The sequence below is a fragment of the Ambystoma mexicanum genome, chromosome 3q, assembly GCF_040938575.1.
Source record: "Ambystoma mexicanum isolate Mex_15411 chromosome 3q, UKY_AmexF1_1, whole genome shotgun sequence".
Lineage (NCBI taxonomy): Eukaryota > Metazoa > Chordata > Amphibia > Caudata > Ambystomatidae > Ambystoma > Ambystoma mexicanum.
In genome coordinates, this window is record NC_090926.1 from 196,291,473 (window position 1) to 196,579,830 (window position 288,358).

General features: G+C 46.1%; 1 protein-coding gene across 2 annotated transcripts; it reads left to right on the forward strand.

Annotated features, from left to right (window-relative positions):
- Window positions 1-87,259: 87,259 nt before the first annotated feature.
- GPR182 (G protein-coupled receptor 182) lies at window positions 87,260-203,425 on the forward strand. 2 transcript variants are annotated; one of them, XM_069653542.1, is made up of 2 exons: window positions 87,260-87,311; window positions 201,652-203,425. In XM_069653542.1, the coding sequence occupies exon 2, from the start codon at window positions 201,665-201,667 to the stop codon at window positions 202,802-202,804; it is 1,140 nt and encodes a 379-aa protein (XP_069509643.1). In that variant the 5' UTR covers window positions 87,260-87,311; window positions 201,652-201,664; the 3' UTR covers window positions 202,805-203,425. The 2 variants fall into 2 exon arrangements, with proteins under 2 accessions (XP_069509643.1, XP_069509641.1); XM_069653540.1 differs by lacking the exon at window positions 87,260-87,311 and adding an exon at window positions 132,320-132,474.
- Window positions 203,426-288,358: the final 84,933 nt, after the last annotated feature.

The window sequence follows — 288,358 nt, forward strand, 5'->3', positions numbered from 1 at the left end:
AAAGCCATCAAAATTCCCAATTCAGCGCAAAGGGCTGCGCTAATCCTGGACCAGTATACAGGGCTGGCAAACAGCAAACGCCGAGCGGGGACCGTGTATTACTGGGGTGCGCGGGAAGTTCCACACGCAATTTCAGCAGGGTACATGTATTTCGGGGGTGCGGAAAAGTTTAACACGCAATTTCAGCAGGGTACGTGTATTTCGGGGGTGCGGGGAAGTTCTACACGCAATTTCAGCAGGGTACGTGTATTACAGGGGTGCGTGGGAAGTTCCACACGCGATTTCAGCAGGGTACGTGTATTTCTGGGGTGCGGGGAAGTCTAAGACGCGATTTCAGCAGGGTACGCCTATTACAGGGGTGCGCGGGAAGTTCCACACGCGATTTCAGCAGGGTACGTGTATTTCGGGGGTGCTGGGAATTTCTACACGCGATTTCAGCAGGGTACGTGTATTACAGGGGTGCGCAGAAAGTTCCACATGCGATTTCAGCAGGGTATGTGTATTTCTGGGGTGCGGGGAAGTTTAACACGCAATTTCAGCAGGGTGCGTGTATTTCGGGGGTGCCGGGAAGTTCTACACGCAATTTCAGCAGGGTACGTGTATTACAGGGGTGCGCGGGAAGTTCCACACGCGATTTCAACAGGGTACGTTTATTACAGGTGTGCGTGGGAAGTTCCACACGCGATTTCAGCAGGGTACGTGTATTTCTGGGGTGTGGGGAAGTCTAACATGCGATTTCAGCAGGGTACGTGTATTACAGGGGTGCGCGGGAAGTTTCACACGCGATTTCAGCAGGGTATGTGTATTTCGGGGGTGCGGGGAAGTTCTACACGCGATTTCAGCAGGGTACGTGTATTACAGGGGTGCGCGGGAAGTTCCACACGCGATTTCAGCAGGGTACGTGTATTTCTGGGGTGCGGGGAAGTTTAACACACAATTTCAGCAGGGTACGTGTATTACAGGTATGCGCGGGAGGTTCCACACGCGATTTCAGCAGGGTACGTGTATTACAGGGGTGCGTGGGAAGTTCCACAAGCGATTTCAGCAGGGTACGTGTATTACTGGGGTGCGCGGGAAGTTCCACATGCGATTTCAGCAGGATACGTGTATTACTGGGGTGCGGGCAAGTTTCACACACGATAGGCCCTTTGCGAGTGGGGTACGTGTATTTCGGGGGTGCAGGGGAGTTCTACATGTGAATTGGCAGTGTGGGTCCTCCCAGGTGTTCCCTCTACACCCTCCACTGCCCCTGCAGGCAGACCACACCACAGGGGACTACCCTGCACCCCTGGTCATGTCCTGCAGGCAGCCCATCCACCATGGGCATGCCCTCCCAGCCAAGCCACATGTCACCTTGCACTAGTGATCACCAACGCATTACCCCCTTGCACCTCCACCCCACAGCAGTGCAGGGCACCTGCCAGCAGGCCCCCACTCATGTCCCCTTGAACCCCCACCCCCCAGCACTGAGGGGTACCTGCCAGCAGGCCCCCACTCATGTCCCCTTGCACACCCACCCCCCAGCAGTGCGAGGCACCTGCCAGCAGGCCCCCACTCATGTCCCCTTGCACCCCCACCCCCAGCACTGAGGGGCACCTGCCAGCAGGCCCCCACTCATATCCCCTTGCACACCCACCCCCCAGCAGTGCGGGGCACCTGCCAGCAGGCTCCCACTCATGTCCCCTTGCACACCCACCCCCCAGCACTCAGGGGCACCTGCCAACAGGCCCCCACACATGTCCCCTGCACCCCCACCCCCCAGCAGTGCGGGGCACCTGCCAGCAGGCACCGACACATGTCCCCCAGCCAACACGTCATCACAATCTAGATCCCTGGCCCTTATGGCCAGACTCCACATGCCAAAGACCCATCCAAGTATTGCATCCACCCACATAGAAATGCAAATTACATGATACAACCCCAATGGCAAGTATGTAAATTAACACATGTCCGTCACACACACACAATGGTTGCAAGTGAATCTCAAAACCCATATCATGACATGCATGAAACCAATGAGATGATACCACAAATGGAAGTATAAAAAAATATATTAAAGACAACATGAACGTAAATCAAATTAAACACACAACAATGGGACTAACAAAAGAAATGGTCCATGTCCGATAAATAATGAAAATCAAGAAAACATAAGCAAAAGAAATCCAAAAATAAATGTTGTCCAAAATCACAGTTCAAAAAATCAAATCCAAGGGAAAATAAAAAGTAAAAACCATTGCTCCATGGTGAACACAAAAAAAATATCAAAAAAGATGAATACAATGTAAAACTATGTACAATTGAAGAATCCAGGGTCCATGAGCCCAACTTAAGAACTGAAAAACTACTGCCTAATAAAAAATCTATATACAAAAATGTGGTCCATTGTCCAAGCGGTCCAAAATAAAGAAAAAACCAAAGGAAACCTAATACTAACTAACTAACTATTTACAAGGGCAGCGGGCAAGTCCAACGGCTCACATGTTGATGTTCCGGGCCAGGGCATCATCGAACTCCTGCTCGATGTTCCGGAGGCGGTCCTCTTCCATGGCCCCGAGGGTTCGCAGGTATGATGACATCTGGCACTGTACTCGGCCCGCCTCAGGGCCCTACGCATGGAGTTCTCCGCCCTGACCATCGTGAGCCATGCCTCTTCCGCCCGCTGCCGCTCCGCATCTATCGCATGGCCCAACTGCTGCCACACGGAAGACACTTCCCATCCAGGGTCCTCCTGCCCTCCGGCCGATGCCTGCCCCTCCGATGTTGATGGCCCCGAGCCATCATTGCTCCCACCTACAGCCTGCTCCTGCTGCTGCTGTCCATGTGCCCTGTCCGATGGTGCCTGCACATCCTCCATCTGTTGGTCTCCAGTTGTGGTGTCCACCCCTGCTGGACCGCCAACTCCCGACTGTGGCAGGGATGGGATCTTGACCAACCTGGCTGTGTTGGTCAGGCCAGGTCCACAGGGGGCCCTGGTGGAAACTGGGCCGGAAGACAATGTGGAGAAAGACCTGCGCACAGCCTCCACAGAGGAGGAGAGGTCCGCCAGAGTGCGTGTCACATGTAGGAACCCACCGACCAGGGCCCCTCCCAGCAGTGCCACGTCACGACGCTGCTCTTCATGATGGCGGGCGTTCTCCGCCCAGGAAGAACGCACGTCATCACGAATGACACGCGTGCGCAACGCGACACCCACCAGGACGGATCCCATACGGTCGCGGGACCCCTCACCCGCAGGTAGTGGAGAGGCAGGTGATATGGCACTCTCCCCTACCTGCGGACGGGCCTGGTACGGGGCCTCCCTGCTGGTGCATGATGGTGCAGTCACAGGGTCAAGGACAGCGACATGCACAGGCCCCTCCACGGTGACCTGTGCTGCCTCCTGACCCTGGCCCTGGACTGCACCACTTGCACCAGTGGTACTACCCCCACCAGGCCCCATGTGCGGCTCAGTAGCGGGCTCCTCCTCCTCTGTGGAGACCACCAACCTGGATGTCTCCACACCGTCTTCCGCCATTGGAAGCCCCTGTCGGGGCTCACCCAGCCCTTCCGCCACAGCCGTTGTGGCAGACGCAGCACCAGCCCCCTCGCTCCCGGATGATGGTAATTCCTGGGAGGGTGGCTGGGCCTTGCGTCGCAGCCCAGTGGAGGCATCCCCGCCGCTTGGCTCCACAGCGCCGTCTCCGCCCTCTTCTTCACTTGACACTGCGTAGAGGGAGACATAGAACACAAGCATCAGGGTACAGTACAAAATACCCTAGACAGGAAGCAATAACACATGAGTGGCACTTTCAAATGTCACTTCCATCCTGTCATTCCACAACACATGGGTGAATGCACACAACACACATGCAGAAACAGTCCTGGCGCCTGCAATCAACATCAACATCCATGTAGAAGGGCCCCTGTAAACCAAGATGTTGCCTTCAAAGTCACATGCATCCATGGCGTTTCAAAGTCACACACACACTTCTCAGGCACACACACACACATGTGCACCATACATGTACATGACATCAGCACCCATTCCTCACCCCCCCTCCATGTCCAGGAACAGAGACAACCATGCGTTCATGTGTGCATTCCACATAGAGCTCCCCATGTTGCATTAAAACACATGCACCAACCATGTGGTTCACACATAACCGGTCTCACATGCATGACCATGATGTCCCTGCACACACACATCCATACATGGCCTATGTCACACATACAGGCACGCATCAGACTACCAGCACACTGCAACATGCCCTGTCTCACACAGCAATGCTTGGCCACTTACCACTCAACTCCAGACGGGTCTGCCTCTGAAGGATCTGGGCGTGGAGCGCTGGGCCTACGCATTCCAGGACCCTCATCTGGATGGTACTCAGGCGTGCCCGGCCCCCCTCCGCGAGGCGCCGGGCCTTGTGGATGGTCCTGGACCTGAAGTCCTCCCAGCGCTTCTTGACGTGCTTGATGTCACGGGTTGCCACCCCCTCCGCGCTGATGGCAACCACTACGTCGTCCCAGATCCTCTCCCGTCCTTCCTTGTTGACGCGTGATGTTCTGAAGAGGGCATCATAATGCCCCAGGACATGCTCCACCAGGACACCAACTTCGGTGGCAGTGAAGCTGGTGGCCCTCTGCCTCTCTGGCTGGGGGTGGCCAGTGGTGCCAGATGGTGTAGTGCCCGACATGGCAACCCCAGAGGCAGGAGTGGGTGGGCAACTGGGTCCTGGGGCTGGGCTGTGGAGCGATGGAATCCCAGTCGGGAGTTTTCTGTTCCAGCAGGGGTGGACACTGCAACTGGACCCCTGCCGATGGCTGACATGCAGGCAGCAAATGGCAGGGCACGTGGGCAGCAGGCAATCAGGCAGCAGCAGATGGCAGGTGGGAGCATGCTCGGGGCTCTTGGGGGCAGTAATTCGGCCTTCTGGGCAGGAGCGTGGTCTTCTGCGTGCAAACGCGTGGCCAGCTTGATACGGAGTGATTTGGCACGTGAAAATCTTGCACGTCAGCGTGTAATTCGAGGAAAGGCCCTTAGCGCGTAAGCGCGTCAGCACGTGTACGCGATTTCATTGGACCAAAGGCCCTTAGCGCGTGAGCGCGTCTGTGATGTGCGCGCGCGGGCGTTACTCTGAACCCGGGTGCATTTTACACGTCCAAGAACTGCACGTGTAATTGGAGGATAGGGCCTTAGCACGTATACACGGAAGTGACGTTGGACGTGTGGACCGGTTCAAAAGGTACGTGTAGGACGTCATTTCCTTGTACGTGCTTTTTGTGGAGAGCGAGTGGGTGAATTCTGTACTTCTTGTCGGTTCACACGCGATTTACTTCACAACGTTTCTAGTTCGTACTCCCTGTTACCTCTGACAGCTTTTTTCTGATTTTCTGTTGGGCCTGTTTCCTCAAACAGCATTCACTTCTTCTTTTGTCCTGTCTCCTCAGACAGCGTACAATTCTTCTTTTGGTGGGGGTGTTGCCAACGCGTATTTTTCACGCTCTTTTTACAGGCAGACTGTGAGTCGCGCACGTATTTACCAACTGTGCTTGCCCCGTGTGTCGTGTACCCCTTCAGAGGTCATTGTAGGCTGCGTGTGACACGCGTACGTTCATTTTTGTGTTTCTGGGTGCCACAGCATAGTGCGGGTTCATTTTTCCACGCACGTGGTCTATGAGGGGTTGCGTGCACATTATTTTCTGTTTTTGGGGTGCCTATGCGTTGCGTGACCCGTCATCTTTCCCCAGGGGTCACATACAGCCTTGCTAGAGCACTAGGGTATGAATTCCATCTAGTACCCTACCCCTTTGACCCCCAATTGCCCAGGACAATAGTTTACTGCAACTCCCATACTCACACCAACATCAGTGCCATGGTTGGGAGGCGACCAAGCGGTAAGGGTGGTAAAGGTGGCGAGCCTTAAGAGGTGGGCGTGGTGAGCGCGGTAGGGGACGTGGCTGGGATTTGCTGGGTACCCCTAGCCCCCCATGTGTGGAGGACCAGTCAGGGACACCCATGCCCCCCCCCATGGTTGAGGGAAACGTGGCTGACACCATCCCTGCTCAGCCCTTGTTGGACCGGCCCATTGTGGCACCTGACCTGGCACAGGGTGACTCCCAGGCTGACTTCCAGGTCAGCAGGTCTAGGCCACGTGTGGCGGTGCACGTTGGTGTCACCAGGCCACGTGGATCAGGGGCAGCTATGTCATCTGCTGCCCCGAGTAGGCAGGGTGGGGAGGCTGCAAGGGCAGCTGCAGCTCCATCCACCCCAGCTCTGACTCTCCCAGCCAGGGCAGTGTTGGTCCCAGTCCATCTTGCTAACGTTCCTCCTGACTACGTCACACTTCAGCCAATGCCTGCACCAAGTCCCATGCTCAGTGTGCATTCCCACACGCCAGCTACCCAGTCCACCGGTGCTCCTGCCCCTAGTGGCCAGAGCGGCAAAGGCCACTCAGGATCCCCACCACCTTCCAAAAGAAAGAGGAAGAGTGCTCGTCCAGTACAGGCTGATACCCCAGACACGGCTACGCAGTCCGGCACACCAAGGAAGCCTAGCTTCAATGATGCCGAACGTGATGCACTTGTGCAGTATGTGTCCGCACATGACAGCGAAATGTTGATCACTTCAGGGTGCAAGACCACACCTGCTCAACGTCAAGCACACTGGCAGACCGCCGCGGACATCATAAGTGCCCTTGGATTTGTGAGGCGCACAGCTGGTGAGTGCTACAAGTGCTGGAATGACCTTAAGCGCAGGGCAAAGAAAAAGCTGGCCTCAAGTCATGCCGCTACTCTGGTGACTGGAGGTGGGTCTCCACAAGAGGACATTGAACTCACTGTACATGAGTCTGTTGCTGGGACCTACTTCACAGAGGAACAGATCCAAGGTGTGGGAGAACTGCCAGATTACGAGGCATTGTCCGGTGAGTGCACATGCATGTGTGTGTGATCCATGTGTATGTTGTGTGTGTGAGGGGTTCTGATTGAGTGCCAGGCGAGGGTGTGTGTGCTTGAGTGGTTTGGGTCACCCATGTGCTTCATCCAAAACATTCTGCGCCTCTGGATTTGGGTATTACAGTATCCCTTCTACCCACAGTAGACATTTTGTGCAACATCACGCCAGTTGCCCTTGAAGTGCCATCTTGCAACAACATTGTTCCGTATTTTTCGGTGTTCATTCAAGCTGATTGTTTCAATTTCCACTTTCACTACGCATTTCTCAGCCCTATTGTCAAACAATATGTGACATGCCTATGGTACATTCCATCTGTGTGATGGCATGTGTCATGTATGTGGATTGTACATGCCACTCACAGGCCAATGTGTGATGGCACTGCTAGCCAGCATGCAGCTAATGTGTTGCTCTTCCATCTTGGTGTCATCAGTGTCTGACATTTTCCTCCCCTTCAAACTCAGTGACAGTGCATGCATGGGAGGGTTATAGTCATGTGGGACATGTGTCAATCAAGTACTGGTTCTGTAGCTTGTCAGGCCTAATTGTGTGCCATGGTGCTAATGCCTGTTTCCATTTTTTGTCTTTCATGTTTTTGCAGGGGATGACGCACTTAATGCTGTTGAGGGTGAGGAGATGGTGCAGACCAAGGAGGGATCTCAGGCACGACCGGGCACCAGTGGGGGACGGGGTGTGGTGGTGGGTAAGAACCCACTCTTGCTGCAGACCGTTCTCTCCAGGGGTGTCTCTGGGTGCACCTCCCCAGACCTCTATTCAGGTGTTGATTCGGATGATGAGACCTATGTGGCTTTGCAGGTAGGTGTTTCTTGAAGGGATTCTGTTCTGTACGACCCACCTGCACCATGGGTACAGCCCACTATGGGGATGTCAGTGTTTGTACGTCCGCCTTTGGTGGTTACGGATGAAGGGCCACACTCTGAAACATCTGATCCTGTTCCTGGGCCAGCAGATCAGAGGGGGAATGCCGTCCTGCAGCCTCAGGCAGTGCCGACACAGCAAGGTACAGTTCGCCTTGCCCCCTTTCCCCAGACAGATGTGGCGCCCGCCGACGCGGTGGCCGTATGCCAACAGGCAATACTGCATGGGAGCAATCCATGTACGGTATGGCAAACCAACAGCCATCATCATCTGAGATGATGGCTCAAGAAATGGAGAGGGTGGCCACTTCCATTGTCCCCCCAGAAAGGCAGATGGAGCAACTACAGCAGGCAACAGACTCCATTTGCCAATCACTCAGGGAGGACATGTTGGCGTCCAACAGGGACAGACGGGCGGCCCTGGACACTCTGCGGGAAGCCATTTCTTTAGAGTCCCAGGGCCAGAGGGAAGCCCTGAGGGTAGAAGTCCATCACCTCAGGCAGACTCTTGTGGACCTTGAGGCTTCCACTGTCACGAGGACAGAACAGCTGCTGGAGCGGGTCACACGTACGCTCTCAGCAGAGATGCAGGCAACTCGGGAGGAGGTCCGGGCATCACGTCAGGTGGTGCATGGGGGGCACCATATTCCTCCAGAACGAGACATTCCACACCCACATGCTTGCTGCCATGGAGGACCAGACTAGGGCTTTGCGTGGGCTGCCTCCCATAGCACCACCACCTCCTATGGCGGCAGCAGCACAGAGTGATGGGAGCGACCACAGCGATTCTGAATCTCTCACGATAGCGTAGCCGTGCAGGCCATGAGCCCATGGATGTGTTTTTTTCCTCGCAACATCCACACAGGTGGCTGTTGGTGTGCACCCTGTCCTCGGACCTCCTGGGTGGCCTCCCCCTCCCTCCCTGACCCCACATGGCCATTTTTGATTTTTGTTTATTTGTTACAGTGTGTTGCCTTGTGTGGCTCCCGTGGGCATCCACTGTATTCTGGCTGGGCACATGCAGGCTGGGCACATGCAGGCTTGTCCTGAGTTTGGGTTAGATACTTGGGTTCGTGAGACACACACCCCTCCTGCTTCCCGTTTCCATGGGCTTGCAAAGGGTGTTCCCAAGTGACAGTGACTTACACAGTGACGTTGGACTCCCATGACATGTGTGGGCAGTCTGTAGTCAATACTGTGTATACATTCCTAGTGCATATTGTTGTAGTATTGTACATTGCATGGTGTATTGATGTGTGCTTGTGCATCCATGTCTCCCTCCTAATTTGCAGGTTCATTCCTCATGTCTTCACATGGCCGTCTACTTTGGAGATGGAGTTCATGTTGTAAGCAGTGCACTTCCAGATTTGCATGGCACCAACACTGTACAGTTGGAAGTGGTTGATGTGCTAGCATCACCAGGTTGTAAGACTACGTATCCTTTAACTTAGTACTGTCATGTGAATGCTATGTTTGGGGTTGGGTAGCTGCATTGTAGTGTGGTAAGTATTTGGTCATGTGTGTTGTCAGTTCTACATTAATGGGAGCATATTGTGTGTGGCCAGTTTCCATTCAGGTCACTGTACTTTGTGACACTTGTGTCATGTTTTGGGGATTCCTTTGTTTGCTCTCACATAGCATGACATGCCATGGTGTGTTGGATGGCGGTGCTGGGGAGGGGTTGGGTGACATGGCACTGTTGTCATGTTGTATCTTGCAAGGGGGTAATGATTCTATCAGCATAGAAGCGTGTCTTTTGATGACACAGCATTGGTGGTGTTTGTGTAGGTAGCGATGCACACAATGGAACACTTCCAGGTGAACAGTCTCAGGCTGGTATGGTTGTGACAGTTGACTGTCACTTGACTCATCATCATTGATAGTCAGCTGGTATGTGCCAGGGCTGTGTGCACTCCACAGGGGTGTGATTTTAGGTGAAGTAATTATCCACCAGCTGCGTACAGGCTGCCTCACCCCATGCCCTTTCCCCTCCCCTGCGCAGCGGGCGTGCATGTGGTTGGGGATGTGGGGGCACCACCATGTCCACGGCCAGGCCCGGCATGTTGCAACGTTGTGCAGGACACATGCTGCCACTATGATCCTGCACACTACTGGGGGAGCGTATGACAGCTGCCCGCCAGATCGGTCAAGGGAGCGAAAGCGTGACTGGAGCACTCCGAATGTGCGCTCCACTATGCCCCGGGTTGCAATGTGGGCTGTGTTGTATCTTACCTCGGGTGGCGTGGTGGGGTTCCGAATTGGCGTCATCATGTGGGTGCTCAGAGGGTAGGCACTGTCCCCTGGGGAGGTGGTGATGGGTATCATTAGTGGGGTTGTGACATTACTCAGTATCTGACATGCATGCATGTGCTGTGGCATTTATACTCACCAAGCAGCCATGTATGGCCATGCCGCCCAGCTTCTAGGTCTCGGTTTAGGGTTGACATTCTGTAAATGAAACTGTTGTGGGTCGACCCTGGATAGTTGGCATATACTGAGGTGATGATTCTCTTGGCATCACATACTACCTGGATGTTGATGGAATGCCAGTGCTTGCGGTTTCTATAGATGTGCTCAGATGCCCTGGGGGGACGTAGAGCCACATGGGTGCAATCAATGGCACCCAGCACTTTGGGGAATTGTGCCACCCCGTAGAAATCCTGGGCGGTAGCCAGCCTTTCTGCAGGTGTTCTGGGCAGGTATATGTGCCTGCGGACTGATGGGCGTGTAGTGATGATGGCCAAGACCTGGTGTAGGCAGCGTGACTGCGTGGCCTGTGACACCACCCCCACTATGGCACTTGTCCGCTGAAATGATCCAGTGGCCAAGAAGTGCAGTACATTAAGGACCTTCTCCAGGGGGCTGAGTGCTTGGGAGCACAGGGTGGGTGATGTGAGGTCATCCTCCCACTCGCTGACCAGGTCGAGTATTATGTGAGGTGGAAACCTGTACCTCCCATACACGTGATCATCAGACATCCCAAAAAGGCTGGTTCTGGGTGCAAAAATTCTGGCCCTGACTATCCTCCTCCTGCGGTATCCCACGGCCACTGCTGCTAGGAACGGTATATTCATCCTGGCGTCTGAGCTTGTTTGTTGTTTGCGCGCACTTTTATGATGCGCGGGTCGACGTACGCCTGCTTCCTGCTGGTGTACGTGTTTCCGGATTGGCCCGTCTTTTTGGGCGCATGCCTTAGCCACTTTCGATTCCATGAATATGTGTTGTAGGAGAGCGTGTGAAACTTCCCGTGCACCCCAGTAATACACGTACCCCGCTCAGCCAGGCCCAATCACGTGTGAAACTTCACGCAAACCCCTGAAATACACGTACCCAGGCCAATCGCGTGTGACACTTCCCGCGCACCCTAGTAATACACGTACCACACTCTCCCAGGCCCGATCGCGTGTGAAACTTCCCACGCACCCCTGGAATACACGTACCCCGCTCCCCCATGCCCGATCGCGTGTTGAACTTCACGCGCACCCCTGAAATACACGTACCCCGCTCCCCCAGGCCTGATCGCGTGTTGAACTTCACGCGCACCCCTGAAATACACGTACCGCGCTCCCCCAGGCCCGATCGGGTGTGAAACTTTCCGTGCACACCCGGAATACACACCCACGCTATTTTTCACACAGCGGGTGTCGCTGTTTGTCGCGTACCCCTTTGCACGTCATTTGTCCTAGGGGGCCACAGTATGGGACATTCATCAGAGCTGTATATTTGTGCTTTTTGTTAGCGCACATTTTGGCGTACATTTTTTTCCAGGGCAGGGACGCTACTGCCTGCCTTTGTGTGGCGGACGGGTTTGGGTCTGTGCGCGTCTTTGCCCTGCGCTGGTTTGCCCTATTCGATTCCATGAATACGTGTTGTAGGCGAGCGTGTGGGCGTTCTGCGCACTTGCCTCCTGTACTTCCACCGTGACGCCCACATTTTCACGAGTTGTTCCCCATTCCGAGTGTTACGCCCCGTGTTCCGCCTACTTTTGTTATGTGCGCCGCGCTATGTGCGCTTTCGCTGTGGCCTTAGCGCACGCCGTTAGATGACCTGTGCGCCAGCGTGCGCCGCGCACTTTTTCAGTGCACATCCCTGATTTTACTTGCGCACAGACTTCCATGAATAGATGTGCGCTGGTTTCCCTGCGATATTCGCACTTGCACTGCGATTTGCGCTCTTTCACTGCGAATCGCATGTTTTCGCACGCTTGCGCCGAAATCTTCAGCGCACATTAATTCCATGAATCGGCCAGCTACCCCAGTCATGAACAAATCATCGAAATTGAGTTTCCATTTGAGTATGAGGACCCAGTATGGAGTTGTATTGATATAGGCAAATAGAGTCGCAAAAATCTCCATATACAGATTATCCACATCAGAGGTGAGTGCAACTCCCATTGCTGCAGCATTTTGATCAATGCAAAATTAGTCAAGAAACTTCAAGGAGGCTGCTGCACATTTGACAATTAATTCTGCAGGGCTCCTAGTGAGATAAGGGGCCTCATTAGATGGACGGCGGTAAGGGTTTACCGGTACCGGTAAGGGCACTGGTACCGGTAAACCCTTACCGCTTTACTACGAGGTCCCTTTGCGGGTTGGTACTTTAACGCCTGCTGTTTAGCAGGCGTTAAAAACCAACCCGCAAAGGGACCAGGGTGCTAATTACGGTACCGCAATTTGTGGCACCGTAATTAGCGCCTTCCCCATTCCCATAGAGCCCTATGGGGAAAAAATGGGAATGGGGAAGGGTAATGGGGGAAGGGGGAATTACCGCCCCGCCAACCATGGAATAGGGCGGTAATTCCCCTTTCCTCCAAGGCGGTGCCGGTATTTTACCGGCATGAACCAAGGTGCTAATAGCATCTTGGTCCTCCGCCTACCGTGTAATGAGGCCCAAGGTCTGTTGAGAGTGGCTCATAAGCCTTTCATTGATACAGCAGCAAGCTGTTAGTTCAGCGTGATTCTGCATCCAATATGAGCAGCATTACATTATTATCGTTACTGTTCATACTGTTCACACAATGTATTATGATGGTGGTGTTGTTAGTATAGACCTGGGGGACTTCAACTGTCTCCTATACACATATTCCCAGTGTACTGTAGTTTATATGTGTGCCTGGAAGCGGGCAAATGTACCCAAAAACAAACATACAAAATGCGCATTTTGAGGGCTTGAACTGAGCGCAGGAGTTCTGTTAATTCTCAGGACATGTAATTTTGTCATCCGTAGCACTGACAGCAAGAGGATGAAGGAGGGGCCAGTCTTTCTAGAACCTTTCAGTGGAACCCTTGAGCACCACCCCAGGAGAACCTCCGTTTGTCAGCTGTCTGTCACCTGCTGTATTGCAGACTCCTCCCCGCCAGCATACAGATGACAGTTTCAGGAGATGAAAGAGGCACATTTGGGTGAGATGAAGTTGGGTGACCATGTCTGTTGTGTGTATTGCATGTGTTGTGTATCTGCCAGTGTAAATGGGTGGCTCTGTGCATTTGTGCTTGTTGCGTTTACTTGTGTGACAGCTGCCTGAGCCTGTGTGTCTGCTTGTGTGACTGTGTGGGTCAATCGTCTATGTATGTTTGTCTGGGTGCTCTTATGTCTACCTGTGCCTGTTTGCATCTGTTTATATGTGTGTGTTTGTGTGCGTGTCTGTCTCTCTATGCACTCTCTATGAACTCACACTCGGAGATGGTAGGGAATGATTTTTCCTGAAACAATATGAAGCTGACATTGACACATGAAAACTGACAGGAAATGTTTATTTTTTATTTTTTTTAATGTGATGTAGTCAAAATAACAAAATAGAAAAATTTAACATCAATCTGATAGGATCTTATTCATGTTTCATAAAATAAAAAAGGAAACGAAAGCACAACAATGTTATTTAAATCATACATATGGGGTCAGCAATTTCACATCTCTCAAAACTTTTACCAACTCCACAGTAAGAAAAACCTTTTTTCCTGCGTACAATCTGTTCCAGAAACTATCAGTCTCTATCCACCAGTAATGGTACACGAATCTAGACAACCTTTGCCTTCTTAATTCAACAGCACCAGTGCAATCAGTCATCAAATGCCTAAGAGTTTGTATCTTATTTTCATTACATCTTTGGCAATTTGCACTAACAGTCCCCTCATACTCAGAATTTCCAATGTGGGAACTACATTTAAACGGAACCTTAAAAAATCAGCTCTTATAGAAGGGTCTGGAAATTTTACTCGGTACCTCAGTCTCCACCTTTTTGGATTGTCTGTAAATGTGAGTGAGGCATAAATCCTAGATTTTCTCAGTGCTGTTATGGTGCGAATCCAATCCATCGTCCTAAGGAGTTGTTTAGCCTTCGTTGGATTTTGGATAAGCATCTCTTCCGTACAATCTGCCTCAATAAGAATAGAGGCACACCCCTCTTGTAATTTTTTTAAGTACAAATTAGAAAGCCCCCTATACCCTATTATAACATCTTCATACAGATTAATTTTTTGCTTCATTATTTCTCTCCTGCGCATGGAGTCGCGTTCTGGTGCACTGAGATCATCCAATAAAGCCACGCTCCGCAGATCATAAAAGCGCGACATTTCCCAGTAGCAAGAAGACCACACCACTAAGTATCCCACTCTATGGAACACTGAAATACTGCTATATTGGCAAAAGCAGCACTTCGGTCCTCACTGAGTAGAAGTCAGTATCCAAATGAATTGCCAGCCTTAATGCTCAGCACCGACAATGTATGCTGTGCTCATATGTGTATATTTATGGCAATTTGAAATTTGCATAGCATTGTGCCACTGTAATGGCAATTTTCTGAGGGAAATGTGAAAAGTGGCCTACTGATATCTGATCAATTGGGGCGATGTGGAATTGGCAAACTAGCAGAGCAATTTTCTATTGGAAATGTAGGGACTGCAATGAAGATACGTATTTAAAGTGGCACAATTATTCTCTGGGAGAAATGTCCAATCTGGCACGAGAATACATGTTTAACTGTGGCAATGAGAAACTGACAAGGCATGATGGAAACTTTCATAACAGGTTTCAGCAAGCAATGTAGAAATTGACACTCAATATTGTATGTTTGGAATGGGTGCATGTGCATAACTGTGACCATGTGGAACTAGCCTATCTTTTCTGTGCGGGAAATCAAGTAACTGGTATAACATTATATGCTTCAAAGAGGCAATGTGGAAACTGTCATGGTAATGTGGAAACTGACATGGTAATGTGGAAACTGTCATGGCAATGTGGAAACTGTCATGGTAATGTGGAAACTGTCATGGTAATGTGGAAACTGACATGTAATGTGGAAACTGACATGGTAATGTGGAAACTGTCATGGTAATGTGGAAACTGACATGGTAATGTGGAAACTGTCATGGTAATGTGGAAACTGACATGACAGTTTTCTTGGGAAAATGTAAAAAATGGGGCAATGAGAAAATGCTAGGATTAATATGTCTAGGCCCAGAGTGGCATGATAATAGATGAAAGCCCTGATTCATCATGGAAGTATTTGCATGTAAAACGTGGATTTGCCTGCCCTTCTGCCCACAAATCCATGTTTGACGAATGGGAATTTGTGGGCAGAATGGCAAGCAAATCCCCGTTTTACAAGCACATTATTCTATCAATCAGGGCCAAAGTGTCAGAGTGGTTCTGTGGAGGAAATGTGAAACTGACATGTCTATTTACTGCGGAAATGTGCTTAACTGGGGCTGTGTGAAAATGGCAGGGCAATATGGAAACTGGATTACATTTTTCCTGACCTAATATTAAAGTGACATATTCATTTTGTGGAGACAATTTAGAAATTGGCATGAGATTATGTGCGTACCTGGGGACATTTTAAACTTCACATGACAATGTGAAAACAGAACAAGTATAGCAGTTATTTGTAGTTGGCATAGAAACTGGCATGACAATGTATGCTTAACAAGAGTATTGTGACAATGGAATGGTACTGTTTAGCTAGTATAGTGATTTTATTTGCATAATACATAAACTGCATACCGCTACATGTGTAGTAGGGGTTATATGAATCTGGCATGACAATGAGGAATCTGACGTAGAAATTTATGAAAATAGTGTATAGAAGGACATGAGGATATATGCTTAATGTGGCCGATAAAAAACTGGCATGGCAACGTGGCAACTGGCATAGCAATTTCATGGGGCAGTGTAGAAACTGGCATGACAAAATGCTCTTATGCCGGGCAATGTAGAACTGTTATGGCAATGTGAAAAAACATGCATGATTATTTTCAGGGCCCAATGTGAAACTGGACTGTCAATTTTCCTGGGAAATATACAACTTGCAGTACAGTAGTACAATATCTGATTAATTTGCTCAAACTAAAGCTGACATAGCAATGTGGAATTTTCTATTATTCCAGTTTCTATATATATATATATATATATATATGGTTACAGGTAAAACTGAAAACCCCCAGAAATTTGCCAGTTATGGTAAGCTAAGCAACCATAACTCGCGCTACCACTGTGCACTGCAAGGACTAACACCCATGAGATCAAAGATGGCATCACAAATATCATTGACGACATCACATGTGCAGTTATTTTTCATGAAAAGTTCCTACAAGGGGTTGTGAGGATCATGTTGGCAGAAAAGTGTGAGGGGTGATTGTGAGACATATTATGCACTATGTACTTCACTAAAGAATGTACTCATATAAACAATTTCCCATTTCAGTGTTCTTTCTAGCACAGCAACCTACTCATACGGAAACATAGGCATTGCCTGGAGCATGCACCATATAGGTACAATATTTATAAAATTGCCATGTTGCCTAGTAAAATGGTGAATGCTTCCGTATCAGACTTTTGCATACTGTGCAAAATGTAATAACTAGCTAATAATGGATCACTTACTACACACTTGTACTGATACAAAGAAAACATAAAGAGACCACAATGCATACAAATTTATAGCATATAGGGGGAATATAAAGTAACCTAGAGAAGCAGTATCATCAGAAACTGTTCATAACCTAAAGGGTTATCTTGATGTACAGACATGATAGCTGTGTTTTAGGCCTGCTTCTTCCCCTATGTAAAGGCATCACAAGATGCGAGTGAACCCTAAAGAAAGTACTGTAAGAACATATGAGAAGGGAACGTCTAGAAATACAGTACCTTTTGAATTTTCTGTTTCTGACTGTCAGTGAAGAAAACCACCTGGCATAGATATGTGATGTCATCAATGATATTTGTGATGTCATCTTTGATGTCATGGGTGTTAGTCCCTGCAGTGCACAGTGGTAGCGCCAGTCATGGTTGCTTAGTTTACCATAACTCGTGAATTTCAGGGGGGGTTTCGGTTTTACCTGTAACCTTAATGTCCCTGTAACAACCTTTGTCCATTGAATTGCATAGGTTTCTAGTAGGGCACTGTAACCAGAATGTTTCTTTAGTATAGTTTTTTTTAGTAAAGGTGATAGGTTTTTAGTAGCACAACTTAACCATAATGTCCCTTTAACAATGTTTTTGTTAGTGAATTTCATAGGTTTTTAGTAGGGATATGTAACCAAAATGTTGCTTTAGCATAGTGTTTTCAGTAAAGGTGATAGTTTTTTTAGTAGTGCAACTTAACCATAACGTCCCTTGAATAATTTGTTTTGTCAGTGAATTGCATAGGTTTTTAATAGGGCACTGTAACCATAATGTTCCTTTATCATAGTTTTTTCACCGAAGGTGATAGGGTTTTAGTAGCGCAACTTAACCATAACGTCCCTTTAACAACGTTTTAACAGGATACACTTATTTTGTATAGATGTACTGTACAGCATACTGAATTCGGTGGCACCATACTAATAGCCACAGTGGTTACGAACAGTGCGTCTGTTCGTGGACATCAGGTGTCGTCCAACCTGCCGAGAAAGGGAGGGGTGGTCGTGCAAAGAGGTACCATGCAGCAAAGACAAGAAACATATACAAAATGCAGGAAGTGTGTGCATTATAAGGGAAAATGCAGTAGGTGCACAAAGTCGGTACTCTTTTTTTTTTTTTTTATTTCATTTAGTTTATACAAACTTTTTGAAATATTTTCCCTTTGATATACATTTACAAAAGGCAGAGATTTCGCAAACAGCCCTATTGGCCTAAGTTAGCACAGTTTGTTCCATTCATCACATCAAAGGTGTCGGAAGCAGACTAAAAGAGGGGGGCTATTCACATTGTAGTAAAATTCAGTCCACGTTTATCACAACTACTATACGCTCATCAGTGTATGTTGTTTCAGTTAGTCTCCCCGGTTGCTGTTTCGGCGTCTCTGCCTTTTTGTAGTTTCCTATTCTTGAGATTATATCTCTTAATTTTCCGTTGATAAGATTTCCAATTTTTGTAGGAAATTTGTCAGGCCAAAAACGTCTTTCTGTAGTGGATTTGCAAATTTCAACCAAAGCTCCTCTCCTGATAGGGTTGCGTATTGGATAATTACCTTGCTCAGATGCACAGTTCTCAAATCTGTTAGACCAGAGCAATATAACTTGAGATGTTTTAATGTCTCAGAGTGGTCATTGCAGAATCGACAACTCTCTATCGCATCAGGCTTCCGATATCTCAGGGCTAAAGTTGATCTTGTGTCAAACAGATTTAACCTGAATTTTAGGAGCATCCTTCTGTGTCTGGCATTAGCTGTTTTTACCACATATTGCAGTTGTTTTTTTTGGTCCTTTGCTTCAGTTGCTGCATCTTTCATCAGTGTATGGCGATTTCTATCGTCCACTGTCGCACACCAATCTCGTTCCCATAACTTTTTTTTCACATAGTTTGGGTTAGTTTTCAGCATTTCCGAGTTAGTGCCTATTTCAGCAAGATGGCTTTGGCATGCGTCAGTCAATTTTTTCAATACAGATTCCTGTTTTCCTTCCATTGCGTCTCGTAATATTACAAATTGTGGTGTACATTCGTCAATGATTGTTTTCCTGTAGGTCGACTGCATGTTCCACAAGACTTGTGCATTTATGGATATTAGATTTAGTTCATACCGCAGACATGCGCTTGGAATGCCTTTTTGTAGTTGAAGGGCACGTCTCCAGTATTGATTTTCTAGTTGTCCCCATAGATTCGAGGCAAATCCTAGAGCGCATTCTGCTCCATAAATCAATGTTGGGACTGCTTTTTGGTTGTAGTGGGCTAAGACAGGTAGCAAGGAAAACTTTCCATATCTTTTATTTATTATCATACCTTGACATGCTAGTTGTTTGCATTTTTGCTTTGCATTTTCGGCCCACGTAGCATCATTTATGTTGCTGTTAATCCACATTCCCAGGTATTTTACCTTTTTTACGCAATTCAATTTTTCTTTGTTCAGTTTCCAGGTCAAATTATTTCCTTTGACTTGCTTGTTATTTCGAGTGAGATCTTGTAGAATTATGACTTCCGATTTTGCAGGACTGATTTTTAGTTTATTTTTCTCCACATATTCTTCCAGACTCTTTAGTTTTCTTGCCAGTCCAATAGGCGTTAAATCGAGCAGTACGATGTCATCTGCATATAGCAACCAGTTTACGCTCGTTCCATTGATTCTCGGTGGATTGGAGTTTACTGCTTCGATGGATTCTCCGATGTCGTACAGGTAGAAGCCAAACAGAGTCGCTGCCAACGGGCAACCCTGTTTTACTCCTTGGTTTGTTTTTATAGATTTACTGAGCGTCCCCCCAGCGTCTAATCTGATTTTAATTTCTGTGTCGGAGTGTAGCTCTTTAATAGGATCTAATAAGTTTCCTGGACAATTCCGTTTCTCCAGTTTGTCCCAGAGCATTCCACGATCGATGGTGTCAAATGCACTGGACATGTCGACAAACGCAATATAGATCTTCTTGTTTTGACGGATGGCTTCCATTTTAAGGAAATTTATGATTGCCAAATTTAGGCCACAGCTGACACCCTTGACAAATCCCGCCTGTCGAACATCATAACTTTGAGATTCTTGAATCCATTTAAGCAGTTTAATCTGGAGTTGAGTTGCGAATATTTTCCCCAGCACATCTAGGAGGGCTATTGGGCGGTAGTTCCTTGGATCAGTGCGTGCGCCTTTTTTGAAAATTTGTACAATAATAGCGCTTCGCCAAGTGGTCGGAATCTTTTTCTCTTGCAAAATAGAGGAAAATAAAGTGTGACACAAGTCTGTCCATAAGTCAGGATGTTGTTTTAGCATCTGGTTTGTAAGGCCATCCGGTCCAGGGGCTCTGGATGTGCTGAGTCTCATGATATTTTTGTATATGTCTTCTTTATCTTTTTTGATAGACCAGTCATTGCTCAGGTTGGATGGTTTGCTGCATGTTATGTTATTGTTGTAGAATGTATCAGAGTAGTGTTTGACCCAATCTTTCTCCGACACCAGGTTTTTTATTATAGCTTCTTGTGGTGTCGCTATGTTGTTCAGATAGGTCCAAAATGCACTGGTGTTCCTTTTGATTATTGTTTCCATCATTACTTCTGCATCTCTTTGTAGCATAACATGTTTATGACTAATCAACCAATTCTTGTAGGTTTGTCTCATTTGTTTCGTCTTTCTTTTGCAAATAGCATGAGTGTTAGTTCTTTTCAGCTTTCCCAGTGCTTTGCTCAGCTCTTTCTTTTTGGTGACAATCTCACGGTCCCAAGTATGTAATTTTGTAAAGTCAGGTCTTGGCTTCGCAGCTTGCTTCTCTCGATATGTTTCCAATAGAGAAGCATATTCAATTTTCCCTGTGGCAGACCTAATCTCCAGTGATTTTTTCAGCTTTTCTAACTTATTTTGGCTAAGCTTTAGTCGATTGCGCCCTGGCGCCACAGTCAGATTTGTACACTGATAGGAGATTTTCTCTTTTATACAGTGAATCTTCAGGGTTTTTTTTAGCATGCAGTGATCGCTCGCCTCCATTTCAATAATGTCCAAGCGAGCAACATCCTGTTTCATTCTCTCTGACACAAACATGTAATCGATGGTAGACTGTTGTTGGTCCCTTTTCCATGTAAAATGTGCTGGAATATCACCTGGCGTTTCTCCATTAAGAATCTTCAAATTCCATGCTTTCATTTCTTGTAACCATGCGGAGATAGTTGGGTCTCTAAACTCTTTCCCATTTGCATGGTCACTTTTAGTGTCATCTTTTAAGCAGTTTATGTTAAGATCGCCACAGATCAGAATCTTGGATTCTGTCCCATTGTCTTTGATATTCGAGATTGTTTCCGTGACTAGGTCCAGGAATGTTACTGTCTGCATAGCAGTGTGTTGCCAATAGACATTTATCAATGTTAATTGATCTGTATTTCTAGGTTGCTGTGTCGGCAATTTAATCTCAACTACTTGTATGTATGCTGATACATTTTTTGCAGATAAAATACGTATCCCACTTTCAAGTTTAACAAGTGTGAGCAGCCCCGACATAGGACGTCCTTTGGCTCCTTTGATTGCAGTATTAAAAGCAATCTCGAAGCCGTCAGCTACAGGAAGATGCAAGAGCCAGGTCTCCTGTAGGCACAGAATATCCACGTCTTCTAAGTTCATTGGAATTTCACCGAACAAATGTCTATGGCCTCTAGTATTCCACGAGGCAATACAGATCTCCTCCTGTTGACATGGTCTCTGGCATTAGCTCTTGTTACAACAGTTGATGGTTTGGGCAACCCAGGTCCAGTCTTGTTCCTCTCTGGGTTTGGGACAGTTTAGCTGAACGACTTTGTCGGTCTTACTGATCGTTATTTTGATCTGCTCATCTTCAAAGATCTGCTTGTCCTCACTCACACGAAGGGGCGACTCATTTATCTTGCACGTGGCCTTACATACTCCCCCTGACTTAAGGGGGCTTTTGATTGCAAGTAGGCGGCCATCTGAGGGACATATACATTTCTTGGGCTCCTCCGGCTCATTGCTCTTATTAATTTCGGTGATATCAAACCCCAGGGAGTTCAAAGTGATGCTACTGTTTAATAGTGAGTTACAGATAACTTTTGATGCTATATGTAAAATAACACGGTCATGCTCACTTTCGTCTTCAAATTCCACAATTTGAATGGTCTTCAGAGGCCACCGTCCTCAATTGCGGTATGTGGTGAAGTAACAGCATCACATTTTTCCGATTCAGTATCAGAGTATCAGAGTATCAGAGTATCAGAGCATCTTTTTCTTTTTCAATTTGTTCAAGCCGTATAAGGTATTTCCCCAATTTCTTCCGATCATTGTCTATTTTGGGTCGGCGCTTCGTTTGTTTGTTGGCCGGAACATCTGATGACTCTGCTCCTCGTTTATAGCAATCAAATCTTATCTTTCTTGTTGTGGAGTGACATTTGCCAGTCCTTCTTGTGTTTATCTCCTGCTTAGGTGATTCGCTGTTATACTTCATTGCTCGTGCATTTGGGCTTTCTTGAGGTTTCACTGCATGAATCAGAGTTCTTTTTGACTCTAATGTATGGAATTCTTGTTTATCGTTCTTTACATCGTAATTGGGTGATATTCCGTCCAGTTCATTGGTCATAGATCTTTTATCATTAGCTATTCGAGATCTTTTAGCTTCTAAGGTGAGGAATTTCTCACAGCTAATGGTTAAGGGTTTCGAGATGATTTCTTCCTGCTCCTTTACATCGACAGTTACTGTATGGTTGTTAGATGTGAAAGCCCTTGTTTCCGGGGCAATCGATTTTATTGCTGGATACTTGTTTTGTGGCGACTCAGCCGACTCCCTGTTGTCGTTTGTAGGTGAACGTAGATCTATATTTATATTTGCCAAGGGCGGTTGAGAAGCCGTATTTGTGTCAGTGGCTATGGCCGGTATCATTTCGCTTTGATCTTCTTGGTAATCCTCATAAGTCGAGATGTTTAGCAGCTCTCCAGGGATGCTATCGTTTTTCTTAGAATGGTCCTCACCTGGCATATCGTGATTTTTTTGTTCATCGGCTTTCGTTTTATCACTCTTTTCCGTGTTGGGATTTGTTGGTCCTTTATGTATCTTATCACAAGTTGTTGTAATACTGAAGCCTTTGATTTTTCTTAAAAACGTTTGCACCTGTGATCTTTGCTGGGGTTTCCTTTGTCTCATGTTTTTAGATTTCTTTTCTGTCAATATGTGGTTTGAGCCACTCTTTGTGGCAACATTCTGTTTGTTTCGGTTGAAGATTGAAAATACTTCTTCTTTGCGACAGATATCCTTTGCACTATTTTCCACTTGGTCATGTTCGTTGGCTGGACCTTGAGGGGGTGGGCTTTGAGTCTTGTTATGGCCTATTTGATTTGCCGTGTCAGCTGGACCGGGAGTGTCACCCTTTGCTCCTATTACTGGTGCACCCAGACTCAGTTCAAGATACCCGTAATGGGTATTTGTTTGGAAGGTGTGGACTGTGTTGGTTCATCTGCCGCTTGTTCGGACGGCAAGGTTCCCGTAGTCGCCTTGTGTGTACTACTTTCACTATGTTGCTCTTTTGATGATCGTTTGTCTCCCACTTCTTTACTGTATTTCACCTTTTGTTTACATTTTTGAGGTGGCGCAATAGTGATAGAGTTTGCAGGTGAGGTATCGTTAATGTTTCCAGCCATAGAGCTTAGTTCAGTTCCAAAGTTTCCTTCAGCTGTAGTTGTTTTCTCTTTGGGATTTGAGTCCATCTTTTCATCTGCAGTTCTTCTCTGATCGTCAGACGCGTGATGTTTATCCAGTGTTGGTATTTTCGCATTAAATGATTTCAGCAGGGCAATTGCTTCTCTGGCAACTTCAGCAAACAAACGCTTGTCTGTTGCACTGTTTTTGGTGTGCTCCAGTATTATCTTTACATTCATATCAGATTTCGCATATTCATTGGTCACAATTTGTTTGGTCGCCGTTAATTCTTGTTCTATTGCCATCATTTTGGTGTTCATCATGGCTAATAGGGTTGTCTGATCCTTGGCATTGTCGTTCAGATGTTCATAAAGTTTCATATAAGGTGCCAAGGATATGGTATTAGCCGCCATTATTATGGTGTTCAGATTTTCAGCTATTTTTTTTGCAAGAGTTTGTGCTAATGTTTGGGTGGGCTTTTGGCGTTTGTAGCATGGCCGTTTAAATCTTGCTCCCCGGAATGTCTGGGACTTTGTTGGTGGCTCGGAGAAGTCATTAGCAGGGGAAAATACGGAAGGAGATCCAGTTTGTGGATCCTTGGTTATTCTCTTTTGTGAATGCGGTACATACTCTTCCGTTAAAGATTCCAATCTCTTCCTTTTTGCCATGGGGCGCAACCACGAATACAGTTTCTCATCCTGTCTGATATCAGGAGTTTGTGGTTGTGCTAGATTTATAGGTTTGATACCTTGAGCCCCACATGACTGATCATGTGGGCTGTCTGCATTTGGGTACTCTGAAGGTTGTTCTGTAGGTTGTTCTAAATTTGGTTCAGGATGATGAAAGTTTCCAAATTTTGCATTGAGCTCTTTTAGGTCGCTTAAAATCTTGTCAACGACCACAATAGAGTCACGCCTGTTAGCACCAGTCGTGAGACTGCCCGCTTCCTCGTACAGGCAGTTCACGTTATCCCAATCAGGGCAAGTCTGTAGGTTTCCTGCTTGATCTGTTGACAATTTTCCACTTGGGAGATGAAAGCTGTTGCCTTCGTCAAGAGAGTTGTCAGACTCAGTTCCTTGAATCATTTTGTTTTCCAACGTTACATTTTTCCAGTTCAAATCTCCTATTGGTAGATCTAGGGAGATTTTCGACTTTTCAGTCTCAGGGCTGTGCACATTTGCGCCATTGATGTCACAATTGTTGGTAGGTACAGCGTCTTGACAAGCCGAGGATTGGAGAGTTGGGAAGCTTTGGACAGCGTATCCCACATTGCTTAGGGGTAGACCAGTTGTGTCTCTAGACCGCGTGATGCCAGCGCACGTTGGACTGGTCGACTTCCACTTCCACATTTCCTGTGCACATAGCCCCACTCAAGTCTGCCCCAGTGGTCAATCCCACAGACATTTTTGTACCTCTCTCTATGGCTGCGTCCTTATCCATATTACCCTCCAGATCGATTATTATATTTGGAGTTAGCGGGGTGGGTGTCAAGGATACTGGGGAGCTGTTACCCAAGCAGTCTAAAAAACATCAGAGTTAGAGGACATGGTTGAGACACAAGTCCTTTTTCGTACAACACGGGCCCTTACCGGTGGAGGCAGGCCCATTTGCTCCGGTGACTCCTTTCCTCCGGCGGCTAACATTCGTCACTGTTGCCGTGTTAGTGGATGAGCTCCACCATCTGGACTCGTGTTCTGAATCAGCACTGCTTTGTTGTATGCCGTGTGTTCTAGACCAGAGGTGCTGGGTCCCTGCATAGATACAAGTTGTAAAGCAGGAGTGCTTCCGTTCCCGGAATGTGGCTTATACTGAATTATCATCAGGGCTCCGAGCTCAGTGCCCCCGTGTCCACGTGCAACACGGACAACACACTCGCGACACTCTGCGACGCTCCGCGTGTGAATGGATGTTTTGTACTGGTCGTTCCACCTCCACGCCAGTAGAGAGAGAAAATAGACTGCAATTCCTCAGGGAAACAACACGGACAACACACTCGCCGCACTCCGCGACGCTCCGCGTGTGAATGGATGTTTTGTACTGGTCGCTCCACCTCCACGCCAGTAGAGAGAGAAAATAGACTGCAGCTCCTCAGGGAAACAACACGGACAACACACTCGCCGCACTCCGCGACGCTCCGCGTGTGAATGGATGTTTTGTACTGGTTGCTCCACCTCCACGCCAGTAGAGAGAGAAAATAGACTGCAGCTCCTCAGGGAAACAACACGGACAACACACTCGCCGCACTCCGCGACGCTCCGCGTGTGAATGGATGTTTTGTACTGGTCGCTCCACCTCCACGCCAGTAGAGAGAGAAAATAGACTGCAGCTCCTCAGGGAAACAACACGGACAACACACTCGCCGCACTCCGCAACGCTCCGGTGTGAATGGATGTTTTGTACTGGTCGCTCCACCTCCACGCCAGTAGAGAGAGAAAATAGACTGCAGCTCCTCAGGGAAACAACACGGACAACACACTCGCCACACTCCGCGACGCTCTGCGTGTGATGGATGTTTTGTACTGGTCGCTCCACCTCTACGCCAGTAGAGAGAGAAAATAGACTGCAGCTCCTCAGGGAAACAACACGGACAACACACTCGCCGCACTCCGTGACACTCCGCGTGAGAATGGATGTTTTGTACTGGTCGCTCCACCTCCACGCCAGTAGAGAGAGAAAATAGACTGCAGCTCCTCAGGGAAACAACACGGACAACACACTCGCCGCACTCCGCAACGCTCCGCGTGTGAATGGATGTTTTGTACTGGTCGCTCCACCTCCACGCCAGTAGAGAGAGAAAATAGACTGCAGCTCCTCAGGGAAACAACACGGACAACACACTCGCCGCACTCCGCGACGCTCCGCGTGTGAATGGATGTTTTGTACCGGTCGCTCCACCTCCACGCCAGTAGAGAGAGAAAATAGACTGCAGCTCCTCAGGGAAACAACACGGACAACACACTCGCTGCACTCCGCGACGCTCTGCGTGTGAATGGATGTTTTGTACTGGTCGCTCCACCTCCACGCCAGTAGAGAGAGAAAATAGACTGCAGCTCCTCAGGGAAACAACACGGACAACACACTCGCCGCACTCCGCGACGCTCCGCGTGTGAATGGATGTTTTGTACTGGTCGCTCCACCTCCACGCCAGTAGAGAGAGAAAATAGACTGCAGCTCCTCAGGGAAACAACACGGACAACACACTCGCCGCACTCCGCGACGCTCCGCGTGTGAATGGATGTTTTGTACTGGCCGTTCCACCTCCACGCCAGTAGAGAGAGAAAATAGACTGCAGCTCCTCAGGGAAACAACACGGACAACACACTCGCCGCACTCTGCGACGCTCCGCGTGTGAATGGATGTTTTGTACTGGTCGCTCCACCTCCACGCCAGTAGAGAGAGAAAATAGACTGCAGCTCCTCAGGGAAACAACACGGACAACACACTCGCCGCACTCCGCGACGCTCCGCGTGTGAATGGATGTTTTGTACTGGACGCTCCACCTCCACGCCAGTAGAGAGAGAAAATAGACTGCAGCTCCTCAGGGAAACAACACGGACAACACACTCGCCGCACTCTGCGACGCTCCGCGTGTGAATGGATGTTTTGTACTGGTCGCTACACCTCCACGCCAGTAGAGAGAGAAAATAGACTGCAGCTCCTCAGGGAAACAACACGGACAACACACTCGCCGCACTCCGCGACGCTCCGCATGTGAATGGATGTTTTGTACTGGTCGCTCCACCTCCACGCCAGTAGAGAGAGAAAATAGACTGCAGCTCCTCAGGGAAACAACACGGACAACACACTCGGTACTTTCTAAACAAATAGTGCAAAGGCATAGGGTATGCAGCGTAATGGAATGCACCAACAAGAGAAGTAACATCTGCCTTCAACAATCTTACCACACACCTGCTGCACATGCCAACAAAGGACGAAGAGGCAGAGTTAGGGACACCAACTACTGAGAGAAGAACGTAAGTGCAACATACTAAGTACACTAAAGTTTATGTTATAATTGCACAGGTCCTGTAATGTACAATAGTAGGAAAGCATAATATTTTCTTTTTGTGCGCAGCAATGACAACCACCCTAGAATGGAAGGAAGAGAATGCTCCGCATGAAAAAATGAATGAGGACGATAACCCCATTGGTAGGCACTGCAGTGTCAAAAGGGAAAGAATTACTGCAAGTGCAAGCACCCTAGAAAGGCTGGAGGAGAATTTCCCGCATGACGAAATGAGTGACCATAGTAACCTCATAGGTAGGGAATGCAGTATGAGAAGTAAAACAATTGCTATATATTGCTTCATGTATACTAAAAACATTTGTTTTCTTTAACTGAACATACAGGAATACAAAGGAGTACACCAGAAGCAGCACCTTTTCCACAGAAACATACGCCCACAGAAACTGAAGGAAACGCTGTAAATATGAAAGTAGACCGCCTGTATGCCAAAATGGATGAATTGCTAAACAATTTTGCCGCCTTGAATAATTTTGTACAAGAATATATTATGGAGAAAATAAAATACCACTGCCCCACCTGCACATGGCCCCCTTCCCCATGCATCCATTTTGCACAATGTTGTCGGTATCTTTGTAGAGTCCAGTGATCATTCAAGCTCTGCAAATCACCACTCCTTTCTCCCATCCGTCTGGGTGAAAGCACTGTTCCCCAAATCTGCATTTGGGCTCTGTTTTTCCACTTCCATGCTTCTTCTGGAGTTTTTCCTTGGATATAGTCTCGGGTTTACTTCCCATCTTATTCCTGCAGACCACGACTCTGACACGAGTCTCCATCCTTGAGCATCATGAGACGATTGTGTTTGATGTAATAAGAGCAGCTAATTATTACATCATATTCGGAATACCTTGGCTGCGTAAACACAATCCGCACATAGATTGGACGCTCAACACCCTTCACTTTGGCTCCGACTATTGCAAAATAAATTGTAACTGCAGCAGAACACGTTACCATGTCTTACTCCTCACCATTGTCTTTGGGGGTGTACGAGTTATCTTCAATTTTTCAGTCATTTGCCGATGTCTTCAAAGATCACATTCCCAATGTACTTCCTCCCCACTGACCAGAAGATTACAGCATTGATATCATTCCTGATGCCATAGTCCCTTTCGGGCGCATGTTTTCACGTACCACTCCTGAATGCAAGGCTCTCCGTGAATACCTGGATCAGAACCTTCAGAATGGCCTCATAAGCCCTTCCAAGTCCCCGGCAGGTTAATCTTTATTCTTTATTGCCAAAAAGGATTCCCAGGAACTGAGGCCATGCATTGACTTCCAGGGACTCTATAAAGTCACAATAGAAGACAGATAGCCCATGCCACTGATAACGTACGTATTGGAGGAATTTGGAAGGAGCTCTGGTATTTATCAAACTCGACCTGAGGTTAGCTAATCATTTGTTAATAGTAAAGTCAGGAGAGAAATGGAATACTGCATTTCGTACTCCCTTCGGACTCTTTGAATATTGCGTGATTCAAGGCAGACGCATATGACAGGAGTCACACTGCCCAGGTGGACCGCAGACTCACTGGGACTGGAGAGAGTTGGTTCTCCTGAACACGGGACCAAACACTGCCAATGGGCAGGTCTTAGCCTGATCCAGTCTGATACTTAAATCCAGCTCTTTACCGCAACCCATTTGGCAGATATTGCCAGGCCCTGGCTCCTGAGAGCTGACACATTGCTGAAACAAGCTGTACAAAGCCTAGAAAGTTGAGTGCGCTCAAGCCAATAAGAAGGATTTTCTTATAATCCGAAACACATCAGCAAACCCTGTTTACGATCATTGGAGCGTTTTAGGGGATTTTATCCCATGTGATTTAATTTGTGTACCAACTATTTCCCGAAATATAACAGTGTACATGTGAATGCAACAATACTGTTTTCTTACTTTATTTGAACAGGACAATTTATTGTGATGTAACATACTTCTGTTGGAATGTTTTCTTTTGAATGTTTAATTTCAACTTGTGGATTCTCAAGGCAGTATGCCTCTGTAATTTTATGTAAATAGATTTTCTTTTTTGGAAAACAGACTTTTATGTGTGTTTTTATCTACGCTTTGGGTTTCAAAGCACAGATACGAATAATCATAAGTAACTAACCTATTGTAGGCGATTAATCACCCATGAACTTTTACTGATTATAAGTTCTACTTACTATCTTTTCTTTTGAATTCAGTCACAATTGTAGTGAAAGTGGGGTACTAACCCCTTAGGAGTGCACTAGAGGGGGCGCCGTTAGCGATAACCGGCTTATGGTACATTATTCCCCTTCCCCATTTCCCAGCCCCCCATCCGCGCAAATTGCATGTCACGAGAGATGCTTTGATGAGATCTCAATCCCTTCCTCCCCTTACCACCAACTTGTAGAAATGCCAAAATCCCTGGTATATGTATCCGTTTCCGGTCCCCCTTCCCTTTCCGAATAGTGGCTATGAATGTGTGCAAATAAAGGTTGATATTTAAATTGTTACAAAAAAAAAGACAAGACATACTCAACTCCACACACAAAAAGGTGCCTCTTCAAACACACCACGTACCCTTCCATCAAAGTAGGCAGACACAGAAGGAACTGGTCCATTCTAATTTTCTAATACAACAGGTGTTTATTGCTATGCATATGTCACAATAAATGTTCTATTCCAAATGCCAGCAATTGTGGAAAACATTTATTTAAATGGCACAGACCAGTTGTGTTTACAAATGCTCGTCCTTCATAGAAATGCAGTAAGTAATCCTGACAACATTTACAGTGTCTCAGGAGTACGGCAAGAATTACTGTGCTGGAATGGTGAAATTGATGTTAAACTGACAAGAAGATCCACAAGAATTTCTAATGACTTACTACAAATACTGGAAAGGAAAAACATACTCATAAATCAAATCTTTTAGATTTCCTACATGTGGAAGCATACATGCAGTCTCTGCAACCATCTCATTCAGGAGCAAGTCCCCAACAAATGCTTTGTGTATGTAGCAATAACTAACTGTGAGTTCATTCCATTTCAGCAACTGATACACAATGCAAACTATAGCATATTGTGTACATGGTGCCATTCTGATAATCGGTTGATGCAACATATACTCTCACACAGTCAATATGTAATTGTAATGCTTTTAAGATACAATGATGATGGAACCAAAAACCACTGGAAACTTACTGTCTTCACACATGGCCAGGTATCACTTGACAAGAAAACCTTCACAACAGTAGCCATAATCTACCACACAAGCGACACAACCAGTGGAGGCCACTATACCGCATACATTAGAAAGCAATGCTCATGGTGGAAATGCAGTGATACTTCCATCATTCCAAAGCAGAGATTACCTGCAAATCTCGCAAATGCGTACTTAATATTCTGGAAGCCAAAATGTAGTCATTGATGTACAAAACTACACTATACCTTACTCCCCAGCACCAACCACAAAAAAAGGCACAAATGAAGAATTACCTTCCACACTGTCGCCTTAAAGCAAGTTAGCATACAGCTTGCATTCAAGAAATGCATTAAAGTGTGTGTTGGATAATTCTATCCCCAATTAACCCAATGAGTACACTAAGAAACAATACGTGTACACAAATGACAGTAGCACTATTTTCCACATGATATTTAAAAGGGAAAGTATTAAGTATGAGGGTTCAAAACTATCCTCAGTAACCTCTGAAACCATCAAGTATGCAAATGAGTCATCGCCTCTCTAAGACTACGGATACAAATGCTATACATATGGAACTATCACTACATAAACCCATAGTGGTACACCACCACTTCAGAATGAACACAGATGTGAAAGTAGCAACAGGAATGTACGAGCTTGTAAACCTACCTTACAGGAGTGGGACACTGTAAACATTAGAATATGCCACCTGGTATGTAACTTAACTCAGAATACTACAAACTTATTTGCAGCATTACAACAACCCAACTCAACCTTCAACAACCATTATGCTACAAACATATCCTCAAACACTTCCAAAGTATGAGCAGTTACAGTACATCAATAGATACGTACCTACCATCACAATTCTGCAATAGCACAGTACAATGCCACAATACTTGCAAAACTGTAACACTTACCTCTGTTGCCCTGCAGGAGTGCCTGGTCTGAACTTTTCTGATGCGTTGCCCCCTCACTCGGGTTAACTGTGCACTGATGAATACCCCAGCCACTCTCTTCCCCAGTGGTCTGCCAGTGGCTTAACCTCCAGAGGACCGTGAGGCTGGGAGGGACCTGGAGGAACTTGGTTCCTCTGGAAAATGGTGTTTGGGGGGGTCTGGATAACTTAAAGGTAAGTGTATGTATTTAGTATTGGTTTCTATTATTTTCTCTCCATCCTTCCCTGAGGTAGCTGGCTGGCTGGCACATCGTGGCTTTTGCTCACCGTAATGAACTGAGGACTGAAGGCCAATGGTAGCTGGTAAGTATCCAACTCCAGTTACTTCACTGAAAACTAGTGGTCCAGACCAGCTGCAACACACTGGATACGGATGATGAGCAGGTAACTTCTGGTGATGCCTTATTCTAGATCTTGGCTTCTGAATGTAAAACTTAGCTTGAATGTACAATGTCTTTCTTGATGCGTTGAATATTAATAGTCTCTTTATTTCTTGACTTCTAGGCAAAACACAGATAAGCTGCCTGGACTCAGAGCGGAGTGAAGAAGCTCGAACTTCTATGCAAGTGAGTCCAAGTTAAACCGGATACGGGAATTGGTAGGTAGATGGTATTTTTAAGTCTCTTACTTTTGTCGTTTTCTGATTTCAGCTTCCGAGGAGCTGTGATTAATGTGGACTGCAGACGAAGGACCGGAGACACCAGGTCACAAGGATGGGACGCCACAAGTCTACCAAGGTCATGGTAAGGATCAAGACCAAACACGAAGGAGTAGCACGCCGGGGCAAGTGGTTCTTCAATTCTGGGTGAGAATGCTGCAAATTCGCGTAGGTGCCGATCGCACATGCTAAATAAGCAGGAGGGGTAAGGGTAACACTGCTCTGTTAGGAAGCAGGTGAAACGCTAAGCGTAGGGTGTGGTCCGGGGCGTGGTTTTATAGTTGCGGACCACGCCCTGTCAGCACTAGACCACCAAGGACATCAGATTCATGTATCTATCCGGTGCCATCTTGGGTTCCACAGCGGGTTCCTCTTTGGCAGCCATGTTGGGATGTTTGCTGCCTTGTTCCATATATGCCTCTGGCAGCCAGCCATCCCACAAACCCATTGTCTCTCTACACTATCATGGGGGGGGAGATCCTCCTGGCCCTGGTCCATCTGCCTTCTATCCACACTGGAATTGTGACAAAAACACCAGCAGCAAGCACACAAATAAAGAAACAGTGCTACAAAAAGGAAGCAGGTAAACGTTTACAAAACACTAACTGCTATACAACACCACCCATCCTACCAACATGTATATGCCAGAAATCGTGAAGCATTATATTTCTTCCGACTTCAAGAGCACACTTTAAAAATTGCTATAACCTCTGCAAACGTTACTGTAAATCATTGTGCACCATAGCAGCAAAGGAATTTGGAAGTTTTTTTTTAATCCACCATGGATTTTATTTCCCCACAGACTCAATGATTATGCAGACAGACACAGGAACTGTGCACATTGCACAGTACACTGGTTCACAGCATAGTACTTATGAAGTACTAGTTACAAAGGTCCACAAAGTAAATAAATATACTGCAAAGTAACAAAATACCTACTCCAAAATGTTCTGTTCTCTTTTCCCACAGATAATGAAGCAACGATTACTACAACATTTCTTTATTTCATTTATTTGTTTAGTTTTGAAAAAAAAACTTTACAAATTTTTGTTAAAATTACATAAAATTACAAAATTACAACTGTTTGCATAAATACTAGAAATACAAATAATTCCATAAAATTATGCACATTATATCCTACATTGCGTTAATATAATGTGCATTCTAAAATCCTTGTCACTGAGCTCGCTTTTCATTCTTTATTTATTTTATTTATTCACATTTGTATAGCGCACTTGCAGCCCATGGACATCGAGGCGCTGTTACAAGTAGGTGTTGGATTCTTAATTCAGCAGATATGCATGAGACGAGAGGTCTTATGGATACACAATTACAGGCATAGTTACAAGTGAAGAATGATAATAATAATACAGTGACAGAATGCAGTCAGGTACGTTTCATACGTTTCATACAAAGAGCTTGGTTTTAACAGCTTTGCGGAAGGCTTGGTGGGATTCAATCATTCTGATGTGAGGTGGCAGTGCGTTCCAGTGGGTGGCGGCCCGCGTGGGAAAGCTGGCACCACCTGCGCGCACCTTGCGTGATTTGGGCGTGACAATCGTGTTGGAATAGCACGTTCTTAATGGTCTGGTGGCAGAGTGCTTGGTGATTCTTTGGGTCAGGTAGGGTGGAGCAAGTTCATGGAGGCATTTGTGGGTGAGGGCGAGTGTTTTGAAAACAATCCTCTCTTTCACCGGAAGCCAGTGTGCCTGTCTTCTGACTTCTGAGATGTGGTCTTTTCTCGCGGTGCCTGTGGCCGCCCTAAGTGCATTATTTTGAACTAGCTGAAGTTTGGCCAGGTTCTTATTGGAGGTCCCAACGAGTAGGGCATTACAGTAGTCCAGCCTAGATCCAATTATTGCCCTGGCAATGGTGAGGCAATTCTGGCGTGACAAGAAAGGTCTGGCAGCGTTGAGGACTTTCGAGTAATAGGCTGAGGAGGAGGCAATGGCATTGACCTGTCTATCCATTGACAAGTCGGAGTCTAGGTAGACTCCGAGTGTCTTCACATGATTGGAGACCTTGATGGGAATGTTGTCAATAGTGAAGGAAGAGTACTGTACACCGAGGTTCCCCAGCGTGGAAGGTGCTCCTATGAGGAGGAGTTCGGTTTTTTCACTATTGAGGCATAGCCAGTTGTCTGCCATCCATGATTGGATAGTGGAGTAGATGGTGGTAAGAGTTTTAGTATCCGCCAGGTAGTCGCCTGTGAGTGGGATGAGGACCTGGGTGTCATCCGCATAGTTAGTATACGAGATGCCCAGGGAGTCAAGGATGCTGAACAGTGGCCTCGTGAAGAGGTTGTAGAGCGTGGGCGCGATACATGAGCCCTGAGGCACACCGCAGGTGATGTGGCTAGGGGTGGCACAGGCTGAATCGGAGAAGACTTTCATGGCCCTTTCTTGGAGGAAGGAGGAAATCCATTCACAAGCTTTGGGGGAAAAGTTAGCTTGGGTAGCTAGATGGTGACACAAGGTGTTGTGGTCCACCAGGTCAAAGGCGGCGGATAGATCCAGGAGCAGAAGGAGAGCAGGTTTCCCTGCGTCTCTTAGATCGTCCATTTGGTTCTTTAGGTCCAAGAGAGCCGTTTCGGTGCCGTGTCGTGGGCGGAAGCCAGATTGCCGCAGGCCAAGGAGAAGGTTTTCTTCAAGGAACTTTTGGACTTGCAGGTAAGCTGCTTTGTCCAAGATTTTCAGCAGGAAGGGTACAGTGGTGATAGGTCGATAATTCCCCGGGATCGTTGGGTCCAGCGAGGGTTTTTTGAGGAGTGGGCGTACCCAGGCCTCCTTAAGTCCGGTTGGAACGTGGCCAGACTGGAAGGATGAATTAATGAATGCTGTAAGGAAAGGAGCTAGGATCTGTGCTGAGTCTTTAATGAGACTAGCTGGACAGGCATCTCCCTTACAGTTGGAGGGTTTGATGGACTTGAGCAGGGTGATGACCTCGTGCTCAGTAATATCTTTGAAGTCAAAAGATGGAGAAGGATTAGTGGTGGACGGTGTGGTGGGTTGACTATGTAGGTTAGCTATGAGGCGGGAAAGGGCTTTTTGGTGGCCACGAATTTTAGTTTGAAGAGTGTTAAGCTTGTCTAGCATTGCGGATTGAATGCTATTGCACCAGTTGTCATCTTTGATGAGAGCAGGAGGAGGAGAGGGTGGTTTTTCCAGTTCCCTGAATATGGTGAAAATTTCCTTTGACCCAGATTTGGCGTCGTAGATCCTAGCGTTGAAGGAGGCAGCTTTAGCTAGGGTGATGTTAGTTTTGTAGGATTTAGAGATGGCTTTGAACGCATTTTTGGTGGTTTCTGAAGGGTTAGCTTTCCAGATGGAGAGGGCAGTCCTCTTTTGCGCCCGTTGTTCAAGGAGTTCTTTGGAGAACCATGAATTAGCGTGTTTGGTTTTCTTAGCTTTTTTGAGCGTCAGTGGCGCAACGGCGTCAACTGCTTGGGTGATGACTTCTTTGAAAGTGTTGGCTAGGGTTTCTGGGTTGTTGGAGAATGGGGCCTGCAAGGCGGGGTTGCGGAGGTAGGGTGCTAAATTCTCGGCTGTGAGCTGGCGGGAGCTCCTGGCGAGAGTAGCTGGGCAGGGGGCTAGAGGTGAGTTGGTCTCTTTTTTGGTGCGAAGGTTGAATTGGATGTAGTGGTGGTCAGACCATGGGATGGGCGTGTTTTCCGTGACAAGTAGTGAGCAGCTATGTTGACTGATCCAGTCGAGGGTGCGCCCCTTGATGTGGGTGGAGTCAGAGACAGATTGCGCAAAGCCCAGGGTGGATAGGGCGTTCTTGAGGGTTTTGGCATGGGGGTCCTTAGGGTCATTGAGCCCCAAGTTGAAGTCGCCCAGGAGTATGACCTGTGAAGTCTTTTTGATGTTGTTAGACAGTGCGAAGATGAGGGTGTCATGGAAGTCAGTGCAAGGACCCGGAGGTCTGTAGACAATGTGCACAGTTATGGTGCAGTTAGGAGAAACATTAATTTTGAGTGGGAGGTAGTCACTATTGTGGTCAAGTTGCCCTGCCATTTCCCTAATAGCAAAGGTTTCCCTGGCGATGAGGGCCACGCCACCACCTCTTTGAAAGGTGCGGTCCTTCCTGAATATGGAGTACCCCGACGGAATAGCCAGAGATAGTGCCGGGCCTGAACTTTCATTGAGCCAGGTTTCTGTGAGGAATAGGAGGTCAAGATTGTCCTTAATGATCAGGTCGTTGATGTCGAGGGCGTGGGCAGGTACGGAGCGAGCGTTGAGCAGGGCGCAACTGAGGGTGTGGACCGGAGGAGGTGTGATAGAAGTGGGTGGTCTGGGGGGGTAGTGGGTGGGTCAGGGATAGGGGGTAGTATGTTTTTGGGATTGGTCGTGGTGTCGGCACTAGGCATAACAGGTAATGCAGAAACATCATTAGGCATAAGGGCAGTAGTATCAACAGTGTCAACAATATCAACATTTGGCATGGGGGCATCACTAGGCATAACAGGTAATGCAGAAACATCATTAGGCATAAGGGCAGTAGTATCAACAGTGTCAACAATATCAACATTTGGCATGGGGGCATCACTAGGCATAACTGGCGGTACATAATCCACATGAGGTGTAAGTGCAGCAGAGACAATAGTAGCCACATTGGGCTTGTAGGCATCACTTGGCCTGGGCGTAGATGGTAGTTCCGCGACAGTGTTAGTAATGGGCATTTTGATTTGGGCGTCTGATGAGATTGGGCGGGGATGAGGTGCAGTGGCTTCAGTGTACAATGGTGCCATGGCGCAGGCAGGCCTGTGGGGCACAAAAGTGTCATCCGGGTAAGTCGAGTTAGAGTTGTGCCTGCGTGACGGTGGCAAACATCTGAGACCTACCTTTAGGTTACGGTCTACTATATTCGGGGTGTAGGTGATGGTGGGGCGGGTGCGCGACCGGAGTCGTGCGTTTCTGAAGCTGCACGGCACTGTGCGCAAAGTAGTAGGGAGGGCCTTCCCCCATGATGAGTGGGACATGCAGATATTAAGGCAAGTGGCCTTACCTTGTGTGGGACAGCATAATGGCGCCTTGCGCGCCGTCGAGCAGCGGAGAGCTGCAGAGAGCGGCGTCGGCCTTTCCCAACGGCCTTCGCCAGACTGCGGCTTCGCCTGCCGGTCTGCCTCCTCTCCCTTTAAAGCAGGAGAGGAGGGGCTGGCGGGCGCGGCGGGCAGATCAGCTGTGCCTGGATCAGCTGTGCCGAGTCGCGCTGTGTGGGAGGGGCTCTGCTCCTCCATGTGCACCGTGGGCCGGGCCGCGTGCATCATAATGGCGGCGGGGTGGGGGCTGCAGCTGTGGATCCTGGGGGGGTTCCTGGTGTGAGGCCCTCGCAGCGGAGCTGCAGAGAGCGGCGTCGGCCTTTCCCAACGGCCTTCGCCAGACTGCGGCTTCGCCTGCCGGTCTGCCTCCTCTCCCTTTAAAGCAGGAGAGATGGGGCTGGCGGGCGCGGCAGGCAGATCAGCTGTGCCTGGATCAGCTGTGCCGAGTCGCGCTGTGTGGGAGGGGCTCTGCTCCTCCATGTGCACCGCGGGCCGGGCCGCGTGCATCATAATGGCGGCGGGGTGGGGGCTGCAGCTGTGGATCCTGGGGGGGTTCCTGGTGTGAGGCCCTCGCAGCGGAGCTGCAGAGAGCGGCGTCGGCCTTTCCCAACGGCCTTCGCCAGACTGCGGCTTCGCCTGCCGGTCTGCCTCCTCTCCCTTTAAAGCAGGAGAGGAGGGGCTGGCGGGCGTGGCAGGCAGATCAGCTGTGCCTGGATCAGCTGTGCCGAGTCGCGCTGTGTGGGAGGGGCTCTGCTCCTCCATGTGCACCGCGGGCCGGGCCGCGTGCATCATAATGGCGGCGGGGTGGGGCTGCAGCTGTGGATCCTGGGGGGGTTCCTGGTGTGAGGCCCTCGCAGCGGAGCTGCAGAGAGCGGCGTCGGCCTTTCCCAACGGCCTTTGCCAGACTGCGGCTTCGCCTGCCGGTCTGCCTCCTCTCCCTTTAAAGCAGGAGAGGAGGGGCTGGCGGGCGCGGCAGGCAGATCAGCTGTGCCTGGATCAGCTGTGCCGAGTCGCGCTGTGTGGGAGGGGCTCTGCTCCTCCATGTGCACCGCGGGCCGGGCCGCGTGCATCATAATGGCGGCGGGGTGGGGGCTGCAGCTGTGGATCCTGGGGGGGTTCCTGGTGTGAGGCCCTCGCAGCGGAGCTGCAGAGAGCGGCGTCGGCCTTTCCCAACACAGCATTGCTAAAACATCATCATTGGTTATGTCAATTACAGTGCTCTAGTATTAAAATTCTATAGTCTATACATTTTTAAAGGAGGCCGTTGTACTTAGCTCTTAGCTTAACTAATTAATGTTCTTAGTCATCAGATTATTGTCCAACTCCTTATTTTCAAGCTCATTTTTTATACACTTTCATAGTTGATATAAGTTTATATGGACTGTCTGCAGATCAGTATTCAAACAGTATATCCAAATGGCATCACTTTTAATGTAATCGTAGTTGTGTACCAAATGTCCTAAATGTGTCATGTATTCGGTACTCAATTCAGGACACTGTAGTAGAACATGTTGAGAAGACTCCAAGATGTTAGGTTTTTTACATATTCTGCATGTTCTTTCCTCACGTGGGATTTTTTGTTGTGCCCCCATCATTGTTAATAGAGGACGTTGGTTGGTTCTCATCCTTAGTCGGAAATGTCTGACTGCTGGGTATGGACACCTTTTTATAATTCTTTAATTGTTCTAAATATTCATAGTTTTTAGTCCAGTCCCAAGATTTAATCCTATTGGTATATATCTGTTTCAATATTGCGTATGCAGTCTTTTTATAATACAACAGGTGACATTGAATTATATTAAAAATAGTATCACATATGTTTTCGAATGCATCATTCCTTCTGGTTCTATCATCTAATAAATCCAGTAGTTTACATTGTGGGGATGAATGTATTTTTAGATGTAACGCTCCAATCTTTATCCATATCATACTTTTTAAAGATGTTAAACCTAGTTCGAGGAGAATGTATTGTATTGGTGTTCTTGGACTCAGTTTGAGAAGTCTTCTCCGAAACCGACCTTCTAGTACGTCTAACCAGTCATGTTTTCCCATTGCTAAAGCCTCTAGCCTGTATAAAATCATCGGGCTGAAGCATTGCTTATATAGGATTATGATTCCTTCTATCGAGAACCCAGCCGTTTCTCTTGCAAATTTTGCTATTAGCTCTGTTAGTTTTTTTGCTTTTATTTGTTTATTTTCGATTATATTTTTGTAATCTCTGTTATTGCTCATGTCTAGTCTGAGATATGGATACGAGTTCACGTATTCTATTGTTCCTATTTCAGTTACCATATCTGGATGGGAGACTTTTTTTGTGGAGAAAGCCATGATTTATTTTTTTCCCATGTTTATCTTTAGTTTGTTTTCTTTTGCGTATCTTATGAGTGTTGTAAACATTTCTTTGATACCGAGGTATGTATAATTCATTAATACCAAATCATCGGCATAGATTAGACATGGTATTGCTTTTCGTCCTCGGTTCGGTAACAGCCATTCACAGGGACTAACCAGTCTGTAAGATCTGCCATATACAAGTTGCAGAGTAACGCAGCCATCGGGGATCCTTGTCGCACCCCGCATGGTATGTCAATCGGGGCAGTAGTACTGCCATCTACAGTTAATCGTACTCGTGCTTGTGTACCTTGATGTAATTGTTCTACTATGGTGACCAACCAGTTAGGGCATCCCCATTTCCGTATTTTATTCCATAGTCTTTTGCGGTCTACACTGTCAGACGCAGCAGCAAAATCCACGTAAATCACGTATAGTGTGGTACCTCTCTGTTGTCGTGTGTCACCAGTACATGAGTCTAAAACCCTTAGGTTATGTGCAGTACCTGCTCCCGGTCTGAAGCCTGTTTGTGTAAAATGTAATATCTCTTTACTATTGGCCCACTCTTGAAGTTTTTGAGAAACTAAAGTAGAGAATAATTTTCCAGAGTCATCGAGCATCAACAACAGATGATAGTTTCCGGGTAACCCTGTGCCCCTTTCTTGTATACCAGAAGTATTATTTCCTGTGACCATGTTTTTGGTATTTGTTGGGTCTTACAGACTTTGTTAAATAATTAACACACTATCACTGCCCATTCATGCGAGTTTTGTTTGAAAATGGCATTAGCAAGTCTGTTGGGACCTGGTGCTCTTGAATCATTTAGTTGTATCATCGCAGATTTCAAATTCTCGACAGTAAACTGCATAAGCCATTTTTCATTTCTGTTTATAATTTGGTCTTCCAAACTGTTGTTTTGTTTTTGTTGCAAGAAGTTCACCCAGGTGTTTCTTTGGATAGGCTTCACTGTTTGTTCACACGTGTCACCTTTGGCTTTTGCTAATTTCGCCCATATTTTCTTTGTATTTTTACTGGCTAATGTTTTGATCATTAATTGCCAGTCTTGATTTAGTATGGAGTATTCATGATTTCTCAACCATCGTTGATAGTAGCCTCTTATTAGCTTTCTTTGTTCTATGAACTGGTTGCATTTTAACCCCAAGGTTTTTCGCTTTCATAGTTTTTTCCTCATTCCCCGTTTTGCATCACGGACAGCCACATCATATGTATAAAGATTTTTCTGGCATAGCATCTGATGTTTCATTTTATTTTCGCATGTTTTCTTAGTTAGTTCATAGAATTTATTTTCTATTTCATCTACTAATAGATGTTTTATTTCAAACAATATCTTTTTTGCAAAAAATATTACAGACTCTTTTTTGATTTTTTCCAAGTTGACTCCTGTCCAACGAATGTTTGTTCCTGCATGGTTGACAACAATGTTTTTACATCCACTGGGGCAATTCACATGTAGTTGTTTATTAATCTCTAAGATTATCATCTTGTGATCACTATTAATCATTGGGGTTATTATCAAACTTTGAGCTCTTTCTAGGCTTTTGTTAGTCCCGAAGATGTAATCAAGAGTTGATTCACTGTTGTTTCCCTTGCAGGTATAAGCTACGGATATATCCCCCCGAGTCCCGCATTCATCATCGAGAGCCCCCATTGTCGCAGAGTCGTTATCCATCCGTGGCCCTTATTATTGCCAATTCTTTGAGTCATGATGCCCTTTTTCTTTACGTTTTCATATTCTGCACATTCTCTATTGTCATAGCATCTTGCATTCAAGTCTCCTCCTACTATGACCATTTGATTCTTTATATTAACGTTAGTTGTCATTAATGCGCTTTCAATTCCATCTTGAGTTCTTCTAAATTGTTCAAATTTGGTGGGGCATGCACGTTTACCGCTAGGAGTTTCCAAGGTGTTCCCATTACTTGTTGTTAAATCTCTACAGAAAGTATATTTTTATTTTGAGGATCAATTGTCATCTGTTTAGACCCAAGTTTCTGGCTCACTCCAATTATTAGGCCTCCAAAGGGTCTTCCCTTTGTGCCTTTACTGGCTAGTACCTGCTATATGTGATATCCCTCCATATATAATGGGCAATCTAGCCAGAGCTCTTGTAACATAAATATGTCACATGTACGTCATTTTTCAAGTGACTGGGTATCTTTTATTATGTGTTTGAAACCACGGGTATTCCAGCTGCCAATCCGCAATGGTCACTTTGAGATCATCTGATTATTTTTTTCTGGGATTGACTTGTTTGTTGGATTCCAGGTAATAGGTTGGTAACCAGGAACTATCGTAGCGTTTTTTGTGTTTTGTCTGTCGTTATGCATTTTGTCGTTGTTGGTCATTTTACAAACTGTAAATTGTGGTCCTTGTCTATACAATTCAAATGCATTTTCCCAGAGCATTGATACTGCAGTATATGAAGTGAAGCAAATTATCGCCCAATTTGTGGCACTATCAAGGTCGGGTAACTCAATCTGTGCCATGTCTCTGCTTTGTATCATCCGTAGCCCTGGGATAGATGACCATAGAGGCACTAGGGCTGATCGATTTAGGAATGGACTTCATTAGTTGTATTAACTTCATCTAGTCAAATTGCCAAATTAAATTTCTAATTTTTTATATTATCTTCCATTTGTTTTGTCACCTCTCTTTGTTTATTGAGATCTTGATGCCATATTTCGCACTTTCTTTCAGCTTTGGCAACGTAATTGATCATTCCCGAAGACGTGTCTGTTCTGTTGGCCCATCTAACTTTGGATACATATTCTTCCAATAGTATTTGCTGTCCAATTGCTAATTCTTCGTTATTTTCTTGTTTTTCTTTATTCGTCTCACTTTGGCGCCCCTTGTTATTTATAATTCCTGTCTTTACTGTCTCATAGCTAAGGGCTTGAGGACTTGTCTTTACGTTTTGTGTTTGTATCCAATTGTCTAGGGGACCTTTCAGGCACACTGTTCTCATGGTGCCATTGGGTTGGCAATTGGAGATTACTCTATGTGTCTTGCTTTTAATATCGTCTATACAGGGTATTTCCTGGTTATGGGCTATCTTTTTTGTGATTAGCTCATGTTGTTGTGTTATTAAATTATTTTATCTTCAGGAGTTTTCTGCTCATATTGTTCTTTCCTGTTACTTTTATTCATTTCAGCTTTTCCGTTTATATCCTTTATTTTGACTGGTTCCCAACTTGTTGTGAGTGGGACTTTTTTCATGAGTGGCATTGTTGCTCTTATTGAGTCATCGTTATTTACTATAAGTTTCATCATCAGTGAGTACAGCCTCTGTTGTACTGATGCAACACCTATGCATAGTTTATATAATGCTTCCATTCTACAAGACAACTTTTTGAGTGGTTCTGTGATTTCCATGGGCGTACCTATCTTCTTACCAGATGTATATTCTTTCTCAAGTGACAGTTCTTTTTCATTGTTCCTGTATTGTGGTTCCGAATTATTTAATCTTTCTAAGTTTGGCATTGCAGATAGGTTGCTCATTTGACTCTCTCTTTTTTGTTGATCTGGGTAGGCGCCCAAAGATTTTCATCTTTTCGAATTGCATAATTTTAACAGAGATCCATTATTGTCCAATGAGAAGTCGTTCAGGGAAGGTTGTTCTTGACCGATTTCATGCATCTCTGTTTCCTTATTATCATCTCGTGGTACTTGTTTAGTAGTCTCATCCCTATGCTTTTCTAGGGTAGTGTCTTTATGATGGGAACTTATTCCTGAAAAAAATCCTGATATTTTTTGTTGTTGTATGTCAGTACTATTCTGATTTTTACTGAGCTCCTTCTTTCCTTGTTTTCTTTTGGGCCCTTTGCGTGCATTTATTTTGGCACCATTTGGGCTACGGGATCTTTTTCCTTTGAGGATTGATTGACTTCTTAATCCACTTCTTATTTGTTTTAATTTCATTTTATTACAGTTTAGACTTCAAGTCACTTTTCTATTAAAAGCACAACCAATGAGTTAAAATAATACTGTAGTGGGGTGCTTGGGAAATGCTTTTCCGTTTGCACCATATAAGAGTTGAGCTCAGATAGATTTAAAAAGGACCTCCTTGTTGGAGGGACAGGGCAAAAAAATCTCTCTTTCCTCTTCTAACTGGTTCAAAGATTTCTGTATCCACAGTCACCAGTTTCCCAATGGGCTTAATAACATCTGTGCACCAGGTAGCGCATAGTACATAAGTCACCTATATGAAAAAATAATTATTTGGTCACTTCCAGCTTTTCCATACAGTTATGTTGGCAGTGCGTTCTGAGGGCTGACTGCAGCTCTATGGTATGGAGCACTTCACACTATCTCCATTGGCGGGGGGTGTGAAATAACTCCCTCACAGGGCTCTAACCAGAGAGCAACGCTGCAGCCCCACGGATGTGGTCAGGAGGGGCTCAGGGGTATCTTACTTCACTCCCCCTCGGTAAGGGTCTCCTCGGCACTCTGCGCCTGTCACTTCACATGGGGGGTTGGGGTGGGTGGAGAGGGGAGCGGCAGGATAAAGAGGAGGAGGGGGGAGAGTGAGGGGAGAGTGGTGGGTGGGGGAAAGGTGTCTGGGTTCGCCTTCGGTTATACGGGAGTAGCGGCCTCAAAGCTTACATCATTTAGAACAATGAGGCGTTGCCACCGCTGATCACCTGTCATCGGTGCACTCTGCTGTCTGGGCACACAGTGGATGCCGCACGGCACTCCGCACTGCTTGGGCGCTGCTTGAGTCCCAGAATCACAGTTCACCCGGTTCTCGGCCGGGACCTCCGCCCTCCCCGCGTGACAGCGTGTTAGATGCCCGTTACCATTAGATTAACGCACCCTCCACGGTTCCACACACCACACTCGTCAAGCCGCACCAGCTGCTCTGTACCTCACAGTTGTCTGGCCGCTTCCGACAAGGAATAAGATTATTGAAGCACTCACAGTTAACAGTTCAACAGGTTTTTGTTTTTTGTCTATAACATTTCACATTCCATACACAAAACACAGCACAGGCCCCCCAATCCAAACAGTAAGTATTAAATTATTGGTATCATACTTCTCTGCAATGTCCACAGTGCAATGTGTGCACTTATTTCTGCAATGCACATAGCAATGCCACAATTTTCAATGTACACCTATAAAACAGTACAAAAAATAAGGTGGGTGAGGCGCGCACTCCCGGTCCTGGTCAATTGAACCTGTTGCAAAAAATAAGTAGCTGGGTCACATCCCAAAATGGACAAATATTCACAGGGTTAGATCCCTTCTGCTGCAAATCAGGTACTCAGTATTAACAGGGTTAGATCCTTTGCTGCAAATCAGGTACTCAGTAATAACAGGGTTAGATCCCTCAGCTGCAGTTCTGTGGTCTGTAGTTGTTCCCCTCCTAGCGCTTTCTTATCTCAAATAATCATCAGGGAGGCTGTTGAGCAGGTGTGTCTAATTAGACTCAAAGGATTCTGGTAGCTGTAGTGAAAACGTTTTTTTCTGTTCAGGTGACCAGCAACCGACACCCCTCCAAAGCACAAGTCCTTCCCAAATTTGGGGGAGGGGAGAGAACCATCTTTATGATTCTCCAAAGTGGGGCACAGTCACCCCGTGGCGCTGCCTCTGGAGCCCGGGACTCCCATAGCATTCAGTACAAAAAAGAAGGTGGGTGAGGTGCGCACTCCCGGTCCTGGTCAATTGAACCTGTTGCAAAAAATAAGTAGCTGGGTCACATCCCAAAATGGACAAATATTCACAGGGTTAGATCCCTTCTGCTGCAAATCAGGTACTCAGTATTAACAGGGTTAGATCCCTTGCTGCAAATCAGGTACTCAGTAATAACAGGGTTAGATCCCTCAGCTGCAGTTCTGTGGTCTGTAGTTGTTCTCCTCCTAGCGCTTTCTTATCTCAAATAATCATCAGGGAGGCTGTTGAGCAGGTGTGTCTAATTAGACTCAAAGGATTCTGGTAGCTGTAGTGAAAACGTTTTTTTCTGTTCAGGTGACCAGCAAACGACACCCCTCCAAAGCACAAGTCCTTCCCAAATTTGGGGGAGGGGAGAGAACCATCTTTATGATTCTCCAAAGTGGGGCACAGTCACCCCGTGGCGCTGCCTCTGGAGCCCGGGACTCCTATAGCATTCAGTACAAAAAAGAAGGTGGGTGAGGCGCGCACTCCCGGTCCTGGTCAATTGAACCTGTTGCAAAAAATAAGTAGCTGGGTCACATCCCAAAATGGACAAATATTCACAGGGTTAGATCCCTTCTGCTGCAAATCAGGTACTCGGTATTAACAGGGTTAGATCCCTTGCTGCAAATCAGGTACTCAGTAATAACAGGGTTAGATCCCTCAGCTGCAGTTCTGTGGTCTGTAGTTGTTCTCCTCCTAGCGCTTTCTTATCTCAAATAATCATCAGGGAGGCTGTTGAGCAGGTGTGTCTAATTAGACTCAAAGGATTCTGGTAGCTGTAGTGAAAACGTTTTTTTCTGTTCAGGTGACCAGCAACCGACACCCCTCCAAAGCACAAGTCCTTCCCAAATTTGGGGGAGGGGAGAGAACCATCTTTATGATTCTCCAAAGTGGGGCACAGTCACCCCGTGGCGCTGCCTCTGGAGTCCGGGACTCCCATAGCATTCAGTACAAAAAAGAAGGTGGGTGAGGCGCACACTCCCGGTCCTGGTCAATTGAACCTGTTGCAAAAAATAAGTAGCTGGGTCACATCCCAAAATGGACAAATATTCACAGGGTTAGATCCCTTCTGCTGCAAATCAGGTACTCAGTATTAACAGGGTTAGATCCCTTGCTGCAAATCAGGTACTCAGTAATAACAGGGTTAGATCCCTCAGCTGCAGTTCTGTGGTCTGTATTTGTTCTCCTCCTAGCGCTTTCTTATCTCAAATAATCATCAGGGAGGCTGTTGAGCAGGTGTGTCTAATTAGACTCAAAGGATTCTGGTAGCTGTAGTGAAAACGTTTTTTTCTGTTCAGGTGACCAGCAACCGACACCCCTCCAAAGCACAAGTCCTTCCCAAATTTGGGGGAGGGGAGAGAACCATCTTTATGATTCTCCAAAGTGGGGCACAGTCACCCCGTGGCGCTGCCTCTGGAGCCCGGGACTCCCATAGCATTCAGTACAAAAAAGAAGGTGGGTGAGGCGCGCACTCCCGGTCCTGGTCAATTGAACCTGTTGCAAAAAATAAGTAGCTGGGTCACATCCCAAAATGGACAAATATTCACAGGGTTAGATCCCTTCTGCTGCAAATCAGGTACTCAGTATTAACAGGGTTAGATCCCTTGCTGCAAATCAGGTACTCAGTAATAACAGGGTTAGATCCCTCAGCTGCAGTTCTGTGGTCTGTAGTTGTTCTCCTCCTAGCGCTTTCTTATCTCAAATAATCATCAGGGAGGCTGTTGAGCAGGTGTGTCTAATTAGACTCAAAGGATTCTCAAAGGATTCTGGTAGCTGTAGTGAAAAGGTTTTTTTCTGTTCAGGTGACCAGCAACCGACACCCCTCCAAAACACCTTCTTTTTTGTACTGAATGCTATGGGAGTCCCGGGCTCCAGAGGCAGCGCCACGGGGTGACTGTGCCCCACTTTGGAGAATCATAAAGATGGTTCTCTCCCCTCCCCCAAATTTGGGAAGGACTTGTGCTTTGGAGGGGTGTCGGTTGCTGGTCACCTGAACAGAAAAAAACGTTTTCACTACAGCTACCAGAATCCTTTGAGTCTAATTAGACACACCTGCTCAACAGCCTCCCAGATGATTATTTGAGATAAGAAAGCGCTAGGAGGAGAACAACTACAGACCACAGAAATGCAGCTGAGGGATTTAACCCTGTTATTACTGAGTACCTGATTTGCAGCAAGGGATCTAACCCTGTTATTACTGAGTACCTGATTTGCAGCAGAAGGGATCTAACCCTGTGAATATTTGTCCATTTTGGGATTTGACCCAGCTACTTATTATATTTTTTGCAACAGGTTCAATTGACCAGGACTGGGAGTGCGCGCCTCACCCACCTTCTTTTTTGTACTGAATGCTATGGGAGTCCCGGGCTCCAGAGGCAGCTCCACGGGGTGACTGTGCCCCACTTTGGAGAATCATAAAGATGGTTCTCTCCCCTCCCCCAAATTTGGGAAGGACTTGTGCTTTGGAGGGGTGTCGGTTGTTGGTCACCTGAACAGAAAAAAACGTTTTCACTACAGCTACCAGAATCCTTTGAGTCTAATTAGACACACCTGCTCAACAGCCTCCCTGATGATTATTTGGGATACGAAAGCGCTAGGAGGAGAACAACTACAGACCACAGAACTGCAGCTGAGGGATTTAACCCTGTTATTACTGAGTACCTGATTTGCAGCAAGGGATCTAACCCTGTTATTACTGAGTACCTGATTTGCAGCAGAAGGGATCTAACCCTGTGAATATTTGTCCATTTTGGGATTTGACCCAGCTACTTATTATATTTTTTGCAACAGGTTCAATTGACCAGGACCGGGAGTGCGCGCCTCACCCACCTTCTTTTTTGTACTGAATGCTATGGGAGTCCCGGGCTCCAGAGGCAGCGCCACGGGGTGACTGTGCCCCACTTTGGAGAATCATAAAGATGGTTCTCTCCCCTCCCCCAAATTTGGGAAGGACTTGTGCTTTGGAGGGGTGTCGGTTGCTGGTCACCTGAACAGAAAAAAACGTTTTCACTACAGCTACCAGAATCCTTTGAGTCTAATTAGACACACCTGCTCAACAGCCTCCCTGATGATTATTTGAGATAAGAAAGCGCTAGGAGGAGAACAACTACAGACCACAGAACTGCAGCTGAGGGATTTAACCCTGTTATTACTGAGTACCTGATTTGCAGCAAGGGATCTAACCCTGTTATTACTGAGTACCTGATTTGCAGCAGAAGGGATCTAACCCTGTGAATATTTGTCCATTTTGGGATTTGACCCAGCTACTTATTATATTTTTTGCAACAGGTTCAATTGACCAGGACCGGGAGTGCGCGCCTCACCCACCTTCTTTTTTGTACTGAATGCCATGGGAGTCCCGGGCTCCAGAGGCAGCGCCACGGGGTGACTGTGCCCCACTTTGGAGAATCATAAAGATGGTTCTCTCCCCTCCCCCAAATTTGGGAAGGACTTGTGCTTTGGAGGGGTGTCGGTTGCTGGTCACCTGAACAGAAAAAAAACGTTTTCACTACAGCTACCAGAATCCTTTGAGTCTAATTAGACACACCTGCTCAACAGCCTCCCTGATGATTATTTGAGATAAGAAAGCGCTAGGAGGAGAACAACTACAGAACACAGAACTGCAGCTGAGGGATTTAACCCTGTTATTACTGAGTACCTGATTTGCAGCAAGGGATCTAACCCTGTTATTACTGAGTACCTGATTTGCAGCAGAAGGGATCTAACCCTGTGAATATTTGTCCATTTTGGGATTTGACCCAGCTACTTATTATATTTTTTGCAACAGGTTCAATTGACCAGGACCGGGAGTGCGCGCCTCACCCACCTTCTTTTTTGTACTGGGCACCTATAAAACAGTACACAGCTTGTGCCTACGCCCTACATGCTTCACTACACCCAGTACAGTGTAGGGGATCCAGCCATGCACTCAATAGTGTAGACCGTGCCCACAACTGTTTAACTGAAGCTTGGATCCCGCCTCACAACTCAACTGTCCCTGCTTCTCTCACTACCCCTTCTTCATCCTTTTCTCATGTCTCTCATCCCACTGGTTGTGGTGGTGGAGTGGGCATCCTCTTCCATCCTAAATACCTTTCCTCTACTTCTTCACTGTCCCTACCTACTTCCTCTTCTTTTGAATACCTTTACAAATCTTTCACTCATTCTCATCCCATCTCCTTTCTAATCATCTACAGACCCCCAGGCCCCATCTCCTCTTTTCATGATGACCTTGACCACCTCCTCTCTCTTATCTCACCCTCCCCTTGTCCTCTCACTGTGCTTAGTGATTTCAACCTCCACATTCCTACTTCCCCTCAACCGTCACCTCTTCTCTCGATCCTTGACTCTCCACTTCCCTCTCTCTGACTGACTCCTCTGGCTCCACTCTTGATCTCATCTTTATTTCCTCCTACTCATCCTCTCCTGTCTCCTCCTTACCCAGCTATCTATCTGATCATGCTCTGCTCTCGTTCTCCCTTAGCCCCAGCACTTCACCTTCCTCTCCTTTACCCTCCTCCACTTCTTTTACTCAATGCAACCTCTGGAATCTTTGCCTATCACTCTTCCTTGATACCTGCTTTTCTTCTGTTCCTCCCCTCTCTGATTTCTCCTCCCTCCCAGCTGACCTTGCCTTATACTCTCTATCCTCTTCTATCTCATCTCATCTAGTCTCAACCAACTCTACCACCCTCTCCTCTTTCCGCCCTTCTTGTAAACCTTCCCAACCCTGGCTCTCTCCTCACCTCTTGGCCATGCGTTGGCTCCTTCGTCGCCTTGAGCATTGCTGGCTGAAATCCCCAACGCTTCCTAACCAAACCTCCTACTTTTCTTATCACTCCTTATATGACTCCTGACTTACCTCTGCCAAGCGTGGATACTTTTTAAACCTCCTTCACTCCCAAGCCTCTTATCCTTGTTGTATGTTTCCAACTCTCTCTCGTCTCCTCTCCCCTCCAGCTCCTGACCCCTCTTCTACTTCTCCTCTTTCTCGCCAACAAATTGTCTGTACTCCTTCTTTTTCCCCTCCTCCACCCTCCGTACTCCCCCCTCGGCTCACATGTCTAAATTTTCTCTTATCACTCCCTCTGATCACTCTCCTCCTAACTAAATCCCATCCTACTGCCGCCCCTTCTGACCCTGTTCCTACACTTCTTATTCCCAAGATTTACCCCCCTATCATTCCCTACCTAACCTCCTTCTTCAACACTTGTTTATCCACGGCCACCTTCCCCTCTGCCTTCAAGCATGCCTCTACCATCCCTATACTAAAAAAACCTTCTGCTAAACCTCTTCTCACCTCCAACTTTCGTCCAATCTCACCTATACCTTTTCTCTCTAAATTACTCGGACGCTTAGCTTATTCTCAGCTCTCAACTTTCATCACTTCCCACTCTCTCCTTCCCCCCTCTCAATCTGGCTTCCACCCCCAAACACTCCACTAAGTCCGCTCTTACCTATGTCCTTAACTCCCGCTTTACCACTTGCAATTCTAAACGTTCTTCGATCCTCATCCTCCTTGACCTCTCTGCTGCCTTTGACACTGTCGATCAACCCTTACTTCTCAATACTCTTTCCTCTCTTGGATTCCAAGGATCTGTTCTTAACTGGCTCTCCTCTTACCTCTCCCACCTCTCCTTCGCAGTCTCTTGGGGAGGACAAACTTCTACTATCTTCCCTCTTAACTATAGCATCCCCCAAGGCTCGGTCGCCAGACCCTTCTTATTCTCTTTTTACACCTCTCTCCTTGCCCCTATTATCTCTTCCTTCGGGATTTCTTGCCATTTCTACGCCGATGACACCCAGCTGTTCCTCTCCTTTTCCTCCTTCACCTCTGACTTACATCTCAACCTCTCTTCATGTCTGACTGCCATTAAAGACTGGATGTCATCTCACTATCTCTCTCTTAACACTCTCCCCCTCCATCCATCCATTTTCCCCCTTCTATTCTTCCAAGCTCCAACCGTGCTCGTAATCTAGGCATATACTTTGACTCTTCCCTCTCCTTCTCTCATCATATCTCCCTCACTGCTCGGGCATGTCGCTATAATCTATTCAACATCCGTAAAGCCCGTCCATCTCTCACCTTCCATGCTACCAAACTCTTAATTTCCTCCCTCATCTTCTTGCCTTTTCTATTGTTCTTCTCTTTCCTTCGGTCTTCCCGCTTCCCATCTTGCCCCCCTCAAATCCCTTTATCACTCTGCTATATGTACTCTCTGTCTACTCTCTTCTCATGACTCTATTTCCAGCTAACTTTCTTACTTAGGATGGCTTCCTTTCCACTCCCAGCTTAAATTTCACTTCCTTGGTCTTGTCTTTAAATCTCTTCATGACCTTGCTCCTCCTTACCTCTCTTCTCTCCTCTCATTCTATACCCCCTCTCGCTCTCTTCGTTCTGCTGATCTCTTCTTACTTTCTGTTCCCCCACCACCATGTGCCTCTTCTCATTTCCGCTCCTTTCAGCTTCTTGCCCCCTTAGACTGGAACTCCCTACCTCTCGCTATCAGCTACTCCCCCACCTATTCCTCTTTCCGCTCCTCACTGAAAGAACTTCTTCACTCCCCTGCCTGATGCCTTCCCCCTCTCTCTATCCCCTCCCTCCTTCTATTATCCTCTATCTGTTCTCCTTATCTTTATCTTTATCTGTCCCTGTCTCTCCTATGATCTCCTCTCTTTTGTTGCTCACTTCACTCATTACTCTCTCCCTCTCGATCCTTCTCTACCCCCTCCTCTCCTCTCCCTTCTTACTTGCAAATTGTTCTAAATACTGATTTTATGGTTTGATTTGTGTTTACTGTTTTGCTTCCACTGTTCCACGTTTTATGTGTTACTTGTTGTTAACTGTAAAGCACCTTGGATTAAGGCGCTATATAAAACAATAAAAATACAAATACAAATACAAACTACTGCTGCACTGTACAACTATGCAAACAAACATCTATCCATGTACCAGAAACCCCACACATAACACAGCCACCTACCCCTTAGCTTACTGCAGTTGACATTGCCTGACATTTCTTCCACACAATAGATACCCTGTTTCCTATATAAACTGTTCACCTAAGCCTACAATAAGTGGACACACTGCATACACAACACTACAGTGACCTTGCCTCCTCACATTCCACTCGCACCGTTTAGGGCATTAGGTCATCTTCATTGTTATGTACACCATTTCCAAAGACGATATACAACACAGATTTCACTGCAGCACATGGGGCATAACTCAGCAGCCACATTGCAAACACTGTGTTACTCCTTAAACTATCAAACTTCTCATTCCTTTTCCAATTGTTTAAAGGAAACGCCATTTCAACACCATACCCCCTTACAATGTTTGAAGGAGGTACGAACTAATTCCTTTTCTTTGATCAACTACAGTCCCAAACATGTTCATGCTGCAAGACACCAAACTGCGTACCATGGCCCAGCCACCCAAGTATGCTGATCCAGAGCACACACAGCCTGCCATCGTCCACCGTTGCCTTGTAATACACTGCACATATAAATGTTTTTTAGGGACAGTAAATGCACATTTTATTTAGGTTGTCATCTGTGCATTCAGTGCAGCATGTGTACGGCACCATAATTTCTCCTTATATGTCATACTAACTTCACCGTAATGACACTACCAACATTCGGAAATGCAAGGTACAATCGAAACACGTCCCCACCTGGATCCTTTATTTTTTCCAGCATCATCTCCGGAAAGCAAAACCTAATATACCTCTCATTCAACAGGACAAATGCTCATTGTAAAACAGCCTTGAGTGGGAAGCATGATTAGTGCCAAGGGCAGACATTGTATGGAATTGAAGAAAAAAAGGATAGATAACTTACAGTGAAGTTGCTCTGCCCATGTGCCCCAGAGGTAGTCTGCAATGATTCAATACGTTGTACATTCCAATTTGTCGTCCACCTAATACAAGCATGGAGTTTTCCGAAGTTATGTAAGTCCAACTTTACATCACATGTGTATTAGGATTACAAATTCATTAGGCTGCAGTTCTGTATACATAATTATGAATTTACTTTACTGCACACTTTCTCTCAGGGACGTCATTTAGGGGTCGCCAGAGTTCGCAACTGCGACCTCAGAAGTCTCCCTTGAGACCTCTGTGGTCTCCCTTGCGACCTCTAAAAATAAAACGAACAAAAGATTTAGTTTTTTTTTTCTTTTTTGTAACGCAAGCTCCTGGGCTGTAGCCAGCACCATGTGGCTCTTTATTTCGGGAGTGGCTGGCTTTCTTGTTCAGGCCCCTTGAAAAATAAGAACAGGGGCGCCACAGGTGTAACACATTGAGCAGTGACCCTAAATAAGAAAGAATAGGAATACCAACTAATGCGTCTTTCTGGAATTCTATACAATAATTGCTAGACTCATTAAAGGTTTATTTCAGGTACACTTCAGGAGGTGAGTCACTGATTTACTCTGTTGTTAAACGCCTCAACTCAGCCTTTCCTCCTTCTGAGGTCGATAAATGAGTACCAACACAGGTTGGGTGATATTGGGTGCATATTTTTTGTAGTGTACAATGCTATGTGATGCCACTTCCTGTTTTGTCAATGGGTGAAAGGTCGTGTTCCATCGCTTCCCGCGATATCACTTTGGGGTGGGGTCAAATGACATCACTTCCTGTGATGTCATCAGGGGGTGTCAAGGGTTGTGTGATGTCATTTCCGCTACCCCTGGTATTTTGATGAAATGACGTCCCTACTTTCTCTTTGTGCATTGTACAGAGGTTTGTCACAGCAGTAAGCATGCGCCGTTATAGTGCCATGTCTCCACCATTCCCCGTACATTGCAACTGTGATTGTACTTCGTTTTCTTGCCATTCTTCCCCAGCCCCTGCTATCCAGACATAAAGGACAACACGAAAAGGGAACACAATTTGTTCTGTGAAACAGCACATTTTATGTTCATTTTTGCAGTGCTACATTCCCTGTTTTGCCCTTACTATGCCCTTTCACAAAATTACCAGTTCTACGCACCCTCATTGCATTCAAAGTAATAACAGCCAGAGGTGCATGCAGCAGTCAACCGGCACACAAACATGGACAGGTCACATTCCTATATCGCATTTTTAGCAAAACAGCTCCTGCATTCTCCTGTAATCCAAGGGGACCCCCATGACAGTTCTTTTTTTACTTTTCTCCTTTTGACACACAGAGAGACATTGTGTTGTAGGTCTAACAAAAGTCGCTAGCACTGTCATTTGTTATAAACATGAAACACATGAAAGAAGCGTCTGGTGGCAACGTTTCAAAGCCATTTCGCTTGTGTGGAGCCGTGCAAGAACAGTATCACCTACAAAGCAGGGAGCAAGACAGTGGGTTAACATATGATGCTACTCAATAACACACAGAACAGTGTCCATGAGGCAGGCACCTATTATGACATCCTTCCCGCAAACTTTTGTCCTGTATGCTGCCACTAATAACGGCTATTTACATCTATTCTTATTAATGTTTCTTCTTAGATACATTGCACCTTACTGCGCGTGCCACTCCTTCTACATTCCAACAGACGGGTGGTGTACCAAGCATATCAAGATTACCATAAGCAATGTGTTTTCCGTCGTTGTTATCTGGGCTGACCGATATGGGCCTGTATGTCCATTAGCGGTTCCAGCAATACAAACCAACCTCCAAACGTTTGTGATATAAGGCATCACAGAGGCAACCGCTGCTACCTTGTCTACCATGCAAATAAAATGTCTTCTTCCACACGGCCCACCAAGGACCATACATTACTCCTTTTTCCACTTTCCCAGACGACAAAAAAAGTACATAAGTGCACAGACGGCATTGCACACTGGATTTTGTTTGCAAAATGAAAGCTCAGTGATTGCAGCCACCTTAAACGTTCTCATTATCATTCTGTAGCAAAATAAAGCTCTTGCAACAATTCACAGTGTTGTTCATAAAGTATAGGTATGTTCTGAACCGTATGCTCTGTGTGCGCATGTCTGCTTTTGCTTTTGTTTATGTTGTTCCTTTCTGGAGCTAGGTACTCACATGACAGAGTGTGCTAGGATTGCCACGCATGTTACGAAAGTACCTGGAGTGCATGCCGTGAGCAACGACTCTCCACTACTGAAGTCAGCTATGCCAGGGACTGTTGCGATGGTGTATCGCGCCCAGATGTATAGGTAATGGAAGCGATGCACACATTAGAATTGCAAACAATACGAACGGCAACCGTGTTCTTTGGGCAGCAGAACAAGTACGCAAAAGAAAGCTAACAGTGAGATGGCCTGCCGTCCTGTATATAGGAGGACTTAATGGCGTAGATGGTTTTGTCCGGTGCAAATGTATGTAGGTCGGTCTGTAAATTATCCATACTTTAAATGTGTGCTGCTTAGTAACTAGTGTCATGTCGCAAGATCTTTCTTCACTCTCAAAGCACAGGGTATTCTCAGGGGCACACCATACCAAACAGAAATGGTGGCATGTCAGTCAGTGAATGCCAACAAGTCCAATAAAGTACATCATATGCAGGTGCAGGCAGTGCACCCCACCTCTCGTGGTGTACCAACTACAAAATGTCCTCCACACCCACTCTGTAATGGTGACCACCCACAGGAGAGATACATAGTTCCAAGAGTGTACGTTGGAGTTACATATCAGTATAGGACCAGACCCAAAGAAGGCAACATTGTGAAACCTACTTCCAACCAGTGGCCAGACTGTTAGTTCCAAGGGCCCTAGCCATGTACACAAAGCAGTAGGGACTTGCCACTCCCAACACAACATAGTACACCGAATGGAAATATCCCGATATCATCTGCAATAATTTCCCCATCCCCAATGGGCTCTGAAGGTAGTCGTCGCCTGTGCAGCTACGCGACAATTATTTATATGTGAGTAGCTGCGTAAATGGTCCATATCGCAAAAGTGTGATGGTAACAAAATCCTTACATGTCCCAATGGCTTACTACACTCCCTGAAGCAAGGCTCTGTTCACGGCCACCCATTTCAAAGGGAAATAGTGGCATGTCTCACCATTGCTACTGTAAGAAGTGTAACATGTCCTCCACAATGATTGTGCAAACATGAGTACCTTAGGACACTTACATATTTAAAAGTCTGTGGGATGTAAGAAGGTATGGTTATTATAAGTTATTAAACTTATCCAAAGGAGCCAAGGCAATGGAAATGCACTCTTTATACATGTGCGTAATTCACATACCAATAGCACAGTGCTCCCATACATGGCCGCTTTGCGTTGCGGTGTTGTGCCCAAGGCCTAGGCTCCCCATGCACCCAAGATCCTAGTCCTTGGGCACGCCCTCTACAGGGCAATAGAGCCATGCATGGAAACATGTGACCACATACCTTTCCTGACTACAGATACGTATGGGTATAGTAACGGACCCAAACAAGGCAACATTCTGAAACCTACTTCCAACCAGTGGCCACATTGTTAGGTCCAAGGGCCCTAGCCATGCACACAAGGCAGTAGGGGCATTGCAGGCACAACACAACATAGTGCACTGACTGGAAATATCCTCATATTGTCTCCAATGCACTCCCCATCCCCAATGGAGTCTGCCTGCACTCAATAAATAATAAGAGTCGCCTGTGCAGCTACCCGCCAATAAAGTATATGTGAGTAGCTGCATAAATGGTCCATATCGCAAACGTGTGATGGAAACAAATTCCTTTCATGTGGCAATGTCTTATTGCGCTCCCTGCAGCAAGGCTGTGCTCAAGCCCTATCCTCTTGGGTACATTCGGAGGCACCCAAAAGCCTAGGCCTTGCCCGCAACCACTACAAGGCAATGGTGGTATGCATGGGAACATTTGGCCTCATACCATACTTGCCAAACCTACCAGTGCCAACGACATCCCTACCCAGCCGGAACAACACAATGGAAACCCACAAAGACAACATAAGCAACGACATCCCTAGCCACCACCACAACACATTGTCAATTTCTTTGCATCATCCTTGCAGTCCTATTCCCAATTGAGCGTCCATGCAGTCGCCACAGAAGGTTGTCGCCTGAGGAGATACCCGCAAATTGCTGCATTGCTCACGTACATCCCTCGCACACCACTGCCTTCTTTGACCTAAACAAATATATCACATTTTCTGCTTTTCACTCCCCCAAACTTTTCATCCCCTCTTTCACCCACCCAATCCTGCAAACAATGTTTTGCAACCCCTTCCGGCGCTGTAAAATTGCTGCAGTGCTCGCGTACACCACTCGCACACCACCGCCTTCTTCGACCTAAACAAATATAGCATATTTTCTGCTTTTCACTCCCCAAATCTTTTTATCCCCTCTTTCACCCACCCGATCCTTCAAACCATGTATTGCAACCCATTCCAGCGCAGCACTATCCTCCGTTACACCATGGCGGCTTTTCCCAAAACCTTTGACGAATAGCGCGCTTCCCTCAAGACAACCACCGGCCACGTCCAATGTTCGCCGACATCAAGGCGTACTGCAAGCCAATGGGACAGAAGTCCGCGGACAGAAGTCAGACAGAAGTCCGCGGAGCGAACAGGGAAATGGATCCGCGGAGCAGAGCCAGATATCACTCATTTTTTTAGACGTACATTTCAGTTATTTCCAACAAAAGTACTGGTCGTATTTCCACCACACACACAAAAGCACGCTTTCTTTACCAAGCCCCCGCTCCTGCCGCAAATTTGGTTGAAATCCGTCCTGCCGATCGGGCCTGTAGCCGTGCGCAAAGTTTTTCCCCATTCAGTCTATGGAGAAAAAAAATACGGAACCCCCTCTATAACTTTGCCCCCCACCCCGCACGAAACCTCACCAAACTTGGCGAACAAATTCAGAGCGGCCCACATACTTTTTTTTGCAGTTTGTTGAGGATTCCTCCAGGGGGAGCAAAGTTATAAGCCGCCGAAAAAGGGGTCTTCCTATGGGTTTAGCAACTTAACCATAACTACACGGACGGTACTGCGGGCCGTGTAATACATTGAGCTCAAATCTTACATTTAACATTTTTAAGTGCATTTAGATAATACCCTAAACGGCATTGGGCATTTAATGTTAGATTATTATTTGCACATCTAAATGTTTTAGCAATAGCCTAGTAATATAATCACTACCCTGAGTTACTTGAGCAACACTCAGATATATTGTAATGACCCAGCACGTGGTGGTAGCACCATGGCATATAATAGCACTTCTGATGGTATTTTATTTATTGTCACATACATTTTGGCAGGTTACTAACTAGCACAAGAACTATGATGCTCATTATGTCCCCGGTCAGAGGATAATTAATGTTTGTACTGGCTTACCATTTTTCACTGGAATGTGTCTGGATGAGGTGGCACACTGCACCAGGCACTGATTCAGCAATGTGAGATAAATATGCTCCCTCTGTGCAATATTTCTCATGTGTGCTGTGACAGACATGGCATCTGTGCTATTGGAATATTTCATGTGCGCCCCGGGGAACTGTCTGTAGACTCTATGGATTTTCATCAAATAACTTTGAACAATGATACTATTTAATGAACCATTTGGATCAGTTCTTTTCAATTTTTGCTCAAGGGAATCCATCTCGTACTTTTTGGGAAATGTCGGGGAGAAGGGTGAGAAGGCTTCAGACACGGGCGTGTCACCCTTTTGCTCAGTACAGGGATTGGACGCAAGCCCTACTGATTTAAGTTTTCACCAGCCTTTGCTGATTTGTTCTCTCTAACGCCCCCTGTCGCCCCACCCAGTGCACCACCAACCCAGAGGAGCAGACAGGGTAGGGCCTGAGCGGGCAGAGCACACCCAAAATCTGTAAAAGCCCACTCAGCAGTTGTCACTGCAGTGCGCCCAACTACATTAGCTACAGCCTCAGGCCCCACTTGTTAGGCAATCCAGGCTACCCCTCTGCACCCACCCCCACCCTCCACCAGTGGGACCAAGACATAACCCTGCGGCTCTGCACAGAATATTACTAGTCAAATCTGCCCCAGGCACGAGCTGGTGAGCACGCTAATTCTTTAGTTTCCATTTCTGAGTGAGTGGTCTGTTTGTCTAGGAAGAATATTCTCTCATAGTGTATAGTAGCACAGATGCATTCCTTCTCGTTCTGGGGGGCCAGCTCCTGACTTAAGCGTGTGCCTCTCACCTGGGGCCAGCCTGCACTTTGCAAGTTCTAATCCTGCTGCAGGGCTGAATCACCGTGAACGTGGGTACTAATAAGATCTGTTATTGCAGCGCTTAGACGTGGGAGGAATCCAGCATGAAGCACTATATAAGAGCCCAAAGGATCATTATTCTTGTGCCAGAGCATTATAGCCTAATGTTGCCCATCTGAAGGTGAGAGCATTGTTCACGTCTAATATTATTCACCATTCTGTAGTTAGTACGTGCAAGGTTTATATTTTGCACTGTCTCTCAAATAGAGAGAATGCAATTGCTCGACTACATCCCAACACAATCCTGAGTTATAACAGTGCAAATTGAGAAAATAGAAATGCAAACAGCATCTTAGCATGCCCCACTCAAGAACGATATTTATTATTTTCCTGGAGTGCCTTTAAAAGAACACTGCAGACTCCCAGCGCGGTGCTGGCTAAGATATCCAGGCCTCATTGGATGCTAGCACAGCCAGGAAAGGGGCGGGCGGCAAATCGACGAACAGCCCTTGGGTCAGACCAGGAAGGGAAGGATTTCTGATATCAAGACAATTCCTGGAAATCTCACTTTCCACCAGAACAGTCGAGATGCAGGGGTCGGCAATGCCATAGGAAGGAAGGGGCTGCTGGGACAAGGAAACACGAAGACAACGATCCGTCAAAGCAGGCGGCACCAGCAAAGGGGGCAGCCTAACCTTCAGAAGCAAGCCTTCCGGCCTCGGCCCAGTACTCCAGACGGACGGTGATAGGGACTCCCACAAATGAAGGCACGTTTCAGAACCAAGCCTTCCGGCCTCGGCCCAGTACTCCAGACAGACGGTGATAGGAACACCCACAAATTAAGTTCGTGTTTCAGAACCAAGCCTTCCGGCCTCGGCCCAGTACTCCAGACGGACGGTGATATGAACACCCACAAATTAAGTTCGTGTTTCAGAACCAAGCCTTCCAGCTTCGGCCCAGTACTCTAGACGGACGGTGATAGGAGCACCCACAAATTAAGTTCGTGTTTCAGAACCAAGCGTTCCGGCCTCGACCCAGTACTCCAGACGGATGGTGATAGGAACACCCACAAATTAAGTTCGTGTTTCAGAACCCAGATTTCGGCCTCGGCCCAGTACTCCCTACTGAGGCTAACATGAACACCCACAAATGAAGGCACGTTCCAGAACCAAGCCTTCTGGCCTCAGCCCAGTACTCCAAATTGGACGGTAATGGGAACACCACAATTGAAGGCCGTATTCCAGAACCAAGCCTTACGGCGTCAGCCCAGTACACCAGATGGATGGTGATAGAAGCACCCACAAATGAAGAGTATGTTTCAGGACCAAGCCTTCCGGCCTACGCCCAGTAGTCCTGATGGACGGTGATAGGAACACCCACAAATTAAGTTCATGTTTTAGAACCAAGATTTCCGGCATCGGCCCAGTACTCCAGACTAAGGCTGACATGAACATGCACAAATGAAGCCACATTCCGGAACCAAGCCTTCCGGCCTCGGCCCAGTACTCCAGATGACGGTGATAGGAACATCCACAAATTAAGTTTGTGTTTCAGAACCAAGCCCTCCGGCCTCAGCCCAGTACTCCAGACGCAGGGTGATAGGAACACCCACAATTGAAGGCTGTATTCCAGAACAGAGGCTGACAGCCTCAGTCCAGTACACCAGACGGACGGTGATAGAAGCACCCACAAATGAAGGCCATTTTTCAGAACCAAGATTTCCGGGCTCGGCCCAGACTGGGATTTCATTTCACCAAAATGCCAGGAGTAGCGGAAGTGACATCAGACAACCTTTGACCTCTGATGATATCACAGGAAGTGATGTCATTTGACCCCAACCACCACCCCCACCTCGAACACAGGAAGCGATGGAACATGACCTTTCACCCCTTGATAACCAGGAAGTGACATCACATATTGTTACTAAGTACACTACAAAAAATATGGTTACGTTATCGCTATAATGTTATATACATTTCATACAAGAATGGATCACCACATGCATCGTTAATATCAGTGTGTATAGGCCCATATTACCAAATTACTGTGAAGGCAAGCACATGTCCAAGGCCTAATGATAATGATATGTTATCATATAGCACTTAAGCTTAAGCGCTTCATATAGAACAAATATACATACAATATCACCCAACCTGTGTTGGTACTCATTTATCGACCTCAGAAGGGTGTTTAAGAACAGGCTAAATCAGTGAATCACCCCCTGAAGTGTGCCTGGAAATAAACCTTTATGAGTCTAGCAATTATTGGATAGAATTCCAGAAAGACAAATTATTTGTTATTGCTATTCTTTCTTATTTATGGCAATTGCTCAAAGTGTTACACTTGTGGAACCCCCTGTTTTTTTTAAGAGGCCTGAACAAGAAAGTCTGCCACTCCAAAAATAAAGAGCCACATGGCACTGGCCACAGCCCAGGGGCTTACATAAGAAAAAAAGAAATAGGTTAAAATAAAAAAAAGTATTCATTTTTTTCTAGGGGTAGCGAGGGAGACCACAGGGGTAGGAAGGGAGATCTCAGGGGTCGCAATTGAGACCCCTGGTGACCCCCAATTACATCCCTGTGCCCAGTACTCCCGAATGGTGGTGACGTGAACACTCACAAATGAAGGTACGTTCCAGAAGCAAGCCTTCCAGTCTCGGCCCAGTACTCCAGACGGATTGTGATAGGAACACCCACAAATTAAGTTTGGGTTTCAGAACCAAGCCTTCCGGCCTCGGCCCAGTACTCCAGACGGAGGGTGAGAGGAACACCCACAAATTAAGTTTGTGTTTCAGAACCAAGCCTTCTGGCCTCAGCCCAGTCCTCCAGACGGAGGGTGATAGGAACACCCACAATTGAAGGCTGTATTCCAGAACCAAGCCTTACGGCCTCAGCCCAGTACACCAGACGGACGGTGATAAAAGCACCCACAAATGAAGGCCTTGTTTCAGAACCAAGATTTTTGGCCGCGGCCCAGACTGGGATTTCATTTCACCAAAATGCCAGGAGTAGCGGAAGTGACATCAGACAACCTTTGACCTCTGATGACATCACAGGAAGTGATGTAATTTGACCCCAACCATCACCCCCACCTCGAAATGACTTCACAGGAAGCGATGGAACACAACCTTTCACCCCTTGATAAACAGGAAGTGATTGTTCCTAAGTACACTACAAAAAATATGGTTACGCTATCACTATAATGTTATATACATTTCAGACAAGAATTGGTCACCATATGCATCGTTAATATCAGTGTTTATAGGCCCATATTGCCAAACTACTGTGAATGCAAGCACACGTCCAAGGCCAAATGATAATGATATGTTATCATATAGCACTTACGCTTAAGCGCTTCATATAGAACAAATATATATACAATATCACCCAACCTGTGTTGGTACTCATTTATCGACTTCAGAAGGGTGTTTAAGAACAGGCTAAATCAGTGAATCACCCTCTCAAGTGTGCCTGGAAATAAACCTTTATGAGTCTAGCAATTATTGGATAGAATTCCAGAAAGACAAATTATTTGTTATTGCTATTCTTTCTTATTTATGGCAATTGCTCAAAGTGTTACACTTGTGGAACCCCCTGTTTTTTTAAGAGGCCTGAACAAGAAAGTCTGCCACTCCAAAAATAAAGAGTCACATGGCACCGGCCACAGCCCAGGGGCTTACATAAAAAAAAAAGAAATAGGTTAAAATAGAAAAAAATGTATTCATTTTTTTCTAGGGGTAGCAAGGGAGACCACAGGGGTAGGAAGTGAGATCTCAGGGGGTCGCAACTGAGACCCCTGGTGACCCCCAAATGACATCCCTGTGCCCAGTACTTCCGACTGGTGGTGACATGAACACCCACAAATGAAGGCACGTTCCAGAACCTTAACTCTCTAGTCACCATTGACTCCATCCTCCCAGTCAATTGGTCAGATCACTATGTAATTAACTTCACTATAGACAATGCCAGTACAGAGCACATCATCCCTAAAAAACCAGAAACGTTCGAAACTAGAAATATCTAAAAGCTCTCTTCCGACAAACTCACTCGAGCCCTGAGTGCTGCCTTTGCCCATACGGTTCTAGGCACCAACAACCTTTCCTATCTAGCAGAGCAATACCAACAATGCCTTACCCAAACTATTGACCTACTTGCTCCCATCACCACTAAAACCCGCAGACCTGACAAACGTTCCTGTTTTTGGTTTAATGAGGAACTTGTAGCCTTAAGACGCACAAAAAGATAATTTGAACACCTCCATAAGAAAAACAATACCCCAGAATCGGCATTAGCCTTCGCTGAAGCCAACAAAACATATAAATCAGCAATAATCACCCAAAAAGCCAATGCCCTTAACCTTCGTATTACTAATGCATCCTCAGACAGCAAAGAACTGTTTACCATCCTTAGAGAGCTTGAAAACCCTTGTCAAACCTCAGCACCTTCCAACGCTAGCAAGGACTGGTGCACCACTATACAAAACGCACTCTCATCTAAAATCCTCCTACTGCAAAATAAAATCGATAGTAAAAAAAACGCTACTAGCTGACAAAACTCCACCCACCATATCAATGACCACATCAAATGCCACTACTGGCCCCCAATTTCAATTCACACCAGTGTCTAACAAAGAAGTATTTGACACCATAATGAAACTCAAAGCTTCCAACTGTAAAGAAGACCAATTCCCCTCCCACCTAGTGAAACTCTGTGCCCCCACCCTTACACCCATCATCACCGAATTCATCAATGCCTCTTTCCTCACAAACACAGTTCCCACCAGTATCAAAAAAGCTTGGGTGACACCACTTCTAAAAAAAACATCCCTGGACCCTTCAATACCCACTAATTACCGACCTATTACAACGGTCCCATTTCTCCTAAAAATAATTGACAAAATAGCCTACTGCCAAATTCAGAACCATTTGGAACAACATCAACTATTAGGAGACCGCCAGTCAGGATTCCGTCCCAACCATAGCACAGAGACAGCCCTCCTTGATCTGAAGATCCAAATGGATGCCAATAGAGAAGCAGGTAAACTCTGTCTACTGATGCTCCTGGACCTCTCAGCGGCCTTTGATCTGGTTGACCACGATAAACTCTGTAACACTCTAGCAAACAATTTCAACCTAGCTCAGAACGCTACCAACTGGATTAAATCATTCTTGGCTGATAGGACTTCCAGAGTATCCATCGGCAAAGAATAAGTAGACCCAGTGCCTCTCCCTGCAGGTGTGCCGCAAGGCTCCAGCCTATCCCCTACTCTGTATAATGCCTATACTAAGCTATTATTTGCAGCGTTGGATGCCATGGGTGTCATCTATACTAACTTCGCTGATGACACACAAATCCTCATTCCTCTCTCAGGCAATCACGAACAAGACTCCCTCCTGGTTAACCAAATCTACTCTCTCATCCAAAACTGGATGGCTAATAATAGCCTTTGTCTCAACAACGACAAAACCGAGCTCCTCATACTAGGCTCCGCCAGCAAAATCAATACCCTTGAGCCCGCTTTCAAATCATTCACCATCGATGGAACCATAATCCCTGTTCTTAAACAAGTCAAGACCCTTGGCGTCTACTTAGATGCAACACTATCCATGTCTAAACAAGTAAGCACATTAGCCTCGTCCACTTCCTACACCTCCAAACTCATCTCCCTCAGCCGTAAATTCCTCTCAGCCAATAACTGTGTTGGTTTATAGTCATAATGTCGACAACAAAAATGTCGACAGTCAAAATGTCGAAAAAAAAATGTCGAAAAAAAAAATGTCGACTTTTTTTTTCAATGCATTTTTTTTTTAAATGGGGGGTTCCCCCCAACCCCCCTTTTTTAATTTTTTTTTTAATTTTTCCCTTTTTTTGAACCCCCGAACCCGTAAAATAAATATATAATTAAAAAAAACGAAAGTCGACATTTTTTTTTTCGACATTTTTTTTTTCGACATTTTTTTGTCGACATTTTTGTCTGTCGACATTTTTTTTTCGATATTATGACTGTCCACCAACTGTGTTACTCTACCCAGAGCACTCATACTGTCTAAGCTAGTCTATTGTAATATCCTCTTCCTTGGCACTTCCAAAGCCAACATAGCCAAACTTCAACTCATGCAGAACAAAGCCCTCAGAGCAGCTTTAGGCATCAAAAAATCTGAACATATCTCTAACACCAGAAGAGACCACCACTGGCTCCCCATCCAAGCCAGAATTCTATTTAAAACCATGAGCATCACTCACAAATGCAGGGCTAACAAAGCACCCAAATACCTCAACAACACAGTCATGATGAAGCCCCAGACCAGACTCCTCAGGTCCAACAAAAACGTATACCTTGAAACCCCCAGATACAAAAGAGAGAAAGCAGGGGGTAGTAGCTTCAAAACACTGGCCCCCAGACATTGGAATGTGCTACCCACCCACATTATGAACGAAACCTCCTTCCCTAAATTCAAAAGCTTCTTGAAGACTTGGCTCTTCAATAAGTTCTAACTGAGCCAGAGCACTAATCCGCTCCAATTAACTGTACATATCTAACTGCTTTGTATATTATTGTATATTATTGACTGCTATTCCTGTGTACCTCTGTGTTCTTTCTAAGATTGCATTCTCCCATTGTCTGTAACTACGCCGTGATACCCCCGGGTCTGGGCGTAAAACAAATGTAATAAAATAAATAAATGAATAAAATAAAGCCTTCCAGTCTCGGCACAGTACTCTAGACGGATTGTGATAGGAACACCCACAAATGAAGGCACGTTCCAGAACCAAGCCTTCCAGTCTCGGCCCAGTACTCCAGACGGATGGTGATAGGAACACCCACAAATGAAGGCACGTTCCAGAACCAAGCCTTCCAGTCTCGGCCCAGTACTCCAGACGGATGGTGATAGGAACACCCACAAATTAAGTTCATGTTTCAGAACCAAGCCTTCCAGCCTCGGCGCAGTACTCCAGACGGACGGTGATAGGAACACCCACAAATTAAGTATGTGTTTCAGAACCAAGCCTTCCAACCTCGGCCCAGTACCCCCGACTGAGGATGACATGAACACCCACAAATGAAGGCACGTTCCAGAAACAAGCCTACGGGCTCAGCCTGGACACAAGACAGACAATGATAGGAGCACCCAAAAATGAAGGCCATGTTCCAGAACCAAGCCTTTTGGCCTCTGCCCAGTACTAAAGACAGACGGTGATAGGAGCACCCACAAATGAAGGCTGCGTTTCAGAACCAAGCCTTCCGGCCTGTTGGGTTGCCGGGGACTGGCAACAGCATGGATGCGACTGGGCATGTCCCGGTTGAGGAGCTGCTCCTGACCCCAGGCTAGTGTTCTGGGGGCCACAAGAATCGTCAGGACTTTGGTTGTAGAATACCGGTGAGGCCGGCATCAAGTGGGCATGGCCATGTGGTGGAGGCCGACTGCCTGTGGAATGGTGCTGGCGCCGTGCAGCAGTGATGCTCACAGGCCGCAGTCTGGTGGCATTGACAGGCATCGCGTAGTGTGTGCAACATGTGCACAGCATGTGGTCTTGCACAAGCCCAGGATGGGCTTAAGTCACAACATCCCATGCCAAGGTTAAATGTTAGAACAACATGACTTTACACTGGGTAGACTTGTGAATGCATTCTGATTAGTCAATGGATCACAGGTTGTTGAACACACGACACATACATTTAAAAAACCAGCCAGCAGGCACTGGCCGTTACACACTTTATTTGTCCCAGGAAGAGGTGGAGCTCGCCTGACATGCGCTCTCACTGGATCCATTTTAAGCATTTGTGATCGAAGAAAAACAGCTTTTTCTGGACCCTCTTTAAGCACGCTGGACGAGCAGGACCTTAACTTATTGCTGCGCCCATTTTAATTATAATGCACCTGCGCGTTCCCAGGTTACGTCAGCACATTACAGTCATAGTTCATTGGGCTAAACGCACCATGGGCGCTAGTGCTCTCCCTTGTTCACAGCTACAGTGGGTCTCACCCATGCAGAGATCATCATGAGTGGGGTTGGGACAGGCCGCATTTACCTCCTTTCCTGCGGCCACGGTAATGATCGGTGGCGCCTGTCGCCGCTTCTCTTCACTCCCCCAGGGACTGCAGGGATGTCATTTAGGGGTCACCAGGGATCGCACTTGCAACTGCTGAGGGCTCCTTTGCTACCCCTGTGGTCTCCCTTTGCATACTTGCCAACCCTACCGATTTAGGCGGTGGGATACCGCTTTTTAAGCAGTCCTACCGCCTACCGATTTATTGGCACCAAATACCGATTTTTTTTGTTAAAAAAAAAAAGGGGGGGGGGTTTACATTTTTCTTTTTTTTTTTGGCCACGCCAGCTCGGGGGAGTCTTTCAAGGGTTCCCCGAGCTGGCGTAGCGGGAGAAGGCGAGGCATGCAGACTTTTGATGTTAAAGGCACCCACGGCAGTGCGCTAAACGCGCCCCTCTGCCGCGGTGCCTTTGACAAAAGGCGCCATTAGCCCCCCACCACGCCAGCTCGGGGGAGTCTTTCAAGGACTTCCCTGAGCTGGCGTAGCGGGAGAAGGTGCAGCATGCAGGCTTTTGATGTAAAAGGCGCCCATGGCGGTGGGCTAAATGCGCCCCTCCGCCGTGGGTGCCTTTCACAAAAGGCGCCATTAGCACCCCACCACGCCAGCTCGGGGGAGTCTTTCAAGGGCTCCCCCGAGCTGGCGTAGTAGGAGAAGGAACGGCATGCAGGCTTTTGATGTTAAAGATGCCCACTGCGGTGGGCTAAATGCGCCCCTCCGCTGCGGGTGCCTTTGACAAAAGGCGCCATTAGCCCCCCACCACGCTAGCTCGGGGGAGTCTTTCAAGGGGTTCCCCGAGCTGGCGTAGCAGGAGAAGGCGCAGCATGCAGGCTTTTGATGTAAAAGGCGCCCACGGCGGGGGCTAAGGGCGCCCCTCCGCCGCAGGTGCCTTTCACAAAAGGGGCCATTAGCCCCCCACCACGCCAACTCGGGGGAGTCTTTTAAGGGCTCCCCCGAGCTGGCGTGGTGGCAGAAGGCGTGGCAGGTGCCTCATTGTCATTGAATGCACCCAGGGCGGCGGGCTCATTCAATGACAATGGGCTGCTGAAGCGCCCTATTCCTATCATTACCTCCTCGCCTGACTATTTTTGAAACTTTAAGTTCCTACAGATTTTTGGTCACAGAATGTTGGCATGTATGCCTTTGTTACCCCTAAAAATAAAAATGGAAGCTCCTGGGCTGTGGCCAATGCCATGTGGCTCTTTGTTTCTTGAATGTTCAGGCTTCTTAAAAAAAACGGGGTTCCGCAAGTGTAACACTTTGAGCAGTGACACAAAATAAGAAAGAATAGGAATAAAACACCATTTGTCTTTCTGGAATTCTAATCAGTAATTACTAGACTCATTAAAGGTTTATTTCAGGCACACTTCAGGGGGTGTGTCACTGATTTAGTCTGGTCTTAAACAGCTCAAATTCACAATGCAGACAAAATCCTCCAAAAAGCATTTAGAGTAGAACAAGCATCCATTTCGCACTGTGTATTTTGCTTTTCGCAAGTTGCAGTTATAGCATGTTTTTTTCTGCCAATACATACGGTGATCCACTCTTGTATGAAATGTATATCACGTTACAGTGATATTGTAACCATATTTTTCATAGTGTACTTAGAAACAATGCTATGTGATGCCACTTGTTTTGTCAAGGGGTGAAAGGTTGTGTTCCATCGCTTCCCATGATGTCACTTCGGGGTGGGGTCAAATGACATCACTTCCTGTGATGTCGTCAAGGGTCATGTGATGTAATTTCTGCTACCCTTGGCATTTTGGTGAAATGACGTCCCTGCCAGGGAGGAGCCTTGATTTGCTGTGAATTCGGCTGCAGCAGGTGCCATCCCTGCCCTTTCCTTCTCCGGCGTGAGATTGCTTTGCATGCGGCCAGTAGCGTAACACAAAATGTGGGGGCCCCTCTGTGAGCCATGCTGAGGCCCCGCCCAACTCTGCAACAAATCGTGGGTCGCGCCACATTCTGGGCCGGCCTAAATTATCACGCTTGTGAAATATGCACAAAAGTGCTGCTGAAGGGGTATGCCGCACACTGCACTAGGAGAAAGATATAAATATGTGTTTTAATGCAATTTACAGCACACTTTCGGAGAAAAATTGGCTAAAAAGTCAGAGCGTTTGCAATTGTTTTGTAGGGTAACACCAGTCCAATAAAAGCAAGTCACCAACAGTGCACAGGAACGTCAGTCCTTTGCTATAAAAAATGCCATGCCACATTGAAAACATGTCCAACTGGCTGCACAATGTAGACAGTGTAGACACGTAATAACATTACAGTAAAGCATGCCAGGCCACATTTAGGCATACCTAGACTGCACCAAAATGCCAGACGAAGCAATAACACTCATTAAGAAGAGAGCACACATTCGAGCCAGCATCCCTGCGGCCTCTAACAACATGGCCAAACTCGTTAAAGTCTGCAAAGAAATGGTCAATCCTGTTGCAGTCTCTACCTCTCCTGTTCCCTCCCAGGCACTAAGTACCGCTCTGGCCTCTCACTTCTCTGCTAAAACTAAGAACATCCTGTACTCTATCTCCTTTTCTCTCCCTCTAGCTTTCTCGACCCCCCTTTGGCCATCTTTACCTCTCCTCCTCGCTTCACCTTTTTCTCTCTGACAACACCTGACAAGGTTTCTAGACAAGTCCGATCTATGAAAGTGTTGTTTAAGCAGGTATTATTCCCCTGCTCCTCCAGAACCATCAAGGACCGTATTGACACCCTCGCTCCAGCCTTGGCCGATTTCTGTAATCACTCATTCGCCACTGGAATGTTCCCCTCTCCCCTTAAGCACTCCCTATGTACCCACTCATCAAGACGTCATCTGCCGATCCTACCTGCCCAACAAACTATCGGCTAATCTCCATCAAACCTTTCCTGGGCAAACTTTTGGAACAGCAGGCCATCTCCCAGCTTACTCTCCACACTGAATCTGTTGGTTGTCTCCATGACCATCAGTCTGGCTTCAGAGCTATGAGAGGCACAGAAACTGCTCTCCTGAACACCTGTGAAGAACTGCTCTCTAACCTTCATTTCAGCATTCCTTTTGTCCTCATCCTCCTTGATCTTTCCTCTGCTTTCGACACGGTCAACCTCCCCATCCTGATCAATCGACTACGTGAGAACCCGGGCATCATGGACAGGGCTGTCAGAAGATGCGGTGAGGCACGGGGCAAAACATTTGGTGAGGCCCCCTTATAATTTTTTGCACTCAGCCAGCGGCGACACCTCTGCAAACAGGAGACTCGAGTTTGTGTGCAGGATCCCAAATATGGTTTATTACTACAACTCCAAATGAACTACAACAAATTTAGATTTCTCTACTGAAGAAAGGTTCATGCCAGACTAACTTTTTTTATCATATGAATAAATATATATAAGATGGTATGAGCTCTCCTCTGCGCCACCTCCAATTCTCTGAGGGTCAGTCACTTTTCCAAGCAAAGAGTTGAGGGCAGATCTCTTTCTTCGGCTGGGGCCTCCCTCTGAAAACAGCCTGCCTGCCTCGCTGAAACTTGAGGAGAACCATCTCCGGTTCCGGAAGCACCTCAAGACCTGTCTCTTTGCTTCTGCCTTCTCACTTCCTCTCCCTTGCTGATCACCTGCCTGATCCATGCACTGGTCACCTGGTCAAGCTCTGAATTCGGGCCCAGGTCTCTGCCTGTCCTGTTGCAATCCCGCACTGCCTCTTGGCTCCCCTGCACTTGTGGTCTGTATCTGTAACCCTAGAGTGCCCGCTCTTGCTTTTATTCTCCACCCGTTGGCTGCACTTATGAGTACCCACACTTGCCACCCGTTGGCTGCACTTTTGTTTCTCCTTTGTTCCTGAACTTCTGCATCCTACCCCACCCTTGGCACTTCTCCCCTCCCCCCTTCCCTGCTCTTGCGCAATGCGAATGACACAAGGCCTAGTAAGATCTGTGTTTTGTCCTACTCTTTTGTTTCTCCCTCCTTGCCTTGTCGCACCTAGAAACACTTGTGTACAGGCACGTTATAAATGCCATATCATATCATTAAGGAGCACCCTGCCCCTGTGTGTGCATTAAAACACACATCATACACAGTGACAAATGATGTACAGTGGAGGCTAGTACATTTCTGAACTTAAGAGGCTTAAATGTTTGTGCCAATTAGGCAGAATCAACAGAGCACAGTGAAGGAGCCCAAACCAAGCAAGGGTTGCTTAAGGGGGGTTCTCACTCCCAAGAAAATGTTTGAAACATTGGGTTAAAATGTATTTTACAGCACTTTCTTTGCAAAATTGGGTAGAAATCCATAAAGTTTGCAATTGGATTTGTATGGAAGCACATGGAAATTCCCAATAGTTGTAAATCACAAATTGTGCATAGGAACATTTTCCAATACATTTCATGCCGTCTTTCCACGCGAGATATGCTAGCATAAAAATATATTTATGCTGGTTGTTCTAATTATGTCGATGCAGGCTGCATCAATATATGCCATGTACGGACTCCCAGCCAGTAAAAATGTCATGCAACAGAAAGTATATCCAGGCTGACTGTGTACCATAAGTGTTATTACTGGCTAGATCGGCCTACATTCAATGTGGGCCAATTTAGCCAAGTAGTATGTTTGCTTTAACCTTGATGCATAGTCCTGTGCATCATGGGTACAGCAAAAAGAGCACTGGAAATGCTAACAGTTTGGTCATTCGTGTAGGGATAGGAAAGGCACATCTGTATTGGTATTACCTGGCCATTAATAGTGCCCGTGCAAAATGGTTTGAGTACCTGAGCAGCTAATAGCAGTGCCTGGTAAATGCCTAATACTTATACACAAGCCAAAACTGTTGGCTTTGCCAATGCTTATTTTTAAAAGAACTTCAACGAAAGACATGCAGGGTGTTTTCAAATTGAGTGGCCAAAGGCAGACCTGATTAAGATATTTTTATTACACCAGTTCCGTGTTTACAACTCCAATAAAGTCATGAACTCTCAGAAGACTCCTTTGAGGAAACACTTGCTGGCACATTGAGGACAAAGTTTGATGGCAAGGCATGTTTAAAGCTAGCTCAAAGAGTTCCGATTGAGGAGGAGTTTTGGGTGGAGAGGGCAGGAACTGGGTCAGAATTGCCATAGGGATTAGCATGGCCATGAGAAGTCATTTCACTGTTCGCACCTGCATTCATATCCATACATTTTTAGGTAATTGAAATTGTGATGTGGGGTTTGGACTTGCATGCTAGGGGAGTGATAAGAAGGGAAGTGGTGAAATGAGACATCTCATTCTCACAGCAGTCCTTAAGTGTGACGTTTCAGAAATGAGGGCAAGAGGTAGCTGCTTGTAACATTGAAGCTTCACCAGAATAGTCTCATTCAAAATGTGGAAAGATGTTAGGTGCCCCCACACAAGGAAGTTTGCCCCTTCCTCACAGCCTCTGGCGTTAGCGCCTCTCCCAACATTTGAAGTGTTAGTCCCCTTTCCCCCCTGAGATTTTAGCCTAGGTGCACCTCTGATGCCATGAACCCACCCCTTAATGAAGTGGCCCCCAGGGCGGCTACATTTAGGGGTGGTGGTGACCACACACTCACAAAAAATACTTTCACCCATGCATTCATCCACCAGTTACACAACTCCATTCATGCATGTATGTATACATAAAACCAAACATAGCATTGACACAAACACCAACATGCACACATGCATTCATACATACACATATACATACTAATTTAATTTAAATACAAATATACATGTTTAATGTAAAATAAAAAACACTTACCTTACATCCATGCACCCTTAAAAAGCATCCACGCAGCCGACACGTAGACATGCTGCCTGACATCAGTCAGCGTGATCACGCTGATAACATGAACACACTGACTGACAGGAGAGGAGTCCTCTCCTATCAGTCAGAGTCAGCGTGGCCATGCTGAGCAACGTGAACACACTGACTGACAAGAGAGAACTCCTCTCCCATCAGTCAGCATGATCACGCTGATAACATGAACACACTGACTGACAAGAGAGAACTCCTCTCCTGTCGGTCAGTGTGGTTATGCTGAGCAACGTGAACACACTGACTGACAAGAGAGAACTCCTCTCCCATCAGTCAGCGTGGTCACGCTGAGCAACGTGAACTCACTGACTGACAAGCGAGAATTCCTCTCCCATCAGTCAGCGTGATCACGCTGACAACATGAACACACTGACTGACATGAGAGAACTCCTCTCCCATCAGTCAGCGTGGTCACGCTGAGCAACGTGAACACACTGACAGGAGAGGAGTCCTCTCCCATCAGTCCGCGTGGTCACGCTGCGCAACGTGAACACACTGACTGACAAGAGAGAACTCCTCTCCCATCAGTCAGCGTGATCACGCTGACAACATGAACACACTGACTGACAAGAGAAAACTCCTCTCCTGTCAGTCATTGTGGCTATGCTGAGCAATGTGAACACACTGACTGACAAGAGAGAACTCCTCTCCCATTAGTCCGCGTGATCACGCTGACAACATGAACACACTGACTGACAGGATAGGAGTCCTCTCCTATCAGTCAGAGTCAGCGTGGCCATGCTGAGCAACGTGAACACACTGACTGACAAGAGAGAACTCCTCTCCCATCAGTCAGCATGATCACGCTGACAACATGAACACACTGACTGACAAGAGAGAACTCCTCTCCTGTCGGTCAGTGTGGTTATGCTGAGCAACGTGAACACACTGACTGACAAGAGAGAACTCCTCTCCCATCAGTCAGTGTGGTCACGCTGAGCAACGTGAACTCACTGACTGACAAGCGAGAATTCCTCTCCCATCAGTCAGCGTGATCACGCTGACAACATGAACACACTGACTGACATGCGAGAACTCCTCTCCCATCAGTCAGCGTGGTCATGCTGAGCAACGTGAACACACTGACAGGAGAGGAGTCCTCTCCCATTAGTCCGCGTGGTCACGCTGAGCAACGTGAACACACTGATTGACAAGAGAGAACTCCTCTCCCATCAGTCAGCGTAATCACGCTGACAACATGAACACACTGACTGACAAAAGAAAACTCCTCTCCTGTCAGTCAGTGTGGTTATGCTGAGCAATGTGAACACACTGACTGACAAGAGAGAACTCCTCTCCCATTAGTCCGCGTGATCACGCTGACAACATGAACACAGTGACTGATAAGAGAGAACTCCTCTCCTGTCAGTCAGCGTGGTCATGCTGAGCAACGTGAACACACTGACTGACAAGAGAGAACTCCTCTCCCATCAGTCAGCGTGGTCACGCTGAGCAACGTGAACACACATACTGACAAGAGAGAACTCCTCTCCCATCAGTCAGCGTGGCCACGCTGAGCAACGTGAACACACCGACTGACAAGAGAGAACTCCTCTCGAATCAGTCAGCGTGATCACACTGACAACATGAACACACTGACTGACAAGAGAGAACTCCTCTCCTGTCAGTCAGCGTGGTCATGCTGAGCAACGTGAACACACTGACTGACAAGAGAGAACTCCTCTCCCATCAGTCAGCGTGGTCACACTGAGCAACGTGAACACACATACTGACAAGAGAGAACTCCTCTCCCATCAGTCAGCGTGGTCACGCTGACAACATGAACACACTGACTGACAAGAGAGAACTCCTCTCCCATCAGTCAGCGTGGTCACGCTGAGCAACGTGAACACACTGACTGACAAGAGAGAACTCCTCTCCCATCAGTCAGTGTGATCACGCTGACGAAATGAACACACTGACTGACAGGAGAGAACTCCTCTCCCATCAGTCAGCGTGGCCACGCTGAGCAACCTGAACACACTGACTGACAAGAGAGAACTCCTCTCCCATCAGTCAGCATGATCACGCTGACAACATGAACACACTGACTGACAAGAGAGAACTCCTCTCCCATCAGTCAGCGTGGTCACGCTGAGCAACGTGAACACACTGACTGACAGGAGAGAACTCCTCTCCCATCAGTCAGCGTGGTCACGCTGAGCAACGTGAACACACTGACTGACAGGAGAGGAGTCCTTTCTTGTCATTCAGCATGTCCACGTTTTGAGCTGAATGACGGGAGGCAGTAGAGCCCACTTCTGAGCCCTGCTGTCTCCCATTATTTTGCTGTTTGTTGCGGAGCCAAACGGCTTCGCAACAAACAGCAAAATCATTGCAGGGGCAGAGAGCAGACAGCACAGTCCCCCGTGTGAATAAAGGACACGGGAGACTTTGCTGCCTTCCACTTAGGAGAGAGGGCCACGAGGCCCCCCTGCACCTCCCTCATGACGGCCCTGATCATGGATCAGGCCCTGGAGTGGCTGACCTCCTTACTCTTGGACTGCCCCTTCCAGGTCAAACTTTGTTTCTTTCTCTCTTCCACCTCTCTCTCTACCTGTGGCGTCCCCCAGTGCTCTATGCTCTCACCATGGTTTTTCAACCTGTACTTGGTCCCTTTGGCCCACCTGATCTCTACCTTCTCCTCTAACTTTCAGTGTTATGCGGATGACACCTAGCTTTCCTTCAGGCTCCTCATTTCTCTTGCTCATTCCTGACTGTCTATCCGCGATTCAGGATTGGTGCGTCTCCAACAATCTCTGCCTTAATGCCAGTAAGACAGAGATACTTCCCACTGGGTCCCCTGCCCCTGCTTTCTCTCTCTCACTCGCCCGCCTTGGACCCTCTTCCTTCACCTTCCTGCGCGGCAAAAAAACCTTGGTATCATCTTCAACTCCCATCTCTCTTTCTCTCCTCACATCTCAGATGTCACCAAGATGTCCCACTACCAGCTGCTACTCCGCAAAGGGACTCTTCCCTTTCTCACTTTCCCCCAGAAACTCACTGTCTCCAGAGCCCTGGTTCGCTCTAGGGTGGACTACTGCAACAACCTTTTTCTCAATCTGCCTTCCTCTACTCTCCACCCTCTGCAACTAATCCAGAACAGGACTGCAAGACTTATCATTGGCCTCAAGCCCAGGGATCGTATCTTGCCAGCCCTTAAATCTCTCCACTGGCTCCCAGTGGCGGCAAAGATCAAGTTCAAGACCCTTTGCATTGTCCACAAGGCTTTCTGGTGCTGGGGCCCACAATACATCCAATGTCCTCTTCCAAAATACCTTCCTTCTTGAGCCTTCACTCAGCTACCTCCAACTCTCTAAGGGTTAGACGCTTCTCCAGGCAGAGAGGGGGGAAGATTGCTCTCCTCTGCAGGTGCCTCCCTCTGCAATGGCCTCCCTGCCCCTCTCAAACTTGAGCAGGACCACCGGAAGCAGCTCCAAACTTTCCTCTTCTCCTCTGCTTTTTCTCTCTGCCTCCCCTGCTGACCGACCTGACCTACCTGTCTGCTGTACCAACTGGTTGCTTGGCTACCCTCAGATTCTCACTGAGTCCAGGTTCTTTCTTGATCAGTTACTTTTGCACTGCCTCTGGGCCTACCACGCACTTATGGGCTGTAACTGTAACCCTACAGTCCCCTGTTCTCCTTGCACTACCCAGAACCGCACTGCCCTGACTGCACTTACTCAGAGCATTGCTGCCCTGTTTTCCCCTCCCCTCTCCCTTGCACTCCACCCCATTCCCCTTGCACTTCTCGTTATTGAACTTACATGATCTGAATGACACAAGGCCTAGTAAGATTGTTTGTCTTGTCCTCCCTCTATCTTCCCTCCCTTGTCTTGTCGCACCTAGAAACACTTGTGTACAGGCGCATTATAAAGGACTTATATCATATCATACTATATCATATCATTTTATCACAGATGGCAGAAAAATATACAATGCCACAGTAAGAAACAGCTGGACTAGCAGCACCCAAATGCCAGTCTAGCCAGGTAATTACACTTAGCAGGACTGCTTCATCAGAAATGCCCAATTAAAAAAAAGTCATACCAAACTGAGGAATGACTAGACTAGCTGCACCAACATGCTTCTCTAGCCACTAATACCACATATCATGCCTGCTTAGCCTGGACATGGACAACCTCCAAAATCAGCTCCTTGGCCCAGCATTACCTCCATGTCTCCTCTTCCTTGTCCCAGAGTTTACGTATGAGGCTCCTTGCCTCATAGGTAAGTACTGGGATGAGGACAAGTGGGATTAGGAGTAAAGAAGATTACCGATATCTGAGTCAGGCATTACCTCCATGTACCGCTTCCTCATCCCAGTACTTGTGTATGTGCCTCATACACAAGTACTGCCTCATACACAAGTGCGGGGACGAGGAAGAATAGGGCTAAGAGTAATGAAGATTACCAATAAGTAATCAAGGCATTAAACACAAGTAGTGGCGCAACACCATTGAGTTGACTAGGCTTCAGCACCCCCCCGCCTGAAATTTTGGGCTATGTTGACTCGACCTGGCTGAGCTTCCGAGCAGTTGCCGGACAGAACAGGACACAGATGTTAAACAGCACCTGGGTTTCGCTGTTAACAAGGGCCCAGCAATTACTAACATAAAGCTTTTCACTGTTAGTACCTGCATTCAAATGCTGAATTCTTTAGTCAATTGAAATCGCTATGTGGGTTAAGTACTTGCATGCCAGGGAGTGATTGGAAGGATAGAGAGAGAACAGGAGACCGCTTGTTCTCACAGCAGTCCATAAGTGGGTGCTTTCAGACTTATAGGAGAGAGTTAACTGCTTGTAACATTGAAGCTGCACTAGAATAGTCTCGTTAAAATGCGTAAAGAAGTTAGATGCTCACACACAAATCAGTTTGCACCTCCCCAACCGCACGTGAAGTTAGCACCTCTCCCAACATTTGAAGGGTTAGCCACTGGGAAATGTAGGTTTTGTTGCGCTCCTGAACACAAGCACACACACCATTCACCATATACACACACACACACCTAGGCATCCATACATTTAAGTGTGCACTATTTGACCATACAGGCACACCCAGGCAGCCATCCATACATTTAAGTGTGCAACATTTCACCATACAGGCACACACACCCAGGCACACACCCATACATGTAGGTGTGCACCCTTTCACCATACACTCACACAGGTAGTCACCCATACATTAAAGTGTGCACCATTTCACCATACAGGCACACCCAGGCAGCCACCCATACATTTAAGTGTGCACCAGTTCACCGTACCCGCACACCCAGCCACCCATTCATTTGTGTGCACCCTTTCACCGTGTACACGCACTACCCACACATTTGTGTGCACCTTTTCACCATACACTCACACACGCACACATCATGGGGTTGAAGGAAGCCCTATGACTTTAAAAAGAAATTATTTCCGTTAAGGGCCGAACCATAACAGAAATAATTTATTTATGAAAGCAGTGTGACTTCAAAAATAAACTATTTCTTTATGAAGTCATAGGGCTCCTCCAGCCCATGACCTGGAGGCCTCCAGCCTAGGGTCTTCCATGTCATGGGGTCAGGGGAGCCCTTGGGCTTCAAAAAGAAAGATTTTTTGTAGTCACTCTACCTTCATAAAGAAATAATTTCTTTATGAAGGCAGAGTGAATTCAAAAAGAAAAATGTTTTTGTATTTTTTTCCAAGTGGGGCCCCTTCACAGGACATGGCTGTGGGGGCCCCTGTTACGCCAGTGCATCCGGCAGCAATGCGCCGCATTCTTCCCAGGCAGGCGTTTCATTCCTCTCCTCTCTCAGCAGGAGCTTTAAATTGCACTGTGTGGCCTTGCTCCGCTTGTCATAGCGCGATTGTGGCCCCATGATTGGCCTACCCCCAGGCAGACCTGTTCCGTGCTTGCAGCTACTGCAGCGGTGGGAGACGCTTCTCTCCCCCCAAGCAGGACATTCCAACGCAGCAGCAAAGTCCTTGCTACTTCTTCTTCTTCTGCAGGTGGGAGACACGTATCCCATATTGCAGGAGTGGCTGCTGCATCGTCCCTCGCTTCAATCCATAGACGTTCCGGGCACTACGGCAGTGCCAGCCCATATGCAATGGGGCCTTGCTGGCACGGGCGACGGTCGTCGGTATGGATCCAACCTTTCCTTTTCCTTTTCTGTTCTTTTTATTACATCAGCACGCACCGGGGGCTCTGGGGCGTGCGCACACTCAAAGCGGGACCACCTCAGCAGGACTGAGGGTTGTCGCACAGGACCCGACCAGCAAATGCGCACCAGGGGTAGACGCCAACAGCAGTGTGTTCCGGCACGTCGGGTTCAAACACTTTTGTTGCCAGTTGTTGGGTTGCCAGGGAACTGGCAACAGCATATATGCGACTAGGTACAGCCCAGTTGAGGGCCCGTGTTAGCGTGCTGGGGAGCGGAAGGATCGGCGGGCCTTTGGTGGTAGAACGCCGGTGAGGCCGGCATCAAGTGGGTGTTGTATCTGCCTTGCGTCCCGCTACGCGGTGACGCAAGGCCCTGGATAATGGCCCTGCCCCCGCACAGCAGAGGCAGTTCTGGGGCAAGCCAGCATCAAGAGCGTGTCCATGTGATTTGTGCTCCACCAGGAGCTGCGCAGCGAGGCCCACATGTGCGGGCCTGCATAGCTCTAATCCCCGCCGACGCCTCGGCCGGGATGAGATACACAACACTGGCGACGAGGAACATGAACAAGTCGGCACGCGTGCCGCCGCATATCAGCTGATTCAAGCCTCGATTCACAGGTGAAAATTTTGGAAACACGGTGGGGGGGAGGGGCACACAAACCCCCAACCACCCAAAAAAAAATGTTCTTCTTTTTCTTCTAAAAAAATGTGTCTTCTCGACACCATTCCTCCAATCACCATACTAACCTACCAACAATGCCGGATTGACCACGCCACGCAGCCACTCAGAGCCGGAGGAAACGCGCAAACAAGGCCGAGGACTCCCACTGGGGCATGCCAGGTGAGACATCGACCCCCACACGTGGCCAAGTGACTGCCAAGCATGGCAGCAGGTACTTCCACCTCCAGGCCCGGCACGCCATCCCGAATGGCCGTGAATCTGTCGATGTCCATGCCACAGACCTGCCCACAAGGTGGTTCATCGGTATCATCTAGCCTTTTGACCCATACACTGACCCATCATCAGTTGGCCCAAAATGGCAACTGTGGCTACAAAAATTTGAAATGGCAATGGAGTGTAAAGATATCACCACTGCTAGGAAGATGAAGTCGCACCTATTGATAAATGTGGGGGATGAAGTATTACGCATCTTCAATTCACTGACCATTGACGAAAGCCTTGATGTATACCAGCAAACGAAGGATGCCCTAACGGCCCATTTTCTCCCCCAACTCAACCCGGATTATGAGACATTCATATTTTGCACGACAATCCAGGCTGAAGAGGAGACGCTAGATTCCTACCATACCAGACTCCGGATATTGGCAATATCTTGTGAATTCACAGACATTGAGAAAGAAATCCGTCGGCAACTCATAAACGGGATCCAGTCAGAAAAACTGAGAAGGATGGTACTCAGCGAGAAGGGCATTTCCCTGCCCCGAATCCTTGAACTGGGCCGCCAGAGTGAACTAGCACACGCCAGGGCAGCACATATGGGAACCACCCTTCTGAAACTACAGCCAGCCCTCAAATCAGCCACCGTGGCCCAGATCACGAATCGCCAACCCACGAGGAATGAAACTGGTGGAAACTACACACACCCCAGATGGCAGCCCGAACACCTGGACCCACAGAATGTGGGTGGTGCGGAGGGCCTCGCCACGGAAGACGCAACTGCCCAGTCCAGGGAACGACAAAGAGAAAATTGAGAAGACAAAAATGCCAGGTAGCGATCCAGGGCCAAAACATGCCGATGACCATAGACACCGGTGCTTCTGTGAACGTGATGCCACTGACTACGTTCAAGACACTAATGCCCCCACCGGACTTGAAAGCAACAGACACGCTACTATTTGCATACGGGTTCAAGACCCCCCTGCCCATAGTAGGCAGATTCAGAACCAACATCAGCCACGGTGAGAAATCACTACAATCAAAAATGTACGTGGTGAATGCGGGCATTGAATGCCTCCTAAGCGGAGATGCCGCAGAGGACTTAGGGCTGGTAAGCTTCATCTGTGCCAAGAGGCGTTTGAACACATCAAAACGTCACTGTCAGCTGACACCACAATGGCCTATTATGACCCCGCACTCCCCACTGAACTGTACATGGACGCCAGCCCTGTGGGCCTAGGGGCCATTCTCATACAGGTGACGGACACGAGAGAGCAAAAGCGGATTGCCTCTGCCTCCAGGGCATTAACACAGACGGAACAGTGATATTCCCATATCGAGAAAGAGGCGATAGCCGTACTATGAGGTTGCTGCCATTTCCACCTATATCTGTACGGTCGGAAATTCAAAACGTACACAGATCACAAACTGCTGATCCCCATCTTCACAGGCACATCATCTCACCCCCCGGCCCGGATTGCCAAGTGGTTATTGCACCTCCAGCAATATAACTTTGAGCTGGCGTACCAGCCAGGCAGAGGCAACCCGGCAGACTTCCTCTAAAGACATCCGAGAGCGGCAACACCAAAAGAGATCCAGGTAGCAGAAGAGACAGAAGAGCATATCTGCCAGGTGGTACAAGACATGATGCCTCGAGCGATCAGCCTAGAGGACATAAGAGAGGCCACGCAGAGAGACCCATGCTGGGATCGGATAAAGGACACGATCATCTCAGGGGAATGGAGGTCGTTCCTGCGAAACATCCACAACAAAACAGCAGAAGCTAAAGAATTCCTCAAAGGGATCTTCGCGGTCCGACAGGACCTCGCCATCACGGCAGAAGGACTTATCCTGAGAGGGACCCTCATCATAATCCGCCTGAGCCTACAGGACAAGATCGTAGCTTTGGCACACGAGGGCCACCAATGGGTGGCACGGACCAAAGCCTGTATAAGGCACCGGGTGTGGTTCCCACAGATCGACGGAAAAGTCGAAAGGCTGGTCAGCCCATGCCTCCCATGCCAAATAACGGGGCCTCCGCCCAATCCAGAGCCCATCCAGGCAGCTGTGCGAGGGTCCACCAGGTGGGACGCTATAAGCATTGACTTTTGCAAAATAAAGGAAGGCACACACTTACTGGTGGCGATTGACGACCACTCCAGGTACCCGCAGGTCGAGATCGTCAAATCCACGGCAGTGGAAGTAATCATACCCGCGATCGAGAAAATGTTTGCGACTCATGGACTACCAAGAAGAATCAGGAGTGACAATGGTCCACCATTCACGGGGGAAGAGTTCAAAAAATACCTTAAGGAACTCAACATACGATATCACAACATCATGGAACGCTTCATGCAGACAATGAACAAGGTACTGCGCCTGTCCCGCGTCAACGCCAGCCCATGCAGGTGGACTTATACCGATTCCTATGGAATTACAGGGTCACACCCCACAGCACGACAGGGATACCGCCGGTAGACCTGATGTACGGCACCCTCATCAAGTCCTCCATACCACATCACCCGAGCCAGAGCCCAGACGCGTTCAACCCTGAGCGCACTGAATCAAGGAGAACAGGAGCCAACGCCCAGATGAGCAGCAAAAGGCGGGCCAAGCAGTCCAATCACCGAGTTGGTGATCAGGTGGTCATGGTGAGGAACCCTTCCAAATCCAAACTAGACACTCGCCATGACGCAGCCCCGTGGACAATCAGCAGATGAAAAGGCACCATGATAACTGCAAAAAGGGGGCAAAGACAAGTGACGAGAAATGCGTCATGGTTCAAAGAAGTACCAAGGAACTTATGGACACATGCGCGGGCCTGCATATCTCTAATCCCCGCCGACGCCTCGGCCGGGATGAGATACACAACAGTGGGCATGGCAATGTGGTGGAGGCCCACTGCCTGTGGAATGGCGGTGGCACCGTGCGGCAATGATGCTCACAGTCCGGTGGAATTGACTGGCGCACGGGAAGCCATGCAACCCTTTTATTGACAGCATCAGGTGGTGTGTGCAGGTGATCTTGCACGAGCCCGGGAGGGGCGTAAGTCACAACACGGCCTCAGTACTTTAGGCAGACGGTGGTAGGAACACCCACAAATGAAGGCCACGTTTCAGAACCAAGCCTTCCGGTCTCGGCCCAGTACTCCCGACTGAGACTGACAGGAACACTCACAAATAAAGGATGCATTTCAGAACTAAGCTGTCCGGCCTCGGCTCAGTACTCCAGACTGAGGGTGACATGAACACCTGCAAATGAAGGCCACGTTTCAGAACCAAGCCTTCAGGCCTTGACGCAGTACCCACAAACGAAGACTGTGGGCTGATTTTCCGGCTGCTTAGCTCTCAACCTTTTAGCGTTTCTCTGAAGGGGGGCGTTGAACTGCTTGTTAAACATGTACTTTTATTTGAAAACCACTGAATTATGGAAAGAAGACTATCAAACACTCCAAATGACATTCACTTGGGAGCTATTTGTTGTAAAATGTGCAGCACAGGCAGCAGCAAACTCCTTCCTCCTGATGTCACCGTCCCCACAATCAGACTTCACGCAAGTGTAGAGTGTGGCCACCTAACACACTGTGAACACGAGCGGCACAGGCAACAGCAGGGTAAACCCCTTCTTCCTGCTGCCGCCCTCCCTTCAGACTTCATGCAAATATGGCGCATGGCCACCAAACACACTGATAACTCGAGCGGCACCCTCTCCACAAACATAACCGATGGGCCCAAGAGGTTGGTGGCTGGCCCCTTTTGGGCCAGACCTGCTCACCCTGCCACTCACCTGAACTGCCTCTGGGCCACCCCTTGCACTGGGGTCTGTATCTGTACCCATACAGTCCCCCATCCACTTTTCTTCTGCACTTATCAGATACATCATATTTGACTAACCTAGCACTTGCCACTTGCTGGCTGCACTACCACTGTTTATCACCTTTATTTATTTATTTATTTTACTTATTGTTTTTCTGCTCTCTCTTCTCTTCCGCACTTTCCACTTCTCCCCCCATCCATGCACTTTCCCCCCTTTCCCTTTCACATGCACTTGCATGTTCTCAATGTCATTGGGCCTAGTAAGATCAGTGTTTTTGTTCTCCCCGCTTCCCCTCCCTTTGCCTGGTCGCGCTCTGAAACACTTGTGTACAAGCACGATATAAATAAAATATAATTTCATTTCATTTCATCATCCACCACGTTCCACACGAGACATTGGTTGAGTGTTGGCAATAAAAAGAATGTGGGTATTTATTGCACATCATTACGTAATAATACACCAAACAATCATAGTCATAATAATAAAAATACATAATGTGTACTTTTGGGCACGAGGTCCTGAGGTTACGCCCTCACGCCTGTGCCGCCTTTTTGGTCCCACGACACGACGATGTGGGCCCCGGACGTTGCCCTGTTATTTCCTTTCCCTCTTTTCTCCCTTTGTCTTGGGTGGGAAAGGAAAAGGTAAACTGCGTACGCAGGATACTTGTTTGGTGCCCCGTGCTGAGCCCCAAACAGATTGTGTTTTCTGGCTGCTTCTGCAGCTCCTTATATTGGCCCAGGCGCTAGCCCTGGGCTTTGTCTGCCTGTGTGGGGGCTGTATCCAGCCCCCAGCCGGCTGGCACTGACAGCATTTTGCACCTTGTGGTCCCCCTTTTGTTCCTACCTGGTGTTTCCTGCTTCCCCTGCCCTTGGGTGCTTAGCACTTCCTAACTGACCTATACAGAGGTGTTGTTCCCACCTAGCCCCTCACCCTGCCTGGCTCAAGAAGTCTGAGGGGGCAGCGGGAGGAGAAGGGTTATGCTTATGTTTGCCTAACCTGGGTGAGGCTCTGCCAGCCAACTGTCATGCCCCCCTCGCCTTATCCTGCCCTCGTTGGGGCACAGATTACTGGCCCCTGCTTTCGAGCTGCGGGGTTCCCCCTAGGCAGCGCTGGCTAGACTTCAAGCAAGTGTAGGGCATGGCCACCTAACACACTAGGAACACGAGCGGCACAAGCAACAGCAGGGTAAACCCGATCTTCCTGCTGCCACCCTCCCTTCAGACAGACTGAAGGGCAAGCTTCCTTCATGTCACAGAACAGGCACAGCACAGACAGAAACCATGCACGCAGCACCATGCCATTTCATATGAAGTGTCTTATAAGGATCTTATCAGAATAACTCCTACTTCATACTTACAAGGTTTTATAAGATCTAACTAAATATATGGGTGTAATATAAGTTCATATAAAGTTCTTATTGTTGTTTCACAAAAATCCCACTAGTTTCTCACAGGTTCTTATAAGCTACATGGGCTGTATGTACACAGTCATCACTCGGTGAGAGGTAGGTTGAGAGGGTAACTCGGATGCGAGGGAGTAGGCTTTTAGTATGAACTAAAAGTTTGGACTTGCTTTGTACAAAACGTAATGAAAAACTATGGCACCATTAGTGCAAGCTTCCCTTGCACAGGCAACCAGTACACTATGGTTAGCATCAGTGTGCATTTAATTCACACAGAGACAGCGTACTGCATGAGAGGCAGAACATCTCCCTCACAAAAATATACACAGCACAAGTACAAACAACACGGGCAGCAGCATTGCAACTTTCCTTTGCACACAGAACAGGTAGCAGCAGGCAAACACCAGCCCTTCAGAGTCGGCTGTGCATGTTCTCAGCAGTAGGGGAGCAAGCATAAATGACACCAAGGCAGAGATGGCATTAGCGCGCACAGCCCTTTTATCAAACGCGCATGATGATGTAGCCAGCATCAGAGGCACTGGGCTCCTGTTTATTTTATTTTATTGGACATTTGTGTGGCACCTATACACACGTGTTTCCAGGCGCCACAAGACAAGAAGGGGTTCAGGGGGGAACACCGGATATCTAACGAAAAGCAGCAACAAGAGAACAAAGAGAGACGGTTATATCCAATACAATGGTCGTGGGGTCCCCTTGCTGAGAGATAAGAACAAAAGTCTGAGTCACCTGCGGGGTGCATACATTATAATGGACACCGCGTGGTTAATAACAGTCGTTACCATGAGAGGGACAGCAAGCAGGGAGCTGAGACACTAAACGTCACCTAAAAAGACACAGCTCCCTGCTTTCTGACCGTCTCATGATTAGTCCTTCTTTGTCAGCAAGAGGCTAAAGAAGAGAAAAAAAGAACTACATAGGCTCGAGATGATGCCCCGTAACGGCCCCAATGACTGCAGCTTGTAATATGCGTATTGCAAAGAGCACATTTAAAGTCCTGAATGAAAGGCGTAGTTTGCCGTACCAAAAGACTGCTGCTGACAACAATGGCACAATTCTTGCGACACCTAAGAGGGCTGAGTCCCTTTTCAACTGAAACAGTTGAAAGGCCCTGACACCGTCCCTAACCAGCACCATCACGCAAACAATAACTATAATGTAACATCCCTTCTCATCCAATTATGCCTCATACAAACTTTAGTCACAACAAATCTAGTAGCTTTATGAAATTCTAGCTAATATCGTACTCTTTACCCAGACATTGCCGAGTCCTCAAAATTACGGTGTGGATTCCAATTTGTCCTCCTAAAATACTTAGAAGCATTCACGGCTGTCTTAAGTAGAGTAGGTGGGCATGACGATTAGCAATCTGTTCTTTCAGGTTTCAATTTTTATTCGAAGTCCTGGTCTTTCAGGACCCACTCACTGTGCCTCTATCACAGGGACGTTGTTTGGGGGTTGCCAATGGTCGGAGCCACGACCCGTGTTCTCCCTTGCTACCCCCGTAATCTCCCTGGTTAACCCTGTAAAAAATAAATATATATTATACATTTAAACTGAAGCTCCTGGAGTAGTGGGGTGGCCCGCAGCCCCTGCAGTACCAGGGCCCCGCCACACCAGGTCTGGAGGTGCCCCGGCGCATTCTTCACCCATCAGGGTGCAGCACAAGAAGGAAGCACTCAGTAGGGGTTGGAGCTGACCATGACATGAGGCACGTGTCACATGCCAAGTTCAGCTCCAACCCCTTCTCCTCCGGCTTCCTCGCGGCTCATATTAAGGAACCAGGAAGCATTCCCAGTTTCCTGTTTCCTGTTATTGAGCAGCACGAAGGGGCCGAGGGTGGCCTGAAGTGACAGACCAAAACTCGAAAAACAGGTAAAAGGGCTTTTTTTTTAACTAAAATGTGATGTGTATTTTGCACGTGTGAAGTGCATGTCAGATGTATGTATGTGCTATAAGTCAGTGAGTGGTGGGGGAATGAGATTAAATGTGATAGTGTGTGTGTTTGAATGTTCTGGGTGGGTGGGTGTCTGTGTGCCTGTGTAGATAATGCAGTGAGAGTGGATGTAAGAGAAGAAGTATGATTGAGTGACTGGTGGGTGAATGAGTATGAATGTGATGGCGTGTTTCAATGTTCTGGATGGGTACATGTCTGTGTGGAGAATGCAATGTGAGTGGATGCGAGAGAAGGTGTATGGGTCAGTGACTGGTGGGTGAATTAGTAAGAATGTGATCGTGTGTGTTTGAATGTTCTGGGTGGGTGGGTGTGTTCCTGTGTGGAGAATGCAATGCAAGTGGACATGAGAGGTGTATGGGTGATTTTGGTGGGTCAGTGAGTGGGGGAAGAGAGAGAGAGAGAGTGAGAGAGACAGAGAGAGAGAGAGAGAGAGAGAGAAAGAGAGAGAGAGAGTGTGTTTGTGTGTGTGTGTGAGAGAGAGAAAAAATTAGAGGAAAAGAAAGAAAGAGAGAAAGTGAGTGAGACACAGAGAGAGAGAGAGAGAGAGAGAGAGAGAGAGACTGGGGATCACTAGAGCATTTTGACACATCCCTTATGTTTTACTGGTATTTCCAGGCAAAGCCAAGTTCATGTGTCTCATTACTTGGCTAGATTGCATTTTGGTACAGCCATTCTAGCCATTGCTTACTGTGGCATGGCGTTTATTACTCAGCATCTTTGATAAAGCAAGTATGATAAGTAGTATTACCTCGCTAGACTTACGTTAGGTTGAAGCAGCATGTATATTTCAAACTGTAGCATGACCTTTTATTAACTGAGTATTTATGATGAAGCAAGGAACTTAAGAGTTTTTATGGGTCTAGACTGGTTTACATTGGAACCAGTTTGGACATGTTTTCTTGTTGTGACATGTCACTTTCAATGGCCAAACCAACAGGAGTATTTTCTTACATAGGAGTACTGGCATATATTGGCAGAACCAGCTTTGTGCCTAGTGTCAGTAGTCTACTTACATATAAGTGAAAATGTGTGGATTTGTGGGTTTGCGAGTTTGTGGCTTCGCATATGTTCCGTATACAACTCCACACTGTCACCAATCTGCACCAAATTTTGCACAGTGTCCTGTTAGGACCCTCCAAACATTACTGGCTACATAATATTTGGACACACCACTCCTTTTCCTGGATTTCAGCATATGTCTCTGGATGTGTGGGTTTGTGGCTTCGCATATGTTCCCTATAATTTCACACTGTTTCACCAGTTTTCACCATATTTTGCAAAGTCACCTGTTGGGACCCTCTGGACATTACTGGCTACATGACATCTGGAAACCCCACCCCTTTCCCTGGATTTCAGCAAAAGTGCAAATGTGTGTGTGGGTATTTGGCTTCGTGTTTATTCCCTGTACAATTACACACTGTTTCACCAATCTGCATCAAATTTTGCACAGTTACCTGTACCTATGAGGCAATGAAAGCCCGGGCAATGGTGTTTATGTCAGCAAGTGATACTGTAAAAAACACCTCAAAGCGAACATGAGTATGTTCTCAGATGGGAATACTAGCATATGTTGCTGAAGACCACATGGAAATTTGTGCACAGTTAGCATTAAAATATTTTTTATATTGCTATATATTGATGGGACCGGCATGACCGTCCATTGGGAAATGCGCTTTTGCATTTTTGGTGCGTTGCATCTATTGTACTTTATTTCCATTCTACACCCTAGAAAACCAATTGCAAACTGTCGGCCTTCTACCCAAATTTCCAAAGAAAGTGTGCTCTGTAATGCACCATCTGAACCCATTATTCAAAACATTTTCTTATGGGAGGGGAAAGAATCCCCATGACTCCCCCCCAAACCATTTTCTTTAGTTCAGGCCCCTTCGCTATGCTCAGTCGCAATTGCATATTTGTGCTAGATATTTACACCCTTCAATAAAACAACTCACCAGCCACCACTGATGGCTGGTATATTTTGGGACCAGGCACCACCCCTTTCTTTCTAAACTAGGTGAAACATTTAAGCTTTGATTAAAAAACATATTTACTTCTTGTACTTGGAGTAGTGCATGTCCCTGCAGCAGCATAATCATCATGGGCATTGCACACATGTGTGTGTCCGGGCCGGGGTGTGGCATGCCCTGTGCTTTGTTAAGGAGCTTGCAGGGAGGGGCTCAGCATGGTTTGCAGGGGGGCTTCTAAATGTTGTGCTACGCCACTGATCGGGCTCTGCACACCTTGAACGCATTCAAGTGTGATGTGAATGGTTGAGAGGGTCCCCAAACTTGACCAGGACCCTGGTCTGGTGCAACACTGTTTAAGAAAATAAACATTGGACACAGAGTCTCAGAAGTGAGAGAGCCATGGAGTGACCCACCCTTCCCTACTCAAACTCCTTCTAGGAAAGGGCTTTGTGGAAGCTTCATTCACATGCCAATCCTTGGGGCGGGTGGGGGGGCGGTAACTGAATAACACACCTCGCACATAGAGCTCTGAAAATCGTAGATGCATTGAACCCCACTCTTGTGGGAGGTGCAGCCCTGTCCGCTCCCCACACTTGACCCCATTGAAAAAGATTGAAGAAGAGTCATGTATCAAAGCCTGGGACATCAAGGTGTTCTGTTCGGCTCTAGGTTGTGGAGGACAACATGTGGTTACTTGTCACATTACTTATAGATTAAATGCACACAGAGACAGATGGCCTCAGATTACACCCGCACAATAGGTTTCTTCTGTCACAGTGGTAACTGACTCACAGATACATTCATAACCAGGGAATTTTGTTGATACTAAATCCTGGTCAATGATTGAATTTTCAGGCCTTGCTTGTGCAGCATTTGCTCCTGGGTAAACAGACAGCACACGCCTCCCTAGGTCTGTGCTTTTTTGGCTTCTTTAACACACCAATGCCACAGATAACAAGCATTTCTGTGTCCATTGATCTATAAATGTTTCATACACTAGCTGTAGCCTGCGTTAGAGATTTCGGTTGTCCTGTTACAAGTACTGCATTATGTATGTTTTACAAATAGGCCCCACGTCGAATTTGGAAAATTACTTTCCCCAAATGTGTAATCGTGGGCAAACCTCGCCTCCCTCTGTGCCTCGATTCTTATATCTGGCTGAAATGAGAGCGCCTGTTAACACGGGTGTTCCACGCATCTGAAGCCGGGGTGTGCCATCACTTCCCGAGATGTCACTTGGGTTCAGGGGCAAATGACATCACGTCCTGTGATGTCATCAGAGGTCAAGGGCCATCTGATGTCACTTCCACTACCCCAGCATTTTGGTGAAATTAGGTCCCTGTTGTCCGGGGCTTTGAATTTTGCTGTGGGGCCTCTATGGGTATGGCCAACTTAGTGTTGCATATATAGCAAAAAAGGAGTGTAAAAACCGTACAATATACCCACAGAGATGACAAACACTAGGAATCAAATATTCCCAAATATACTTATTCATACATACATTTATTTAATTATAACACTCTTAAAATGATCACATTACATAAAATTCATAGTTGAACACACAATATATAAGTATCCAGAACTACTATCGCGCCCCCTTTATCAGCTTGTCGAATGATGATATTGGGATTTGACCCTAAAGATTTTAAGGTACTTTGTTCATTTTTGCTTAGGTTTGAGTGGCTGGGGATGCCCATCGATTCCAGAACACTTAAATCTTCCAATACTTTACTTTCAAAAACAATGGATTCAGGAGAGTAAGAGGAAGGGGGGGCACAAAAAGTTGAAGGATTTCTTAAGCCACTACAGTTTCCTGAACCAGTAAAGGTGTTGTTTTCAAAAAATTCTTTTAGGTGGACTTTTCTCATAAATTGTTGGAACTCCACTCTAAACTCAAAAGGATTATGGTATTTGGATATAACATAATTCAAACCTTTATTCAACACACATTTTTCATGTTCAGGTAATGTGGTAGCAGAAAGATTCACTACCAACCCCTGTGGCTCCGGGTCTGCATCCGGTCTGGGGCCCATTGTCTTTGTCCATTGCCTCTTTCTAAAAAAGGCTGCCTTTGGCCATTTCTACCCTGATTGTTACCTCTTGCACCTCTTCCTCTATTAGGTCTGTTCTCACCTTCATTACTATTCCCACTCGATCCTGTTCTACCATTCTGAAACCTACCCCTGAAAAATCTTTTCCTAGAAAAAAGTTTTTTTCCCTATGTGTTTTTTGTTGTAGAATTTGAGAGGAAGTTTTGGAGCGACCTTCTTTAAACTAATTGGAAGCCGCTTTTATCAATACCAAAGATTTGGCGTTGTCGTGGAAGTTATTACCACAATTTATAAGGTATGTAAATATATATATATCCTAAACACCCTTTTTTTGGATCAGGGTGCTGAGTTTTGTAGTCTAAATTATAAGACACGAAACAGTCGTACAAATTTAGTAATAGAATTTGTTTTTATTCCACAGGGAGTTAATTTTAGAAATCTTATGGCTGCAAGAAAGTGATAGGAGGAAACACCATCACCTTTTGGAAAAAACACATATCACTTTACCCCTGATGAATGTCCCACATTAATCTGTGTTTTCAGGACAGAAACTTGTACAAGTAGGGTTGGGTTACTGAGCAAGTACCAATAAAACCGAGTCAAAAGAGAAATCACTCCAGTGTGGAGTTTCACACGGAGTCAATTTAAAATCAACAGAATCAACCCATTTTTGGGATTTTCATGTGTGTTGTAAAGTACAGTCTCTTGATGTTTTTTATATATTGTGTGTTCAACTATGAATTTTATGTAATGTGATCATTTTAAGAGTGTTATAATTAAATAAATTTATGTATGAATAAGTATATTTGGGAATATTTGATTCCTAGTGTTTGTCATCTCTGTGGGTATATTGTACGGTGTTTACACTCCTTTTTTGCTATATATACTATTAGTCTTATCCATTTGGTAAGGAGTGTATTTTGATCCATTAGAGCATGGTTTTTGCCGTCTGAGAAAAACAACTTAGTGTTGCAATCAGCTGATACCAAACAGCAACAGAGGATTGTCGCAATTTTAGTGTAGTGATATGGAAACCAGAACCTTTTGCAAATCCTCACCTTCTTTTTCGCTTAGACTTGATGCTCTCTCTCTCTCTCTCTCTTTGCTGATGCATCACTCTGTCCACTAACGTTACTGGTATCTCAATTATCAAACCTCTCAGCCAGAGACCATCAGATGAAAATGCAAGCTCATTGCGCTTCTTCCACAGTCCCCGTGTGGTCACATTTGCATCAGCTGTACTATGATCTTGAATCTTCAAAATACCCTTCAACTTACCCGCTTGTATAGCTGTCCCGACAATCTGTGGCGGGTGGCGGATGGCACGCTGTTCTGATTGCCTTGTTGGGGAGAACATTTCCACACATATTCTGATTCAGTCCAGCTGTTTGGGCTTGGTTGCAACAACTATGGAGCAGATCCAGAGAGTGGGGCCTGCCACCTTCTTGATGAGGACTTCACGTTTGAGTTTGTCCAACTCAATGTTTTTGCTGCCATATATGATTCATAGGTGCAGTGAATGTTCTTGAAGATCCTGTTGGCCACCTTGCCTGCTATGTATAGGAGTATGAATTGCTGGACAACATAATTTACTCATGAACTGCTGTAAAATTCATCTCAAGGTGTTCTACCCAATGAAAACCTTGACTCAATGGTGCACAAACTCACCCATTGCCGAAACATGAAAAGTGGACTTGCATGCCACCCATCATCCAATGGAGCTGGATACAACTGCTGACTATAGCTGTGACTCCACCTTGTTACTCACTGCAGTGTCTTGTGGGGCTTGCATGCCCGCCCCTGCAATTGCACCTCAAAAAGTGTTGGGAAATCAGACCTTATTCACGTGGGCTGCATTGTATCTTTGGGCGCAGACCTCCGGTAATGGCACAAGCACTCTGCACTGGAACTGCAAACGCGAAATCATGGTGAGGCCCGTCATGCTGGACTCTGTAGACATGATAAGCAGTGGCGGCCGGCCACTATGGGTGGGGAGGACTCCACCCCATAACCTGAGTGGCACGCAGCACAGTCGACACATGTGATTCATTTGCATGGGGGGACTGCGCTGCCTGCACCTGAGCAGAGTTGTGTCCCCCACTATGCATTAATTCTCCATTTGAATGCAGAGCTCAACATAGCACAAAATAATGAGAGGCAGCAGAAGCTCGACTGCTCCACCTTTCATTATTGTGCTGTGTAGCGTTATATTGAGATACCACCCGTAACCTGGGGAGTTCTCCCCATCCCCAATCAAGGAGCCTACACTACTTCGCTCATGTTTTCTTTTTAGCGCTGGCCCTATTGAAGACTCATATAGAGCCACATTAATCTCCCGCCTGCAGTGAGCCAAGAACCAGGCCGTGGTATAGAAAGGATATGTATTTATTTCAGCTATAAACTCAATGAATAATAAGTTGGTTTAATTACAGCTACCACCTTCTTTGTGGCAGAAAACACCTCTTCAATTACAAAACACACTTTTCCTACATTTACTTTTGTCTCCCAAACATGGAACACAGGCTAAATAAACGGTTAAAGCTCTTTTCCCATGAATCCCGTATTATGCTGAATTTCGATAATAATAGCACTGCACACTACTAGCACATAATCTTCCCATTTCTGGCTGAGAGTTTTTAGGGTCAAACATAGGCACACATTTCGTTTTATGAAAACTAGTTCAACTTCAAGGCTTGAGATGTGGAGTTCCCTGCACACTCAAAATGCTAGCAGTTGAAATTACAGATTTGTAAAAATGCCTGAGGCAAAAATGACTTCACCTGATTTAGCTTAGAAATAAACACAAGTTGGGTTTTAAAACAAAACATATATCACACATTCAGTGTTGGATACATGAGGTCTCGCTTTTGCAAAGCACTTCTCCCAACCACCCCAAAAACCCAAGCATTAATTACATTTAGCACCCTTCTGTTCAAAGGCCAGGTCTAGGGAGTGGGGACAGTTTAGGAGTTTCATTTTTCAGTCCCCCCTCACTTAAAGGCCAGTGTTGCAAAAGTTGGACAGTAAAATGGGAATGATTGTCACTTTGTTTTTCAGACACCCTTCACTTCAAGGCATGTGTTGGGGAAGTTGGACAGTTTAGAATTTTCGTTTGTGGGGCCAAGGGCACCCTGTTAAATGCAATGTTGAAAGAGTGGTGACACTTGGGAATTTCGTTTTAAGATAAGGATAACTTTTGTTTAAAAGCACATTTTTGGAACAAGTATCTTTTGGGTTGAAAGGCAAGGTTTGGGATGGTAATAATTATCAATTTTGTTTTGGTGGCAAGTATATCTTTTGCTTAAACAGGTATTGGTAAAAGGTATCAGTTTGGCATTTCGTTTTAGAAAAGGACACCCCTTTTCATAAGAGAAGTCAGGGGTGAACAGGAAAAACAAGGCACCCCAATTACTTGAAATGTCTATTTTGTATTTGTATTTGTATTTTTGGCATTGTATTTTTATAAAGATGACTAATGATGAGGGACGTTTTGGTTGACACCTTCTGCAGTAATACCTCGCGACCTTGTTGTATGTGTGTTGCTAAGAACTTGAGAGATCTTGATTGTAGGAGCCCTGTGTTAGCTATTGGTCGCACCAATGTAAGCGTCTACGGAGAAATAGAGACCCTCAACTCTGTTGTTCAAAATTTCCAAAGGTAGGGTGAGCTTACACATTTAGTGCGCCCCATGAATAGTATCATACCATTCATGCACAGAACCGAAGGTACTCAAAAAGAAGGGAGAGGACTTGAGGAATATTTGAAATTGCTTTATTTACAAATTACTGTAGCCTTTAGTGGATGACACGTGTTTCAACAAACATTGACTTGCCTTTCTCAAATCCAGGACTTGCTCACTTGCATGAATATAAGCATAATGCAGGTTAGTGATGAGTCATGGGCTCAATCCCACCTCATGCGGATGTGTCCTCAGCTTGTTGAGTAGAGCCCATGACTCATCACTAACCTGCATTATGCTTATATTCACGCAAGTGAGCAAGGCCTGGATTTGAGAAAGGCAAGTCAATGTTTGCCGAAACACTTATCATCCACTAAAGGCTACAGTAATTTGTAAATAAAGCAATTTAAAATATTCCTCAAGACTTCTCCCTTCTTTTTGAGAACCTTCGGTTCTGTGCATGAATGATATGATACTATTCATGGGGCGCACTAAATGTGTAAGCTCACCCTACCTTTGAGTATTTTTATAAAGTGCTTTAACCCAAAGTGCTGTACAGAGATTCATAAAAATTGTACAATACAATTAAAATTGAAGCAAGAATAGAACAACATTCAGCCTTGTATGTCAGTTTGCAATAAATAGGTCTTCAGTGAAGAACGAAATAAAGAGCATGAAGAAATTGAATGGAGAGAAAAAGTCAAAGTAAAATAACAAAAGCAGGAACTAACACAAGAGGACGAAAAGCTGCAAGAAGAAGTTATGACTGAGAGCGAAGAGAACGAGTAGGGACATAAAAAGAGACCAACAAAGAGAGATAAGTAGGAGCAAGATTATGATGAGATTTAAAGACTAGACACAAATTTTTTTATTTGAGACGAGAATGGAAAGAGAGCCAGCCAAGAGCAGAGAGAGAGGAGACAATTCAATCACGTTCGAGAAGATAAAGTAGACAAACAGAAGCATTAAAAACTGATTTCGGTGGAGAAAGACGAGAGAAAGGAAGACCAAATAGAGAGACTGAACAATAGGAAAGTCAGAAAAAGTTTTGTTGCATCAAAGGTTAAGAAAGGACTAGCTTTGCGGATGCTGTACAAATGATAACAACAAGCATGGGACGATAAAGAGATATGATGAGCAAAAGATTGATCAGAAGCAAAGTAAAGTCCTAAGTTACAAGCTGGGGAAGAAAAGGAAGCAAAGAAGGAGGAAACAAAATAGAAGATGGAGGAAGGGGAGAAGTAATGGTGTTTGTGGGGAAAAGGAGTACTTCAGTTTTGGCAGGATTTAATACCAAAAAATGTGCTGTCATCCAGGAATTGATGGCTACGAGACATGTGGAGAGTTTATTGTGAACTTCAGGAGGGAAGGAAGAGAAAGACAATAAAAGTTGAGGGGCATTCGCATTAAAGTGGTGAGAAAGACCGGACGTTGAAATAACTTGTGCCAAGGGAGAAGTATAGAGAGAAAAGAGGACTGGGCCAAGGACCAAGACTTGGGGAACACCATGGACAAGAGGAAATGTGTCAGAGGCTGATCCAGGGCAGGACACTGAGAATGTCCTTTGGAATAAGTAGGACTGGAACCAAGATAGAACAGACCCTGAAAATCCAAAAGAGGAAAAGGGAAGAAAGTAAGAGAGAGTAATCAACAGTGTCAAAAGCCGCAGACAAGTTTAACAGAATAAGCGAGTATGAGTGTTTAGAGGAACGTGCTGACAGTAAAGAATTAGAAACAGAAAGAAGAGAAGATTAGTTTCAGTGGAATGAAAAGGCTAGAACCTCGACTGAAAATGAGGAAGAATACAATTATCAGAAACAAAAGTGGAAACTTGAGAATAGACAAGACATTCGAGTAATTCAGAGAGATAAGGCAAAAGAGAAATAGGACAAAGATTTGAAGTGAGGGAGGGATCAGAAGAAGGTTTTTTCAAGATAGGAAGGATATTGGCATGCTTGAAATAGCTAGGAAAAACAGAAGTTAAAAGACAAATATTAAATAAGGAAGTAAGATATGAATGACAGAAGGATAGATTTGAGGAACGAGCACCGATGACATAGGGTCAAGCAGAGATGCAGTAGGGTGAGCCCGGGTTAACACGAGATAGGTGTCATCATTCGTAATATAAGAAAAATAAGAAATAGTAGCATTAAGAGACAATGGTGGGATCGTCTTACGAGAGGTAGAAGTATAACACTCAATGGAGGCACGAAGTGACACCACCTTAGAGGAGAAAAATAAAGCAAGGTCAGAGGCAGTTAAAATAGAGTTGCTAGAATGATCAGACATAGCAGGAGAAAGAAGGCGTATGAGAGTTTGTAACAAACATTTAGGGTCAGTTGACTGAGCATGAAGAAGATCAGAAAAATAAGAACATTTAGCTGAAAGCAAGAGACCGTCATAAAGTGTATGATAAGAAGAATAAGACAAATAGTCCCCCTAGGACCTGTACTTGCGCCAACAGCGCTCAAGACAGCAAAGTGCACGTCACATAGTGCAAAGCTGAGAGGAAAGCCAGGGTTGAGGTGGTTTATGAGAGGGATAGAATGTAAATGTAGGATAGAGAGCATCCTGTGAAGAAATAAGGGAAGATCACAATGAAATAGCAGCCTTGTAAGGCAGCAAAAGAAGTATGTGAAGGAAGTTCAGCAGTACATAATGAAGCAAACAGAGGAGTATTAAAGGTGCGCAGATCCCACCTATATTATGACATTGTAGTGTGCTAAGGAGAATCAGATACCAGACGTGCAGGAAAAACAGAGAAAGGAAGAAGATGATGATCTGAACGACTGCTATGTAGCCAGTAATGTGAAGACACAGGAGATGTGGAGAGGGAAGAGGTGAAATTAAGATCTAAAGAAGAACCTGAAACATGCAATGGAGGAGTAGAAAGTGGAGAATGAAAATGAGAATCGAGAATTGAAAGAAATTGAAGGTTTACATGTGTAAAGGACAGATGGAGATTAAAATATCCCACAAGAACAAAAGGAATCGAAGACGGAAGAATAAAAGAAAGAAGATTATCAACATCGTCACAAAATGACCCAATCGGACCAGGTGGTCGATAGATGAGTAACAGAGATAAGAAATAGGGCTTAGAAAAAGAAGTTTATGAGTATTCGAATGAAGAAAAGACTGGGAGAGTCAAAGTAGAGCAGACAAGAACAAAAAAAGGAAAGGTAGAGAATGCCAACACTCCCGCCACAAGCAGATGGACATGGGGTATGACGAAAAGATGTAAGAGATTTAGACAAGAAGGCAGGAATAAAAGTATTGAAAGCAGAATTCCAAGTTACAGTGATACAGAGGAAGCGCAAGTTAAGTCAAAGAAAGAGATCTAATACTGAAGTAGATTTATTGCACAAAGATCTGGCATTCCAGAGAGCCAGGTCAAGAGAAGGAGTATAATGAGTACAAGATAGGTAGATAATGTTATCATAGTTGCGAGAGGAAGAGAAATGAGAGTTGCCAGAATCTGCAGTGCATCATATGTGGACAGCTAGTAGATGAGGTAGTACAAAACTATAGGAAACAATCATGTCCATACTGCATCCTGCTGCGGACAGCCGCAGACAGCAAGGTCAGACTTAGCCTGACTTTGCCTCAGCTCCAGCCAGGCTGCATGTTGTAAGAGACTCCAAGCCGCTGGATTGGCTATAGCTGGGGGGCAGGCTCAGTGGCATTACTCAGCAACAGGGAATGCTGATCTTCACATCGGAGGAGTTGCCGGGCAATTATATTCAATGGCTGTACACTGGTATAGCAGATGGTAGGAAAATATATGCGCAGGCCCCTCACAACCAGGCAGATGATGATTCCTGCAGTCCAACACAGACCCCGCAGACAGCGAGGTCAGACTTTGCCCAGGTCAGATGGTGTGAGAGACTCGAAGCCTCTGAATTGGCTGGGGCTCGTGGCATGGTCATATATTTAGCATCTTCCCTCTAGGAGAGAGGATGAACGTTTTGAATTCTTCTAAGCTCCCCTGTGTCAATCTATTTGGGAGTTAATTCCATTAATATACAGTCGAATATGATAAGGATCTACACAATTTCCCCCCCCCCCACCCACTAATGGAAGAGAACCCACTATGAAAGGGAATGGGTTAATTAAATAGATCCCACGCTGCCATTTTGTTGGATAACCTACTAACTTTTGGAAATCTCTGTGTTTGACATTCAAGGAGACTGAGCAGGACTTCACTCTTAGGGAAAACAGAATTCTGGCCAGCACTTCAGTCAATGGAATTCCACAGCAATCTCTATGGTTCCAGGAAGTCTCACAGTCTATGTTTTCTAGTCTCCCCAGTAATAGAGAGCTCCATCCCTCTTCCAATATTTCCACCCAGATGAAATTTCAGCAGATCTCCTTTGGTTATTTTTGGCAGCTGTCCCTTCTTCCATAGTGCAATAACTTCTTACTCTGTAAGCCCCTCCCATGGAAAGTGAACATTAGGTGGTGCTAATTTATGATCTTGATCTCACAACCAGGATTGGTCATTCACATTTCCCTCCAAACCAACCCCTCTCTAAGGATTGGTTCAGGAGTCTAGAACAGTAATATTGGAACTCCCCTTTGAGATTCACATTTGTTTCTAATGTTCAATTTTAGCCAAAGGTACCTACATGGCAAATGTTTGTAATTTACTAATAAATGCCATGATTGACATATATATATATATATATGTATACATATATATATATCACAACAAAAAAACAACTGCTATTGAGCTGTTGACGGCTGCACTCCTCCATCGTTTTGCCGAGAAAACACGCCATAGTCATGCTGAATTCCTGTGATAAATAGTCCTTTATTCTTAATAGGTGGACATATGGAGAGTACAAAAATAAGCACACAATTACGCGTTTCACCCAAAACGGGCTTCGTCAGATTACTGTTAACACAATGGTTTCCTTTCATTTAAGCCTATCGGATTGTTACCCTTTTCTCTTTCATTGGCCTCTAGACCTGCAATGCTATGTTTAGAGTCTGTCTATTCGGGGTGGCCATATTGAGTGACCTGGTGAGATTGTGGCTATTGGGTAAAATGCATAGTTATGTATGCCTTGATATTATTAGAAATTAGGCACCGACTTTTTGAAATGTTTGACCTATAGTTTGTACATTGATATAAATTACCATAGTTGGCATTGTTCTGCAAAAGCCTGGGTTGCATTATATATTGCACTAACCTCGAATGCTTAAAGTGACTTGTGCTTAGTTGGCGCTAATAAAGTGACACATGCATTTGGACTTCCTATGACCTTGACCTCAAGTTTTTAAAGTGACTCATGGTTATATTCTAAAATAGACCTGTATTTGTGCAAAATTGCTTGATTTGTTTTTCATTAGTAAAATGATTCATATCCGAGTTGGTCCTCAGTTGAATTACAAGGTGCAGTTGGCAAGGGAAAAAGCTGACAATCAAGTGACACATGCATTATATATTCCTATGGCCATAACCCAAAATTATTATAGTGACTAATGCTTTATTCTAAAGAAACCTTGTGTTTGTGCAAAGTTTCTTTGTTAGTTCTATACTAATAAAGTGACACATGCATTTGTTTTTTATCTGTCCAGGTTTGGTTAAAGGTATAATACTCCTCCGTAAAATGATAAAGTGCCTAGTGCTTCTAATATCCCTAATGTGCCATATAGTTCAATTTAAGTAATATAAATATTATGTTTGAGCTAATCATGGGGGATTTGATAAAATGGCAGCTGTGTTCTGACAGGCACGTGGTAATCTTTCATCATTTATACAAAAAGTATAATGGTTATGAACATGCAATTTAATCTCCAGATACCTAATTTTATATCCATCAGCTTGCAATGTCTCAAATTCTGGATATTTTTGGGGCAGCCAGAACAGAATTCATGTGATAACATGATTTCCAAAAATCGCAAATCAAATTTACATCAGAATAGCCAGCTCATTACTATCTTTCAAATGACATATGAATGGACACAGTACAACATTGTTGTTGCTGAGAAAATCACTAGTTATGATAGTCGATATGAATATCTTCACTTTTATGCAAATCTGAGTTCTCACTTCTCCAGGCCATTTTCATTTCTTGGCAAGCATGTGACCAGAGCCTCCTCGGCTGAATATTTGTTTACGGCCAGGGTAAAAGCCATTAGCCTCTTTGTTGTTTGAAATTTGGTGGGCTGAGAAGATCCTTATCATGCAGCAGACAGTTAACCATTGCGCTGTGATGCCATGAGGCCATGCCAACATCTGGTACTTTGTACTGTTATCTGAAGTTGACCACAATTCTGATCTCAAAACTTATATTTCTTAGTATGTTTCCCCATCCAGGGCTGGTTCTGTGTTGATCTGGCCATGTCATAAATACTTGGCGTGTACATCAGCTATGAGATTTCCCTTCCAGATAAGGAGCCATGCAGGCCTTGCACTTCTGTCCAACCAGAAGCAACAGGGTCTGTCTCGGGCTATTGGAAACAAAATAGCCTTTTTCAATTGCTGCCGGTATTTTGCATGTGAAGCATATTATATCATTTAATACATTTCATCTTGTCAACACACACCAAGTCTTTTCCCTAATATCTTTATTTTAGCTGGGGAACATTTTTCTCATGTGTTGATTTAAAACTGCAAAACGCACATGCAAAGCCATTTTAGTTTCAGTGTTTGAAACCCCTGCTTTTCATGTAGAAAGGGCCTTTCATTTTCTTCTGCAAAAGCGATTTAAAGGTTGCTTTTCAGTTTGACCTTTCCTTTTGTAATGAAAGGTAGGCTTTTTGATTTCCACAGTTTGGCCATTCACATAGCCTTTCCATTTTAACGCAACCCTTCATTGTGTTACTGGCGGAAACACAAACAGTCTGAATTAATATGCCCATTTTCAGAGTGGAGGTTTTTGAAGGCTGGCAGGTCATTTTTCCAGTGGGCCTTTCAGTTATGTTTGTTGGGCTTTTGATTAATAACATTTAGGTTTGCTTTACCTTTGATGCACAGTTACTTTGCATCAAGGTTAAAGGAAACATACATGTTGTCACTGGCCTACATTCAGTATAGGCCAGCCCAGCCAGTTAACAACACTTATGTGTTTGATTTACCCTTGATGCACAGCAATTGTGCATCAAAGGTAATGCAAACACAACACTTATGTTTCCTTTAACCTTAATGCAGTTACTGTGCATCAAGAATAAAGCAGAACTAATTGTTATGTTTGCTTTACCTACATTAAATGAAGGCATTCCAACCATGTTATATCACTTATGTTTGCTTTATGGTTGATGCGTAGTTACTGCACACAAAAAAACATGCCTCCCAGTTGCCCCCAACCCTTTAAGGCCACTAAAGTTAGAATGGGGGCTGACACCCACACACACAAGCAACACTTTCAACTGTGCTTTCACACATAATTCATGCAACTCATTGCATGCATGCAACCATGAAAACGAACACACCAACATACATGCATACACACACATAAAAAAAACACTTGACTTACATGCATGCACCCTCCACATGCACCGGGCCCCCCACGTGGGGCCTGATGGCCCTCCTCTCCACAACGTGAACACACTGACTGACAGAAGAGGACTCCTCTGCTGTCAGTCATCGTGTCTACGCTGCTAGTTCAATTTGAGAGGCAGTGGAGCTGGGCTCCCCCCGCCTCGTCATCTCTCATTATTTTGTGTCTGTTGCTTTTCACTTGATGCTTGTATGTATCTGTTCTGGTGTGTTTATGATTACAGGTATGCAAGGTGTTGTATGAATGATGTGTAAATGCACGAGTGAAATTGTTGTTTTTGTGAGTGTGTGTCAGCCCCCACTCCATTGAAGGTAGGCCAGGCTAACCACGCAATAACACTTACCATGTTTGCTTTTCCGTTTATGTCAAGTAAAAAAAACATGCCACATTAAGAAAAATGTGCAGACTGGCACTAGTAGTCTCAGTCTGCATATGCTTTATGTGGCATGGCATTGTCTATTATGTACAAGGCTAAAGCAAACATAAGTGTTTTTATGTGGATTTACTGACCTATGTAAGTAGAGCCAGTCTGCATTTACTTTCTTAATGTGGCATGACATTTTTTACTTGGCATCAAGGGTAAAGCAGACATGAGAAGTCTTAGTAGGTGTCTAATGGGCTTACATTGGTGGCTTTAGTCTAGCCACATATTCTTTGTGTGTTCATGACACTATACTTTGTATCAAGGGCAAAAGCAAGCATAAACGTAATTACATGGCACACTAGCCTATCTTGGTACAGCCATTCTGGATAAACTTTCTTTCTTTGACATAGCTGTTTTACTGTCTGGGAGCCCTTATATGGTAATACTGGCATATGTTGGTGTAGCATGCATGGATATGTATGGGCACAGCCAGCATGAAAATATTGTATATGCTGCTTATGTTGTGTACAAATGCATCATGAAAATGTGCTGGAAAATGGTCCTGTGCACTTTTGGTCACTTGCATCTATTGGGTTTTTTCAAATGCTACCATACAAAACTGATAGCAAGCTATGTTTCTTTGTACCCAATTTTTCACAATAAATGCTGTGAAGTGCACCATTTTAACCCATTATTTCAGAAATGTTCTTGGGGGGGGCAGGGGGTTGCATTGGGGATCCCGCGCTGTGGTTGGTCGCTCCTGCATATTAAGGCATACAGTTAACGCCTCTCCAGTTCGGAAATTCACCAGCTGCCACTGAAGATTAGTGGAGTGTAACTGATATGCCTGCATATGCTTTTTGGTGAGTGCGTAGTGCGCCCCTCTACTGCGAAGGTGGCCTGCCGAGGCCAGATGAAGTGAGCTGTGCAAGTGTGCCAGTCCATTTGGTGACAGAGACTTGGGGGATGAGCCACTCAGACATGGTGTACATTGCTGTGCAATAAGGTGATGAACAACATCGACCGACAAGTTACATTGTGGGCCTGCCACTGCGTGAGCGCTTGCAGTCGGCCTTTTATGAAACACACATGACGATGCAACAGGTTGCATCCAGCAAACAACAACTAGGAGTTCACACAAACCACCAGCACACATCTAGATAAGGTACAACACCAGCAGCAGCAGTGCACACTTTCCTCAGGCGTGGAAAACGTAGAGCATTCTCCACAGCCGCCACACTTCACACACAGAACAGCCACTGCACTGGCAGCAGTAGTGTAAGCTTTGATTATACAATCAGAACAGGCACAACACAAGCAGGAGACATGGAAGCAGCCCTCATACACAGAGATCAGATTAGAAGCCGCAATAATGCAAGCTTAGCTTCCTTCACACAGACAATAGGTACAGGGCATGTGAAGTAGCAGTGCAAGGTTCCCTCACACATGTATTACAAGTTCTTCACATTAAGGAACAGTGCACGCACGCACGCACACACACATGCAGACACGCGGAAACACATCAAGACTATGCAGCAGCGATCTCACATGGACAGATATGTCTTAATGGGTGGGCAGGTGGGACATGCACACCTGCCTGGAAGATGCACACTGAGAATGAACCATTAAACCATTAAAGTGAGATGACTAATGCTAGCAAGCACGCATCAATCAGAGCCTCCAGGGCGGGTTCCCTGCTGGGTTATGGCTGCCCCACTGCATGTGGCCATTATCCTCCTTCCTTCCCTATCAAGTCAAGGACTGTCTCAACAGATGCTAAGAAATGCAAGCAGTGGGTAAAGGGCCTGTGGCACTTTCTGCTGCGCCTAGCATCCACAGTCATCACTGTAAACAGGCGTCTAGTTACTGGTAACCCACATCCACACCTCACATGTTCACCTGGAGGTTAGATAGCTCGCTCGGTTAAGTACTTGCTGCTGAGATCTGTGTGCACACTGCAGATCACATAATCAAGTAGCAGCAGGCCCAGCTCCGATTTCCCGAGAGTAGCAGGCACTATATAAAAACATACACTATTACCAGCTCTGCCTCATTTTACAATGGCCTTTGCACAGCGCTCTGGGGCGTTTTCTGAATCAGAGCAAAGAACGTGAATCCAGTGTCTTGAGAGAGATAGAGCCACATTAGGCAGAAGTCGTCTTCTTCTGTCACTGTGCTTGTGAGCTCAAGGCCACCCGCAGATAATGTCCCCAATATGTGTTCCCCTGGGCGTCAGATACACCCTGGAAGCCACAAGGATAGGATGAAGAGCAACGGAGAAATATATAGGCGAACTGCAAATCGTCACTTTGCGGCAATGCTGCCATCCAAGTAAATATTCGGAGCCTGAACTATTTCCGGGTGTGTCGGAATGGGACGAGGATCTGGAAAGGTGCAGCAGCCCTGGGCATAGCAATTGGGCATGGAGTTGGCAAAAGCTCAGTGGATGGAAGTACTCGGTGCTGGAGTGCGCAGTAGAGTATATGTGTTGTTGAGGCTAATCCATCAGACGATAGTGCAGCAGTTAGATTCCTCGGGCAGTAGGGGTGATGGGGCCTCCCCGACCCACATGCTGTGGAATTGCCCTAGTGCAGGGGACTTTTGGCAAGGGATGGCACGATGAGATAGCTTCGTTCCTGGGGGTCAGGTAGGGCGCTTGCGAGAGGTGACTATACTCCAGCTAGTCTGCTCTGGCCCAGGAAGAGCCTAGGGCCCTGGGCTCTCTGAAGTGGCTATCCACGGGCTCTGGATTTAAAGGATGCACAAGACACCCAACGCTGAAGATTGGATTGGGGATATGTTGAGTCTGGTGAAATTTAAAGACAGATGCAAATAACAAGGGGGTCCTGGGAAACTCTCTGCCAGACATGAGTCCTGGTTACAAGAGCCTTACCCAGAGTCTTTAGCTCACTATCTTTCACAGAGGAGAAATATCCTACACATATTAGTCTTTGTCCTGCCCTGGGGCAGTCCAGCACCAAAATGCTAGGCAATTCTCCTCTGAACAAGAGTACCAACAGCAACCCCAGACACGTGTTTCGGTCTGGTTGAACCTCATCAGTAGGGTGTAGCTGTGCCTCTCTAAGAATAGTGAGCAAGGGGTCCACGTCTGGATTCCCTTAGTAACTTAGGATGAGACCTAAAGTTACTTGAAATATGCAAATAACAAGAGGGGTCCTGGGAAACTCTGCCAGACATGAGTCCTGGTTAAAAGAGCCTTACCGAGAGTCTTTAGCTCACTATCTTTCACAGAGGAGAAATATCCTATACATATCAGTCTTTGTCCTGCTCTGGGGCAGTCCAGCACCGAAATGCTAGGCAATTCTCCTCTGTACAAGAGTACCAACAGCAACCCCAGACACGTGTTTCGGTCTGGTTGAACCTCATCATTAGGGTGTAGCTGGGCCTCTCTAAGAATAGTGAGCAAGGGGTCCACATCTGGATTCCCCTAGTAATTTAGGATGAGACCTAAAGTTACTTGAAATATGCAAATAACAAGGGGGGTCCTGGGAAACTCTCTGCCAGACATGAGCCATGGTTGCAAGAGCCTTACCCAGAGTCTTTAGCTCACTATCTTTCACCCAAGAACAGGTCTGTGGGCTGTGTTCGTGCTGGTAGAGAGATTCACAGACCCCCCCCTTGTTTTGCATAAATTAACTTTGGGTTTCATCCTAAGTTACTAGGGCGATCCAGACGTGGACCCCTTGCTCACTGTTCTTAGAGAGGCACAGCTTCACCTCACTGATGATGCCCAACAAGGCTGAAACACGTGTCTGGGGTTGCTGTTGGTACTCTTGTTCAGAGGAGAATTGCCTAGTATTTCGGTGCTGGACTGCCCCTGGGCAGGACAAAGTCTGATATGCATGGAAATGTCTTCTCTGTAAATGGGACAGTGAGCTAAAGACTTGGTAAAGTCTCTCCCAGGGGTCATTCACCCAAGAACAGGTCATTGGGCTGTGTTCGTGCTAGTAGAGAGATTCCCAGACCCCCCTTGTTTTGCAGAAATTTAAAGACATCCTGTTGGAACGGTGAGAAAATAATGAACAATATGGTGAGATGGCTTGTGGAGCTCTACACTTGAAAGCCGGACTGGATTACTGTGTGAAACATGTCCACACGTTTTATGTCTTCTCTCCACTTGTGCTTTCTTCTGTGCTTGTCCTTTGGGGTCTCTCTTTTTTGTGTTGGGCTGCGGTGTTCCTTCTCTGGCCTTTACCTTGATGATATTACCTTCTAGGGGCCTTATAGAGAATGATGTAGGCTGATGAGAGTGCTGGATTTAGCCTCGTATAGTGTAATCAGCTGTGCAGGATACCAGCAGACCCGTTTGTTCTTTAAGCTACTGTTCTTTGTCCAATGTGGGCATTTTACTCATGTAAAGAAAAACAATGTTCAATGAAAAGAGTGTGAAGTTGGGGAGGCTATAAGGCGCCTTGTGTAGGAAGTACAAGGGTTACTCTAAAGATGTGGATGCAGGTTTTTCCAATCGTAATGGTGGAACAACATGTGATCTAGTACCAGAGTGGGGAAAGAAAGGCGGTGATAAGGACCACGGACAGCTGGGTCCTTTTGCTTCATTTTTCACTTTCCTTTTTTTAATGGAAGCCCTCTCCTGCACCTCCTCCCCTCTCTCCAAGCTCCCCACTACCCTAAAAATCAAAGTGTCCTAAACTGGCAACCCATGCCGCTCCAGAAATGCTGCATAAAATGCAGCTAAAAATCTGTTTCACGATATGTGGTGAAATGGCTGCGACCAAGTGGGCAGGTCATGGTGAAAAAACAGGGCAATGGGAAAGTGGGAAACAATATAGCAAACAGCATGAATAATTCCTCATATTAGGGGGGGGGGGCAATGGAATGACAGTGGCTACAAATGAGTACTTTACTGTTTTATCTAGGGGGTAGGCAATGTTCAGTTCTGTTTGGACCTAGCCAAGTTTCAATTTGAATGCTTTGTGTCTCGTGTTTTATTTTGTCAAAAAGACTTCGATCCCATAGACTTTATTCTGGCCTTTTGCTGTTGCAAGATGTTGTTTAATAGTTTGGGCCTACAGTCTTCTTGAATTTATTACCACCCTCCTTCCGTGCCAGCATGCCACATGGTGAGTGAGAGATAGCCTGAACCTTTTGATTTAGGGAGGCCTCCTAATCAGATCCCCCTTTCATAATGTGTCATACCAAAAACATAGTGCACTCATGCACTTTCAGTGTGACCATCTCCTGACTTCCCTAGGACCTTCTATGCAATAGCAGCAGGGCAGGTTGAAAGGTCACTTGTGCATTCAAGAACAGCTGCTGGGTCAAACAGGTAGAAGTGGCTTTTTAATCGTCTGTATCTCTGCTTCTAAACATTATAATACTGTACCCCAGATCCCTGATGACACTTTAATATCTAAATACAAGTCATGTTTGGTTAGGATATGGTGGCTACTGAGATTCCACTATTATAGCACTACAGGCATTGACTATCATATTGTTGTCAGTTTAGTGAGATGACACATTCATGACAGGGGTGGCTGTGCATTAGCAGTCTGGTCTGGGTGTTATCCACGGCAACCATGCAGGACTTGGCCCTGGAAGTGTCTCCTTTGATCCCCATAAGGAGGGTTATATAGAAGTGCTGCCTATGCCAGTCTTGTAAATGTATTGTGATATTATCACAGTTAAGCCTAATTCAGAATTCAATTTACAACACATTATATATGTTTCAACATTCTAAGCCAATTTTTCCTTCTTCCATGTATCGAATAGTTATTTTCATCCCTACAGCAACACATGTTTCAACCCACATACGTCTTTCTCAAGGCTGGTATTTGTCACATAAATTAAGGTTAGATTTGGTATGTGAGAATTTCATAAGAGGTCCAGTTTAGTGATAAACAGCCCATGTAAATATTAATTTCCAATTGTGCCACCTTCAAATATAATTTTTTATATAAAATATGATGAATGATTCATAATAACATTGTATCATTTTATTGGATAAGATCCAATGATCCTTAATTGTTACAATTTATAATCCATAAACGGTAGACCAGGGCAGAATGGGGCAGAGAAAATAAGCCTTCCAGTTTTCAGTTTTTACTGATTTTTACACATAAATACAGACGAAAATCAATCTGCTTTGTGTCTGTATTTATTTATAAAAATGGGGAAAAACAGATCTTTCTGTCTGGTTCTCTGTGATGTCGCTCATACAAAGCAGGTCAATCACTTTGCAGATTGGCAGCATGGAGAGTGTAACATTGTATAAAAATAGCATTACAGTTCCTTCAATTGCTGAAAGCATATATCTTAAAACAGCAGCAGTCACATGAGTAACTGTTGTTATGGATACAATTGAGCTAGAATTTCTTTCCTATATGGCTACATGTGTGCTTTAATAATTTAATAAATGCATTTTTTATTAGAATAAATGAAGAAAAATACTGGTTGCGAATAATCTTTTTATATGACAAAAAATGCATGTGGATTAATACAGATAAAGGGCCAAAAAATAAATATGGATAAATACAGATGGGAATGGCAGAAAAATAAAATAAATACCATAAAACCGGAAGCTTCCATTATAAATTGTAAACAGCATTTATTTTGGGTTCAATGGGAATCATTGATCCACTGGAGATTACTCATACCCAAGCTATTATAGTGCATAACATTATATGATTGTGCATTAAGTAGCCACCCACGTTGAGTTGTATTTACGGGCTCCCTGTGAAAAAAGCCAGAAAAAGAGAAAACATATTCGATATCCATCTAAAGATGATTGTATGTCTCCAATTTCGGTCGAAACAGTGCAAAAAACGAAATGATAGTATACCTTATAGGAATTGGATGGTTTTAGTTGTTTGAATGGAGGGACTAATCCCTTGCCATATTATTTTGCCACAGCTTAATCTGTGTTGCAAAGGTATTTATGGAAAAATTACCCCAATTGATTAGCAGTTCTTGCCAATTAACTATTGTTATTGAACAGTGTAATGTAATCTAATCGTCATTTGTATAGTGCCTTTTCCTATTGGTCTGGCCACAAAGCGCTGCAGGTGAACGTACTTGGGAGACCAAAGTCCAGGTATGGGAAATTCGTCAGAGGATTTAGAATGCATGTGTGCATTTACCCACACATATATTGTGCAGGCTGGGTGCAAATGTAGCACCCATCGTGTGCCAGAAACCAATTTTTTAGATGAAGGTTTTAAGCTTCACTCACTGCTCACTTCTCATTAGGGTCTGGTTTCAGAGATAGAGCTCAGCAGATCTTTTATGGCTTTTTGTGGATGAGGACCACCTTTTGACTCATATTATACTGAGCTTAGCAGAGGGAGACACCTCGAGCTGTCCCTATTAGATAGGCGGCACTACACCATCCCCTAGGGAGAGGTTTCCCAAGGGACAGTTTTGTCCTTCCTTGAGGGACAGGAACAGTCTAGTATAGGTGACTGGTTCATAGTGATAAATGGTGTCATTAGACTGGCCTTTGAAAGAAAGCAGACAGAGGAAGGGGCTGTAGTTAGAGTAGACCAGAGAAGAGGTTTAGGCCAGGGAGAGTGTCCATCATCTTGGATTTTGCTGGGGCTCTGCAAACCTCCTGCCCCTTCCACCCCCACAATTCCTGCAGACAAGGGACTAAGGGTATCACATCACCAGGCAACGGGCACATGTTACAGCAGACATTATTGAATTTGTAACAGCACAATCCGCTGTAGCAGTTTCATGATATAAGGAAGGCAAAGCCTACATTTAGTTGATTCATCTGTGGACTTCAGTAAAGGATTCAAATGGAACTCTGTTGGGGATACAAATGTATTCCAAAGTCCTCTGCCATAGTTGTGAAAAGAGAAGGCTCCACGGAAGAGGAAAGCTTGTCTCCATTCCCATCCCGAAGGCCTATTTAGGGTGAAACTGCTGTGTTGACAAGGCTTAGTACAACCGAGGCCCTGCTACCCAGGGCCCTGCCACTGGATGTGACAGAACCCCTGCGCGTGCCCTCTGTACACTTTCCTGTTTGAGAAGGACAGAAGAAAGGACTCACCTTGCCATTTAAACCCTGGTCTGGGTCTCCCAGCAATCAAAGAGCCAGGGACGCAACCTCTGGCTCTCCCTACATTTTCCAACTGCCTTGATGCTGGTTCGGATACCTTTGGCGCTGTCCAAGCTGCTACAAGGTAACCACTTAAGTCTTCTCTGACCTCAGACACCTCCAAATGCCTGAGTGCCGCTCGACGTTGACGCCAAAGCTCCACCATCTCCACATCTGAGAGCTATCAAATCTAGTAACCCCACATCGACCCCGCCTACCTGGTTACCAGCTTCCCTGAGCTTCAAGCAGTCACTGCTGCACTACCGTGATACCTTGTTGAGCTAGTCATGTCCCCTGGCTGACAAAAGCCAGTCTCCGCTTCTGTGCACTGAGGCTACTTGGTCTTAAAGCACCCTCGAACTGACATTGGGCCTCATTACGTGTCCGGGGTAACCCCGCCGGTGCTACCGCCAGGTTGCCGCCAGACCCGTAAAGAATTACCAGTGCCTGACTTTCCGGTGCCACCATTATATCACAAGTCCGGTGGCCAGGAAGTCAGGCGCCGGTAATTTTGTTAATCCCCATTCCCACACAGTCCTTTAAGACTCTATGGGAGTGGGGACAAGGAAGCACCAGCACTGTTGCTAACGGTGCCGGTGCTTCCATGATTAGTCTGCCTACCGCGACTTGCTTCGCCGGCAGGGTCAGACCTGTCAGGCGCAGTAGCCACAGCAGACAGACTCGGAATTGTGCCGTTCCTGAAACAAGGGTGCTGGTAGGCTTACCGGCACACTTGTTTACGGACCGCCACTATTGTAATGAGGCCCATTGTCTGCCATTCGATTCATCTTTGACCCACAAGGAGTTAACGCTGCTGAACAACACTGCATCCTTTTACCCCATACCACTGCTCTTCTAGTTGTGCCCTGCTCGAGTCCAAAAGTGCCCAGACTGCTGGTTCAACAATGCAAAGCTTTGCTCAATGCTGTTGAGCCCCAAATACAAAAACATATAGGGCCTCATTACAACTATTGCGGAATGGGTTTAACAGCGCCACTAATGGTGCCGACGCCGTTAAAACCATTCCACATTATTACGAGGTTCCCTTGCGGGACCCGCTCTGGACGTCTGGTTTTACTAAAAACGGGCCGGTTGCAATCGGCCCGTTGTTAGCTCCCGCACCCATTCCCATTGAGCCCCATGGGGAAGGACCGGGTCCGGGTTCCCTGAAGGAGAAAATATCGGGCCCTCCATACTCGGAATGGCCCGGTATTTCCCCATTCAGGGAACCCAGACACGGTTTTGGAGGCAGGCATGCCCTTATTAGTCGTAATGAGGCCCATAGTATTTGAAGACGCCCTTTCTCCATGGTCTACCTTAAAGAACCCCAGTGACTGTAAACCCCCCCTCCCCCGTTCTTTGCCTTTTTGAAAGACATATCCTTGAACAATGACATGTGTTGCTGAAATCTTTTACCTGAGCACCCTTGCCTATCAATCCAAAGTGTCCTTTATTCTGAAAGTCTGCTTGTCTGTGTTTCCTTTACAGGAGTGGTAGAGGCTTTTTTTTATTAATTGTGTGTATTTTTGTTAGTTGCATTAAAGATCCTGTTTTTATAGACCCTTGCTTAGACATTTTTTGTATTTTTGTACCACCGTGCTGTTGTTTGTGTTCCATCCTTGCAGCTCACACCCCTCCTGACGATTACAGCTTGAGTTCGGCCCATGTTACCAAAAGAGGCATCTGAGCTGTTGGAACCTGTCAGGTTGTGCCTGTTTATCCTTTATGATTGGGATCACTGCTGGTTTAGTAGAAGTGTGGAGCTAAGTAGATGCTTTAGCCCCTACTCATTCCTGTACACCTGCAGAACTGTAGTCATTTCCTCACGCCGTCTGTCTTTATAATGTGTTCTAGTCCACAGAATCATAGGTCCTCACTTTTGGCTAGTGAGTGGATGCCATGCCAATGCATAACTATAGGATGATACTTGTCTATGTTTTTTCTTGCATTGATGTGTTTAAGGATCTGTTTTTGAATAAAACAAGGTACTTCCAACGCAATGTGGGACCTTTTCCTCCAAGTGGATATTATTTGTGAAATAGAGTGGCAAACAAGCATGTAAAGCCTGCCAGTTGCAGGTTTTACACATGCTTTTTCCTCTCTTTCAGAAAAGTGTAGATGCCTCCCATAATTAATGACTGTGGGAGATATTTACAGTACATTCCTATGGAATCCACCTGCTATAACCAGGTGTAAAAGTCAGGGGGATTTCATCGGAATCCATTGGTGGATTGCAACGTGGTGTTTTGAAGCAGAGGTAGGGAATGTGGTTTTGCGGTTAATGTTACGTAATACGTAAGACTTTGCTGTGCCCAAACTGATGCGTGTGTTTCTTGTTGAATGCATTTTAACACATGAAGCAGGTTCTATGTTTATAAGAACCCATCTGGTAGGGTTAGTATCTGAGCTACGCGGCTCTTGCACAGTTTATTCCTGAGTCTTGGTGCATGTCTTTATGTGATCGGCTTTTCTGACAGATTAGTCTTAAGTTCTTTGTCCAAGGTAGGGAAGTGGCAGGTGTTGTTGAGGATTTCTTTAAAATGTCTTTACTTCTCACATTACATTGAGTAATAAAAAGCATACACATTGAGGGTCATTACGGGTTTGCCGGTAACCCGCCTGTACTGCTGGCAAGTTACCGCCAAACCCACCTTATGGTTACCAGTGCCCGATATTCTGGTGTTACCGGGATATTACGGTGGCGGCAACGGCAGTAATTTCCCATTCCATGGAGTCCGACAGGACTCCATGGAAGGGGTATGCCGCAATCCTTGGCACCGGTAGTACTGGTGCCGGTGATTGGGGCCTTTCTTTGCTGGTAGGGGCGTGAACTCACGGCAGGTCAGGCCAGCCGGTAGTTCACTGCCCCTACCGCTAACCCTGGAGTGTGCCAGTCTGGCAGTCTGGCAAAAATTCCAGATCCAGTATTACCAGCATTTTTACCAGCCCTGCACCCTCGAAATATGGTCTTACACAGAGGCGATGCTAGGGGGGATAAGGGGGCTATAGCCCGCGTCTTTTGGTTGCAGCCCTGGATAGAAGCTCAGGGGTTACAACCAAAAAGCTAGCTAGCCCCGAGTTCAGACAGTCCCGACATCAGCGTAGCCCCAGATCTTTTCCAGACCTAGCAACACCCCTGGTCTTACATGTGTACCTTGCAGACTGTATAAGTTTGTAGAGGTGATTCTAGGTTGTGTTTCTTGTGGTCTTGTATGTGCATGTTTCAGTGTTTCCTGTTGGTTGCCATGCTGTGTGAGTCATCTAATTAATTGGGGAGAATCAGTTCACTGCAATTTCTTTTAATTGCTAACAATTGACCCAAGTGTATGTTGATTTTCATTTCCTCACAGCATCTTCTTCAATGCTGTTTGCCATAGTTGGCTTCTGAAAAGGTGTGTGGTCTGTGTTGTGTTATTGTTGATGCAAACTATTTTCTTGTACAGCTAATTTCATAGTCAGCCTCAAAAACATAGGGGATTGAAGGTTTCCATAAGAAAACTCAAGTGGTGTGTTAGGGAACCCAACAAAATAAATGTCAGCTTTCCTTTTCAGATGCAGTAGTGACCCCTTCCCAGCCCTATGGTGAACAATATTCTGTGCCAGTGTACGAAAAGAAATGCACACTACTAATTACTTTCACTCATGAAAAGAGCAAAACAGGCCCAAGAACCAGCATATTCCTACCATAAAGTGCCAAAAAAGGCTGGGATCGTAAAGTGCCAGTCAGGGGTGTTGCTAGGTCTGGAAAAGACCCGGTGCTATGCTAATGTCAGAACTGTCGGGACTGGGGGCTAGCTAGCCTTTTGGTTGTAGATCCTGAGATTCTTTCCGGGGCTAAAACCAAAATACCCGGGGCTATAGCCCCCTTGACCCCCCCTCTACAAAACAAAGTGCTGGGGTATCAGTGCTTAACTTGTGGGGGTGTTTGTCAGGGCTCGGCCCTGGCACTTATATTTGAGTCCCGGCACTTATTGTCCCACTCACTTTAATTATGAAGTGATGATAGCCAGAGCATCCTTCAACCACATTGAGCAGGTGGGAGCTGTAGTGTAACCCCAAATATGTCAACACAGTGGGGGGCAGTTATGGGTGGTGGCAGCAGTGGTGGGGAACTGCCCGCCCGCAGTATCACAGGAGTGCTAGAATATATTTAGGACCTGGCACTTATTATTTTACAAACTAAGCACTGTGGGGTATGCCTTTTCACAATGTTCAGTAGCTCGAGGGTTCATTTTGCTGTCATCTCTTTCAGGGGGCATCAACCTCATTTGGAAATGCACAAGTGTAGCATAGGTAGCTGTCAGGGGTCGAGGCAACAGGGAGGCTGGGAGGAACTCCAGGGCAGCAGAGGTTGGGTTGAGTGAGGGAATCAGAAATTGGCAAGGTGTTATTTGGAGAGTAGGGTCCTCTCTGATATGTAGGATAGAGAGTGCCAATGTAATCTGTATTGCTCGCTTGTTCCAGAGACAGGGTGCATAGCAGGAAAAGGACAATTCCCTTGTTTTGTCCCTCTTGTAGCACTTTGTTTACAGTTTGGTGATGTTGCGGCTTTTGGTGTTGTGCTGGCCTCCATGATGGTGGGTTTCTTGGTGAGGTGGAGTGGTTTTTGGTTGCGACTGCTTTTCAGGTGATGCCAGCTGAGCTGAACATTGTGCGGGCGAAGGAGAAGCCAGCGCAGCTTCTTCAGGATGCAGTGATACCCTGACAGCACCAAATGTATGCCTTCATTACATTCAAACACTGCCTGGAGTGTTATACCGAGCTCAAGGTGAAGTCAGAAACATTAATAAACATGAACAGTTTTCCAGTTTCTTTGGGTCGAGTTGGCGAGAGACTGGCAGAGGGCTTTAAATCCCTGGGGATTCCAGATACCTGGTATCATAGCGTGTTTAGGGGGATTTGAGGAAATGTAAATCAGTTATGATATGATAGGTTATTTATAACGCACTTAATACCCAGAGGTTTCTAATCGCGGACCCGGGGATCGGGGATGGAACCTGTGTTGCTCTGTGATGTCTTGCTTCCAAGGCGGGTACGTTGCTGCTGCGCTATCCTCCCGAGACAAATAGTTGCTAGGCTAACGGGTAGTTGTGACCCACAACTTCGGTTTACAATAAGATTCTGTTTCAGGAGAGGTGCGATATTTGTAAGCCATATTCTTGTGAGTTGAGTTACAGCAAATCATGTCAAGGAATATTTACATTTCATATTTAATTTCATCAATATAACGTTTCTCAGTTCACAGAAGGTTAGAAATGGTGTGTCCTTGGTTTACGGAACTTTTGGATCCATGTCATCCCGAGCTTTCCATCAGAGTGGATATTCTTAAATATGTAAAGCTGCCCACCACCATTTCTGGGACTTTTATAATCTTCAAATTGTGTCCAACTATTTTGGGGTTCTAGTTGCTTGGTCAGAGGCGTCAGTCAATTCTTTTGACCGATTCCTGCTTAGTCCAAGCTAGCTCTGCTTGCATCCTGCACGAGAGTTTCTAACCAATCTTTATGGGACTTCCGGGGTTCACTGTATGCCAAACAGTCATTTATTGACACTTGTCAATGAGGAGTGCTTCTCTGTTCACCTGCTCTCAGTTAACTGGAGATTTTCTATTACCACTGATAGTTTCAGAAAGGGTATGCGGTATTGAAATGCTCGTATGTGTATGTTTTAAGAACCTTTAATAAAAGTGCAATGTAACTTATAGTTTTAAGTCTGAATAGGAAGAAGCTCATCCTCACCACTGGATCAAAAACAACCATGCGTAAGACCATATAATGAAAAATGCACAACACATCAAGGGGCATTATTTAGATGGACAAGCTTAGAAAACTGGGGGTGGAGGTACCTGTGATGCTGGAAATGCATCGGAGGGGCAGGGCCTCCGTGTCCTTGTCCTTCATGCCTTTATCATGCTGCTTCTGTCTTGTTTTCCGCACAGGAGTTCATGTGGGACTCTTGGCAGTGTGGCTCTTCCTCTTTTTGGTTTGGTGTACAGATCCTTGGGATACCCTTATGGTACCCATGGGTGGGGGTACAACCCTGTACTTCTATTGTATGTTTTTGGGCACCTGTGTGTGGCCCACAGATCAGGGTATGGGCTAGTGGCATTTCCATGCTGAATTGGACAGGTGCTCTGAGTAACCTCCATTTTGGGATACCCAGGCCCTGCCATTGGAATCAGTTGATTCCTGATGGGGACAAGATGGCCCATGTGGCCTCTTAGTTTCTATCGCCTGTTACCTTGTTTTCCCGAAGCCTCGTTCCCGACTCTGTCCCTTCCCCTGACTGGCTGTTGGGTGGAAGTTCCATATATGGTATTGTGGTGAAGTCCAGGCCAGACAGGCTGGAACCTTCCCAATGACTGTATGTTGTGGGTACGCCCGTGGGGTGGGACCTGGGTGAATGGAGTGTGTGACGAATACGCATTTCACGTTATGGGTGTCTAGTTTCTGGTGTTTGACACAATGACTTGTAAGCGATATTCAATCAACACTACAGCTAAGTCAATGCCTAGTCTGGGATGCTGAGGAAAACCCTTATTGATGTATTTTTATGTCCAGTTCAGTACTCTGGATGACAACCCTTGTATAACACCCCCCTCTTAGAATCCCCCTGACCCCACTGAGCCAAGAAGTAGGTTTGTTTTGCAAATTAAAAGGTTTATTTGGACAATTTAAACAATATATATATATATATATATATATATATATATATATATATCACACTTCTATAAATAAATTGATAATGGATATTACACTTGTGAATATGAGCAGTAATCAGCAAGAGGTAACTTATGAATAGGGACTGAGGAATAAGGTGGGAAAGAATGCTTTATATGGTTCAAGGAAACGCAATGATGAATGAAATGCAGTACAGAAAATACTTGATATGATTTTAGCAAAAGATAAGATAATCACTTTTTCTCTGGCAATTCACCCCCCTCCCCTATGCAATGTAAGAAATGGAAGGAGATGGAAAGAGGAGCACACAGTTCACAGGAATGCAATCAAATACAATATGAAATTCAGTTCCCCCCCACAAGCTTAGAGGAAACAGGTAGGAGTTTGAAACACAGGCCCAAAATGCTTTTTAAATGTGATGGCAATGGATGGGAAAATGTGCCAACTGATTTTAATTCCCTCTAGAGATTCAGGGTGAGTGGGAGATGCGTGTTGGTACTAGTTCAGGCTCACTTTAGCAATGCTCTATGAGTTATTACCAGGTTGCGAATGGATTTTAACAAAAGAAAGAATGGAGCTGCTATTTTGACAAGTGGAGAAATTGAGCCAAAATCGCAAATCGTGGTAAATTTTGCGCGTGCGTGAATCGCGATTGCGGTAAAAGTATAAGGAGTAGGAAGTCGGTTCTAGGCTTGTTGGAAAGCTTAGATTCTAAATTTCGTTCCTAGCCCAAACGGTTCAAGAGATACGGACGATTCAATAAAGGTAGATTTTCGGATTTAAAGTAAAACTCAAAATGACAGGTGACAGCTTGCAGCTGCAGAATTGACAGGTGACAGTTGTGCAGCTTTAAAAATGACAGATGACACGATTTCTAGGAGGCAGTATTACTTAGGTTAAAATAGTTTGGATTAGATTATTTTAACTAAGAGATTGGTTCTGCACAGTTCTGCTAGGTACTCACAATATCAATTTGAAATAGGCCTCGTCACGGTCTGGTCAGGTTGGCGGGACTTCCGGCGGGTGGTTCTGAAGTCCCGGCTATCTGGGTCAGCTCTGCTCTCTGGGTCTGTCAAGCACCAGATCTGCTCACAACAGTCTGGTTTGTGGTTATCTCAGGTTCCGGATACAGCACTGCTCTCTGGATACTGCTACAGGTTCTTGCAAAAATTCTTGGCAAAAATTCAAACAGCTCGCCCAGCTGTTGAATAGTTTGGTTGGTTTTGAGGCCTGCTGAAGAGGATTCAGCTGGTGGATTCAGGCCTCTCTGCTACAAATTCTGGAGTTAATTTCTGCTACAGGTTCTGGAGATTGATGGATTTGAAGTCTGGATCTCTGGATGTGAAGTCGTCGGTCAGCATGCTCCGCAGCAAATGGAATTGAATGTCTCTACCTGTCCCAGCAGTCTCTTTTTATGTGTTTTGAAAATGGGTGTGTGCCTGGGCCTAGCTAAGCCTGCCCCTCTCTACTTGTCATTGGCCCAATTCTCCCCTCTCCCATGATTGGGGGAAGGAAATGGATTGTCATCATGATGAGGTCTGTTTATGGGTCAGAGGATCCTCCCCTGGTCAATTTGCACACAAATCTATTTCTGATCCAAATACAAATTTATCTATGTACCATTTTTCTAATATTATAGGTCCAGTTAACATATTTTCTGTAGCACCAAACCATCCGATCCTTGTTTTTGTACGATGTCTTGTCCACTGATGACAGAATTCTCCCCTTTTCATCCAGATAACAACCTCTAAACCTTTCCAGATTTTACACAAATGTGCACCAGGGATATGGGTTACAGATGATAAAGTGTCCGATTTTTAACATGCATACACTTGGAGTAACAACCTTTTTTCCGCTACTATCCCCAGGAACTTACCACAGGGTCCTAACACCTCTTAAAATGTGCACAGAAAAATCACAAGAATAATGATATTACTTATATAATTCTGACAAGTCCGTACTATGAATTATCCATCTTTTTAAAATTATGCCCTGGTCAACAAGGGGTGTGGCTTCCCACATCACATGGTGGAATAACTGGTTTATCCACTTCCCCCAAGCTCAGCTGCTAGCAGAGGCACAGCTGCCCCCCAGTTTCTCCCAAGAGGACGCTATTTTACGACGCCCCCAATATAACATTTGCCTGAGTCAAGGAAGTTTCATTGTTCTGTACCTTCCAGTTCCCAGGTGCTCCACCCCTAATCTAATCAGAGAGGTGTCAACTCCTTTTGGTGGGGAAGCAGGATGCAGCTAGGCCTGGGAAGAGTGGCTGAGCAGGTTTCTCCTGTCGGGGCTAGTTGTCAGGCAGAATTCAGCTAAATGTCACTTTAGTTCCCAGTTTAAATCAATCTTACAATTTTTACCTATACATTAAATAATTACTTCCTTCAAGTCATTTCAGAATATAGTTTTACATTGTATCCACCTCTTAGCAAGTCTTTCCTTGGCCTGGTTTCGGTTCATTTGTTCAGTTTTACACAAAGGTCTGGTGGTTTTAAAACGCCGGCTTTCTGATAGTGGTGAGTACCGGTATTGCAACCATTTTTGGGATTAAGAAAATGAATTCCCCGCAGTTCTGAGTTGCTTTTTGGCAATCAGCATTGCCATTCCCAATGGTTTCAGGCTACTGTGTGTGTAGCCCAATGGTGGTTTTAGGCAGTGCCCTCCTGTGCTCACAACATAGGCAAAAATGGGTGGCAGCCTATTCTTCATGTTTTCCCTGTGCACTCTCTGGGGAGTTTTGGCCATCATGATGTTTTCCATGCCAGTACTGCACAGCTTTATGGTAGGGCTTGGATGCATGGGTAAAAACATCCCACAGACTGAGACAGCCCTGCCCGAAACTAGTATGAATGCAGTGTGGAGTGCTGAATGGCTGGGTGCCTGCCTGAATGCCCTTCTGAATGATTGGTTGCCCGAGTGTGACCCAGCAGAATGAATGAGAGACCAAAAAGTGTATCTGGGGACCTCTCACTGATGGAAATCGTTCAGAAGCTGAAGTCGAAACTTAATGCTTGATCTCGAAGCAAGCTGGAAGTAGAAGGTTAACTGCTGTTCACCTTTTCTTCGAATGATCTCAACGATCTGTGGCTCCTGCCTTAAAGGGAGTCACTCAAGCAGGATATGTCGACGACCCAACGTTGAACTCTGCTACATCAGGTACATTGGGGTGGTAGAACTTTTATGGAAGGAAATAAGACTCTAATAGGCAATATATGGACTGGGCTTGTCAGTATAACTTATTTTACAGATTGCCCAGGTGGGGGGATCCTCATACAGAACTGTGCCTAGTGGTAGGGGCCCAGTATTCTGCCAATTGTTAAACCAACTTGTTTTCCTCCTAAGTCTTTGGTTGGTTCATTTTATTAAGTGATTTGTATGCCATTTGAAACTGTCTACAGTTGATGTATTTTAATGGAATCTAAGAAGTAATTGTGGTACCACATTGAGACTGTATATATTTACTATTTTAGAATTGCCTGAGTACAAAGTGTGTTATTGTGATTGTGCATATAATTCAAACCTTATTTATATAAGGAACTATGTTTTCACTAACATAGTGTGTGGACATTTCTTTGTGGGTGCCTGGGGACTACACTGTACTTAAGAACCAGCATGCATCACCTCCTGAGAGCTAAGCCTTCATTGCTTGTCCACATTTTACCAAATAGAGAATCTTGGCTGGGGTGCTCTGGGCTTTGTCTCTGCTATATAAAGAGCAGGAGTACAGATACAACCCTCCAGTCTTTACATTACCGTCCTCCTGTGTTGTACAGCACAGCTCTGTGACACAGACAGTTTCCATGCCCCTTAAACAATGTACTAATTAGTGCAATGAAAACTGATAGCACACTTTAAGAAGCACACAGGCCACGTGGTATCAGTGGGGAGGTTGTGCATGCCTCATTCAGCACACCAGTGAATGCAGGGATGGATGCCTGCAAGGCACAGTAGACTCCATCCCTACATTCGAAATGTGGATTGCTTTGGGGTGCTATCTCTTGTAGATATAGGGATTGTAATACAAAGCAAACATTGCAATTCAAAACAAATATCAGAAGTGCAGGAACAACTCTTGGGGACAGCTGCTTGCACCCCCAAAGTCAGTACACATTGCAGAGTGGACCTCCAGGGTTTGCTTCCACTTTGCCAATGGTTGCTGTTAGATAGAAAAGCCACTTTTGAACTTATGAGTTAGCATACTTTTTGTTGGCATTTTTTGGTTTCTGGACTTTATTTTTCCTCCCAAGCAACTTCACCCAAAGCCAGACTTAGAATGTAGCTCTTTTGTTTTGTGTGCTCTACCTTACGAAACAGTCCTTATGACTCCAAAGGCAGGGGTACTCCAAAGGTGTTCCCACTTAGTGTTCCAGGGAATGTACCCATGTTTCTGTTAGTTTGTGGATAGGTGGGTGGTGGCATTTTTGCCTTTTGTGGTAGCTTTTTCCACTGTGTAATATGGTTCCACAGGGTGGAATCCATTTTACCTGCCATGGTCCCTTTTGATCCCCTTCTTCATTTCACAAAATGGAGGTTGTCTTTGTTTGCCTCAAAGACCTGAGAATTCACATGTCTAAGCCCTTGTGCTTTTTATGTATATGAAAGGAGGTGGCCACCTTTGGCCACCTGATGCCTGTATCCCATGACTGGCCTCTGTAATCAGCCTGAAGCCATTTCTGACTGGTATATGCAGATGTCTGTATGGTATAGTGTAGATTCACTTATTTGCGTGAGAGTGCTTCCCAAGTGCATGGTTGAGTTAGGAGGAATGGTCTGCCATTGGCTGACCACCCGTTTTGATCATTTATGCTTGCTATGTGATTGGCTACTGTGTTCACTATACCTCCTGTGATGAATCCTATGGATCCCTCACTGAACCCCTGCCTAAGGTTTGCTCCCGGGTGGCCAGGGAAGGCAGACCCTTCCTGATCCTAACCTTGGGGGTGGTGTATTGCAGGAGGATCACCTGGGAGGAGACAAGGCACTGGGTGGTGAGGTGATCCCGTGGGATGAGACACAGTATTTGTCCTTTGAAAGGGAAACACCCTCAAGATTGCCAAATAAAAGGTAATGGCTTATTGCCATTATGATGCATCTGAACCAGTGTATGCAGTGATTATAACAAATCAAAAATATTGAATTCGAAAATAACGAATTTGAAAAAAAATATAAAATGGGTTGGAAGTGGGAATAATGGTTTTGGGGTGGAGGAAGTATTAGGGAAAAAGGGGTTCTGCTGGGGTCAAAACAACGAAAAAGGAATTTGTCATTGTGGAATTCGTTATTATGATAGTAGTTGTAATGGGAATCGTTATTTTGGATTAGATAAAATCCCATGTAACCCTGAACGACACATAAGATCTGTGGCTCGGGACACAAATACCATAAAACCTGGACAAGCCTTAATAACAGAGATCCTTCAAGGTAATTCCGGAAAAAAATCCTCCTTACTCCCAAAGGTATTATTTAAAAGAATATAGAAATATTGCCTTAAGTAAATTGTCGTCCTCTTTAACAATGAATTCTAATGGTTCATCTTTAAATGATTCTAAGGGAAATACATCTACCCTTAAAATCAATAAGATACTTAAAAGAACTAATTTTGTTGTTGAGGACTACGAGTCCCATAATTCCATAAGTACTCGGACAGGGAAGAGGACTGAAGAGTTATGCTGTGGTAGTAGTCAGGCAAGTAAGCTTAACTGTCAACACCTGAAGGAACCAGGGAGACATAAAAGGCCCCCTCAGGTGCAGGCAATTGGAAGGAACTGGAACTATGACTGGAGTGGCAGTAGTAGCAGAAGCAGAAAGAAGAAGTCACAGTGTTGGCAATCCAGGCCGAAGTGGGAGAACCAGAGGGACGTCGGAACTTTGATGCAGCAGATTTCACTTGCTTGTTCTGTGAGGGTCCTGCTGTTCCCCCAAACTCTGAAGTGCAGAGGCTGCGTGTTATGCCACTTACTTGGGTAGGGAGGCGGGGTAATCGAGTACAGCAGACCCTGATGTGGAGGGTTTGTCCTCGCTGGCGCCTATCATGGGCGCATCAGGTCCTGGCCTTCAGCTCCCTGGGCGCAGCAATAATGACGCGTCTGCTCATGCGTGGACGTCTGTTTTCGACGCTCTGCGCATGCGCAGTCCTCTTTGCACTACGGCAGCATCAGCTTGCATTGCAAGCCTCGTTTGAGTCCCAGATGCATCTGGGCTCCAAAGGCATCTGTGCACCAAGTCTCAATGCGATCTTGATTCTGATCATGTAAATGCTCGGTACTAGCCTTGTGCTCTGTGAATTCTTTGTATCCCTACCCTTGGCCTTGATTTCTTGCTTCCTAATTTCCTGTACCTTAGTCCTCCTGCTTTCTGGACCTGGTCTTCCTTGCTTGGGTCCTGCTTCCTTACTGCTCAGCTCTGGTTCTCTGCCTTCTAGGTCCTGTTATTCACCTGTTGGAATCAGGTTTTCTGTTTCTATACTGCCCTGCCCTGATTAGGGAAGACAGATCTCCTTGTCCTTTTTACCTCCTGCTGGGAACTGTTTCTATTACTTCCTCTAATTCTTCCCTGTGTTCGTTCTCATGCTACCTCTTCTGCCTCATGCCTCTGCAGAGTACTCAGTATCCTGAAACTCCTTCCTGTTGCTACGTCCGTTGAAACCCTGCTATTTGGACTTCAGCTACACTACTGAACATCCATTGTGGCTTTCCCTGACAGTGCTTGCACTGTCCTGGCGCCACGTAAATCAGGCAAGTGCAGTCCTGTGGCGTTGGGCGCTAATCCAGTGACTACCTGTCTATACCAGGGAGGTGTTGTGTTGGTACCCCATGCTGCAAGTTCATCTTTTCCACTCTCGTTGCCTGCCTCTTCACAACAACCATCTGGAAGATCAGACATGCAGCGCCCACGTGATGCTTTGTATAACACTGCACAGCAGAAGGCATACAGGAAGAGTGCCTTTCCCAATGTGAGCCTAATTGCAGAGGTTGCCATGCAAGAAGCGTGTTGGAGACCAAGGCAAAGGAGCTGTTGTGAAGCCATGGGTCTCAGGAGCGAGAGGGGCTTCTTAATAGAGTGGCGGGACTGGAGACACTTCAGCGAGGAAAGGTGTGGGTCCCAAGTGAAGGCAGAAGCAGTAGAAGTTGTGCAACATGTGGAGAGAGGACCACAGAAGCTGGTGAGTGAAACCTAGCTTTTTAATTCTTTGCGCAACCACTGCCGGCAAAAGTATCCAGCTTAATATTCACTCCTGTATAAGCAGAAGCGAGTTGAAGTTGGTTGTTGAATTCTCAACAATGGGTCAAGGGAAAAATAGCACTTGCCCTTCAACTTTGTAAACCTTATGAAGAAGTGGTTGTGTGTCCCTCATTATGCAGAGAAAACATTACGAAAAGCCATTTTTGAACATTTCAACCTTGCAAAACGTATGAAGAAATGGTTGCTTGTGCCTAATTTAGTTTCCCAAGGGAGGAATGTATTCACACGAACAACCATTGCTCATAAAAGAAGCCAAGTGTTTAAACTTTGTATCTGAAGTTAAAGAGAGAGCAAGCATTGCCCAAGCCAAGAGTATTCTCCTATTAAGACTGAAAGCATCCTTTCTAACCAATACTGTGAGCCCAAAAGAAGTTCAACCTTGCTTAAAATACAAGTGTGCAAGCATTACCTGAAGCCAAGAGAGTGGCACAAAGGCTTCTGGGTAATTATTTTGGCTAACAGTTGGCAGAGAGATCAAGGCAAAGTTGGGGAATCGAAAACTTGCTGCTTATAAATATTATTTGACGTTGACACAACCATTATTGCCACACACTGTAAGAAAAAGAACTGGGTCCTAAAGGCAAACTTGGGTTGTTGTGGTAGACAGACAAGAGAGGCAAAGAGGCTGCCCCTTTTGAAGAGAGATATTCAGAGGAAAAGTGCCCTGCTTATGTAAAGGTGTTGAAATACCTTAAAGTGAATTTTGTCAGAACCAAAACCTGTTTGGAGTCATAAAGTACTGATGGTGTGGTGGTATCGCAAAGTCCTGAAGCTGTTGTGGTATAGCTGTTTGTCAGCAGATGCAAGACTTCAGCAGCACAAGTGAAGTTGAATACTATGAGGCAAAGGAGAATGTCCTCATGGTAAACTCTAATGGAAGTGAAGTTGTTGAAGTAGAAGCAGCAGCACTGTCAAGTCATCCTGGCAAAGATACCTACTGTGAATCCTAATCTTGTGAATAGAGACATAATACCTGTTAACCAAGACCTGTGTTTCACTAACATTTATAGAAGTTGTATTTCTTTTGATCTGTGGCAAGTTTTCTTGGATAACTGTAAGTGGTGGCAAAGCATAGTGGCTGGGAATAACATTGATGCTATTTTGAGAAAGTGGAAAGTGCTTATTTCGCCAAGAAGAGTAGCTTTGTTGTTGTTGGAACTTTGGTTAGCAAAACTGTACCTTGACATTGAAACATCAGGAACTGATCTGAGACTATACTGCCTGCATGGATTTCCTTGTTTCATTTTGTTGAACTTTGGAGCTGAATTCACTTTGAATCCTGGGGAAGGGAACTCACCCAGGTTACTGAGATGTTATCAAGAAACTGTGAATATCATTTTTGATGTTGTTTGAATTGTCATATATTTTCTTTGTGTATTTGATGCTTAAGTGTGAGGGCCAGACATCCTGTGTTAAGAGTGTTTTCCGTACAGTTTTGTTAGGCAGGGAAATCCTCATCAGAGTAGGGACAGTGAGCTATTTAACATAATTTTTAATTTAATAAAATGTCATTTTTTGAACAATCATCAAAAAATTGTCTGCCTTGCATTGCTGACCCCTTACACTCCCGATGAGGATAAAAGTAGAATGACTTACCGGCACATCTTGTCTACTGTTGTCTTACCCCACCAATATGTTTCCAGCCAGGATTTGGAACAGAGACAGCCATGACTGTGCTATGGTATGAGCTATTCCAGGCAGTGGGCGCGGGCAAGGTGTCTCTACAAGTAATGTTAGATCTATCTGCCGCATTTGTACTGTGGACCATGCTGCCCTATTAACAAGGCTCAGGATGGTAGGAAAAGTCTCAGAACAGGCCATCAACTGGTTTAGATCTTTTTTGACTGATCAATGGCAACATGTCAAAGTTGGAGGGCTCCTTTCAGATTCCCTCCCTCAGAGCTGCGGGGTCCGGCAGGGTTCGTCATTCTCGCCATTGCTGTTCAATCTGTACATGCAGTATCTAATGGCAATACTCTGGAAATTCAACAATGGATTTCAAACCTACGATGACGACATGCACATCTTTTTGAAATTGGGCAAATTCAAGGGGTCTTTCCATAAAATAGGACTGTGTTTGGCAGAAGTGAGAGACTCGATGTCCCACAATTGGCTTCAGTTAAACCCAAATAAGACAGAAGTAGCCTCTTTTGGACCCAAACATCTTTTGATCAGCAATCTAAAACGTCCTACATATCTGTGTTTTTTTAGCTTGAAACTTGAATTCGCTTCCAAGATTAAAATCCTGTGTTGCATCTGGCAGGACAATCTCGGATGTGAAGGCCAGGTGGGAGCCAAGGTACAGTCTGTTTTTTATTCCTTGCGCCTGTAGCATCTTTCTCTTCTCTTTGTCCCCCAGGAAGACTATGCAACTGTAGTTGGGAAATTAGTAAACTCCCAACTAGACTACGGGAATAGCATGCACAACAGGAATAGGCCCTTTCCTGGGTCTGAGCTCTCCGTCTCTATTCTTGCTATCTGGATAGCTGACGGCTGCAAGGAGAGTTATGTACAGGAACTCAGGCCAAGGTTCCAGAATAGTTAAAGTGGATGACGTGTGTACATTACTCTCAACCTGCGCCAACTTAATTCATGAGAAAAAGATCAAGTGTATCTGTGGATACCAAAGGAGTTTTTCTTCATAGCTTTTTAATCCAGCATGTGTTTCAACATGCTTTGGTCTTCTTCAGGGCTTATCAAGCAAGTAGTTCAGTTCGCCTTTTAGATAATGCAGAGGGCCCGGACGCCCAACTGCTGTGTTTTTTGCAAGAATGATGTCAATCATACGGAAGTTTCAGAGTATCTACATAACGGCTGTTTTACGGTCCGCGATCTGTGTGTTTATTTTCAGCGTCTAATGACTACAGGAATAGTATGCTTGTAGGCATTCTGAGGAAACACATGAATAGCCTACAGCAAGCTGAAAATACGGCAGTGAGATACATTTTCAGAGTTTCCAAATCCACACCAATCTCAGATCTGAGTCGCTCTCTACACTGGCTCCCAGTTAAAGAGAGAGTCAATTTTAAGATTCCTTGTCTTATTTTTAAATGTCTGAACAACTTGGCCCCAAATATCTTGCTGAAAAATTGGCTGGTTATTAACCAAACTGACAGTTGTGCTCCGCTGACAAACTGCTCTTGATAGTTCCACCCACTTGGTGAATATCCAGAGGGGATGGACGATTCTCGGTGTACGGCTCCAGAATATGGAATAGCGAACCTTGGAAGCTAGGAAACATGAAGAAGTTGAGATAATTATGTGGATCCCTGAGACATACCTCTTTAAATGAGAATAGGTTATAGCCCTTAGGCGGGATGATTGAGTCATGCTTGGACAATTTAGAGCTACATAACATCCACGTCCAGATGCAGTTGATACTGCTCAGTTCAACGCAATATAAATAAATGAAAATAAAAAAAATCATACTGTTTCCTTCCTGGAAGACCTGCTTCTTGATGAAGGTCTGAAGCTCTACGCCATCATACGTTCCCTTTCCAGAAGACCAGAAAGAACGGACTGCAGTGCTCTTTCCCCCTCATCTGGTGAGAGCTGTAATCGCATGGATCAAAGCTCCCTGGAAGGACTGATCTCTCTGACATTTCTAAGCATGACTGCATTGCCAGATCCAGAACTTGGAGCCCCTTCACTGCCAGGACTCCTATGACGCTCTGTGCTAAACTGATGCAAGTTTCTTCGTCCCAAACATCAGGCAAGGGGAAGCTCCAGGGGACTGTGCTGCCCTCAATCCTTCAACGCACTGCCAGACTCACCTCATGGTGGTCCTTTTGTGGACAGCTCCACTCCGGTGTGGCTTTAGAAGCTTTTCTTCCAAATGTGTTATTCCTTGCATTCTTCTCAAGCTGACCCCAATATCAGAAGCCAGATCCGGTGCCCGAGGATGACGGGTAAACCTGGCCTTGCTGAGACTACCAACAACTGCAGCTTCTTTGTCTTTCAGCTCCTCTGGTTAAGACCCTCGACCTGTGAATCACTGAATCAACAGTAATCACTCTTCGCAGGGGCCTTGGGGCCCCTCCTGCACACGTCTGTGTTGTTGCTGGAACCCAAGTTAGTCGCTAAATAATGTGCACAACGCCCGTCTCTGGAAACTGCCAACCAGCAGCTGTAGAACTGATTATTTGGACGCAGGGTATTCCTCCCTGACTCTCTGATGCTACTGATGAGTCTGTTCTCTGTTTTTCTTCATCCTTGGGCCCACACACTCCATCACCACAGTTATTCTGGGGCTTGATCTCCCCCAGACCTCCAGAAGCTGCATCATGGGACACTTTCACATAAGGTAACTCTAAAGACTGCCCCAAATCCGCACAACTGGTCTCCTTGATCTCACTTGAAACCTTTGGGCCTGAATAGGGAAATGTGTTGCTTAACTGTTTCTGCATTTCCCCATGTTTCTGCATTTTACCATCTACAAAGGACTTGACCAGTGAGAACTCTTATTGAAAGTGTTTTACTTGCTTGATACATTTTGACACCTTTTATTTGACAAGGTTTACTTACCTGCAAGTGTAGTGATTTATCTCTTGGCTTTTCTTTTATAAAGTTTATATTTTTATTTAAAGAAGAGTGTGTGGACATTCTCTTGTTCGGGTATTTGTGAAAGGTATGTGCTGTACTTGAGAACCAGGCGGCTGGTGATTTTTTTGATCCGAGGGGTGTACACAAATACGCAGGTGTGATATAGCATAGCGAGGGAAACAAAATCAACCAAGGGAGTTTAGGGGGAAATCATTTAAAATAATGGGTTAAAACAGTGCATTATAAAGCACATTTTTTGTGAAAATAAGGTAACAAGCCAGACGGTTTTGTAGGGAACCTCATGAAAAATTCCAATAGATGAAAGATACCAACAGCACACAGGAGCATTTCTGAGTACATTTTCATGATGCCTTACCCACAATATTTGACTGTATAAAAACATGTTCACGCTGACTGTGCCCATACATTTCCATGCTGGCTCCACCTATATATGCCAATATTCCCATACAAGAACATATTCATGTTTGCTTTGTGCATAGTGCCACTAATACTATAAAACATGTTGAAGCATGTTGATGTCAATATATGCCAGCACCCGCACATAAGAACACACTCCTATTGGCTTTGCCATTAAAAATGCCATGCCACAAAAAGAAAAAATGTCCAATCTGGCTGCTCCAATGAAGGCCAGTCTAGAAACATAACAACACTTACCATGCTTGCTTTATATTAGATATCCAGTCAAAAAAAGTCATGCAACAGTAAGCTGTAATGCTAGATTAGCTGCAAATAGGTATACTGGCTGCACCAAAATACCAGTCTAGCCATTTATTGACATTTATCATGATTGTTTTATCATAAATGCCCACTAAAAAATGTCATGGCAGAGTAAGAAATGGCTAGACTGGCTGCACCAAAATGTCAGACTATCCACATAACATTTATCATGCTTGCTTTGTCACAGATTCCCAGTAAACATGTCATGGCACAGTAAGAAGCGGCTACACTGGCTGCACCAAAATGCCAGTCTAGCCACGTGATAACATGTATCAAGCTTGCTTTATTACAGATACCTAGTAATAAAGAATTCCTGGCACAGTAGAAAATGGCTAAACTGGCTTCACCAAAATGCCAGTCTATCCATGTAATAGCATTTATCAGTCTTGCTCTATCATAGATGCCCAGTATAAAATATCTACCTTCCCCCACTACTGGTACAAACCGCAACATAAACACATGCACATTCACACACTCATTCACTCGCTAATTCATTCAAACACACATTTGCATAGCATTCACGTGTTCTGTTAAACAGCATTCACACCAGCCCCCACACACCATTAATTCGCTCATTCACACACGCATACATACACACATAACAATATTCACATCAGACATGCAAAATTCTACACCTACCTTCAGCCCCGGTCCAGAGGCTGCTCCTTGCTGAGACACCGCCTCCCTTGACAAGGGCCCTGCACACAAGAACAGGAACCAGGAAGCAAAGAGCACGTCCTCGGTGTTGCAGAAATTTTGCAGGAGCTGGAGCACCACATTTTCAGAGCCCAATTCAGTCTGAATGTGTAGGGAGGCGCAGGAGCGCCCCCTCACACATTCAGACATGCAGTTCTCCAGCGTGCATCCCCAATGGACCATATACGCCCGGGGAAGAAAAACACCCCCAGACTTGCATGGCCCATTGGACAAGCGCGCTGCGGAACATAGTGATGTTTCCCTTTGACAGTTTAACCTGCGACTCCTCGATAAAGGGCGTAGGTAATGGCGGGTCGGCGCCCCCTCACCCTTAATGGCCGACCTGCCCCGTGAAGAATCCAACTCCACCTCCCGAGAGCTAGGCCTGGGCTGTTCTGCTACAGAAACGGGTGAGCTTGAGGGAATAACTGGTACCCATAAACCAGGAAGACCTACCGAAAGACCCTGACCACAGCGCTTTAGGGAAATCTCCCTAAGTTACCTCCTCACCCTGAACACTCGGTAATCATTCAGTGCTTTGCAGGTTTTCCTTACGAGTCACAAAGAATGGTCGCGTGCCTAGTCTCCACCCTATACCACTTTCAACTCACGAGAGGTTGCAGTGTAATGCAAAGGTAATTGCATATTGTAGAGTCACTTATGTACATTTCAACTATTGCTTTTTTATCTGCAAAACCAGTTCTTTGTGTTGTAGGGGTTTTGTAAACGCAGAACCACTTAATACTTAGAGCCCTTAATGCCAGGAAAGCCTTGGGCTGAAAGACATAGCAAGGCATGGGCCAGATGTGAGAAAGAGTAGCGCATTCGTGTTGGAATGCATCGCACTTTCTCATGTGTGGATGCATTTCTGGGTGGGGTCGTTTCACTATTTCTAAATTCACAAAGTCAGTCGGGGAGCCCCATTCGAGTTGCCTGCCCAGTGCATCGATCATTATCCTGTGGTAGCTGTCGCTTAAGTGTCAGGTGTGTGGAACACTGGCATGTTTTGCTCACTCCATCAACCTCTGAAGTGTCAAATGCTGAGCTGACCCTGTCAGATTCTAATGTGTCACTGCGCAGACCCAGGCAGCTTCAGTGGGCAACTTACAGAGCTATCGAGAAAGGGCACAGGCTTGTGGGGTCCCCGGTAGAATCCTAAACGCTACTGGTAACGAAAGCGGCCTCCCCTGCAAAGAATCTCAAGCAAGTGCGACACACAGGGAAAGAGACAATTGTGTCACAATCGTGCTTGTTATAAATTAGAATGCGTTCTAGAAATATTAGAAAAAGTCACAGCTCCCGCCAGCCCCGGAGCGAACTCGCTCTGCTGTAGAAGGGAATGTTCGCAGGATGTTCCATTTCCTGGACGGAAGAGCAATACCATCGGAGAGGAAAACCTAGACTCCCAGACGCTCGGGCCTCAGAAACTGGCACGGCTTCTAGAAAGCGCGTGGCAGTGGCGAGGGGCTTCATGAGAAGAGCGCGCGCCGGGCCGAGGCAACAGGACCCCTGCTTTCACCCACCGCAGCTTCAGGTGAGAATTGTTCCCAGCCGCCATTAACCGTATTTACAATTTTATTTTAATTACAATCTGCACTTTATATTTTGAGATATTTGACCATTTAATTAGCGCACTTCACAAACTCTATTACCCCCTCCCTTCTTGGTGCTTTAAGTAGCAGCTCCCGTTAAGCAGCTCTATGGCATTCCATGTGGCAACACCAAAGGACGAACTTCTAAGCAGACTACGCATGTGCACTTGAGACATACATATTACATACAGAAAGGACGGGAAAAACCCGAACAACGGCCTCCCCAAGACTGAAAACAAACAGTGACCTACTGGGGAAACATAATCTTTGTAGTGGCAGGTCTATCAACCCGCTGAGCTACCTCACCGGACTCCAACGTGTAAACCTGCAGATTGCGAACGGGTCTTTGTAGTAGGCACGTTAACCCGCTGAGCTACGATATTGATGCTACGTTATAGAAATATGACATGGGTGTGATTGATGGCAGTGGGAGTTTGAGGGGGACAGAGAAAGGTGCCTGTGTCAGAGCAGGCACAGAGCAGGGGCAAAGGTCAGCGCCACTGTGGGAGCTCTGCAGATACACCTCTATCCCATACTGAATCACCCTCTGCCATGCCAGCCCCTCCGCCCCCCCTCCGCTCAGAAGACCTGACCTCTGGCGCTCTCTGATATTCCAGACCTGGGAGTACCAGCAACCCTCCTACTGAGCCTAACCCCGAACTTGCAACAGCCCCTTCTATTCAGCACAGAGCCCTAAATTGGCAGCTCTGCCAGTACACCCAACCATGACCCATTGCCCCAAATATTTCTGTACTGAACCCATGCTCAACTCTTTCACTGCGCATCATCCCTGACCCGCAGCATCACTCACTGCCGCTCCAGTACTGACAACCTCACACAGCTCTACCAAAGACCCCCAATTCTGACCTGCAGTGCCACCTGTTATTCCAGTGCCAATACCCACTCACAGCTCCACCAATGCACGGCACTAAAGATCAACGTAGTTCATATGGGCATGGGGCCCACATAGAGCTCCGCCAATGTACCTCAAAACTAACCTGCACCCCCTTCCGCTATTCCAGCATGGAGACCTGCGCTCAGTGGTTGAAGTTGGAAAAAGCAACTAGTGGTACTCTGGCTGCATCCAAAAGGATGCAGTGGGATGGCAGGAAGGAGGAGGGTAGAATGGGGGCGACAGGGCATGTCGGAGCTTGACCCTTGGTTTCCAGTAATGGCACTAGATTCGTCCTGACAGAAAGTGATCTATAAATAAATAAAATATAAAACGACATTCATCAATAGAAATCTTTGATACAACTGTGCACGCAAATTAAACAAGATACTATTTGACATAGATCTCTTTAGGGCATGCGTATCAGTGTTATCTGTGAATCATCATTTACACTAAAAGGCACAGCTCAATACTGTCAGTCCTCCGCTCCCCCCATTCCCCTACCTTAAACTCAATACCCTTTGCAGTTGCCAGTAATCACCTGGATGCAGTCACTTTAATTGAATCCAAGCATTGGCAAAGACAACAGGTTTGAAGTTTGTGTTGGGAGGGGATATGCATCTGCCAGGCAGTGTCATGATGAGACTAACTGACCACAGGATGCAACAGCTGGTCCATGGTGTGATTATCCAGGCATGTGAGTGTCTGGCATATGCCTAATACCTGTACACATGCCCAAGCTGTTAGCTTTGCTAATGTTTGTTTAGAGAGAACCTCAGTGCATGGAACAGATATTAATCAAGTACTTGAAGGCACACTTGTTTAAGACATTTTATTACACCTGGGGCGCATGTGTGGCTGCAATTAAGGCATTCACTCTCAAGAGACAACTTAGAAATGACACTGATGAAGGTCTGATGCCAATGCTTGAAAGAGCAGGCGAGACATCCCGGGACAATGCGTTTTGGCCAGGGAGGAGCTGGCAATGGCTGGGAATGGCCATAGGGATTAGCATTGCCAGGGGTAGTGAATGGGTTGATAAATATCTAAACACCCCCCCCCCCCACCGCAGCCCCCACACAAGCTGTGCATCCCCCCTCACATGTCATGGCCCTCCTAGCTTTACCCAATGCAATACTTTTGCATTATAAGCACCGCCCAGTGGCCAAAACTAAAAAGGACTGGAGTAAAAGTATGGTAACATCAAAGCTCTGTAGTCAGTGGCCCCTCTTATCATAGCCCCTCTGTTGTTTGGCTCGTCTGGTGAGCTACTCTCCTCTGGTTCTTGGATCCCTTGGGATTTGCTAATCTGGTCTAACCCAAGTCTAGTCCTTGGCTCCCTGGCGAGTCATTGGCAAAACAAACGGAAGTAAAACGTGTCAATTGTCTCTATGTTGTTGCTGTTTAATGCACACTTTAAAAGCTTCAAATTCATATTCATGCATGGTGTGCCTACGCAGTCAAGTTTGGTATTGATTAGAGTAAGATATGTAAACAAAAGCTGCTTCAAAATCACTCTTCCTTCCACCCTAACTGTCAATACATCACAGCACACAACCTGTCCACCCAAAAAACACAGGTTACACTATGAACACACACCACATGAAGGCATGAGCCTGCATTAAGTTTCCCTAAATAAAAACAAATAACTCCCCACACGGCTTACCCAACTCCCTGGCGGTTTGGGTCTATTTGACCTAAAACATTTGACCTAATCACATTTGATCAAATTTATTTGACCTTTTTTTCAGTCTAAAATGTGGGGGGAGCCCCCTGCAGTCCCCCTACACTTCCCCTCAACCTAATCTATACCCTTACCGACCCTCATATATATATATATATATATATATATATATTTTGAATTAAATTTGACTGAAAAAAAGGTCAAAAAATGTCGATCTAATGTTTTAGGCCAAATGTTTTCAGGTCAATTATGCTAATACCTCCCTGACAGACTCACAGACAACCAGACAAACAAGTACCTTAGCAACCTGGCGTGCACGTTAACCACTGCTCCAGACAGCTAGCAAAATATCAAAAACGTACACTGCACAGAGCCCAGTCTTCAGATCGGCACTCATCCAAACTTGCCCTGCACCCTCCTCCCTGCTACTGCATTAGTCCCCTGCCCCACTGCTTAAACTTCCTAGAAAGCGAGAAAAGGGCAGAAGGTGTGCTATAAAAGACACAATGACATAGCAAATAGTCATTTCCCTGTGACACACATCCTGAAAGGTGAACTATAAGTCCCAGAATGCAAGGTAAAGCTATTTAACCCCACACTTGCCATTGTGATACTCAGGGCTTTAAGACACATAATAAAATAAGTTGTGTAATAACTTCGGTTACATGTGCAATTCTTTGTCACAAACCTCCAGCTCGTTTTTATTCATGATGTTGAGAACATTTGACAATCCACTTTACAGCAAACTTTATTTGTGCATGTCAAGCTAGTAGTCATCATGGATATACGAGGGGCCATGCCGTTAAAGAAACGGTTGGGCCACCGCATAGGGGCATATCGTCATGAGCACCCGTGTAGTTTCCTACACGAGTGATAATTGTTTTTAAAAAAAACAAAATAAAAAAGAAACGTACCTTTGCTGTGCAGCCCTGACCAGGACACCCAGTGCTATCAAAAGTCAATTTTCAATGTTGATGACTAACATGAAAATGGACTGAGGGACAGCAACACTGTTCGGGCCGCAGGAAACTACACAGGTCTTAAGGTGAGTGGGAAGGGTGAGTGGGAAGGGAAGAGGCGCTGAGCAGCTCAGAACGCAGACATGTTCCATACCATACAGACCGTGTTCCGAGACTTCTGATTGGCTGGCGGCACACTTCAGGGTGCTAATGTGTGGTAGGTGATCACTAGCCAAGTTAGTGGTCCTGAGCCATAGGCACGGGCCTCTAACAAGGGTGAAATATAGTGTGTGCAGGTGGAGGAAAGTCAAGCCTCACCATGGGCGTCCTGTGGCCCAGGACCCAGTGTGTAAAAATCACAAAGCGAAGCGTGGAGTGCAGGTCTTCACTGGCAATTAGAGCCTCAATTCTAAGCTTACTGATTGGCGGAGAGCTGGACAAAGTGAGAAGAACAAGTAGCAAGCATGGAATGCAAGCTTCTGTTGCTGGTTAGAGTGTGCATTACACACTTTCTGATTGTCTAAAGAGAAGAAATCATGTTCTAATGATGTACCAATATAGATCACAAAGTCGGCAATAGTAACCCGGTAATTATGGTTAGGTTAAACTTCGCATGCAAAGGAAACTTTTTCAGATCAGTATAACTTTGTCACCGTTCACAAAACCCTCTAAAAAAATAATAACCCGAATGAATTTTTTGGTGATAGTTATGTGAATTTCTGATGAGCACAGTAGAGTCATAGAGAGGTTCCCAAAACGTGTTTCCCTTTTTCTCATAGGTAGAGTTTGCTCTCACAAGCAGCCAAATGGGCAGCTTCATGCTCTGGTTTCAGGAGGAAAGTGTCTGTCCCCAATGTCTGTTCCCACATGCATGCTTTTGCTTATTTGGTGGGAATCTGGTTTGTTTGTTTTAAATCTGGCCAAAAGAGGTTGAAAACAATTAGTGTTACCTGGGTTTACCCAGACCAACTTTGGAGACATAGTGCAATTTCAGGGTCCCCCAGGAAGGCTGAGGAAATAGGCGGCTGCAGTGAGCAGCTGCCGGGAACTAGCTGGGGTATGGAAATACGACCTCAGCCAAAACAACGGGGAAGCAGCAGGGGCCTCGGCTACAGCACCAAAAGGAGCCGTTTAAAGGGGTCATAGGCTGAGTAGTGTGGGCTCGCTTTGCTCCTCTTACCAGATCCCTACCTAGATAGTAAATCACAGACCAATTATGTTTATGGAAAAGTTGTAGGCCGTAGGCATTTTATTTTATTACAGAAAATACAAAACAACAAAAATAATACACTGTCATGTGCTTTTGGGCACCTTGTGTCCAGTCCTGAAGTTGCCCAAGGCTCCTCCTGAGTCCTTGTTATCCCTGGGCCTTCGTTCCTGGGCACATGCCGCCTACGACAAGTTTTGGACCGTGTACCGAAAGAGTACTCGGCATTCCCACTTCTGCCTGCTCCTTCTTTTTGGACCGTGTACCGAAAGACTACTCGGCTTTCCCACTTCTGCCTGCTTCTTCTTTTTGGACCGTGTACCGAAAGAGTACACAGCGTTCTGGCTCCTGCCTGCTCCCTTCTTCTTCCGTTATTCTTGTAGGGTGGGTTGGGTGGCAAACAATTTTCCTTCCCCTTATCCAGGCACTAAGAGCCTACCCGAGAGAGGTGAGCTCTTTACCTGGTTTGTGCCGCCTCTCCTTTTCCTGGCTTACTTATACACCCCAGGCCTTTTGTTTCTTCTTGGGGGCCGGGTTTCCCCCCCTGGCCCCTTGCTGTTATATTTCGCACCTTCCCCAGGTGCTGCTTCCTGCCCTTTCCTGGGCTTTTGTTTCTTGTGGCGCCGTTCGGACGCCCCTCCCTACGCTTTTGCACCGTTTCCCCCACCCCGCGCCTAAACTCCCAGGCCCTCCATCGTCCCGCATTTCATGCGGCCCGGGGCCTGGGGCATAGGCTGAGTAGTGTGGGCTCCCTTTGCTCCTCTTACCAGATCCCTACCTAGATAATAAATCACAGACCAATTATGTTTATGGAAAAGTTGTAGGCTGTAGGCATTTTATTTTCTTACCGAAAATACAAAACAACAAAAACAATACACTGCCATATGTTTTTGGGCACCTTGTGTCCAGTCCCGAAGTTGCCCAAGGCTCCTCCTGAGTCCTTGCTATCCCTGGGCCTTCGTTCCTGGACACATGCCGCCACACCTGAGCGGGTGTTATTCGCGCCCGTTCAGGTCCCCCCCCAAAAGCACCCTACCTACAACCCTGTTCCTGGAGTGCCTTAAAAATGTTGTCGGAAAAACCCCCCATCCCCTTCCTTGATAGGTGTACCCCATCCTGGTGAAACATGTCCGGATTGTTCCGGTGTAGTCCATGTTTTATGAAGTGTAGCCCTGTGCTCCTGCAGTACTTTTCTACTGATTTATTTAGTTTCTTTCTGGCTATTTTGATTGCATGCCTCCTCTGTGCCCCATACCAGACCCTTCTTGGTATTATTTCTGACATGAAAATCTCAGTTTTCCACCAACTGCGGGCTATGCTATGCAGCGACTCGCAAATGTTCCTCTGTAATTTACCCCTATTTGTGCTCACCAGGTCATTCCCTCCGAGGTGTATAACCAGGTACTCGGGGAAGTCCCTGAAACCTATCAGGTCCGACAGCCTGTCGTGAATGTCCTCCCAGTGCATCCCCGGGAGGCCTCTCCAGGATGTTATTGTGTTTTTGAAATGTAGTCCTTGCTTCACTTCTTCCAGCCACCTGCCTGCCCGGGTCACAAAAGAGTGCCCCACTATCCATGCCGATTTGTAGGGCACAGCCTCTATGGAAACGGGGGAGATAAGTGTTTATATCAGTTCCTCCCTTATGTATTTTTTAAAACATTGCGACTTCCATCCCCAATTCTTTTCACTCCCTTTGCTCCCAGGCCCCCCGCCCATGCAGAGGCTGCCGCCCCTATCCTGAATGAGTGTGTTCCAAATTCGGCTGGATCCCATCCTGCTTTTGCCACCGCCTGTTTCAATACCGCCTGAAACTGGTACCTGCTGAGTGCGCTGCCGTCCCTATGTATTAATAGCTGCCCGTCAACCTCTGGTCGGAGGTCTAGGAATTCTTGAGTGATGCATCTGGGACAGTGGTCCTTCTCTCTGATGCAATTGAGGTCTATTGCTCTCCCCTTCCCCGCTTGGTCTGTTTTAGATTTCTTTAGCATTATAGACATCCCCTTGTTTCCCATACTAATATCCCTCCTTGCCAGGCCGTCTCCTGCCACCGTATTACTGGCCACCAGCTCCCCTACCCTGAAAGCCCCGTAATATGCCAGCGCAAATGCTGCCCTGAACAGCGCGGTTTCGTACGTGCTGCTGCATGTATCTCGTAACACTTTTAACAGATTTATCAACTTCCCAAAGTTCACCGGCCTTCTGTTATCTGGTTTCTTCCCCTCTAATTTAGCACATCCTCTCATAGCATATTTTCTTCTAGCGCTGCCGGTTGGGTCCGGTATGCCCGCCACTTTTGTGGTATATGCCACCGCCGCTAGGTGCGCCGCCGCCCAGCTTTTCTTTTTCCCTTTGGCAAATGCCCCTTCAAGAAATGCACACATTTTTTCAATTGACATTTTTTCCACCTCTTTTCCACCTGTTTCCACCAACACTTCTTTTACATGCTTTTCGTACTGCTTACCCGTTTTGTACGTTAGGGCGTTCCTGGTCAGTTTGTCAATGACCAGTTCCGTTCTCTGTTCTTCTCCCACTTCTTTTGAGTCGACCTTGTAGCCAACCGTGCTTTCCTTTCCAGTGCCTCCAACGGGACCCATGCCTTCCGCGGCGTGGGCGTTCTTTCCTTGTCGGCGTCCGGCCTCAGCTCCCTGAATTTCTCCCACTGAAAGCGAGAGATTGCATCAGCCACCACGTTTACTTCCCCAGCGATGTGCCTCACCCTTATGCATGTATTCATTTTTAGGCTTTCCAGGGTGATTGCCCGCATTAATTCCAACACTATTATGCATGAAGCACTTCCTTTATTTAACACGTGCACCACCGCCATGTTATCCAACCATACTGCCAACTCCTTGTTTCCTAGCTCTTCCCCCCATGCGCATAACGCGACCCATATTGGGAAGAGCTCCAGCAGCGTTATGTTTTTTGTCCATTCCGCCAACTGCCATGTCTTTGGCCACTTGCCTGCACACCACTGTTTCCCCAGTATTGCTCCAAAACCAAGGCCACCTGCTGCATCGGTGAACAACACCCTTTTCCCTTCCTCATTTACCGGTGAGCGCCATATCACCGACCCATTGAAGTACTTCAGAAATTCTGCCCACACTTCCAGATCTCTCTTGATTCCAACCCCTAGCCTAACTCTGTGGTGCCCCATTGTAGCCCCTCTTGTTTTCAGCTCAATGCTTCTCTGGAACACCGTCCCCTGTGGTATGACTCTTCCTGCGAAGTTCAGCTTTCCTGCCAGCGCTTGCAATTCTCTCACCGTCACTTTGTTTCTTCCTTGTAGTTCCTTTATTGTCTTCAGCAGATCTGTCACCTTGTCATCCGGGATCCGGCACACTCCCCTGCTTGAGTCAATTTCTATTGCTAGGAATTGGATAACTTGCGTTGGGCCCATCGTTTTCTCCCCTGCCAGTGGAAAACCCCACTCGCTTGTTATTTCCACAAATTTATCCAAGGTTGCCTTGCATAGCTTTGAACCTTTGGGCCCTACGAATAAAAAGTTGTCCAGGTAATGTACCATCATGGCCTCCCTCATCTCTCCTGTGACTGCCCACTGCAAAAATGAACTTACCCTCTCAAAATATGCACATGAGATGGCGCACCCCATCGGGAGGCATTTGTCGATGAAGTATTCCCCCTCCCAATGCATACACAACCATCTTTGAGATCTGCTGTTGACTGGCAAAAGCCGGAATGCAGATTTAATGTCTGCTTTCGCCATCCATGCCCCTTTCCCTGCTTTCCTGACCAGTTCTACTGCCTCCTCGAAGGCTGAATATGATACTGTTGCATCGCTCTGGGCGATGCCGTCGTTCACCGAGGCCCCCGGGGGGTAGGATAGGTGATGTATCAGCCTGTATTCCCCTTCATCCTTTTTCGGCACCAGTCCCAGTGGAGAGCATATAAATTCTTCAAATGGTAAGGCTGTAAAGGGGCCCTCGACCCTACCCAGTTCTACCTCTTTTCGGATTTTACTGGTCACGATATCTCTGTTCTCGGTTGCAGACTTCAGGTTTTCCTGCGCTCCCTGCCCTGTAAACAGGATGTTAAAACCCTCTCTAAAGCCTTGCCTGATCTCATCTGCCGTTTTTTGTTCTGGGTATTTCTGGAGCCACACTTCCATCCTCTCAATTTTTACTGGCGTGGCCCCCTTCCCACCCTAGTTCTTATTTTCGCGTCTCATCGCTTCTGCCGCTTGGAGCTGCGGCCCTTGTGCACTTGGAGCTGCTGTGGTCACCCTTACATCTCTTGCACTTGTGGCTGAACTTGCACTTCCATCCCCAGCTACAGGGTACTCCCTTCTCAAAATTCCGACATTGTCCTGGATCCGCCCGTGCTGTCCCCGTGCTCCCACTGCCCCCCCCCCCGCGTTGTTGGGGGCAGGCTGCTCTGCCACCCTCTCTGTGACCCATAATTCCTGCTCTGAAAATTTTGGTCTCTATTTCTGTCATAGCTGTATTCATATCTTCTGTTATTGTATCTATAATCAGCTTTGTAATCATTCTGCCAATATTGCCTTCTCTGCTGCCCTCCTGCGCTTCGCTCCTTGGAATCCCATTTCTCCTTCAGTACATTAAATATGTAGAGATTAAAGATTTTCCTCATCCCATCCCATATCCGGAAAGCAGTCCATCTCCTTTCTGAACTCGTGATCGTACTGCAGCCATGCGTCTCCACCAAACGCTGCGTGTACCTTCAGCACCCTCTGCTGATACGCCACTAATGCTACCCCGTCTTCTGGGAATTTCTGTAATATAATTGTAGACATTATGGTGAAGGCACCCATCCAGTTGTCAAAATTCCTTACTACTGGCCCCTTTTTCAGTAAGCTTTCCTCATCCTCCTTAATGTCCTCTAGTGCCACATTCATCGCCCTCTTTTGACAATCTAACAATGTGAAAATGTCGATCAATTCCTTCCTCCATATTTTCTCCTTTACTTTGTCATTTATATACCAAGCCATTGCCTTCATCGACCTGCCCTGTGCATCTTTACCCATGGTTGGTCTGCCATATTTCGTCATGAGTGGTCCCCCAGCTTCCGCCGCTGCGACTGGCGGTACTGCTCCGTGCGGTGGGACCCCTGCAACTGGTGCCGCTGGTGTCCCCGTTGGCACCGCCGGTTGTGGGTTGGGTCCCTGCGGTGCTCCCCCTGTGTTTGGCCCTACTGGTGCCCCTTGTGGCGCCGGGACTACTGGTGCCACTTGTGGCGCGGGACCAGGGTTTCCCTGGGTTCTGCCCCTGCCCCCCCTGCCCCTCTCTGTTTCTCCCTGCTCACCACTCCTCTCCATTTTACCCAAGCCCTTAAATGATCCCTTTCTTCGTCATCACTGCTTTCTTCAGTTGAAGAATTCCCCTGCCGTTCCTCCCTGGATCCCTTATCACGTTTGCTCTTCATGCCATTGGTTCTGGGCGACTTACCCGAAACCGTGACGCAATTATTTAACATTTTTACGATTGTATTTCCCACATTATTATTCACAGTACCTTTGTTTTTATCTTTTCTTTTCTTCCTCTTGGTAGGTGCCTCTGTCTGTTTCTCCGATCTCCTCGACTTCTCTCTCCCCCTCTTCTGTCCTTGCGGTACCTCGTCTTCTCCTTCGCTGCTGCTGGGCTCTATGAACAGCAGGGGGGACATTGCCTTTGCCCTTTCTTCCTTCTGCATTATCTCCAGCACCCATTGTGCCCCATATTCTTTCTCTGCCTTCCTACCCATTTGGAGAATTCTTGGGCCCTTTTTGCTCTTCCTTCCGCCATCCTTCTCGTCTGAATTCTGTCAGCCATGCCTTCCCGCTCCTTCACACCGTGCGTCCTCTGCTTCTCCTGCTCTTCTACTACCGATCTTTCTTGCCCATTTCGCCTGTCCACAGGAAAAGTGCTCTGTTCGCTTGCTGCTGGTACTTCTGCGTCGCTCCTGCTCCGGCACGGCTGGGCGAACTCGTAGCCACTGCTTCTATACCGAATTAAGAGCATGTGGAAAATGCGTGAGCCCGCAAGAGCAAACGATTTTCCTTCCCCTTATCCAGGCACTAAGAGCCTACCCGAGAGAGGTGAGCTCTTTACCTGGTTTGTGCCACCTCTCCTTTTCCTGGCTTACTTATACACCCCAGGCCTTTTGTTCCTTCTTGGGGGCCGGGATTCCCCCTGGCCCCTTGCTGTTATATTTCGCACCTTCCCCAGGTGCTGCTTCCTGCCCTTTCCTGGGCTTTTGTTTCTTGTGGCGCCGTTCGGACGCCCCTCACTACGCTTTCGTGATGTTTCCCCCCAGGCCCGCGCCTAAACTCCCAGGCCCTCTATCATCCCGCATTTCATGCGGCCCGGGGCCTGGGGCAGAGGAGTGAGTAAGAGCAGCAGCTCTTCCACTCCTGCGCCGCAGCGCTGTCGATGCCAACAAGATCTTCTGGACGCTCTGGAACTCCACTGCCTGCTGTAAGGTGGCCAACTTTTTTAGATCCTTTGGCGGCACACTTGCCCACAAGGCGGTGATGACGTTACAGTGTCATTCACGTTTGGCCCGCACCATTTGTAATTTAAACAATTTGTTAATGGCTCTTAACACCTGGCTTAATTGCAATGCAAATGGTTTGTCCTAGGGATGTGATGGTCACGTTTTGCAAACATGGCCATCACGACCACAGGAACAAAGTTTTAGCATTGGAATCAAGACGTGAACAGCAAGCCTGGAACAACAGCGGCAGCAGCTCGACCTGTGGGCTCAAAAAAGGAGTTTGGGCTGCGGAGACGCCGAGAGAAAGAAAATTGCAGGCAGCAGCAGGTGGCAGCGCCGTGGTGTGTAGACGGCCACTTCAGTTTGCAGAGTGGCAGTGCTGGATGCAGGTTGTCCCGACTTGCTGTCTCCTGAGAGTCACACTCCAGGGAACAAAGCAAGTCAGGACAACCTGCGTCCTGCACAGCCACTCTGCAAACTGCATCACAGAGTCCCCAAATACGGGACAATCCTGCAAAATAGAGGACAGTTGCCCACCGTAGCCTGCCGCCACTGGGGGAACCGCTGCGGCACTCTAGATCCAGTCTGTTCCGGTGTCTGCAGTCCTTTTGGTGTTCTCCTACATCTGGCTGCAGTTAGCCGTTGGGGGAGAATTACCGGGAGGAGCCTGCCTCTGCTGTGCTTCGGGACTCCTGCGGGCCGTGGGCTGTAGCCGGGGATGTGTTCTATGTGTATTTCGACCCTGGGCTCGACGGACATCCTGGTGAAGGTAAGGAGAAGGGGAGTTGGTGGCGGACTCTCTCTGTGGGTGGCGCAGCCTTTGGGGTGTACAGTACTGCTTGTGTGTAGGAGTGATGAGGGGTTGAGGGGCTGCGAGCTGGTGCAGCGCGTTGTGGTTTTCCTGCGCGCAGGGTGTAGAGGGCGTAGGGCAGATGGGAAGTGTAGGCAAGGGGAGCAGGGATCGTTGGTTCACGCACCTTTTCGAAGGGCGCTGAACGCTTGGCCGGCTAAGCGTGGCCAAAGCGGGAGGGCGGGTAAGGAACTGCTGAATATGAAAACACATTACACAACTGATTATATTGTTGACTGGATTTTCAGGAAATATGGTTTGTGAAATTTGCCGGCAATTGAGTTTTTATTTCCTTAAGCACGTGTTGGTTCTATTGATAAAAACAACCGGGTGTAGGAGCTGCCACGATAACGATTATCCAAGTGAAAGGACAAGGCAAAACTGATGGAAACACTGGCAATAGCCTACAAACGGATTGAGAGTGTTGAAAAAGATTGTAAAATATTGGGGCAAACGTGGAGCAGAGTATTGTGAGCACTATGGTGCGTGTGAAGAAACAAATAGGGTATTTTGCAGAATGCTTTCAAATCAAATAGAATATATTGTAAAAATAAGTAGGGGGCAGGATGGACCCAAGCAAAGTAGCAGCATTATTTGCTTTATTACAGGAGAAGGGGATAGATACGGTAATGGCACAACTGAGAGGGGGTAGAACTGGGAATACTGTGGAGCACCAGCAGGTAGCAGTGGAGGCAGATGGGGGAGAAACAAGACCCAGGAGAAAGATTGGCGCCCCAAGGGCTACATTGCCGCCCACAAAAAGAAGGAAAGTATCAAGGGGAGCAAGGTGGGATGAAGTGGTAACATCCACAGGCGGGCAGCCAGCATTGGTGCAGGCTGCTGTAAGTGGCACAGCAGGGGTGGAGCACACCTCCAGCAGGTCCAACAAGGTGCACCGTGAACACAGAGGCAAACAATATGGTGTTGGTTGTAACGCAGGGGGCTGAAATCACCCAATATTTCGGGGGCAGAGGGGCGCAGGCAGTGAGAAGGGAAGCCCCGGTGTGCCTGGGAGCATCAGCCCTCAGTTTAACAGGACAACAGGCACCAACACAACCCACGTTACCAGAGGGACCCTCCAGCAATCAAGGGAGTTAACCGGGAATACAAGGCAATGCAGGGGACGCAGTAAGAGCAGGCCTAAACACATGGGGCAGGGAACAGCACACAGAGCAAGCAGGAAGCGGAGGGGCTCATGACACTCAGAGGGGTCAATGGTCCATAGGCACTGGAAGTAAGAGGCACATGGCTGGGCAGTGAGCAGTAGGCCCAATGAGCATCGGCCTGGGCGTGGGCCAATGGGCCAGCCACCAGAACACGGCTAGGACAGTAGGGGGTTCCATGGTCCAGAGTACGCCAGGTTACTGCAGGAAAGTACGGTGGCACTGAGTTGGTAAACCCTTCCCAAAATCGAAATGGGGGGGGCCACACAGATCATGGGGGGCATAGGGGCACAAGTAAGCGGGACAGGCCCAATAGGAACACAAGGAATTACAGGCCTTCCGGCGACAGGCACTTTAGTGGGGGATTTGAGGGCACCAGTGGCCTCCATCCATGACCGTTCAGGGATGCTCACTCTGCACATATCGCCGGAACTAAAGGAAAAGATTTGGAAATATACATTTGTAGTTATTTTTCTTTGTTGAATTACAGGGTTTCTGAAGAAGTAAGGGAGGCCAAAGGGGAGGGGAAGGAGAAGAAGGTGCAGGTGGAAAAATCAATTGTTAATTGGACCACAGGTTTCGCAATATTTGCAGCAGTAATGATGGAAAAATACGCTGAGTTACATCAAAAACGGTGGTCATATTTGCACCTAATAATGTCCATGTACCGGGAATGCGCATTTGGTGCCTGGCTTAGCTACGATGAGAGGTTCAGGACATCGAAGGCAGGGAGCATGCAGTTCCACGGGGGGACCAGGGCGATTTATTGGCCAGTTGCACCATGGCCCGCCAGCAAAGGGGGGGACTCAAGGGGCCTGGTCACAGGGGGCTTGGCCACCAAGACAAGGACAGTTCATTTGGACACCTCCCATGGGGGGGAGGGGATTAAAGAGGGAACATGCTGGGCGTTCAACACCAAGTCACGTACCAGGACAATATGCAGCTTTAAATGTTTATGCTCCTTCTGCAGACTGCCAGGTCAACCCGAGCAAAGATGCAACAAAAGAGCAAAGGACAGGGAGCTCAAGAGGAATGAATAACGGTCCATCAAAGCAGTCCTCTTTGCCCTCACCCATAAGTGGATGTACTGCGCTTATGGGTAAACAATTACCCTAGGAAAATGGAGGCACAGTTATTAATAGAAGGTTTCTCTGAGGGTTTTTGCATTCCGGTAAAGGGTTTGGTACCACCAGAGGTGCCAAGAAACCAGTCTTCAGCAGCAAGCAACCATGTGGTACTGATGGAAAAGATTGCGGAAGAGAAGAGATTGGAAAGAATGGGGGGACCTTTTACACGCCTCACCTTTCCCTACTTTTGTTTGCTTCCTCGCAGGTATTATGCCCAAAAAAGAGGAAGGAAAGTTTAGAATGATTCACAATATGTCATTTCCAAAGGAGGCATCAGTGAATGACGCAATCAATGAGGAGGTAACTTGGGCAACTAAGGGAGCTGGGAAGGTGGCTCTGCTAGCAAAGGCCGATATAGAATCAGCATTTAGACTATTACTGGTCCATCCGGTCAATTACCGGCTACTGGGTTTTCGGGAGTGAGGAACTTTTTACTTTGACAAATGTATTCCGATGGGGTGTTCCATTTCTTGTAGCTATTTTGAGGCATTTAGCTCATTCTTGGAATGGGTCACGAAGCGGCAATAGAAAGGTGTGAGGGTAGTACACTACCTGTCTGACTTATTGTTCTTAGGCCATCCTAAATCTAATCAGTGTGCAGGCACCTTGGAGGCTTTTCAGAAAATGGCAAAGCAATTGGGGGTACCATTGGCACAGGAATAAACTGAGGGTTCAGTGACCACAATCACATTATTGGGTATCGAGATTGACTCAGTAAAGGGGACATGCCGCCTCCTGGCTGGTGAGGTGATAGAATTTGGGGTCTCAGTATACATATGCTTGCAGTCCAAAAGAGTGACCTTGGAGCAGCTGCAGCACCTAGTAGGACAACTTAACTGGGACAATGTACGGTCTCACAGAGAAGCATTACCATAGTAGACTTTCTACTTCTATCAAAGGGGATCTTGGAGTTTGGGACCATTTTCTGTCAGATTTCAATGCCCTCCAAGTGTGGTCAGAAAAAACGTGCCCTAACGAAGAGATGGGGCTGTATACAGATGGCGCGGGAAGTGTGAGGTTTGGGATCATTTGGGGAAACAAGTGGTGCGGAAAAAGGTGGCCAGAGGAATGGTCCAATAAGGGGCTTACTAGGAATGTCTTCTTTTCTTGTGACTACGATCAGGCGGATCTAGAGCTATGGTTGGGTTGTTAGACATATGCCTCTGTGGCCTCTGGTGTCATTAATTTCAAGAATAAACTACTTTGGATGGCAGCTAAGTACTGCGGGTCTTAGCATGCAACCCTAAGCCAAATAAAAGTAGCAGATTGTGCTGACTCCAGTTCAAGTGCTCCCCCAAAAAGAATATATAGATCAAACAGTCCTAAAATTAATTTATTTGCATGAAATTCATAACTTATTGATTCACAGGTTGTCTCATGTTAGCCAACAAATATGGCAAAACACTTTACAGATAAGTCATATGAATTAGTCATGACTCTCAGATATCTGACCCTCCTTCTACTCTGAAGAACTGTCTGACAGCAGTTTCCATCTGGATGGCTAACAATAGTCTTAAACTTAATGGCAGTATAACCCAAGTCCTGTCCTTTGAAACCTTCACCCCTAGCTCTTCCTGGAATTCGACCTTCTGGCCCGAGCCATTAGGTGACTTAACTGCACCCTGCTCCATTGTCAAAATCCTAGGTGTAAAAATCCTCCCCTCCGGCTCCCATAAGACCTACATTTCTTCAGTCTGTAGTGCAGGTTTTATCAAACTAAAACTGCTTAGGAGAGTTCTCCCTTTTCTTCCTTCTACCTGCCAGGCCACCGTGGTTACCTCCTCTACAATGGGCTCTCTCGACTATTGTAATGGGATCTAACTAGGTCAACCAGACCATCTTATTCAAAGGCTTCAGATTCTGCAGAGTGCTGCAGCCCATCTAGCCTTAGGGCTCCCCCCACCCCCCAACCCCCCTGATCTGAGCATGTTACTACCTTATTGGGTGAATTACACTGGCTCCCGGTTAGGAGACGGATACTTTCCAGTGACAAAAATCTCCTTATGGTGCCACGAGTTGAGATCGGGAGGCCGTTCTTTTTCTGTCCAAGCCCCAGGCTCTGGAATGCTCTCCCTTTGGCGCTCTGTGAGCTACCTGCCACTCTCAGCGCCTGCCCTCATTTTTTGGAAACAACCAAAGACCTTATTGTTTAATACCTCATTTCTTTTCTTCGTTCTTTGTTCTGGTCGTCTTTTGCTACTCTTGGTTTCTCTCTCCCTAGCGCCCAGATGCCTTCGGGCCTTGGTTTGCGCTCTATACATTTCTAAACATACATACCCATTTGTCATCTTCTGCTGCCTAGGCTTGAGGAGGGTTAGCCACGGGCCTGCTAGAACTCAGCTCGCGTCCTTAGTGGTTGCCCTTAGAAGGGTGTGGGATCGGGCACCCCAGGGCTTCTTGGTACGTCACTGCGGCAGTGACGTGCATTCAGGATGCATGTAAAATGGAATGTCTGCGAAGCAGAGATGGGAACGTTGAATTTCTACTGTGTGGATCGAAAGATCGGAGCCATTAAATTAAAGCTCCATATGCCGCGAGGACAGTGGAGGGCCCGATGCTACTATTGGACCAGGCCGTGAGCGGGTAATACAATGGGGCAGGTACTTTGAATGCATTGTGCATGTCGCCTTGTAATTGAAGATTTCACGTTTGTGTGGCGTTTTCTGACCGGGACCTTTCTGGAACATCTCGCGTGCTGCACTTCTTACAACATGTTACCCTCTTTCATATTTCAAATACTGTACTGATTCCTCTGAGTACCAGCTTCAGAATGTTACTGGTCTTGCTCCTATGTTGGCGATTCATCTCCCGAAGCTGATTGGGCATGCTGCTGGCTGTGCCGTGAGACCTGCAGCATGAGTTCGGGTGTACTTGTTCATGTGTGTCATGGCCTCCATTGTAGTAGATTATGAGCCAGCGTGCTCATCATTTACCTGGAATACTTATGCCATAGTGTTTCATTGTGGTTGTTTGGATGTGCTTACTTTTGGTTCTATTTGCTTTGGTATATGCCTGTCGTGGCTTCTGTTTAAAGTATTATGCACTAATAAATATACTGTTAATGTCTATGATGTTGTCTGTTTGTCTAAAAGCATATTCCTAAAGATAAAAACCCCTGGCAAACGTGAGGTCTTGCACTATGGACCTTGAGAGCCCTCAATATGTACTTCTGCAGTTACCCATGTCTTTTTTAGCCTACCTGTTAACTGGTGTGTGGGTGGGGAAACATTGCTCTGTTATATGCACGAGACCTGTTTTTTTGATTCTGGGTTCACTGGGTTTGTGGCCTGGCAAATTATGGGCCCAGAGTGAGTGTGGCACTGATGTATATGTTTATAAGCAGTTGCTTGCCTTGGTGTTGTAATGTGTGTTCTTGTGTTCTATGCACTACCTATGTTGCCACCTTCTTGCTTGTTTGAGGGCCTGCGGTGTTGGCCACTGTTTTCATTCTGCCAGTTTCTGACGGAGCTGTGCTTTGTGACTGGGTCCCATGAGGCTGTGCGCTTGCCTTGCTTGATTTGTTGCAATATAGGTGCGCCCCTTAAATGATTAGGCATCCCCAGGCTGTGTGAGTGGTATGTGTCTACAGCACACTTGTGGAGGTTGATGAGGTTCATCGGAGTGGCTTCGTTTTTGATTCCCATTTGAGTGTGCCTCTTTGTTTCTGATGTTTCACTAAGGGGGAGATGTTTTGTGATGTGCTTTCTACTACTCTGTCTTCCCTCTAGGCTGCGATGCATTGAGTGTTCTGAGTGTGGAATGCTGTGGGTGACCTGCTAAGTGTTCTAGGTATGACAGTTAGAGAAAGGCTGGCCGAGTGAGAGGGTGTGCTGGTGAATGCTCCTTCCTGCTGTAAGTCTTATGCTACTGCTTGGGCCTGTACTTTCCTGCTCCTGTAACTAAGAAAATTAAAAGCTCCTTTTGTAGACACGCCATTGGTGATGAGGTACATCTATGCCTGCCTGTACTGTGCTGTAGGGACAGGCTGAGTGACATCCACCATCCCCTGACCAACCAATCCACGAACCAACCAAAAATAAATGAATGCCCTTCTCCTGCTTAAGCCCTGCATGCCGGGATCTCGGTGAAGCGACCATCTCTGCTACTAATGACCATCTGCAACTGCCATATATGATCATAGCTGCCGCTGTGTGGAATTCGACCATCCACGTGTTGGGCGTGCGCTCGTTGGTGCTTTTTGACATTTTTAATTAAATGGAATGATGGTAGACAACTGTAGGCAAATGTGTGGGGCTAATCCACACACATTTTCCTATGCTCACACCATGACAAACACATAGACCCGTGTACTCTGGGTGGACACATCCTACCAGCACAGTCTGCCCTGTCATATTTAGTTGGATAGTGACAGCCGCTGTCCAGGAACACTATGTCATGTCCAGACAGGAAACCCAACAACCTTTCATATGCAACTGTGTCAACCTGAAGCCAGCTCCCACCCTCAGTATCAATGACAATGAGCGGTCATGTATGGGACTGCTGTTTACAGTAGCCCATCCCACTAGGGCAATGGTCTTCAAACGTTTTAGGCCTGGGCCCCAAGAGCAAAATGTGGGCAGGCCGGGCCCCCCCAAAAATGCTAAATGGACAGTAAGTCCAAATGGCTAGGAACTATCGCGCGCTGTCACTGCACCATACTCCTACCCAGTCCTTGGGCTCTCCCCACCCCTGTTCCCACCACTATCCCAAGGCTCCCGCCCATCCTGCTTCCACCACAGTCCCATGGCTCCCCCACCCTGCTCCCAGCACAGTCCCAGGGCCATTGGCGGCTGGTGAATTTTTTAAGTGGAGGCGCGTTAATATATCTGCCATAGCGACCAAGCATAGCGAGAGAGCCAGAACCAATCAAAGGCGGTTTGGCGGGAGCCCCCTCCACTCCTTCCCTGGAATTTTATTTAAAATAATGGGTTAAAATGGTGCATTTTAGAGCATACTTTAAAACAAAATTGGGTAAAAAGCCAAACAGTTTGCAATTGGCGCTGTGGGACACAGGGGGCAGGCATGTTATTTTTCACTGGACATCTATGATGGATGTCCAGTAAAAAGGTACCACCCCTGGCCCCTGGGCCCCACAGTGCCTAACACAATCAACATGATTATGTGTGTATGCAAGGCGCCAGGGTGCCTGGGGGAAGCATGGTATTTTTGACTGGACATCTATGATAGATGTCCAGTAAAAATATACCATCCCTGTCCCCCGGGCTCCATAGTTTGAAGACCTCTGCACTCGGGGGACCCAATTCATAAGCATGAGAATATGGTATGCAGGAGCCAGAGAGTCTGATCTTGCCGCAGCTTCAAGGGAAACCTGTCGCTTTAACAGGGACCACATAGAGTGGACCATTGACCAGAGAGACTCTGTGAACACATCGGACAGGAAGATGGGTGTGAATTAGTGTCACAAGGGAGTGTGGCAAGAGCTTTGCGAGAAGGTTTCTGCTATTTTAGTTCTGGGCACACCTTGTTCCTGTTTTGACCCCTTTACCTTTCCTGTTGCAAGGCAGTCTGGTTATGACCTCACACATACAGGAGATTGTTGATAGAGACCCCAGGATTGGTTCATCAAAGTAGGCTTAGCCTACACAAATCACTGTGGGCCACTTGGCTTTAAAAACAGGTTGGGGACCCTCTTTAAGCAGAAGATCTGAAGACCTCACCGGAAGTAAGAAGCACAACTCATCCTTGGATGCTGGCTGAAGGTACAGTCTAATTTACAGCTTCTGCCAGTGAAGGAAGGCCAGGACATCCAAAAGGGAAAAGCAAGATCCCTCGCCTGAACATCTTCCAGGGAAGAGAGCGAGATACAGAACTCAGAGAACTCTCCAGCCGCTCCAGAACTGGTACCCAGCCAGCACACAGCATGCCATGCTAGGCTCTGTAGCAAACTTCCTGGATAGGAAGTGCCAGAAGGTCTGTGAGGTCGGTGAACCTACAACCAAGGACAAGGCAGTTGCCTGCAACACCCTTGTCAGCTTAGGCAGTCTGTCTTAAAGGATGACACAATCCCATTGACATTTTTGAGCCAGTGAAGTTCCTCGATTCGCAACCGACAGCAACACTGACCGATTGTCAAGCCACCATCGCTTAAAGACATCTGAGATATCTCGACCAGTGCTTCAGAACCACTGAACAGCACTGAGACAACGATGCCTGACCCCAAGCCACGTGTAGACCACCCAGCAGCCATTCGTACAGCTTCACTCACCGAACCGTCTTGCCGCCTGATACTCGCAGCTGACTCCCCTCCCAAACTCTGCCACAGAACCTGCAAAGTGCCCTGAAGCTGACTTGAACCTGTCGAGCACCTAGAACTACAACACCATGTACACGGTGGTTCTGTCCCCTTGGTTCTTTACAAAAGGCCCCTAGAGACATATTAAGACCCACTGCTCCCTTTGTGCTGAAGCCAAGAAACCTTAAACTGTTGTGGTTATTAATGATACCGACTACCCTCTTGTCAGTATTGAGAGTACATCCCAGTTCCTTATTTGAAACTGTCTGTTCTCTGCATTCCTTTAATGGGTGGGTTGTATTTCGTAGTGTTGCTAGAGCTGCCTCTTGTGATATAAATTAAGTCGATATTTTTGATACAACCTTGACTAGACGGTCCCTTTTATAATTGGCTAATAATGGTATCTACGCTGTGTGGCAACTAACCAACAATCCACAACCTTTCAGAGATAAGCCTGCCCTTTATTCCACGTTACCAAAATTGGACAAGGAGGTTTATAATTTGCTTGTTATTCCAATCTATGTGGATCTCTTCTGGTGTATTAAAGGTGTGGGGTTGATGGATTGTTTAGAAACCATTATTCACCCATTGGCCACTGGTACTTCGGAAGTTGATTCGTCACATTGATGGCAGACGGTGGATCTAGTTAGTGCCTTGTGCACAGCATAGTCATTCAACGATAAAAGTACTGTTGCAGGCAACCTTTAGAACACTGCTGGATATTTATAATAATAATGGACCTAGACATAGAGACTGTGAACTTCCTCACAGCACCAGGATTAATAAATCTGAGCTGCTGATCAGCCTCCAAGCTTGGGTAGAAGCAAGGGCAGCTGGAGAAGTGGGACGTCTAGGACCTGTTTACCCGAATGAAGAAGGCCTTCCAGAAGGGGTGGTGGAAGATGGCGAAGAAGACAACCTGAGCAGTGTTTCTCACCAACTAGCCCTCAGGGGGGCAAGTGAGGCTTCCCAACATTCCAGAGTGTAACTTAGGTTAGGGGCTAGTGCGGCATGCCACAGGAGCCAGGCCTCGGCACAGCCTCTAAGTGGCCCAGTAATTGTTCCGGCTGTTAACAATGTAGCGGCTGGAAAGCTCCTGCTGGATGAGAGGAGACTAGCACTGGAGGAACAAAAACAGCAGGACAAGATCACCCTAGAGCTGCGCACGCTGGCACTTGAAGCGAAGAAGAAGGCAAACAGAACCACAACTGTCAAAAGCAGTGGTACTGGCTCAAACCAGGGTGCCCAGGGTAAGCCCCGGCGCCACACCCTCAAAGACTTAGAGCAAGCTTACGAAGGGGGAAGAATATTTTTGACTGGTTTGAAGCGTTCAGACTTGCTTTTCAGCTCCAGGAGGTGGACTCTGGGGTGCATCCCTGATGAGTCGCTTACTGACACCAGGGACTGATGCGATTCTTCAGTTAACTCCCAAAGAAAGGCACATTTATGAGAGCATGAAGGCGGCCCTCCTCAGGAAGTTCTGTAAATCCTCTAAACAGTATCTCAAGAGCTTCCGAGAGCTCGGAAAGAAAAGTGGGCAGATATTTGAAGCGTTCACACACTTGTAGAAATATCTGAGCGGGTGGGTGTCTGTTAACAAAGTTGACACATTTAAAGGGATGTATAGTTTGATTGCGTGTGAGCATGTCTTGAAGAATTGTTAGGTTGACCTACAGTAGCATCTTGTAAACAAGACTATTACAGACCCTAGGGAGCTTGCCAAGGCTGCTAACAGATTTGTGAATACTTAATCCAGAAAAAGGCTCAGGCAAGCACACACAAACCAGATGAGAAATCATCAGACAAGAAAAGTAACAAGGATGGGAAGCACAAAGGTCCACCCCACTCCTCTTCTAAGTCAGGTTGCAAAAAGAATGAAGGGAAATCCCAAAACTTTAGTTCAGCCATACACACCAAAAACTGCGATGCCTGCGTTCTCACAAGCCAAAGGTTGTTTTGTGTTTAAGGAGCTGGGCCACAGGAAAGGGGATCCAGCTTGCAAGGCCTTACCGAAGCAAGCCACAGTGAATGTTGGACTCATGGAGAAGGCCATCATTAGTGTGCGCCTCCTAGAGGAGGACTTCCCACTAGGGCAAGGAGTGGCTGAATTTGGATTGGCTAAACTGAGTGGGAAACATAATGAGTCCCAAGAAGAGATCCCAGTTCCTAATAATACCCAACTGTTCTTAGAACATGTGTATATCAATGGATACAAAATCTTGATGGTCACTGTGGCTAGCATCACTGCTGTCACTCAGCAGTGAGTACAGCCAGGACAGTATATTGATGGGTCGGATTGTAGCATCAGTGGATTTGATGGAAAGAGTAGGTGTCCCCCCCTGAACTGTTCAAAGTGTACTTGGAAGATGGACTTCTGTACAGTGAGGCAAAATATTCTGAAGGTGAGGGCAGCAGAAGGTTTGTGATTCACCAATGCCACAGAAAGTTCCTCTTGGATTTGGCTCACCAAATTCCTTTAGTGGGTCACTTGGGATTGACTAAGACATCAGACCAGTTGTCTGCGCTCTTTTACTGGCCCCAGTTTGGTGTAGAAGTCAAGAAATTTGTCAGACTTCTTGCAAGTCAGGTAGTGCCACAAAGGCCCCCTTAATTCCACGACCCGTGGCTGGCCAACCTTTTGAGGTAATAGGTATGGACATTGTGGGTCCTTTGGATCTCCAAAACAGCTCAGGAAAAAGATACATCTTGGTGGTGGTAGACCACGCCACTAAATACACTGAAGCCGTCCCCCTGAGGAGCATCAAAGCCCCTGTAGCTGTGAAGTCTCCGATTGGGACAGTCTTCCATGTTAGTTTGACCAAGGAAGTCATTTCTGACAGGGGAACAAACTTCATATCCGCATATACGAAGACTATGTGGGAAGAGTGTGGAGTCACCTACCGGTTCTGTACATCTTTCTATTCACAAGCAAACAGCCTTGTTGAGCAGTTCAATAAGACCCTGAAAGGCATGATAGGTGGCTTTGAAGAGCACCTGAGAAGAAAATTGGATATTCTCCTTCCATGCCTACTGTTCGCCTATACGTAAGTGCCACAGAGCGGAGTAGGGTTTAGGCCTTTTAAGCTTCTGTTTGGACACTCTGTAAGAGGTCCCCTCGGTCTAGTGAGAGAGGGATGGGAGGGCAACCCCTCATCCCCCACACAAGATGTGGTGGACTATGTACTTGCAAAAACAAAGAGGTGATGGCTGGAAGGTTTAGAATGAATCTTAAACTCTGGGATTGCTCTGGGAAACCCTCCAGACCATCGTTCTTTGCCTGCCAAACCATTACAGAAGTAAAAACAACATATGAATATCAGGCTTGGTCCCACCCCAAAAGGGGCAGTCCAGCCCAAACTGCTAGATCACATCCCTTCTGCACAAAACCACAAGCATCTCCAAACATGTTTCCGCCTTGTTGGGACTCATCAGTGAGGAGTAGCTTGGGTTTCTAGGCCCAGCAGGCACGGGCCCCTCGTCTGGGTATACCCATCCCACTCGGGGTGACAAAGCAAAATCAAAGAGCTGATGGCTGGAAGGTTTAGAATGAATCTTAACCTCTGGCATTGCTCTGGGCAACCCTCCAGACCATCGTTCTTCACCTGCCAAGCCATTACAGAAGTGGAAACACCATATGCAAATCAGGCTTGGCCTTCGGTCTAGAATCAGAAAGTACATAAAATAGTCAACAAAGAATCTAAAGGCCAGCAGGAGATGATGAAGCACTGGCACAACGAGAAGACCACAATGACAGTTTATTCTCCAGGCCAGTGGGTGTGTATTATGGAACTTGTCAAACCCAGTGCTATTCAGGACAAGTAGAGTGGGCCTTACTTTGTGTTGGAAAAAGTAATTGAGGTAAAAGATCTCAGTGACATGAAAGGACCTAAACGAATGTGCAGGGTCTTTCACGTCAACTGGCTAAAACCCCATCATAGCCAAGATGACTTGGAGATGGCGTTAGTGACAGATGGAGAGACTGAGGAGAAGACTGATCCCCTTCCAGACCTCCTGCACACTGAAGCCACAGATGGGTCAGTTGAAGGTGTCAACCTTGCAACTGATCTGTCAGAACAGCAACTGATAGACTGTCGCCATTTACTGGGACATGTTTGCCGGTCTGTTTTAGCTGACTCCAGGTCACGCAGATTGGTCCACCCATAAAGTGGACACTGGAGACAGTAAGCTGGTGAAGAGCAGGATTCACTGGAAAGGTCAGGGACACCATCAAACAGCAATTTTCCAAGATGTTGTCCCTAGGAGGGATAGAGCCATCCCACAGCCCCTGGGCTAGCCCAGTGGTACTGGTCAGTAAAAAGACCAGTAATGGGAAGACTGAAGTCCGCTTTTGTGTGGACTACAGGGTGCTAAATTTTGTCACGAAGACAAGTGCTAGCCTGATTCCTCAGTCAGATTGGCTCATTGACAAGCTTGGCGCTGCCAGGTTCATGAGTACCTTTGACCTCATGGCAGGGTACTGGTCGGTCGGCTTAACAGCTCGAGAGAGATAGAGATCAGAATTTTCAAACCCAGAAGGTCATTATCTGTTCACTGTGATGCCCTTTGGATTGATGAATGTCCCTGACACTTTTCAGAAGATGGTTAGCCAGTTTTTGTCTGCACTGGAAAACTTCAGTGTCGCCTATTTAGATGATATGTCTGTGTTCAGTCACACCTTATCCCACCTGAAACAAGTGCTTCAGGTGCTGCAGAACACATGTGTGACTATCAAGGCCACGAAGTGCCATACAGCGCAGGGCACAGTGACTTACCTAGGCCCCCTGGTCGGTGGAGGTATAACACAACCTCTGGAAGCTAAAGTACAGGCTGTGAAGGATTGGTACATTCCCACCACACAGACAAAGGTTAGAGCATTTCTAGGTCTCACCAGGTACTACAGGTTGTTCATCAGAGGGTATGGAACCATTGCCATGTCCCTGAAAGATGTATCTTCAAAGAAAATGCACAACAAGGTAACTTGGACACCCACCTGTCAAAACTCCTTTCAGGATTTGAAGGATGGATTCTGTAAGGCCCCAGTTCTGAAAGTGCCAGACTATGATCAGGATTTCATGATCCAGAGAGACACTTGTGATTTTGGGATTGGAGCAGTGTTAGCACAGCTGAACTCTCAAGGGGTAGAGCAACCTGTCAACTACATTATTGTAAGGAAGCCATGGTATCAAGTAGTAGACACAAACACAATGGATACAAGCTTTGAAAACCTTTATTTAGTATTTTGGTTGGGTTGGTAGAATTCCTAACTGGCCCTAACTCTAGAATGTGAGTAGTCTCATCCATTAAACAAATAACAAACACGTGCAAGTCCGTCTAGTCAAAATAAAAAGGCCTATACTAAAAATAAAACTAACCTTGCCATCCTTCTCGAAATGACAAATGTGTTAAGGGAATACAAAAGGAAATTAGTGTCGCAAAAGAAATGTCAAAATGGCTCAAGTAACAACTCCCTTCCTCACGTTCGGCACCACAGAGTCTAGAGAGTTTCTTAAAGAGGATAAGTGGATGGCACAGTTCTATCAGTTTTGCACACTTTGGCTTACTGGTACAATTCAACAGTTCAGGTTTGGCCTTCAAGCTTCTGGTAGCTCAATCACTTCCTTCGGCTTTGTCCGGCTTGCCATAAATACACAGTTCTAGTTTTGACCTTCACTTTCCCACAATTCAACACAGGCTTTCCTCCGCCGCGCTCAAGCCTGCCTCTCATTTCATATTCACTTTCTAAACTTCTAACAGTTCTGCACAGGCTTCTCTCTGCTGGGCTTGAGCCTGCTGATTCACATTTTCACTCTATCACACAGTTCTGCACAGGCTTCTCTCTGCCAGGCTCAAGTCTGTCTTTGCCTTTGCAGGTGTTCTCTTCCCCACGTTTTGTCTTAGGTGTCTTTTCACTGTCGAAGACTTTTGAAACTGCAAGGATTGTACATAGACCTCTGCATGACCACTTTGACCTCTCTTTAAACAATTCTACAATCCACAATCTTCCTCATCTTGCAACATCAATGCCTCTTGGTACTTGTAGTTTCTTACTTTCTGTAGTTTGCCTTCTTGGCCTCTTTCAAAATTCATATGCAACACCAATACTTCTTGGTATTTGTATTTTCTTATTCTCTTTACGTTGCCCTCTTGGCATCTTTTAAAATCCATATGTAACACCAATACCTCTTGCTATTTCTTTCTCTTCACTTTGCCCTATCTGCTTCTTGGGATTTCTTTCTCTTTGCTTTGACCTTTTGGCCTCTTTCAAAGTTCATATACTTTGCCCTCTTGGCATATTCAAAGTTCACATAGATTGCTTTTCACTCAATCAACTTTCTTTCAGGATTGCAGTACTTTCTTGCCTTTGTTCCTGTTGTAATACACTTCAACTGGGAACATTTCACAGAGACTTTCGAATGTGCAAGATCGCCTCACAGGACCACTCTGTTACTTCGTATTGATTCCTTTTACAATTCAGCAAATGTCCTTTCCATTGCACGTTTTATCGGCACATACGCATCCTTCAACTTTTGGGTTACAGTTACTTTCGCTTTTAACACAAACTGGGCTTTTGTTGCCTTCGATAACTCACTGGTTGTGTTAGTTGGTCTTCTTTCATCAATGCTCTTCATGCAGCAGACAAAGACCGTTTCTAATACCTCCTCTGCACCTCCCCAATTCCGCTGTTCACGCGAGAGGGTTGCGGGCCGCTTTCAAGCAGCTTGAAGGTTTCTTTCTTTTGTTCACTCGGTATCAGTCTTGGAACGCTTATGGCTTCCCGAAAGTGTGGCACTCTCGCCTGGCTCTCTTTCGATCTTTGCAATTGCCAATCAGTCCCTTGGCCTTCCAACTTCCATAGCCTGGTCCGCATCAGCCTCAAAAAGCTGTTTCTTCTCATAGCCAGCCTCGCTCAGAGTGTGCCTCTGTGCGCCACCTTTAATCCTGACAGGGAGTGTTAACAATTGGCAGGTGTGTATAGTTAGGTGATTCTCCCTAGCTTGTCTACTCCCTGGGTCGGGATCCAAAAGTGATGGCCTTTTCATGGCCACCTGAGTACGGGATCCCCAGGGGCTAGGTTGTGAAAGACCCTCTGGTTTTTCACAATTAGCAGGCGATTTACAAAAAGGGAAAGGAACTGGGTCATCAATGAAAAAGAAGCTTACGGGCTTGTGTAGGCGGTGAAGAAACTGACGCCCTACATCCTTGGGTCACACTTCACAATCCAAACAGACCACCAGCCTCTTAGATGGCTAATGGCAATTCAATTTGAGAACCCTGTGCTTTTGCGTTGGGCCATATCTCTAGTGGGATTAGATATGGACATCCAGCACAAGCCAGGCTCCAAAGGAAACACAGATGGCCTAAGCCGTTACTTCTATATTAGGGCCATCTATCAATAGAATAGAACAATGAAAGGGATTTCATGAGTCCAGACTGCTGTATTGCAGTGTGGTAGTGTGGAGGTGGCGAATGAGGAGCAGAGGTTGGAGAGGAAGCAGGAGAGTATTGAAGATGTAGAGGAAAAATGTTAGAGGAAAAAGTGGGTAAAAGGAGAAATGGGAGAGGCGTTCTTAATGTGGAGGAAAGTGCTAAGAAGGTGTCTGGGAAGAACATTGAAGGAGGAAGATGAGAGTGTTAACGAGGAAGTGATTGGTGATATGGGTGTTTAAGGGGGAGGTTGGGAAGAACATCAGCAGACAGGAGGCAGAAGGTCTTAAAGTAGAAGGAGGAGAAAAGTGGCAAGTAGGAGAGGGTTGTGAGAATGGAGCAACTAAGAAGAGGAGTGGTGGGGAAGATAAAGGCAAGCCTAATTCCTGGGGAGAATGTACGATCATGTGGCAAGGTGGCTCAGCAAAAGGCCAAAGGTGTAGACAATGACATTTTGTCAGGGGCAAGAGGCAGGTCCCTGAGACAGTGAGGTGGTGAGATTAACAAAGATAAACCTGGAGAGAATGTGCCTTTTTGGTGTCACTCTGTGGAGTTCTTCCAATGCTACCCACTCCCACAAATTACCTTTTCACATACTTACAATGCAAGCACAAAAAGGGCACTAGAGGCACAGGAGGGGGTCTCTCTGGAGAAGAGAAGCATAGGATCGCAACACTACTATGTCCGAGAGGTGAGTACCTGTTACAAAAACGTGCAACTCCTTTAGAGGTCCAAAGTTGTTGTCCATTTAAAAATAAACTGTTCAAAAGTAAGACATCTATAGATTAGATCCAACCGGTCTGGGAGCCCCTCTTCTGAGAATGAGCACGGTCAAATAACCTGATCTGTGTGTAGGTTCCCACTTGGGGGGATCTACAACCACTTTTTAGCTCACTGTACATTACCAAAATGCTAGGCAAGTCCCCTCTGAACAAGAGTACCAACAGCAACCCCAGACACGTCTTTTGGCCTAGTTGGGGCTCATCAGTGAGGTGAAGCTATGCCTCTCTAAGCACAGTGAGCAAGCGGTTCACATCTGGGTTACCCTGACCCCATGCCAAAAGTCAATATCCTATCACTGCACTAGTATTACCTAATTGTGTTTTGACTTTGGGGGAGGGTGTGTGTGGACAACAACAATAGAACTAAAGTGCCATGCTCTGACTGCATACAAAAGAGTGGACACCCATTTCACCATTTCAACTTCCATCTATGTTTCTGCTCATATTCACCTGTCACACATCCTCTTCTTGACTTGGCCACACTTGGCTGCTAGACTTCACTGCCACAGTATTACCGTTGTGGAGTTTGATTGATTGGAGATGTAAACACATTCCCTGACAACAAAAAGTACCTGAGCTTCAAGGGGATCACTTGAGCACATCTCCAATCCATGATATGGCCAGACACGACAAATATTAATACTTATGAAACGACTCCCTGTTACTACAGGCACATTTGAATTTTCCTCACTGCAGATCCTCGAACCATACAGACACGGTCACTGTGCACCATCAATGACCGTATAAAATTTAGAACTCTGAACATCACACACAATTGTCTGAACAATAAAGCACCTGCATACCTCACTGAAAAATTCACAAAGTACACGTCCCGACGACCCATCAGAAAGGCTCTCTCAAACAGTATCAAAATCCCCAACTTTAAACTGAAAAGAACTGGTGGGTCCAGGTTCACTGTTCTAGCAGCTCAGCTCTGGAACTCGATCCCAGACGCACTCAGAGCCACCCTCTCCTTCCATGTGTTCAAAGCTAACGTCAAACTCTGGCTTCACACCAACGACTGCTAAATGCCTCAACTGTACCAAATACTCTGTACATTTACTGTAAAATACTTGAAACTGTAATACATGTAAGTCATCTGACATTGTAACATAAGAAATGCTTGATATATGACCCTGCAACATAAGAAATGTAACATATTTATGTACCTGTAACCAAGTTTTTATTTTTGCAAGCACCCAGTTGCTTAACGGCCATGTGCGTTCTATAAATAAACAAACAATACAAACAACAATCATCGTTCTCCCTTTAACCTGCCTCACCTCTGCTCCATTCCCTAAATGTTTTTATCTTTACTTGCGTAATCCTAACCCTACACTCACACTACCATATTACGATCCAGGTACTTCTGGAATACCACAATATGCCACCTTCCAGACAACACTCGGCTCTCTGAGACCACTACGGTGGTGATTTGGTGCAGTACGAAAGGTTCCTTACATATCTTACCACAGCAAGGCGATGGGGAATGATCGGAATGCGAGAGCTGACTGGAGAGTTACCACCGACATGAGTCAGTTGGTTGTGGTGGGTGGCCAGTGAATGGTTTGAGAGGATAAACTGGATCCGGTAATATTATCCCCATAAATAATATCGCCATACATGTAGTCGCCGGGAAATGGCATAGGCGACATTATATATGGGGACAATATATGGGGTAAATGAGAGCAGGGGTGTCCCCTGCTCCATTTTAAAAAATTGGGGGTTGCGGGGGTGTCCCCCGCAGGTTCCATAGGATAATGTTGCTGCATATAAATTGCACCATTCTTGTATGGCAGCATTTTTGTGGCGATATTATTACATGGAACGGATAAACTCAAGTTCAAGATGGTGGGCAGATAAGATTTTAAGAAGTTGAAAACTCCCACAAAGGTGATGTGGGTCTCAGCGGGATGGGAGTCAAGAACAGGAAAGAAGAAGTTGTGGGCTATAAGTCGTATGGTGCAAGAGGGACAGAAGCTCTTTCTCTGCTGATCATCAAGCCAACCCACTGCCTATCTGAGCCATGCAAGGAAAGAAGAAGAAAGTGTGGAGGGCAGCAAGCATGACCACGTCATGGTGGTTGATCTTCGTTTCGGAGATGCCAATGATACAGAGTTGAGGGTAGTCCGGGTGGTCAGTAAGTAAAGACGTTGTATTGCAGAGTGACTGGGCATTTCAGAGACCAAGAATTAAAGTGTTGGGTTCAGAGTAAGAGAGGGACAAGAGCTGTGTGCCAAGTGATAAACAAAGGGGTATGTGAGACTGGAGCGAGAGAGTTAGCTGGAGGGGGAGCGGGGTGGGGTGCAAAGGCCAGGGATTTGAGTGGGGGGGACAACAGGGGGAATAAAGTTAGTCTGAGCATGGAATCTCAAGCTAGGTGTTGGTACAGTGTCATGTAAAAGAAGGAATTTATGTGCACACGCATGATATAGGGCTGGGTGTGTTAGGATAGTCAATTACGCACTCGGGGCTGGTGGTAGTTACCAGAACAGTACAAGAGACCCGTAAGTCGATGTTAGTTAGCATTGCATAGAGACTTTGACTGGTAAATGTTATTAGTTTGTAGCTTTGTAAATGTACTGCTTTTTGGGATTATTGCTTCCGGATTAGCACTCATTCGAAGGGAATGCGAGTGGAGCACATGAAAGTGAATTGTGGAGTAGGGAAAGAGAGCAGCATTCGGTACATCGACCTCATTTGACACCAACTATTTAGCTGAGACTGGGAGTCTGTTTTCCTTCCTGCTGGGAGACCCAGGCTTCCTTCACTCACACTATACAGCTAGCAGTCACCTTTTCCAGGCCTTGTCACTTCTCTGTAGTCATGGATCTGGCAACCGGGTCCCCCATGATGGATTCCATGGTGTTGCCGTGCTATGAATAGCTGAACGTGGTGCCTAAAATCAAGGACATTAAGCAGACTAGAAAGGCAAATGATGACTGGGGAGGAGGCTCACCAGCACCTGGCGAAAAGAATCATCCAATGATGTATGCTTGCCTTCAATGGCAGGCCCTCCCGTTCTGGGAAAGGAAACCAGGAAGCCTGCATCTCACCAACGAGAGCGTGCATTAAGAAGAACAGGTCATATAACATGGGAGAACAGTCAATGTTTTAGGTTGCTAGCAAAAAAGAAAGCAAGCCTGACAAAGCCAATAGTTTGGGCTTTTCTATATTAAAAAGGTTTTTTTGTTTTGTTTGTGAAAGGAGTGTGTGGGGAGAAGGAAGGGTAAGAGTCGTAAGAGACAAGAGTCAGTATTGGGGGCGCCCAGGATGCACAGGTCATACCACCAGCTGTACACTGCTCGTTTGGGGTCCTGCTCTTGCAGCAGTCACCCTCAGTGCTGCCAAGTATAGTTCATGTGTTGACCAGGTCTGGCCAAAGTCTAGTGTGATGGCCTATGGGAACAGCATGAATCTGTATGCACCTGGGGGTGAGGAAGAGAGGAAAGGAAGACAGCAGGAAAAGGAGTCGATTGGTGACTGGGTAGCAGAAGTCTTTGGGTGGCAAGAGTCCGGAGGCAAGGGACTGTTGTGGGCGGCAAGAATTCATGGGGGGGCAAGAGTCAGTGGGGGCAATAGCCAGTGTGGTGCAGATGTCATTGGAGTGCAGGTAGAAGGAGTGTGTGGGGGCAAAGTCTCTTTTTTAATCCAGCATTTTTTATAGAGCCTTGCCAAGTTACAAACACTAGAAATATCATTGGGTAAATCAACAGTCTAAAACAAACTTAGAAATATGAAGGCAACCCACTTCTCAATGGATGTCCTCCAAGAGGATCAAAAGGCAAAACAAGTCTCCAAAGCCAAATCATTTTAACCTGAACTTCTGAAGTGTCCACTGTAAGTGTTAGCTGGCCATCCCCCATAGTTGGGTAGTACAATGGTCTATATTGCAAAAAGGCTGTTTATAGCATAATTTGTTTCCCAGTACAGTCTCCTGTGGGAGGATCTTTTCTCAGGAAGGATATCCCCGACCTCAAGAACAAAAGGCATGGGACTATAACCTCATTTTGGGTAACTTAAGTATAACATTGACGATAGATGCCTTAAAGTGACTACTCCATGATTTATATTGCCCGTACTGAAAACACAATATGGTCACAATCCGTAAAGGAATAAAGGTGGGGGAGGGCAGGTCACAAATGCATCTTCATGGCAGGGGAAGGAGTGAGTGGCAGGCCGCCTATGGGGCAAGAGTCATTGGGGCCAGGAGTCAGGTGGGCAGGAGGCTGTTTTTAGGGAGTGGCTGGAATCAGTGGTGGAGTAGGACCCACCCCCGACCCCCATTATGCTCTCCTTTGGGTAGCTTGACCCAGGATAAAAGCCTTCAGGTTGCTACCATTTCCAGACAAGAGTGTTCCAGGGGTGAAGGGGCTTCAGGGCAACAGGGCTACAGGGATCAGGTGTCAGCAAGGTGGGTCAGGAGTCTTTGGGGGAACAAGTCATTGGGTGAGCGAGTCATTGATGTGTAGGTGTCACTGGGGGCAGAGGACGGGGATCAGTGAGAAGAGCAAGAGTCAATTGTGGTCGCAGAAATCACTGATGGTGTCCACCAACCCTTGTGCACTTCCCATGGCGGTTCTGTTCCCATAGGAGTCACACGGTGTGTTGCCTAGCACTGTCAGGTCATTGCCAAGGTCTGACCGACGTCTATGAAGAGGGGAAGGAGTCACAGGAATAGGGCAGGGGGCAGTGTGGGGAAGGGGGGCAGACACCTGTCTGTGGTGGCACGTCCATGGGGGGTGTACATGAGTCAATGGAGCAAGAGTCTGTGCTGGGCATGGGAGAAAGTGTCTGTGGGTATAGTGCGTTTGTGGGGGCAAGAGTCAGTAGAAGTCCAGAGGGGAAGGTTCATTTTTAGGGTAACATTTAGGTTCCAATGGCCAACATCTTGGGGGTCAATTAGATGAGGTTTTTGTTGTGGTTCAGTTGATGCCCATTGGATGCTCAATACACAGTATAGGGGGCGATCAAGCTGCAACGCGTTTCATGCTCATTGGATAATGGTGCATGGCGATGACAGGAAGCAAGGCTCAATTGCATAAAACAGGCTGCCATACTTTGGGGGGGGGGCCTAATTTTGCAATAGTAAAGCTCCTTCTTTGGTGCTGGATCCAACGCCAGCATCATAGCACTATTTCAACATCCAGAATTACAGCGCAGTGCGGGGTCTTAAAGTCCAGGGAAGGCCCTGCATGTTTCATTGTCCAAACATTCCTATTTCTAGAAAAAGGCACACTTATTACAGGTAGGGTGTGTTTTCAATGTTCTTACTTTTTTAATTTCAGGAAGTTCCACTTTTAACATGTCATCATACTACTTCCAGAAACAGAAATAAAACAATAAATGCCACATGGGAACGGACCTGCACTCGCCAAATGTTGTTGGCTAGTGATAATCGACTCTTGGCGAGAACACATTGGTGTGCTGTATGTGTGCAGAGGATGGAGGAGGCCAGTGACTTTTTCACGCTCGGCTAGCAGCTTGCACCTTGACATTTGTACCCTTGGTGGGAAAGTGGTTCCACAAAAGGTGAAGGCTAAACCAAACCAATTCTTTAAACTGTCACAAAAGTCTTCAAACGCTTGGATCGAATTGAAAAATACGATTGCTTTCCACCATCAAATGCTGGTAAAGCAAGGTTGTGCAGGCCAGATACTGGCAAGGGGGGCTCCACCAGGGACAGCTGAGATAGAAACATATCAGTTTCAGGAGGCGTCTAATGTGCCGTTTTCAAAAAGAAACCACATGGGCCCGATGGGGCAAAGTTAGGCGGATGGAGAGATCTACAGAATGTTTGAACATAGAAGTGGTACCCCTTTTTTTGGAAATGCAGAAAGTAGTCGTAGAGCATCCTAATATTGAACATTACACCTCAACCTCTGTATCTACTGTAGTAGACTTAAAATACATGGCAGCCTGCAATATCTGTACAAAAGCCTAGAAATCATGTTCTCATGGCTAGTTGTGATCCAACAACTGACCTGTAATAAGAAAATGACATCACAACTATTCTGCAGTCCGATATTATGCTGCACTGCAGCTGTGACGCTACAATGCCTCCTGCTTGAGCCAGCAGAGGAAGTTCCAGCTGCCAATTGAAGCCGTGAAAAGCTTTGCAAATTCCTTGCAGAATAGTTCTCTGTGTCACTTTACTGCCATTAATTGAGAAGGAACTGCTTATGGTAGAATGCCTAATTTGTGCACTGGTGGAGTTTAACACATGTGAGCAACAATCTGTATGTTATTATTTATTTTAAGGCACCAAATGAAAACTTTTTTTGAAAACATTTTATTAAACTGCTTGAACTTTATTTCTGGAACACATTAGCTGCATTTTTGCTTTTTTAAATCCAAACACATTCTATATTGAACGGTGGGTTTTTTGGGCTCTAGGATGGAACCAACCTTGCTGAGCTCTAAAATGGGATTTCCTTGGTTTGAGTTGTTGCGGCAAGGTCACAGGTTGCGGTTGAGGTGTAGCCCACACCTCTTCTGTTTGGTAGAGAGTTGAGGATAACTTGGATACCATGCCTTATTAGATAGATGAATAAAATTTGTATTTTCCACACCGATTTGTGTTTTTGTTGGCGAGCGCTGTTTGGCGGCAGGCCTGTTTATTTACTTGAAAATCACCCAGACAGTGTGAGGGTGGGGATCTTAATGTCCCAAGTGGTCAGCCGACACGTATTTCGACCCAAAGGTCTTTCTCAAGGCTAGATCTGTTCGGTCCGGCGCCTCCTGTGTGGTCCTGCTTTCTAGTCTTGGTCCTATATATACAGTGGCTCCTATTGGGCCCTGTGAGTCCGATGTTGTTGTCCGCGTTCCGAATGCATATACAGGACCAAGAATAGAAAACAGGACCCCACAGGGGGTGCCGGACCAAACAGACCTAGCCTTGAGAAAGACCTTTGGGTCGAAGCATGTGTCGGCTGACCACATGGGACATTAAGATCCCCGCCCTCACACTGTCTGGGTGATTTTCAAGTAAATAAACAGGCCTGCCGCCAAGCGGCGCTTGCCGACAAAAACACAAACCGGTGTGTAAAATACAAACTTCTTTCATCTATTTAATAAGGCAAGGTATTCAAGTTATCCTCAACATTCTATATTGATTATATGAATCAGCAGATGAAAGATCTCTTACATTATATTATGCTATTACCGCCACATTTACTGCTCCGCCCAATCCAAAGTATGGCCCTACCTGGACTGGTATGAGCATGTTCAGCACTATTACCACCAGCGGTATTTGCACTGATGGTAATTGTGCTACCCATCCCCATTGGGTCCGACGGGCCCAATGGGGAATGGGGATTTACTGCCTTACCACTATTCGTGATCCAGTGCAAATGGTGCCGGACTGAGTAGCGTTAACGCTAATTGCGTTGGGCGGTATCCCAGTGCAATTACTGCCAGAATACCACCCAACTTGTGATAAGACCCAAAGTATTAAAGGGAATGGCAGTGTGTGACTATGTTTTGTAAGGAATAAAATACCCCCTGACATACTAAACAAGGATATTTCAAGTCACCTTGGAGTTCCGTGACCTTATAAAGGAACACAGCCTTCAACCTCGTTTCTCTATTTGGTCACAAAACTCCTTGGTCACTTGCAAAAGTACTTCATCTCACACATTCATCACCGCCTATGAGATGAATATAAGTATTAACAGAAGACGAGTCACTGCTAGGGGGGAAAGGAGCCCTACACTAACGGCAGACAATTTCTAACAAGAGCGAGATGAGAGGGGAAAGGAAATGGAGAGAGAAAAGGAATGAGAGATAACTGTATACTGATCTGCTAAAGGGATTGCATATAAGAGAGCAATACAAATAAGCCCTATATATATATATATATATATATATATATATATATATATATATTACACGGCCACTACTTTAAGTTGCTGTTTCCATAGGAAGAGCACTTTTTGGGCGGCTTATAACTTGGCTCCCCCAGGACGAATCCTCACCAAACTTTGCAAGAAAAGTATATGCCCCACTCTGAATTCATTTACAAAGTCTGGTGATGTTTGGACCAGGGGGGCAAAGTTATAGGGGGGGTCCCAAAACGTTTTTTTTCCCATTGACTGAATAGGGGAAAACGTTGTGCACGGCTACAGGCGAAACCGCTGGACGGATTTGCACCAAATTTGAGGCAGTGGCAGGGGCTTGGGTGTGAAAGCGTGCTTTTGAAAATTTTGGGACAATCCATCCAGTAGTTCCCTGAAAAACGATCAAAAAGTATGTCTCTAAAAATGTGTGATATCTATGTCCGCTCTGCGGTCACACTTCCCTGTTCGCTCCTTGGAGAACATTGCAATTGGCTGTTCCGTGGCGTGCTGGCCGCAACCATATTGTGCTTTCACTGATTGGTTGTGGCACAGCGTGAAGTGCGTCATAATCTTTCGATACATCCACCATGTTTACTTTGTTTTCTGTTGAACGCGAACATCGGCGCTAACATACCTAAATGAAGAAGGCACCAATGCACTTATAACAGTTATGGAACACTGTTTCGAAAGGTGAGCGTTAATGAGACATGGTAGTAGAAAGTCAAACATTGAAGTATTCTTCTTAGCACTGTCATACGGTACAGTGGGACTTGCTACTCACTGTACGAAATGAACTTACTTCGTCCATTTTACAATCCATAAACAACATTACTGCGGTCAGACTGGCGGGAATTTGAGGCAGCCACCTGCTCTATTTCGTACACAGCCCTTCTGCACGTGTACACCAGTAGCGGTTCTCATAAATAGACGCTGATATGTTGTTGCAAAATGAAAATGTATTTGCATTCGGAGTAAAGGCCACTGCATTTTCTATTTTCAACACAAGCTCAGTACGGCCGCATATTTGTCGACACCCATAAGGGTCCCTTGTTTTTTTTAACCTTGAGGTACAGGGAACGAGTAGAAAGAATGTAGGGCGTAACAGTTTGAAAAACATATTGTTTCATAAGGTTATGCTTCAAAAACTTTTGCACCGACCATTAGAAATTAGTTCCCGAACAGGCAGTCTTCCACATACACTAGTGTCTGACTACAGCGAACACAATGGAGGCACTCCACATCATGTAAGTGTATTTTTGCCGCCTATATTCCGAATTGATGTTATGTTTTAGTTTGTAAAAAAATAAATGTTTTCCCTAATGTTTTACAAGTTTTATGTGCCGTTGCAATTTTTTTCCTATTATGGACATTGCACATTGTCGCAGTTTGTAGGGTGCCAGTACATTTCCCCAAATTAAAATAATATTTAAAAGAAAGGTATGTGTTAGAATTTTTTTTTGTGCACAGGTTGTGTAGTGATACACGTTTTATTTCCCCTTCCAGCGCACAGACTTACAAAGAAAAATTGTATTATTAATAACGACGTTCCAGCTTTCTGTGCCGTTCAATTTATTATTCCAATTATGCACATTGCACGTTTCCTCCTATTGAATCAATTTTTTACTGAAAATGTTATGTAGTACAACTGTGGTTTATTGAAAGGTTGTGTATTCATACATCTTTTAATTCACATTTCCTCCTCAGATACTTTCTTCCCTATTGTGATTGTCATGGATTACAGATGCCAAGTGACGGGTTCTTTAACCGTCAAATGCAACTGTTTATAACCGGCTGTCTGAGCATCATAATTCACTGGGATGATCGTGTGGGCCCTCCCTGTCCCTACGCTGCTGTCGCTATAAGAAGTAACATTCCATCCTTTCTGGTGCTGTAGATCATAGCGGTTGACGTCGTCTTGCACATCAATGTGGGAAGAAAATGACTATTGTGGCGGCAATGCTTACTTTCTGTGTGTGGAAAAAAACAACGTGACCTTTAACATTGCCATTGTCGACCAAAGAGACAAACTTAATACTTCTATGGAAAAGTGAATAGTGCCATCATTTTGCACAGTTCATTGTGAAACAAAACTACTTTACTACTTGCATAGGGCGATGATTTCGCTCACTTTATTGTGAAATAAAAGTACTGGGCATATTTTTAAATGTTAGTGTTTTTTTACAAATTTACTCTCTGTTTGCAATGTGGCATGCTACGTTGCAGGTCGTAATGTGTTCTTTTGTAGGTGCTACATCACGGCTCATACGTCCATATGTACGCATTTGTTTAAGCTGCCAAGGAACGTTATGGAGAAAGGTACTCCATACCACTTGCATTGGCTACGGGAGGGTCTGGCCCATCTCATATGCATTAGTGCCGTCAGACAAATTTCTGTCATTGTCAGCCCAATTTCTGTCACCCAGATGCCCTATGCACAGAAATGTTTGTACAATAATATATGGTTACACCCTCCCAATACACATATCTTCACACCTTTCCACCTGTGTCACTTACACAATTTTGTGTCGAAAGGTGAGTGATAATGGTGTTGCGTCCAGTATTTCTGACGTCATTGCACTTCGCATCACAGAGTTTGTTTGGCATTTTATGTCAACTTAAGTACACTACTCCTTTGCTGTTTTTACGCACATTTTTACAGAAACATGTACAACACATGTATGTAAAGGTCATTGACAACGACTGAAAAGCTTTGTGTTGTGCATGTGAATTTTTTTTTCAAATTTAACGGTACAGCTTCCGTCTCTGAGGGGTAGCCTCTATGTATGGGTAGTGCCCACAATGTCGGGGATATGGCTACTGGCCTTTACTGCAAGGGAGAAACCATTGCATTGAGGTCGCCATGTCCACCAGGGACTGACTTTCTGGTAAAAGACTTGCTCATAACCACACATTTATCAAGGAACACAAATGTGGTGCTGCCATAACGGTAACACAGTTTCTTTTTTGTTTTCTGGAGCCTGCAATGGAAAGCGAAGAAGGCTTTCTATCCAATGCCGTCTTCCCTTTGTATGGTGGCCATCTTGAAAAAGGATTTGTTTTCTTCAGCCGGGAACGCCGGAGGCGTTCCGGTTGAAGACATAAAATGCTCTTTCTTGGTACGACAAATTACTGCTGTAAAATATTGTTTGCCAATGGCATTCATCCCCCACTCTTTGGGGAGGAATGGGGGTGAATGATCCAGAAACGTCGGCATGCACTCTTGCTTATATTGTGTTGCACACTTGCATTGTCTGTGGCGGAAATGTTGCAGTTAGAAGTTCTTACAAAAATACCCAATGTACTTTCGCACTATCAACCAGTTACACATGTCATTGTGAAGTGTGTATGACTGTTCGAACACGTCCCCATGCTATACGTCAGCATATGATAATTTGGAATTCTTCGAAAGGTGGGAAGTTACTTCAAATGTTCCTTTACAGTCATTTGCTTACGTGTTACTATTAGAACCCTAATAAATGTAGTCGAAAATTTTTGTTAAACTAATGTTATGATGCATTTATACTACTAAAAACCTATGGCATTCAGTTAAAAAAAAGTTTGCTACAGGGACGTTATGGTTACGTTGCCCTCCCAAAAACCTGTAAAATTCACTACAAAAAAAACTTTGTTTGTTGAGGGGACATTATGGTTAAGTTGCCCTACGAAAAACCTGTGCACTTCACTATAAAATAAAATGTTCGCCCTCCCCATTGTGGTTCAAATTAAAAACGAAAAACCCCTGAAATTCGCCAGTTATGGCAGACTGAGCCCCCTTACTTGCCATTGCCACTGTGCACTGCTAACACTAACACCCACAACATGAAAGCTGTCCTCTGAAATGTCACTGATGACATCGCTGACATCACATGTTTAGCCTATTTGTTTTCGTTGCCTGCCATATATATATACATATATGTACATTCAGTAAAAAAACTTTGTTAAAGGCATGTTATACTTCACAGTGAAACCAAAAAACACTGCACATTCCCCCATTATGGTAAACTAAGCAACCATAACTGCCCGCACCACTGTGAACTGCTAACGCTAACACCCAGGACAAGAAAGATGACATCACAAATGTCATTGATGACATCACTGATGACATCACATGTGCATTTAATTTTCAGATAAGGGGCTGAGAATGTACATTTGGTAAAAAAAGTATCAGGGATTATCGGGGGTTATCGGGATATGTGCCCAACTTTGGCTGCTGCAAATCCTCACACTTCAAAGAAATTCTGCAGACATAGCATAACTCCAAATATGCCATGGAGCACTGTCATGACACCCTCCATCGACAAAAGCACATGCAGTTTCAGTCTGGGTGCCAAGTGCTACTCTTGCATCCAGACAAACCATCCAAGCACCATTCGCCACAGATGCCCACATAAAAGTATCTGTCCAGGGCACTAAGATCTCCGGGAAAAGCAACAAAAGTAGGAAAACACAATTGATTTGATGATTCCTTAGTACAAATATAATTTTTAGCTTTGCCTGGATAGCATTATGTAACGACAATGTCATGGGGGTCCATTTTGGTCCACTACTTTCATCCCGTGTGTTCTAATATGCATTAATTGCCAGTTTATAACTTGGGGCATGCACCATGCTTTTAGCATTTTTCGGGGTGATTCTCAAGGTACCCGTTCACCGTGTCATGGGTAATTCATCACATTTTGTTAATCAGCCGTTTTGCTGCATGTTTACAGCCATTTGTTAAGATAGTGGGCTGGGTTTTTGGGTTGGTGGCGATTAAGCTTGTCCACATAAAAAAACGCAGTGAAAATGGCGGCAAATACGTCCGTGAAACAAGGTGGGCCAGATCCATTCAGAAAGGTTTTTTTTGTGCAAATGAAGGGAGTGAACTCAGGAAAGTAGAAATATGAACAGCAGTGTCCCGAATACTTGTCGATTCTTCTTAAAGGCATAGAAATACTTTTAGTGATCATGGTGAAATGTGATCCCAGAACCCACGTCAATGCTGGGAGTCTGCCACGCATTATGTATGGAAGGGGCTGGGCAGCCTATCATTGGCATGGGTGAACAGCCCCCAGCAAATGCCCAGATCTCCTCTGTGAACCTGTGCACTTCTCAGAATCAGGCAACTCCAAAATTAGCATGGCACAAGTTGAGGGACCACACAGGTGCATGGCATCCAGCTACATGCGGTGTCCTGCTGGAATGCATGGTCTCACCTCGAGAATATCGAGGCTGGACATGAAGCGTCGTTATGTGCATCCTCTTTATTTAACTATACAAACGGAACTGTCCTCCCTCGCTGCCTGCCTCCTTAACCCCAATGTCACTTCCCTGATGTACGGCCCAAACATGGGCCATCCCACATAATGATGTGGGAGGGCTGGTCATTCCCGCTCGCGACATGACATCTTCCCCCTTTTTAAGATAACGGATCACTCAGAGTTTGTCAGCCCATTTCCTCAATCAGTCTCTGAGACTTCATGAGACATCTCTGAGGCCTCGTGGGAAGGCGAGTCATTGATGGGGGCAAGAGCTCTCTCCCACCACCGACATCTTCTTCGGACTGTTCCCCATCTCCGAGGTAGGACTCATCCGAATGTCTCTTACTGGACTGTCGTGGGTCTGTTCCCACCCAAGTGCCAGGGAAGCCACAACCTTCTTGAAGTGTGACGAGTTTCTCGTTACGGACGATTGTCCGTCCACACTGGCTGTGATCATAGTGCCCTTCTTGTCGGCCACTATCAAGTGTTCCGGCGCAAATCTGGAGTCTTACTTTTGACCCTTTGGTTGGCGTACCATTACCTGGTCATCTGGTTCAATGGTGCATTCCTGGGCCCGCCGTCAAGTGTCGGCTCGGTCCTTCATCTTGTTCTTCTCTTCCTGATCTTTGTCTCTCACTTGTTTGAGCGGTGTTGGTGAAGACTCAGTGGGTCCTTCTGGTAACCTCATCTTGATGTGTCTACGAAGCACTAGGTCCGAGGGGCAAACCTCTGTGGTGCTGTGTGGGGTGTGGTGGTATTCCCGCAGCAGCTGATAGAGTGCTTGCTCAAAGGGTTTGTTGAGGATGGTGACTATCTGCAGAGTCCTTTTGATGCTCGCCATACATCATAAATCCGTTGGCTTGAGGCCAGCGTGGGGTTATTTTTCTGTGCTGGAATCCCATGTATCTGAAAGTCCTGGCTAGTAAATGCGGGCTGTTGTCTGATTTTATAACTTTTGGGACTCCGAATGTTGACAGCATGTGGTGCAGCACTGGGATCACGCATGTGGCAGATGTGCTCTCGACCAGCTGGGCATCTGGAAAATGGGAGTGTTAATGTGCACGAGAAATAAGTGCTGTTGCAAAGTGGGCTGAAGAAGTCCACTGCCAATTCTTCCCAGATATTTTCAGGGAGTGGAGAGATTTGTAGTGGGTTGGGGTGTGGAGGCCGGAGCCACCTGTGCACATGTTGGGCATCCACCTACGATTTCCTCTACCATGGTGTCCAGTTTGGGGAACCACACCTTTTGTCGAAGAAGACGCTTAGTAGACACTACCCCCTGGTGACCTTTGTGTGCCAGTCTGACTATCTTCTCTCATAGTGACTCTGCAATGATCACTTTGCAGTCTTTTAGGAGGATGTGGTCATCCACAATGGACAGCTCATCCTTTAGCAGGTCTAAACACTGAATGTCGCCCCGTACTGACTCATTCTCATTTCTGGCTTGATGTTTTAGATGAGAGATTCTTTCTGACTTGATGCAGTGGGTCACAATGCTGAGGGCCTTGTCCTGCTCCGAGGTCGGCCCAGTCCACTGGGAGTGGCTGTAGATGGCGTACGACAAAGTTAATATACGCATCTGCAATGGATTGCCCCGCGTAGGCCAGGCCTGTCAGATGGCGGGAAAGATAGTCCGCTTGGTTTTCCTCCTTGCCGCAGCGATGTTTGATGTTGAACTTATAATCCTGCAGGCGCAAACCACATCTGGCTATCCTGGGGGGCATTCTGGCCTTTGGGTCCTGAGAAATCGTTAAGAGGGCCCAATGGTCCGTTATGATCGTGAATGCCTTCCCGTACAAGAACAGGTGGAAGTACTCACAGGCCCACACCACTCTCTTCGCCTGAGAGTACGCCTGTTCCGTGGCCGTGAGGCTCCTGCTGGATCCTGATGGCATAGGCTACTATGAATATGTTGGGGGGATCGGCAGGGTCTCTGTGTCAGGATTGCTCCCAGCCCCATGGGACTGCCTTCCACTATTACCTCGGTCTTCCTTTCCACATCAAAGTATGCCATATCCTCGGCTCGAGCGATGTTGTTGCGAATCGTTTCAAATTCACTTTGGTAGTCTCTTGACCATTCAAGTGGCTGGTCTTTACATGTGAGTAGTCGAAGAGGGTTGCTCACTGTGGCATAGTCCTTAAGATATCTGGTCCATTAGCTTGCCAGGCCCAGGAAGGACCACAGTACGGACGTGTTTTGGGTAGGTTGTGCCGTGTTAAGTTCTGCCACTTTGTCAGGATCGGGGGGCATTCTTCTTTCTTAAAAGATGTGCCCGAAGAATCAAAGCAAACCTTCTCCAAACTTGCATTTGGATTTGTTGAGGGTTAGGCCTGCCGCCTTTAGTGCGGAACACACCCTGTGCATCGTGTTCTTCTTTGGACGTTCCAAAGACCAGGACGTTGTCCGAGTAATTGAGCCAGTTGGGTATGTGTCGTATGATCTAATGGCTCGCCTTTTGAAATATCTCAACAGCCGACGAGATGCCGAAATTGAGTCTTTTGTATTGAAACAACCCCAGGTGTGTCACGAATGTGGTGATATATTGAGACTCGGGTGTGATCTCAATCTGGTGATAACCTTTCGTGAGGTCCAGTTTAGAGAATCCATGCAGTAAATGTATCATGTCGGTGATCCTTGGCGCTTGGTGTTGTTCATGCTCGATAGCTTTGTTGGCTCTCCTCATGTCTACACCTAGTCTTATAGATCCGTCTGGCGACTTCTTGGGCACTAGGACTATGACCCCTATAGTGGGGCCGGTGACTGGCTTGATCACCTGTTGTTGCAGGAGTTTGTCTATCTCCTCCTCCACTTGCTGCTGTATATTAATGGGTATGCCCTAGTAGTGATGGGCCATTGGTCAAATCTCAGGGTTGATGTGCAGTTGTATCTTCCTGTGTTTCAGTTTTCCCAGCCCTTTGAACAAATTCTGGAAAGCTGCCTCCACATCTTGCGGAATGGGAGAGTAATTGTGGGCCATTAGCTGGTATAAGATGTGTACCAGCCCCATGTCAACCGCCGTCCTGAAGCTGAGTATGCAGCCACTGTTCACTTCCTTCTTTAGGACATGTAGCGGGATCTTAGCCGCGTGAGTCTTGTGAGTGTACCAGGCTGTTATGATGCCCTTGCATGGTAGGGGCGTGGTGCGACCCATACGGGTAAATGTCAACTGTTGACTTTTTGAGTTTCGGAGGCCGGGCAAGGGCGTTGTAGGTCTCTTCACTAATTATATTGATGGTTGCCTCTGTGTCCATAAGAAACTCTAGTGGGGTATCATTGATGTGGAGCGTGAGAACAGGGCTGTGTTGGGTGGCTGTACTGTTGTTGAGAGCCCACACGTAGCCCAACTTTCATTGATCGTCTCCTGACAAAGGGGAAAAACTGCTTGATGGAGATCTCATCTCTATGTATCGGACAAATCTTCTCCTGCCGCTGTGCCTGGAGCCGACGGGGGGGCTGACGGTCAGCGGACGGTCATCTCCAGTGTACGCGCTTCAGTGTTCTTCTTCCCGCCTCTGACTTCTGGGTTCACCATCATGTCTGTTACCTGGCAGGCTTGCCCAGGTGCCTCTCTGTCGTTCTTGAAACCTTTGCCTGCTAGGCATAGTGACTGGTGCATTCTTGCAGACAGCCTGAAAATGGTAATCTCCCCCGCATGCGTCACATTGCTGCCCCAGGGCAGGGCATTTGCCTGTGTGGGGATATTCGTACCCGCACCTGAAACTCATGGCTTCTGATCTTCTGCCTCTTTGATTTGGCGCAATAGACAGTTTGTTAATTGCATCTGCTTCTGCAGGTTTTTGCTGTATGGTGATCTTCCCCAAGCTGTCGAGCTGGGACTCTACTGCCGCTTCCATCCTCCAGAGACCGTTATTTCTGAAATAGCTTCTTCCTAAATGTTTGTGACTCACAGCCTGCAATGACTTGCGATCGCAGGACCTCTTCATTCGAACATCGGTGGAATTCACAGTATTTGAGTTTTATGCGGAGCCTCATGACGAAATTGTCGAGGGACTCTCCTTTGTTCTGATTTGTTGTATGAAAGATGTTCCTCTCATAATCAACATTGGTGTGGGGTGCAAAGTACTCTGATAGTTTCTCATGTAGGTTGCTGAATCCAAATTGATTAACTCCCCTGCAGTGTCTCATACTGCCGGTCCTACTGCCATGGACAAGGTATTCTTTAGGCGTGCGTCGTCCATGAGCCCTATGGCCCCCACATAAAACTTGAAATCCCTTAACCAAATTGCCCATCGTGGCCCCAGATTTCTGGCATCCCGTAGGTTGAAGGCTTGGGGAAGGTGTATTACCTGTGATGAGCCCCTGGATGGGTTTGCAGGTCCTGCAGCACCTCCCGGCGTGCCATCGGCTGAGGTGGAGGAGACATCCTGGTCTGACCTAGTGGGTGGCTATGAAGGCCGCACTTTGGGCCTGTACTGTGGGCCGGCCTGTGGTTTCTTTTCTTTTTCTTTTTGTTCCAATATGCTTTGTGGCTGGCCAGGACACTGTGTCCTCTTGGGTCTACTGGTTCCCCTTTGGTCTTGGGTCTTGTGGCCTTATTCCTTCCTGCCCCTCTTCTGGAGCCTTCAGCAGCTGCTGGGGTGCTGCTGCAACGTCCCCTGCAGTCAACACGTGCTGGGTGTTGTGGCTTCCGGCCATGTGGGGCCTGCGATGAGGAGGGAGGGGGCTACCCTTCCTCCGAGTGTGTCCGTGTGTTGGAGGCTGCTGCTGTTAGGTTTGGGGGAGGGGCAGGCCTAATGAGGGGAGGCGCGCCGATGCACGTTGCTAACGCCCGATGGCATCCTCCAGGCCCTGTACTAGCTGCGCCATGCTCTGGCGTGGCTTTCTTTCTCCTCCACATGCGTTGGACAGCTTTGTTGCCAATGTCATGCCCAGGATGCACGAGGACCTCCTGGCGTCCTGCTGATATGCAAGGTCTCACCTATGGTGAGACTAACGAGGCAGGACACAAAGCGTCGTTAAGTGCGTCCTCTTTATTTAACTATACAAAGGGAACTGCCCCCCCCTCGCCGCCCGCCTCCCTAACCCCAACGTCACTTCCCTGATGTACGACATGACAGATATTTTCTTCCCATGCCTTGCTTATTTTTCCACGGCCGAGACGTGAGGCTGGAAGGCCTGACGCACTTAACTACAAGACCAGATGAAGTCTACAAAAAGACACAACAAAATGTCTCCTATGAACACTTCCTGTGACATCACTTTCCAATGCATGCGTCAAAGTCCCTCCACTTTTTTATTTAGGCTGAAAATTAGCATACTCTTTGCTACTTTCAGTTGGCATTATTTGTTTCCGAGTTGGGCCCTCATTCTTTGTGTATTGCCATGGGTAGCTCAAGCTAGGAAATACGGTGGAAAAAGTAGTCAATATCTGTCACACAAAGGAAAAACACATTCTCGACTTTCCTGTTTGCACTTTTTAACTTCTGGTCGTATGTATGTTTGTATTTATTTGAAAATAGACAGAAATCTTTGACACAAAGTTGTGCGCATGAGCTTGTTAGGTCTGTTACTGCAATCCCAAATGTGTGCACTTTACGATACTACACACGATGCACGAAAAGATTCAGTGAACAGGTGATGAGAAGAGAATCGTTGGGACAGCAGAAGACGATGACACAGATATGCAGGATTACAGATGGGCACGAAAGATTATTATTTACAGTATTGGCACATATGTATGGTATTAGAATAGTTGATTAAAAAAATTGACCTTTTAAATTAGACTGAATTTTTATGATCGCTTTTTGGGGGAATTGTACTCAAATTTTATTAAATATATATATATATGGGTGGGCTAAGGGAATAGGTTACGGTAGGGGGAAGTGGGTGGTGTGGGGGTAAAAAAACGCAAAGAAATTCGGTCAAATTGGAAAAGGTAAAACGTTTTCGCTCAAGTAGACCTAAAACCATATGTATAGGTGGTAGAGCTGGGTAGAGGGTCAATGGAGGTGGGATGGATATACATAAAACGGCTCAGCTCCTCCATCGAGGGTAAAAAGGTGCTTCTTCTGGTCAGTTTTGAATCTTATTATAGCAGGGATAATGCTAGGATCTAAGACACTTTTTCGCCTTGCATTTTTTGACGAATTCTCAGAAGATGAGAAAGAATGCTGACAAATGATGTTTTTTCTGTTGCTTCTCAATGGGGGCAGGGAGTCCACCTCCACTTTGTCGCCTACCCCTCCCCTCCTTTACTCTTATAGCCCCCTGAAGTATTCAGGCATGGGAGACAGCAGGCAGGAAACAAGCTGAGCCGGTAAGTACAAAGGGAAATATATTTTTTATTTCTTCAGTTACAGCAGACAGTAAGGCAGGAGAATAGGGAGAATACATCCTTCAGGTCCAAGCTCCCAAGCTGAAGTCTCCAGCAACTGTCACTCTCAGATTTCCCAGCCACTTGCATTCGACATTCCAACAGGCATTCACAAAGCAGCATGTAGCACACAAACATGCAGGATACAACACACCTCCTTCCCTAACAGAACACAAAAACCAACCTAACACTCAAACCCACACAACCACTCAGAAACAACACCTTACAGACAACAACGCACAACAGGAAAAACTACACGCTAAAGTGAAACCAATAGTCTCTTATGACCTGGACTACCACACCAGGCGCTTGGGTCTGCCACACCCAAGCCTGAACTGCCCACAAGAGGTTATAAACCGCTACACATGAGCAGCAACCTCACCTACACTGACAACCATCAAAACAAAACATAACTCCATTATGCCCTGGCCTGCCTTTCCTGAGCGCAAGCCCACTCAACTACACAAAGCAACTCGCCACATAAACCGAAATACCACCATGCAACCAAACACCTACTAAACATCCTGAGAACGCAACGAGAAACACCACAAGCACATCCAAAAACAAGACCACAACCACATCCACATCCCCTTAGGAACAAATAAAAGGAAGAACAAAGAATTCACTCACTAGACAAAGAAGACATTAAACAAACGTAACTACAAGGGAGCAGAACGTCGAAACCCACGTACATGGTTGACTAGTCCATGTTCATGTGGAACCCAAATTTCCCATTCAGACACAGGTTAGTTACTCCTATGCCCAGGTGATACTCCAATATACATACAATGTACTTTAAACATCTTGCTAAATCATCAAACCACCAATGCTTCAACTACATTTACTGACTTCCTGCACATCAGTGCACTAATATCTACTCCCAGACATTAAACAACTCCAATGATTCCTTAGTACACTTACCCACTTTCTGCACAACAGTGCACTAATGTCTACTCCCAGACACTAGTTGACTCCTAGAAGCACACATCTCCACAACACTTCTAACTTCCTGCACCAACGTGCACTAATGTCAACTACCTGACATTAACCATCTCAAAAAACTAGTACCTCTCAAACAACAAATCCTACTCACAACGTGCATTTAGTAGGACCACTCCTCCACATAGTGTGCAGCCACTACTACACAACACGTTCATCTAATGTTACAACTGCTGCACCCACGGTGCATCTTCATCCAAAACTGCTGCACGCAAAACGCTCACCACACTTCCACTACAGCATGTAAAGTGCCTGCCACCACACCGGTTCGGCGAACTATAGAAATAAACAAACAAACAAACTCCATTGCTTCATCTCATCACACCATTTCACAACATCCAAACATGCTTGTACAGTGACAATGCAAACAAAAAGGCTCTCAAGGGTATTAGTGGTCAGGCAACGCCCTGACTTAACTTCAGATTAAAATATACATTCTCCTCAAATAAAATGTTGAAAGACAATAAACAACATTCCGCTAATGGTGAAAGCAACATACATGCAGGAACCACGCTGAGCCGGTAAGTACAAAAGGGAAATGCACTTTTTATTTCTTCAGTTACAGCAGAGGGTCAGGCAGGAGAATAGATGTAATACAACCTTCAGGTCCAAGCTCCCATGTTGAAGTCCACAGCAACTGTCACTGTCAGAACTCCCACGCACTTGCCTTCAACCTTCCATCAGGCATTCACTAAGCAGCACCTTGCATACAAACATGCAGGACACTACACTCCCCACCCATTATTTGTATCTTCTTCTTACTAATGTTTCGTACCTTTACATACTGATGCGGTAGCGGGCATGTAGTTATGGTTAAGTTTCTAAACTCATAGGAAGACCACTTTTTCGGCGGCCTATAACTTTACTTCCCCTGGAGGAATGCTCACCAAACTTTGCAAAAAAAGTATATGGGCCGCTCTGAATTTTTCCAGCAAGTTTGGTGAGGTTTCGTGCAGGGGGTGAGTTATAGAGGGGTCCTCAACATTTTTTTTCCCCATAGACTGAACGGGCGAAAACTTTGCACACAGCTTCAGGTCGAATAGCTGGGCGGATTTGCACCAAATTTGCGGCAGGACCGAGGGCTTGGGTCAGAAAGCATGCTTTTGTGTGTTTGCTGAAAATCCGACCAGTACTTGTGCTGCAAAGAACTGAAATGTACATGTCAAAAAATGTGTGATATCTGGCTCCGCTGACCCATTTCACTGTTCGCTCCGCGGACAGTAGGCTCATTGGCTTGCAGTACGCCGTGCTGTCGACGAACTTTGGAAGCGGCCAGTGATTAGCTGGAGAGAAGCAAGCTGTGCGTCAACGTTTTTGGGACCCGCCTCCATTGTGTTTCAGAGGACAGTGCGCCACTGAAAGGGAATGACAAACATAATGTACGGCATGTGGTGGTGGGAGGAGGGGATGTAAAGGGTGGGGGAGAGAGAAGTGGTTCATCAGAGATATGTGATTATTGGGTGGACAAAGACAGTGGTGTGCCTGCATTATCCGTGCATACTGCGGCAATTCGCCGGTCCCTGCACAGGCCACAACCATGTGTGGTGAATGCAGGCAGCTTTCGTTACAGCACAATAGCTTGTGCCACGACCTCTTATTGTGCTGAATGGTGGTACCTGAATAGCAGATGGTGAGTGCATTGCAAAACATATATTACGCCATGTGGTGGTGGGAAGAAGGCATGGAAAGTGCGGGGGAGTGAGAAGTGAATATCTGAGATATGTCAATAGATGGATGAAGATGTTGATGTGCCTGCAGTGTCCTTGTGTACAGCACCAATTTGTGAGTCTCTGCACAGTCGCCTCCCATATGTGCTGCATGCAGGCAGCCTTCGTTGCGGCATGATAGCTGGTGCAGAGACCTATTTCCGGGGTGACCAGTGGGAGCTTAATTGCAGAAGGGGAGTGCAATATAGCGCTATGAACCCTCAGGTATCTGAGCGCTGCTTATTATTACCCAAAGTGTGTGGTGCTCATTCCGACCTCGGAAGGATGAAAGGCTGAGTTTGGCCCTGCCGGGATTCGAACCTGCATTAGCAAGTTCTGCACTGATGTCAAAGCGAGCGCTCTACTCGCTTTGCCACTTGACCGGCTATAGCGATAGCGTATACTCCGGTGTGTTGCATGGACGGAGGCCTTGCAGCGACAATTATGTGCTGTAGTTGGATTCAGGTTTCACATTGTTCCCTTCTGTGTGTGGTACGTCAGCATTGCATTGTTGGGTTATTGCATGGGTGTGGTGCTTCTCAGCACATCCTACAGTGTTTAATCCATGGCTGCAGCTACTGGAGTGAACAGTGGTGCAGTGAGTCCACAGAGTGCAGTGTTGTAATACTGACAGTATTGAAGAGGGTAGGGATGAAGTGCACCTTCTATGTGCATGGATACTGCAGTGTGTGAAGTGGGCACAATTCTGCAATAGTGTGTGCATAGAAAAGGATATGGGCCATGCACCCAATAGTCTAGGCCTTGCCCACACCCACCACAACAATGCAGTTTACACTGTATCTGTCACAGACTCCTCACCTTTACAGAATGGTTGCTGACATGCAAATACTGTTGGTTGGTTCGGTTGGCAGTGGGGTGCCAGAGGATGCTTTAAGTTTGTAGATTCTGGTAGAAGGTGAATCTTTCTATGCATAGCCGTATAACGGTGCAGAGCTTGGGTAGAAGTGCCGTTGGCTGTGGTATATGTGTGGATTGTGGTACTTGGTGACATGTTGCCTTGCATGGCTGGATTACGTTGCAGTGGGTGTGGCGAAGGCCTAGACTATTAGGTGCATGGCCAAAGGATGTAGGCCGTAGGCCATGCACTCAAAAGCCAAGACCTTCACCACACCCACTGCAGCAATGCAATTTTCACAGCATCTCTCAGAGGGTGGTCACCTTCACAGAATGGTTGTGTTCACATTTTACTCTTCATAGAGCACCAGAAGTGCACTGACATGCATACATTGTTGGTTCCATGGGTGCGGTCATTGTTGGAACATTCTACTGTTTTTGGTGAGTGGCTCGATATTGTGCAGTGAAATGTCTTGCAGTGTGCCCACTGGATGCAGTGTTGGAACACTGTCAGTATAGAAGATGGTAGGGTTGAAGTGAATCTTCGATGTGCTTGGACATTCTGGTTTGTGTAGCGTCCGGCGAGCAGGCCAAATGTTGTGAAGATTGTGCAGTTTGGTTCCCAGTGACATAATACGCATGGGAGTGGTTAGGGGTGGCGGAGGCAGTGGTATGTTTGTGGAATCTGCTGTTACATGTTTCCATGCATCGCTGTGTTATGCTGCTGGGGTTGGGTAGAAGTGCCGCTGGCTATGTTACATTTGTGGATTGTTGTTTATGGCCACATGTTCTCATGCATGGCTCCATTATGTTGTGATGTGTGTCGGCAAGCAGTAGACTCTTCTGTGCATTGTCAATGGCATGATGGCTGTCGCTCTGGACAATTTCGGATGCTAACATCATGTTTTTTTCCCCACACCTTTGTACGGAAGGTGCTTTGGAAGCACACGCAATGTGTACTCTGAGTGTTGAACAGTAAATATGGAGTGCTGTACAGAAATGATAGTGTTGAAGGCAGACTTCTTGGCTGTGATTGGTGCATGCATGCATCTTTATTTCACAATCCTCAATGAGGGAGTGCTGGAAGAAGAACAGTGGAGAGCAGAGAAGGACTGTTCCTGCTTTACTGGGGTGTAGCCTTCTCTGTAGCTGGGAAAGCGCACGCACCACATCCTGCCATTCTCAGCATGGTGGGCATGCGAATGGAACTGTGGGAATTATGGAATCATGTGTCAAAGGTGTGGTTCACAGGAAGGGGTGGTACTACTTTCTCCCAATACTCTCTGTGTAATGAGATTGGTGGACATGGAGAGACACAGTGCTGATCGTGGGTGATACAGATGTACAGGATCTGTACAGGTATTCCATGCAAAGAGACTTTGCTGCTAATTTCGGTTGGAAGAAGTGGACGCTTTGTGGGCCAGTCTCGATGCATGCAGTTTTGGTGGGATGGTTCACCTTTGCAGATATGTGTCCTGTATCGTTACTGATGAAGTTGTTGTGGTGTATTATGGAGGTCTACATTTGGGTTACATGTCATATGGACGTTTGACCTGTCACCTGAAGAAGTTGATGACTGCAGTGATGCAGATTTTTTCCACTGCCTAGGTCGTTTTCTCACCCATTCCCCCAATAGGAGTATGGGACCATGCCGGTGTAATTTGTCCACAGCCACAGCTTGGAAGATGTCTCATGAACAGAAGCAGTGCTGCATTTATGTGCACTGGTGGCATGTTGTCCACCCACTATGAGAGCATGAATTTCCAAAATATACACTGCTTTCATGCAAATGGCATTTCTTTCAACGCCATTGGCAATATCATTTTCTTGTACACTGTGCACAAAGTGTTGCCCTTAATTCGGTGAAAAATGAAAGAGGAAAAGCAAACAGAAAGTCATACAAAGAGAAAAAACAAAAAAGATGGTTTGGAAGCATGTAAAAAACAGAAGAAAATGTAAAAAACACAAAAACAAAGAAAACATAAAAACCTTTCAGAGGGACCACTAAAGACCCAATCACCTACTCTGTTTTCCACTTCCAACATCACAGAGGCGCCAGGTAACCAGTGCAGAATCAGTTTACGCAGGGCAGTCAGCCGTGGAGAGGAGGAGAAAAAGGAGACATAAAGAGAAAGGCTTTGAGGTGCTTCCAGAACCAGCGTTGGTTCTCCTCAAGTTTCAGGGAGGCTGGGAGGCTATTGCACAGGGAGCCACAACTGGAAAAAAACATCTACCACCAACTGGTTGCATGCAGAAGCGATTGACCCTGAGGGAGTTGGAGGCGGATGAGGGAAGACCTCGAGCACAGAGATATATAGTAAGTGAGATTATTCAGGTCCCAGGGCCCAGAAGGCCTTGTGCATAAGGCAGAGGGTTTTCACCTTATTCCTCGCAGCCACTGGGAGCTATTTCAGACATTTCAGTGCAGAGGAGATACCATCCCAAGTCATGCAGTCCTCTTAGGAGAGTAGAAGTTGGCAGATTTAAAAAGAGCCTGTTGCAATAGTTCAGCCTAAACAGAAGCACAGCTGTGCAGACAGTGACCTTTTGGAAACTTGCTTTAGGTTGGTAAAATACATGCAGTGCTGCTTTTGGTGGCATATCTTTATGATTTATGTAGGAGATTGGTTAGTGAGAAAACCATTTTGTCGCATTGTCAGAAGGAAAGCAGAGAACTCCTGTTTCGATATTACAATGTATGATATGGGTAAATGAAAACGTTGCAAGCACATACCACTGAAGTGCCACTTGATGGTAGGGGATGTGAAAAAAATACAGTATGCTTTTAAAGAATGTAATGGACGCTCAGTGGAAGATACAGTGCACAGAAGCACTTATAACACAGTGGTAAACATACTGCGGAAAACGTTTTTATACCTCCATTTGATGGTGATTGGTGTGCATGTGGAGGCATGTGGATGCACAAATCTTGCATTCTTTCACTGAACTTTCTACTGCACGTGCTTTCGAGTGACAGGACAATTGCAGGCTGATGTAACGCTCACCTTGTATCCACAGGGATGCCTCTCGACCGGTCTGGGATGCTTCTAGGGACACGGCACATTCCCCGGGGTTTGTTCTGCCAGGAATCAGTTCTAGAAGACAGGAGGTGGATTTTAGCGACTACTCCTTCCCCCGAGACCCGCCTCCCTGTGCTCCCCTTGCGGTTTCCCCTTGGGACTTCTCTCACCTTCATTTTCGGAATGTTGCGCTCTCCGTCCTGCCGTGCTGGGCAGGGGCACGTTGTTGTTGGCACTGACCTGTCGAGTTACTTCACTGGCGTGGGCCGGAGTCCAGACCGGCTGCGACTCCCCTTTTCAGGTAAGTTTTTTCATATTTAAGAGTATTGTCTGTATTGATAGATGCTCCTATAACCTTCTTCTCTTGTCTTGCAGGGGCTGATGGACGAGCCGAGGCTGAAGGCAGAGTTCGAGAAGGCAAGGATGTGCAGGATGCAGCGCTGAAAGCGTCCTTGCAAGTTGGCTGACCTGTGCTGTTGTTCCTTGCAGGTCGCAGGAGGAATCCTGGAAGAAGTGATCGAGCGGGACCAGATGCCAAAGGAAGATGTTCGTAATGGCATAGGCCTTCCAGGAAAGCTGGGTAAGTAAGCTTACTTGATGTCTTATTCCTGCCTCTATTTTCCCGAGATGTTGCAGGAGGAGGATGAAGATGTCCCCGAAGACTCCGACTGGATGGAGGAACTGGATCTGTACAGGTAAGGGTGGCTGTGGTTCTTTGTCTTCTCTCGCCCGTGCAGGCCAGGATGCTGAGCAGGACCCGGTGAACGTCACGCTGCAAGAGCAGAATAACGCGAAGCGCGTGCCTCGGGTAGGGCGTGGTTTAAATACCCAGCAGGTATCCCAGGTGCCTTTGGGGTGGGCCCCGCCCTGGATATTAGACTGCTTGTTGCAGTTCCCCGTTGATCCTTGTGGGGGCAGCCATGTTCGCCCATTGTCCATTGAAACCCACACCTGCCAAGTAAGCCTGATGCCAACGGCGCCAGGATTGAGTCCAAGGCACCCGAGAGTGAATTGGGCCCTTCTGGCCTTGTTAAAGTACCGTGGTGTGGGCCACAGAGCCCGAGTCCCATGGCCTGGGGTTAAGGTCGTGACAGCTGATTTTGTAATGGTACCTATGAAGTGTTGTGCAGAACTGACAGCGTTACATGCTAACATCTTGGATGGCATTGGTCGAATGGTGTGTGTCTATTTACTCGTACCCAATGAGGAAGTGGTTGACAAAAGACAGTGGAAAGGAAAGAAGGACTGCTCCTGCTTTACTGGGGTGCGGCCCTCACAGTAGTTTGGGCAGCGCACGTGCCACAATCTGCGCTTCTCACCATGCTGGCCAATAGACATGGGACTTTGGGGATTATCCAATCAAGTACTGTGGGTGTAGTTTACAGGAAAGGGCAGTCATACTGTTCTACATTACTCTGTGTAGTGAGACTGGCTGACATGGTGAAACGCATTGTCTTGACTTTGGGTGATGCCTTTGTGAGAGATCTGCACACGTATGCCCTGGAAAGACACTTTGATGGTAATTTCGGTTCGGAAGGAGTGCACGCATTGTGGAACGCTGTATACGAGCGCATTTTCGCCAACCTGCATGCACTTTGCAAAGACCTGGTCACTTTTGCTACTACCGATGTCATTGTCATCCACTACGGCAGCATGCATATTGGTTACGTGTCTTGTTTAGGGTTGTTCTGTCGACTGAAGAGGTTGCTAAATGTAGCGAAGAGGCTTTTTCCCACTGCCAAGGTGCTTTTCTCATCCATAACACCACGAAGAGTATGGGATAATGCTCCTGGATGTTGTTCCGAGCCAGAGGCAGGAAGGTGTCTCATCAACAGAAGCATGCTGGTGGGATGTTCTTCTGCAACAACCTCATTAGTTGAGCAAATGCAGAGTTTTTCTAAGCAAATGGCATTTCGTTCTCACCCATTGGTAATGCTGTTTTGTTTGCCTGTCTTCAAGATGCAGTGAAGAGTTTACTGTAACAATGTCAGCACAAGAAAACACAAAATCAAAAACTGAAAAAAGGTGTTTCTGCAGAGGCATTAAACAAAGAGAAAAAAGCCTCTTTTCAGAGCTGCCCCTTGCAACAAATCCCCCTACCCTGGTTGCAAGTTATTCCCCCACGCCTGCACGAAGCATGAAAGCCACATCCAGGGATTTTGAGGATGGCGGCCATGGAAATGGGACTGTGGGGATTGTCCAATCAGGTGCTCAGGGTGTGCGTCACAGGAAACGGCTGCAATAGGAAGCAGGACTCCTCCTGGTTTACTGGGACACGGTCCTGACTGTACTTGGGGAAGCGCACATCCCATATTCTGCGCTTCTTACCATGCTGGCCAATGGAAATGGGACTGTGGGGATTGTCCAATCAGGGTGTGCGTCACAGAAAAGGGTGGCAATTTCTTTTTTCATTACTTTGCGTAGTGAGGGTGGCAGGCAGATGGAGAGACACACTGGGGGTCATTACGAGTGTGGTAAGGGGTTAACGGCACCAGTAAAGGTGCCGGACCCGTCAACCCCTTACCGCCGCATTACGAGGTCCTTTAGTGGGTCCCGCTAAGTGCGCCTGGTAATACCAGGCACCCTTAGCAGGACCCGCTAAAGGACCAGCATGCTAACAAGGGGCCCGTTGTTAACGGGCCTGTTAGCATGGTCCCCATTCCCATTGAGCCCTATGGGGGCTCTAATGGGAATGAGGATTGGTTCCCTGAATGGGGAAATACCGGGTCCTCCAAGTTTGGAATGGCCCAGTATTTCTCCATTCAGGGAACCCGGACCCGGTATGTGGAATGGGGCTAGCCATGGAGCTAATAGCGCCATGGCCACCTCCAGGGACGTAATGACCCCCACTGTCTTGATAGTCGGTGATGCCTTTGTGGAAGATCTGTTCCAGTATGCCATCGAAAAAGGCTTTTATAGCAATGTTGATATGGAGGGAGTGGAGGCTTTGTGGTGCTGTGGCGATATGTGCAGTTTTGGCGCTGTGCTTGCAGTATGTCGATGAGTGGCCACTTTAGCTACAGTACATGGTGTGGTCGTGTACTATGGAGCGTTGCATTTGGGTTCCATGGCTTGTTCTCGTGTGTACCGTCAACGGAAGAAGTTGATTAAAGTAGCGCAGTGCATTTTTCCCACTGCCAAGGTGCTTTTCTCATGTATACCACCAAGATTAGTATGGGACTATTCAAATGATTGCTGTCGCCAGCCAGAGGTCGGAAGGGGTCTCATCAACAGAAGCATGCGTGACTTCTTGTGTGCTGCTGGGATGTTCTCCTGTGAGAATGACAACATTGGTTCTCGATAGATTCACCTTTTCAAGGCAATTGGCATGTCTTTGTCGTCCAGTGGCAATGATATTTTGTTTCACAATCGACAGGCTGCACTGAAGACCCTATTGTAAGAATGTGAGCTGACCTACAAAACACAAAAATACTTATAAAAAACAAACAAAAAAAGGTGTTTCTATGGAAGCACCTTTAAAAAAAAAAGGCTCTTTTCAGAGCTGCCACTACTAACAACGTACCCTACCCTGGTTGAAATGTATTCCCCCACTCCCGCGCGCGCTCAGCACAAAAAGCCTGCGGAATCGCGATAGTAGCAGGATTGCACGTGTGACATACACCCCTTTTGCAGATGACGGCCATAGAAATGGGCCTGCAGAGGCTAAGGGATTCACTGATTTTGATAGGTTTTTAGTAGGGCACTGTAACCAGACCCTTCCTTTAGCATAGTTTTTTCTGTAAAGGGGATAGTTTGGCAGTAGTGCAACTTAACCAGAACGTCCCTCTAACAATGTTTTATATATGTATGTATGTATGTATGTATATATGTATATATATATTTATATATATTTGAATGGTCGGTATGGTAAATCAAACTGGGATTCATCTACTGTTTTCATTTGTCTAATCTAACCCCAATGTCATGATGTAGGGTGTATATAGTCACACTCCCCTCTATTTGTGATTAATATGTAGCCAGTATCATACAGACTGTTTCATTTTTCATAAACAAATCTGCTTTATTGTTTGGGTACTAGCCACTCTTGTATACATCTCTCTTTACTTGGAGCACATTCCTAGACAATGCATTTATACACATTCATTTGGCCAGACACAGAAGGGCCATCAACATAGTGGTTCATACAGTAAACATAAAACAACATATTGTTTAGACACAAAATGTGGACACTGTTGAGTGACAGTGTCTTTTTCTAATCCATTTCTTTAGTTATAAAGGGCCTGTCCTAGTTCAAGAAATGCTGATGGTTACTGAAATTGAAAGTCGACACAGTGTGTTTCGGTTGTCATGTCACCAACTGTGGTGTAGTAGTTAAGCAGCCTTCATCAGGATGATGACATGATTCTAGATAACACAAACATATGTGTGTTGTGTCTACAAAGGAAGACAAAAGAGGGGCGGTGAGGGAGGTGACCATTTTCTTCAAAGAGAACGTAAAACTACATAAATAAAAATGAGAGGGCAAATAAATGGAAGGGCTTCATACCTTTTTTAGTGGAGGCCTGTCCCACAAAAGGTGATGGTTGAAATCCCTATCATCTGGCGAAGTTCAGAGTGGGAACACACACTACATCACCAATCTAAAAAGTAAAACAACGTTTTAATATGTAGTAAAACTATGCTCACAAAAAGTATAATCAACTCTGTACCACAGTCTGTATTTTACCGTTTGGGATAAAGTGGTCATGAATTCAGGTAATCGTGGAAATCCAGAGTCCACGATTCAGGAATGGAGGACAAATGTAAAGGGATGGGTTTGTGAAAAAACCCCTCTCCATACAAACAGAAATAACGTTTCTAAGTACGACTACGGTTTGATGCACAAACATTTTAAATAGGCATCCACTATAGATTAAATAAGTGGGTACATCCTTTGATTTAAACAACAAGGCCAAAAATGAATACATGAAAAATAGATTGAACAATGCACCAGGTATCTTGTGTGCAGCAAAATGATTGAAAAGCAATGCGTGTGAATTTAACACTATGAAGGTGCACAGAGTGCGGCAAATCCAGCATCTAGCTACTGGACTAGGACAAGATTCTAAAGTAACGTGCCCCCGCTATTCCAGTCACCGCAAGGACATAGCACCCACGGCCACTCAAAGTGATCAAGCGGATACTACCGCATATTAGACGCTCTGCCTCGAGTGTGTACATGACATACTTAATTTTACAATCCAAACACACAGCGGGGTACCACAACCACCGGCAATGATCAAACAGTACTTACAGTCCATACCGCGCTGCGGAAACATTCAGGAGATACTGGTTGCTAAGCAACTCAACTTAACATAAACGTGCCCATTTAAAGGTGTAGTCCCGGGACAGCCATGTTGGAATGGAGTACGCCAGGCAAAAAGCATACAAACCGTCAGGTTTTCTACCTATTGGGGTTCTACAACTAATTCCCATAGACATTGTATCACCTTTTTAGTATAAAATAGTTGGTTTCACTATTATTCAACCTATTTCCAAACCATGCTAATGTTTGGTCACATATGCAAAGCCATTCAATCCAAACACTATATAAGTACACCAATTGGGTGTGATTTATAGCAGATTTCATTCAGCTATGAAATAAATTCCAGCAAACTTAGTGAAGCAAACTGACGGCATTAAGAGAGCCTCAAATATTGTGTACGGAGAGGCAAAGTTATACCACAACACATCACTATCTGCAGAACTAGTAAAAAGTCTCTCTCTCGCCTATGTAAAATAAGTATCTTAGGCTACAAAGGTCCTTTGTATATATAGTGAGCCTAATCCTCGCAATGTATTGTTTATACAATTCATCAACCATATCGGTTGCCCATGGGCCTGGTGCGCTTTACAAATAAACAAAAAAACATCAAACTATCGCCAAAATGCACACATTGATTAATCTATTCATGTGCTTATGTAAAGTAAAAAGGAGGGAGCTTGTGATCCATTTTAACTGTCTTCACACTTTGAGTATATTCATACTGGTGACACCTGGAATTATTTTAGCAATAGACCAGCATACCACAGTCAGTGGTGTCGTCAATACCACTCATGTTTTGAACAATGCATTGTTCTCAACAAATATTCCAAAAGACTTTTCCAGCCGGGTTTACACCTCCAATGTGTGGAGATCCATTATTTTAACATTAATATACAATGGACATACGGAATCTCACTACATTTTCAACATATATACAGCTGATGGTTTCTATTATGCAAGAATGGCATACATGTAATAGTTAGTCAATGTGTTTGGATGGCATCACATTTTGAGTATATTAAGGTAGGTGACATTTAGTCAATGTAGTCATTTAGGATGGCATCACATTTCGAATATATTAAAGTAGGTGGTATCAATTTGGTTGGCATGAAGTAGAAACCCTCAAAAACAGTGGTGTCAAATCATTCATCTTCTTTGCAATTAACATTTCACAGAAAACCATTCCGAACCATTCAGAGAGCCTAAAAAACTCCCCTGTGTGGCGGTCATATATTATACATAGATATAGATTTATGGAGAAACAGAGGGTAAACATATTTACAACCAGTAGTACATATTCTGTACATTTGTATAGATGTTTCATTTAGTCAATATTATCAGAGACAGTAGAAGGAACAATGAAGAAGGGATAAACCATTTAGGTGAAGATCAGATTGTTCCATTCTACCGAAATGTTCAGACCGTGCTTCACTGTATTCACGTTATAGATCCAACATTGTCCTAAATTATATAGCTGTGCTACCATGTCTACACCTCTAGGGTGAGGTTTTATCATCTGTATAACAAACCATACAAGTTCTCTGTCCGTATGTCCCTTCTTTTTGTAGTGTTCCACAAGTGGCTTATCCGGTGTCTGGTTTCTGATGCATGAGCGATGTTCAGATATTGTTTGTCTTATTTCCCGAATGGTTTTGCCCACGTACAGCAATTTGCATGGGCATTCAATTATGTAGATCACGAAATTGCTTTTACAATTCGTATGATCTCTCAGTTCCCTTTTGAGGGCTCCATGTTCAAACCATTTGTTAGTGATGGTGAAATTACAAGCTACACATCCACCACATTTGTGGTGACCTTGTACGGGAGGTAGGCCCCAGAACGGCTGGATTCCGTCCTTCTGCTGTGTGACATTCTATGTTTGTAGCACGGTTTGTCTTAGGTTAGCACTTTTCTTGGATGCAAACAGAGGTTTTTGATCCAATGTCCCTGGTTGTTTAACCAAGTGCCAGTTTTCCTGGATGATTCTTTTTATCTAGTTACTTGCGGGGCCAAACGTGGTGACACACACTAATCTTTCATGTTTTTCTCTATTCTGTTTGGTCAACGCCTGTTCCCTGTTTGTGTTAGCAGCTCTATTCAGATTATGTCTTATCATTTTCCTGTGTTAGTGCCGATCTGTGAACCTTTTCCTCAGATGTTCTGCATGGTGCACAAAATCCTCCTGTGTGCTACAGTTCAGCCGAATCCTGTGAAACTGGCTTTATGGTAGATTTAGCTTCAGGCCAGCCGGGTGAAAGCTGGTGTGGTGTAGTAGTCCATTACAATCTGCTGGTTTCCTGTAACGCCTACTCGCATATCCATCTGTATTTTAATAGACACTTAGGTCCAGAAAACGAATTCTGCAGTGATCAAATTCCACGGTGAATTTCAGATGTATATCACATTGGTTTAGCCATTCATAAAACAGACCGAGTTCGCTCTCTGTACCAAACCAGATGTAGAACACGTAGTCTATGTACCGTTTCCATAACGTAATGTGGCTGGCCCATGGATTGTAGAAGGAAAAAATATACAGAGACTCAAAATTTGCCTGCCATATAAAGGTTTGTCACATCTGGGGCAAAGATAGCCCCCATACTGACTCCTTTTTTCTGCAGGTAGAGCTGTTTTTTAAAATCAAAAACATTTTCAAACATTGCTAGTCTAGCACATTGCACAATAAAACTACTTGGTGGTTTTAGTGGAGTACTCCTCCTTTCCAGGATTGTGTATAGAATATCTGGACATCACCTTTGGGGAATCGATATGTAAAGAGATTCCACATCCAATGTCACCATGATATCATCTTGTCCTTTAGGTGTCCTACTCAGTGTGTTAATCATGTGTGTAGAATCCTTCACATATGATTCCATAGCTGTTACAAAAGGTTTTAGAAAATATTCAGCATATACGGACAGGGGTTCCAGAATGGAATCTATGGCTGTCACAATGGGTCTTCCCGGTGGGTCTGTCATGTTCTCATGTACCTTGGGTAAGATGTAGAACGCTGGTGTCTTGGGGTGTACTTTGGTGAGAAAATCGTTTTATTCATCACCTATCCACTCCTTGTTGTGAGCATGTCTGAAAAGACTCTCCAATTCTTGATATATCCATTGAGTGGGATCTGCAGGTAATTTCTTATATGAGGCTTCGTCTGCCAGTAGACGTTCACATTCAGCATCATATTTCTTTGTGTCAAGCAGAACAATTCCACCACCCTTATCATCTGGTTAGATGGTAATAAGAGGATTCCTCCGTAAAGCCGACAAGTATATTTATTCTTCTCTCATGAGATTGTCTGCTTGGTAGTTGTTTTGATCAAGTACTTCCAGACTTTGGCGAATGAATAGGTCTTCAAAAGCCATTATTCTGCAGGGCAAGTATAACTTGGAGGAATAAATCTAGATTTTCCTTTTCCACCTGTCTGATTGTCTAACTGAATGTTATGTGAGTTATCTCTCTCTTGCGTTGGTAAATGGATTTCAAAAAAGTGTTTCAGTCAGATATTCTGGAAAAACTTGTGTAGTTCAATTTCGCACTGGAATGGATCAGTTCTGGAAACGGGAACAAAGGATAGACCTTTTTGAAGTAAAGTCAATTCAGCCTTCTCTAGTTTGTATGCTGAGAGGTTGATGATGGCTAGTTCGTCACTCACTTGTTCTGATACCACTGCTGCATTTTCATTCAGTCGTGTTGTGGCTGGTTCCCTCCGTTCTGGCCTCTCTGACCTCCCATGTGAAAACCCTGTTGTCTCTGGGTGCTGAAGCCCCTTCCCCCTGTGAAAGTACCACTTCCCCCTGTTGATGTACAGGGGTCTTGATCGCTGTCATTTGAGGAGCCCGATGAGTTGGAGAATGTCACATGTCTATGTTGTCTCCTATTTCCCAGGTTTTGGTTCTGTTCAGTGTAGAATGTTTCTCTAAGGAATGGGTAGGTCCACTCTTCCTTGTAAGTGTCTATATCTTTCTGAAGTTTCTGTATTTTTCTGTCTTGGCTACATAGTCTAACTTTAATAATTTCTTCTTCTAGCTTTTCTAACTTCTTTTTAGCTTCAGTGATAGCTTGATTTTCAAGAAAAGCCTTCTCCAGCTCTGCCAATTGATCTTCCTGGGTCTTACATTCTTCCTCCGCTGTTTCAATAATTAATATTATCCAGTCTCTGGAAAATATGTTCCCCCACTCCACTGAAGTATTTCTTGAAGCGGGGATTGTCTATAAACGATCCTTGGACTGTTGCACACCTGTAGATCATCTGGGATAATTCCAGCATTGCAAGTATTCTAACATAAATTTCCCGTGTTGTTCGGTCCTTATTAGTTTTTTTCTTTTTCTGGTTAATTATTTCCAGAGCATCTTGATTTGTTTTTGATGTACCACCATCCGTATTTTCTTGGAAGAGTGGGGGGTCCTGAATCATTTTTTGAGAATGATCTTCAGAGAATGAAAATATGTTCACATTTTCCATATGCTCAAACTGGTATGATCTATGATGTACCAGTGTGCAAATCTCGACTGAATAGCTTGACAAAATGTACTGAATAGTTTCAAATCTAAGGGTTCCTGGTAAGCATTGAACGTCTAGGGGTTATGTAGGTAAACAAACAAAGAATCGTCAAGGCTATATATAGCCACACTCCCTTCTATTTGTAGCCAATATCATACAGACTATTTCATTTTTCATTAAAAAATCTGCTTTATTGTTTGGGTACTAGCCAATCTAGTATACATCTCTCTTTACTTGGAGCACATTCCTAGACAATACATTTCTACACATTCATTTGGCCTGACACAGAAGGGCCATCAACATAGTGGTTTATACAATAAACATAAAACAGCATATTGTTTAGAGACAAAATATGGACACTGTTGAGTGACAGTGGGCCTCATTACGACTTTGGAGGCAGCCATGGTGCTATTAGCACCATGGCTGCCTCCAAAATCGTGTCCAGGTCCGGGTTCCCTGAATGGGGAAATACCGGGCCATTCCGACTTTGGAGGGCCCAGTATTTCCTCCTTCATGGAACCCGGGCCCTCTCCTTCCCCATTCCCATTTGAGCGCCCATAGGGCTCAATGGGAATGGGGAGGGAGCTAACAACGGGCCTGTTAATTACGGGCCCGTTGTTAGCTCCCTGGTCCCCTCGTGGGACCCTCTATGGACGTCTGGAAAAACCAGAGATCCAGAGCGGGTCCCACGAGGGAACCTCGTAATAGTGTGGAGTGGGTTTAACGGCGCCGGCACCATTACCGGTGCCGTTAAACCCATTCCGCACTAGTCGTAATGAGGCACAGTGTCTTTTTCTAGTACATTTCTTTAATTATACAGGGACTGTCCTAGTTCAAGCAGTGCTGATGGTTGCTGAAATTGAAAGCCGACATGGTGTGTTTCGGCCGTCACGTCACCAACTGTGGTGTAGTAGGTAGGAGGCCTTCATCATGACGATGACATGATTCTAGATAACACAAACATATGTGTATTGTTTCTACAAAGGAAGACAACAGAGGGGCAGTGATGGAGGTGACCAATTTCTTCAAAGAGGACGTGAAACTATGTCATTAAAAATGAGAAGCACACTGAAAGGCGCAGGAAAACCCCACACACTGGACTAGGGTATTAGTGTAACACAAAATCTGGACACTGTTGAGGGACAATGGCCCTCATTACAAGTCAGGCGGTGGACCATGGTGCTATTAGCACCATGGTCCATGCCGGATTCCGCCATGGTGGATGGCGGAATTACCGCCCCATTCCAAGGTGAGTGGGGCGGTAATTCCCCATTCACCATTTGCCCTTCCCCATTCCCATTTCTGCCCCATAGGGCATAATGGGGATGGGGAAGGTGCTAATTACGCCACCGTAATTTACGGTGCCGTAATTAGCACCAAGGTCGCTTAGCGCCTTGGACTTTAACGCCTGCAAAAAGCAGGCGTTAAAGAGTGAATCAGGCGTTAAGGGTTAACGGCGCCGACAGCGCCGTTAAACCCTTAACGCCTGACTTGTAATGAGGGCCAATGTCTTTTTCTAATCCATTTCTTTAGTTATACAGGGCCTGTCCTAGTTCAAGAAGTGCTGATGATTGCTGAAATTGAAAGTCGACACAGTGTGTTTCGGTTGTCACGTCACCAACTGTGGTGCAGTAGTTAAGCAGCCTTCATCAGGACGATGACATGATTCTAGATAACACAAACATATGTGTGTTGTGTATACAAAGGAAGACAAAAGAGGGACGGTGGGGGAGGTGACCATTTTCTTCAAAGAGGAAGTAAAACTACATCAATAAAAATGAGAAGACAAATAAATGGAAGGGCTACATACCTTATTTAGTGGAGGCCTGCCCCGCAAAAGGGGCGGGTTGAAATCCCTATCATCTGGCGAAGTTCAGAGAGGGAACACACACTACGTCACCAATCTAAAATGTAAAGCAGCATTTTAATATGTAGTAAAACTATGCTCACAAACAGTACAATCAACTCTGTACCACAGCATGGATCCTACCTTTTGGGATCAAGTGGTCACAAATTCAGGTAATCGTGGAAATCCAGAGTCCACGTCTCAGCAATGGAGGACACAATCTACAAATGTATAGGGATGGGTTTGTGAACCTTGACATTCAAGTGAGATGTAGTGGGGGATGGAGAACAGAAAGGTAAAGGATATCAGAGTGTGAAGGGATGAGTAGCGAGAGATTAAGTTAACCATACCTGGTGGAGGTGAGTTCAGAAAGGGAGTGGTTGTGCATGTTTAGGCATCCCACGTGGAGGTCATGAGTGAAGATTTGGGGAAGTTGAAGAGGGTACATGTGGCAAAGTTCAGTAGCTTGTCAAGAGGATGACAGGAGTGCAGAGGGTGACACCTGAGGAGGCTACAGTAGGAGTGCAGGCTGTTGAGGACTAGGGTGTGGATGGAAGTCTGAGTGGACTAAAAGGTGAGATGTGGAAGTGGGTTGTTCACAAGGTTAAGCGGGCCGATGAACAGTTTGAGTTTAAGGTCAATGATAAAGAGAACTGCATGGTTGCGGGCCTTGGGAATGGGGAGTGGGTGACCAGCAGACAGGAAAGACGGCAAGGGAGAAGGCATTTGGTGTTGGAAGCTAGGAGATACTTCACCTCTGTTTTGTGTGATCTAAGCATCAATCAGGGTAACGATATACTGTGGCAAACGGCATAGAGTTGGCCAATAATGTGATGAGATACTTCTGGGTGAAGGTTGGGAAAGAAGACATAGATTTTTGTGTCATCAGCAAAGAAATGATAGGAAAAGACAAAGAAGGGGATGTGTTTCCCAAGAGATACGGTGTAGAAAGTGAATAAATATGGTACAAAGGAGAGACCCTTGAGGGACCCCCACTAGGTGGAGAGTAGCAGACGATGCTCTGCCACTCCAGGAGATAGAGTGGCCCGTCAGGTAAGAGGTAATGCAGGCATGGGCAATGCCCTGGAACTGAGGTGAGAGACGTTTGAGGAGACCCGAGTGGTTGACACTGCAGAAGGCAGCAAAGAGATCAAGGAGGGTGGGGCTAGGTGGGAGTGATGAGCATTTTTAAGGAAGATAGAGACATGGGTCAATGCTGTTTCCCTAGATTGACGACAGTGGAACACAGAACGGATGTAAATAGCTGAATCTATGGTTTGCAGGTAGGTGGCAATGCATTTGAATACTACACACTCCACGATTTTAGAATAATGAGTGAGAAGGAAAACCCAGCGATAGATGCCAGAGTTTTTGGGGTTCGGCATAGCTTTCTTTAGGATAGATATAATGGTGGCCAGACTGGTAGGATGCCAGGGGACAGAGAGAGAGAGATAGTTAGATGAGATGGAAGGGCTAAGAGCAGGTGATCACTACCAGTTTCTTGACAGTCTAGTTTGCAAAGGGATCAGTCGTAGCACAGGGTGGCTCAGCAGACAAAGTCTGGTCTCCACTTCATTCAGAGTCATAGACAGGAAGTTAGAGAGAATGGAGGGAGCAGGGAGCGGGGGGAGATAGCAGATGGAGGAGGAAGAGAGAGAGCAAGACAGTCAGGGTGTTACAAATTGTAAAGATTTTTAGAAGAGAAGTAGCAAGCACATTTATCAGCAGAAAGAGAAAGGGGGATGGAGGGGTGTTGAGGGTTATGGATAGCTTCCAGGTGTGGGAGTGGAAAGAAGAAGATAGCTTGGTGCGATATCATGTCTTGGCACATCCATGGCAGAGGAGAGACTGTGGAGGGATTCTATATAGGAGGCAAGGTGGGAAGGGGATTGGATTTTGCACCCAAAGTGTAAAAGGAGGAGAATCATTACCCTCAGCAGTTCAATGGATGGAGAAATCCAGGGTTGGGGATATGCGTGGGAGGGAGTGAAACAATGAGCAGGATAATGGTGTTCACAAGGAGCAGCAACTGCTAGGGGGAAGTCATAGAAGACCTTTGCAGTCGATTTGGCAGTGGGTGGATAGATCGCCTAGAAGAAATTGAATTGATTTAGACAGGGAACTATGGGGTCAGGGTAGAATTTCCATATGGCAACCAAGGATGGGGAGGATTCTGGGAGACAAGCATGAGAAGCTCAAACTTGGCGCTCAAGACACGCTAATAGCCCATTAAGGAAGCATTAATATACTGTGCTTTACTTAAAGGATATGGATGCACACATTTAGTGTGGGGTTCCCCAAGTGCGATGTCCTCAATCCAGTGTGTTGTGATGCCATCAAATCATTGCAAAGAAGCAATCAGTTTGGTCAGATTGTTATGATGTGTGAATCGTATGCAAAAAATATGAGACATAGCTGTACCTGACCTCCACACTGCACAATTTTCCACCCCAATATTTTGCAGAGTTTAGTCAGTTTGTGTTCTAGATGCAAGCGGGAGTTCCTAGTGTTATGTGAAGGTTCCTTTACCTGCCTGAAGCAGCCCTGGTCTTTAGAGTCACTGTTCTTTTATTTGTGTGCAATGCCTGGTATCTTAACGTGGAATGAGGTAGAGGGGGAGTGTGGTAAGATTCAATGTGACATCTGAAACTATAATGTGGACTCTTTGTAACGTCGATGTTTACTTAAATTCAGATCTTTTCTGTTGGTTTCCTACAGACACCGACTCCAAATGGAAGACGTGGCGAGGGGGGCTCCAGAGAGCACCACCCACTTTGCTGAATATGGTGATGTTCACAACTGGACAGATCTCCTCGACTTATTCAATCACACCTTTAACCTCTGTGAAATAGAGCTGGATGAAAATGTCAAGAGGGTTATGATCTTCATCCTCTATCTGATCATCTTTATAGTTGGACTGGTAGCAAACCTGCTGGTGGTTTGGGTTAACTGGCAGTCCTGGAAGAGCCGAAGTGCCATTAACATATACATCTTGAACATGGCTCTTGCTGACCTCGGGGTGGTTCTCTCCCTGCCCGTCTGGATGCTAGAGGTCGTTCTGAACTATAGCTGGCTCTGGGGTTGGTTCCTCTGCCGGTTCACTCACTACTTCTACTTTGCTAACATGTACGCAAGCATCTTCTTCCTGACAGGGCTCAGTGTGGACCGGTACCTGTGTACACGCTCAACGTTGCTCTTCTGGCGCCAACACCAACAAAAAATCCGCAGGGGTCTATGCATAACCATCTGGGTATTGGCTCTCCTCCTTCCCTTGCCTGAGGTAGTACACATGCAGACGATAGACAGTTTCGACCCCATCTGCATCTTTATGGCTCCCTTTGAATCATATGATGAGTGGGCCTTGGCAGTCAGCGTCCTAACTACCATTATAGGATTCCTGATTCCTTTTCCGATCATTCTTGTGTGCAACATCTTGACCGCTCGTTACATCAAGACTTCCAACAAGCCAGACAGCAGGAAGCATTGCTGGCTGATCTATGCCTACATCATTGTGTTCCTGATCTGCTGGTTGCCCTACCACTTGACACTCACTCTTCTTACCCTGCAAGGGAACCACATTGCCCTTAACTGCTACGTTGTGCACCTTCTGTACTTCTTCTATGACCTCATAGACTGCTTCTCTCTGCTTCACTGCTTGGCCAACCCCATCCTCTACAACTTCCTCAGCAGGAACTTCCGGGCAAAACTCATCACTGCAGTGGTTAAGTACATCCCCAAGGAGCACATGACCAAAAAGGAAGGTGATCCATCAACGTCAACCACCGGCCACTCCATTGTCATCACAAAAGATAACCTCCAGGGTAATTCTGTAAAATGGGGAGAGACAGTACAGGCTTGTAATATCCCATGAAGGAACCCCAAAACTCTATTGGTAGCCACTGCCTATAACCCTCAAATTTCTCAGAAAGCCTTGTGATTACGAAGAACATTGTGCAACAGTTTATCATGGAACAGCAGCATCCGTGACACCCTGTGATTGAACTCAGCGATTACGTTTGCTCAAACTGGACTAAAAGATGTGCTGTGTAATTTGATAATGTCACTGTACTATGCTTAACAGCCCATCCAAACAGAACTGGGTCCTGCTATTGGCCGCTTCCCCAATCTTCGGATTGGCGAATAGCGTTGATGATGTATTAAATGGTGTACACATTATTTTCAATTACAGAACAATAGACAGATTTTGCCAAATGATATCTAAACAATATTTTTGTATACACTTTGATGCCTTGCCAGGGGCTGTTCTGTGCACAAACAATGAGCCTTTCACTGGACTACACAAGTTTTTATGATTCACGTTGGACGAGAGGAGAATGCAGGATTAAAACCATCATCATTTAATTAAAAAAAGAATATATTTTATTTATTTTATTAAAAAGGTATTATAACTTTATCATATGTTTTTGACCTTTGCAGCAAAGAAAATTCCAAACTGTCTTTCAATCCATTAAATTACTTATTTACTTTCCAAGGTACTGTTTTCCGTTCTGTTCTGCTCCGTTAATGCATTTAAAAAAGTCCTCCAAGCAATAATTGACAATATTCGTTCCCGCTGCATACAAATGACTACCAGAGCAGTAAAACTAAGAATAGGTGAACACAGATCTAACATCAGACTGAAACGCACTACCACACCTCTGGTTGAATATTTTCTGCAACTAAAGCATTCTGATAAAGATATCAGATGGACTATCCGAGAGAAAGTTATGGTGCCCAAAAAGGGTTTTAACATAGCGGCCATGCTCCTCAAGAGAGAACAACTTTGGATTTTTAGATTAAAAAGTCATGTGAAAGAATTAAATGAAGGGATATGCTGGCAAGCTTTGGCAGTTTTGTAGAAATCATGTAGTCTCTGATTTCATAGCAAAACGCCAGAGTATAGACTGGGGTTGACCTCCAGATGCTCTACTAATAAGGAAAGTAACACCACCATACCGTTTTTACTATTGACATAGATTAGTGAATAGTAGTGCAATCAACCAAAAAAGGAAACAACCTTAGTGCACTAGACATTGTTGAATGTGTCAGCTTAATGAACATCAAGCAGTAGATGTTCCTAACCCGTATTTTAGGGTTGTATTGCAGCGTATTATTACAACCTGGTAATTATGGCTGTCTCAAAAAATGATATTTGTGTTACATTAATGATCGTAAACATATATGAGAGGAGGTGTGAAAATGAAAAGCAAAAAGATTGTGGCTCTATATTTATATCCATCAGCATATAAAAATTGATGCAAATAGCAAGTAGACACTGGGATCAGTACATAGGTCAGACACACAAAATAAACACAGAACCATTAATACAGCGAAAAGAGGAGTAATAGAAAGAGGACTTGTTAGAGCTGACCGTATATAAATCTGGACACATTCAAGATGGCGGCCACAAACTATTCTCGATGGCGTGAGGACACGAATAAGCAAGCTTCAGTGAACACAGAGGTAAGAACCAGGAGTCACAATAAGCCTGTGTAAAGTGGCGTTAGGTCTGACCATATGTCAACAAAATGTCATCAGGCTAAATACGAACATATGGGTAACTGAGTACAATTGATCGCGCAATGGTCGGGAGTTGGAGAATATATGTACGCTGCATAGACAAGCCGCGCTGTATAAATGAGTAAGGGGAAAGGCCTGGAAGTGGATTGACATCAGTTGTAAGAAACCAATGTCAGTTTGGTAATCCACAAATCTGGTTGTTTCACAAGCAGACCAACTAATGAGATACGGTGCAGATAAAGGAGAGGTAGCAAAGGGCAATTTGCAAAATACTCGAGTCATTGAGTACACTAGGAGACACAGTATTATTTCTGAGTGTTTCCTTAGTCCAAAGTATGCCTCTATAGAAAAGTAATTAGAAATTGCTGGAAGAAAAACTGGACTCAGGAACATGCAGAAGAAGGACCAGTGCCTCCCTCCTTTTCTGATCCGGAATTAAGGAAACAAAGGGTAAGTGGCCCAGCAGAAAACCAGAAAAAAACAAAAACAAAAAAACAATGATAACCAGATACGCAGCATTCAAAAACGGACACATTGATTTGATATTTTAGACAAAACCAGTAGGAGTTGAGGTTGTATACTAATTGACCTTTTCATAATTGACCTGGGGAGAATTGACCTTGGGAGAATTGACCTGATTTAGAAGGTCAATTAGGATATATATGCTGGGGAAACCCCCCGCAGTCCCCTACCCAATCCAAAAAAAAAACTCAACCCCCCACCCAATCCCCTAATATTATTTATAATCCAAAACCAACCCAATACATATATAAAATAACTAAAATAATATAAAGGTCAATTGTGCAGAAGGACAATTAGGACCACTATAATTAGGTCAAACCATGTTCTACTCCTCCTGAGCCCAAACCACTACACCCCAACATCTAACCAAGATCTTAAAATGGAAAACAAAACAAAAACTAACTCAACCACAGGCTCCCCCAGAACCTGAACCCACTCAGCTACAAACATGCTGAATAAACCACAAAAATGGAAAAACCAACAATAGGTCCTTCACCGTGGATACCCCTTGCATCGCAACCAAAACTAACCCACTCACCATCTAATCCCCACACAGACATGTGGCCACCATGTCTGTGTCCAACAAATATAAAAACTCCTGACAAAACTTTGATCCTACTTCTAATCTCCATAAGAACATACTGTCCCCATAACTTACCCAAACAGCACCTCACTGTCCTTAAACCCCAAACAACACCAGACAGCATCTCACTGTCCCCTAAAATGACCCAGACAGCACCTCACTGCCTGCTAGACAGCACCTCAATGCCCCCTAATATGACCCAAACAGCACCTCACTGCCCGCTAGACAGCACCTCACTGCCCCTTAAGCTGACCCAGACAGCACCTCACTGCCCGCTAGACAGAACCTCACTGCCCCCTAATATGACCCAAACAGCACCTTGCTGCCTGCTAGACAGCACCTCACTGCCCCCAAAAATGACCCAGACAGCACCTCACTGCCCCTAAAAATGACCCAGGCAGCACCTCACTGCCCGCTGGACAGCACCTCACTTCCCCTAAAAATACTGGCATCATCCACACATAACTAGGGGACATGCCCCTATAAACATGACAAACAAAACGAGATAACCAGATCAACACTTTGGCGCTAAAGTCCCTGCGCCAACCCCCAACATGTCCGTGAAATGCAAAACAACAAAATGCACGGCAAGTAATTGTAAAATTAAAATGGATGCAAGTGACATGGCGCTAAAGTCCCTGCGCCATACCCCCACCCACATGTCCACTTGAACCAACCTGCAAAGAAAACATTGTAAAAACAAACATTACCATTTCCCATGGACCCCACACTCACGAGTCCATACCGAAAACCCAAAGAACATGACCTAACAGCAGGCCACCTACAGATACACAACAACATAATATAACCATACAGGCCTTAGACAACTAACATAAACCCCGAATCCAAACCCATACCTGTACTAACCCAGAGGCCACTACATATACACAACAGCATCATAATTACACCGGCCTCCCCCAACATTTACCTGACATTAGACCTCCAACTCCTTGAGCTCCTTCCTCCTAGAAAGGCCCCACAAGTCAGGATCGAGCTCCCTTAAGATCATTACAGCGTCGTAGCACATCTTGCAAGAATCCTGCTGCCGTGTCCATCTCTTGATGCAGATGACTGAGGAACGCCGCACCTCCAGCACATTGCAACCTCCTTGCCTCTCCTGGACACCTCCCAGGAACAATTGCTGCACCCCGCCGCCCACTTTGAGGTCCCAGCAATTAGTCACACTATATGGCCCGGTAGCTTCCAACACGGTCACCTCGAACACAGCGTGTGCTCCGAAATGTGCAGAAAACACTTTATTGGCCACTTTTCTCACTGTATACTTCCGTAACCTTCTCCTCGGCCGTCTACCCGAAACACACCAGCACCAACCACCAGCGTAAGCGCTGCGTTCTAAAGGCACGCTGCGTTCCAGCTGAGGATGCTGGGACGCTCCTTCGTAAAGTGACGTCATCATTGTCACAGCAGGCACGGAAGAGTCCACACAGCTGCAAGCCTCTGCTGCTGGACCGCCCGGCCCCCCGCAGCTCCTCACGGCCCACTCCTTCATGCCCCCACACACATTGTGCTCCAAATGGACACTCAGAGCCCCCGACCAGCTGAATACCACGTTCCACTTCGCTGTTATCCTCTCCCGTACGTGGGATGCAAGAGCCAATACACGGCCCTCAACCTCTGAGGGGCCAACCGCAGCCCTCTCCGGCACCTTAGCCGGACACCCAGACCTCTCCAACAGGGCCAGCAACATGGCACTCAACACCAGGCAGTGAGCCACCGCAGTACACGCTCACCGCCCAATCAAGCGGTGTCAATGGTGCTGCCTGGCTGTTCCTGCCCTCAGCAACTGCAGGAGCCACCGCAGCCCCTTCTGGCACCACCGCTGAACATCTGGACAGCTTCCGAGGAGTCCGCGCTCCGACCGCCAACTCCAGACAGTAGGCCACCTCAGCTCATCGCAGCCTGGCAGTCCCACCTTATAGACCAACGACCATGTGCTCTGCCAAAACAGGTCCCCACTCTTGGACCTTCACTGCACGCCCGGCCTGCAGCTTCATGCTAGATGGATGTCTCAGGGGAAGGCAGAGCTTCTCACCAGCTTCCGCTTCCCAGCAGCACAGGAACCATCCTCGTCGCCAGTGAGGTAAACTATGCCTGCTTCACCAATAAGAACACCAGAAGGTAAGTAGTTTACATGTAGGTTTATTTCTCTTAGTTCTTCAGTAGAGAAAGCACTGGGACATCCATCTAGCTCAGCACCTTAGGTCCAACTGACACCAGTAGATCCCTGCACACCAAACATACATCAACATTCCACCTAGAGTCCCAGTGACATCACCAAACCAACACTCCGCCTGGAATGTTAGTGACATCACCACCATCACAACACTCATAGCCATAATCAATCCCAGCACAGATTATGACAATACGTCACACTAGGTGGAAGCAACAGGAATACAATTAAGGTTGTGCTCCTATTAGTGAGAGAGATTAGGGCAAGTAATCTCTGCTACCCCTTTCCTAGACAGGTGGCACACCAGCGCCCCACTAGGGTTAGTTTACATCAGAAGGGATAAAAAGAATTAATTGTATAGGGACATTTATTTAGTCATAGGGAACTGAGTTTGAGGAATAATTTTTCTAAACTAATGTAATTCTGTCTGTGATGTGTTATAAGTATATGGGTAGAGACAGGATTGTGATACCCTGTAACTTCAGTTGTATTTAACTAGCTTTTTCTTGGGTCAAGATCCAGTCCTGTCTCCATAGTTTGGTTTTTATCAAGACAGTTGTTCTTCTGTCATGGCTAGGTCTTCTAATACATCCAGTTTTTCTCCATTCCTGTAGATCTTTGTCACAATTGCTCTCAAGTGCTTCTTTTGGTATGCCGAAACCTCTCACTGGAGTGTTCAAAGTACAGTTCCGAAATAGGAACCGGTTTTTCCACATAACCTGTGTGTGCATAGATGTCAGGCCCAGCTCTTGTTTTAATGTTGCAGCAGGGATGGAATTTGGGATCTTTAGGATATTTCCCCAAAATCCTGCTTCTAACGTGTTCCAGGTTTTCACTGGTATTGCCCCAAATACTTCAGCCCCAAAGATCACTTTTGGGACAACCTTTATGTTACAGAAGGTTAGGACTGGGGTGATTGAGAATTTGCCAAACCTCTTCCCAATTAACTTGTTCTTATTCACTAAAGCTTGCATTTTAGACCTGCACATATTTATTTGCAGAGCCTTTTTCACAGATGTGCTTATGCAGCTGTATGTAAAGGATGAAACTTCCAGTATCCTCTTCTTTTCTATATACCTTGTGTTCTTACCCAGTTCCCTCCCTTTGCACGGATTGAATCATCAAGATCTTTGATTTATTGACGTTCACTTTCAAATCATTCTCCTGTACATACGAGTTTAGGGCATTAAATTGGCGTTGCAGGAAATGGAGTAAGCTCAAGTTAAGGGGGGAGGGTAACGGGTAGGAAGCGGTTATAGTTTAACAAGATATGCAATATTCAATAATGTATAACATGCACCGCTAAGTTTTGTTGTCTGTATGTTGTTTGGTTGTTATAAAAATTAATAAAAATTATTTAATCAAAAAGAACAAATTGGCGTTACAGGCCCCCCGGAGTTTGGTCTATTAAGACCAGGTCAGCAGCATACAAGAGGTGATCAATAGGAATTCCGTTGATGGTAGGGTGGGAAGCTTTATATTTTACTCAATGTGGCTCCATGGTCTGATAGAAAGAGTTTGAAGAGGGATGGTGCCAATGGGCAACCTTGTTTGAAACCTCTTGATGTTTTTATGGAGCTCAACAGGGTGCCATGTTGGTTCAGCTTTATCTATAGCTCTGTTCCTGTGTGCAGGTCTTGTAATGCTTCTAAGATGTCCCACGGGCATCCCCATCTGGCCAGTTCGTTCCATAGCCTTCATCGATTTATTGAATCGAATGCCTGTGAAACGCCAATAAAAGCCAGGTAGGTCATTGTGTCAAGGTTAATGAACCGCTTTTGCATAAGGTTTAGTATGAGCGCATTCAGCAAAGTGTTCACCCCCTTAACAAACTCTGACTGCCAAATGTCCAACCACCCTGCTGCCAGTGTCCATGAATCCAATGCTGCCAACAATAGCTTGGCAAACACCTATTGCCCTTATTGAAAATGGGGACCACTATGGATGTTTCCCAGTTTGATGGGACCTGCTTGAGCTTCTTAATACAATCAAACAGAATTCCCCAAAATGTTGCCCATAATTCCGGGTCCGCCTTCAGGATGGCATTCGACAAGCCTTCGGGTCCCAGCACGCTTGAATTACTGGATTTAATAATGAGTCACTCTATATCGTCAGTAGGGAAAGACCACACAGAGCCAGCACTGAGGTTTTTGCTCGGGCCATCCCTTACGGCTCATTGATCTTCCATTACTGCATTAGCCTGTAGCGCCATTGTTGGACAATTAGTTGAATTGAGAAGTTTCCAAATCTCTCCTGTTTTGTTTTTTGTAATTACTTTCCAACATGTGCTCCACGTGTTCCTGGAGTATTTTGTACTTACAGGCTTTTACCCAGTTTTTATAATGATATTTGTCTGGATTTAATTAGATCACTGGGTGTGGGGAAATAATATTTGTTTTATCTTTTGTTGTCATCTCACAGTTTTCTCCTCTCTACCACAAGGTCCCGGTCAAAGCAATGTTTATGGGCAGAGTCAAGCCTTAATCTCATCTTTTTTGATTCTTTAAAGACCATCAATAGTTTCAGATACTCCAAGCTAATGTTTTTGTCCACGTTCTTGTGAAGTCGAAGCTTGTATAGCTGTTTAATCAATACTTTCAGTCTCAATGTGTCAATCTTAAAACGATTACGGCCTTGGGTAATCTCCATCAGGCATGGATAGTATTCTCTATCAGATCTCAGCAGCCCATTACAGATCAGCTTAATGATATTATGGTCAGTTGAGGATGACGGGATTATCTCAAGATCCTTTACGCGTGTTAGGAGATTTCCCGAGATGAAAAAATAGTGTAATACCTTGGATGAGTCTCCCCCGTTGGATGGGCAGGGATATCACCACGGACCTGGCCGTTTAATAGGTGCAGATCATAAGATTTCGAGTCTCCATGCCACAGCCGGCCTTTTTTCACAGCACCCAGCCGATCCTTCTGTTCCTCCAAACAAGAGGTTTCTTTCCGGGCAGCCATATTGAAATCTCCACATGCGATTATCAATGGGTCCTGAAGTGTTTCCACCAAAGTGTCGAGTAGTGTTGTAATTACCTTGATGAATGTAGTGTCCTCTATTCCTGCCAAGTTCCAATATATGTTCCACATAATTAGCCATTCAGGCATTTTGGCTCTAATCCCCAAGGTTTTGATCAGCGTCACTTGTTTAGACAAGTTTAGGTTCCATACTTCCTGGACGCTAAAACAGTTATCCTGCTTGATGAGGGTAAGTAATACAGAGGCCAGTCCTCCCTTTTTTCCCATTGAGGCAGATTTGAGAATTACAATGAAGCTGTACGGGTGGGCATCATAACCAGGTTTCCTGGAGGCATATGATGTCAAAGTCGTCCCACCTTAATTTCTGGTTACCTAGGAAATGGCCAAAATCCCTGGTGTTCCAACTACAAATGGCCCACCCAAGCTTCAGCGAATCTAGGGATGGCTAGGATTGCTTTTTTTAACCACCAATACCTCTGTTAGCCATCACCACAATGCTTTCCTTTCGCCTTCATGTGTGTTCTCCTGATGTATGGTTTACTCTTCTTTCACCTCTATTCATGTTGTCCACTGAGATACATACTGGTGATTTGGCCCCCTCCCCACAATCCACTTTTTTTTCTCTTTGGGGGTGCTTGTTGAACTTGTACTACATTTTATGCGGTTTTGACCACACTTTCCTCATTACTCCCCTCTGACACTTGACTGATGTTAATTATGGCCTTCTTAAGTGTTGAAGGCAAGCCCATATGGTCCGTCAGGTCATAACCCAGTGTAGTGATGTAATTCTTTTCTTCCATGTTTATGTCCTTTATTAAAGCATCTTCCAGGTATATGACCACTTTATCAAGACTTTCTTCACGCGGAAATGGCACTCTAGCAATGTCATTTGTAGAGATTCCTCTTAAAACACTTGTGCATGGTGCGTTATAAATGCCATATCATATCATATCATTAATCTAGGTATCCAATATAACATTCTCAAGATGTTTGCTCTGTTTGGAATCAGACCATCACTCCCATCACAGGTCCTTTCCAAAATAAGACTGGGTTTCCGAGGGGAAGTAATGACTTTCAACCTTTCTTCCATACTTGATTTGGTTGTGATCCTAGGCCTCTTTAAAGGTCTGTCTAGTTTAGTTGCAACTGAATTATTCTTGCAGGGTGGATGCAACATTGTGTATGACAATTCTTTATTTTTAGGGGTCACTAGGTGCTTTTTCTCCAAGGTCTGGAAGACATTTGAGGGAGGCTTTAAGGCTTGTCTCAGATTGGCTGCTTTTCGAGGAGAGGGTCTGGTCTTCCTTGCCAATTCCAGGTCATCCTCTACAACACACATATATGAATCAGAGCCATCATCTCTTTCAATTTCATCAGAATATGTGGAAAACTCCATCAATGAAATTTCTCCCAACAAGTATTCCCCAGGTTTTTTGGCAAGCAGATCTGAGTGGTTTCGACCTTCTTCCTTTTGGATACTTTGGGTTTCACCACTGGAATACAATCGCTTTGTTTCGGTAGTTTTGGCAGAGTTAATTTCATAAAGAATTATCGAGAGTCATTTGATCTGATATTGGGATGAGTGACATCTCCTTTAAGTTTCTCCTTTTCATTCACCCTCTTATCCTGGAGTTTTGCTTTTAAAGGCTTTTTTGTCGCTCTTAAGAAAAGCGGGTAGACTATGGCAGGATTTGCTAATGGAACCACCTGTGGTGCACTATCATTCAGGGTCTTTTCCATGACAATTTCATTGTCTGTAGTTGGGTCTTCCCGTTCCCCTGAGTCATTTATTACTATACTGGCAGCAGTATCCTGCTCAACCACTACTGCAGTAGAATCATTAGATTGCCCCATTTCAGATGTTATATTTACAGGTTCTAATTGTGACCCACCCCCTTTGCAGGCATCCCTACTTAGAAATCTCCTCTCCCCCACTATCCTGGTCATCTCCACACCGGGTTTAGGGTGGTCTGAGGCTCTGGTTCAAGAAGCCAATCCCTGCACAGGCTTCCTTTTCCATGGGACAGTCGTCTCAACCTCTTTTCCTCTATAAAAGGGTCCAATATCTGATGTATGAGGTTGATGGTTTATTCTTTATTCTTATCCAGTTTCCCTTGCAATGCCATTACAAACCCCTCCGCGAAGATCATTTTGGAATGTAACATGGTGGTTAACGTGATTTGGTCCTTGAGATGTTAGTCAAATGTCTCATAAAGTTTCATGAAGAGGGCTATGACCAGAGATAGTGCTGCCATCGTGTTGGCGTTTATTGTGCAGTCGTCCTTAACCTTCCTGCTTAGGTCTTTATCTTCCTTATGATTCTTGTTATAGACATTATCACAACTTAACTCCAGGTGAGAGTCTATGGTTTGTGTCAAAACAAATTCATCATCAAAGCATTCTGATGCTAGCTCAATCCTGTGCCGTTTTCGATTATTGGCCTCCTTTTTATTTTGCTGTGAAGCAGTTTCTCAGGACTTTTCCTGAATGCCCAAATGGCCCCGTATATTTCTTCCTTCTTTGTGGGTACAGGTGAAGGAGTTAACCTCCCTTTCGAGTTGCTGTTGTGCTGGGAGTTCTGCTTTGCTTCTATGTTTGTGGGATTAAGTTCCGTCGGGGACATATGTGACGTCTTGTGATGCTGGCGCCCTTGTCATTTGTGATGGGTAGCCAGGGTCAGGGGTTGGGGACAAGCTCAGGTTGGATGAAGCACACGCTTGAAAAAAGACATGTCTTATACCCTCTCTGAGTGTCCGCTCTTTTTTGCAGCGTATGTGAGTGAGGAGCCGTGTGGGGAAAGTATGCTGAGTGAAGGCCTACTTAGAGGAACACCAAAGTGGCGACGAGGAGTGGTCTGACCTATGTGTGTCTGGAATCTCCTTATATGATTCAGGACGAGTAACCGGGGTCAGGAGGCGGCACTCGGCAGATGAAGCAGAGCAGCCTGTTGTGGGAGCGGTTTGCTGGGAAAGAAGCAGGCGCGGCATCCGGGGCCTGGAAGGAAAGTGGCGGGCGGAGCGGCCCGTGTACCTGCACAACGTAAGGTAACTGCTGGGGGAGGAGACCCGGACTATCCAGCAGGTGGCGTACATACCGGCTACAATGAGCGTGAGGCCTGTGCCACTTATGCAGCTTGTGTTTCATTTTGTTGTCACACGTGTGTCTGATTTGGTGATGCCGTGAGGAAGGAGCCTAAAGGAAAAAAAACTGTTAAGGACATTGTGTGTGCCACATAAAGTACACCTACAAAGCAGCGGTGGGGTGTTACAGTGGGAGTAGAGCATAAAGCAACACCCAAACTGGTTTTTGCTCTCTTTTTTCTCTTTCATCGGCCAATAATAAAGCTCAAGACACTCAGACATACAGCGCAGCCACAATGTAAATTCATAGCTCACATCCTAGCAAACCACGGGCCCCAACTACACATGTCCCACTGAGTCAACATGTCAGAAGAGGAGGAGCTGACTGTGCCTGTCACACCACCACCGGCCCTGCCCTCAAGGTTGTAGGACAACTTGATTAAACTGCTACCTACCCATTTTGACCTATCAGAATCCAGCAGCCTGGGCCCCAGATGGAGAACATGGATGAGGTATTTTGAGGTCTACATCAAAGCCATAGGACCTCTGGTGGAAGAAAAAAAACACAGCCTACCTACACAGTCCATAGGCCCCAATGTGCCCGATATTGTGGATGAACTGCCGACTGAAACCACGGACACTTACGACAATCTCAAGACAGCTCTCACCGACTAATTTACACCTCAGACAAATGTGGATTATGAGCGACACGTGTTCCACATGGCAAAGCAACAGAAAGGAGAATCAATGGACTCATATTTCATGCGTCTACGCATTCGACACAAACATTGCGACTTCAACAACTAATCAAATAACAAAGCACTACGGTCCTAGATGATAACAGGGTGGGAATGTGCTGATTTTAGAAAAAGACTATTACAGAAACCTCGATCCCTGGACGAGATACTACACCTAGCAAGATCAGAGGCGGCTCTAGCCCTGCAAGTGGAAGGTCTGAGTGACATTAACATTTTGCATGATAAGATACAAAATGTCCACAAACTAGAGATAAAGCAACCAGGTAAAGGCAATGGAGAACCTTTCTGTTATAGATGTGGATACACATTTCCTCACAAAGGCACCTGTCCAGCCATCGGACAACAATGCTCAGCATGTGGAGGGGACAACCACTTTGAAGCAGTGTGTTGCATGTACCGCAGCCAGGCTCAGGGTGAAGGAAATGGTGGAAGACCAGCACAAGGCAGGGAAAGACAGATGCAGAGTCCCCCAGGGACAGCAAGCCAACAATGAGTCCCCAGAAGAAGGGTTGAGAAGAAATGGTGAAATAACAAAGTCCAATACTACTTCTGCAAGTAAATGGCATGGCGACTGAGTTCCTAGTAGATACAGGTGCCACAGTAAATGTCATAAGTGAAGAGTTTTACAACAATCTCCCAAATGCTCCACGCCTACAATCAGCAGAGGTAAATATTTATCCATATGGTTAAAAAAGTCTGTTACCCTACACAGGCGCAGTGCAGATATAAAACACAGACAAAACAGATACCCGTGCATGTACTGGAGGCCGAAAATAGACAGTGGGTGCATCCTAAGCTTTAAAGCCGCCATAGACATGGGCCTCATACATGTACTTTACAGACTCATTGCACACAAATACTTGGACCCCGCAGCAAAGATAGAGCAACTGTTCCCAACATTGTTAATAGGTCTTGGAAAACTAAAAGACTGCCAAATCAACCTGCACATAGACCTACAAATAATGCCAGTAGCCCAACACTATCGTGGCATCCCAGTGAACATCCAACAACACGTCGAGGAAGAGCTACACAAACCTCTAGATGCAGACATCATAGAGCCTGCAGTAGGCCCAACTCCGTGGGTGTCACCAATAGAACTAGGGCCCTAGAAGGACTTGCAGGACATTAGAATATGTGTAGACATGCGCAGACAAAATGAAGCTATAATGAGAGAGCGTCATCAGGCTCTAAGGATCAGCAACATGGTACACCTGTTAAATGGTGCTACAGTATTTTCAAAACTGGATCTTAACAAAGGATATCATCAACTGGAATTGAGCAAGGAGTCAAGGTACATAACCACTTTTGTTACACATCTGGCACTCAACAGATACAAACACCTAAACTTTGCAGTCTTGTCGGCTGCCAAAAGCTTTCAGGCGGAAATACACAATGTCATAAAACATATCCCCAACTGTTTCAATTACAGAGATGATATTCTAGTATTCGGACAAGATCAAGAACAACACAATAACACCCTCACGAGAGTGTGCATGGCACTTGAGGAAGCACACCTCAAACTAAATAGAGAAACATGTGAGTTCAGGAAACATACCCTTTGGTTTTTTGGAAACATATTTTCAGCGCATGACATCACACCGGATCCAGAAAAAGTGACTGCACTCACTGAGGCAGACCCCCCAGCAAATGTCTCAGACGTATGAACCGTTTTATGGCTTGCTAGCCACTGTACCAGGTACATCCAGGACGTTGCATCTGTAAGTGAGCCCCTAAGAGCTTTGACGAAACAGCAAGAAACGTTTCAGTGGTCGGATGCATGTCAACAAGCATTTGAAACAATTTGTCAACACCATTGCGGATGCCTAAAACATGGCTAATTTCAACATATCAAGGAAGACAGAGTTAGTCGAGGACGCCAACCCCGTAGGCCCGGGCCCCATATTAATGCAAGTTGACACCAAGCACAGTGGGATGCGCCACATTGTCTCATAAGAGGTGTAAGGTGGCATGCCCAAAGCCCAGACACAGCGGGGACAAAATGCCAGATTCTAAGCCACTGTGAGCTCCTCTTAGGTTGTTGACGGCATGTGGGACCAGATGAGGGGCAGTCCGCTCTGAACCCATGCCATGTGTACATTACTCTGTTTATGAACACACGCTGAACAATTCCCTCTGCCCAAAATATTAATCAATATTTATGTAAGGATATTGCATGTTTGTTTGCTGTGTCCTTCCTGTTGAGTATTCATGGCAAGGTCCAGTCAGGGAAAAACCTGATCGGGAGAAAGTTAAAGGCCACTGCTTGATTATTGAGTGCACCCCGAAAGTATCAGTGATGGCAAGATCTTCAGACTCCCACCCCGCTCAGCAACTTCGTTTAACACTCTCCCCCTCTCCAACCCACACCCAGAGCAGACAACCAGGTCTACACTGAGTCTGGCCATATGTCATAATGGGAGCAGTTCCAGGTGTATTTAGCTTACTGGCCCTTGGGCCATTTTATATTGAAGCGTTCACTACATGTATGTACATTATGTTTCAACTTTGTTGTTTTTCTATGTTACTTCTACACATGCCTTCTATATATCTTTTTGTGTATAATCATTTGTGTATGTTTTTTATGAGAGTACCTTGAATGTTATTACATTCTGGAGATTTAGCACAAGAGGGCTTTGTTCTAATAATATACAGAACAAACAGAAGGACTGGTAATATGTACAAAATAATACTACCCAATGTCTAGATTCCTTCATACATACAGTGATTGAATTCACTGGTAGTAATTTCCTGTTTCTCCTGCTGGGACTATTTTTGCTATTGTATTTATCTAGCCTTGCCCTATTCCCGTACACAGTAGGGGCAGACCCTCCTGTGGTGCAGAAATGTAAGAAGGCCATCATCAGCCCCATAATTAAAAAACCCACGGATGGCCCTATCGAGGTCTTACTACCACCAATCAAAAATCTTTCAGCGAGTGGTCTTCAGTTGTATTGTCAAATACCTTGAGGCTCACTCTCTCTACAATCCAGTAAGGCTTTCAGAGTAAACACTCAACCAGAACTGCTTTCACTTCTCTCTCCAACTCTCTAACCACTGCCCACTAGTCATAACTCTCCTCCATGCTCATACCGTTTAACCTCTCAGTAGTGTTTGATACTGTGGACAATCCCTCCCTCCTACTTACCCTCTGTCCCCTTGGCTTCACGGACACCACACGCCTCTGTTTTCTGTATTGTCTCCTTTGCATGCCATTTCTATGTGAAATGCCATATCATAAATGCAGTCAATTCAAACGCAAACATGTTAAAATGTGCAAGCCAATACTATGTTTCTTGATCATGTATAAATAATACTGTATATTTTGTAATGTGCTTCTTGTTCCATTATGTTACACGAGAAGGATGTGAAAGGCCGTGAGATGGGTCAACATTCGGTTTGTGAAAGCAATCCCAAGCAGGGGTAGTTGGGTAGGTGTGAAAAACACCTGTTGGGGTAATTGTCTTTGAACTTTTAATGTTTTGTTAGGAACAAGTGTTAGCGGTTGTATGTCACCAAACACTGTCCTTCCCAGAGCAGGTCTGAAAAAAGAGAGTTTAATAGCGTAATCCTTTAGGAGCTTCCATACTGATCAAAATGCTCAAGCTTTTTTTTGCATTGCACTTAATACTGTTAGCTGAGGCACAGAAGAATTACTTGAATTACAGAGGATCAAAAAAAAAAAAAATTGTGATGTAGCCAGGATTTGTTTGAAGATGTACCCTTACAAAGTTAGAAATGTAGCCTGCAGACCACATCCCCCTACACAAACCTGAACAGAGCTTTAATCGGTGTGGACTTTTCTAAGGCCCACTCTCAGACACTTGAAAGTTGCAATTTTTTAAACAGTTATTGTTAGAGGTGTACTGTCCACCAACTAGACCAACAGCTAGTAATCGCTCAGTCGCCGCTGCAAACAGCGGATATCTGTTAACATAAAGCAATCCGGTCTGCCCGTGATAACTGGACATAATGTGATATGACATTGCAATGGTAACTGGGCATATCCTTGGCAATGGTGTGAGTGCCTGAGGACTGAATGCAATGGTTTAAATGGCCAGCGTTTTGATTGTAATATTTTCCAACATTGAGAATACATCTGCTTTGGATAAACAAACAACAATCCTGAAAATAGTATGTCTCTGGTCTTTTTCTGTCAAAACCCAGCATATTTTTACTTTACTTTAATCAGTATGAAGCTTAAGGGCGCACATAAAAACAAATAACAAGACAGCAGTAAAGAATATTTGCCATATGATGTTATTACCAGCATATATCATGCTACTACTATGCTATTTGGTCGTGTTCCCTGGGCATATAAAACCAAAATCCAGCAAATGCTCATGTAATGTCTATACATTAGCCAAAACTATTGGTTTTGCCAATGATCATTATAAGGTGGCCAAACGCCATTGCGCATTGATAGTGCATCACGTTGTGTTATATGCAACGTTTTTTGAAAATTCTGGCTCCTTGATGCTACCAACAGCAGGGGTGTCATTCTGGGATCGTGCCCGCAAGACCTGTGGCTGAGGCTGCTACCCCTGTGGCCTCAGTCGCGACACCTGCATTTAAACACAAAATTTAAAACATTGTAAAACATTTTTTTAAAAATGGGTCACACCAGATTTTGGGTGTGCCATTATATTGCTGTTCCTTGTGGTGTTGCCCCTTTAAGGGAAAGACATGCGGCAGAGTGACGTTGCACTCCGCCGCGTGCACTACAAATAAAGGTGGCATTCCCGGCCGTAGGCAATGCGACCGGGGAGCCTGAACACAGCAGAAGTCTCCCGGCTGAGTCTCTGGTGGGTGTTTGGAGGCTCACAGGCATCGCGAGCAGGGGGCACTCGGAGACCCCCAACAGTGGCGACGACTCCGGTATGTCGCCCGGGCCCAGCAGTGAAATCTGAATAATCTTTCTACGCGGAGCGGATGAGGAGGCTCGTTCGTTCCATGCCGCGGACCGGGTGATTACCATGCGGTAGGCAGCCATTTTGAACACTATGCAGTGGATGTTCACGGCGCTCCGGTAGGGCCCATGATGGCCATCCAGGCATCATTTTTGGACACAATGATAGCGGGCAGCTGTATCTGCCCACACATGTCCAAATTATTAATTGTTTTGATTTTTGGGCAAATTACATCGAGTGAAGGCGAGGTGCTGGGGGAAGACTGCAGAGGCCTGCCTGATCCCTGGACCTCCTTGGCTGAATTTTTGGGACACCTTTGCTGAACTGTGTTTCATCCACTCAGCTCTGCAGCTGGAAGATACTCATCTTCATCATCATCCTCATGACCAGCTGCTGAATCCAAGTCAAAACTCTGGACTGGATGACTTTGGGGCCTGCGAGGCCTGCTACAGATCATCATCATCATCATCATCGTCATCATCATCAGGTCTGGACATTTGACTCTGTTTGATTGGTTGGACTGGTGTACTACCTTTGAAGCCTGTGCTGGCTGGGTGAGTTGCGGCCCCTACCCCGGTGCAGGGGTGCCTGTGCACTGTAACCCATGAGTGCACCTGCTGATCAAGACGGTGGGCAACCTGTGGACCAGCAGCTACCTCAAGGTCTGCCTCTACCTGTGGCACAACAAGTTGTTCAACTGGTGCATCAAATCATGGCACAAATGTAGGCCCTTCCGGCGCTCCAGCCAATCCCAGAGGTTGATGTCTCAGGCCCTCCTTCTAGTCTGGGGCCCAGATTGAAACGGTGGGTCGACCGCCTGGACATGTACTTCAGGGCCACCATGGAGACGAATGATGACGGTAAGCGGGCGACGCTTCTGTATGCTGCAGGGCCTGCGGTGCAGGAAATATTTGAATCACTCCAGACTGCCGATGCCTCCTATGATGCAGCCAAGACAGCTCTTCGCAACCATTTCATCCCATTAGCCAACGCAGACTATGAGAGATTTGTAATGTTGTCAGCTTGCCAGAAGGAAGATGAGACTCTGGACACTTTTTATGGTCGTCTCAAACACCTGTCCTTGGCGTGTGCGTGGGGTGACCCTGATGACATGATCAGGACCCTCCTCATCCAGGCTTGCTCGTCGGGGAAGTTACGGCGACAAGTGCTGAGGGAACCAGGGAAAACCCTTGCTCACATCCTGGAGCTGGGATGCTGCCATGAATTCTTGGAGGCAGGTGGCTCCAGGATGGAAGCAGGAACTCGCCCAGTGAAAACGGAGGAGGTATGTGCGGTGGCAGTAGAGATGCCACGAGGCCAGGGTCGGACTGGGACAAGAAATAGGCCCGGTCACCAAAAATTAAAGTGGCCGCCCCCTCGCTTCACGACCCTTGACCTCTGATGGCAGCACCGGAAGTGATGTTATTTGACACCACCCCAAAGTGACGTCCCGGGAAGCGATGAAACACGACCTTTTACCCTTTTGACAAAACAGGAAGTGGCATCAAATAGCATGGGTCCTAAGTACACTAAATTACTGAGACAGGCGTCCAAGGCCAAATGATAATATGTTATTGTATAGCACTTATGCTTAAGCTCTTTTTTATGGAACAAATATGCATACAATATCACCCAACCTGTGTTGGTACTCAATTATCGACCTAAGAAAATGAAAGGCGTTTAAAAAAAAAAAGAAATTAAAAAAATATATATATTTATTTCACATTTTCTTTCTTCCAAACTGGCCCAGGCATGGCCATACACCGGCCCCTAAACCCCAGGGACGATTTTGGCCCGGCCACGGGCCAAAAGGCGGAGGGGAAAATCCGACCCTGCAGGAGGCCGAGTGGTAACTTCTTCGACAGGGGTGGGAGAGCTGGAGATGTATGCCACAAGTGTGGCTATGACCTGCCCCATCCTGCCAAGTGTTCAGCGGTAGGCAAAACCTGTGGGCGGTGCGGCCTTGCTGACCACTAGGCAAGGGTGTGCAAAGCATCTCTGCCAATAATGGTGCCCAGAGGCCCGGTACGGTCTGGTTTCCTGCGTCAATCTCGCCCACCGAATGTGGCCCAAGTAGACCAAGGAGATGAAGGTGCCCAGGGGAACGAGGAAGAGGAAGAAGACGAGGAGAACATCTTCTTTGTATCGAGTGTGGAGGCCCTCAAATCGAAGATCAGACGGCAACCACAGTGTATTGTCACAGTGAATAGGTGCCCCGTCCCGGTGCTGGTAGACACGGATGAGTCTGTCAGTGTGATGCCCCGAGGACACTATGATACGATGGACATCCCACCAAAGCTGGTCACTCCCAGAGCTCACATCTTCACGTTCGGAGAGTCCAAGCTGATTCCCCTGGATGGGGCATTTGTGGCCAAAGTTGAGCACGCAGGATCAAAGATCACTGCAGGATTTTATGTGATGCTGGTGAGCACTAACACTCTGCTGAGCTGCGCCGTGGCGGAGGCCCTGGGCATTGTGAGTTTCGCTTACTCTGTATACATGGAAGACATTCACGACTTGCTGGACAAATACTCTGGCCTGTTCCAAGGGATTGGACAGATGGCCGGTGATCCAGTGAGGCTACACATAGATGAGTCTGTGCAGCCCATCGCTTTGAAACACCAGAGAGTGCCCTTCCACCTGAGAGAACTAGTGGACAAGGAGCTGGACAATTTAGTGAACTTGGACATTATTGAAAAAGTGGAAGGTCCCACACCGTGGGTGTCCCCTATAGTGGTGGCGAGAAAACTGAAACTCAGTTTGTATCGACTCAGTAAGGATTTGCGTCGATATGAGGCTCCCCAACAAAGCCATACGGAGGGAGCGACACCTCACACCGACCATCAATGACATTATTGCAGAGCTGCAAGGAGCTCGCTTCTTTTCGAAGCTTGACCTCAGGCCGGAAACCATCAGGTCATCCTGCATCCAGAGTCGAGGTACATAACGACTTTTACCACCCACAGAGGCCTATATAGGTATAAGAGACTCCGTTTTGGGGTGCCGTAGGCAGCCGAGGTATTTCAAAATATCATCAGAGGTGCCCTGGCTGACCTGGACGGGGTATTGAATATCAGCAACGACATCCTGGTATTCGCAAAAACGGAGGTAGACTATTTGCGCAAGCTGGCCAGGACTTTTGAGTGGCTGCAGTCATTGGGCCTTACCCTCCACCGGGAAAAATGTAAGTTCTTACGGCCAAACATCAAATTCTTTGGATTCATGTTCAAGGAGGGTTGCATCTCACCAGACCCCAGGAAGGTAAAGGACATTAAAGAGGCCCGACCAACAGAGAATGTGTCCGAGGTGAGGAGTTTTCTTGGGATGGTGACATACTGCTGGCAATTTATCAAGAACTTAGCGTCCAGGTCGGAGCCCTTGAGGGCCCTCACTAAGAAAGACACGGGATGGCAGTGGGGCCCTCTCGAACAGGTGTCATTTGAAGACATTAAATGCCATTTTTTGACCCAGCACTTCTGTCAGAGATAATTGTGGATGCCAGCCCGTTTGGCCTGGGCGCCCTGCTAACGCAGATTGGCCCTGATGACAGTGTCTGGCCCATGGCATATGCAAGTAAGGCGTCGTCTGACACTGAATAGTGTTACTCCCAGATCGAGCGGGAGGCCCTTGCAGTCCTGTGGGGGTGCAGGCATTTTAGGCTGTATGTCCTAGGTCGGCCAGTGACTGTTGTAACCGACCACAAACCCGTGTTCCCATCCTGACGGGGTCATCGTCAAACCCACTGGCGAGAATTGAACGATGGATACTCGTGCTCCTTGAGTACGGGGTCTCGCTGGTGTATAGAACTGGCTCCAACAATGCGGCAGACTATTTATCCCGCCATCCGGGGAGTGGCAGCAAAGATGCACCGGACGCATGTGCAGAGGAAGCGGATGACCACGTGCAGATGGAGGTGGAAGCAGCCACCCGGAATGCCATGCCGCTCGAGGAACTCGAGGCGGCAGCTGCCCAGGATGAGTGTTTCCGTATCCTGAAGACCGTTATGCAACAGGGGTCATGGAAGACGGTGCTTGAATCTCTGGCCGGATGCACCCAAGAAGCAAAAGGGGTGCTAGAACAACTGTGGAAGGTGAGGGGGGAACTGTCCTTCTCCATCACAGGCCTCCTACTGAGGGGCGACCGAATTGTTGTCCCACAAGCCAAGATCCAGGAGGTAATAGGTCTCACCCATCATGGACACCAAGGGGCTGCAAAGACAAAGGCCCGTCTACGCCTTAAAGTGTGGTTCCCTGAACTCGAATGGCGGGTGGACGAATATGTGGCAGCATGAGTCTGGTGCCAGGCGGCGTCCCCGTGCAACGAGAGCCTGCCATCGAGACAATGCCCAGAGGGACATGCCCGTGGGAGGTGGTACACGTGGATTTTGGATTCACTACGCAGGACACACACTTCCTGGTGGTGGTGGAGGAATACTCCCGATACCCGGGGGTGGAATTCGTTGACTCTGTGGCATTTGAGCATGTGGTGGTGGCCCTAGAGAAAGTCTTCGCCTCCCATGGTCTTCTCCTGTGCTCAGACAACGGGGCGCCATTCCAGGGTGAGTGGTTTGCAGAATTGATGGACGGGTATGGGGTCCAACATCGGAAGGTCACCCTGTTCTGGCCAAGAGCCAACGGAGAGGTGGAAAGGTTCATGCAGACTTTGAACAAGACATTCCGCATAGCGCAAGGCCAAGGCCGGTGCCTGAGAAGAGCGCTGTACCAATTTCTGAGGGTCTACCGGTCTACTCCCCACACATCGATGGGGGTGGCCCAGGCAGAAGCACTGTTCAAGCGGTGCCCTCGGGGACTGCTGCCAGTGGTTGTGGAGAAAGAACCTGCAGTCATCGATGACCAGCAAGTGGAGCGGGATCGCCGGCTGAGGACCGAACAAGAGAATGCAAGGAGAGGACTCCGCCCCCAACACCTGGAACCTGGGGATGAGCTGCTGATCATAAATAGGCACCCCCACGGGAAGCTGTCCCTCCCTTATGAACCAGAGCCACTTGATGTTGTAGCTGTGAAAGGATCAATGGTGACAGCTTCCGATGGCAAGTCGTCAGTCACCAGAAACGTGATTTTCTTTAAGAGACTGGGTGACACCAGGACGGACGCACCTCAGAAACAGGAGAGTATGGAGGTACCCGACAAGAGTGGAGGTGCTGGACCCTGCTCTTTATCTCCCGCCGAGGGAACGCCTGCTGATGGACCATCCGTGCCGGAGTTGAGCAGGAGGTACCCCCTGAGGACGGGGCGAGGGAAACCTGCTTGCCTCACCGACTACGTGGTAGGACAGGTATCCTGAACGACCCGTGGGTCGCTGTAGTCAAAAGGGGGACCCTGGGCGGCTGTGATTAAAGGGGTACCGCGGGGTGACATGTTTACTGTTACAGTGTTTGATGTGTTGTTGTTGTTTGAGTTGATGATGTAAATGTTGTTGTCCTCATGAAAAAGGAGGAGTGCGGTGCTGCCCCTTTAAGGGAAAGGCACGCGGTGGAGTGACATTGCACTGCGCTGCGTGCACTAGAAATAAAGGGGGCATTCCCATTCCGCAGGCAGTGCGACCGGGGACCCCGAACACAGCAGACGTCTCCCGGCTGAGTCTGTGGTGGGTGTTTGGGGGCTCACGGGCATCGTGGGACCCCCAACATTCCTATATGGTGTACTTAGCTCTAAGCTGCTCCAAAGCGCTTGTGCCCTTAGCGGGCTTCCTAGTGCCCTAAGTAAGAAAGAATAGGAATACCAAATAATGCGTCTTTCTGGAATTCTATACCATAATTGCTGGACTCATAAAGGTTTATTTCAGGCATACTTCAGGGGGTGAGTCACTGATTTAGTCTGTTCTTAAACGCCTCAACTCACCCATTCATCCTTCTGAGGTCGATAAATGAGTACCAACACAGGTTGGGTGATATTGGGTGTATATTTCTTCTATATAAAGCGCTTAAGCGTAAGTGCTATATAATAACACATCATTATCATTTGGTCATGGACGTCTGCTTGCATTCACAGTAATTTGGTAATATGGGCCCATACACACTGATCTTAACGATACATATGGCGATCCATTCTTTATGAAATGTACAACACATTATAGTAACCATATTTTTCGTAGACTACAATGCTATGTGATGTCACTTCCTGTTTTGTCAACAGGTGAAAAGTCGTGTTCCATCGCTTCCCGTGATATCACTTCGGGGTGAGGTCAAATGACATCACTTCCTGTGATGTCATCAGGGGGTCAAGGGTCGTGTGATGTCACTTCCACTAACCCTGGTATTTTGGTGACATTACGTCCCTGCGCCACCCCTCCTCAGGAACTGGCTGTGCTGTGTTCAAGGGCAGTAGATGGGCCGGTGCTTTTCCATTCATCGTTTCTGTTGTTGTGGGTAACTGGCCAAAGCCAGAGAGAGAAGAATATTCTTATCTCCCGCCACCAACCTTCTGACATTGTATAAGGAGCAGCAGCATGACAGAGCACTAACTATGGCCCTGCTCTGCTGGCTTTTTGGAAGCTGACCTACGGTTGACTGCAGTCTCTCCCCCAGCACTACCGGCCTCTCAGGGGATCATGGCTGCTCCTGCCACAGCAGTCTTTCAGAGGTTTAAGCAGTAAGAGGCCAGGGTCTCAGATCATTTGCAATCTCTTAATTCATCCGGCCTGTGTCACCCTGCCGTGGCCACAGACCTTAATGTGCAAATAAATGAGAGCCAGGCCACAATTATTTTCTAGCATGTCTGTGTTATGTGAGAGAGGTGAGAGGCGGAGCCAGACTCAAAATGTTGGGGGTGCTGGATGGCGGTTTTGAAAGCTGTTAGTGATTGCGGCCATTAAACCAATTGTGCTGTTTACCGCCCCCTCCCTTTGAGTCCAGGAGGCTGAATAGCTATTTCTACTTCCTTTGGCCTATTAGATGCATTTTCACACCAATTCAGAAGCGATTTAGTTCCACAAAGAGGCGAATCAGTGGATGTGTGGGCCATCTAAAAGTGGAGCCCAACAGGTAAGCCTTTAGCTTTATCATAAGGAAGTGGTTTTCACGCTTTTTCATGCCAACCCTCTCTTGAAGAAACATTTTTTCAGGTGCGCCTCCCCACCCAGCCACCTATCCCTGGTCATGGGGTTAGCAGGCATGTGGAAAGGGAGGCACGTCGTATGCCAAGTAACCCCAAGTAAGGGGTTGGCTGTGGGAGATGGCATGCCAAGATTCCATCTTCGCTCACTCTAATGCATACCACTAAACCTATTTATTCTTGAAGGGGAGGACAAGCTTGGATGTTTTTGAGGGGCATCGTATTGAGGTCCAGATGACATTTGGTTTGCTAGGATGGTGGAAATGTGTACCAAGGAGGACACCATCATGAGAATTGATTAGTATAGTATTGCAGTAGGAGGATTGAGGAGTGTTTGAAGCCAGCTCATTGAACCAATTGTCTCAGATTATTTCATTGCAGATGGGAGGGGGCTCATGTTTCCAATTTAAAAGATTCAAAGACTGATCACGAGGATGGAATTTACACAGCATGGAACAGGTTCGCTCTGAACATGTCTTTTTCATTTTGGATTCTTAATTTGCATTGTCTTCTATTCTCCCTCATCACTCGCCGTCACCTGCTCACTCTCTCTAAATTATTTTAGATTCCCCTGTTGTGTCACCACCCTTCCCTCTCTCCCTTCGTCGGATGTCCTGTTTATACTTTTACTCATTCTTTTACACTCCCTTTTATGTTCTCTGATTCCTTTCTGTATACTTGATCAATATTTGATCAACTGTCTCCTTCATTCCTTTGCTATTTAGTGTCCTTTATCTTTGTCACTCCTTCCTGTTCCTTCTGTATCACTTCTTCTCCCCCCATCCTGACTTACATTCTGTTTAGTTTTTTCCCTTTAGGCCTACTATTTTCTTTGCTCTCCCTCTCATGGAGTCTCCTGGTTCTCCCTCATTAACATTCTGTCCCTTCACCCACTCTTCGTTTGGTCATCCTCCCTCACATTCTCTTTCTTACCCTCGCTCATGTTTTTCTCTTTCACTCCCTTTTAATCTCTCTTTTTTCTGCCTCACATTCTGTCTCTCTTCTCTCCTCCTTTTGGTCTGATCTATTTTCACCTCCAATTTTGTATTTTTTCTCTCTTACTCCCCTTCTCCAGAGCACTGAATTTGCCCCATGCCATCCACGAGTAGGTCAGCCAGCCTGGTGTTTCCTTCTCAGCAAGACAAACTCACAGTACCCAAAAGCCTGGACTGGATGACCCAGTTATATACCACATGGGCAAATTCTATAGGCCTATGTCTGTCTCTCGCTACCTCTTTCTCTCTCTCCCTCCATCTCTAGCCATCCATCCTGCTGTATGCTTTTTCTCTCTCTTTCCCTTCTCCTGTATCTCCCCTTCACTCATTCAATCTCTTGCTTCCCTCACTCACATTCTCTTGCCTTGCGCTCGCTCTTACTCATTATATCTCGTCTATCATTCTTTATTTCACACCTTTTCAGTTTCATCTGTCTGCGTGTGTGTGTGTGTGTGTGTGTGTGTGTCTCTCTGTCTCTCTCACTCCTTTCTTAGTCAACATGGTTCATCGTTGCTCTCTCGTACTAAGTTATGTGTCTCTATTTTTGCTATTAAATGATGCAGTAAATGTTACGTGGTAGAGCCTAGTCAGTTATAGTGCCCAGGATTAAATATATGTTCATTAAAGCTATTGCTAGACAGCCACATAGACATTTCCACAGATCAGACTCATAGCCCCACCCGGACATTATACAACATTAAACATGTTGGTGTTATGGATACACAGTTGCACTTGATGTAAGAATAGTTCAAGGTTGCTATTGTTAGTTACTTGGGGTAGAGAGGGTTTGAAGAACGGTTAATTTCCCCAGAGTAGCCTCTTGGCTTCTCTTCGCCAGCGCCCCATGTACTTGTTTAGTACCCATGAAAGACACAAGCAACCAGCGCCCTCCTTTTACATGTGTTGTATCTAAAGTGTGTGGAGGACGCAAGTCACGTTGGACACTATTCAAAAGTAATATTAGGATAACTGTTTCATGCCTACATGCAGGGAAGTCAGGTAATGCTAAAAGTTGCAATAGTGCAGTAAACAAATAAAGAACTGTGACTCTGGTGTGCTCAAACAACTTTAGCAGGTACTGCACTTTATAATGGCTAAAATCCTATATTGTGCATCTAAAATACCAAACTCCTAGTGAACCCATATGGTCATTTTAATTAAGATAACACATTGTATGATGGATGGGAAGGAGAATAACTCTCACACCAAACAAGACGACCCACTCAGGAAGTTGGCAAATCTTTCTATTTTAATATCAATTGTCTAAAACAGGGAGTACAACAGACATCAACGGATGTTGCACAGCACGATATCAACACGTTTCATTAAAAAATCACATAGTAATCACATAGTAATCACATAGTAAAAATGTGTAAATCACATAGTAATCACATAGTAAAAATTTGTCATACGTGGCAAACTACAGAAACCTACAGGGGATTGTGGTTGCCTCAAGGGGAACATCTAAGTATACTTTCTATATGGGATAGGATTGTGATTGGGTCTCTATAGGGAGGTAGGCAGCTCATGCCCTCCCTTAGTGCAAGTCATCTTTGACAGTAACTAGAACCACGGCACATCATTGGCTCTCAAACTATAAGGTTCTTCATTATATGGCCTTCTACAATAGGTTGGCACACTTGTACCCTTCTAGAATATTCAGTTCACTAGCAGCATACAAGCTGGTACCCCACGTACTGGGGTGGACTTGACCGTACCTTCCCTCCCAATTAGCCCATCATCTCTCATCACTCATACCATCTGCCATTCAGATTGTCTTTGAACTTGGCCTTGTAGTGGCTTCTCGTCTCTGGGAATATTAGGGAGTGTGAGCATGTTCTTATCAAGGTTCAGGCTTGCATGCCCACTTCTATTTCCATCTCAGACTCATGTGATCAGAGACCGTGATCGTCCCAGCTTATAGCATTTAAACGTCCTGAATAATGAAACTTGGCACTCATGGTGTTCTCTCTGCAACTTTAACAAGGGATGCCTCTGCGTCACACATTCACTGTTCTTTCAAGGATTGATAACCAGTTTTGGCTGCTCGTAGCCTTTGAGATCAGGCCAAGCAGTCTTCCTTTGGTCCATCTTCGAGCTTCGGCTTATTCTTTGCTGCAACACACACACAGAGCTATCAATCCTCCTTTCTCCACAGGTTGAGCTTACTAAAATCACAGCATTGACTATCCAGATTCTACACATATATATATATATATTGGCAGCACCACTTGCAGTCTATTCACTACGTATAGCCAGCCCTTTATGATTACTTAGTCTACTTGCGTTACGGCATCTGTACAGTTATAAAACGACTTGCATTTTCTGCAGCGTTTCTTCATAAGTGCAATCTTTATTCTGCACATGCAGGGGTGGACCTCAATTCTTCGCGTCGTCATCAGATTCTACATTATCTGTGCATTCGCTTCCTTGGTCTTCCTTCTCAGTGAGTCACTCATTTCTTGTGACATCACCAACCTCTCCTCTCACATCTTTACACTCCTTCAGGGATCTACCTTCGCAATACATCATATAGGTTTTTCTCAGTGGATACCTTGTTTCAAAGGCTTTTCGTGGTATAGGTACCATTACTGGTGTTGCACACGTAGCAATTTCCGGTTTCCAACATATAGGCAGAATAGGGGCGGGACTCCCTGCAGAGGCGTTTGGCTGCTCCTCTACACTATGCTAGCCAACTTGCCAAAACTGTGTGATCCTGGGTGTGCACATTTCACAAGAGGTTTAAAGCCAACACGGAGAGCTCTGAAGAAGTCTATATAACTAAAATATAAGTCCGAACAAATGATAGCACTGCTCTCTTACCCACTTAAATTGCAGTCTGGCTTTTTATTTCATGACTTTAAAAGAAAGTGTATGATGCTTTAAAGTTAGATTTTACAACATAAATGAACAAGGAGTTATGAAAGTAGCCTCACAGTCAACAAATATTGAAGTGTCGCTTTGCCCAAAGGACCACAGGATTCTCTGAAATCAGAACATTCATTAAAGCAGATCCCAATTGCTGGCGTTTTTTTCACCACACTTTGTAAATCACTACACAAACTGATGGTGGGTACTCTAGATACAACACAAAGACATTTGCAAACCCGGGACACAGCGGTTCTCTCTATATGAGATCTGCACGGGGGGGTTGTCTTCCTGCAGGAACATTGTTCACCATGCATCTCTTCCTGGGCAGAGTCTGAGCTTCTCTAAACAGATCATGCAAGACAGCCATAACAAGACACAGATCTGGCTTCTAGCCCATGAGAAAAAGGCAAGTGGGGAAAGGAATAGGAGTTAGCTGAAGGACCATTAGGAACAAAAGGATAGACTTTTAGCATAATGTCATGAAGAGGGAAAATGGGACGCTCCCTTCCCCCTATTCTCAGGCAGACCATGTCCTAGATCATCACGGCCTAAGCACCCACCACAAGAGGAATTCGACCCGCTCACAGAGGCCCCAGATGTCACATCTACCATGGCCACGCCCCACGTGGCCAGAGAAACTGCCCGTCAGTGAAGCCACATGTGGGGACCTCTGGCGAAGCTCACATAGACCATATAGATCAACTCGACTAATGCAGCAGCAATGGAAGTCACCATCGTTAGAGATGCCATGACGACATAGCTGACGGACACACGTGTCATCATGCACAACTGGTCAGACCCACACCAATCTCACACGAAGAACATACTCACTACCATGACGTAACGGACCGTTTACACACACTGATGCAACGTTGTTATTTTTCACATAGGCTAAGCTACAGCACTGCAGAAACGCAAGAAGAACTCGTGTACATGCTTGCAAATGCTTCATCGCTACTATAACCACGATAACATAAGGCACTCATGTATAAGGACCCCTGCCGCTCACCGCGACCCCTGTGTTGTGAACCATATGCCGCCTCTCATGGATCAGGCCAAAGTAGGTCTCAGCACCAGAGTAGGCTGCAAACTCAGAAGCCACAGGCCCAGAGCAGCTCAGATGGAGCTGCAAGGCGCTGATCATGCAGAACAAACCCTGAAGAGGGCCTCACAGCCGAGGCCACGACATTGCAACTTAGACGCCGCGTGCCCCGAGCCAAGGTTACACCTGCTGCGTCTACCCACCCCTCAGAGCCGAAATACAAATCAAATGCTCATAATTCTGCACCAGCCACAGTCTCACCACATGTTACCAAGCCGACCTGATGTGGTGCCAAGTACCAAGGACCAGGGAAACTCTGGGGTCTCACGTTTGGGACACAGGCTGCAACAATGAAGTGACAAATTGGACACTGACGGCGGTGAGAAGCACTCCTGAAACTAATGGCAGACCTGTCCATTGTCCTCCGCTGACACAGTCATACATTGTTTCTAACATCAGGTACACTGCGAGCTGGGAACAACAATGGTCTCAGGGTTGGGGGCTCGCGGATGAACCAATCAGGGTACAGGGGGCTAACTACTGACGGCACTACAACCTAGCCATTCACTAACCTCTTCCATGTAGCATTTTTGGTGTAACCATTTCTAGGGACGACCCAAGCGTACCACCTGACCTCTTCTCCACCAACCAGTAACTTACCTATATGTTCCTATACGAACCCTATTACTCGGGGAGCCAACCTGAGGTGGCGTTAGGTTTTGGGGGATGTTTCCCAGATAACGCACGATGAGGTGTCACACATGCTGAAAAGGGGCCTGCGAGCCCACTGTTGTGAGATGTGTTCCCGGATGACCTATGATCCCAGAACCTGTCCCTGCCGTTTCTAATAATCAGCAGTAACGCCTTGCTGTTGCGTGTGTCTCATACTCATTGGGGACTGCGGGAGGAGTTGGGGCCTCCCTAACCCCGGAGGTCCACGGACGGCCCTGCTGACTCCCGGGAGATCACCCCGACAAGTTGGAGGCACTGCTGAGATCTGTTGAGACCTAGCACTGAGGGTGAGGCAAGAGGGAGGCGCAGCCTGCGCCAAGGTTGCCCGGCACAGTGGCCCCCTCCACCGTTGCCCCCTGCGAGAGGACTGGACAGGGCAATCCGGAGAGTGGCTGCCGGGAACCGACTTGAGAAGTATCCCGCCCGCGGTTGGCGAGTGTCAAGACGTGGTCCAGACGTGGGGAGGTGACGAGCAGATTGGGAGGGGTACACTGCAGTCGAGCGGCACTGGCAGACGAAAGCCGATGTGAGTATGACACGCACAACCAGCAATGCAAAATTGTGCGGGTGGCGGGAGGCACTGTAACGAGGGTGGCAGGTGGATTTAACCTTTTAACTGCCAGGGGTTTTCCCCCACAGTGCCAAGGCCTTTTTTGGTGATTTCAGTATTTCACCATGCAAAGCTGTCTAACATTTTCTCCTCCCTTAATCCCTTAAGTGCCAAGGATGAGCGATCTTGTCCTTGGCACTGGGGAGGTAATCCCAAGGAGATCCTTGTCCTTGGCACTTAAAGGGTTAAAGGGTGTCCAGAAAGATTTTGACAATTGAGCGGCGGTTGACGTGAAAAGTATTGCAGGGCAGGCACAAGGGACGCCTCGTATAGCATTGCAGAGTGCGTAGGGTGGGGCTTAAGGCACCCACATTTGACTGGTGAATCGCGCTGATTGGTTTTGATCGTGGGCACCTGTGAAAAGGGGGGTGTGGCATTCCTACAAGTTGACGTTTTTGATCGATGAGTAGATGAGGATTCCTGTTGGTCGAGTGTTTTAGCTCGATGAATAGATGACGTATTCCTGGCTGAGATAGCTTGATTGTTTCTCGGTGCAGAAGATAATGGGCTGGTTAAGCTCCCCGGTGCGGGAGCGTATCATACGCGAGGCGACGCAGCGTGTGCAGTTTACTATATTAACGAAGTGATTAATGAATACTCCACTCAAGGCTTGGTGGGAAGACAGCTGGGGATTGTGGGGAACAACATTGTAAACAGCACGCATGTTATTTTCGTGTGTATTCATACGTACCTGTATCCAACTGTCCTAGGCCTGGTGACGTCACCCATAGAGTTGCATAGGATTACGCTGAGCTTTTTGAATCGCGGTGAAAGATAAGTGAAAGGGAGAGGTGGCCGCGCACGGAGAACGCCGGCCTGCCTCGATCCAGGGGCGGCTACGGGAGGTGGTGGAAAAGAAACGGCAGGAGGGAAAACGGGAGAACAGGGAAACTGTTGGTGGTGGAACGAGAAGAGAAAAGGGGGAGGAGCTGAGGTAATGACTGAAGGCACACCGGGTAGCGGCGGTGCAAGGAAGGCAGGGCAGCATCAAAAGCACACAGCGCGGGACACGAAGCCGCAGGGGGCCTCGCGCGCCACAGGTAGAAGGGGACCCTAACACTAAGGAAAGGAGCATAAGGAAGGCAAAACTGTGGCAAAAGAAGAGAGGGCGGTGGCGCCCAGCGCAAAAGCATTGTAACACCATTGTTTTCTTTGCAGCAGAGAGTCGGAAGACCCCATCTTACGGGGCCAGGTAACGGTGGTACTGAGACAGTAAGGGTTTTAAGAATGTCTGTGTACAATGGAATGGGGGCAGGGTACAGGAACCCGCTAACAACACCACTCCAACTTTGGCTGAAGGTAACACTCAAAGACGTAGCTCAAGAAATGGCAATGGCACTGGAGGTGCCCTGCACTACCAAGGCACCATTTTATGAGGCAGACGTAGCTATAGTACCTGCATCGTTAAGGACAACTAGTCCCCATGACGTGGGTTGCATCAAGAGAATTGGAGGGGTGCAAATAAAGCTAAAGAAAGGGGCAATGCTGCCCAGGGTGAAACAGTACCCACTATCAAAAGAAGCTGGTCAGGGGATATATCAGACAATATCCGCCCTAGTAGAGAGAGGAATACTAGTACCATCAGAGTCACCATGCAACACGGCAGTGTACCCAGTGCGTAAGGCAAAAGGGGTGTCATGGCATTTCATCCAAGATTTAAGGCCTCTTAACCACATTGTGGAAGCAGAGTACCCTGTTGCAGCCAACCCAGCAATGATACTGTGTGGAATTCCAGCGGAGGCGTCACGATTCACTGTGATCGACCTCAAAAACACCTTCTTCTCCATCCCATTGCACCCTGATTCGCAAGACCTAACCAGTTTCACATACCGCAACACAAAATGGAAACACACTAGGTTGCCACAGGGGTACTGTGAGTCACCATCAATCGTTAACAGAGTAATACAAATGGAGCTGGGCAACATAGGGATGGAAAGCATGGTGCTGCAATATGTTGACGTTATTATAATATGCAGCACAACTGAGGAAAAGTGTAGGAGAGACTCAGTCAAAATGCTCACAGTCCTAGCTGAGAAAGGATACAAGGTAGACAAGGAGAAACTGTAGTACTGCCAAGAGCAAGTACTTTACATTGGACAGATCATTTCACAAAAAGGAAGGAACATTGCACCACAAAGAGCACTAGCAATACAAAACACACCACAGTCGCAAACAGTGAGAGAACTACAGCAGTTCCTCGGCCTATGCAACTACTGCAGTGCATGGGTCTTTGATTGCAGCTCATACATAGGACCACTACTCGAGGCACTCAAAGAAGCACAGAGGGGGCAAAGGAAATTGGAATGGGCACGAGAAATGACAGATGCATTCAATGAATTGAAAAATGCTATTTCAACTGCACCGGTACTGGCCACCCACAACTATCAAAAAGAATTTTACATCTTTTCACATTGTGACTCAGCGGTAATGAAAGCAGTACTGTCCCAAAAGACTAACATGGGACACAGGCCAGTGGCCTTTTACAGTGGCCATTTAGACCCTGTAATGATGGGACATTTCCAGTGCGAGCAAAGCCTAGCAGCCGCATCATTTGCATTGGAAAAATCATCTTCGATTACAATGGGATGCCAAACTATTTTGTATGTAGAACATGCCCTCTTTGCAATATTGACAAAACCAAAATCCACACTGACAACACAAAGAGCATCAGGGTATGAGATTATTTTATCTAGGCCAGAACTGACAGTAGTGCGATGCACTAATGTAAACCCAGCACGATTTATAGCAGAGGAAGCAGTAAATGGAGAATACTCACATGATTACCCGGAAGCTATTGAGAATTACTCAGGAGCAAGGAAAGTGGAGGTGAATGTATTAGAGGGGGGTGAGGTTATGTATATAGATGGGTCATCAACTATTGACCAAAGTGATGGAATAAGAAGAACAGGTGCAGCCGTAGTACGCTCGAGGAAGATTGGACATTTGTTCCTGTATAATGTGTTACACTGCCCCAACACTACTCAGCCCAAGCAGCAGAGCTGGTAGCCCTTATCTTGGCCCTAGAAGAAGGTAATGACAAAAAAATAATATACTCGGATAGTGCATATGTAACATCAACAGTACACTCAGAACCTGTCCCTGCCGTTTCTAATAAACAGCAGTAACGCCCTTCTCTTGTGTGTGTCTCATACTCATTGGGTACTTCGGGAGGAGTTGGGGCCTCCCTAACCCTTGAGGTCCAAGGACAGCCCTGCCGGCCCCCGGGAGTTTACCCCGACAGTCACCTGCCTATTGTTTGTCACAGCACGCAGCTTGCACCCCTCCTTTTCTAATTGCATATCATTCACACTTCCCTTCAATGCTATGTCTTCAGCAATCTAGAACGAATAGCTGGTTTTGAATATTTTGCTGATAGTCCTGTCTTCCATTGCCCTAGAAACAAGAAGTGCACAAAGCAGGTCATCAGTAGCACTGGCAGTGAACCCTTGATCCAGTGCCCTTTCCGTTCACCAGCTGCCTGCTCCGTGCCTGAAGGGGTTAAAACTGTAGAGAGACAGCAATTTCTCTGCTGCCAGCTCACGAGGGGTTTCCGTGTCTCACACGTTCCTGATAGTGGTGGCCAAAGGGGAACCCTGCAAAGCCCGGTCTCTACAGTTGTCGTAGCCAGCGTGCCCCTTTCAGGGGACTCTGCTGTTGGCTTTAGTAACCAAGAAATAAACACAGCCTGAAACTTTCTTTCAGGCTGTGCTTATTTTCATTATGGTGCCCATTGGCTGGAAGTAACCTGTAACCTGCATGGAGCCGTAGTTCAAATGCAGATAAGCCTAAATGGTTTGGGTGCTGCTTCAGCTTCACACTGTGGGATTCGTGCCCCCTTGTAAAGGCGCCAGCCTTCCCTGCCCCATGGGAGTGATCCCCACTGGGGGATCTATTGATGCCTTGGCAGGCTTCTATCCTCTTTCACTATGTTTGCTGCTGCAGGCTTCACGTTAATTATTTTTTTAAAACAATTATTATTTTTTTTTTTTACAACAAACAAACAATCAGCAATAAACCAACAACCCCAGCAGGACTTTGTCTTGTCATTACATCATTGCGGACGTGTGTTTAGTGTCTACTGCTTTCCCTTATCCCACCCTCCAACAAGCCTACCCCGCTCCTCCCCCATGCTCTTTATTCGTTGGAAGTATCTCCTCGTCTGTGTTCTCAGAGGACTCATTATTTCGGCCCCACTGGGTGGGACCCCACAGTGTGGACACTAGGTGTTCCCAGGCCGTCAGCGCTTCAGCCTCTTCCTCTCCCCCTCTGTTGGCCGCCTCACTCCATACCACTGTTTCAGCTTTGGACCATTTACAGAGGTCGGTCCACCAGACTTCCATCTTGGGTCTGTTGGGTGCTTTCCACCCCATGGCAATCCTACGCTTGGCAAGTATAAAGGCCAAGTCTTTGAGTTTACTGACATGTTTCAATTGGCGTGACCTAGTAAACCATCCCACCATGCATGCCCATATTGAATCTACATTCAAATTGATCTCTTTCTCATGCAATCGTTGGGCCACTTCTCCCCAGTATCTCCTTATTTCGGGGCATGCTCAAAACATGTGTATCAGCCCAGCGTTTTCTTCCCCACATATGGTGCATGTTTGTCATTCTGCACCCTTAAATCGAGAGATTCTCTGGGGGGTTATGTATGCTCTGTGGGTTATATATAGCTGTATTTGTTGTAGCCTAGCATTTCTAGAACCTTTTTTATGATACCTTTGCACCCGTTCCCATAGCCCATCTGTCACCAGTTCCACTGCGTCGTCCTCCCATTCTTGCCTCAGCTGGGTCACTTCCCTTCCCACCCTGGTCATCAATAATTCGTAAATTCGGGAAACCTTGTGCCCCCCCTCTGCAATATCATAGTGTTTCGATGGTCGTGTCTGGCTGTTCGTCTAGCATTATTTCCGACCATGTCTCCTTCACTTTCCGCACTAGTCTGTTATAGGTTATGTATTGCCTCAAATGTAAGCCTGTTTCATCTGCCAGCGTGTTAAATCCCTTTATTGCCCCCTCCTGCCATATGTCTCCCATCTTTACAATCCCCGCCTGTTCCCAGTGTTTGCGAATCATCTTTATTAACTGTGCATCTCCTCCGGTTAATGTCACTAGCGGCACTTGCAGGGAGCATGGAGTCGGATTCTTTATGGTCTGGCATACTTTATGCCATATTTGCCATCCTAGTTCCAGCATCTCTGAGCTCCCTTTCATCTCACGTTTAGGAAGCCAAATCCATTCTTTTAGGAAGTACAGGGCACAGTCAGAACCCAACAGTCTGGACTCTGATGTGGAGTCCTCTGCTATCCACTCGGTCACGTATCGTAGTTGGCTGGCCAGGTAATAGATTTCAAAGTTAGGCAGCCTAATGCCCCCTTTGTCGTATGTGTTTTGTAGTTTCCAAAGGGCTATTCTGTTCCTTGTCTTGGCCCATAGAAAGCCTCTGCATATGGTTTGAAGTTTGACGAAGAAGCGCCGAGGTATTATATATGTTATGTTCCCGAAGAAGTGTAATAGTCTGGGTAGTACAACCATCTTCAGTAATACCCCCCTCCCCATCTTGTCTAGTGGGAGTTTGGTCCAAAACCTCATACTATTCTCAGCATTTGTCAGTGCCTTTTCGGTGTTATGTGTGTATTCTGCCTCTGTTGTGTGGTAGATGTCAATACCCAGGTATCTGAAAGTGTTGGTCACCCAGGGTATTGGTAGTACTGGTAGCTTTGCACGCAGGACCCCTGGGGGAATACACAGGACTTTTTGGGATTGACTGCAATGCCTGTGAGCAATGTGAATCGCTCCATCACCTCTAGGATATATTGTAGATTTTCTTATGGGTACCTCAGGTATAGTAACATATCATCTGCATATAACGATATTAGGTGCGGCCCCCCTTTTGTGTAAATCCCCACTTCACCATATTGTTGTCTGAGATATATCGCTAGTGGCTCTAATGCCAGAATATACAACATCGGGGACCAGGGGCATCCCTGTCTGGTGCCCCTGCTGAGCTGCCATCTCTCTGAAATGACCGCTCCCATTCTGACTCTGGCCAATGGTGGGCTGTATAATAATTTCACCCATTTCAGGTACCACGGTCCCATCCCATATTCCCATAGGGCTGCCAGCAGCTACAGCCATTTGACCGAGTCAAAGGCCTTCACTGCGTCTAGTGATGCGATAGCCAACTCGCCAGAGGCACCTTCTGTTTGTTCTATGACGTGGTGAAGCCTTCTGAGATTGTTGGATATGTTTCTGTGTGGAACATATACAGTCTGGTCGGGATGTATTAATCTGCCAATAACTCTCTTCATCCTATTTGCCAACACTGTTGTGAGTATTTTGCTGTCCTGATGCAGCATAGATAGTGGTCTATACTACCCACAGTCTGTGCTTGGCTTGTTGGGTTTGAGGAGAGGGTTGATAATCGCCTCTATAAGGGATTCTGGCAATGTCCCTATTTCGAATGCTTCATTTAACATTGTCAACAGTGGGGGAAGCACTTCTTTCTTGTACATTTTGTAGAATTCACTAGGGAGTCCGTCTGCTCCCGGGGTCTTACTGGTAGGTAGTTGCTCCACCACCGCCTCTAGTTCTTTTAGTGTGATTGGGGCTTCAAGGCTTTCCCGTTCTTCAGCGCTGATTTTCGGTAAGCCAATTTCCTCCAAAGTTTCTACTATTTCACTCTCTTCCGCACATTCTGCGTTACTATACAATTGTTTATATAATTCAAGGAAACCCTCATTCACACCTTCTTGGGTGTCTAGTATTAGTCCACCCTCTCCCTGTATCTCTCTAATCGTTGGTCTAGGGGCTATCACTTGTATATAGCCATGCTAATAATCTCCCCGGTTTGTCCCCCTCAGCGTACTGCCTTTCTATGTATTTTTTATAGTTTAAGTTGCAGTCTTTCCCAGTGTAGCATGCATTCCTGCTGTAGCTGGGTAATGTTTGTAGCATCCTCCTGGGAGTAGCCTCCACTGCTTAGCATTATCTCTAGTTTCTCCTCTGTATTCTGTATTTGGCGTAGTATACCCCCCCTGCAGTCCCTTGGATTTGGCTACAGCTGCGCCTCTCACCACCACCTTGAATGCTTCACATAGGGTTCCAGCCGACTCTAAATTCCCTGTGTTATTCTCGAAGTATTCTACAATTTAATCTCTGAGGTCTTCTCTAAACACTGTATCTTTCAATGCCTCTGCTCTAAGTCGCCAAGTAGGGATCTTAGCTCTCGGGGCTATGTATTGCCATGTTAAGGTCAATTGCGAGTGGTCCAAGAGGACCCTCGCTTTATATTCTGAGCGCACAATTTCCCCCGTGATTTCCTGTGTGGTGAACACGTAATCCAGTCGTGTATACAAGTTTTGTGGGGCTGAATAATGTGAGTAGTTCATATCATGTGGGTGGTGCAGCCACCCACATGTCTTCCGGATGAAGATCTCGCAGTAGAGTCCTTAGGACTCTGGCAGCAGGGGTGGGTTTATCAAATTTCGTGTCTGACCTGTCCACTTTTGGGTCCAGCATGCAATTGAAATCACCGCCCCAAATGACCGCGCTCCCCAGGTACGGGCTCATTTTGCTGTATAGGGTCTTGAAGTAGGCCACTGTGTCTTGGTTCGGGGCATATGTATTGACAATGCAAACTTCTCTGTTTTCTATCAGTCTCCTTAATATTACCATCCTCCCGTCTGCTTCGGTCATGGACTGAAGCAGTTGGAATGGGACATGTGGTGCCACCCAAGTTACCACCCCCCAGGCATAGGCTGAATATGTTGCACCTATAAGGGTGCCCTTCCATTTTCTCTTTAGAACTTCTAGTTTCTCTTTCGTGAGGTGTGTTTCTTGCAATAGGGCGATATCCATTTTCTGTCTCTTTAAATATATCATGACCTTATTTCTCTTTAGGTAACTATTGAGTCCCCTGATGTTCCAGGTCATTATCTTAAGGTCTCGCATGTTTCAGCCATACCCCGTCTCCCCTCTAACTCTTCTCTTTATCCACTTCCAATTTGGGTGCGCACATGCGCAGGCTTGTTCACTAACTATTAACACCCCAAACTCCCCAACGACCCTCCCTCCGCCCTTCCCCCTCCCAACATTTGCCCAGCTCCATCCCTGGATCTCAGGCGATCCTGCATTTAGTCCTATCTCGACAAGTCGGTGTTAGGAACTCAGCAGGAGGTCACCACACTATCAGTGACCTATCTAAACTATCTATGGGGTTAAAGGTTTAGGTCCGCTGTACCTCCCGTTAATTATGTCATAGTGTATTATGCGCACCCTTACATTCTTTGTAGCACCAGACTTGTGTATACTTGGTACTGTTCTAACCTATATTCAAGTCCCAATGTCTCAAATTATACGGCACCTCATTCGTAGGGTCCGCCGCTGCACCCCTATGTCCAATCCTCTGTTTGTTTGTCGCTCCCCGACAGACAATTCTGTGCATCCAGCCATTCTGTCGCATGTTCCGGGGTCTCAGAGAACAGTGCTCTTTTCATTGCAGCACTTTGAGTTTCTCAGGGTACATCAACATGTACCTGAAGCCTGCTTCTCTCAGCCTCCTCTTCACTGTCCCATAGTTCAGTCGCCGTCTTTGCACCAGGAGTGTGTAATCTAGGTATGCCGAAATGGTCGCTGAAGCTCTCTGTATCGTGCCCCCTTTCCGGAAAAATTCCAGGATCTTCTCCCTGTCTCAGTAGTTCAAAATTTGGGCGATTAACGGTCTTGGCGGGGCCCCTAGCGGGGGTTTCCTAGTAAGGGCTCTGTGTGCTCTTTGCACCGCGAACACTTGTGCGAGCGTCCTGCCTCCAATTTCCTGTAGCAACATGGTCTAAATGTAGTCCATTGGGTTCTGTCCTTCCGAGAGCCCCACAATCTGAATATTGTTTCTTCGGGCTCGTCCTTCCGCTTCCTCTGCCCTATTTTCCAGGTTGGATACTTGTTGCTTAAGTATGTGGATCTCCGTGGCATATGTGGTACATAACGCCTCATTCGAGGTCACCGTTTCTCCAGGTCACCTGTGCATTCCGAAATTTTCTTGACATCCTGTCTCAGTAGGTTGAAATCTTCTTGCACTGCTCCAATTTTTAGGTCCAGATGTCTTGAGTTCCACCACGGCTGCCTCCAGTCTGGTTTCCCATGTGACTTTTAGATCAGCAATAGCGTCTAGGATCTGCTGGTCATTACGCCCTGGTGTAGAGTCTATTGCCGGATTTTTCTCCTTGTTCCTGGGATTGTCAGCTGGTATTGGTGTTTTCGTGTACTCTTGCATTGTCGGCTGCTTCTCTTTAGATTTGGGTAGCTTGGACACCATTGTGGTGCCACCCGGAGTCCCGGTTCCCCTTGATTGGGGCTTGACCTGTGGGTCTATCCGTTTGTGCAGTGCGTCTAGTATTGAATGTTGTTGCGGGGCTGTCTGCCGCCTCCGCGGCATCCAAGAGAGGGTCACAGGGCTCAGAGCCGGTGGAGGTGCATGGTTTGGTTGTGGGGTCTCGGCAGTGGGCTTATTGTTCTTGCCCGGTACTCCTTTTGACTCTAGGCGTGCCTCTTCAGTGTCGGCCTGTTCCATTCCTGCAGTCCGGGGCCTAGTGTTGGCATTGGGTCATGACCCTGATCGATAGGCCTCTTTGCTGTACTCGCTGTGCGTTCTGGTGCCCTGTTGCCCTACACTTCTTTGGGTGAGCTTATGTTGCTTACCGCTCCCCTAGTCGCCTGCTCGTGTCTCTATGGGCGCTTACTTGGCACGTGCACAAACTCTCAGTTCTTAACACACAGATGTTTGCAAGCTGGTTGATCTTGGGCACGCTAGTGTTGTGTGTCTTTAGGTGGTGGCACGTGTGTCTCGCCGTGGGGCTTGTTCTTCATGCGTTTATCTTCAGTGCTTTAGAGGACTGTTCCTAGTGATTAGGTGTATATGGGTTCTTCCAGGGTCTTGCCATACATTGTAGCCCTGGATTGGCACGATTTCTAATGCTTCTTCAGCTTTCTTGGTGTGTGCCTCTGGCTGCCTCCATCAAGTGTGTGTTTGTATGGAGTTTCTTGTCTGCCCATGTAACTGTATGAGCCATGCACGTTCAGCTGTGAGGGCTCCACAAGCTGTTCAGGTATTCTATTGTCTTTCTTATCTCCTCTCTTGGGCCTTCCTGTTCACCACGCCTCCTGCGTCCCTGCACTCCAGTCCTTTCCGGGGGTGCGATAGATTGTTGCGGGCTCACGTTTCTTCTGCAGCGGGTTACGCCCGCTCACTGCCAACAGAACAGGACCACTCCTATTGTCCCATTTTGCTTGTGGTGTCTCGCAGCCATCAACTGTGCTTCGCTTGTTGTCCATTCTCCCGCTGCTCCGCCTTTCTTATTCCAGCGGGGTGGCTGTACTGTCTCCTTTCACGGCGTGTCCCGGCCAGCCGATGGGCCCCACTTGCTCACAAGTTTCGGTTGCGAGGCCGCACGGTCCCCCGTCGTGTCGCTCTGCGGTGACTGTCTTCAGGCTGCTCCTACTCACTCACCAACGGCGGGGGCCATGCGGTCGGCGCCCTTGCAGTGCTGCAATGGCAGTTGCCAAGCTGCCACTGCTCTCTCTATCCAGCAGTGGGGCTGCGCTGTGGTAGATCGCAGTGTGTTACAGTGTCAAGTCATGACACAGTGTAGCCACCGTCGGTCCTTTGTTCTTCATATGCCATCTTTTCACCTCTTGTGTCGACGGGCTCCGTCAGCTGACTGAGCTATATTATTATTTTCAGCTTCATGGGGCCACTGAAAACTCAGACCCGATGTGCACCGCGTGTTCTCCCAACAGGATGTTCGTTTCTGGTGCGATTTCGCCTTCTATTGAGGTGCTTGTGCAAAGATGTTTGTCGGATCCACGGGAGCCTCTCCGAGAAGCGTCCTATCCCATGGCTGCTAAGCCACGCCCCCTTCGCGTTCATTATTGTTAAAGTTTGTGAGGTGAGAAATGTGACAATCTCTTGCCTGGAGCGCGCTGGGCATCACATCAAGGTGACGCCTTCTGCCCTCCCAAGTCCAACGCTGGTGCTGCCCCTGGGAGGGGGTGCACAGCTCATCCCTGACCCACCGCTGCTCCCCACAGAGTAAAAAAAATTGGGGGTCCCCATCAAAGCCAACACATAGGCCTATCCTACCACCTGAAGATTCATGTGTCCAGAGAGAGCCCCACAATAATTAAAAGGCCTGTGGCCCCAGGAGGACTATCCAAGTACAGCCAGAAATGTCATTTGTGGATCGCCAGGGGTCGCAGTTGCAACCCCTGTGGTCTCCCTGGCTACCCCTAGAAAAAAAGAAATACCATTTTCTTTTTTTTTTATGTAAGCTCCTGGGCTGTGGCCAGTGTCATGTGGCTCTTTATTTTTGGAGTGACTGACTTTCTTGTTCAGGCCTCTTAAAAAAACAGGGGGTTCCACAAGTGTAACACCTTGAGCAGTGACCCTAAATAAGAAAGAAGAGGAATAACACATAATTTGTCCTTTGGGAATTCTATCCAATAATTGCTAGACTCAAAGGTTTATTTCCAGGCCCACTTCAGGGGGTAAGTCGCTGATTTAGCCTGCTCTTAAACACCTCAAATCAGCCTTTCATCCTTCTGAGGTCGATAAATGAATACCAACACAGGTTGGGTGATACTGTATGTACATTTGGTCTATATTAAGCGCTTAAGCGGAAGTGCTATATAATAACATATCATTATCATTTGGCCTTGGACGTTTGCTTGCATTCACAGTAATTTGGTAATATGGGCATATACACACTGATATTAACGATACATATGGTGATCCATTCTTGTATTAAATGTATATAACATTAAAGTGATATTGCAACCATATTTTTCGTAGTGTACTTAGGCACAATATGTTGTGTTCCATCGCTTCCCGGCATGTCACTTCGAGATGGGGGTTAGGGGTATCGAATGACATCACTTCCTGTGATGTCATCAGAGGTGAACGGTCGTGTGATGTCACTTCCACTACCCCTGTCATTCTGGTGAAATGACGTCCCTGACTACAGCACAAGAAAGAATGCGCTAGCGAGATTGCAAAGTGTAGTAGTGCTGGAAGAGAGCGCAAGCTGCGAGTTAGCAAGCCCGCGCACCACACGGGAAAACAGCCATGAATGATAACGGTTTGCTATTAATATAGCGTTCGCCAAAGCCCTGCACATAGATAATTTAACATACAATTATTATCACCCAACCTGGTACTCGTTTATCAACCTTGAAGGATGAAAGACAGAGTTGACCTTGCAAGCATTTGAACTTGTGACCTGCAGAACACACAGTACGCAGCAGCAAGTGCTCGGCCCACTGAGTTATCCTAGCGGCATGAAGTCCACAAAGCAGAAGCATGCCAAAAGCAACGACAGAAGCAACGACAGACGTTACCAGGCGTGGCAGGTAAGATTGCACATAGAATGTGTCCATCTCTGAGCCCATATAACGCTCTAAAATATGGTCCAGCATATCTACAAATAGTTTTTACTCTTACAGAGCGTGTTCGTAGCTTAGACAAATGCAACCATGAAGGCCTTTTCATTGCAGCAGAGGTGTTCATGCTTCTTGCTGTTGTATGTAGGGTACAAATGTTCAACAGCTCACAACCATTACAACTTCTCATATAGTTGTTGCTGTAGCAACGGATGGTAATTTCTTTGAGTTTCTGTCTTGTTTTGCACATTTTGTGCACATAGCGAAATAAACACTGAAATGTGCAGAGGAAATGTTCGATTTTGACGTTTTCTTTCTTGTGTGGATTGTACGATTTGTTGACGTATATAAAGGGTCTGCACCTTTTGTATTGCTAGCGTGGTGGTGTCTCAGGTTATCTTGTAAAATAACTCGTGCTAACAACCATTTGTTGCCAATTGGTTGCCAAAGCATCACTCCATGCACGATTGGTTGCAGTATGTTCCTTCCAATCACTTACACCACAATTTGAGGAATGGTCTCCTGAGGGCATTTGTTTGTCGGCCTTACATTGTTGATCAGAGCCATATTCCATGTGGCGTATTGCTTCACTAACGATGCTAACACTTTCTTTATTTAACTGCCATCTTTGATCCGTCTGCTTCACGAACGTAGATGCCATTTTCAAATCAGAAGCAGCTGTACATTAACACAAACAGTAGAATTTCGATTGCTGTATGTTCCTGTCATTCTTGCTTCTTTACAGGATGCCACACCATCCTTACGCCGAAATGAGATGCCACAACATTGTTAATTAGGATTCGTGGCTCGAGCTGGGGTGGCCATGGGGGCAATGCCATGACATTTTATCATCTGGTCAGCCAGAGGTGCTCTTGGTGCCAGTGCATGCGATAATGGGGAATCGAGGGTGCTAGCCTTTAGGCATTCTGGGGAGAATGTAAAATCTGCCATGTTTTGTATCCCCTGCATAAGGTTTTCGCCTGCTTGGTTTGGGAGTTTGATGGTTTTCTGCAGTCCTTTTGTGCTTTGGTTGGAACTTCCTTCAGTAACCTATTGTGGGTTAAACTAAACCCTAATCCCAAAATATTACTTGGCTCACAGTATTCAGATGCAGTGTTAAATGCAACTGAATGGACCTTTTTGGAGCAAGTTCCCACAATCTTTCAGACTTCATAAAAATAAATGTAAGTTCCAAAAATCTCAACCCAGGCCTTCCTTGAAGTGAAAACAAAAACTTCTGAGAACCAGTATAAAAAGCTTGTACTTATTTTGAGTGACTCCTACAACATGGGCCAACACAGGCCTAGGAAGAAAAGCCTGCTTACAGATACTCGATAAAGACAAATGGAATGTAACTATTTACCTGCTGTTTCAAAGGGTGTCCGATACTGGGTACATCTCTTGTTAGGGATAATTCTCATTCTATGGTTAATTTCCCTTACCTATAGAGTCCCCCAGCAGTTTTGCTGGATTAGAAGGGTTTGTTTTTTCACCTGCTAAGAGTGTGACTCTTTTTCCCACCCTTAGGCATATTTGCTATGTGTGTTCTAGGCTATTTTTCTGTGTTTAATGTCTATGGGGTTTATCTCACCCCCATAGGAACCATCTTTATCTGCATGTGTTACACAGCACCCTCCGTGCAGTGACACAGGGGTGTCGTAGCGACCCCCAAACATAGACTCCATACCCTGGGACTGACTACTGTCTCCCAGGGCATGTAAAGTCCCCATTGACTTTACTAGTCAATCTTTATTAACAAAACCAGTACAACCCATCTTACTATGGAGGTACTGGCAAGGGTTAAAATATTTTTCCCTTATGTTCATTTTCGAGAGGGTACTGTACAGTTCCTCTCTCAAAAGTTTCTGGCTGGTGGCAGTGGTTACTACCAAAAATATTCGACCGCAAATATTTCCCTATGGGATTTTCCCATTGTTCGAGGCTACAACATTTACTGACAGCCTCTAACATATCGCCGGTTTATTTTTATATTAACTTTACTCTGGTAGGTTTTATTTGCCAGAACATTTATATAAATTATTTCTCGTGTCTTTCTCTAAACTCCTAACCCAGGTCGGGGATCCTTTGTTCGTCCTTTTGGCGGGCTTCTGCCAAGAAGCCCTCCTTTCGGTGCCACTGAGTCTGGGGTGGATCCATTGTGTGGGAGGGGGAGTAGGATCCCTGGACAGGGTTGCCTCAGCAATCCATGTTGCACTCTGCCCTGATAGGCTGGAGGGTCTCCCGCCAGGATGACCACTCCACTGTGTGAGTGACAGCTAGGCTGTATGAATGGGGATCTTTTTGCATAAAAGCAGGGTCCTGATGACTGGAAGAGCAAGACGTCGCCACTGGAGCTAAGAAACCAAAGAGGAGAGAAGCCAAAGACATCTGCAATGACTGAACCACCGGTGAAGCCCTGCTGCACCGTCTCACCACTTTTCTCCACACGACGAGAGAAGATATTCTTCTACAAGAGCCTTCTTCCCTTGAGCTGGTGGGGCAAACCATTTTGCCAATTGCCTTCCTGGACCTGCCTTGGTCGAATCACCAGTGGCCTGCACTCGGAGACCGGATAGCCAGGCACCCGTCCACCCGGACCGCGATTTAAAGGAGCGTACCTTTTATTCGTTGGGCAGCACCGCGGCTGGTTTCATCCCTGGGCAGTGCAGTAACTCCAACATTCCTCCACAGCGAGAGTCTCTTCTTCTTCTGCTGGATCTCCCGAAATTCAGGAACAACCGCCACCGCAGGAGCCTCTTCTACATTTTAAGGTACTTTGTTCCGACAGGCCTCCCTTTTCGGGTGGTAGTGCTAAAGGTGTTTTAAATCCTTTACCTACCTGCTGGGTTGGCCTCCCCTATCCTCTAACCTTGTCTTTCACCTTCTGCATCCACCTTTTCGAATCGTTTAACCAAGACTTGACTGCAGCTACAAGAACATTTTGCTCCTGGGCTCTTTGCCTTCTCTAGATTGCTTCTCAACTAGAACTGTGTTGGTGCACCTACTTGTTATAACCACCTTTTCCTTCCCCCTTTTAAAACTTGTGAAGTGCCATTTTGCTCGGTACTATACATGCTAAAGTACTGCCTTGCCTAAACTTGTTCACAAACTTATGGGAAGTGTTGCTAGGGTGTTTAAGAATATATTCCTGTATAACTTGTGCTTTCCCTCCCTTGTAAGAAATTGCTAGAGTGTCATTTGTGTTTGGTTTTCACTGTGCCATTTTGCTCAGTTTTCACTCTTGCTCAAACTTGTCTACAATTTAACTAGAGAGTTGTGTATACTTTTCTTGACTGATTTTAACTTGCTTTAATAACTGTGATTAATGTGTTAACTTAGAAGTGTGTAAAATAAATATATATATTCTTTTTAATACAAGGCTTTGGTCAGTGTTTCCTTGTGCCATAGTATTATAGCCCTATTGTGTAAACCCTGAATACTGCTCATCTCCCTCTTGAGATAAGTATGACTGCTTAGCCACAGCTACCAACTAAATCTTTGTGGTTCAGACTGATACCAAAGGGGATTTATTGCTCATACCTGTAGTCTTAATCTTCTGTAGTGCTCCCTAAGGGAACTGCACAGGATTCTGCCTAACACTGGTGTACAGCGGTGAGGATAAAAGTATTGGATTTACATTTTAGTGCGCTGCTAGTACCTTGGTTCAATTAACCACAAGGCTAACAATCAAAAAACGTTTATTTTAAACAAAGTCAAAGGATGGAAGGTTACAGCCAGGAGACCCTCCTTACTAATACTGCTGATTATCTAAGGGATCTGTGTAGACAGAAAGGTCTTCCTATCAAAAGCAAGAAATCAGAAATGATTGATAGACTGTTAGAATAACAAAGTCTGTATAGTGGTGCTGTAGTGCCTACTACTCCAGAAAATGTAGCAAACATTGAGGATGATAATGTTGATTATGTTATTGTTGAAGCAGACGAGGAAGAGGAGGATAACAATGTCACCTCCTCTGGCCCTCTGCCTGCTCAAAGGCCTCAACCTGTGGCTATTGGACCATTGTCAGGTCCCACATTAAGTCCTGAATTTATCACTCTAGAAAAAAATGAGACTTGAGCTAGAATTCAAAAGAATTAGTGCCCAAACTGAACAGAGACATCAAGAACTAACGCTCAAAAAATTGAAGCTCAATCATGAGCTTGAGATGGAGAAATTGTCTTTGGAAAATGCTTTTCTCCCCGAATCCTCTAGATCAGGCTTGTCTAACCTTTTTGAATGTGGGGCTGAAGCATTCACTTTTTGTCACCCGGAGGGCCGGCGAGCCAAAAGTGAACACCCTCACCCAAAGCAGTATATTCAAAAGCGATGGTGTGTGACCTTTCACACAATAGCATCAAAGGCATTGCCATGCAGTCCCAAAGATAGCTTTTGGTGTCGGGGGCAGTGATGAAAGGTTAGTTTCTTGTGATTTCTTCCAGTGTGTATGTGTTGATATTTCTCGGAAATAGTGGGGGCGACCGAGCGTAGCGAGGGAGCTATAACAATATAGGGAGGATTTGGGGGGGTCTCCCCCCCCAAGATTTCTTTTCCAAATATGGTGCTGAAATTGTGCATTTTACAGCAGGAAAAGTGACCAAAAAGCCATACGTTTACAATCAGTTCCAAAGGGGAACATGTACATTCCATGTCACTAACAGCAGACAAGAACATTGTAGAACACAACACATTTTAATGATCAATGTGTCCACAGTGTAAAACAGCACTGTCACTGATGTAACACATTGACATGCTGGTTGTGCCCAAAATATGCCTCTGTAGCAACATGTCTGTGCTGGCTGTTACCAATTTAGGCCAGCATTGTCCTCTACAAGGCATGATTGATGCTGCCTGAGCATGTGCAATGTGCCCAATACATATGCCAGCTTATCTCTGTAATACACATTCATTACTTCTGTGGTAATGAAAGAAGCATAATCCAATTCCAGGGGGCACCTGAGGCAGTAAAAGTCCTCCGCCACGGCCCGGTTTATTGGTCGGACCCAACATTGCAGAAATCAATTAATTAATCGTGTCCACGGACCCGACAAACATTGAATAAATAAATCGGGCAGGGGTACCGACTTATGAATTTCCCGGGTGGTGCCCAAATATAGGAAGTGACATAACCAGCACTTATATGACCGCATTTGCACGTAGTCGCCAACTTGGTGCTAGGGGGACGGGGGGTGCAGAACAGTTGAAACATTGGCTAGCATGTATTGCATATACTAAAGGCATTAAGAAGGAGGTTTAAGCCTTCCAATTGCATCCCAGTAGGCCAATACTGCCCCTACTCCACCCCTCTATAATCATCCAGGTTGTAGTAGCCCTCAAAAGGCAGAGCAACACAACTAGGATAGGAGAACGAAATGCCATCCCATCCTGTGAGTGTGTCAAACCTCAGAGCAAAGACTGTGCTTGTGCCTTGGAGCACAATCTCACTAATTTGGTGCAATTCGCGCAAGTGGGTGCATGGGAATGCCATGCGTGTGTGTGGGCTGCATACACCGGATCACTTGCTCACTTCTTCACTGTGAAACTCTGTCCAAGGCAGTACTGTCCCAATGGTGAGAAGTGTCATATTTTCACATTAACTATGCTTAAGCACTTTGGGTTATTGAATAGTGCTGCTACATTCGGAGTAATTCCATCCTTTTAAATATATTAGATCTTGTATAACCACAACAGTCTTGATTTATTCTGATGATGATGAAGATGATGTTAGACTTGCTCAATAGTTCTGGTTCTGTATCATTAAATGTACTTCAGATCTTCGGAGTCTCGGGAGGATAGCTCAGGAGCAACACAGGTTCGATCCTGCTGGGTACATTAAACCTCTACATCTGTGCACCCCTCTTACCAAGAGGGGTGCACAGAGGGGTGCACAGATGTACAAATACACCCAACCCAAAACGATTTTTAGAAATTGAGGGACAGACTTGCTTTGAATCTGTGCCTCCATTTCTAAAAATCGTTTTGGGTTGGGTGTACCTCTACATCTGTGCACCCCTCTTTCCAAGAGGGGTGCACAGATGTACAAATACACCCAACCCAAAACGATTTTTTAGAAATTGGGGGGCAGACTTGCTTTGCATCTGTGCCTCCATTTCTAAAAATCGTTTTGGGTTGGGTTACTTCTACATCTGTGCACCCCTCTTGCCAAGCATGGTGCACAGATGTACAAATACATCCAACCCAAAACGATTTTTAGAAATTGCGGGACAGACTTGCTTTGCATCTGTGCCTCCATTTCTAAAAATAGTTCTGGGTTGGGTAACGTCTACATCTGTGCACCCCTCTTGCCAATCGGGGTGCACAGATGTACAAATACATCCAACCCAAAACGATTTTTAGAAATTGAGGGACAGACCTGCTTTGCATCTGTGCCTCCATTTCTAAAAATCGTTTTTGGGTTGGGTGTACTTCTACATCTGTGCACCCCTCTTGCCAAGCGGGGTGCACAGATGTGCAAATACATCCAACCCAAAACGATTTTTAGAAATTGAGGGACAGACTTGCTTTGCATCTGTGACTCCATTTCTAAAAATCGTTTTGGGTTGTATGTACTTCTACATCCGTGCACACAGATGTAGAAGTATACCCGAACCAAAACGATTTTTAGAAATTGAGGGACAGATGCAAAACAAGAGCATCTTGCTTTGCATCCGTCCCACAATTTTTAAACATTGTTTTTTACCCGGCTTTTACCCGGGCCGCCAGAGAGAGACACAGTATGGATGGAACAAAGGACCATCCATACTGGGTCTCTTCTCTCCGGCCTGGGGGGCCGGAGCACCCGCATACTCTGCGCCCCTGAAACTGGGACGTGGCCTGTAACTGCCTCTGGTGCTGGGGGCACCAGAGGCAGTTACAGACCACGGCCCGGTTTATTTATTTGTTCAATGTTTGTTGGGTCCGTGGACCCGATTAATTTATTTATGCAGAAATAAATAAATGAATCGTGTCCACGGACCCGACGGACATTGAACAAATAAATAAACCGGGCCGTGGCAGAGGCAGTAACAGTCCTCCGCCACGGCCTGGTTTATTTATTTATTTGTTCAATGCTTGCCGGGTCCGTGGACCCGATTAATTAATTTATTTCTGCAATGTTGGGTCCGCCCGGTGTATTTCTTTATTTGTTCAATGTTGTCTGTACAGCCTCGCGGGCCACATGAAATGGCTTGGAGGGCCGCATTGTGGCCCGCGGGCCGTATGTTGGACAACCTTGCTCTAGATCTTCCAGTCCAAAAAGACCCCGGATGCCTAAAGAGATTGTGGGTATATATGAACCTAAGTTGGATGTATTAGATTGGTTAGCTATGTTTGAATACAATCATGGGCTCCAGGATATCACAGGGAATCAGTTGATCCCCTGGTTATTCTCTAGGCTCCCCCCTGTTGCATCTGATGTGGTAATGGAGTTGGGGGAGGTGGATAGGATGGATTATGAATGTGTAAAGCTAGCTTTAATAGCTAGATTGCTAGATTTGGGAAGACTCATTTGCAGTACCTTAAGAGGTTTAGGACCCTCAAAAAGCACGATATTACCCCTCTGGCTACTTTGGTGAATGAGTTTTTGAAGAACTTAGAGGGATGTATTAAGGGTTACAGAGTTAACCCTTATGAAGGAATGAGAAATCTTGTAATGTGGAGTCTATCTATGATGCCTGCTCTCCTGAGCTCAGACAGCACTTGGCTGATTCAAAAGAACTAGATTCTAAGAAACTGGCTAAGGCTGCTGACTTGTGGGTTACCAACAGGGCTACTCACAAGGATTCAGGGGTCACTCAGAAAAAAGATGAGGGAAAGCAGCCTAAGAAAGACAACAAAGAGAATTCAAATAATTCCAATTCCAAAGAGGCCCCCAAACAAAATTATAAGGGTAAGCCCCAAGGGAAACCTAATCAGGCTAGTGTACCTTCTGGTCCCAGACCAGAAGGAGGTCAGAACAAGCCACCATTCATAAAGACATTTGGGAAATGTTATGTTTGTGGCTCTACTGATCATGTGAAAGGGGATCCCAGATGTAAGGGTAAACCACCAGGGGTCCACACTGTCTGCTTAGCCTTCGCTCGAGAGGAGGAAGTACATATGGCTAGTGGAAACTTTTAACTACTAGCTGAAGACCCCACCAGAGTCTCAGCTAGTGTATCTTTAGTATCCCTAGGGTTGTGGGGACAACAGAATTTAGATGTGTATAATTCTATCCCTCCTAATACTAAAGAGTATTATAAAGACAGTGTTCTAGTAAATGGTCAGTAGACCCCTGCCATTAGAGACACTGGGCCAGCATAACTGTGGTGGAAGAATCTTTTTTCAAGGTGGAGGATGTTGCTAGGGCACCAAAACGCCTCACCAAGTTAGCTGGAGGGCCTGTGCAGATGCTTTCCCAATTACCAGCTCTCATCCAGTGCAATGAAATGACTGCGGATACCTGTTAGTGTGCAATCTGAAGTGCCTGGAAGGGTTCTTTTAGGGAATGACCTTAAGGGGCTGGGCGTAGTGTCAAGTACTGCCAAACCTCCCAGCAAAAGATTGCAGGAGCTCACCAGACCTGCAAGAGAGAGGACCTTGAGGGGCTCTCTTGAGGAGATGATGCACAAAGATCACTCCTACTCCACTGGAGTTACTAACTGCTATTTCAAAAGCACCAGAAGCAAAGGGGAAACCCAAGACTTCTAAGAAAAAAACAGCAGAAAGCAATCCAGTGCTTCCAACCAGGAAATCTCCTAGGCTGTCAATAATCACACCTGTGATTCCTCCTCCAGCTGAGGTTGAGAGTGAGATACAACCCTGTGTTGTTGAACTAGAGCCTGAGGACTCAGGTCTAGTAGAAGGCCAGGAACTCATTGGAGATCTTGACCCTGTGGATCATCCTGAGCTGCAGTCTTTACTGGCAGAAGGTGGCCCCAATAGGGCAGACTTCAGTAGGGGACAAAGATAATGTCCAACTCTGGAAGGTCTTCGCCACCAGACAGCTTCTCAGCTTGAAGGGCAAGAGCCTGGGAAGTATAGGTTACTCTGGCAAGATGGCCTCTTCTATAGTGAACCGACAGAGTCAATCCCTGGAGACTACAAAAGACTTGTAGTGCACCAAGAGAACAGACTCGAATTCTTGCAACTAGCCCATGAGATACCTTTGGCTGGTCACTTGAGTTTCAAGAAGACCAAGGAAAGGCTCTCTCTCTACTTTTATTGGCCTAAAATGGGGGCTGAGGAAGATAAGTATTGCAAGAGTTGCCACACTTGCCAAACCTCTGGTAAGAGTGGCTGCAAGAACGTGGCACCTTTAGTGCCTCTCCCTGTGGTGGGAGTACCATTTGAAAGGGTAGGGATCGACATTGTTGGTCCTCTTGACCCTCCAACATCTTCAGGCAACAGGTTTATACTTGTTGTAGTAGGCCATGCTACTAAGTACCCTGAAGCAATTCCTATGAGGACTGTTACAGCTCAGGCTGTGGCTAAGGCCCTCCTTGGTATTTTTTTTACCAGGGTTGGGTTTCCTAAGGAGGTAATATCCGACAGGGGGTCAAATTTTATGTCCCACTTCATGAAGGCCATGTGGAAAAACTGTGGAGTTACCTACAAGTTCTCAACAGCATAACACCCTCAGACAAACGGGTAGGTAGAAAGGTTTAACAGGACAACGAAGAGCATGATAGGAGCTTTAGAGGACCCCCTTAAGAAAAAGTGGGATCTTCTACTGCCATGCCTTCTCTTTGCATATAGAGAAGTCCTTCAGGAGGGAGTGGGTTACAGTCCCTTTGAACTTCTCTTTGGCCATCCGGTCAGAGGTCCATTGACCCTGATCAAGGAGGGGTTGGAGACTGCTCCTTCCCCCACACCAGTCAGAGTCACTGACTATGTGATAGGACTCCGGAGGATAATGTCACACATGATGGCTGAAGCAGGTGATAACTTGAAAGCAGGTCAGGCTCTGGTGAAGCATTGGCATGACCAGAAGGCCAACATGGTTGAGGTCGCTCATGACCAGCTAGTTCTTGTTATGGTACCAACAAGGCAGAAGGCCTTGCAGGACAAATGGATGGGACCATTCAAGATTGTGGGAATACTTGGAGAGGTGAACTATCTGGTGGACTTAGGCAATCCTAAGGAGGCTCCTAGAGTCTTTCACACCAACTGTCTAAAAGCTTATGTCTCGAGACCAGAGCTGGGAGCTTTGCTTCTAGCTTCAGCTCAAGAGGAGGAGGAGGAGAGTGAACCTCTACCTGACCTCCTCAGATGCAAGCCTTTAGATGAGAAAGTAGGAGGAGTTAATTTCTCTTCTAATCTGACACCTGAACAACAGGAGAAGTGCAAAGTTTTGTTAAATCAATTTGCCCCGTTTTCTCTAGACCAGGCTTGACCCCTTGGGGCCAGCATGATATCAATACTGGTGACTGTTTACCTGTCAAAAGCAGGGGTTACAGGATGTCAGAGAATGTACGAACCCACATCAAAGGAGAGGTCACCAAGATGCTTGATTTCGGGGTAATAGAGCCCTCTACTAGTCCATGGTCTAGCCCAGTTGTGTTAGTACCAAAGGCAGGATCCAAGGAGTTGAGATTCTGTGTGGACTATAGAGCCCTCTAAGACTGATGCCCATCCTTTGCCAAGGACAGATGAGCTGGTGGATAGACTTGGTTCAGCCAAGTTCCTCAGCACATTTGACTTCCCGTCAGGCTATTGGCAAATAGCCCTGACTGACCATACCAAGGAGAAAACTGCATTCTCCACCCCAGTTGGCTTATACCAATTTAAGGTTATGCCTTTTGGACTAAGGAATGCACCTGGTACATTTCAAAGGATGGTTAATCAGGTTCTGAATGGGATGGAGGACTTCTGCATGGCATACTTGGATGACATTGCAGTGTTCAGCCCTACTTGGAAAGAACATGTTGACCACCTAGGATATGGTTTGCAAGCTCTTGAACAGGCCCATCCGACCATAAAGGCAAGTAAATGTCAAATTGGTCAGAGTAAAGTGGTCTACCTTGAGCATGAGGTAGGAGGAGGAGAAATAAGGCCTTCTTTGCTCAGCAAGATTGAAGCTGTGCAAAATTGGACAACCCCTTCTACTCAAACTCAAGTGAGAGCCTTCCTAGGCCTCACTGGGTATTACAGGAATTTCATTGAGAACTATGGATCCATAGCTTCTCCTCTGAATGTAATCTCCTCTCCAAAGTTCCCTAAAAAGGTCAAATGGAATGAAGAGTGCAATCAGGCCTTTGAAAGCCTGAAGAAAGCCCTTTGTCAAGCTCCAGTTCTCAGAGCTCCTGACTACCACCAACCCTTAATTGTGCAGACAGATGCTTCCAATATAGGTATAGGTGCAGTCCTCAGTCAACTGGATGAGAAAGGTAGGGAGCACCCCATTTGCTTCATCAGTAGGAAACTGAAGGAACCTGAAACAAGGTGGGCAACTATTGAGAGAGAATGTTTTGCTATTGTGTGATCTTTGAAGACGTTTAGACCATACTTGTATAGATCTACTTTCATTATTCAAACAGACCACCAGCCCTTGAGATGGTTGATGCAAATGAAAGGGGAAAACCCAAAACTGCTATGATGGTCAATCTGCCTCCAAAGGTTTGATTTTACCATTGAGCACAGTTCAGGATGTCACCACCAAAATGCTGATGGTCTCTCTAGGATGTTTATAACCGACTAGAGGTAAGAGACTCATCCAGGAGTGGATTAGATCCTCCTGTCCCTTAGTCTGGGGGGTGGGAGGGGGTGTTAGGGAGAATTCTCAATCTATGGCTAATTTCCCTTACCCATAGAGTCCCCCAGCAGCTTTGCTGGATTTGAAGGGTTTGTTTTTTTTCTCCTGCTAAGAGTGTGACTCTTTTTCCCACCCTTAGGCATATTTGCTATGTGTGTTCTAGGCTATTTTTCTGTGATTAATGTCTATGGGGTTTATCTCAACCCCATAGGAGCTATCTTTATCCACATGTGTTACACAGCACCCTCCGTGCAGTGACACAGGGGTGTTGTAGCGACCCCCATACAGACTCCATACCCTGGGACTGACTACTCTCTCCCAGGGCATTTAAAGTCCCCATTGGCTTTACTAGTCAATCTTTATGAACAAAACCAGTACAACCCATCTTACTATGGAGGTACTGGCAAGGGTTAATAATTTTTCCCTTATTTTCATTTTTGAGGGGGTACCGTACAGTCCCTCTCTCAAATGTTTCTGCCTGGTGGCAGTGGTTACTACCAAATATATTCGACCGTGAATATTTCCCTATGGGATTTTCCCATTGTTCGAGGCTACCACATTTACTGACAGCATCTAACATACTGCCGGTTTATTTTTACTCCGGAAGGTTTTATTTGCCAGAACTTTTATATAAATTCTTTCTTGTGTCTTTCTCTAAACTCCTAACCCAGGTCGGGGATCCTTTGTTTGTCCTTTTGGCGGGCTTCTGCCAAGAAGCCCTCCTTTCGGCACCACTGAGTCTGGGGTGGATCCATTGTGTGGGAGGGGGAGTAGGACCCCTGGACAGGGTTGCCTCAGCAACCCATGCCACACTCTGCCCTTTTAGGCTGGAGGGTCTCCCGCCAGGATGACCACTCCCCTCTATGAGTGACAGCTAGGCTGTATGAATGGGGATCTTTTTGCATAAAAGCAGGGTCCTGAGGACTGGAAGAGCAAGACGTTGCCACTGGAACTAAGAAACCGAAGAGGAGAGAAGCCAAAGACATCTGCAACGACTGAACCACTGGTGAAGCCCTGCTGCAGCGTCTTACCACTTTTCTCCACACGACGAGAGAAGATCTTCATCTACAAGAGCCTTCTTCCCTTGAGCTGGTGAGGCCAACCAGTTTGCCAATTGCCTTCCTGGACCTGCCTTAATCGAATCACCAGTGCCCTGCACTCGGAGACCGGATAGCCAGGCACCGCAGTTGGTTTCATCCCTGGGCAGTGCAGTAACTTGAACCTTCCTCCACGACGAGTGTCTCTCTTCCTCTACTGGATCTCCCGAACTGCAGGAACTGCCAGGAACAACCGCCACCGCAGGAGCCTCTTCTACATTTTAAGATACTTTGTTCCGCCAGGCCTCCCTATTCGTGTGGTAGTGCTAAAGGTGTTTTAAATCCTTTACCTACCTGCTGGGTTGGCCGCTCCTATCCTCTAACCTTGTCTTTCACCTTCTGCATCCACCTTTTCAAATCGTTTAACAAAGACTTGACTGCAGCTACAAGAACATTTTGCTCCTGGGCTCTTTGCCCTGTACCATTAATTCTGGCACAGGCCTATTGACTCTGGCTGAATTTGTTAGAACTGCCTTCTCTAGATTGCTTCTCAACTAGAACTGTGTTGGTGCACCTACTTCTTATAACCACCTTTTCCTTCCCCCTTTTAAAACTTGTGAAGTGCCATTTTGCTCGGTTTTCATTTAAATATTATGCATACTTAAGTACTGCCTTGCTTAAACTTGTTCACAAACTTATGGGAAGTGTTGCTAGGGTGTTTAAGAATATATTCCTGTATAACTTGTGCTTTCCCTCCCTTGTAAGAAATTGCTAGGGTGCCATTTTTGTTTGGTTTTCACTGTGCCGTTTTGCTCAGTTTTCACTCTTGCTCAAACTTGTCTACAATTTAACTAGAGAGTTGTGTATACTTTTCTTGACTGATTTTAACTTGATTTAATAACTGTGATTAATGTGTTAACTTAGAAGTGTGTACAATAAATATATATATTCTTTTTAATACAAAGCTTTGGTCAGTGTTTCCTTGTGCCATAGTATTATAGCACTATTGTGTAAACCCTGAATACTGCTCATCTCCCTCTTGAGATAAGTCTGACTGCTTAGCCACAGCTACCAACTAAATCTTTGTGGTACAGACTGATACCAAAGGGGATTTTTTGCTCATACCTGTAGTCTTAACCTTCTGTAGTGCTCCCTAAGGGAACTGCACAAGATTCTGCCTAACAATAGTGCCAGATGCTGACCATCAGTGAATAAATAACCAGACCACCATCACTGGGCCCCCACACTAAGGTAGTGGGAAGCCACAAGAGTGATCCCTTCCTCTACCCCCACGGCCCTTACAGATACACAGACTCCCCACATACAGGCCTTCATACCCGTAACATCTTTACTAATGCCACTCAAAAGGAAAAGGGATGCCCAAAGTACTTAACGAGACTATTCCTTAGGAGTCTGACACACTTAGAGAGCAAATCAAGTCCTTTAGCCAGATCCACACATACAGTGTGGAAATTGGAGACGCTTCCTTTAAGGGAACAATGCAGCAACATTTCAAGATATATGGCAAGCCAAGAAATATGAGCCACATGTATTTCTTTCCATTGCATGGCATCATTTGGTCTTGGACGTCTGCTTATATTCACATTAATTTGGTAATATGGGTTTATACACACTGATATCAATGTTACATATGGTGATCCATTCTTGTATAAAATGTATTTCATATTACAGTAATATCGTAACCATATTCTTCTTAGTGTACTGAGGAACAATGCTAAGTGATGCCACTTGGGGGTTCGGTAAAATTACATCACTTCCTGTGACATCATCAGAGGTAAAGGGTTGTGTGATGTCAGCGCTCGCCCTGGCATTTTGGTGAAATGACGTCCCTGGCTAACAGGTGTCTCCCCAAGGAAAAACCATGTTAAATGTCATATTGGACAAGACACCGGGCCTCATTACGGGTCCGGCGGTAACCGTGCCGGTAAAACCATCAGGTAGCCTCCGTACCCGTAAACAGTTACCGCTGCCTGACTTGTCAGTAACACCACGGTATTACAACTTCGGCGGCCGGTAAAATGTTGTTCCCCATTCCCATAGAGTCCATAGGACTCTATGGGAATGGGGACCACGGAAACACTGGCACCAGTAGTAACGGTGCTGGTGCTTCCGTGAAACTCTGTGGCCGGGTGCCGGTCCGCCAGGCAGGTCCGATCTGCCGGACGGGAGGGCACCCACCCGGCAGAGTTGTACTTTGCCGGTCTGGAAACAACGGTGCCGGCAAGGTTAGAACGAGGCCCGGTCTTCTATGGCTAACCATTGTGAACTCATGGATAGATGCGTTTTGTCAGTGATCATAAAAAAAAATCTCTGGCTTCTGTAATATCAGGTTTTTATTTAGCGCTTCATGCCAGATTCCTCTCACTTTCAAGAGCTATAATAATAGCAGTTAACCATAATTGTCCTCAGCTTCACTGGGATCTGAATGTGTGAAGTGCTGGTATACAACTATGTCAGAGACATGCACTATAACCATTAGGAATTCCCCGCTCCCCGGGGCTAAGAGAAGAGTGTCTGCAAGTTCTGTGCTTACCTACGGAGGAAGCAGCATAGGGGGTTGAATCTTGTGTTCTTCCCCAACGCACATATTCCTGTTTAGAATATAGGATCATGTATTCAAGGGTCTATGTGCATGGGGTGTTAAAATGTTAGAGGAGTGAGTGCGAAGGGCAGGGGTCAAGGAACAGTGTAGGGAAAAATACTTAGGGAGGGAAACAAGGCATTACGTGCATTATAAGAACCTGAAACAAAACAATGCAAAAATGGAAATAAGAGAACACATGTGCATTTTTATATTAGCACATGGAAATCATTATTGACCTTTTCTCAGCCAATCTGAATCGACAAGTGTAGTCATTAACTACTGGTATTGACAGCATTTTGAACATTCTGTTGTCAGAATCAGACAGAGAAACAACAATGCAATTCCCATCCAAGAGATTGTTTCAAAAAGACACTTTATTTCACGGAGGACCTTTTTCGTTGAAACATGCTAATTAACATTGTAAGGGAGGCATGGTATCACAAGTAGACACTGACACAAGAGCTGCATTTTTTAAAACCTTTATTAATGGTTCAAATGGGGGTTGGAAAACTCCTATCTTGCCCTATAACTAAGATGGGAGTGTTCTCGACCATTAAACAAAAGATAATACAGTCCTAGTCAGTCTTTAGTCAAATAAAAATGGCATATACTAATAAACCTAGTGCCCGCCCTTACTGTAATACAATAAATGTGTAGCGGGAATGTATAATGTACAAAGAAAATCAGTGTTCAAAAGAAATGTCAGTGTGGCTGAGCAAAACTCCCTTGCCTGCGTTTTGTAGCACGGGGTAAAGTGGCACACTTGGAACTGGCGACACACTCTGGCTTCGGCCACAAGAATGCAGTTCCGTTTCATGGACCAGGGCCTTCTTGGCCTTCCACGCAGAGTCTCTAGTCTTATGACCCCCTCGTCTTCCCTCACCCAAGTCCGGGTCTTTCACTTTCTTAATCGTTCCACAAAAAGGCTCCCCTCTGCCGGGCTCCAGCCATCTCAATTTCAGCTTCACCCTTGTTTCCCTCTGCCGTGATCAAACCAACTTTTACTTCACATTGCTTTCAAGATTTCCCTTCACCGGGTTCGAGTTACTTTAACTGGGTTGCACTGTCGAAGACTTTCGAGACGGCGAGGATTTGACTTCACTTCTGTATGACCACTTTGACCCCTAATTTAACCACAGTTCAACACTTTCACATTGATTCTTCCATTTCGTTTTGTCGGTTGGTACTTGTAGCTTCAACACAACAAAGCTCATTTCACAATTCAAGTTTCCCTCCACCGGGATCAAACTATAATGGTTCATGTATTCCGCTTTTATCTTCGTTCGATCAATTCTGGCTTGGTTATACTGTCGTACATTTCACAGAGACTTTCGATTGGGCATTCTGATCTTCGCCGGACCACTCTGTTGCTTTGTATTTCTATGATATGCTTCCAAGCAATTATTCCATTCTGCTCACGTTTGTCGGCAGGTGCGCCGCTTTCACCTTTAGATACAGTTTCACTCCTTCGTTTCACAAACCAGACTTTTGCTGCATCCAATAACTCACTGGTTGTGATATTTTGGTTTCCTTCTGCTTCGCTTTGATCCCGGATCAAGGCAGGTATCACAGCTCTCTCTATTCCTCCCCAACTCTGCAGTTTCACCCGGGAGGGTGGCTGGGTACCTTGAAGCACTTCAAAGAGGGACTTCTTTTCTTTCCTTGGTTTACGAACCCTCGCTGTCTGCTCTGAGTATGGCTTTCTGGCTCGCCTTTGAAACAGTATTCAAATGTTCCATTGGTCCTCCAATACCTGCAGATTGGTTTGCCTTTCTGTGGGAAGAACTGCTCCTTCTCTCATACCACCTCGCTCAGAGTGTGTCTCAGTGTTCCACCTTTTAACCATGTGGGGGTGGGGGGCTAATAGGTGTATGTAATTAGGGTTGAGTGCCTGACCCTGCCTGATCTTGTTAGTGGGACATGTTCAAAGTATTGCATGGGTGGAACTCCTTTCAGTCTCAGACCTCCTCTTCCTCGGCTCAGTGTTTGTGTAGAAAGGGGGACAGAAGAGGGGGAGTTGGGAAGTTGGAATGTCCTATGAACTAGGATGGGACAGGGGCATAGGGAAAGGGGGGATACCACGTCACGCCATCAGGGGTTCCTCCCCCACTCCTCGAGGGCCCCTCAACCAGGTGACCTTCCCGCACGTATCCACCCACAGGGTCTGTATCCAAAGGTGATGGCCGTGCCCTGGTCACCTGAGTAAGAGGTCCCTGGGGTCTGGACAGTTAACACCCTGTGGTTTTTTACAACACACAAAGGAGAAAGATAAAAACATTGGAAAATGCCTTCACTTTCTTGTAAAGAAACAATTTACTTTTACATGACACCTCATGCATGCTCATGTAAACCTGACAGTTCAACCAAGTTGAGATTAAAATGCTTGAAGACAGCCATGGTACTACACAACAAAACCACATTTAATTTACTAGCTCAGTTTGTCTATTTACTTTACTCACTCTTAAAGCACCATGTTTTACTTCAGCATGAAAAATCCACAACAGTTATTCCTACCACCACCATGTGCTAATTGCCTTATAGACCTCAGAAAGGTCATTTTTTGTTTGGGATAATGACCCTTCCCCAACGTATGGCCCTCTGCTTTGAATCGGGCTGTAACTTGGTGCCGGGTCAATAACCTGCGATAACGACCCCCTGCTCCTTCCCCTAAGGCACAGTGGACCAGAAGAAGGAGTCAGACACACGTTGGGCATTTCTTGGGCTTTTTTCATTGAAATAATAGAAAAATACCTAACTTGCCCTATCGCTAAGGGAATGATCCCTACCTAATCAAACAAACTAAGTGTGCTCGTCTGTCATCAAAAGTCCAAATGAAATGTCGACAATCATAAAGTCTATTTCTGCCTGACTCAACCACTAGAACTAATAACTAAAGATGGCTGGGATATAGATCTCCAGGCACCTTCCATTTAGGTGGGTTTTCTGGGCCTTCTTTCAGGGTTATTTCAAATGCAACCAGTTATGGAAATATAACCAACTCAGTAGTGTATATTAATCTGGGTTTACAAATTCTCTTTCATGAGCTTTTGCAGCTCGTGGAACATATTCATAGATCGGACATCCCAGAGATTTTAAGACCTATAAATATCCTCAATGTCCTTCTGACAGTCTTTCTGTATGTACTCTTACACTTCTTCGTTTTAATTTGAATCATTCAGACTCTTTCAATTCGACTCTGTCTCTGTTGGGGTTCAGAATACCAGTTAAAGGTGTAGCACCACCCCCACATGGGGCCTCTCCACTGGTTTCACCTTATTTTCTCTGGGATTGCTACTTGTGCTTACTTTAGAAGGTTTCTCAAACTCTCTTAGTAATAGATTCCAGTATTCATCAATAGTTATACTTGGCAATATTCTTGGTGCCCAACTATATATAGGTTTGTGCTTTCTCCATGACACACAATCAATATTGCAGTTCCTTTTCTGTAATGTATATAGTCCCTGTTGCCCTCCCCCTCTCCTTATCCACTCTGGTACCTTCACTTGACGTGGGTGGATTCACAAGGCTTGATGTTGGGATGTATTTTCTTCCTCTAGTCTCTGTCTCTGCTTTCTCAGCTCCAATGCGGAATCACTCTCGGCATCACATTATGTCCGAGTGCTCGGCATAGGTCTCCCAGATAGGAAGTTTCGTTCCTCCAATTCCTTCTGGTTTCGGCATTGTTGATCGGGCCCAGGGCCCATCTCGGCTTTCCCGTGGTGATGTCACCACGTAAAGCATTCTTCAGGACTCCTTTCTGACAGCAGTTCCCCCCACTGTTCGTTACACCGGACCTCTGGCGTCGTTCTCTAGCGTTCTCTCCCTCACTGGTTGCCATGGGCTGTGTGGCTCCAGCCCTCCAAGACGTGACTACGTCAGAGGGCTCCCACTGCATATGGCTCTCTCTCTCCCTTCTCGATCGGTTCGTCCTTGTTACATACAAGTCCCTGTCCAAAGGGGCATTCTACTTTCCTTCAGGTGTCGTATTTGATCCAGCATTACCTGTAGCCAATGTACATGAAGGCACATTACTTGCTATTACAGGCAATCCCATATAAGCAGATAGTGTTGCTTGCATAGGGAGTTCCATATGGGAATGAGAGTCCTTGTCCCCTAGATGGAGGGGTCAATCCCAGTGAGGTCCCACTTGCCCAGGGACCCAGGGAGGGTCTTGCTAAGAAGGTTTACCTCCCTAGCCTCAGAGGGTATTTTGAGTACCGGTTCATGACAGAGGATGTGCTTCAAGCCTTCACACATTTGTTGATCTTCGCCCTCCCCACCCCCCAAGTCAATTTCTGTGGTTCAGAATGTTTTTGTTTGTCAGTAAGATTAGCCGCTATGGTGGAATAGATAAGGGATAAAGTAGTACCTGATTAATTCCAGGAATACTCAAAGGTCTCGTTTCGATTTGGGTGTTGGTGTTTGTTGCACCGCTTTCACTTTATTGTCCTGGGATCGGTTTAGGCCATTCCCGACAAAGTAACCCACATATTTAATGGCTGATTGGGCTAAAGGGCATTTTCTTGGGTTAGCCTTCAAGCCTGCTTTTCGGAGGGCACGGGCAATGGTATTAAAATGTTATAAGTGTTCTGGAAAGGTATGACTGTATCACAATATCATCCAAATATTCTCCATGAAAACCGGCATAAGAATTTAAGATTTTGTCCATGAGTCGTTGAAAGGTGGCGGGGCCAAAGGGAAGTACCTTGAACTGAAATAAGCCCTGTGGTGTAGAAAAGTCAGTATTCTCTCTATCCCCTGGATTTAAGTGCCTGTGCCAATACCTTTTTGTTAAGTCAAGTGTGGGGATGCATTTGGCAGTACCCAGTTTTTGAATTAGCTCATCAATTGTGGGCATGGGATAGTTATGGAAGGTGGAAATCGAAATGAGCTTCCAAAATGGATGTGTGTCAGTGCTCTGTGTGCATCGTGTGAGTTAGACATAATTTAGTGTTTCATTCTTTTTAAATACCTATTTGTTTATCTTTGCCAACCTTTAGCATTGTAGCTTTAATCAAATTGTTGTGCCTCTTACCTGCACTACACAGAGGGACTTGACAGGAATGTTAGCATTTATTTTGCCTGCATGGTCCAGGAACTACACTTCCAATCGCCACCTTAGTTCCTGGTGACTATTTAGTCCATGGCACGCGAGCGCTGGAACATCATCAAGGCACTGCTGGTTAGTGCTGGTTTGCGTAGGTGAGTGGGCTATCTATTCTGATGGTGGTGGTGTGTGTGTTACAACATTTTAGTAATCAGTTACTATATTGTTCACAACATTGTGTATTTTTATACGGTCTACCCAGCGCCAGATATTTTAATCTTAATTTTTTTGCTGCCTAATTTGTTATATTTTGTGCTTGATTAAAGCGGCTCAGGGATTTAGATTTCCCTTGCTTCTTGTTTAGTTGCCCGCACCCATGGACATTTAGGTGCCTCATTGTTTTTCTTTCCCTGTTCCCGCACCGTGTTTTGGTTTCTGCCCTTCTCTGCCTGTCTCTCTTTACTTTTTGGGTCTCCTGACCCCTGTTCCTAGCAACCTTCTTTTCATACCAAACACCCTTATTTTTCTGATGCCAGGGACCGATGTGAGCGTGACAGAGTCCAGTGCTTCAAGAGTGACTTGGTCTAAAAGTGCAGCCATATTTGCATGTTATTAATCTACAGACCTTAATGTCCCTACTGTCATCTCTCAATTGCAGGATTCAGATTAATCGAAGTGTGCACTGCAGGCCGAGCACTCTAATCTTAAGACCCCTTCACACGGGATACAAGCTACCCTTGATATAACTTCAGACCCTTCTTCTATCCTGAGTTCAACTTCTGGTGCTCTTAGCCCTACAGCCATCTCGAGTGGCAAAGGCACCAGTCCTGTGTGTCTTCTTGCCCCTACTATCAGTGCAGGGTTGGAGCAAAAGGAAGTAAAAACACAAGCAAATACTCCAATTGAGACAAGAGCACATTCTATCTCCAATCCCCTTTTGACTGGACTAGGCAGTGACCCCATCTCCATCCAGAATAATCCAACTGTTCATAATGAGCTTTCTCATGCTACCTCCATAAAATAGAGACATGTGCTGCTTAACACACGTTCCATTGTTAAACATGCTGTCGTGTTGGCCAACCTTTTGGTCCAATCAGCATTTGATCTTCTAGCAGTCACTGAAACGTGGTTGCATGATGCTGCCACTCATTCTCTCATTCTGGCAATACCCGAAGTCTGTAAGTCTTATAGCAAAGATCGAAAGTCCTCCAAAGGAGGGGGAGGTGTTATCTATAAAGACTCTTTGTAGATACATTCCACTAAGCTTCTTTCGTCAGATAATTGCGATTTGTTACTGGTGAAATGTACTTTAAATCCCACCACCAGCATCAGTCTCCAGATAAAGTATCATCCACCACAAAAAATGCCACATTTCGAGAAGCAGTTTCTTGCCCTCTGTAATGAAATCTTGAGACCTACATCGTATTTCTTGGTATTGGGGGGCTTTAATCTGTTGGCAGGGAATGATCAAGATGCTGATGCAGCCTTCCTTATTGGTGCTCTTGAGGCTCTTGGTATTAGCCATGAAGTACACTCCGCTACAAACCAAGAAGGCAATACTCTTGATTGGGTGCTGTCCCAAAATATGGAACGTACCTCCATTGAAGTGACCCCATGATCTTGGTCTGATCACCATCTTGTTTCCTTTGATCTTACTCTACCAGCTAAATGGGTCAGGGTGAAGCATCCGCAAAAAGGAATAGAAAAGACAAGGAACTATAAGAATCTAACTCCCCAATCATTAGCAACCATCGTCATTCCTTTTTCACTTAATTTGCTCCCATCTGTGCTAGTGGAGGACTTGGTTACTCAATACCAGCATACCATCTCTGAGGCTATTGATACTCTTGCCCCTCTTAGGACTAAAAACATTAAAAGGGATACCAACATAAAAAATACTTGGTTTAATAATAACCTGATCACACTTAGAAAGGTGAAAAGGGTGAAAGAACGAGTTTGGTGGGGAAAATCCATGCGCTGATTCCCTTCTTGGTTATAAGAAGGCTGTGGCTGCCGATAATAAATATAAATAAAAATAAATATCTCCCGTTCCACTCTGAACCGACTTATAATTGTGATGTTCGTTGTCCCGTCTCATGTTCGAATATGTCCTGTCTCATTGGAAGCGCTCTGATGCCTGTGGGCTTTAGCGCTACAGAAATAAAATTAAATAAATAAATAAATAAATAAGCAGGCTATTCTATCTGCCAAACAAACTAATTATAACAACAGAATCCTGGAAGCGAAGTATAGCTCATGTGAGCTCTTCACACATCTCGGTGAACTCGAAGGAAAGAACAAGAGGTCGGCGATTTGAGTGATGCTTAGTAAGTCCATTCAGGACGAGTTTGTTAGAAAATTATCCGTCCATCAACAGTGCATCTGTCTTGACTTGACTCGTCGTGAAGAATATATGGGCCTCTGTCCCCAAGTTCCACACAGAGAGAAAGAAAACTACTCCCTGTGCGAGCCTTGAGGCCACAGGTGGTTGTTGTATCGCAGGACCAGACGCCGCCGAGGACCCCAGAGCTGTGGAATGAATTTAGGTATTAGTACAAACAAGGACAGTACTGTCAACAATGTAACTGTTATTGAAAAAGGGCTTACGCAAGGGTGATTTTACAACTGCCAGGAACTCTGAGGCTGTGGTGCAGGGAAGCGTCAGCAATCCTTAAAGCCAGGCGCCAGAAAATTCAGCACTGGCTACCTCCTGATGATTCTTGGATGTATTCTTAATACTGTGTTACCGTAGCAGTTCAAGGAACCCTGAAGACCGTAGAACACTTGACAAAGCAGAGAAGGGTAATCCAAAACAATCAGTTAAAAGTTAGCCAAAGTCCAAAAGTCTATAAATCCGAGCAGAAACCAAACACCAAATCCAAGGAGCAAGAATAACCAGTCCGGAATCCGTAGACTTGAGGTTTGTATTCAAATGAATCCACTGTGAATCGAGAACGCCAAACAGTGTCGTGAAACAGCTATGAAGCGGCGAGTGGTTCAAAGTGCGCCGCTTTTATCCCTGCCGACTCCTGATCAAGTGAGCGGAACCCAGGGCACGTGACCGGGAATTCGGCCCGGAACCAGGAAGTGGTTGCCGCCGACTGCTCCTGCTCCAGCCCTCTCGCAATCTCCATGGCAGTTGCCACTGGAAACAAATATCTCCCTCTGACAGAGCCTGGAAGCTGGTGACGCTTCCCTCGCACCACAGGTAGCGTGACCATGTGAAGGGCTGACTGTGGCTTGGAGAGTCTCGCTGTGTTATGTGTCAGGGAGTCCCCGGGGGTATGAGTGTTCTGTAAGGCGGTGTGCCTGACCTTCCTACTGCGCATGACAGAGCCCCCCCCCTCCCAATGGCCCACGACCACGTGGGCATGCGGGATGCTCCAGGTGAAAGCGAGAAACCATTCGCGGGGCATGGACATCTGCTGCAGGAATCCCACATCGTTCCTCCGGGCCAAAACCCGGCCAGTCCACAAGATACTGGAGACCACCCCTAACCACACGGGACCCCAGAATGTTTGACACCTCATACTCCTCAGAACTACCCACAGAAATGGGTCCCTGGGCAGAGCGTAGACGGGTAGGAGCGGGACAAGGTTTCAATAAGGAGGTATGAAACACGGGATGGATGCGCCAAGAAGTGGGAACAGAGAGGCGATAGGCCACCGGGTTGATCACTGCAGAAATCCTATAGGGTCCTACAAAACGGGGAAGTAATTTGCGACACCCTGGCAGTCGGAGGTGACGTGAAGAAAGCCAAACCCTGTCCCCCACAGAATAGGAAGGTGCCACAGACCTCCGTCTGTCAGCCGCAGACTTCGCCGACGCCTGAGCCTCGCGAAGATGAGTGAGCGTCTGGGCATGAATAGCCGATAGGTCACGAGCACATGCAACCGCAGCAGGATTAACAGAAAGTGTGAAATCAGGAACAGGCAAGGTACGGGGATGCTGACCATACAGAACATAAAAGGGAGAAGAACCAGTAGAAGTGTGCAAAGAGTTATTGTAAGCGAATTCAGCAAGGTGTAGGACATTTAACCATGATTGTTGGTGCTGTAAGATGAGACAGCATAAATACTGTTCCATGGCCTGGTTCACCCTCTCAGTCTGGCCATCCGTTTCCGGATGATAGGCGGATGAGAAACAGGAATCAATGCCCAGGAGACCTGTGAGTGCCCGCCAGAACCGAGACGTGAATTGCGGCCCCCTGTCCGAGATGATAACTGTGGGTAGCCCAAAAAGACAGACGACAGATTTAAAGAAAAGGTTGGCCAGGGCTGGGGCGGACGGTATGCCAGAACAGGGAATAAATCGAGCAATCTTAGAAAAAGAATCCACCACCACCCAAACTGTGTCGAAGCCCTTGGTTCGAGGTAAGTCCGTCACAAAATCCATCGAAATTGTGTGCCAGGGTCGAGGAGGTACAGGCAAAGGATGTAAAAGGCCCACTGGACGCCCCTGGCGATGTTTACACTGGGCACATATTGCACACGTGTTCACATAGCCTTCAACATCGTGTTTCATGGATGGCCACCAACACCAACGTTTGAGGAGGTCCAACGTCCTCTTTTGTCCAGGATGTTCATTAATGGCACTGTCATGGGACCATTCCAGAGCAAGGTTGCGGGTCTCTGCTGTTGGTAACCATAATTTATTCTGGATGAAAGGTAACCCATCATGGAACACCGGATCCCACTCTGAGACTTGTTCAGGATGTAGTGAAACCCATGTTTGAATCGATTTCAGTAGTGGTAAAGGAGGTGTACATAGACAAATGACATGTTGATCTAATAGGGTTTCCGGAAAAACAGGTAGGGAGACTCCGCCAGGGGAACGAGATAATGAATCTGCCTTTCCATGGGACAAGCCCGATCTATGTTTGATCTGGAAGTCGAAGGCCGCAAAGAATAAATGCCACCGCACCTGCCGGCTATTGATACACTTGAGTGAGGCTAAGGGCCTCATTACACGGTAGGCGGAGGACCAAGGTGCTATTAGCACCTTGGTCCATGCCGGTAAAATACCGGCACCGCCTTGGAGGAAAGGGGAATTACCGCCCTATTCCAAGGTTGGCAGGGCGGTAATTCCCCCTTCCCCCATTGCCCTCCCCATTCCCATTTTTGCCCCATAGGGCTCTATGGGAATGGGGAAGGCGCTAATTACGGTGCCGCAAATTGCGGTACCGTAATTAGCACCCTGGTCCCTTTGCGGGTTGGTTTTTAACACCTGCTAAACAGCAGGTGTTAAAGTACCAACCCGCAAAGGGACCTCATAGTAAGGCGGTAAGGGTTTACCGGTACCGGTAAACCCTTACCGCCGTCCGTGTAATGAGGCCCTAAGTCTTGGATATTACGGTGATCTGTGAATACCGTGATTGGATGTTTTGCCCCTAATAGATGATGTCGCCAAACTTGAAAGGCATCCTTGATGGCTAATAATTCTTTTTCCGTAACAGTGTAATGGCTTTCGGTAGGTGAAAACTTTCGGGAATGAAATGCCACTGGATGTAATTGACCTGAATAAGGGCAATGCTGGGATAACACTGCGCCAAGGGCAAATGAGGATGTGTCTGCTTCCACTATGAAAGGGAGTTCTGGATCGGGATGTTTCAAAACGGGGGCAGCGGTAAACACTGTCTTTAATGCGTCAAAAGCTGTCTGGTGTTCTTCTAACCACACAAAAGGCACCTTTGGACTGGTTAATGCCGTAAGGGGTGTTACAATGGAGGAAAAATCCTGAATAAAACGCCTGTAGTAATTTGAGAAGCCCAGAAATGATTGTAATGCCTTAAGGTTACTGGGCTTCGGCCAATCCAACACAGCACGAACTTTGGAATGATTCATGGATAGACCCCCGGGCGTAATATGGAATCCCAGGAATTCCACACTGTCAGTATGAAACTGACACTTCTCAGGTTTAGCAAAGAGTGAATTTTGGCGAAGGCGGGACAAAACCTCGCGGACGTGTGCCACATGTTCTTTTAGGTTTTGTGAAAAAACGAGAATATCATCAAGATATACCGCTACACATACATCCAGCAAGTCATGGAATACCTCGTTCATGAAACGTTGAAATGTGGCTGGGGCGTTACAGAGCCCAAAGGGCATAACCACATATTCAAACAGCCCATACCGAGTACAAAAAGCAGTTTTCCACTCGTCTCCGGGGCGAATCCTAAGCAAGTTATATGCTCCACGGAGATCGAGTTTCGTAGAGACAGCGGCGTGACTTCATCTATCCAACAATGGGGTGATCAAAGGGATAGGATACCGATTTTTTTATGGTGATGGAATTCAAGCGGCGGTAATTCACACAGGGACGTAAGTCGCCCTCCTTTTTGGGAACAAAAAAATAGGGCTGGCCGCCGGAGAAGTAGAAGGGCGTATGTGACCAATTTTTAGGGCCTTTTGGATGTAATCCTTGAGAGCACATGTTCCTCTGAGGGAGACAGTGAATAAATGTGTCCCGAAGAAATGATGGAATCAGGAATTATGTCAACAGGACAATCATAAGGGCGATGTGGAGGAAGAATTTCAGAAGAGCCCTTATCGAAAACCTCCTGAAAATCTTGGTATTCTGAAGGAATGCCAGTTGCAATGGCCCCCACCAAGTGTGACTCTGATGAAGAAGAAAGAATGTCATCGTTCAATGTGAGCTGTGCGATGGCCCCCAAAGCACGTGGGGGTGAATCAATGCCTTTGGGTGCGGTGAGGCAATCATTTTGACATATTTCCGACTCAAAATGAACACGCCCAGACTTCCAGTCAATCAGTGGATTATGTTGTTTCAACCACGGGATACCCAATATCAACCCGAACTGTGGCATTGAGATTAAATCAAAGGAAATCACTTCCTGATGGGTGTTTTGTATATTCATGGTGATTGGGGCAGTTTGTTGTCTGATCGGACCGGAAATCAATGCTGTGCCGTCAACTGCATGTACGGGTTCTGGGTGTTGTTTGGTAACCAGGGGTAGATTCAATGACTTGGCAACATTATAATCAACATAATTGCATGTGGCACCTGAATCAATAACAATAGAAACTGTGTGAATGACATCTGATGTGGGTTTCAAAGTAGCCTGTACCACCACTGGCCTAACCCTCCCAAAAGCAGGTATCATTTCCGAGGGAGTGGATGAACTGCTCAATCGGGCCCTTGAATCTAGGGTGGAGCAGTCCGAAAAACTGAATTTTTAGTCTTGGGACGCTGAGGACAGGTCTTTACAAAATGACCATTTAGGCCACAATAATAACAGGCGTTGTCAGTTCTATGGCGTTTTTGCTCGATTTGGGAAATCGGACTGCGGATTCCGCCTATTTGCATGGGTTCACCACCTGTATCTGTGGAAGGGGAGGTCTGAACTGTATTAGGAAACCCTGCTTCAGATTTACGTTCAGAACGCCGTGCGTCTATCTGTAGGGCGAGGTCAACTAATTCAACATGTTGTGTGGGCAGAGAGGGTATGACGGCCATAACGTCCTTCATGGAATTACTGAGTCCTCTATAAAACACCACTGCCTTCTTTGTTTCGGGCCAAGAGGTCTCAGCGGCCAATTGATTGAATCGGGCAATGTATTCTATGAGTGAACCCTTTCCTTGAGATAATTCCAATAACTCTAGATCCCGGGACTGGGCCTTGTGGCGTGTGTCAAATACCCGAGACATTTCTGTGACTAGTAAGTCAAAATCATAAAGAACAGGACTGTTGTTTTCCAGTAACGGGTTTGCCCAAGCGGCAGCTGTAGCAGCTAGATGGGATAAGGTAAATGCCGCCTTTCTGGTGGAATCGGGAAAAGCCTGAGGTCTACAGAGAAAATGCAATTTGCATTGGTTTATGAATGTACGAAACTTTCTGGGATCCCCATGAAATCTTTCTGGAGCAGCCAAAGGAAAGGGCGTGGGCACCAGTACGGGAACTTGAGATGCCGCCGTGGGAACGACAAGTGGCGCTACTTGTGGTTGGGCCGCCAAATCACCAAACTCTGCATCGGCGGGTAAGGGATTGTGAGCACTTTGGATGAGATCTAACCGCTGATGTATAGCGGTATTGGCGGCTGTCATATCCGCCCTCAACACTGCGATTGCCTGTACCAATGTAGCCACGGGGTCGTCGGCTGCGGCCTCCATATTCAACACAACCCGCGGCTTCACAGTCTGTCTTGACTTGACTCATCGTGAAGAATATATGGGCCTCTGTCCCCAAGTTCCACACAGAGAGAAAGAAAACTACTCCCTGTGCGAGCCTTGAGGCCACAGGTGGTTGTTGTTTCGCAGGACCAGACGCCGCCGAGGACCCCAGAGCTGTGGAAGGAATTTAGGTATTAGTACAAACAAGCACAGTACTGTCAACAATGTAACTGTTATTGAAAAAGGGCTTACCCAAGGGTGATTTTACAACTGCCAGGAACTCTGAGGCTGTGGTGCAGGGAAGGGTCAGCAATCCTTAAAGCCAGGCACCAGAAAATTCAGCGCTGGCTACCACCTGATGATTCTTGGATGTATTCTTAATACTGTGGTACTGTAGCAGTTCAAGGAACCCTGAAGACCGTAGAACACTTGACAAAGCAGAGAAGGGTAATACAAAACAATCTGTTAAAAGTTAGCCAAAGTCCAAAAGTCCGTAAATCCGAGCAGAAACCAAACACCAAATCCAAGAAGCAAGAATAACCAGTCCGTAATCCGTAGGCTTGAGGTTTGTATTCAAATGAATCCAACGTGAATCGAGAAAGCCAGACAGTGTCGTGAAACTGCTGTGAAGCGGCGAGTGGTTCAAAGTGCGCCACTTTTATCCCTGCCGACTCCTGATCACGTGAGCAGAACTCAGGGCACGTGACCGGGAATTCAGCCCAGAACCAGGAAGTGGTTGCCGCCGACTGCTCCTGCTCCAGCCCTCTCACAATCTCCATGGCAGTTGCCACTGGAAACGAGGGAACAAATAATATCTCCCTCTGACAGAGCCTGGAAGCTGGTGACGCTTCCCTCGCACCACAGGTCCCTCGTGACCATGTGAAGGGCTGACTGTGACTTGGAGAGTCTCGCTGTATTATGTGTCAGGGAGTCCCCGGGGGTATCAGTGTTCTGTAAGGCGGTGTGCCTGACCTTCCTACTGCGCATGACAGCATCACATCCCTTCAAGCATCCCTCAATCTCTCTTCCTACCAACTTCTGGATTCCTTGGCGCCTATAGTTCTGCCACTCCTGGAAGATTGACCACTGTTCAAGTTCCACCAAGTGTCAGAGGATGAAGTTCTTTCAATCTTAAGGGGCATGAAACCCACCTTGTGACTGTGGGACGTGTGTCCCTGAAGTATCATCAAGGGCTCTGAGGTACTGATTCACTGGATTACTAGGATCAAGAATGCCTCCTTTGCTGAGTCCTAAATTCACTCTTCTATCAAGGAAGCGTGGATCACACCACTTCTAAAAAAGCACAATCCTGCGATTTTAAGGAACTACCGCCCTATCACCAATGTCCCCTTCTTACTAAATATTCTGGACAAAGTAGCAAACACACAACTCCAAGATGTATTCAAAGCTCACAATCTGGTGGGGCTCGGCAATCTGGCTTTTGAGTTGGATATGGTACCGAGACGGCGCTGCTCGATTTAAATTCAAACATTGAGGGCATTATTGATCGCGAAAACATGGCATTATGGATGCTTCTTGATCTGTCAGCAGCGTTTAATTTAGTGGACCATTCTCTGCTTATTAGGAGACTGGTGGAAATTGGCAGATGTTCCAACCCTGCTGCATTTTGGATACAATCCTTTCTGGGACTTTGCGGGGCCTGGTGGCAATGGGGGATTTTCAGGCATCCTCAATCCAATTTACCTGTGGTGTTCCTCAAGGCTTGTGCTTCTCCCCCATGCTGTTTAATATCTATACTGTTCGATCTACTTGATAGCATGGCGGTCTGCTATACAAACTAGGCAGACAACACCCAGGTTCTTTTGGAACTGTCTGGTGTGCATGCCCATGATACCTTAGACATCAAGAACATCTATGCCGCTATCCAATCTTGGATGACTTTGAAATCTCTAGCTCTCAAGCATAGCAAAACAGAGCTATTGATCATGGGTTCTGCCTCCAGGCTAAAAATACTTGACTCATGTTATAGTCACGTGTCAATTGTCAAGTATCCCCCCCATGTGAAAACTCTGGGAGTATACTCAGACTCCAAGCTGTCTTTCGATAAGCATGTATCTCATCTGCGCTTTTCCTGCGCCTGTGCCTACTTACGCAAATACGCCCCTAACTCTACACAGAAAATAGAGCTGTTAGTGCTTCAGCCCTAATCAATGCTACGCTTGATTATTGTAAAAGTTTGTTGGATGGTACCTCTGACTGTAACATTATTAAGATGCAGGTCCTCCAGAATGGGGCGTTCAGGACCGTCCTCAGCCTTAATAAACAACATGTTACTGCAGCCAAACGTAACTTACACTGGCTTCCAGTAAAAAATCGAATTCTTCACAAAGCCTGCAACATGACCTATAAATGCCTACATGGAATGGCACAAAGGTATCTCTCTGGGTACCTGAGGGCTGCCCCAATCAGAAGGGGGCTACTGTCAAATGAACACTATTGTCTTGCTGTGCTGTGGTACAAACTGAGGAACGATGGCAGAAACAGTTTTGATTTCTTTTCCCCACATTAATGGAACAAACTCCCTGTCTCTCTTAGATCCATTCCTCATCTGGCTCCATTTAGGAAAGGAGTAAATACCCTCCTTTTTAATAGAGAAGTAGATTAGGTCTTCTTTTAGCCAGCTGCTGCTCTTTCTCCATCTCTGGTTTTGGCGGTCATGTTTTTTATGTGCGCCCTGAGGCTTTAGGGTGTGTCACTTGGTTACAGATAAAGTTAAGTCAATACAGAAGCACCAAGATTGGTCTGGCTTCGCGACTAGGATCATGGGGGAAGGCCAGGGACTCTCAGAGGGCTCAATGATATCAGTCTGGAGCATCTGTTCTAGTTCTTTCTCAATAATTTTCCTCCTAGCCTCAGGGCTTTAGATTGACTGACTGCCCCGCAGGTGTTCATATATACATATATGAAAGAAGTTAGTGACTCTACCCGGCTGTTCGGTAAACACTTTGGGGGAACTGCCCAAGTAGGTCATTAAGGTCTTCCTGTTGGAAGAGGGGTGACGATTTGGGAATGAACTGATTCTCTGCGTCAGGCTCAGTAAGTAGCGCACTGCAAAGGATAAACCTACTGCCTGGTAACATGAGTATAATACAATTGGACAAATGCTAAGCTAGTATAATGAGAGTTACAACAATGGGCAAATAACATATATAATCAAACATCAATTTAGTAATATCAAATTGTATTATTTTAATGCACATAAATATATAAAGGCATACATCATGCCAGGTAATTTCATACAAAAAATGCTGACAGTATAATCCAAAACATTTAAAGAATACCAAAGACAGTTGTAAACAGTGCAAAATAAGCAATCTGAAGTTGATACCTCAGTGTACTGTTCCTACCCTAAACTGCAATAAGTGCATAAACGTACAATAAGACATTTAAACAAAAACGTACAAAATTCATATGCACAAAACTAAACAATGATAACACTGACTTCACTTAAACATACAAGACAAGGTTAAAAAAAAGTACACTAAAAAACGAAGTGTAATCTATTCAATGAGTGACATATGTCTACTGCATTGTAAATAAAACATATGAAGGTTATAGTAACTGCTCAGTGAAACTAAACAGGTCCCTCGAAAATGGTGTCGACTCAAGCGCTTGAGTGTAAGTAGCGATAGCCATAGTCACTGTGGTTGCTTCGCTGGGGTCTATCTTCCATTCTTTTAATACTGATGTTGGGATATTACATGGTTTAACTGGCCTTTTTTTCTAAGATTTTATACGGCCCATACCACTTAGAAATCATCTTGTTCTCCAATGTGGAAAGGAGAACCAAGACTGATTGAGCTATGGAAAAAGAAATTGTTAGGCTTATTTGTCATAGACCTCATTTTGATGTTCCTTGGCTTTGGCCTAGGTGTGTGTTAACTATCTTTCTTACAGCAGTCATGCAAGCCTTCAATTTTTGTGCTGTTTGGGAAATTAGTCTTCCCATGTTACCTTTAACATGTCTAACACATCCAGAGGTTCCCTCCCATAGAGTAGCTAAAAGGGGAATACCCTAGGGATGCATGAGGTGTCTTACGGACAGCAAAAATATTTTCTTCTGTCAGTTTCAACCAGCTTATGTAGGATTCTTTTTAGAGTCTGATTGAATATTTCTACCAATCCATCTCTTTGTGGATGGTAGAGCGATGTGCGTAGAGTTTTGATATGGAGTTCTTTCAATGCCTGCATTATACGGGACATAAATGTGGTACCTTGGTCTGTGAGGATTTCCTTTGGGAATGATACTCTGGAAAGGAAAGGTAACAGATGTTTGAAGATCTGCTGACTGGTATTATTTCGAAGGGGAAATGCCTCAGAACATTGGGTGGCATAGTCCACAATCATCAGAACAAATGTATTACCCAGCTTTTATATTTCGAGCGGGCCAACTATATCCATAGCAATTCTGTAGAAAGGAAATGTGATCATCAGTAAAGGTACCGGTGGGACCGGAGTAGCTGCCGTCTTCTGACAGATTTCACAAACCGAGAAAATACTTTGGGCCAATAAAATCTAGCGACAACTTGGCTCTGGGTTTTCCACTCCTCAGTAAGCTGCTGTGAGATGATAGGGGGCTAGCTGGCTAGTGGACTAGCTCAATCACTAGCCACTATCCTTCTATGGTTATGTGGAACCAGTAACTGGGGTTGGGAAGACCATCCCTCCCAAAGTCTCCTCTGTAAAACAATCCCTTTTTTAGGAAGAAAAAAGGTCCAGCTTGGCTAAGCCCATTCTCGTCTGTTGCTACCCTGCCAAAAGCCTCTGTAAGGGCTGGATAATTTCTTTGGGCAAAAGCAAGATCAGGTAGTGGTGTAACATTCTCTGCCTCTTCTCAGCGGGTGTACTCTACTTTGAAATCCACCTTTCCAAAACCCCTCAAGCCCCTTTTGGTCTCTTGTAGTGTTTATACTTATTGGGGAATAGGGCCTGCTCTAGAATATGTTGGGCTATTTTCTCTTCCTCCTTGACCATGCAAGGGTTATTCCCACGGTTGTGTATTAGGACTTTAACTTCACCTAGAAAAATGAGGGTCTATCACACCTGCCATGATGTCAACACCATATCGCCAATCGAGTCCTGATTTTGCGGCTAACCAGATATAGGTACCTAGTGGTGCTGAAAGACTAAGACCCATAGGTATTAACTGTGTTTCATTAGGTGGGAGTAGAATGTCTACTGTACTCTGTAGATGGAAACTCACAGACTGTTGGTGGCTACAGTAGGGTTCCTGGCTCTTGGATTTATTTTAGTGAACAGCAGGGGGCCCCAACTTCTATCAGTTGGTTGACTTCCCACTTCTAACACAACACGTGGCAGACCAGGAGTCCAACACACGTTGGACATTTCTTAGGCTTTTTATTGAAATAATTGAAAAACACCTTACTTGCTCTATTGCTAAGGGAATAATCCCTACCGAACCAAACTAAGGGTGCTCGTCTGTCTTCAAAGGTCCAAATGAAACGTCCACAGTCCAAAGTCTACTACAACCTGACCCCACCACTCAAACTAATAACTAAAGATGACCGGAATATATATCTTCTGGCACCTACTCTTTAGCTGGATTTCCTGGGCTTTCTTTCAGGGTTATTCTAATTGCAACCAGTTCTGGAGATTCAGTGAACTCAGTAACGTATATGTATCTGGGTTTAACATTTCTTTTTCATTAGCTTTTACAGCTCCCTGGTACATATTCATAGGTCGGATATCCCAGAGTTTGTGAGACCTATCAATATCGTTCTGACAGTCTTTCTGTATGTAATCTCTTACACTACTTCCTTTTCCATTCAACTCCGTCTCTGTTGGGGTTCAGTATACCCTTGTTAAAGGTGCAGCACCACCACTCCTGGGGCCTCTACCCTGTTTTTCCTTACTTTTTCTGGGATGGCTACTTTTGAGTAATTCAGAGGATTTCTCAAGATTCCAGTATTTATCAAGTTGTACTTGGCAACTTTATGGTGTTTCACTATATATAGGTTTATGCTTTCTCCATGGCACACACTATATATAGGTTTATGATTTCTCCATGGCACACAGCCAGTATTGTAGTTCCTTTCATGCAATGTATATAGTCCCTGTTGCCTCTCCCTCTCCTTTTCCACCCTAGTACTTGATGTGGATGGATTGACGAGGCTTGCCGTTGGGACAGATTTGTTTCCTCTAGTCACTATCTCCGATTTCTAAGCTCCAGCATAGAGTTGCTCTGAGTGTCTCATTATGTCTGAGTGCTCGGAGTAGGTCTGTCGATGGGAGGTTTTGTCCCGCCAATTCCTTCTGGTTTCGGCGTTATTGATCAGGCCCTCGGCTCACCATGGCTTTCCCGGGGTCTCGCCACCATGTAGGACGGTCTCCAGATCAACGGTTTTCCCACTGTTCATTACGCCGGACCTCCAATGTCCTTTTCTGGTGTTTTCTCCTTTGCGGGTTTGCCGTGGGCTTCGTGGCTCCACACTGCTCCACCCCTGCAAGACATGACTACATCAGAGAGATCCCCCTGTATATGTCTCTCTCCCTCTCCCTTCTTGATCGGTTTGTCCTTGTTACATACAAGTCATCATTCAAAGAGGAATTCCGTTTTCCTTCAGGTGTCAGATTTGATACAGCGTTACCTGATGTCAATGGAGAGGAAGGCACATTACTTATTACAGGCAATCCCATATAAGCAGATAGTGTTGCTTGCATCGGGAACTCCATGTGGCAATGAAGGTTCTTGTCCCTTAGAGGGGAGTCACTCCCAGTGACGTCCCACTTGCCCGGATCTCTAGAGAGGTTCTTGCTAAGCAGACTCACCTCCCTAGCCTTATAGGGGGTGGCTCTCTTGGGGATAAGGGACATATATTCTTGTTTCATCACAGAGGCTATAATATAGAGAACATTTTATGTATTTGCCTGTGCAAAATAGCTTTAAGGAGCGCAGTCCCATTTTACTTACTATACATTGATTCGGCGGACAGGAAAAAAAGAATTGTTGAACCTTTTATAATACAGAGAAAATGTTACCTATGTAAATTGGCAGGGCACTTGAATATTTTAAAATATATCGAAAAATTACATTTATTTACATTACCAACACTGTGCTGTTGAATGCATTTTACGTACATGAAATCAGCGTTATTGTGTTTCCGAATGAGGCATGCACAGAAACGGCTGTGAGTACCATGTACCATATTCAATAGAAGAAATAACCACAAGAAACCTTTGAACCATGAGCGCACCTTGGATTATGCACCGGAGAGCAGTCAGTGAAGGAGGATCAAGCTACAAATGCATGAGCATGCTGCATAGTCCTGGCTCGTTGCATCAAAAGGTGGTAGCTTTGGTAAACTAAATGTGACAAAGGAACCATGTAGTGTACTGCTTTGCACAGGCCCTTTGACTATTAATTTCAAGCGTTTTCTAGTCCTACATGACTGGTGGAGGAGAACAGCCTACAATAGCTTGGTAGCTGTATTTCTTGATATGCTGGTGACAGCAAGGTAGACATGGACTGATTTATCCTTTCACAGAGTTGGACAACAATGCCTGAAAAATCAAGCAAACTTTTTAATGCAATATTTGTATAGTGCCTAACTTGCTTGACATGGGCTCTAAACGTTTTAGGTCATCTGGAATTTACACAGACCATAGTCTGAATATACATGACAAACAGTACATGGTGTTACATGAGAAGGACATTGCCAGATACATTGGCTATTGCATGCAAATGACAATTGTTTAGTAGAACAACTAAGGGTCGCCCCTGGGGGGGGGGGTCAGGATGCAGTCACAAGAAAATATAGCCCACGCTGCAAACATTACCATTCCATGTCCAATGTAAAATTATTTTTGGGAAGCAAACGTGTATAATGTCATGTGTAGTATCTCAAAAAGAAAAAGGCACAAAGAGCTCTTACATGAAATTGTAAATTTGAAAAATTATTTGTAAAAAAGCAATATATGTCTTTATTTTACATGCGATATTAGAAATTCAGTGGTGTAAAGCATGGGAACATAAATAGTAAATGTACACGTTTTCAAAACAAACAAAATGCAGTAGAAAACAATTATTCAAAATAGAGAATAAATCAGAGAAAGAAAGATTCATTAGTTAATCATGTTTTGTGATTCAAAGAAGTGTGAGTGGTCACATTAAGAAGTATTACTGTATATCTCTATTTAACATGATATACAAATATTCACGTATAAGTCTGCCGTGCCCCAATTCATGTATGCTGGGCACATTGACACGTTTCAGCCAATGTGGGATTCAATAACGCCTTCCTCAGGGAAATGGAAACAAAACCCTAAAGGGGGCACACTGTATCGGAAGAGCAGCCTGTCGTCCCAAAAGGAGATTTCTTAGCGTTTGCAAATCATGTCTGATGGTTCCCCGAGTCTCGTACAGTGGCAACACCTCAAAATGTAAATACCGACTCAGTCCTCAAGAGTGTTCCATTTCTGTAATGCTGGTTGGTGTGGGCTTACTGCGGTCCTGGCTTAGATTCAATTATTAGTTGGAACCAGGTGCTTATTTACATTAAGTGCACTGTTGAATGTTGAGTGCTCTCTTCCTCGGCTCAGTATCACTGGCGTTCGAGGCAATTATTTAGTCAGAGACGACTAGTACTGTAACAAACCTAGCAGATTTATGTGGTGGGTGCATGATATGGTGAGATTTGCTCTGGTACCGAACTGTTTGATTGACGGCATGCGCAGAATCTAGTAAAAGGCGAGGCGAGCAACATGTACAAACAAAACGATCTACCCTTGGAGCAAGTGAGTGCACTTGTGAGCTCTGCAATAATACACGTGGACATTACATGCACACTGTATGCACATTATGGTAAACATCACTGATCTATGTGAAAATACGGAATCCTTACTACAAATTCCGACTTCTTTCTTCTGTTTTTTTGCACTTTTTCACACAAATACAGTAGCCCACCTCCACAATCACCCATTCCCTATGAATACCCCTATCCCGATTTACCATCTATATTTGTGCACAAAGATTCAACAAAAAAAACCCTCCATTTTCGGGTTCGCAGTAAAGGGGTTCGACATTTTCATCCTATCCCAACATCACATGCACTTTACAGGCATATCTGGTCTGCATTACATTTTTTCAAGCATTGCATTGCCATAGTCTGAACACACATACTAAAAGAAACAGTGCCTTTGAGAGAAAGCACATTACATGCTACTGGGCATTTAGCATTGCATGAAAATGACAATTTTGGCAGATATGGGAATGGTCATAATCATATTTCTAAACCTTATGCGCAGTGGCTAAATCAAGCTTATGAAGGACTCCTACCACCTGCCTTAACAGATAGCTCCAATTTCACTTGCTCGCGGTGTCACTGTCATGCTCGCTCTCTCTCTCACTCTTTTTTGCTCCTTCTATTTCACATTCTCTCTGCTACATTGTACACTGTGTGCAACAAGGATCTTGAAATTGACATATGAGGGAAGGGGACAGCCCACTAACCAACCCTTGTAAGCCATCTAAGGTGCACCACTTGAATGCTGCACTCGCCTGCACCAAGTTCCCGCTTCAAACCCACTAGATGCCTGCTTGTCGCTTGACCGAGCACGACTCGCCACACCTGGACCTAGTTCGACCCACACCGCAGTACAGCTTCAAGCCTGGTTTGACTTCCGAACATTGGATTAATGTACTTTGAACTGACCCTGTCCCCCTGGTCCAGATAGTGGGGCCCTAATGACTGGCTAAGTTCCCTTTGCTCGTTTGTCTACACAAAAACAGAACATTTTTGAATTTCTTATTGCATTTATTGCTAAAACTTCCTACCTGCTGAATCCCCAGAGTTCTGCACCATTACATTCTGCATTTATCTGTCTTTCCTTTATAGGGGTGGGCTTTTATGGTGTTTTTATAGCAATTTAAACATCGGTGTGTTTAGATATCTTTTTATTAAACCTTGATTGGACATTACTTTCATTTTGTACTTAGCTGCTGGGTTGCTACTGGAGCACATTCCCAACCCTTCTGAGAGTATATCCTGCCGTCGGCCCACGTGACCAAAAAAGACAAAGCGGATATATCTCTTAGATGGGCCAGTTTGCCTTTATGATTGGGATCTTTTGCTTTGTAGAAGTGTGGGGGCTGAGTAGGCGGTTTAGCTAGTACTCATCCTCGTGGTCCTTCAGAGCAAAAGTCATTTTGTCACACTCAGATGGGTAGGTGGGACAGAATGGTTTGTGTTTTAGACAAGACGAAGGCTGTCTGCCTGCAGGAAAGTGTGCTCTGCTAATCAGACACACTTCGTAGACATTCTCTTCGATTAATAATTGCCAGTGGTTGCTCCTGAGCTAATTTTGGCCGAGTGAGTGTGAAAACTAATCACGCTCATTCACATAATGGAAATATGAAGGCAATATCACAAGAATAGCTGAAAGCTTCAAATGCAAACATGAAGAAATTGTTCAGCAGCTTCTCAAGTTATCTTTCAGGCCCTAGGTTGATGGACTGATATCATACATATGTTTAATGGGGCCTTTGGCAATATCAATGCTGTTTTAAAAATGCGCAGAAATGGCCAGAGGGGGCGCCTTATGTTTGCACGGAAGTGACAGCAGAAGCCTCTTTACACCTCTCTTTTGCACTCTGCAGTGCAGAAGGAGTAAACGCCAACTGCCATGTATGCATGGGAGGTGTCAATTGCAATTATTTCTGATGTAATACGCCTGTTTTTTTGCTTGTGTAAGGAAACAATTGGTTTTACACCAGCATGAAAAACTCATGCGAAAAAAAACCAAATTGCTTTTGAAGGCAGAGGGTGAAAGAGAGGAGAGAACTTAACTCCCATTCTGCCCCTACCCTCCTCCTTCAAAAAAAATTAAAATGCCCTGGAATGTGAATGGAAGCATTAAGACAAGTCTAACACTTTGCGCCTGTCTTTTGTGCCTTCGTGCACGCTCTAGGGACTTCCAAAATGAGCCCCATGGTTTAAGGGAAGTATGATATTAAGAAGGAAAGTATGCTGACAGTCATGGGGTTTCATTTTACTTTATAAAGTCCAATGTTAAAACTCATTGGGAAATCCATTTTTCAGTCATACCTGGTGCCAGGGCCCTAGCACCCTACAAAGTGGATGCTATGTGACTAAAAGTATAAAGCAACGTTCGGCCAAAGGATGATGCTGTGGTATGAGGAGAAACAGAGTTCTAGCTAAACCCTTGCTAAACTAGCTATGCACTCATGGGCTCTCCAGAAGAAATAAACATTTGCTAGGAAAACATTTCTCTTCAGGACCGATACCAAATGGTTTTAGGCATCCCCAGGAAGGCCTTTGTAATTCTCCATTGAGACCTTCCCACCACACTGCATGTGAAGGGGGTGGGGGGAGTGCTTCTGAAGGTTCAGATGAGGCCATAGCAAACCATTGGAATCGGTTTCAGCATGGAGGGATTGAGGCAACAAAAGTTGAATATAGACAGAGCCTTCTGACAGGCAGGACGTGAATAGAATGGTGCAATAAAGTTATTTTCCATCCTTTTATCTTCGATGTACATGCTTTGCTTTGTGCCTGCACTGACTACACTGGGAGCAATGACCTCTGGTATTTGCTTCAAAAGAGGCCGGAGTCTTCCCAAGAAAGGAGTCCACACTGAATCTAAATAGGAAGCTTGGAAGCCAACAATTCTCAGAAAGTATTTAGTTAAAAAAGGAGTGGGAATCACGAGTCTGAACTGTCAACTGCTTTAACAGATAACCAAGAAAGTTCCCTTCCATAGTGGCATGGTCATTGGATCCAAGCAGGGAGAAATAACCTTCCTCTAATATCCCTTGAGGGACATAGGGACATATTTTTGAGGGCCATTGGATCTTGCTTGAACTGAGGACCGAGTAACCATGACAGTTAGGTACCCATACTAGAGACAGTATACCTGGAGGTGACCAAGAACACTTCAACCTGCTGGGGAAGTGCTGATGAAACCTCAGGCTCTGTTATGTTTCTCTTGAGTAGACACCTAATATTCTTAAAGCACAAAGGCATTGCCTATTCTGGTTATTGCAAAGCAATCCATAGAGGACTTTGGGTCTCTTTTTGAGCCTTCTAGCAACGATGATCCATTATCAAGTTACTAGATGCTTCATGCTATTAGGAGCCCCCAACAGTAGAAAAAATTCGCTACCCACTGCACATAAGATTTCTGTCTAAACACTACTATCTATGCAACATCAACGTAAGGGTCACCCCCTTGCTATCATTAACCCTACTAAAACTCTTAATATTCCTCCAAACACACCACACATCTACCATAAAGAACATTCACACATGACTACAACATCAACTCTAAAATCATACATCTCAATCCACACCTCATACAAGTGTTCTCCCATTCACAACATGCCCAATTGCAACCACAAGCAGACTAAAACCACCCAAACAGACTCGCACCCTGACGCGCACCAACTCATACCAGCTTGAAGCAAACCCACCACAGTGAATGTTTTTTTTTCAAACTGAAACTACCAACATAACAAAAGCACTCTTTGTGCTCTCCCTGTGTTATCCCAATAGAAAAGCCCCCCTCTCATCTTTTCAGATCCGTCAGAGCACCTGAAGACCATGAAAATGGCAGCAGTGTAGTATAAATCACATAATACCCTGGCTTCGCGTAACAAGCGTACGTATATTTTATTGTGCAAGTGTTCTTCTGGTCATCCCTGCATGATGTTAGAATGTTGGTGAATGAGGATGAACGACAACTCGGTGAATGTTAGATGAGTGATGATGCATGGGCATTGTGGGTGTCTATTGGAACATGAGATGGGATGCCTAAGGGTAGCCAGTGGGGGTGATCCCTTATCTTCAACTACAAACAGTAAGTGGAGCCTTATATTATAATGTACAATAAAGCTATGCGTTTTGATACTTCCTGGGCCCATGTATCAAGTACCTGGTGAGAGAATTACTTGAAACGTAACAGCATACTATCCACTTTTACAGCTGGGAGTCAAGATGACGTACAAGTTTAGGCACCACAGGTGAAATCCTTTGCTCGCCCTTGTACTTCTTGTGGGCAGAATAGGATTTTGTCACAGTAGGTCTTTTTCTTTTCCACCTTTGATCCATTATGTTTCTTGTACCTACCTTTTTACCTTTGTCCCAAGTGTCCATTTGCTTGTCTTAACTTTTTTGTGGCCTTCACTGGGCTTTGATTTTCTTTTTGGGTTGTGTAGTCTCAGAGGTTTGGCTTCTCCTGTTAATAGCAGGTTGCGAGTGCTTTTTTGAAGGCAAGGTGGCCCTGCAGAGATCGGTTTCTGATTATTAGATATACATACTTCAGTTTCAATATTTTATTTATTGGGCATTTATGTGGCACCTTTAGAAAAGTGTTTCCAGGCACCACAAGACACAAACAGGGTGTGGGGTGGCATAGGAATAAGAAAACAACAATGACGGTTATAATGGCCTTGTAACAATCCTATCATGCAAGTGCAAAGACAAAGATGGTAAGTGCAGGGGAGGGAGGAGTAGGGGGCGGGGATGGGAGGGGGTGAAGTGCAGGAGTGGGGGGCGGCTCAAAGGGGGTGAGCAAGTGCTGAGGGGGGCCAACGAGGGCAAGTGTCAGGGGAAAAAAGGGTAAAGGGCATATAAGTGCAATAGACAGGGTGGACCAGATTGGAGCCAGCCCAGGGAAGGGTGCCCAAGGGCAAGTGTTGGTAAGGGATGCTGGAGGACTTGTCAGTGGTGGTCTGGCCCCTGTATGGCTCAGAAGGGACCAGGCACCAGTCACATCGGCAGAGGAACATTAGCACGGGAAGGGGAGAGGCAAGGAAGAGGAGAAAAGGAAAGTCTTGAGAAGTTTCCAGAATTTAAGAGGAACATGCCGAGGAAAGGGATCTACCTCCCACTCTCTGCTTGGAAAAACATCTGACCTGCAGAGAGTTGGAGGTAGAGGACTGAAGAACTCTAGCAGGGAGGCATTTAGAGAGAGAAAGCTGTATGTACAGAGGTCCCAGACAGCCTTGTGGAGGATGCAAGGGGTCTTCAATTTGATTTTTGCAGTCATTGGGAGCCAGTTGAGAGATGTTACGGCTGGAGAGATGCGGTCCCTGGACTTGAGACCAAGGATAAGTTTTGCACTCCTATTCTGGACTAGTTGAAGGAGGCGAAGGGAGGAAAGAGGCAGATTGAGGAAGAGGCGGATGGAGTAGTCCAGCCTAGAGAGAACCAGAGCACTGGAGATGTTGAGCTTCTGGGGGAAGGAGAGCAAAGGGAGAATGCCTCTGAGGAGGTGGCGCTGAAAGTTGGACTTCTTGGCAAGGTCTGTGATGTGTGGAGAGAGCAGTCAAAGATGGCCCCAAGGTTTTTTGCCACACAAGAGGGTGAGCGGAGGGGACCCAAGGAGGGTGGCCAGAGAGTGGGGGGGGACAGTGAGCAGGTGTCCAAATGTGAAGGATCTCCGTCTAACAGGCATTAAGGCAGTGATCATTGGCAGAGCACCACGCCTGAATACTAGTCAGGTATGAGAGAGGAAGGAGATGAGGTAGACAATGGAAGCTTAAAGGAGAGCTATAGGTCATCAGCATACCATTGGAAAT

Bases quoted from the DNA above. Each gene is read 5' to 3' on its own strand.
- GPR182 (XM_069653542.1), top strand. From the start codon at position 201,665: ATGGAAGACGTGGCGAGGGGGGCTCCAGAGAGCACCACCCACTTTGCT.